Genomic DNA, 241,397 nt, shown 5'->3' with positions numbered 1-241,397 from the left:
AAAAATATTTTCAGTGCTACAAAGTACATGTTTAGTTTAAAAGGCACAAATACAAATGATAAAAGGATAGTTCACCCAGAAATGATCATTCTGCTATCATATGTTCATCCGTGTCCTTTAAAACTGGTTTGTAACACAAAAGAAGATATTATAAGAAATGTCTTGGTTGTTTTGTGTCCATACAATGGAGGTCAGGGCCACCGTTCTTCAAAAAATCTTGTTTTTTTGTTCTGCAGAAAAAAGATGTCACTTTGGTGTGTAAATGAGGAATGATCTTTCATGAAATATCCTTTTAATAAAAGTTAAGAGATATTTGGGGAGTATAACACTAATAGCATTATTGATTCTAATAGGACTAATAGATTCCTAGCAGAAAGTGTATAAATCATCTGTGCCGTTTCATTTCATAACTTGCACATCTAAGAATGTCAATGTACCAGGCATTATCAAAGCATTACATTGTGATTTAGAGTAAGGTGTAAATATTGCACGTGTACTGTTTAAGGTCCTCTTGTGAATGAAGCAATATGATTGAAGTTCTGACATTCCACGGGATTACATGACATGTCAGACTGTGCTTCAGAGAATCTGATGGAGATTAAACTAATTTGTTATATGCTTTTCCTCTATAGCACGCCAATGAATGCAAATAGCGGGGTCTGTTCTTTTTCAGGTCATAAATGTAAGTGAATTACTTTGCGCCTGGAGTCTTCGCTCTTCATCTCAGACTGCACACACTCGCAGGCAGTAATTAACTACTGTTTTTACTGGCGTCACTCTTGTTTTTGCTCATTATTCCCCCGAGAACATCCAATACATAATATCCTGTTTGTGCCTAAAATTTGCTGTCTTTCATAAAAATAGTCTGTTGTCATGACGACCCGTGTTAACAGAACTGAAACCTCTCCTTTGCACGGTTGTTTACAGAGCAAAAAAACTTTGTGTACATATTGAGAAAAGTGTTTGTAAATGACCGTAAGTATGTTAGTGAAATCTCTGCATATAATTGCATATCAAGATTCGTTGCGAAAAGCTGCGGAAATACAGATTTCCATAGTGCTCTGTTGCATTTATGGAAACAGTTGCATAAACACTTTCGCTATTGACAAAAAATGACAATATTATTTACAGGAGGAAATAGAAGTTCAAGCGACATTATGCTTTGAACTATTTTAATAATTCTCTCCAATGTAAGTTTTATGAAGCTGTTTTTGTGAAATTTGTAGATTCAGTTTTTATGAACATGTCCCATATTCCGAATAAATGTTGTTGTAAATTCCTTGTTGTACAGTGTTTAACGCTACGTTTTGGTCAACCTGATACGACGACTGCACCACGGTACCGCCAAGGGACCCGCATCTCACGGCCAAAAAACGTTTATTTCACTTAGTGGTATCAGGTCCAGCTGGCTTCACAATAGACCCTGACTCACCCCTCATACATTGAGATTCAGTTTCCTTTCCCAGCTCAAGTCTCTCGCGCTACTGTCAATCACAGCCTTTATTGGTGGAAGCAGACCTGACACCCCGGACCTCATGTGAAACCATGGCCGACAGGAGGCAATAAGCCGGAGAATAGCAGCCATCTCAAAGTAGTCCTCCATTTAGCAAGTGCTTTTTTTTGCTCTCTTTGCTCCAATCCTGCATTAAAGATAGAGAAGAGAAATCAATAGAGGTTCACAGCATTAGATAAAAGTCGCGGGCTTGAGGAGCAGCCGCGTTAGATGTGGTAAATTAAACCAATCAGAAATTTCCAGAGGCCCTCGGCACATAGAACAGTGCTATCTCACATCTGTCCATCTCCCTGCCCCGTCTCTGCTTTGTTTGTTCTTCGTGTAGTTTGGTCGTGACACTTCATTTGTTGATCTATCTGTGATGATGTGCTTTATACTCAGAGTCAAACCCTCTTCATCATGTTTAGAGTAGGGAAAGATGTTTTTTAGCTGTGGGATATGTTCTTGGTTAAAAGCTACATTTGGGCTAAAAGAAACAAAGAAATTCCACGGACCATGAAAAGATTCTAAACATCATTTTGTTTTGATGGAAAGAAAATGATAAATCTTAACAAACATTGACCTTGACAGAACTCTTTTTTTCCTTTTGGTACAATACAACCCATGCTCGAATTGAAACCGTGTTTTGCTACGAGATATAGTTTTTCTCATGTGTTTTTAAACTGACTGGAATACGTTGAAGATGAAAAGCGGTCTCATTTGTTCGGTTTAGAGATCAATTTAGGTTAATTTCAAATCTGGTTTGTGTTCTGCGACTTAATTTTGCAAGTTTGTTACTCAAAATTTGTGGGAACGAAAGCAGATGAAGAAAGTGAAGAAAGCAGCGTGGTAGGTAAAACAAAACACAATTACCAACCAAACAGGGATTCCCTGTAGGAACAGACACTTGGTGTTAGAGTTTCATATATGCGGAATTTTAAATATTTTATCCTTTAAGGCTTTTGTCTTCATCTGATCATTTTGTTTTATTTTGAAAAGCCTGCTTCTAATCCCACATGGAATGGATAACAGAAAAGCTGGGATAACGGATGCTGTTTTAAAGAGTTCCCTTGGGGCTGGATTTTGACAATTCCCACCACTTTGTAATTTTATTGATAATGAAGAGGATGGGACTTTTGATTTTTGCCAGAAAAGCTAGTTAAGGACAATCAATAGTACATCATTGGGAGAGTTTTGTGATAAAAGCCCTTGGTTACCCTGGCAATCCATCACTTGGCCATACAGATAGGTCAAACGAAATTATATTGCGCTTATCTCTCTACACCAGAAGAGTAACAGAGACGCGGATCAATAGGCTTATATATTGTTCTACTTGTGTTGTAATGGAAATGATGTATCGCTGATTTAGAGCCTTTGGGATGCTATACACTCGCGATAAATGTCTGATCATATGAGAACAGTTCAATATTACGACAGACGCTTCAGTTTCGAGGCACAAATTAAATTGCATTTAATCAGAGAGTTATGTAAAGTTACGCAAAAAGTAAACAGAAAGGACAGCAGGTTGCTGTGGGGTTTGTGTTTCTGTGTATCCTAGTGGTCGCCTTATGCAATAAGCTTTGACACATCAGCCCTCCTGCAAGTCTCCAGGATTTCAGCCGCTTTTACGCTTCTGTTTGCAGCCAAATTTCAGCGGACATCCTGGGTCTCTAAAGTATGTCCTCCTTAGAAAGCACTCGCATAAAATGCGCTTTTGGTAGTCTTGGATTGGTTGAGTATGGAGGATGCGCCCTCGCCGAGCGTGCGCGCGGAGTGAACCGACCGACCCAGAGCGGAACCGGTGTGTCGTCAACTACTCACAAATGAATAAAAAGCTGCTGAACACGAATCGTTTTTATAAAAAGTCGATATGTCTCCTTGTTAGAGCAAACTTTGCAAGCATTGACAAAAAATGTAAAAAGCCTCATGTGAAGGAGGACTGTTGATCTTTTTGAATGCCATTTGTTAAGGAATAAAGTGTGCTGAACGAGAACGCCGTGTTTCCATATAGGATACGTTGCTCAAACTACGGGCGGACTTTACGCTGTAGACGCACTTGTTTGGGTCCAGTTTGTGGTTCTGCTGGACGTGAACAGAGAGCAAAAGGGAAAAAACTGAGGAAGTGAAACGGGCTAATTACTCAGTCCATCCCTCATTTCCATATCCAGAGAGAGTGTCTACTGGCGCCCGGCCAATCCCTCATGCCGCGCAACGTAATACATGACCCTCTATCATTATAACGCCGACATGCGCAATCTGCACAACGGTAACAACATCTAATATCTCTTATTCAGTGACCCCGGGACTGCACGGGACTGCCTGCCTGCCTGCGTCCGATGCGTCTGCAGATCGGAGCGCCGACGCGAGCGCAGAAACATGTCCCGAAGAAAGCAATCGAAACCCCAGCATCTCAGATCGGACGAAGAGGGAGCATCGACGGAAAAAGGTCCGGATAACGGTATGCCTATTGCCAATTTCATCATTTATGCGTGTTTGGATGCAAGTTTCTTTTGTCGGAATACAGCACCGCTTTATTGCTCATCTTGAGCTTCGCTGAAGCCACACTACGAGATGCATGACATATTTAGGTTAGTTTTAACGGAGAGAGTACTTTTTGAGGACAAATTGTTTAAAAGAAGTTGATTTAGAGAGCATATGTCGCGGTGAGTTGAATTCGCATGCAGGCGAGAGGGAACTACGGGCAAAGTTGGAAGTTTTATGAAACATTTCGATTAGAAAATACACGGTGTATTTTGTAAATCAAGTGAGTGAAGTAAGGTCATGCTTTTAGTAAAAAGAAATATAAAAGATGCGCCTTTGGAAAGTTAGAAAGTGTTTATTACGTGGCATACGTCCATTAAGTGCCATTCGACAAAAAACTACGAATACTTCATCGAGCACTTTCTAGTATTTTAGTATTTTCGAGCTATTAAATAAAAATGTATGGTAAATGTACTTGAAACTGTTGTACATTTATGAACACCAGCCCGCGTTTAAGTTGCTTAATATAGGCACCCTATAAATACAGGCCTTACATTTATTAATTAATTTTGTAATTTATGAAGAAAATGTAGGCTATTTCATTTTTTAACATTATATTTTAAAACAATTTAGACTTTAGGTTTTGAGGTATCATTAATTATTAATGGTTATAATCAGAAACTGTCGACTAGAATTATAGAGTCAGGGTATCTGAAACACGACCTCTGATTTGGCTTGTGTACCGAAATAAACTTTAATGATCTATGCAAATCTTTCCAAAAGTGTCTTAAACAAAACCTTCGATATTCGTCTGTTTGCGTCAGAATCACTTCTTTTCTTATGGTAATTCGGTTACTTACGTGGCCACATGAAAAATCCTCACACTTGGTTTGCCTTAAACTTGTAGCTTCATTTAAATCGTGTTAAAGTATGTTTAATGCAAGACAAAGATCGACCTAAGAGAATTCAGAGTTTTGGTCTGAGACGAAAGGCGTTTATTGTCCTTTAGATCGGTTTTAATCAGACGAATCCATTGTTAGCAGGCCTGAGCTGTGAAAAGTGCAATTTAAACAGTCGACTGAAAACGTAAAACAACTTTGTGGAGCAATAAGAAATAAAATAAATAATGAAATTTTTAGTTATTAAAACTGACATTTAGTATTTTTAGAATCAGTTGACAGAATGAGGGATATTTATTTTGAAGTATTTGGAATTTCCAAAAATGTATATTCCCAAAATTAGTATAAAAGTGCAGAAATTCAAACATAAACTCAGGATATGAATTTGTTTTTAATTATTGTAAACTGTACTGTATACATACATTGAGGTAACACCATTTGCAAATGGTAAGCACATACACTGTTTTCTGTTAGTTATAATTAGATTATTGTCATATTTATATCCATTAAAAACCCAAAAATAATTCACACTTGATTGATATGAGCTGACAAATTTGTATTTGATAAAATTTTTCCTCATATGCAAGGTACTTATTTCAAAAACCTAGCTGATGTTTCATTCGCATTTTGTCGAAGTCAACACAATCATTCAGACTTTTGTATTTGCCCTTGTAGTTCGCCTTAAATGCCATTCATCAGGCATCTACATTAACGATTGTTCTAGAAAATAAAACATTTTCTTTTTCTTTATGGCGTACAAAACTTATTTACAGACATTGTCTGTCTTGTGTCGAAATTATCCAGCTAGTAGTCTAAATCCTCAAAGCTAACAAAACCAAGGTTACCAGCTGAGCACCCCAGGAATCTCCCAAGTTTTTCATTCTAGCTGGCTCTTGCAGCAGGGCCCCACAGTTTGTCTTTTTTCTGATTTAAGAATTTGACATATTTATCTCATGATCAAAGTTTTGTCTCTCTTTTTGTCCATTCGTAATGATCCCCTTTAGCATTTTTTTTCTGCGAATCCAGTTGGACTATTGAATGAACTCTGTTTTTCATGTTGATGAGTCCAAGACTCGTTTGAACATTTTAAATTGATTTCTTACACAGGCTTTAAAATAATTGGTCCATCTCACTTGATCACTTTCAGTAAGGTCTTACCTTTCCACTTTAGAGTTATTTCAGACCACCCACATTGTTACAGGAATAAGACAAGCAAATGACCCAAACTGTAACTACTCTTAACGGAGCCTTACAAACATTAAGAAGCATAACGCTTTACCATCATTTGAGATATATTTAAAATGTGTCCTTTTTCTTTACCCATCTCTCTTTCTTAGTGTCCCTCTTGTCTAATGTTTTTACACTAGTTATGCACAGCTGCATGGGGGCGAGAAAGTAAATCAAGAAACAACCAATCCACCATTGCGTCGTATACAATTATTAAAAACAAAAATAAAATTACAATAAAAAGCCACAAGAAAACGATTATTCTACAATAAAAAGCAATAAGAAAATAAGTCAAAAAGGAGCAAAAATACTTTAACACATTGTTTAGCTTTACTGATAATAGAAAACCTGGTTTGTGATATAACTTTATAAATTAACAGCGTTTATTTCTGTGTTTAAATTATTTATGAGTATATTTTTCTTTGGAATTTTCTGGCAAATAGATAGATTGCGCAAACCTCTTTCTTCAATTGTTCATTAGTGAGTCAGAAAGCCAACAACCTGTAGAGGTTTTTAAGACTCAATTGAACTCGATGTTATCATGGTGTATGTTTGGCTGTACAAAGCTAAGTATCAGAATGAAAATCTTTAAATTATTATAATGTATCAAATATTTTAACTTCTATGATCTTGCATTGTAATTTCTAATGCTTATATAAATTTCTAAAGTTCTTGTATAATATTTATTTTTCACACAATAATATTGCTACACAGTATTTTAAAAAAATACTGTGTATTTTTTTTAATATGAGTGAAATGAATGGTTTGCAGTTATGTTTTCATTTTAAAGACTGAAAAGGTTTAGTCAAGGTTTTAAATGCTTTTTCCAGAATTTTAAGTTGCCTGTTTCACTCAGCAACAATGTCAAGTGGAGAAGAATTAGTTCTTCAGGAAATAGGAGTGTTTGATGGCAATGGAGAGTTCAGATTAGTCAATCAAAGGCTCAATTTGCCCTCAACTGACAGTGCAGCTGTGAATTGTATAAAAACATTGGAAATCAATATCCCCTATAGAATTTCATTAAGTTTCCGTATATTCAATAGATAGGTCGCATAATTTGATGGATCGTGTAAAGAAAATTATCATCTGAGTCTTTGGAGCATGAGCACAAAGAGGCAGGCTTTCAGTAATTGGTAAAGTAGTACGATTGATTTAGTTTATCTATATTGTTCACTCCTCCGAGAATAGCTGTGAAAAATCTATCATCTCTGGAATTTCTATTCACACGTTTTTCTCTCTGTCTTTATCTCTAGCACTTTTCTTGATGGGAGGCGATGAGGAGGACAGCAGCACTGAAAGCCACAGCGGGAGCGAGGAGACGCACGTGTGCGAGAAGTGCTGCGCTGAATTCTTCAAGTGGTCTGACATGCAGGAGCACCAGCAGAAGTGCACAGAGGACCCTCCCGTGCTGATAGTAAAAGAGAACGAAGAAAAGCTGCTGTCCCGAGGATCGCCCACAGAGTCCTTCTTAAGCACTTACAGTGACTCAGCTGAAATGGAGACCAGCGAGCACAACTATGATTTGGCTGAGAAAGTCGACGAGAGCTTGCCTGAGGAAAACCAAGTCATTGATGTGGATGAAGACATGGATATAAGCATGGCCGGGCATGAATCATCAAACCTTAGCCCTCTAACACTTGACAATGAAAACAACACCTCTTTGCCTGGACCTTCTATGACCAACCACTATGACTTGCCTAGCACTAACGTGACGCTGGAGATTCTTCATAGCACCAGAGTGGCTGTTGCACAGTTTTCCCAGAGCATTCACTGCACGGGACCCGCGGGCAAGCTGAACTCGACTGCCATACCCATGATTCTGGAGCAGTTGATAGCTCTTCAGCAACAGCAGTTTCAGCAATTACAGCTCATCGAGCAGATCCGCAGTCAGGTCGCTGTAATGAATAGGCATCCTACGCAAGCCGCACTTAATCCTGCCTCGAAAAGCCTGCCCTCTGACTCTAACACTTACAATTTCCAGGGCATTGCTCCGCCCCCTGTACTTCCGTTATCTGGGGTCATGCCCTCTACAGTGAACGGGCAGGCCTCGGTATCCCAGGCTTCTATGCTCGGAAGGCCAGCGTTACTCTCCTCCCAACCGATCAGTGGACAGGCCAACACTAGAGCAATGGACAGTGCTTCCTTACCAAGTTCAAGCCCTCATCTCTTCAGCTACACCGGGTCTTCCCCACTCTTGCCGACCTGTAGTGGATCAATCTCTAATGTTAGTAACACACAGTCCATAAGCACTTCCAACCCACTATCAGCTTGCCATAGTAGCCTCCTTAGCCCTTCGGCCAACCTACCGTTACTACCTCAAAGCCCTCCAAATGGAGTCATCTTTCCCAATCCACTGGCGAGCATAGCAGCCACCGCCAGTGCTTTAGACCCACTCGCTGCAATGATGAAGCGCAAGGGCAAACTACCGGGGGTATCCATTTTTGACAGCAAGCCCACTTCAGAAGACCCGTTCTTTAAGCACAAGTGCAGGTTCTGCGCCAAGGTGTTCGGCAGCGATAGCGCGCTGCAGATCCACCTGCGCTCACACACGGGTGAAAGGCCCTTCAAATGCAACATTTGTGGCAATCGTTTCTCCACAAAGGGAAACCTCAAAGTCCACTTCCAAAGGCACAAGGAGAAATACCCTCTCGTTCAGATGAATCCGTATCCAGTCCCTGAATATCTGGACAACATCCCTACCAGTTCTGGAATACCTTATGGAATGTCTTTTCCTCCAGAAAAAGCAGGACCTACTTGGTTAGACAGCAAACCTGTTCTTCCAACAGTGCCGTCAGCAGTAGGTCTGCAGTTACCACCTACGGTACCGATTATTGAAAGCTTAAGTGATTCCTTTACAAGTACGCCCTCTGAGAGATCTCCACACAGGCCCTCGCCAGCCAGAGGTGAACTGGCACCTTCGTCGCCCAATCCCACCGGGACCGAGACGGATATGTCCACCACGACATCGTCTCCCAAGTCCAACAGAGAAGGAGAGATCACGCAGACCACAGAGGAGGTGCACTTGCCACCAAATAATAATATGACTAGGAACGGTAACAACCTCAGCTCTTCAAACCACAGCCTGCTTCCACAGTCCATGCTAACAGCAACACCTGTTAAGAGCAATGCCCCCGAGTCCACTGATGTTCCTTCAGCAGTTAATAAATCCTCATCTCCCCCACTAATCTCAGATCAGTTTAAAGCCAAATTCCCATTCGGCGTTCTCCAAGACTCTATGCAAACATCTGAGACATCAAAGCTGCAGCAGCTTGTGGAAAACATTGACAAGAAGATGACGGAGCCCAATCAGTGTGTGATCTGCCATCGCGTGCTAAGCTGTCAGAGCGCACTGAAGATGCACTACCGCATTCATACAGGTGAGAGGCCATTTAAATGTAAAGTTTGTGGCCGTGCTTTTACCACAAAGGGTAACTTGAAGACTCACTTTGGCGTGCACCGCACAAAGCCACCCCTTCGGATTCAGCACTCCTGCCCGATCTGTCAGAAAAAGTTCACTAATGCTGTCGTGTTGCAGCAGCACATTCGTATGCACATGGGCGGCCAGATTCCAAACACTCCGCTTACAGAAACCGTCTATGAGAAAGAGACCGATATGGAGAGCTTTGACAGCATGAGTACTTATGATGATGACTGCCTCGATGATATTTCATTTGAGGATGAAGGCGATGTTGTAAACAATGAAAATACTCTGAGCTCTTTTTCAGAAAGCCCACCACCCATCTCATCGCTCCCAACCTTTGTACCAGATGCTAAAAAAGCAGAGGGTGACTCATCTATCAGTCTCAGCCAATCGAATGGGAAAAAGACAGTCAGGTGTGGACCTATGGATAACAATCATCATATTCTTGGCTGTACCAGCACTGGCGAGATGGAGAACCACAACATGGCGACTAGTTTAATGCCACAGTTAAGTTCTGTTCACATTCCACCCTATCCCACGAACAGTCAACCCGAGGGCGCACATGAGCACTCCACCTCTCTGAACCTCTCCACGAAAATTCCAGAGGGAAGTGCTAGAGTAAAATCTGAAACGTTGGATTGTCCCGCAACAAATTTAGTAAATGGGATGAGTCTTAATCAAACAGGTATCCAGTCCATTAATTCTACAGTCAAGAAAGAAAATCCTTTCAACGTGCAAAGTTTCAGTAAGGAACTCGGTAAGAAAAACTGCTATACGATACCAGTAAACCAACCACAAGTCTGTAATTGTAAATACTTAACATATTGAATTATGGTATTTCCTAATGTGATATATCCGTTCTGTTTAGTGATTTTTATATCATTATAAAAAAGCTGCTTTATCGTTTTTATTCTCAGAAAATCTTCAAAGGACCACCGAACAGGGTACTAAAAATGCTCTAGTTAAAATGGAGATGTCTTTCTGCAGTAAGCCGTACATGCTAAAAGAGGGGCCTTTTCCTGCATTTAGCCTTCCGTCTCCCACCGCTCACTCTGAGGTGATGATATCAGGCGTCACCTCGCTTACTGGACCACCCCCTCCTCGACGGACCCCTAAGCAACACAACTGCAGCGCATGTGGGAAAAACTTCTCCTCTGCCAGCGCCTTGCAGATCCACGAGCGGACACACACAGGCGAGAAACCCTTCGGCTGCTCTGTCTGCGGTCGAGCCTTCACTACAAAGGGTAATCTGAAGGTATGTGATCATTACCGACACCAGGGATGAAATGAACGGCTTTAATAAATTAAATTAGGTGTAGTTCTTTATTTAAAATTAATATATGTTCAGGTGAATTAAAATGGTATAAAATAATTTATTGTTTTTTTATGTAATTTATTTTAAAAAATCATGAAGAATTTACAAATGCACATGGATGGTCTTCAAAACATCGGTCAATTTTCTTTACTGTATGTTTATAATACAAAATCACAAGACTCAGTAATGAAACCAACTAATTTGTAAAAATGTTTCTCTGTTTATATACAGGTGCACATGGGCACACACATGTGGAATAACACCCCTGCCCGTAGAGGTAGACGTTTGTCTGTGGAAAACCCAATCGCCCTTCTGGGAAGTGATGCCCTGAAATTCAGTGAAGCATTTCAAAAGGATTTAGCGGCTAGGGCCATGAACGTGGACCAAAACTTCTGGAGCCGATATGCAGCAGCTATATCTAATGGCTTAGCAATGAGGAACAATGAAATATCCGTCATTCAGAATGGAGGAGTTCCTCAGCTTCCTGCCATTAACGTAGCCACGGATAAAGCTAGTACTGGAAACAGCCCACCAATCACAGCTCTTGAAAAAACAGGCATAGAAAGGGGAATTGGACAACACTTTTCCATGATGATCAATGACAAAAAAGACATTGGAAACAATTAAAAGTTAAGGTGACATTATTTCTCCTTACTTTAAGGTTGATATTAAAGGTGTCTTGATTTTTTTAAATAATGTCTTTAGAAAATGCTTTATTTGTGTGGAAAAATACTCAGTTTATCTTATCTTGTAGTGGCACTTGGTTTTTATTTCTCTGTTTGAACAAAGGTCACGGTTAGTTTTACAATTATGCTCACTGACTGAAACCTTACACTTGATTCAAGGGCATTTTGTTGGGATAAACGTTTTTTATGTTGTAAATATGTATTTTATGTTCTAGTCCTTCGATTTTGCTGGTAAATATCGTTCCATTTATGGGAAAGGGAACATGTTTGCGTATATTAAAGGAAATTTAGATTTCCACACTGTGGTCTTAATATTGCTACAGTTATAATTGTGGAACTAATCCCCAGAAAGAAAAAAGAGACATTGCCGTGTCTTTGAAAAGAGATGTTTTATTCTTTGACATCCCACTGCTTTGCTGCTATGCATTGGATGCAACCCATTACTTTGTTTTGTAAATTAAGAACACCACTATGAAAGCTAGTTTCATTTTAGCTACAATCAACAATTATGTGTTCCGTCTTAAAATGTTATTATATTAATAATGCAGATTATGTGTTGTATGTTTTATTTCCTGCTTTGTTTACCTTTACATGCAAACCTAATTAGTGGGCCAAACTCTGAAGTATGTCTCAATAAAGATCTCACATTAAAAACGCTTTTGAACTTCAGTTGAATAGTTATTTTTGAAAGCCCTTGTAATGCGGGACAATTCTGTTTCTCAATTTAGATTTTTCTAAGTGTGTTTTACAAAAAAATAACTGTTTCCAGAAACATTATGGGACAAAGGAAAGAAAAAAGTTCAAAGGACTTTAATGGTAGCTTATGTCTTATACTGGGAGTGTCATGTTGTAGATCTGTCATGTAACAGGTCATTTTAGTGTGTTTTCTTTTGTAGTGCTTTTTTGTTTATAAAATATATTGTTTAGATATCAGTTAGTGTTGGGAAAAAACAGAAAAAAATCAAAGGAGCAGTTTTTCATAAGATGGGTAAGGATGAAAAAGGAATGGGGTGTTTGATGTGTCTTCTGCATGAATAGGAGACACTATTTTTTTATTCAGATACATTATAAGAGGATTTAAAATGTACTCCAAATTTCTCTTTCTGTCTGCACATCAGTATTTTTACATGGAGCAACTGAGGTGGGCTCTCAAACATATACTGACTGAACTGGATTTATTTCTAAGATGCAATATTGCCACCTCCCTCAATAAAGAAATCTCAGACTAAAAATGTTGTTTGTATTAATTAATTATGAGTATATGTAGAAAGTGATTCTCTCTCTCTCTCTCTCTCTCTCTCTCTCTCTCTCTCTCTCTCTCTCTCTCTCTCTCTCTCTCTCTCTCTCTCTCTCTCTCTCTCTCTCTCTCTCTCTCCCTCCCTCCCTCCCTCTCTCCCTCCCCTCCCTCCCTCTCTCTCTCTCTCTCTCTCTCTCTCTCTCTCTCTCTCTCTCTCTCTCTCTCTCTCACTCTCTCTCTCTCTCTCTCTCTGTGTGTTTATGTCCCTTATAAATATTGCGTTCATATAGTAAATATTATGTTCAGATAGTAAATATTATGTTCATATAGTAAATATTATGTTCATATAGGAAAAATTACCATATTTTTTGTTTCATTTATTTACATAGTTTCTAAAGTTTGTATGTTTGTCATATTATAGTGAGACAATGGAATTTCAAAAATAATAATTTGTAGTCAAACAAACAAACAAAAACTATGGTTATTATAATTAAACCATTGTTAATGTACATATGTCTTACTTTTTTGTGTCTGAGTGTGTGTTTGTGTAACGTGACCTTGATTCAAACTGTGTTTTTATTATATAACAAGTAACAATTGTTGTAATTAAAAGTTAAAACTTGTTCCTCTAAAATAACAATGGCATGACCCAATAACAATAACTCCTCAAGTATAGCCTATCAATGAAATGAAGTGTTTAGATATTTAAATGAGGGAAGTGACGACATCCCCTACGTTGTCGTCTCAAAGATGGCGAGCAGCATACCTCTGAATCCCGTACGGAAGAACTCGAGAAAACCAGCGTATTATAATGCTGGCAGACCTGCCAGGTGCGTAAACGGTTGGATATAGATTCTAAAAGCCGCTTCATAACACAAGGCTCTCGTGTGAGTTGCTTTCATCATGTATACTGGGATAGTAGCTTTGTTTACGTCGCTGTTCCGGGGTTGAGTGCTAACAGGCTAGCCGCAGTGTACATTTAGCAGCGCGAGCTGTCAGTGTCAAATTACAGCTGATCGTGACTGTGATGGGACACGAGAGGATACAAGAGTCCTCTGGCCACGTGGGTTGTCAATATAACGTCAAATATTTATGTGCGATTTTGGTTCTGTGCCATGAGTTAAGTCTTCATTCATAGAACAGAACATAATGTCCCTGTTTTAAACCTGTTTTCACATACGTCTGTGTAACATCTTGTCTTAGATATAGAATATCTCGTTCATTATATAATTATGTAAAACAAAAACGTCCTATGCAAAAAAAAATAGAAACAGAATCACGTCTTATCTGTTTAGTATCCATGGTGATTTAAAACCTATTAAGAAAGTGTTAGATGTTTACTTGTGACTTAATATTAGATGCGTTTGTAACATGGCCCCATCTCCTTAACTATCCTTGAGCATAGTCTTAAACATATCCATTATATGTCATGCGGTTTGCTGATACCCAGTGCTTTCATTATCTCTGAAAACTGTTTTTCCCACGGTTTACGCGAGGCAAAGACGCCAAAGATATTCATTTAGACCCTAGATGTCCATCTGGTTTTCCTGAAGCGCATAAACAGCCTAACAGCAGACAGGATCTGTATTTATGGCATCCAGCTGTTTGTCAGATACTGACGTTCTAAGGACCACTTGTGGTATTGCTTCTTGAGAATATGGATCTAAACCAAAGTGATTGCTTAATTTGATTTCATTGTTTGGGGTAATGCTATTGCACATGATCACTTTGTGAATCATTTCGTGTTTTATTGAGGAGGAAAGAGAAAAGCAGAAGAGCTGACCGCGGTTAGGATGGATTAATTGGACCACCAGCTATGCTTGGCTCATACTTTGCTTATACTGTTGTCCTTCTTGATTTATATGGGTGGTTAAGCAGATTTGATGGTCATCTGATTTCTTTTATCATACAATTGAATAGTGGAAGGCCCATGGGCTACTAATGTCTTCCACCGTCCTCGCCGCACTGTATTGTTTATGATTACAAGAATCCCCAAACAAATTTGTGTCATTTTCCTTTCGCTTTAGGATTTTTATTTAGCCGCTATTAAAACGGATTGCTATGAACATCAAAGGCTAAAATCCACATAGACACATGTCAGAGTGATGTGTTTTTGTTGACATACCTCAATAATAAATTGCCTGTTGTGGCAGGAACCGATTACCCTTTGTAGAGCTAATATTTGTCATTTCCCTTTTGTTGTAAATCTCTTATAAGAGTCAATCTCACGAAACCTGTCCAGGACATGCTTGATTGATATTTCATTCCAGATTCAAAAGAATGGAGGGATATTTGACCCAAAAATAAAACTTCTGTCATCGTTTACTAAGTCTCTTGTCATCTCAAACCACACAATAGAAGTCATTGTGTACCACCGTTGTTAAAAAAACGTACATTTTTGGGTGAACTGTCCCTTTAAGAGATTTATGTCCGCATTTGCTTGATCCTTTTATCCAAAGCATCATACTCTGTTTACAGTCAAGGTATACATTGTGTGCTTGTTACAATTGGGACACTTTAGTTTACCGCACCATGTAGGCGTACGGCATGTTGAAGCAGCGTAAACTATGATTCACACTCCCTGATCTCTTTCATCTATTTTTATATCAGTCTCTGAAGCACTACAGTTTGTAGGTTTTTACTGTTCACAGTTGTTTCTGTATCTGGGTTCCATAACAATTTTCCCGACAAGACATCACTATTTCATAAGGCCTGTTCAGTCGGCATTGTCTGGATCTGGTATGTGTTTTTATCATTCTTTCATTGTTTAACTGGAAAAGGCTGTCTGTGCTTGCAGCGGTCACCAAGGCCTAATTGCAAGAATTAAATCTATCCACGGAGAGCTTGAGAGAGAAAGGAGAGCGTGCAGGTTTTGACGCTGAGGCTGAAGTGGAGATGGTGCAGAAACGGCTTGGCTTTTGTTTGTGTGGAAGCTGATATCCTCGTGGGACATTGGCTGTTTCAGAGTGTCACAATAGCGTTCTGCCGCTCTGGATTTGAGATGTGTGAGACTTGTGAGAGAAGATCAGTTCCTAAACTTAGGTGTATTTTGTTCGGTTTCATTCATGTTGGTGATCTTAAAGCTGTCCTTACTTTGTGTTATAAAAATGAAAATACGTTTTTGGGTAAGGAACATGGACAAGGTTCCTGTTGATTTTATTTGTGGCCTGCGTAAATATAAAAAAAAGATTCTGTTGCACTTGTTGTTTCGCAGGCTATTTGGCTTTTTATTCATTCAAATATTATTATAAAGTGCTACATTTGGTGTTTGTAAAATAATTTTTGCAGAATATCATGATGCTGAGCATGCTTTTAACTTGCAGTCCTGTCTTCTTATAACACTTCAGGTATGAGATTGAAGACGAATCCTCGAACCTTGATGAGATGCCCTTGATGATGTCAGAGGAAGCTTTTGAAAACGATGAAAGTGACTATCAGACGCTGCCCAGAGCCAGAGTCAGTCAGAGACGGAGAGGATTGGCTTGGTTCCTCTGTGGTGGATGGAAGGTCCTTTGCAGCAGGTAACATCCCACATAAGAACTAAGGGCAAAGATCTTTAAAAAAATGACAAATTATAAATTATTTATTCACCTTCAGGTCATTCCAAACCTGTTAGTTGTACCACAAAATTGGTTACATAGTTGACAGTCAAAACAGATATAGTATAGCAGAATAGAAAGATAAAGAGATGTTGAGCTAAGAAAATCCAGACATTTCCACTTTGAAAATGTTGTCCTTAACTTTTGTTAATAAAATGTGACCGCTATCGTGCAGCTTATAGTGTGTGTTTGTAGCGCTTGTGCCAGGTTGGCGCGGCTCCTTTTGAACGCACTGGTAACTGTGCATGAAATGCACACACAAGCGCAGGTTGTGCTTTTGGATTGAGGTGCTCTCCTCGCATCATCAGTCAGAAGGTCAAACGTTCTGACGGAAAATGTGCTTATGCAGCCAACGACATCACAGCTCAATGTCTATTTTGGGTCGTCATTCAAAGACTAACACAATGCCTTTTGTCACGTCAATGACACATGACACAAGTGCGATGAAAAGAGATATTAGCTATATTATGAAAGTGTCCGCTTGACTCTTCAACTTGTGCTGGTTTATCAGCGGCGCATCTCAATTGTAAGCTGGGTATTGATTTTTTTTTTCTCCTAATGAACAAATGGGATTTCGCACAGCTGACCAGTTTGATGCTTTCCAGTAATTTTCTGTGTGCTTAGGCGGAGGATTATGAAATGAACAAATAATTCAAGCAGAATAACTCTGCTTATTCAAACGGCCCTATTATTTGCACTACGTTCATTTGAGCAAATAATCTCTCTTATGAATCAGAGCGCTGGCACTTACAGACAAGAGGCCAACGCAAATATTTTTATATTTTGTTCAAAGTTTATGTAATTTAGTTCAACGCCAACCAAACCAATCGGCATGACTGTGTACACTGAGCAGAGCACAAGCGCCGCACCTGCGTGGCATCACGCCGTTCTGCAGGGAACCGCTAGAATATAAAATGAATATGAAGGTCAACAGAGTGTTTGGCGCTGTCTCTGACCTTCACAGCGAATCAGGTTTGATTTTAATAGGGAGGGGTTTATTTGGCAGGGGTGGTTACAGGGGACATCATCTACAGGTTTGTTGTTCATTTTAGATATGGCTCGCATGGAATCTGAGCATGCAGAATTCTATTGCTTATTCCGCCTTTGTTATTTCATTATCCCATTTTGGAAGAGCAATACTACTTTTGTACTTTTATAGTTACTTAAAACTTACTGCAATTTTGAACTTCCGCCATCTCTGTTTAAAACAAAATAATCGCAGGTTTCTTTATGTAGGTGAAAATTATGACAAACTGGCATTGTCCGCAAAATCTGATCCGACAGCTCAAATTCTAAATAATTATAAAGTGAAAATGGTTTACGTTTACTTAAGGTATGAAGACAGTTTTTACTTTCTTATTCAAAGGATTTCAGCTTTGATTCCTTGTTTATTGGTGTGCACAAAATAACAGTACACTTGTAGGTATACAAAATTTGGAGTACAGTTGGTTGCAAACAAAAATTTTTATTGACTTGATTAGTTTTTTCCAGGTTTAAATCCACACCAATGCTTGCCTATACAGTGCAAACAATGTGAAACAAATTGCACAGTCGGAATTTAGTCACATAATGCCACCAGACCATGTAAACGCATTTCCGTTACTTTCACATTGTTAAAGAAGGAAGCAATGTTACAGAGAAGATTTCTCTTGAGCAACGTAGGGTTAAGTGGCTTGCTTGCTGAAGGGCACAATACTGATAGCTATTAGTAAAAATCGTTCCTTGTGGGTTTCAAACCTGCAACCATTTGGTTATTAGCCTAGAATGTTAACCACCAGGCTTAGACCACCCCAAACTCATCCGTGCATTCTGTACTTTCGCGGGGGTTTCGTAAAACACCTTCTCTCTCCTTTTATTGTGTTCCGTTGTACTTTTATTTCTTAGTGGAAGTGCTTTGTTCAGTCTGCCCAAAGTTCTAGGGAAACTAGGATGGCCTCTCTGTACCGTCACTTGCATTCATGTTGCCTCGACGCCTGCGGAGAAACCCTAAAAGGCCTAGCGTTCGTCTTTTAAATGATGAATAAGAAGATAATTATAAAATAACCAGTTTTCAAAATTAGTAAAAGCTCCAAATTAGGAGCAATGATCAGCCGTATTTGTTAAGTGCTTGGCCAGGGTTATGTTAATTAAAGCCATTACCGGAGTCCAGGCCTAAACTGCGCCTGTAGTGCTGCGTCCTCCTTTCTTGTGAATCTGTCTAATCACTGGATGATCTCTTTCCTCCCGTGCTCTCTGTCACGCAGCTGTTGCGAATGTCTGGTTCACACATGTCGCAGGAAGAAGGAGCTAAAGGCTCGGACAGTCTGGCTTGGACATCCCGAGAAATGTGAAGAAAAGTACCCCAAAAATGCCATCAAGAACCAGAAATACAACATCGTCACTTTTGTGCCAGGGGTAAGGCCATTTTAAAAACTCTGTTGCATGTTGTTTTGTTTTTAGCATGTTTTGATATTACTATTATATTTATTTTGTTGTTGTTTTAGCTGCATTTTATTTATGTTATTTATATCATATAGATTTAAATTTAATGCTAGACATCTGCTTTCTATTAAAAGTGTAGAAAAGCCGTTTTGATGTCGATTTTCCATCGCGGTTTGTGCCTGCGTTTATCTCTCGCCGGGCTTTTTAAAGTGAAATCTCTACCCTGAGTGCTCGCAGCAGATTTGCTCGGTAATCAGGTTAATGTGTAACTAGCTGTGAAGTAACAGCAATCTAACGTATCTTTTTCCACTGAGTGTGTAAGCGATCTACTGTATTATGACTGCTGGCAATGTCTTATTCAGAGGAACGCGCCTTGTGAATGTGCACTTGGCAAAGTATTTGCAGCTTGTACGATGAATTATGTATAAACCAATCAGGTGCACTACTGTGTTTGCATGCCACATGTATCAGCAGACTGTGATAAAACAGATATAGAAGCTTTTCTTATCGTTTTAAAAACACCACCTCCAAAACCACGTTTTTGAATCATGTGAAGCATTCATCAGATGTTACATCAGAGTCTCCTTGAGAGAATATTCATTTCAGTGCTTGTTTCTTTTAGGTTCTCTACCAGCAATTTAAGTTCTTCCTCAACCTGTATTTTCTGGTGGTGGCTTGTTCTCAGTTTGTCCCATCGTTGAAAATCGGATATTTGTATACCTACTGGGCCCCGCTGGTAAGTATAGCTAACCGGGTGAAGTTAGTCATTCAAACCGCAGCATACAGTGGCCCCAAAAAGTATTTGGACACACCATACTTAACAAATTGTCAAACCAAATACCATTTATTTTAATGATAGTACAAATGCACTTCGTAAGCAAAACATTTCCCCAAAGTTTATGTTGCAAATCATAATAAGCAGTTGAGATACACTTTCTGGTTGTCAAACTTAGTGGAACATGTTCATAGTTGATGTGATGGATACGTCTCTGCTAGGACACCTTGGTAAACGTACATCCTCTAAAAAAATTATCTAAAGTCATTGCACATATGGATGTGAATGTTGTCTCTCTGAAAAATTTAACTGGTGTTTTGTTATCGATTCAGTAAAATTCATCCAAATACTGTTCGGGACAACTGCATGTAAACCTTGTTTTCAGCGCTTTGAGTTTTTCATTCATACGTTACTTTGGTTGTTTCTTTTGTTGTTGTTGATCAGGCTTTTGTGTTGTCCGTCACCATGGTGAGAGAAGCAGTTGACGAAGTTCGGCGATGCAGGAGAGATAAAGAGATGAACTCGCAGCTGTACAGTAAACTTACAATGAGAGGTGACCACAGTGATGACAGGAGCTCTGATACCAGACACAAGTTTAGCTGGACGTGTTTATTACAATCTAGGTTTTGTTTAAAAATTACAGGTTTGATAAAGTTGGTCGAGTGAGCGGTGTGTGTTGTGTGCATAGTTGTTGTCTAGACTACTTATAAGAACATAAAAAGATACAATTGTTTTTGTATTATTTTTGGTCCTAGTTTTTGTATTTGTGTTATTTCAAAGTTTGTTATTTGTTCTAAAATGTGGAAAATGGTAATAATAAACAATGAGCACATTAGATGTGTCCAAACATAGGACTGGTAGTGTAAATGTTGTGTCATATGGCCATACTACTGTATGATAGGATTCCTGTAGGGCTCTATTCCACCTTTGGAGTTCATGAGAAAGATGTAATGTTAAAAATAAATGATATTGTGTTTTTCGAGCAGCCTCGGTTATTTTAGTTTCAAACAGTTAGTGTCTTTTTATGCGGTTGCTCAAGCGTAGATCTGTGCAGCACGAACAGTTTTTCCCACGTGACAACACAATAGTCCTTTAAATTAAGGTTTCTTGTAAAATTATACATTTATCAATGTAAAGGTATTATAAAACGTCTGCATCTAAGATCTCAATCATTGACCAGACACATTTTTTAATTGAAATTATTTGTCCATCTGCTTTTCAGGGAAGGTTCAAGTCAAGAGCTCAGACATACAGGTCGGAGATTTAATCATTGTTGAAAAGGTTTGTTGTGTCTTTTTTAATCTCTCCCCCTCCTTTGTTGTTGAAGGTATCAGCATAAACGTGCTGCTATGTGATCCGTCGCATGAAATCCTGTCATTCTTTCAGTGGGACATTGTGTCTGTCTCTCTATCGCTGTCTGTGGTTCACTTTAATTGCTTGCTAGGGAAACGACCTTGTTCAATTATTCAACAGAACGCGAAAATAGGACTATTGTTACAGTGCAGAGTCACTAACATCATATATACCATATATTGTTGCAAGTTCAGCATAGCTAATTTATTAATATCTCAAAAGCTTATGAGCAGTAGTTTCATGGGGAAAAGACATCGGCTCTGTACTTAAACTCAGTGAGGTGCGGCGCTGTTTAGGTTCCTTGTAGACGCAAGGTAACATTTTCACCGAAATTAAACCTCAGTGAAGTGATTTTAAAAGAAAGCAATTCTGATTTAACGGCCAGGTTAAGAAATGGTGTACCCCACTAAGATTCTCCAAACAGTTATTGTCAAATGCAGAGGGAAAACTTTTATGAAACTAAAGCAGCCCTTTTTCATTAAAAATTAAAAGAGAAATCACTCCTCAAGCTGTCTTATGGCATTAAAGATGAAAAAGAGCGCTGCGATGATTCTTTTTAAATGGTTTCTAGGGAAAAGAGAACAGCATACGGGTTTAGGCCAAAATGAGAGGTACATTTTTTTTATTCTACGCTGCCCTGTTAACAAATTGTGCTCCTAACAAAATACACAACAAAACTAACCATTTATCAGAATTTCATTTGAAAGCATAATTCAATAGTCTAAAGGTACATAGGAAATGTTGTTGTTTCAATAAATTTGCAATCCACGTTAACCTGTTTTGAACCCATTGGATCTGATGGCTGATCTTGCTACTGGGTTTTAAAACATGGTTAGTTTTTCTTACTTTGAATGGCGTGGACATCGTATGTTAACCGCCGTCTAATGATTTGTGTTATAGAATCAGAGAATTCCTGCTGATATGATTTTCCTGAGAACTTCTGAGAAGACCGGTGAGTTTCAGCTCTTGCTTTTAGACCCCTTGATCATTTCTGCTGAATGTCATGTTATTTCAGTGTTCTACAACAACTGGCGGCTCTGGGAAGCCCAAAGAACACATTCTATATTCACATTCATTTTAAAATAGCTATTCATATAACAATAAATATTTCATATGTATAATCATTCCTCGAAAAATGTATTTACTACATCTCACTCTGTGCCTTTTTCTACATGAACTTGCAAATAAAGTTATTTTTGTAGATTTTGTGCGGTGAAGAAAAGAACAGAAGATTATAATTATTAAAAAACCCAGGCAAAATGATATTTTCAACAAAAATCTAAGCGAAAAAATTTGCTTTTATTTATTAAAAAGTTCCCAAAGTTTCCTTCAAAACTATAATTAGTTAATATATAATAATTAATTACTATAATTATTTTTCTTATTAAAATAATAACACCTTAATTCTTTAGATTTTAGATCAATATGATTTTTTTAAATCAGTTTTTTAAATGTTTTGTGAAACACACACATACAATATATACTTCTTAAACACTGTGACCTTTCTGTCCACTGTCTGCTGTTATATCAGTCTTGCTTCAGATCAATATGAACACTATGTTGATCATTCTGAGTTCTTTAATGCAAGGGGCCAATGCTTTGACCCACCAGAGACGTTATCGTTGTTTAAATAAAGAGTAAAATCAATTACATCAGCACATCACTAGATATTGAGTCTGGTCATATGTGATGAAAAATAACTAGACATTTATTCTGATTTATATCAATTCTGTAATATGCTTTGCTTCCAGGGTCATGTTTTATTAGAACAGATCAGCTGGATGGAGAGACGGACTGGAAACTGAGAATCACTGTTCCTTGCACTCAGAGACTTTCTGCTTTAGGGGTAAGAACACAAATGCTTACACATTTTTTGCAGGTATTCATACTAACTTTGTTCTCTGAAAAGGTTGGATTTTTAATGTTATCAAAAAAACGTGTCCGCGCATCACATACAATTTTGTTCTAAAGATGTTATTTTGATTTAAAATCCCGAGGGTCTTGTTTCTCACTTGCCATGAACAGCCATTTAACCAATCCTATAAAATGTTCTCGCTCAAAATAATAAATGATATATGTCATATAACAAAGGGATCATCAAGGAAGCATGATTTGAACTGTCAAAGACATTGACAGCATCCCAAATCAAATTTCAGCTGCTCGTGTTCTCAGATGAGGCGGTAACTTTACCCCGGCAGGCAGTGAGTGATGTGTCCACATTCAGACTCTCTCAGGATGATGGTAGCGAGGCTCATGTTTGATATCACTGTGTATCTGATTTACTGGCCGGAGGGTTTGTTTCACAAGGGCCTGTAATTTTACCCCGAGAGACAACTGGAATCCGCCGAACGGCCTGTCTCCCAGTGGCATAGGCGTGGAGATGACACTCACCCAAGCGCGGGTTCACGTTTGTATTTGTCTTTCCGAAACCACTTAATGTGATCACAGAATTAAAATTTCAGCGAGTCGTCGAATGATCGCCATAGTAAAGCAGCGGGCGGATCGGGTACCCGGTGGGCTTGACTGTCAGATGGTAAAACATGCCTGTTTTTCATACACCCGGACACGTCATCAAATGCAAAAGTCATTATAATTTGTAAGCAGCCTGTCAAAGTTTTGTTTCGTTTTAATTACTTTTGTTTTGTCTGCAATATCTGTTCTGTTTGAAATGCAGCCTTGTGGCAGGATGTCAGAAGGGGCTTATTTTCATGAGAATCTGTGATTGTTAGTCAGTTTGAGTCCTGCCATAATACTTGCACGAACAAGAGGTTGGGTTTGGGTCCGGCCCAGAACTTTGTTCGCCTGACATTTCTGTTGTTGATTTAATGTTGACCTTTTCATTTGTTATCTGCAGGATCTCTTTTCCATCAGCGCTTACGTTTATGCCCAGAAGCCCCAACTGGACATTCACAGTTTTGAAGGAAACTTCACAAGGGTAAGAGAAACTGCCGTTAATGAAAGTATTTTTACGAGGCTTCTTTTAGCGTGTGACGTGACGTCACAACCTCAATTTATACCCGCTGTTAGATTTTTGTAGAGGTATTTAATGTTGTGCCGTTGCCCAGCGAACGAAACCTAACCTTTTTTTTTATTGCACATTAAAATAACATGGATTCTCAAAGTATGTCCGTTCACATGACTATGAGTCGAAGTGTCTCTGGAATGCAAAACCGGCCGCATTCCTTACAACGGCGATGACATCACGGGTAGTTAGGCTCACCCTCGCCCCATTGGCTGGACGGAGTTCCTTATTAACAGCAGATTAGCGCGGTACCGGGGAAAGTGAGAGGGAGAAAAGGAAAAAAGAGACCCCCCACATGAAGCCTGCCTTTGTTTGAAGTCTTTGCTCTTGGCCACACAGCACGCAGGGGCAGAAGATCACTTCCTGTGCTGAGTCACCCTCCTGAGCCCGCTTTCACAGATCTGCAGCTACAGCGACTCGCTTCCACATGCCGTTTCCCACAGTCCTTTACTGTCGCACCTCACTGCCACACAAGCTTTTTTTACAGCATCTCCGATGGAGCACCTGTTCAACATTATTATGTCATCTCTTCAGTTTGACATAGAGATTGTTTCATTCTCTTCTGTGATTTGATCAGATTATTTGGAATTGATTGAAACGATCAAAGCTTAAGTGTCCTACAAACAAGTCTCTAGCAGAACATCTGTTTATTAGTAAATGATGGAGAAAGCCCCTGTACGGGTCATTTATTTATAAATCAAATCCAGATGATAAGTGTAACAGAAGCAATGTGATTTCTACTCTTATGTATGGTGGAATCGATGGCATGACCTATTAACCTTTATATCTTCTGTCGTCTTTGGGAACCAATTTATCATGAGAAGCTATATTTTACCACTGCTCTTTGGGACGTCCTTATTTGGAAAAACAAACCAAAAATGTATCTAAAGTTTTTTATTCTAAAAAATGTTTTTTTGCCATAGAATACAGTGTAGAGAGACAGGAAATGATGCGACGAAAGAGGGGGATACAGGAGCCAGTAAAGGACCAAATACCTGAATTCAAACTGTCCACTGGACCACCGGCACCGACAAAATGCTAAATCTTTTATCTGAGTCTCTAGCATTTATAATTCAAAAGAGTGGAAGTTTATGCTGAGTTCTCTTTTATTCATAATAATATTTATAAGCGTGTTTGTTTGTATGCACATGCATGAGGAAGAAAGCCTCTTTGTAGATGCAGATTAAGACTGTGATGTGCTGATTCCATTAACTTAAATTGAATGCATGATGCAGACCAAACTTTCTCAGTCTTGGATTTATGTTTCCTTTTGCATAACACGTTGGAAGACGCATTTTGAATGATGCATTTTCATCTTGGCTTTATTAACCATTTCCAGCTATAAAATGTATATTTATAAACCAACTTGCAAAAATGTTAAACTCAATTGTCATAAATGTTCATCCTTTTCTTTAACCACCACTTCTTTCTTGACTAAATTAAGCCTGCTTATTACTGATCAAAGGTTGTTTTTGATAGAGTCACTCTTTAAATTTGAGATAATAACGGTTGGCATTGCCACATCTGCCGGCCAGATAGGGACAAATGACAAGAGCAAGTGGGCTGTACTGAATGCCTATGTCTCTTCAGCCGCGATGTGTGTGGCCCTCTTTCTCAGTGTATATTATGCCCAACCGACAGCAGATAATAGATATCTTATTCTCTCATCTGCAACATGTTATGCTGTAAAAGACATTTAGAGATTTCATTTCTGCACTTCTCCCTGATTTATGAAATTCTGCTCAACGCAGAGCGTGCAAGCTTTTATTATGATGTTCAGCAAGCCGCTTGTTTCGTAAACAGGGCAAATCAAGTCAAACCGATTTCGCTGTTCCGTCTAAATGGACTGTGTCACTTAACCGGGCATTAGTGTAATTCAATCTTTCGGCTAATTCCCTACTTACCGTTTGTTGTGATGAAAGTTCATCGATTCATTTATTTGTGCTGGGGCTTTTGTCATTTTTATTGACCCGGTTTTTAAAGGCCATAATTGATAACCGCATTTTCCTGCGCTAGATAACCGTGCAGTCAAAACAGATTAAGATGTATAAAACATGTCCCGCTTGCTGATTCACACTTTTTTCTTTTCCCAGGAGGACTGCGATCCTCCCATCCACGAGAGCTTGAGCATCGAGAACACTCTGTGGGCCAGCACCGTGGTGGCATCCGGTGAGCATTTCTTCCACAACATTTTTGCCTCTCCTGAATGTATACTAGAAATGAAAGATCAAGGTCTGAAATATTCATCGCAGGTCAAATATCTTTCGAGTTTATTGTGTTGCCGAAGAGTGTGCCGTTGATAGCGGGGCGTTCTGCCAGCATCACTCAAGACCCCCTTCGCGCTCCCATTTGTTTGTCACTTGAGCCCGCCAGACTCATCTTTTACTATTCAAACAATCTCACAAGCAGAGAAATATGAGGAGCCGTTAATGGGAAGCCAAAGTGTCTGGCTTTTTGCAGTCCCGTCCCTGCGGTGTCGATGAAAGTTTTCCCCAAAGAACAGGTCCGAGATCAGTTTTGCTGCTACGCTTACAGCGACATCTCCTAGGGGTTTGTTGTTTAAAACCTGACCCCGATCCAACAATAATAGCAGGTCCTTTTCTTCAAGCTGCGCGCGTTTGTGCCAGCGATCGGCCCTTCATTGATCTGTGGTTTCCCCGTCTCGGTTCTCCAGGGGTTTTTAAGGCTTCTTCTCATTGCTTGACTCGTTGTGACCTTCAGCAGAAGAAAGTCCTTCTTCATCTCCCCGCAAAACCCAGTCTAGTGACGTCATCCCGTCCAGACAGAGCAGACCCAACACTAAACACCGTGGGGCGGTAACAGATATTCCCAGTAGTCCAAGCCCATAAAATACCCCCCTGAGAGCAGCCTGGGTTTCGTTCTTTTTTAGACACAAAAGAATGTGTCAACTTTAAAGAAATTGAAAATGATTTAAGCTTTGTGATTTCAGTTGTGTTTTTCCAAAGTTGAACTTTAGACCCTGGAGCTTTCTCATTTGGCCGTGCGTCCACACACTCCATCAGTAATTAGTTTACTTTAACCCATCAGCCCATTACCAAAGCAACACCATTGATCTGACTATAATAGGCCTCATTGTAACGGTTTATTTCTGTGTGTGCTGCATATTGAATCATTTGTCTCAGTCTGTACTGCATCCGTTAACTGCAAAACACACTTTTTGAGCTAATTGTTCATTAGAGCAGTCAGACACACACGGCCTGTTTGTTTGTTATTCATCCCATTTTATTCTTTACTTCAGGTACTGTCATAGGTGTAGTGATATACACCGGAAAAGAGACCAGAAGTGTGCTTAATACTTCGCAGTCTAAAAACAAGGTGGGTACTTTTCCTCCCTAAGGAAAAATAAAATATTTGGGTAAATTATGAGGGTAAATCTAACAAAGCCAAGAAATGTCTTCCATATTTAAGAATGTTAATAATTTAATAAATATTTCATAAATGGAACATAAACATTTAGGACCATTCAAGTATTACATTTTTTAAATATACTTATTTCTATTACTGTTATATACTTGGGCTTGAAATCAGTCCTATTATTGGGATATATATTTTTTCTTTTTTATAGTAACAGTGTAATATAATATTTAGCATTGAAATGAACATACATTTATATATAAATGCTATTTATAAACAATTACAACATTTTTCCTTATTTAAGGGTAACTAGAATTTATAAAGAAACAAATTTGGGTAAAAAATTGCTATAAAATAATTCAAAATGTTTATGGTGCAAAATTTATTAATCACCCTTATACGCAAAATAGGATATTTTTAGAAGTGTCAATTGAGGCCAAAGGTGTTTGGTTGTCAGCTTTTTTTTTTATCTTAAATTCTTTGAATTTTCCCTTATTATTTATTTCTCTTTCATTTAAAGTTGAATGTAACCTGGACATTTTCCTGACAGTTTTTGTGAGATTCACCCATGATCAGTGGCAAAATGTGACATTTGTGTTGTCAATATACTTAGAATTTTGCCCAGGGGGTGTTTTTAACCTTTCAATAAAGACTTTAGGAGTACAGAATAAAAACTGTGAGCCGTTGAGGTGGTTTTCAATTCTGATTGTAGTGACGAAGTTAGACCTGTCGATGTGAAAGGTCAACCCCAGAGAGATTAATCTAGTGGGAAATTAACCAAGCAAGCACTTATGTGACATTTGTGGCAGAGCTTTAATCCTACAGAATTCCCTTTAATGATTACATACAGTGGATGTCGATGCTGTAAAAGTAAACAAAAACGCCAAATCCCATTACACTCATTACCCCTCCTCTAGCTGACCCCGCTGTCTTTGAGATCTTTCTTTTTATAGCTTGCCCTGTTTTGAGAATTGTAGTATGTTTATGTCCTAATTGTGTATTAAGTGTTTGTTCATCTTTTTCCTTTAACACTAGAATTTAATATGCATCATTTCCTTTAGAAACTGGTGAGCATCTATGTTTCTGGTGTCACGCTATGCTATCATAATAGATTTACCTGCGAGCTGTGACGTTGAAGACTCACTTGTATGAGATTTGATTGTTCTTGCACGGCCTTGAATGTTTTTCGCCTTATTATTCATTAGTAAAAAATGTATATATTGCTAAACCGATTATTGGAACAGTATTCATCATTTTAAGTCATCTGCAAAGAATGTCTGTTCTAACGAATATTTTAGCTCCCCCTAGTGTCAGAATAACTAATAAATAATATGTGCATCATTTTTGTTCATTTTTAGTCAAAACATCATCAAATAAATAATATCAGTTTCGAATAGAAAAAAAAACCTATCGGTAGAACGCTGTGATGGGTTTCAGACCCTGTCATGGATGCGTGATATCAGCGGTGCTCATAGATCCACCACGTGTGAGAGTGGAATTCAATATCTCAAGGAGATGATGTCAGAGGTGCCAATACGGAGAACGAGATGGGGCGGGAAAGTCAATACGACTCGGCGAAAGTCACAGAGAACGTTTTCGCCTCTTATAATCTGTTGTGACATTCCGTGCACGAAGCTCTGAGCTCTCACTAGAAGCTGCTGACAGCACATGAGCTATCACTTTACAACGTGTGCCTGCGTGTGTCTGTCATTGCAGTAATATGGAGCGATCTTTGCTTCTGCGCGTACGGAGTGTGTGGGCCGGTCTCTTACGTGAACACTTACTCTGAGAAGAAAATCTTGTTGTTGCTTCCGATTATCTTAAAATCGTATTTTCTTTTACTTATTATATTTTGCTACTTTGCTTAAACGTTGAGAATCAGGTAAAACAAAACCTTATTAATGCACGTCAAGACCTTCGTGAGACTCATCTGAGGTCTTGCGAGTTCCATTTAGCCGTATTGCATATCCAGTTTCTAGAGCAGCGGTATAATGCCATATTGTTGTAACAGCCTCAGTATACTTGATGGATTTCAACCAATGAATATTCATTATGCAGGCACAAAGTCGTCATCAAATTTCACACACAAAACATACAGGCAGGTTGAATCATTCCTTTCACTTTAAACGAGGCCCGGATGAATAGAGTAAAATATGCGCTCTCGATTCATTGATAGCATCTTCAGCTTGAGGTAATTGAGTCGCCTTTTCCTCTCGGCTCGAATGAATAACGACTTCACCCGATCCCCGGCCAGCTTTGCAAAATTTAGCCTCCGCATTGTTTTGCCCCCATAAAGGGGGATTCCTCCCTTTCAGCTGCTCTGTCTTAATTTTTCTTCATTTTAATCCTTCCATTCCCTCCTTTTTCCTCACTAGCTGAAGCATGAAGTTCAGAGTGGGGCAGCAGGCCATCGGTGGGGTTTAAAACTTCAGCTGATAAATCAGACAGCAGATTTTCCCTTCCAGTGTCTCCTAGTGTCTCCCAGTTTGCACAGGGACGGGGGGGCTGGTGGGCAGTGGGGGATTAATTTTCCTCCAAATTTTTTTCGTCTTTTCTGTTCAATTTGTCCCCCTCCTCCCGCGTCCCTTTCACGCAGATTCTTCTTGTCGGGGGACGGTGTTATGTGTTGCTGTTTTTATTAGCGCGCTGCCGAGATGAAAGGCCTCAGTGTTTTCGCGCGGGCCGCGCCGTCGGCCCTCGCCAGAGGGAAACAAGACAAACTTCTTTTTCGACATCATTTTCCCACATATTCCATTGGCTGAGGGACATACTTGAGAGAAATCTCGAGATCTTTTGTCAGGGGCCCGTTTTCTATGAAGAGGCGTTCTGCTTTTATTTTTCCGGTTTTGCCTCCTGTGCTTTTCAGGGTGAGACGACAACAGCAGTGGGTTTCTTGGTTAAATGCCTCTCATGTCTTTTCTCGTCCATATACATTATTAGCATGAGAAAAGCCTGCGGTCTGGATCAGGCATGAGAGGGCGGGGGGCATTGATCTATGCTGGCTCATGGGCAGGTTGTTTTATTTTTCATAACATTTCACATGAGAAGAACCCTCAGCTTGAGACTCTTGTACTCAGAGGGGAAATCGCATGCCGTGGTTGAGTTTTACCCAATGAATCATTAAATTATTTAAAAGTATCAAAAATGCCAAACGCCCCCTAAAAACACAGTTTGTATGGAAATAATATTCTATACATATAAAAAAAGTTCGAGTATATTTATTAGACAAAGTAGTAAAATACATTTATTTGTTAAGGATAACCACAAAAAAGTTAAATAAACTTATTTCCATTTTGGTCCTTCATGACATAATCCTGGAGTATGTTTTGCATGCATTTTGTTTATTATTACACATAAATATTTACATTTTCACGACCTACATTGAGTGTAAAGCATCAAATGAAAATCAATCCAGAATTGGAAGAAGTGTCAAAATATCTCAGAAGTCTCTATTCATTAGATTCTTCACTCATACGTTGGTTTATTTCTTTTTCTCTCTCCTCTCTGAAGGTGGGGCTGCTGGACCTGGAGTTAAACCGCCTGACGAAAGCTCTGTTCCTTGCTCAGGTGGTTCTGTCTGTTGTTATGATCGCCCTGCAGGGATTTCTAGGTCCTTGGTTTCGTAACCTCTTCCGTTTCGTGGTTCTGTTCTCGTACATCATCCCCATCAGGTGAATTTTCTCCATTGACGTGTGGATCATTGTAAAATAAAATGTTGATTTTGATTCATCAGAGCTTATATTAACTTGATCAAAACATTTTGTTTTATGTGTGTGTAGTCTGAGAGTAAATCTGGACATGGGGAAGTCAGCATATGGATGGATGATAATGAAGGATGAGAATATTCCTGGTACTGTGGTCCGAACAAGCACCATACCAGAGGAGCTTGGACGAGTGGTATACCTTCTCACAGACAAAACAGGTTCTTTTTTAGATGTCACATGACCAAGTGTTGTATTATTGAGGCCAAATCACAGCCATAACACATGAAGTATTTTTTATTGTGGTACAAAACTCAATGTGATATCAAAACGGCTAAGCTTCCTAGTTTAGTTCTGGTTATATATCAGCACTCTTTGAATGCCGTTTGTCCAATCAAATTTAACTCTTATACTCAATTAAAAGGTTAATGAAAAGCGCTTGAATTTTTTATAAAGTAATTTATTAAATTATATCTTATTATATTTAGCATTTTATTTTTATCAAAAAAAAGTCCCAGTGAAATAAAAAATAACTATTCTTCATGAAATATTGCGCCGTTTATTGTAAATAGTTAATCAATGGGGCTCATTCTCTTTTTAAAAATCGCGTGCCCTCGTAATCTTTAGTTAAAATTTGAAGAAGCACTTCCGTCCTGTATTGACTATCCATCCTATCCATATGACCTATGCTAGACTGCTTGAGTTGAGCATCCGTTAGCTCCTCCCCTTCAACTGTCAGACTGCTGCCAGTTCCATTTCAAAATGCAACGGCTGTTTTATACATCCAATCAAATCGCAGCGAAAGATGTAAACCACGCCAACTATTTTTCTCCTTCAAAATCTCAGAAAAAAAATCACTCGGAAACACGTCAAAATAAAGTAGTAAAAACGATCATAAGTTCCATTTCACAGGGACTTTAGGACCCCCAGAGTACCACAAATATGTCCAGAAATATTAATAAAAATAATTGTTTACCCTAAAATAGAAGTTGTGCGGAACACAAGAGATGTGAGAAAGTTGTTTTGTGTCCATACTATGGAAATCATGGTGTCCAATATTGTTGGCTTACCAGCATTCTTTCACATATATCTTCGTTTGTGTTCTGCAGAAGAAAGGTTTGAAATGACATGAGGCTAAATAAATGAGCCATCCTTATAAATATTTATAATATTAACAGATATAAAGGCTTTCATTTCAGTGTGACTCTTTTCTCTAGGCACTCTAACGCAGAATGAAATGATCTTCAAACGCCTCCATCTCGGTACTGTCTCGTACGGAATGGACACCATGGATGAAATCCAGAGTCACATCATACAGTCCTATGCTCAGGTTTGTTTGACATCTGTCTCTTTACACATTACACTTTCATTATCCTTATCTCGAATGTAAAGGCCGTTCCTCTCCCAAACCTTTCTCTGTGTGGTCTGTATTCAGTCACTCTGTACAATTCTGTAAAATGGATGGCATATGTACGTTCTCTAGGAAAACCAATTATATAGCCACAGTAGCAATTGATTTTGATGCTTCATGGTCCTTCATTAGAGAGTGATGGGCAGGTTTGAAATGTACCCGTGATATGAGCGATCATAGCCTCATAATCTCCCCCCGCAGGACGTGTCCAACAAGATGTGTGAAATCGAGTTTGACAGGAATCAATAAACATAATGTAATTTACAGCTTAACATGCTTTCATGTGCGCCAGGCGGTTATAGCTCCGATTCTCTCTGGAGGATTATGCGTATGAAAACGTTGGTATTAAAAACAGCTGTTGGTTCATAGTGGTGAAACCTTGTAGTTGCATGCAATCCAGGGTGTATCGTGCTAGGACATTTAAGTAAGTTAAACTTTTTTAGTAAGTTAGTCTTTATTTATCTGTGTTTGACTGGAGGCTGTCTGCAGGCATCTTCCTGTCAGCGGAGCTCTGAGCAACCTCTGCCAAACACACACACACAAATTCACGGCACCTCTTACTGTATAAAAAATGTATAAATATCAAAAAGTGGGATTGAGACACCATAGTGTATCAGGCACTGCTAGAATGTTTTTGTTCCAGTGTGTCCTGGCTGAGACCTCGCAGGACAACAGCTGGATGGTTGAAGTGAATATCTGCCTACACTTTTTGACCCCGTTCCTCTTTTACTACACACTTTGTCACTAGGTTCTGACATAATTTGGCTTATTTATGAATGTGTTTTCTAAATTTTTTTAATGTAGTGGGGGAAAAGACGGCTCGTTGGAAAGTGTTTGTTTATTATTGGTGACTTAAAGGGATAGTTTAGATACTTTCATTCATTCGCCTTCATGTCATTTCATGTCTTTCTTATGCAGAACAGAAAAGAAGATATTTTGAAGAACAGTGGTAGCCAAACAAAATTGGCCCCCATTGACTTCCATTGCAAGGACACAAACCCACAGAGACATTTCTCAAAATATATTTTTTGGCGTTCAACAGAGGTTAGAAAGTCATACAGGTTTTGAGGGTAAATAAATGATTTTATTTTTAGCTGAACCGTCCCTTTAGCTGAACCATACACTTGGTATGTGCTTTCTATGACACATCTAAACTTTGAAGTGCACGCTCTCCCATTTGAGAAGCTCAATGAATATTACAATTAAAATATTGACCAACACTTTTGCGTCATGTGGCGTCTCTTCAGGTGAGCACGACACAATCCAACAGCAGTAGCGAGAGCTCCACACCCTCCCGTAAGCCTCAGCCACCTGCGCCGAAGGTCCGGAAGAGCGTGAGCAGTCGGACCAACGAAGCAGTGAAAGCCATTGCTCTCTGCCACAACGTCACGCCGGTGTACGAGTCCCGTGCTAACGGTGCCGGCTCTGAGCCAGAGAGCACCGAGGCCGACCAGGACTTCAGCGACGACAACCGAACTTATCAAGCCTCTAGTCCTGATGAGGTAAGAGATGTCCTAAATTTAGTCATTGCACCTTGTCAAATTCAATACATTTTTCTATTAATTAATAGGAAATTATAATTAAGGGAGTGAAAAGGGACTTTTGGCACAGTTGTGGAAACGAACCTGCGTGTCCCAAATGAGCACCATGACTCAACCTTTGAGGAGCACATGTGCTAACCACTGCAACCCGTGGTTCGGCATAATCTTTTGTATTTAGTAACCTCTCTTTACCTCTATATCATTGAATTTGACAATTTTCTGCAATTTTCTGCCTGAGCGATTCAGTAAAAGCAGGACGGCCTTTTATTTATTTTTTTATTTAGAAATCTGATTGCATTGACACTATCCTCCTCATTCCTCTAAAGGTGTAATCCTATATATCGCTGCTTTAGTATTTATGACTCCCCCACTTTAGCCTTGAATTTACTGCCTTATTGGATGGTAATATAGACTCTGTGTTAGTAGAGAAATCTGAGAGGGCTCAATAAATATCAGAGGCAGAGGGTGCAGGGGTAGGTCACACATCAGGAAGGACTCGGTCATCATTTGTGTTGAGAGATCGTAGATATTTATAGATCCGTTGTAGAGAAACAATATTTTGAATGAGTTGTTGGTAAGGAAAGCGCTAAATAAATACCAGAAGCGGCATTGAGAGTGAACGTATGTCACGTTGGCAGCAGTGGTCTTCCGATAGATGGAAGGATATCTTATCGTATACCTTATCAGAGGACCAAAAAGTTGTTTCGGGCTTGACATATTAAATACTTCACCCAAAAATGATTGATTTTCAGATATTTCCGTTTATGATGCTTTTTGTCAGGTTAGAGCTTGACCGCACAGGGGGACCAATTGACTTTTTTATGTAGGGTTCCCATAATATCACATTTTCAGTTCACAGTTATTGTGGGGAAAATGATTTATAATGGTGATATAATAATATATAATAAAAGACTTAAAATCATTTGGAAACATCATTATTTGATTCTGGATTATTTACAGTATTCTCACTGTAGTATTAATGGAATATCAGTAATCATGGTTATTACTATTACGACTACACGGTATATTGTGACACCCCTACTCCCATGGTATAAAAATGTATCTCTGTCATCCTCAGCAACTACAGATTGTCATGAGAATTAATGATCATTTTTGTGTGAATCACTTCATGTGGATATTTCTGTACAGTCTTTCCTGTTCGGTCACCGTATAATACGATTGCATAACTAATTCAGCCTAATCGTTTTTCAAGCATGAATTGTTTCCAAGAAAACGTGTTGCTCATTAAATAAATTCCGAATGTCCAGGTATTATTTTTCTTTAGAGCCTTCTGTAAACGTAGATATCTTTTGAGAGTGATAAAAGAAAAACGAAATCTGTCCATCTCCCTCTTTAGTGGAATTGCCTGTCCTCTCTTCTCCCTTGATGTGTCTACTTATTTATTTTCTTTAATGCCCTGGTCTTATCTCTCCAACGTCTTCACTCTGGGATTGATCAATATTTAATTTTCTCAGAGAGACTAGCGGTTAACACAAGTCCTTCTCCGCGTGTCACTCTCATCAAGGGCTGTGTCGGTGTCTCATCCTTGCAGCCTTTTCTCCCGTTAAAATGACGGACGCACATCACCGATGTCCCGAAGCGAGCCGAGTTCAAAGATGAAATAACCCCTTGCCTTTCTGCACACTCGCTTTAACTCATTTGTGACCTTTGACCCCACAGTGTCAAGGGTCAGGGGTTTATCATGACCTTTAATGATCGGATAGGCTTGTGAGCAAGAGTGTTTTTCATGTCCGATAATGAAGTTTTACTTATGCAGGTTAATAGAAGTTCACTGATGGTTTTATTAGTGGTTTTGGGTTATTCAGATGAGATGACAGAAGAACCAAAGGTCAATTCTCTCCGATCGCTAAGGAAAATATGGTGTTGACCTTTAACCTCTAGTCCATTAAACTCAAGTTCCCTCTGAAGAGACGGGTAACTCGTACAACAGAGTTATGACATGTTTTGTTTTTTAAGAGCGGTTTCATTTTCTTTATTTGCTTTTTTGAATTTGTAATGTGTTTAAAAAATGTGCATTTTTACATTTTAAACTTTAATGGATAAAGTGGTCACTACTGCTCCCGGCATTCCAAAATAATGCTGCCCTGTCAAATAAAACCATCATCACTGTGCCTTCTTTATGACGTTGTATCATATTTCCTGTCACATCTGGTCTCTTTATTAAATAACAGCCATGTCTTCATGCGGTTGCAGGTCAAACGGCGTGGTTGCGATCCTCTTTGCCTCTTGGTTTATGACTATAGCTTTTCTTTCTGTACTATTGAAATGATTGATGAAGTATATTAAATGCTCTCCTCACTATCGTAAAACCCTGTCCGCCTCCTAAAGGCATTTCCCCACTACCTGAGACACTTGGGTATGTGTATGTCTTGTGTGTTCTCTCAAGGGCATCAATTAGCCCTGTCAGGTTGACAAAAGAAGAAGCAAATTAGTCACATCAGCATGGAAATGTCATAGATATAAGCGGTGTGTGTGTAAGAGAGAAAGCAGACTACAAGGAAAATTAAAGACATAATTTGCAGGGAAGGTTACAATCTCGTCTTGAGATAAACAATGTGTACAGTCCACAAATTATATTATTACCGTAACCGTTTGAGGCAATGATTAAAGTGTACAATGAAAGTTAATTGAATTGGTTATTTCCCTCTTGACTTATTAAATATGATAGCGTGCACTTGAGATTGGGGCCGCTGTTAGAATTCACAGGGCCCGGGACCAAATTAGGGCTGTTCAATGATTAATCACGATAGTTTGTGTTTACATAATAATATTTGTGTGTGCACTGTGCATATTCATTTATATTTATAAACATTCATATAAATGTATGCATTTATTTATATTTAACAATAATTGAAATTATATATACGTATATATTCAAATAAATCTTAATATATACATGTATGTGTTTATAAATACAAAATTAATATGCACAGGACACAGACATATATTATGTAAACACTAACTTTTATTCTGGATGCGATTAATCGTTTTGACAGCCCTACAATATTTATTTATAATTCAAATTATATATAAACATTTATTGATTTTTATATTAAAATGTTTTTTTAGATATACACGTGTATGTGTTTAGAAATGCAAAGGTAATATGCACATATGCACAGTGCACAACTCCTTGTACTCCTCCTGTAAATGACTAAAAAAAGAAAAAAATGATATCTACTTATTATTATTTTATCTAAATGATCTAGCAAAAACAATAAATAAGTTTAAAGTCAACAAGAAACTGCATAAGCATGATTCTTCAAGAAAAAAAATTGTCCCTCACAAGTATAGTCAATCCTCTACACATATACTATATTTCTGCCATGTGTTGTGTAGGTGGCCCTCGTGCGTTGGACAGAAAGTGTTGGCTTGACTCTAGTGAACAGAGACCTGACATCCCTCCAGCTGAAGACGCCAGCTGGACACATCCTGACGTACTACATCCTCCAGATCTTTCCCTTTACCTCTGAGAGCAAGCGCATGGGTATCATTGTCAGGGTACTTCTCAAAACTACACTTCTCTTTTGAAACACAGACATTTTGCATCACACAGTTTTGGATGAATTGTAATTCTTTTTTTAACCTTTTCAATTTTGGCCGAGTTATATTTTTGGTGCACTCAGCTTGGTGCAGTGCATTCTGGGATGGCTAACTGGTTTTTATAGCAGAGATGACCTCTTTTTGGTAGTTGCTACTTACTGCTTCAGTGCTTAGAATATAATATTTGTGTTTTTGTCTAAGCCGTTGTATTCTTTAGGACTACTTTTGTTTGTTTCTGTGAGGTTTTCATTGTTTGTTTGTTACATTACATGAAATGCATATGAGTATTTGTGGCAGAGCTTTGATCGTGTGTTTGTGTGTTAGCTTGTGCATTAGTGCAAATCATCTCTGTTTGGCTCCTTTTGTGCTGATACCGTGTGGGATCAATGGTTTTGTGCTCCTCTATTGGACACGCTAATATTTCAGATGCTGTTTTGGACGTGTTTTTAAAGCTTTCTCTCATTGATTGCTTTTCAGGATGAGGCGACCGGTGACATCACGTTTTACATGAAAGGGGCAGATGTTGCCATGGCGAGCATTGTACAGTACAATGATTGGTTGGAGGAGGAGGTAAGAATGCATAGATTATTGTTGATGGAAAATTGTCATGGGCCTGTTTGTGTGGGCTGGTGAGCTCGTGAATAGCCTAATTTTCTGTTGCTTTGACCCTTTCTGTTTTGTATTTCTTGTTTGTTTTGTTTTACATTGTTTCTGTATGCAGTTCATTTTTCTGTATGCAGATCCTTTTTTGCATTTTGGAGTGTTTTGGCAACGTTTACGCTGTCCAGTTTGCATACACACTGCATAGGCTAATGTTACGTCGTCAAAAAATGCCACATTGGCCATTCGCCACAAAGTAATAAGATGAACTTGTGTATGTGGGTTATTCACAAATAAGTATCTAGCGGATGCTTATATCTATCATATCATTTATTCTTTTATCTATCAAATCTTTAGTTGTAAGTTGCTTTGAATAAAAGCGTCTGCTGAATTAATAAATGTACAAGAGTTAAAAATCAGGTGTCATGATATAGCGCTAACTATAACAAACAGGTCTTCCTGTTCTGATTTCAGCCGTCCTAACCAGTCTGATCAAGGACAGAGCGCACGGCTCATCATCACACATGCATTTCTCACTTTGATGATTATAATTGTATTGGCAATATGCAGTCAATGAAGGGCGGAGATGAGGTTTATTAATTAATGAATGACCCAAATAAAGGCATATGACTGGGAGCAGAATCATGTCATAATCCTCATCGGCCTATTCGTGATGTTGCTATGGGGACAGGTCAATAAGTAATCACAGCATCAGTTTTGCCTGTTAGATATTCATATAAAAAATAAACCTCTGTCCCACATCGTTTTACAGCGTGCATAAAGATCCCACAGGCGATTGTGTATTGTTCACAATTGATCCTTTCTCTTGTCTGTGTGTATGTATGTGTCTGCATGGGCGTTTCATAATTTGTCCAGCAGTGTTTTGATGTTTCACTCGGAACATAATCTTGTTAAAATCATTGTTGACATCTCTGTTTCCATGCTTTCTGTATACTAATTAAGATCTTTATTTAATATACAACCACGCATTGTAATATGTATTGTATTGTGTTGTTTAGTGTGGGAACATGGCCAGAGAAGGCCTGCGGACGCTGGTGGTGTCCAAGAAATCCCTGACTGAAGAGCAGTACCAAGACTTTGAGGTATATGAATACTGTACAAGCTTTGTCTGAATTGAGTAGGTGTAGTAAATAATTGGCATATATATTTACATCCAGACGGTCAAAGGTTCATCGCGATGTGATTTTTACATTAAATGTCTCTTGTATCAGTATTTATTCCCTGGAAATCTAATTCATCCCCGAATCAAACGTAATTGAGCTGAACTCATAGTTCTGATGTCAGACTGTTTATAAGAATTATAAAACTTTGGTATCTGGTTTGAGTCTAGTTTTTTTGTCTTGGTGTGATTTTATACTTGTTTGACATTTAAAAGTATAGTTAACCCAAAAAGGAAATTCTGTCATCATTTACTGGCTCTCAAATTGTTTCAACACTGTTTTAAATTCGGTGTTCTCTTGAACACAAAAGAGGATATTTGGATGACGGAATTTTAATGTTTTGGCGAACTGTTCCTTTAAATAGGTTTGAAATGTCATCTGCAACTTATTTGCTTTCTCTCTCCGTGTTCAGAGTCGGTATAACCAGGCGAAACTGAGTATTCATGATCGCGCTCTGAAGGTGGCAGCAGTGTTGGAGAGTCTGGAGAGAGAGATGGAGCTTCTCTGTCTCACTGGGGTGGAGGATCAGCTTCAGGCTGATGTCAGGCCCACACTGGAGCTCCTCCGCAACGCTGGGATCAAGGTGCACCAACACAATTGCTTTCAGTTAAACACAATAAACCTGACGTTTAACAGGAATAGAATAGTTTTTCTCAGGTTTTTTATATTCTGTCTCATCTGACCTGAACTTTGACCCTTGGGTACTTTATTTCAGATTTGGATGTTAACAGGAGACAAACTTGAAACTGCTACATGTATCGCCAAAAGCTCCCATTTAGTGTCCAGAAGTCAAGATATCCACGTCTTTAGACCGGTAAGCTCCAAATGGCTCCTGATCTGGATTTAAAGTGAACTCCATTACGTGTGAACACTCAACAGGAAGTCTCTTGTGTCCATTTTTCTAGGTGTCCAATCGTGGTGAGGCTCATCTAGAGCTGAATGCCTTTAGAAGGAAACACGACTGTGCCCTGGTCATTTCCGGAGACTCTCTGGAGGTAAAACAAAATCCCTATTATGTTCAGGTTGGTTTTTCTCACACTGAGTCTTTCTGTTTGTGTGGCTCATCAGGTGTGTCTACGATACTATGAGCACGAGTTTGTGGAGTTGGCATGTCAGTGTCCCGCCGTGGTTTGCTGTCGCTGCTCTCCCACGCAGAAAGCTCAGATTGTTCGATTGCTACAACAACACACGGCCAACAGAACATGTGCCATAGGTAAGCTCTTTTCTTCTGTCCTTGTCACTCCTTTCCTTCCTTCTTTTCACATCTCCTGTCATCAAGTAAGCATCATACCGTGAACTTTTGCTGCTATGGAGGTCAGCGTACGGTTGGGATAGGGTCAAGGTTAAGAACTAGAATGTACCTACAGATGCAGGTAGTCGTAACACGGGTAACTACTTGTATGTACTCATTGAATCAAACGCTTTCATTTCTTTTGTAAGTGGATAGTAGATAAAGACACCTTATCAAACCCGCGTCCCATGATTCTTTGAGAGCGGTAAAGATGACTGGTTTCACAGTGTCTTCTCATGTTTTCATCCTAGCATCTTTCTTATCTCTTTGCTCAGGTGATGGAGGAAATGATGTCAGCATGATCCAGGCAGCAGACTGTGGTATCGGCATTGAAGGGAAGGTAAGGTGTTTGTCATTAGCATAGATTTCATGGTCCTATCTTTTTTCTTGTCCCTTAAACATCAGTTAGAATAAATGCGGGACGAAATGGCCTTCACAAGAACTGCGAGTTTTTTTATAAGGCCTTGAATGTTTTCCCACTGAAAATCAAGTCTAACAGACCTTAACTTGTGTTCCAGGAGGGAAAACAGGCGTCGCTGGCTGCAGATTTCTCCATAACCCAGTTCAAGCACATCGGCCGGTTGCTGATGGTACATGGCCGCAACAGCTACAAACGCTCGGCGGCTCTCGGCCAGTTCGTCATGCACCGGGGCATGATTATCTCCACCATGCAGGTAACTCGCAAATGCGAATACTCACACACACACACATTCAGAGCCCCGTTCATTCACAGCCCCATGAGATCTCTGATGTGACCAGAATCATTACAGCAGATTGCTTTGCTCTCAGAAATAAGAGCAGCACTTGTATCTGCTATGTGGGCTCTTGATTTGAAGTGATGGCGTCTTGATTCGAATGTCTCTCGTCCCAGGCTGTGTTCTCATCCATCTTCTACTTTGCATCCGTTCCTCTGTATCAAGGTTTCCTCATGGTTGGGTATGTAGAGTCCAGTGCTGCTTGTGTTTGTATAGATAAAGCTATTCGAGCTCTGTATTTGATTGACAGATCTGTAGGAGGTCCTTTATCGATACTTTTTCTATACCTGATGCTTGTTTCTAGTTATGCCACCATCTACACCATGTTCCCTGTCTTTTCTCTGGTGTTGGACCAGGATGTCAAACCTGAGATGGCTCTGCTCTATCCTGAGCTCTATAAAGACCTCACCAAGGTAACAACATACACAACCTTTTAGCGGCTATGATAATCAAAACTAACTCCCAACTAACAACCTATTAGTAGAGGAATGAGATCTTAGAGCACGAGTCTGTGTTTGCTGCATGACTGTGATTTTCACTTTGGTTTTCCCTCCACTAGGGCCGCTCCCTGTCCTTTAAGACCTTCCTGCTTTGGGTTTTGATAAGTGTATATCAAGGTAAATGGATGAACGGTGTCTTGAGTTTTGGTTTGGTCCTAAACAATCAGTCACCAATAAACCTTTATTTGTTTTATGGCATGTTGTGTGTACTGTGTTCAGAATGCAGTTCTATCTGTATATTTGACTCATGAACTCCGTGAGCCATTGAGAGTGTCACAGTGCATACGTGTGAATATGTACCGTTAATGTAACTGTAAATTTGTAAATGGAAAAAATAGTTTCTTTGCGTATTAATTGATAATAATTTGATAAATTCCAAAAAATTAAATAACAAAATCTAAGTAACACACTTCATTTATAGTAAATGTATGAAAATATGTTATAATGATTTCTAATGTAAAATATAATTCCTATTTTGTATCCCTTTTTATTTATTTTAAAGAGTAAAACTAATATAATACCATTTGAAAACCAACATTCTTTTGTTATCATTTCGTGAAGACAAATGGAGTGTATTTTATAAATATTACTGAAATGTAAATGTGAAAATGAACTTTGAACTCCAAAGTAACTTCTCCCACAATTTTAAAGGAGTTTTTTCGTCATGAATGTGTTTTTCGGACCGTCGCAGCTCTCACGCAAACGCGCCGGGCTTATCCGCACTGTAAATGGATCTGAGCGGCGAGCGAGAGAGAGAGATCAGTGTCCCCGTCTGACAGCTCGTGCTTTTTAATTAAACCTTAATACAGAGAGTCGAGAACAACAGGGAAATATGAGCAAAGATTTCATTTAGTCCAGTGACTAACCTCGAGGAATGCTTGCAGTATGAAGAGAGGCAATTATGTGATCAGTTAGAGGCCATTAGGCTGGATCGCGCCGGCGTTATGATTAAAATGAAAGCAGAGACCGTTACAGTAGGCTGAGGAGCCGAGCGAGCGTGGAGCGTTGCGAGCAGGGGTCAGGATTCGACGCACTCATGCGTGAATCTGGATCAGACCGTAAGGGTTAAAAAAAGGGAAGGAAACTTGTTGAAAGCTTTCTTATTGTAAATAGACAAGAAACTTCATTTGCTAAAGCAACACTTCTATCATGACTACAGTATTATTTGTTCGTTCTTTCCTTAGTTGTTCTCTTTAATGTGATTTTACTGCATTTTGTTTATATGCTCAGAATAATAAAAACAACACTACAGCCAGATTTACCTCATTGCGTCACTTCCTTTGTTTGGCCACCAGGAGGCATCCTGATGTACGGTGCCCTGGTGTTGTTCGATCAGGAGTTTGTGCATGTGGTGGCGATCTCCTTCACTGCTCTCATCCTCACCGAGCTGCTCATGGTGGCGCTCACGGTTCGCACCTGGCACTGGCTCATGGTGGTGGCTGAACTCTTCAGTCTCGCCTGCTACCTCGCCTCCCTCGCCTTCCTCAATGAATACTTTGGTAAGCAGAAAGAGTGTATGTTATCTATCTATCTGAATTTTTGATTTGTTTGCTGAATAATAAAGTTAAAGAAAGGTCACGTATATTTTTATTTACCTAATTTAAAATCCTTGGTTCCAGCTAAAAGGAATAGTTCACCTTCAAAATGAAAATTCTGTCATCATTAACTCACCCTGTTGTCATTGTAAACCTGTTTGATTTTTTACTTCTGCAAAACGCAAAAGAAGATATTCAGAAGAGTGTTGGTGACCAAAAACCGTTGGTCCTTATTGGCTTCTATTGTTTGAACACAAAACCAATGCAAGTAAATTGGGACCAGCTGTTTTGTGTTAACAACATTTTTCAAAAACATCTTCTTTTGTTTTCTGCAAAATTAAGAAACTGACAGATTTTGTATTAAACATTTTTTTGTCAAAGTATCGTGAACTTGAATATGGATAGACAGTTATGAAAAAAAGGATAATTTTTTCATTATATACTCACCCTTATGTCATTCTCAAGCATCTATGAATTACTTTCTTCTGCAGAACGCAAAAGTTTATATTTATAACCAAACAACACAGGCCTCTATTGACTTCCATTTGAATGGTAACAAAACCACTGTGACATTTCTCAAAATATATTTTTTGTGTCCCACTGTACAGAGTCAAACATATTTTGAATAACATGAGGGTAAATAAATAATGACCATCACTTTAATCTTTTACCTCTTTCTCACCATCTCGGTTTGTAACAGAACTGCAGATTCCTTGCTATAAAGTGAAAATGTCGTGATAATGCACTCATGTCGGTGTGTTTAATTATTCTGTCGAAAACAATTTGAGGCTTTTGAGGAAAGGTTTCCAGTAGGGATGCACCGGTGAATCGGCCACCGATATGAATCTGCCAATATTGGATTAATTTAACACCATGGTTTATTAATTCAATGTTCAGTCAAAGATGAGTTTATGTTGTTTATAAAATAAATATTGGATAGCAAAAATCACCTTTGAAGATTGTCATGTTGACTTATTGTTGTTTATCTTAAATTGTGCCTTAAAATCTTAAATGGGTCCAATTTAATGTTCAGTCAAATTCATTTAATGCAGAAAAGACTAGTGACCGGTATCGGAATATGACTATAGTTGTTTGATAAAATCAGTATCGTATCAGCCGAAAAAATCCTATCAGTGCATCCCTAGTGTGCGGGGTTCTTATCCATATAATGCACTTAAACGGGAGGCTGTTGGTTAAGGTCCCAATTTCAGTTTCATCACAGCTTCAAAACGCTCTACATGACACCAGCTGAAGAATGTGTTGTTTCGGCTCGTTTTTGACAGAAGAAATAAACACGCGGACAGTTTGTATGACATGTGGGTGAGTGAATTATCATGACATTTTAATTTTATAGTGAACTGCTCCTTTAAAATCGCAGGTTACTCAACCTTTTTTGTTTTAAAAACAGACAAAAATCAGTTAAGCACGATAGATTTAATCACAAAGGCGATAATCTATTGACATTTATTTATATAATCTCCTGTTTTGCTTTTTGGACAGTTTTCCCTTAGCTGTGATCATACAGAAGAATGTCAAATAAATGCGAATATACTTCATAACAGATGACATGTAACCTCTGGTTTTAATGTTCTACCCAAACACTCATCACTACAGCCTTGTGCGGTGTAACCTCAACTTTAAAGCTCTTTGTTCTGTCTTCTTTCTCCACCTGTTTTGTGACTGTGCCTCAGGCATAGGTCGTGTGACCTTAGGAGCTTTCCTGGGTAGGTTTGTCTTCTTCCTGTGTTCCCTTTGTCATCTCACCGGTTATCATTTCCTGTTTTCACACATGAGTCTGTTCTCCTCCCTTGGGCTTTACTCTCATAGCCCCTGGATGAGACCGAGCCCGTTTGAATGTGCCATGACCCTGCGATCGCTCATGAAACGTTCCATCAGTGCAGTGCATCCACTTCATCCACAACCTGACGATCCTCAAAAATCACAACCTGACATCTTTTCTTGATTGTTTTCGTCTTATCTCCAGATCTTTCGTTCATCACGACGCGGGTGTTCTTGTGGAAGGTGTGCGTCATCACGCTGGTCAGCTGTCTGCCTCTCTACATCATCAAATATCTGAAGCGGAAGTTCTCGCCTCCCAGTTACTCCAAACTCTCCTCTTAAACTTTCCAGTATTCACACGACGCCAAAAAGGCATTCGATCGCATTTGCTTATGAATCCTAATTTCATGACGTAATGTGATGTATATATGTAAGACTACAATCTATATTTCTGTACAAAGATGGTGCAGTGGGGGACAGTTTAGAGGAAGTTGGTGGGTAGTATTAAGCACTTGAAAAGCACAAAAGAAGACCCAAGATGAAAGAGAAAACAACCAGATGGTTGTTGTGGGGACACACTGGAATGACTGGCTTATTGTGAATAATTCACACAGAATTGAAAATTGTCACATTCATAATTTTCACTTTGTGGTGAACTATCCCTTTAGATGAAGGCTAGAAAATATATTTATGGATTTTAATGTTTTATGAACAAGATCAAGTGACGTTTGATCTTGTGGCTAGTGTAGTTGTGTATGTTCGCACCCATTAGCACATTCTTGGTTATTTTGTATGAAAGAGATGGGGGTTTTGCTATATAAATAGCCATGTTGTGATTGGAGGGCACATGTTGCGTACTGAAGTTGAGTTTGGACAGCACTGCAGATCTTTGTGTAACTGTAACAACACAGTATTTGTTCTGGGAACAATTGACTCTTAGCTTTGACCTAAATGTATTACCATGACATTTGACTTGTCAAATCTGCAACAATTTGATACAGTGAGTTATTTAATGATTAATGATGATTCATGTTTTAAGTGCTAAATTAAATGATGCGTGATATTTTTATGATTGTTTCATCGGTTACGTTGTAACTCTGCGTTAGACTGTTGCATATTCATGCACGACAGTGAATCCGCGCATGAATGTAGTATTTTCTGTGGATTGCTGTTATATATTATTGACTTTTATAAGATCGCAAGAAGTGTTTGTTAAATACATAAAAATGTACAAAGCTGCTTATGCTGCAATATATGGATGTATGGCATTCATTTGGCAGTTTTGTCATAGACGATTCAAGAAGACATTCAATTATATAGACAATGACAACAATCAAAAATGATTTTGGCGGTTATTACTAACGTACAGACAAAACTGCACTGCACTATTTCCCCCAGTAACTGTAATGACGCCTGAAGCTGGGTTTATAATGTACAAGATCATTTGCCTTACCTTTATAAAGCAGTCAGCTGGTATCAGGAATGAGTTTTATCATTCACATGTTTTCTATACTGTGTTGTTGTGTGTGCTTACAATACTGAATGAGACAGTGCAGGCACATACATAGGTCACACATGTTGTTATTTTCTTTCAACTTATAATTGTGGATTTTTTTCAGTTGTACTGTACTCCGAAGAATGGCCAACTACATTTTCCTTGTACTGTATATAAAACCTTAAATTAACCCTGTGAGAGTAACAACAATAGCCTATTTATTTTTGTTTAGTTATTAATTGTGCACTCTTTTTCTACTATAATATTACTATATGTGATCTTTTGATAGTATTGTTACTGCGGCTGTCTACTGCTTATACTCTAAATGTTATCTGCATTACAGTTTCAGCAGTATCATTTTAATAATCTTAATGTTTAATTAAAAAGCAATATATTTCCAGGTCTAAATATTTTTGTTTTACAGGCATAATGTGTGCAGAATCCTATATGACAATTTTTTGGGAATATGGTCAAATTGTTGTCTATAAAAAATGCTGTGTTTAATACTGTGAGAGATTTAATACAGAGAGATTTTGCCTTGTCCCACCAAAATGTTTGGCATCTGTTCAATTGGTATTCAGTTTACTGTAGTAACCAGTATTTTTAGTCATTTATTTTATTCCTAACAATTTAATATTTAGCTACTACACATTTGATTATGTACCTTCAGCTTTGTTACTCATTGCGACATTTAATGTTTAAGGTTATTAAACATGATTTAATAATAAATAGGAAAATAAAACATGATGCCTATTATTTAGCTTGACGTTCTTAAATAATGACCGTCATCCTCTTATAAAAATGATGCTAGCAACTATGAGACTACTAGACATTGAAGGGCACACCTCGTGATGAGCAGTGTCATGTTAGCATTGCTTAAGACCACTAGAGGGCGGTATTTACAAAGTATTTCCCATTCTTCAAACCAACACTCTGGGCAAACTGTAGCCACATCTAAAACTATGGTTGCTTATCAAAAGCAAGCTTTCAGATTCTTATGGTTTGAAAAAAAACTGAGTAATGTGAGATCTTGTGGTTTTATTGTTCCAGTTGAAATTGTATGCTGCTTAAACTCTGTATTTTTATTTGCTTTGCTTTAGTTTTTGCTCTATGCTTGTTCCCTCTCAGCATACTGTAAGTATATGATAACATTAATCATTTGCACTAATGCCCTCGTAAATGCATTTTGGAAAAACTGCATCAACATTTATTGAAAAACTTTTATGAAATGATATTGACGTTCACAAGGGCATATAGTAATACATTTTACCCATAGATGTACGCCAAGTTAAAGTTTAAGGCACACTTAACAATTGAACAATTTAGCTAAACTAAAATCTTATAATTGTATATAATATAAATAGATAAATTGCACGAGGGAGATGTAGAGCTGTACATTAAATGGGGGCTATTCTGCAGAAGCTAAAATATAAGAACATATGAATGAACTAACAATCGTCGGATTCGATCCTTTTGTGATTGCATGATTCATTCATTTCATAGAAAACATTACTCTTTATTTTACAATGTAGAAAAATAATAAATTAGAATTGTGGTGGTGTGTCCAAAGTTTGGGCTGGTGATGTACTGAAAACATCACCCTTAAAAAAAACATTTGCAGTGATTTGTTATCGAACCCCACCCCCCCTTCTCCACCCGTCCTCACCCACACATGCTGACCAGATCAGGAAATGTGTGTTTTACAGAGACCCTGTGCTTGATGTGATGGTCCACTGGCCCGGCGTGCCAGGAAGTGTCTTTTATCTCATCTCATTTTCTCTCTGCCTCCCTTCCCCTTCTTTCACATTTTCTCTCTATCGCTCCATCTACCTTTGTACGTCAACAAATGCTCCCTGGCCTTATAAACAGATAAAAGCACAATCCTGCATTGTCAGCAATTGCTTAAAATGACTGTAATGTTCTGCACGTGCCCTATAGGGCCCTCTGCCCTTTGATGTGTTTGTGCGCCGGATATGTCGCAGAGATTGTAGGGCAGTCCTGTTTTTTTATCGGCCACATGTTGTGCACAACACGCGTCATACTGTTTTGCTACTGTCTCAAGTGTATCTGTTTTTCCAAAGCATTGTGTTTCCTGATGGACACAGATCGGGATACGCCCTTAGCTAAGCACTTTCTTACTTTACATCAAAAATGTTCAGCTGTCCACTTCAGAAGTTTTTTATAGTCCTGTATGTCCTAAAAAAAGCATATAAGAATACTTTAGTTTGTATTAGATCATCATTATATTAAATGTGACCAGACTTTGAAAACCAGGCTAAAGTTTTGATCATCGAATGAGAACAAAATGAGCATCAAAGTTTGATTTCATTTCACTGTGATTTTATTCTTTGACATGGCCTTACTCAGTCAATATATAGAGATATCATGGTTGTATTTTCACAGAATCTGGTTACATTATATAGTATGATGTTATGTAGAAAACATTAAATCACAAAAAAATCTTTAGCTGTGTTTTCCGCAGACTTGAGTCACAAACTTTTAAATAATCACTTCAATTCAATCTCACAGCTGTACAAGCAAAATATATATATATATATACAAGTCCTATAAACTTGGAAAAACTGTAATAATGTAGGCACTAATTATATTAAGGGGGTATTTACAGGTACATTTATTTACCACCTTTATTGTCTATATGCATATCAATGTTTTTATTTTATTTAGTAAGTTGTAGGAGTGTCAAAATATATTAACAATAATTTTGAAATTAATAAAAATTTGTGTTAAAACTACTCAAATTATAACATTGTAAAAAAGTCCAGTCTGGTTGATGCTTTTAGATTGGTAATCCGTCACCTGTTTTGCATTAGTGTAAGAACCACAATGGTTACAGACTCTTTTCTACCCCCCTGCACTTGAATATAAAGTGTGATCCAATGGTCGACAACAGAAAAAAAAACTAAATAATCAACAAAAGATGACTGATAGCATTATATCATTTTTTTATCAAATAATTTATAATACCATAAATGATTTTGTTCATGTTCATTGTACTGAAAATCTGATATGGTGACAACTATAGTACATTTAAGTAACAATTTACTGTAAATGTTACACAAAACATTAAACACCAGAGAAACAATACAAATGTTTTTCCAAAAGTTCTTTGTTAATAATTTTTGCTCAATTTCAAGTCAAGTCATATCAGACTACTCCAGGATAATTCATTTTCATGGACATTGCATGCTCAGTAATGCTGTTAAAAATCGATTAACAGTTGCTCAACTCGCTGTGTTGTGGATTTGTTAGTCACTGTTGTGTCTGGGCCCTGCAGTGGAGCTCTGAGCGGAGGGTCTGTGTTTGCTCACTCAGCCTGTGGGAGCCCATGAAATCCCTCCCCGCTGGAACCCGTCCACGGTTGCTGGGCAACCGCCTTACACAACAGGAAACAGACTTGGGGATTCCGTCACTGCGCCGAGTCAAAGAGAGCATTCAGTGGAGACAGGAAGCCCCAAGGTACGGCAGGGGGCAGGTCTATAACCAAGGCCATCGTCGTGTAAACACCCCCCCAAATTGCTTTTGTTGCTTCTACTTTAAGCTTTTTTATGTTCATCGGTTTTCTTTTAAATGTGGTCTGGATTTTATGACCTGGAGTCATCAGGCACATCGTAAAATAGCTAAAATAACATATTTGATTACAATCCCATTGTGTGTGAAAAAGTAAAAACAGTCTTTCCCGTTCTACATTATCTTTATACTCTGTGTAGCTTTTAACCTGCCTGGCATGGTCAGATCACAGCATGATGCTCATTTTGCTTGCTTCTGAAGTCTTATGAAACTCACCGTTTGTATCCAAACCCTAAAATCGAACCTGTTTTATATATCAAGGGAGAAAGTACTAACTGGAAACTTGAGGTCTTTTGCAGAAGACCACCAGCATCTGCGTCATTCCCGGTATACTCACCCACAAACCTACTAGCCAGACGGAGCAGTCACTTGTAAGAAGAGGTGAGTGGACCTGTGACATCAGTGACTCCCCCTCTGTGGTCCAATCACGGCACAGATAGAGGAAGAGTCGGTGCAGATGATGGGTCAATGTGGTTTTGGTTTATTTTAGCCATTTTTAAACGCTGACACATCATTAGTGATGCTCATGCATGTTATGATTCATGCCATTGTTATTAGTGTACATGCTTTTTTTAAATCGTCTCCGAGACAGACATTCAACATCTGTGCCATTACTTACGCACACGTTTCTCAAGTTACATAGTGCCAAGTCTTCGCTGGATGCAGTATGCCATGCTTTCATATACTGTATCTATCATTGCGTCATAACTTATCGCTGCTCATGTATCCTGTTTGGAAATCTAATTTGTCATTTGTTTTTTCCTTACAGTATAAGCATCATTCGTTTGACATAACTGTATCAAATCCATGATGTCACTTTAACACTTTCTACTATCACTTTCTTATGACTTTCTATTTTTATCATTAATGATTATAGCTATCATCTCAAATCATAAGTGGATCACACTGGAACCGCGCGGCATTGCAGACACCTGCCACTACTGGATATGACAGCCGATGACTTTAGAAATAATTTCTCAGAATGCTGTAGCGTGAGCAAATCAGGTGACCTTAAATTGACAAAATGTACCAATCAAGCATGGATTGCTTTAAATACCCTCTAAGCACTTGTATGGTAGTTAATCATACATCTAACTGTAGTCATGTAGCAGAACGCCTTGTGGGATGATGAAATTCACCAGCTTTTGGCATGTAACCCAAAATGCAAACTGGTAGCAAACAACATTTCCGGAACCGTCCGGTCGGCACTTAAAAACTCCTGCCCTAGCAACGGGCAGGCAGAGTGGAAAAACCACAGGCCAACTGACGTACGACTAGGTGCATGTCAATCAGCACAGTTAGCTCTATTTATTACCTTCAGGCTGGAAGCTGTGTTTACAGCTTTTGCGCATAGCCGGGGAGGACACGGTGGCCCGCCCAACAGCTCCCACCCCAGCCCCCTAGAGCCCACTTAGGGCCCCCAACCACAGGGTGAGAGCTTTCCATGAGGTCAAACAAATACATTTGACCCATAGTACAACAGGACAGAGCGGATAGTAAGACTAAAGGCACAATTACCATGTTCCCATGATGAAAGAAACGGCTTGTGTTTCACAAGTGCACTCATTCCTGATGAAATTATGGATCATCCTGAGTATGCGGGTGGAAGGTTGTTTTGCTCCCTTTTGTTATTTGATGAGATAAATTCTTAGTGGGGCAAACTTCAAAACATGCTCGAGTCATTAGAGAGGCTGCACAACTATAGAATAAAACATTTACGTGCATAATGAGAGAAGTGACTACACGTAAGAAGTTATAATTTATAAAATGCAATTGTCTTGTATTACTTTTTAACATCATTCGGCCGGCAAGGATGAACATTTACGAAAGCTTTATTTTTAGCTTTGTATACTGTGCTAGGCTTTAATGGACTAGTTTTGATGCACTTATGTATTTTGTTGCCTATGTTGTTATAATTGCTTCCAATGTTTCCTCATCTGTAAGTCGCTTTGGAAAAAAAGCGTCTGCTAAATGACTAAATGAAATAGATTTGATGGTATGTGTCTTCATCATTTTCATTGAAAATGTACAGTATGACAGCTGAATTTGCATGTTGGCCTTATAACGTAATTTATATTGCCTTTAGCACAGCCTTCATGTCCAAAAGCTTGTATTCCCTTGTTACCCAGTCAGGTGTTTCTTTTCCCGGTGGCTGTGATTTATGCGTAAAGTTACTTTCGCAAGAAAATGACGAGAAACAACGATGAATGCGGTGCTCGTAACAGTAAGTTTGCTCATTCTTGCTCCGAATTGCTTTTTCACCAATGCACTTGTTTGCCAACATTTCTTGGCTTTAAAAGTCCCCGCTAATAACGACTACGGCGAATCGCGCCCTTCTGGAAATCTGTCAAAAGCGAAATCAGCCGGCCGAGCTGCCAACAACGGCTTGTGATTTTCAGATCCCGTTGCGATGCTCTAAATAAAACGACTCCAACCGGTTGTCTGTTTATTCAGTCCGTATCAGTTGCTACGCGATGAGAGACACGTCGCAGAGGCGCCATTCGCGTCCATTAACGAGACAATGCAAACGGACACGACAGCCGCTTCTTTAATCGGTTTGAGTTCCCGCTACTTCCTGCGCGCGCGCATGCGCAGACGCCGGATCTTTCGCCCTTCGGTTTCAGCTGCTCCACATCTGGAAATGTTGAGAGGAGAGAATCCCTCTCCTCCGCGGCTGAGCTGGAGACGTGGTGCCTGCGTCACTCCACGGAGGGCGGGACTTCACGGAGGTGTTTCCCGGCTTTATATAGACACAGATAGACCTTTCCATCGCAAAGCAGTGCGTCACCAGAACCCCTGGAAACTAACATGCAACTCCAGATCAAAAATATAACGAGTTAGAGAAATTGTATTTATATATTGATAATCTTCTTTTTTGCGTTGTTATTGCACGCGCCTTACGCGCACCGTTATAACCACTCGCGATTTGAAATTATCTGTATAGGGTCTGGAATGCACGTTTGTTGCGGTTGAAGTAAACGCATTTCTATCAAAGTCGACTTTATATTGGGAACTAAACCGTTAATCGGACACAGTCGCGCGATTAGAGAAAGTGCGTTGAACTTGGTGGCAGAGTTCACCCGACGCTCCGACAGCATGAAGTCCGCAGATGAAGGTAACGCATTCTCTACGTTTTTTCTGTACGGGAAATCACTGCATGTGCTCTGTCGTCACTGTTGATATTGTCCTTTTCCATTAATGTATGCATTTATTTGCTTGCGATTTTACCTGTCGTCACGATAAACGAGAATAAATGACACGCGATCGCACCCACCATAGTAACCTACAAAAATAGCTGCGATTGATTTATGTTAAAAGCGAACCCTTTTGAACCCCACTAACTGAATTGTGGTTATTCAGTACTTTTGATTTAAAATAAAATAAGCATTCATAAAGAGACTTCTGAAAGTGTTGGTGGGCGTGACGAAGCCGCAGGGAGGCGGTTCGATCGTATTTAGCACCATGTTAAGTATTTCACAAGAAAACTTGTCAGAGTTCATAGCTTTTAATGAGAACCTAAAAATAAATTGGACTAATAGTTCTTAAGACTACAGTTTTGGTAATCAGTAGACCTTTTTTAAAACGTTATTTATTCTTGTTGGTATACCAGACTCGCATTCCTTATTAAAACTTACCACAATAATAGTTTAATGGTTAGGCTACTACGCTTTTGCTGTAGGCTAATAAAACCACAATCTTTCATAAGGATTGTGGTTTGCTTAGAAAAAAAATCTGATATGCCATCATTAGCTATCTTCAAAAGCGATGCATATTTAGTACGGTAACAAATAAAGGATGCAGCATGCGGTCCGTGCTGTCACGGTTTCAAGTATGCTATGGGCGTGGCCTCACAGGAGCGACTCCGCCCATTTTAATCATCTTCTGAAATAGAGCGAAATCGTTACAGATTTTTACTGCAGTCGGAGCCAGTGGCAATTTTGAGTCAGTTTGGACTAACTTACATTACATATATATTCCAGCAGGTTCGACTGGCTGTCTTCAGTGACTCACTCAACTTCCAATGTCTGCCCATCACTTCAAGTTCTCATTAAAATAATGCATCTCTCAATATTGGAATTCTGTTACAAATAAAGTATGGCTTGACGGCATAGTTCACATGCAGACAAAACTCGAATAGACGACTGCGTATAAGATGACGTACGAATACGGCTTCCAAAATGATATAAAAGTTTATGGATAAGCTACAAGTGCTCTTAAAATCTTCAAGTGGCAGTGATTCAACCCCTTCTATCCAGGAGGCTATAATTATTATCTTTTAATATTTTCTTTCTCTTCTTCTTCTTCTTCTTTTTTATTGGGGAGTGGTAGACAAGACATTTTGTGTTAGTCTCTTTGTGTGTCATAAAGCATCGCACTGTACTCTTATGTTAACATATGCATTGCATACAAGAAAATGTTTGCCCTTGTGTTTAGATGAAGATTGCTTGTGTGTATTGCTTTTCCGTCTGGTTTTGTCGTCAGTAAGATATTTTTAACGCTTTGTTATTTTTGGCCTGGTATTTGTGTATCACTCACCTTGCTTCCTCTGCAGAGGTTGTGGCTTTTAGCCGCTAACGTTCTTAACTCACAGTTATTACTTTGTTAGATGAATGTCTTTTTCTACATCCCCCAATTTAAATGGCACTTTATAAATGTAATTATTTATTAGACATGTATATTTGTAATAGCAGCAGTCTTAGCAATCCTCACAAAGTCATTCTAAACCCTCTGTCCCATTCCACCTTACAGATGCTTACAGTTACGGCCAAAACACCAGCATCTCCCTGTCTCAGAGCAACCCGTGCCCAACCTCCCAGTACTACAATCTCCAAACAAGCTCTTCCATGTCAATATCCATCAGTCAGCCATCGTCTTTTTCCCCCCATGAGGACCTAAGCACAGTGGGCTACTTCCAAACATCCGGGCCTCGGTCTAACGGAGCACCTACGCTGGAGAGTCCTCGCATTGAGATCACAGCCTATGGGCAGTTCCCAGAGGACGAAGTGGAGGAGAACAGCATCCCTGTTACCAAGCGAGTCAATTCCATTGTGACATTAACATTGCCCTGCGTCGATGGTTATCGTGACCCCAGTTGCCTCAGCCCAGCAAGCAGCATATCCTCCCGTAGCTGCCACTCGGATGCATCGTCGTACGAGTCAGGGTTCTCATACAACTACGACAACTCACCGCAAAACTCCCCATGGCAGAGTCCCTGCGTCTCCCCTAAAGGTTCGTTGCAGTCTTGCACCCTAAGTGCTTCTCCAAGACATTCTCCGTCTGGTTCTCCACGCACCAGTATCACTGACGATAGTTGGATGGGCCCTCGAGGATCGCGATCAAATTCCCCTTGTGGTGGTAAAAGGAAGTACAGCTTTAACGGCGGTCAATCGCACAAGTACCATCCGTACTCACCAAACCAATCACCAGGGCTATCCCCACAAACTTCTCCCCGTCTTAGCGTGACAGAGGACACCTGGCTCCCCAACACCAATCAATACACCAACTCCGCTATAGTGGCTGCCATTAACGCCCTCACCACCGATGGATTAACAGATCTTGGGGAAGGGATCCCTTTGAAGGCCCGGAAGACCAGTCTGGAGCATAACGCCTCAATGAACCTGAAAGTGGAACCAGGTGGGGAGGAGACAGGATCTCTGGAGCTTTGCCAGGACGACTTCTCCTTAGCACGTCTGCCCTTCAAAAAAGAAACCTATTGTAGTGGCTTCTTGGACGTTCCCCAACACCCATATTGGTCCAAGCCAAAGCCATACATGAGGTATGTGTTTGAGCTGTAAAAGAAAGTTTATGTTAAAATGTTATTTATATTATTAATTAAAATGAGTGTTGCTGTCATTTCTTCTTTTTTCCCACTAACCAAAGTTTATTTTTCTCGCCTTTTTCCTGAAGTCCATCTTTACCTGCTCTCGACTGGCAGTTGCCTTCTAGTTCAGGACCCTACAGTCTACAGATTGAAGTTCAACCCAAATCTCATCATCGTGCTCACTATGAGACTGAGGGCAGCAGAGGGGCTGTGAAAGCACTAGCAGGGGGACATCCAGTGGTCCAGGTATATATTCATAATCTCTAACAGATGAAAGGGTTTCTTAACGTGAAAGAAAACAATTGTAACACAGCTAGTGTGTTATACTTTAAAGAGAAACTTGAGAGGTGTTTACATCAAGTTGCTCTTTAAAGGTCCAATGTGTTATTTTTTGGCGGATCTATTGACAAAAATGCAAAATAAAATATAAATAACTATGTCTTCAGAGGTGTATAAAGTTCTTACATGTTTTTCAAGACTTATTTTTATTATCTTAGAATTAGCTATTTCTATCTACATACGCCGAATGGTTCCCTTGCATGAAATTCACCATGTTGTTTCTACAGTATCCCTTAATGGACAAACTGCTCTACTCCACATCCCACAATGTCATCTTCCTGTCTTTTCTCTCTGTAATTGTTTTTATTTTCATAACTGACTGTTGGTCAAAGGAAACTTCCTTATATTGGTTTTCTCACTAGTCATGATGAAAGACCGTCCTTCTTGTTGGTTCCGACACGTGCAAACTTGGGAACATGAGCGAACAACTTCTGATATTTTACAAGGCCGCAGTGTCTTAATGTCAGGCCGTTACAGTCAGCAGACACGGGTGACTCACACACCAAATTTGCTTTTGGAGAATCATGGCTATCCGCTGCAGTTGCAAATCGTCTTTAATGGCTTGAGGAGTTCCCAAATGTTGTATCTGAAAAAGTCTGTGGTTGGATGTGACTGTTGGGTTTTTCGAACCACATACTCTGAAGGCTCTTTTATAAAACTTGCTGTAGAAGTCTCAAAACATTAAAGGATTGGTTCACCCAAAAATGAAAACAGAAAGATAATTTAATAAATATCTATTTTGCACAGTGGTACTATATTATCACTTAATATCACCAAGACAGGCGACTTTTTTTGGTAAATAAAGATTCAAGATTTTATTTACGTTTCCATTTCTGGGTGAAATGATAATCTACAGTCAGAGTTTTATAAAGATATTTTAAATAAGCGTTTCCCAGTCCTTCCCAAAGGACATTTTTGATATCTCCCCCCTCTGGCACACCCATCTTAGGTCTTAATATACAGTACTCTACCAACAACTTGATGTGTTAAATCAGGTGTATAAGATTAGAAAGTCATCCACATTGTGCACTGTTTAGGGTCTTTCAGGAACCAGTGTTCTAGTCAGCCAGTGAGCTCAGCATCGTGGTGTCTGGGTACTTTAATTCAACCTAATGAGGTGCTAATGATTCTGAACACGTGGCTCTTCGCGTATTCCGTCTGAGAAAACAAGAACCTCTTACCCTCTTTTTTTCAAATTCATTGCAGTTTCCGGCCTAGCGCACAGACCGTCTTTTGTTTAGCGAAAGGTCTTGGTGCTGGGCTGACATCATGTGCAACAGCATCGTGTGGAGGCGTCCAATCTCTGCCGTGCACATTTCTGGCAGGCCAGTTTAGAGGGGAGTGTTCGAATGCAGATTGTCCCATCCTGTAAAACATCAGATTAGAGATTGTAAACATCTTTTTAGTACTAAAGATTCTTGTGGGGAGATCTTCACTGAGTTAGTTTGAGTTTCTATAGCTTTGACTTACATATAGTCTAAAGTCTTTCAGGCCCACATCTCCCTCTCTGTTACTTCACTTGGGTTTGGTGGTTTCTGGTGGTCAGGATTTTTGTACCGAGACTGCTGGAGCCCCATCTCTCTTTTCCCTCCAAGCCCCCTCCCCACTCTGGTGGTTTCTGTCATTTTTTGTATCCTGGATGCAGTTTGACCACATACGCCATCGGACCGCCGGCATCCGTGAGTGCGTAGCCTCTGAAGTAAGCCTGCTGCACCACAGCTATGCCCTTCCACGTCTGCGTTTAAGTCTCTCGGGAAGTAAACTGCTCAGAACAGCTCTGTCAACAAAAGTAACTGGAAGAAGTGACGAAATCCCTAAATATAGGTTGGATTATGCTTCCACATTTGCAGCATTCAGGGTAGTTTCTCTCATTGGCCATCTGCGAGGATATTTCTATTTCATTCAGCACTTGTAGTTGAAATTTTCATTGAGGCATTTTTGTGACCCAACACAATTCGAAGAACAGATCGTCTTGCTCAATATCACAAGACTTTTCCAGTAAGAATTTGCTCACCGTATCTGGCCTCCTTCAGAGACGTCCGTGTAAATAGTCTACTCTGGGTTTTTTTTCTCGGCTTGTTCCCATCATCTACCACAGATGTGCCACGGAGGTTGAGGGCTTGAGTGGGTGAGAAGTGACCGGCAGAACTCAGAGGTGCAGACGTACGGCTCTAAACTCTGTGCCATGGGCGGAAAGAGTCTTGGCATTCCTCTAGTGGGTGATAATGTAATGAAGAGGGGGAGGTCGTGCGGACCGCTCAGTGCTGCTCTGTGCTCTTTGGCCTGTGCACTCCCTACTGCCTGAATAAACACAAATGCCAGGCTCAAACGTATCCACTTGAATAAATATACAGGCTTGTCCAACCCTTTCACCACAGATGTTGACCACCCTCCTTGAGGATATCTATGCATTTGTGTTTAAAGAGATAGTTCGCCCAAAAACGAAAATTTGTTTTGTGTCCATACAATTCAAGGGTCACAAAAGCCAAGGGAACCCAAATTCTTTGGTCACCAACATTCTTCAAAATATCTTTTGACATGTGCATGAGTAAATAATAAAAAGTTTTCAATTTTGGGCGAACTATCCAAAAAGATACATAAAAGTAATCTTGCTGTTGCTTGGTTTAGCATTGCATTAGCAGGACAAAGGTTGTGGGTTCGAATGCCAGCTGTTTACCTTGAATGTATTGAAAGTGGATGAAACGCCTGAATGCAAACATAAACAACTCTTTCGCCTGTGAATTCCTCCTTCTGTCTAAATGAGCAAATATGTCTTTCAGCTTCACGGCTGCATGGAGAGTGAGCCTTTGACCCTGCAGCTGTTTATCGGGACAGCAGATGACCGTCTTCTGCGACCTCACGCCTTCTACCAGGTTCACCGAATAACCGGAAAGACTGTGTCCACCCCGAGCCATGAGGTCATGCAGTCCAACACCAAAGTTCTGGAGATTCCTCTGCTCCCAGAGAGCAACATGAGGGCCATGTGAGTATTCTCTATGCATCTAAAAAGCAGAGGTACGTGATAGTTTACACCACCGGTGTTCTTCCCGTGGTGAAAGCAATTGCTATGTAGAAGTCCTGCCGCACCAGGTTTCCCTCATATGAGCTCCAAGGCTCGTGTTACAGGAGGCCCCTGGTCGCGTGGAGCCCGTAATGGGACGCTGGGGTCTGTTCTGTGAGCCAGGCAGTAGTGGTCTTACCAGCTCAGCATTTTCTTCACCGCTCTGTAATGGATGTAACATTTTACTTAAGAAAAAAACAAACCCCTGTGGATCCCGTTTCTGAGGAACATTTCCACTTTGTCACATTTCTATAGCGCAGCCAGAAAATGGTCGAGCTCCTGTGTCAGTACGGCAGGGGCAATTTGTTGTTCAGTATTTTATTTCACTTTCTTTGATATAGATTTTTGCCCGTATAAAGTTTTGTTTGAACTGCCAGTCCTGGAAATGGGAAGCAGGCTGCTTTACTCGCCGGCTGCCTAGTTTCACAAATTATAAAGGGAGTAGATTATAAAAGTCGTGATGAAATATAACCAAAACAACGTCAGTTCAGAAAACCGTGTATCAGGTGGCTCTTTTCGCAAACACTTAGAACACGATGTGCTCTGCCTCACCACATATACGACATGTGGGAATGTTAATATGTGATATTCCAGGACATGTGCTGGGTTGGCAGGTAATTCGTAATCGTAATTATTTTTCCAGTTTTTTAGACTTCCTGTTTTTGCCAGAGTAAAGCTTTAAGGTTCATTTGGCTCAGATGGATTATACGCAGATAATAAAGGGTATGCCCTTAAATGCCTCTTCAGTGAGGTGCAAAACTTTGACAAGTTTTAAATATGTAAATATGTCAGCTTTTTGGAAAATTAAGTCAACTAATTATGGATTTACTTTGCCAATTCAGAACTATAAATTGGAAGGGTAAGAAAGGGCATGTTTTTATGTGGGATAGAATTAGAGTCCAAGTTAGGAAGAAACTAATAAAAAAGTCAGGCAATATATTAAACTTGTACTCTGTTCGAAGATAGCGTTTATTATCGTAACAGCCGTCCAACAATATTAACCAAATCTTTGTACCTCTGAGACGATTTGTTGAGTCTGTTCCTCAAACGTTTAACTTCATTCTTTACCACAGAATCGACTGCGCTGGAATTCTCAAGCTGCGAAACTCAGACATCGAACTCCGGAAGGGAGAGACGGACATCGGACGGAAGAACACGCGTGTGAGGATGGTTTTCCGTGTTCATATCAACCAACCCAACGGCAGGACTGTGTCCTTACAGGTGGCATCCAACCCCATCGAGTGCTGTGAGTTCAAGCTTGTAGTCTGACCATGCGATCTCAGAGCAAACAATTTTTATTCTTGACAGTGGTCCCAGATTGTCCTGATGGGTTGAATCAGTGTTTCTGCTCATATAAATGAATTGTTTGGCTTCAGTAATTGCTGTGGTGAATCAAAGACTATGATGTAATAAGAAATATGACTAGAAAGAAAGTAATAAAATGCGTGTGATTTTTGGCTTATAGCCATTTAAAAGCCAAACACATTGGAGGAATGTGAAGCATATATCCAGAGGCCTCTGCATGAGATGTCGTCTCTGCATGATTTAGAGAGAAAAACTAGAATAGTTTAGTGTAATTGATGTTTAATGTTCAGGTAATTTTGCCAGAAAAGGCATATCCAGTTTATTATTTAAAATTGTTATTTACACAGAAAGGTCTAAAAGGCTGAGAAATGCTTTGAATAATTGCAGATTTTTGAAGGTGAAAGGTGTAATTCGAATATGTTTGGTAAATACTTATTTTGCTCAAATATTTTTGTTATTTTCTTTAAACACAAAAGCCTAAATACTGCTTCATTTGATTTCCCAAATTTGACAGGTTATGCACATTTTGCTCACTCTCTCTTTCTCCTGCAGCCCAGCGCTCTGCACAGGAGCTGCCCCTCGTGGATAAACAGAGCATGGAAAGCTGTGGTGCCTCAGGAGGGGAACAGATGCTTTTCAGCGGACACAACTTCCAGCCCGACTCCAAGGTGGTGTTTGTGGAGAGAGCACAAGGTAAAAGACTCGCTTGGAGTTGTGTGTGTTTGAATGAGCAGCAGAGATTGTTTTGAAATTGCACTCTTTTGGGAGTTTTCGGAAGTTAAAGCTATGGGACAAAGGCTGAATCTTAGATGCTAGATGCTACAATACATACTTTCATGTATTAAAGAGATTGTTGACCTAGTTCTGTCATCTTTCATTCTCATGTCATTTAAAACCTGTATATATGATATTTTGAGAAGTCTTAAAGGTTTTGTGTTCATGCAATGGAAGTCAATGGGGACCCGTGTTGTTCGGTTAACAACGATCTTCAAAATATCATCTTTTGATTTTTGCAGAAGAAAGCATGTCATGTCGCTTGGAATGACATGGGGATGAATGGTGAAGGAATTTTCAGTTTTGGGTGAATTATTCCCTTTCACTAAGCTTGTACTTCATTATTGGTTCATAATATTAGAATAGGACATCACCCATCACAAAACCGGTTTCTCTTGCATACTGCAAGGGATTGTAGGCAGTTATGTGCTGGCTATTTTGGTAATTGTGCTTTTTATATACTGCAATCTTCTATCCTTGTATTCTTTTCTAGCGTACTGTATAGTGGGGATAGTATATAAACTAGTAAAGAGGCAAAGACTGTGCAGCTGCATTTAAATGTGCAATGAATAATGTCACCACACCATATTGCAAAAATATTGATTGTTTCCTAAATGTCTTTCATTTGTCTATATTGTAGCATCAGCCTGCTTAGACTATTATTAAAATCTAGTTTTGGTGCTATTAGTTGTGCAGAAATTATACATTTGGCCTTTATAGGTGTATAATATGTGACCCTGTCTGTGAAAACCAGGCCAAAGTCTCCATTTACTTAATACTCAATATTCTTAATGTCACCGTTTTTACAGACTTGGTCAAATTGTTTTGTATTTTAACAGCACCACATTATTCTAAAATGGTTCAAGTTGTCTGTGCATATTAATATAAGACATTTTTTTGTACCTTCTAAAACACTTCAACTTTGACATTTTCTTCCAAAGAATTTCAACCACCTATCCATTTCTTTTCCAGTTTCTAACATGGACCGCAGTAGCATGTCAAACTCACAATGATCACATGTGGGTCAGTGTTTAGACATAAGAGCATGTACAGTTTATAGTGAAAGGCCCATAGAAAGTGCATAGGATACATTTATATGACTATAAAAAAAGTTCTACTTTGTCGTGAAGTCACATTGCAGTCTTGAGCAATATGAATATATGCCCAGTTTCTTCTCCAAAACCAACCGACCACTCCATCCGTCCCTCCTCCTTCCCCTCTCTTCCGTCAAAATATCACTCCTTATGCCAGAGTGCCACATGTGGAGCACATTAATGCGCTGTATTTTTAACCCAACAGATTTACATTTCCAGAACTTTCCATTGCCTGTGCTGCCCAGGAATGGAGCCCAAATAGAGAACGTGCAGTCTGGGCTGTCCCTCGTGTCTGGGCGTTTGTTTTGATTTTTTTGTCTGTCTTTATTCAGGTTTTTCTACCTCTTTTCCATACGGAAAATAGAAGCAGTAGCTCTCTGCTGTTGATACCCAAGATTTACAAACTTCATTTGAAAAAAAGTCATTTCCTTGATGAGTTTGTAAAAAAGAAAAGAAAAAAGACAAGGCCAAGGCTGAATGGTGTAAACACGCTTGATGTTTGGCAGCCTGTGATAGAAAGCCAGAGGAAGTGGGTTTATTGTTGTATCTGTGAGGAAAGATGTATGGACATACAGGGACGATGTTCATACAGACAAATAGTTAAATAAAATCACCCTAAATTACTTTGGATATAAGCGTCAGCTAAATGTGAAAAATAATTTAATTAACTTTTATGTCTCCTTTAAAAAAGTCCAGGCTTTGTATTTACATACAGTATAGTGTGTAGCAGAATGACGCTACAGTTATTGGACGTTTCACTTTTTGTAAGTGAAAGCATCACCAACATGTGGTCAGACATTTTTGGGTGTTTGCACATACATGTTTGTGTGTATTTGTGTTTTTGATAGATAAAGAGGGCATGTGTGGGCTTGCCGACTCAAGGGTGTGTGCTCTTGTTTTTGAGAAGGGTTTCCCCATGTCTGGCATCCGTTGTGGATTCTTGGGCACTCCTCACATGGAAACACCCCTGAGCCAGCCCACCATTGGCTTTCTCTCTCTCCATCTCACTTTCTCGCTGTCCACTTTGCTAAAGACGAATGTTTTCCACTATCATTTTTTATGAGCTCAGTCACATGCCGTTGCCTTATTGCCTTATAACTTATTCCTCTATATTTGCATTTAACATCATCTATAAAACATTGGCCTTTTCAAAATTGGAAACCTTTCTAATTTCTAGTCTTTTTTCAGCAAGGCAAAGATGCAAGTCTCTATTTGGATTGTGATGTCTTCACATCCTCGTCTAAGTTATGCATATAAAGTTCATATTAATTTGATCTGAATCCTGATTTCTATTGACAAGGCGTTGTAAACAGGAGTTGAAATGTTCAAGTGCCATGTAGCCGATCTCTGAGGGTTAAAGCTCAGCGGGAAGGCTTGTTTTTGTTATGAGTAAAGTGGGGGCTCCCACAACGTGACTCACACACAGGGAATCCCTCTCTCGTTTTCTCTCCGTGTGTCTTTCTGTCCATTGTTTCCTCCAAGCTGCAACGTGACTTCATGCTCTCTTTTCCCATCTGTAGCTGGAGCGTGTCTTGAATGGAAAAATCATAAAAAGAATCTAATTTGCAAGAGAAGTTCAAAAAGAGGTTTGGGGAAAAAACTTTTAAAACTGACCAGAGAGAAGCTGAAGGTTTGAATAGAATAGACATTTAAAACTCATCAGGATGAAGCAGAATAGAATAGAATAGAATAGAATAGAATAGAATAGAATAGAATAGAATAGAATAGAATAGAATAGAATAGAATAGAAATTCTTTCATTATTTATTCACCCTCATGTTGTTCCAAACCTGTATTTGACTCTTCTGTGAAACATAAAAAAAAATATTTTGATATAAATGTTTTGTGTTTTGTGCTCATATAATGGTAGTCAATGGGGTCCAGTGTTGTTTGGTTGTCTACATTCTTCAAAATATCGTCTTTTGTGTTCTACAGCAAAAAGAAAGTAATACAGGTTTGAAATGACATGGGGGTGAGAAAATGTGTTCATTTTTGGGCTCACTTAAGTGCATCTAAGATAAGGTTGCATTACAGTTCCAGTTGTAAGTTCAAACCAGACAAGGACTAAATGTCATATTTTGGTACAATGAGCAAAGCATTTTTTGTTTCATTTCTGTGCCAAAGAGAAAGACAAAAATAATGACAGTTGGAACACTGTTGCACATTCAAACTTAAAAATAAAGGTAAAATAAATGGAAGAACCTTTTTTGTAATGGTTCCATAAAGAACCTTCAACATCTAAAGAACCTTTCTGTTTCATAAAACGTTCTTTATGGTAAAAAAGGGTCTTCAGATAATAAAAGGTAAGAAAGAGATGGTTCTTTAAAGAACCCTTGACTGAATGAAAGCGTCATTGAAACAGTGGTCACATTGGTCTGAAGCTTAAGCTATTAGAAACAGAACACTCAAACAAACAAAACAATGCTTTAAAAGTGCCACAGTATTAACACAAAATGCTGCAATCTCTGCATATTAAGCTTAGATCTGAGAAAGTATTATTATTGTCTATTTAATTTTTTTGGACTTTGCATCTTTACATGGATAGGACAGTGGAGAGTGAGACAGGAAATTATGGGATGAGAGAGAGGGAAACAGGAGCCGGGAAAGGACCACGATTCAAACTCAGGTCTACCAAAGTGCTGCTGCACAACATGTCGACACACAGTCCCCTGGACCACTGGCGCCGACATGAGATATTATTTTAACGTTGAAAAATGTACACACTTCGCTCTGTATAAACATGTCTGCTGAAATGATCAGGGAACCTTCCTTAGTCATCTGTGAATAATGTGTGTGTTACTGAGTTGTAAGTTCAAGCCTCAATCTTTTAGACATCACACATAATCAGATATTGGCGGTCATGCGGCCCACGCTGATGACTAAAGATAAGGCATCTCTCATTTTCTTCCCCTGTAGACGTGGAAGGAGAGATTGCTTAACTCTCAGCTTCTTTAAGTTGGCATCCTCAGCTGACTATCAAGTTGATATTTTTGGACGGCTTGCGGTGCGAGTGGCGGAGTAACGTGTTGATTTTGTATGCAAATTCGTAACAACAGATCATAATGATGTTTTCATTCCCTTTATTTTACTTTGGCCCGACCTGTGATCTATGATGATTGCTTTTAAAATCTCACATTTTTCCTTTGACTGGAAAAGCCTGCGGGTGTGTTTAGGCCCAGATGTGTTACAGTTAATATGTATGCGTGGTGGTGTGTTACGGAACAGTGGGGATTCCTAACAGAAGGGAAAAAAACAGCGAATGAAAAAGAAAGACAGACACAAAGAAACTCCCTTATGAGACTGAAACGTTTTTACATCTGGACCCACTGGACTCTAATGCCTGCTCAGCTGCGAAACCGGTTAAAGTTATTTTTCCCCTCTTTCTGCATTCATTGGTGTGTGTGCGTGCACATACGATAATGTCGTCAGAGACAGCGCTGTGCTGAGACCTGGGACATCTTATCCTTGCAGATTAGATTAGTTATCCAGGTACTGTACAGACATGTATGTATGTGTATGAATGAGTCAGTCGTCATTAGAGCTGTTAGGTACAGATCCGTCTGCAGTCAGAGGTGGTTCCAGACTCTGCAGGTGAATATTGGACTTGACTTCATAAAACCTTTCTGAACTGAAGTCTAGCACTTAATCGGACAGTGAACTGCCAGATGGCTACATCCTTCCCATGCTCCAGCCTCAGATTTACCTTAAATTAGCTCATACATTTGAATTATATTACATTGTTGGATTGTTTTGTTGTTAAAGTTCGAGCAGGTAATGGTGGTTAAGCAGTGAATTTGTACTGTAAAACTATCTGCAAAACTGTAATGAAGATTGTTTAGATGTTACAAGTTGGTATATTTTAACATTGATATGATATTATTTATTTACAGTAATTATATTATTAAAGGTTTTGTCATATTCAATCTGCTTTAAAGGCCTCAAACTGCTCTTCTTGTAGCTCCTCAAATGTTTGGACTGATGTCAGGTGACATTTGCTGGTGTTCTTCTGAATGGATTTTATAATATTTCTAGAATGTTCTGATCGGTGGCTAGGGTGTTTTTCCCATTTACTGGGTAGAAACAATATATATTTCACCCTGGTGAAAAACAAAATAGAACCCTGCCCAAATCACCATCAAAATGTTATGGTTTAATGGATATAATGGGAATTGTATTGGATTTAATGGAACCTATAATGGTGTCTACTGGTATGTGATGGAATTGTATTAGTGAGTTGTTATCTGGCATATTAATCCTATAGGAATAATGCCCAAAACATTCTACACATTTTTTTGTAATGAATATAATGACTAATGGTTTCTGTAATGGTTTCTACTGGGTTTCTTTTGTTCTAGTGGGTTTTTCAGCCTAGATAAAAAGAGCCCATGATATGCCTTGTGATATATTTTGGTGTCTTCAGGGTATACAATTACATTTAGGCATTTGGCAGACGCTTTTATCCAAAGCAACTTACATTGCATTATCCTATACATTTTACATACTGTAGGTATCTGCAATTCCCTCGGATCGAACCCACAACCTTGCGTTGTTACCGCAATGCTATTACCAATGAGCTACAGGAAAGCTATACATTTTATCAGTTGACAAATACACGGTAAATGTGTCCTATGGTGTGCCAGCAACAATTTAGAAAAAATAACAATGAAGATAAATCTGTCTTGTAAAACAATATATTAACAGTTTGTTTTAGTCACTTGTTAACTACCCATGTGCATTCCCTGTGTATCAAACCCATTGACTTCACACTGCTATTGCAATGCTCCACCAGTTTAGCCACAGGAACATCTATATTTGATATTGTAGCCCCCAGATATAGTCCCACATTCAATATTTTGTTTTGTTTTTTGCACATTTTTTAATCTGATTGCTTATAAAAGTATTAGCACACCTCTCCTCAACAAGCCATTTGAAGTAGCATTTGTGGTCAAAATGCAATGCTTAGTGTTAGCGGTTCGTTCTTTAAGTGCTTAGCAAGCCCCGCTAATAAGTTTGAAAGTTGTTTCTATGAGTCTTCGCTGAGATGAGCTTGTTCGAAGGTGCTTCGTGAATGAAAGTCTCACGTGGGAGTCCTTCTTTCACACTTCAGAACAATAACCTCCGTGTGAAGGAGCCTTGAGGTTTGGCTCTTCCTCAGCCCTCGGCAGCAATGGCGCACTCTCACAAACAAACCAATCACAACCACAAGCCTCAGGGAATTCCTGTATTGTCTGCTCATTAAGAAGCAACAACACAAAAAAATGTATTAGACATTTATAAACACACCATCCATAACAATGGCCTGGCACGGTTCGGCTCCTTTTATTGTTTTGCATTTGAACGCAATGAAAATGGATATTTTTGAGCACAGCAGTGTTTTAACGTGGCATAAAGAGGAGCAGTGCTCCTCGCATAAAGACTCCACAGCTGCTGTTCATTAGCACGTTCTGGAAAACTGGCTCGCTTGAGCATCTGCAATTAGGGTCATCCCAGCCTCGCTCTCGTGCCATGCGCCGATCCCTTTCGCCCGGAGGGGGGGGGGGTTTGGCGGGCGGTTGGTGGGTTGGTGTGTTTGCTCTTCGCTGCAGCTTAGGGAAGACAAGGGAGTCTATTCAGAACGTCGAGAAGAGCAGGTCTGCATTGCCGCATCTGTGGGTGTTTACAGTACAACAGTCTGAGGGAGGCTTTGGGCGCACACTGCCACCCAGCTCCCTGCCTGCTTCCCTAACCGCCTGGGGTACCAAGCTTTCTTTCTCTGCGGGCCACCCTAATCAACAACACAACAGGCCTTTTCATTCTGAGCTATGGTGGTGGTGGGGAGGGGGGGTTTGGCAAGTCTGAACTGATCTAGGAACGGTCCTTCACTTTTGAGTTGAGGAGATAGAGTTGTAATCTTTGGCTGTGGCAGGGTAAGATCTGAGAAACAAGACATTGTTATTAGTGGTTCTTGCTAAGCATCGCTATATCAGTTGCTCATGCTTTGGGTTAGAGATTTGGAAAAAACATTAACTCGTAAGGATTAAATTTATACACATCTCTCATCGTTTGTGGTATGAAATCATTCTAGCTTTCTGGAAGATGTGCTATCGGTTTTCTAAGTGATTAGACTTTCACTATTTGCTTGGCAGAGGGTAAAATAGTAGAACAACACATTAACGTATGATGTATCCAAGAAGTCAAAGCCATGTTTATAGTAGTAACCATAATATCAAACCGGTAAGAAAAGTAAGCACATTTCTTATAGTAAAAGTTTAGTAACCTTTGTTTTTTGGTGGATTGTTACAATTTGTATTACCAAAGTTTTACTACAAAATTACACATCTAAACTATGGTTACTGTAGTCAGACAATGTTCGTGGTTACTATGGTTTTGCTACAGAAATCATGGTTAAGTGTATCCAACCATGGTTAAAGGGAGATCCTGTCATCACTCTTGTCATTTCTATTTTACTTTCTTTCGCAGAACACAAAAGAAGATATTACAAAGAATGTTGGAAACCAAACAACGGCGGTACCAATTCAATTCTATTGTACTGACACAACAGCAATGCAAGTCAATATCTTCCATTGTGTTTTACAGAAGGAAGAAAGTCTGACAGGTTTGGATGAATAAAATTGCCATTTTGGGGTGAACTTTATCTAGAGATTTATAGTAAGAGATTTAGGCGTGACTAGGCCAGTAAGCAACTACCCAGAACACTTTTGCAACTGCATAGTAAAACCTTGGCAACCATTCACTCGCCCTTGCATCATGACGACAGGTTTTGTATTACCACTTGTGTTTTAATCAAAGAGGGTTAATGGATTTAGGATGTTTGAAATATGTCATACTGACCCTTTCATCTCAAGTAAAATATCTCTGGATTTATGCTGGTAAGGGACCCGTTTACCTCTCTCCGAGTGACGTGACATGCTCAATGATTGAGTCTTAGGTAAGTGGATTTTTTGAGCACCTTATAATGATGTTGCACGAGTACATGCCGTGCTCATCAATTCTCCAGCGCAGTCAGACCGGGCAGGTATTCCACTCATATGGCTCTGATGGAGCGGAGATGAGGGCTTGCTGACCACAGACTCCTGTGCTAGCACTTAAGGACGTCCCGCTGGAGGTACGGCTCCAAGAAAGGTTTCACCTCTGCAGTTCCAGAGACGAGAGAGAGCTCAAAATAAGGAGCGGTCAGGGGGGGAGTGAGTGACTGGGCTGGAATGTGAAAAATAGATCGATAGTGTTCATTTACAGAAGAACTGGGGTTGAGAGTATAGGGCTGAGCAGGGATATTCAATATGTCTCGATATGTATATAATTGCTCTGAAATGGCTCATAAGGATTAGTTTTCTCAGTCAGAGTAACGAAAATACAGTCAAAATTTAATTTGAAATAATCAAGGTGTGTTTTCCACGATGTTTTTTCACAAAATTAACGCGCGTAGAATTTCAATCATTTTCATTTAGATGAACAAATGTAACAATACACAATAAGTAAAGTAAATATTTAGTTTCACGGATGATTTGCAGATCCTACTTCCCCATTTTTGATACTGCAGTTTAGACCACAGATGCTGTACATTTGTCTATGTTTTTAAACATGAGCAAACATTTTGTTTACCCTGGTATTACCCTTACGAAATCAAGCATAGATTAACATACACTGTCAAAAAAAAGTACAAAACTGTATCTTTTTCCTTACTGGGTTGGTTCCATACATAAAATGTTGTACCTTTTTGTCTACACAAAAATAAAGGACCTAGGGTACATTAAATGTTAAGGAAACATTTCTGTATACCTGTACAAGGAACCAAAAGGAACCTTTAAAGTAATAGTTGGCCTAAATCAATGGGTGACAGTCAATGAGTACCATCCTTGTTCGGTCACCGACATTCTTTGAAATATCTTCTGTTTGTTCTGCAGAAGAAAGTCATACAGGTTTGAAATGACAAGAGGGTGAGTAACTGATGACAGAATTTTCATTTTTGGGTGAACTATCACTTTAAGGGTGCCAGCCTGAAGACGGAAAAGGGTACACTTTGTACTTCTTTGACGGTGTAGGCCTACCATACTTTTTTTGCGTTTATTTGTAGTAAAATCATAACCATAAATGAACCATTGACTCACTTTAGTAACCATTGTAATCCAAATGGCAAACCCCACAAAAAATAGATATTATAATATATAAAAACATGGTTAATCTTCACGATTTGCCTTAGTTGAAAGTTAACGTGTATAATAAGTTAATAACAGTAGTCTGACGTTGTTCAACCTTCCTGGCACTGCTCCAGGAGAAAAAGAGAGAATCAAAAGAGAGAGAGAGAGAGAGGTAGAGAGAGGAGGTTCCCTCTAGCATTGCATTACCCTCCAGCTGTAATGACAGACCATTTCACCATATCACAGACCGCAGCTCAGCTAGCCAGGGATGTCCTCACTGTCTGCCCATGAAACTAGAGTCCACTGTCTAACCTTTCTGTTAAAATGCAATCAAAATAGTCTCAACATTCCATCTTTAACATTTGAATAATATGTCTGAAAGTTTGAAAAGCTCTAATGGAAAATGATCCCAGATGCCAAATTCACTTTCATAATCGTGCGTTACTTGCAGTATTGTTAGCAAGCCTGTAAAACTAAAGAAACGATAACTTATCTATTCGCCGTACGTGTCGATTAGCATTTTGACAACTTGACGAGCCATTCGTCTGGAAATATGACGTGTAATGTGTCTGACTTGAAACTCGGGACCTCACATAAATATCTCGCTGAGGTGAGAACGATACATTTGATCTTTCTCTGTGGTATAAATAATAAAGCACTCAATGTCCAGGAATATAAAGGGAGTCTAGTCTTGAGGGTCCACTGGAGCATATTTGTCATAGAAAATGATCATGGAAAACCAATAGAGTGTTTTTTCCACCGCATTCTGTTTAAACCCCGGAGCATCATCGATGTGAAATGTATGCTGGTAGCAATATGCAACTATGTGAAAATATTACAGCAGACAAGCCAATGGAAAGTTTCAAAAGATGCGTTATCTGTTGTATCAAATTTTGTAAATACTTTTGTTTTCTTTTTTAAATCTTGCTTAAATACAATAATGCATTATGATTTCATGTGTGCGTCTGTGGTTTACCCAAACGGGTCGCTGCTGTGACCAAACTGCTGTGGCTTTCTCCTGTTTTTACGGGCTAACTAAAAACGTCTTTTCAGTGATGTCTTGACTAAAAATAGCAAACGAGATCTTAATGCGTCTTTTGTTCCCAAACGTTTGTGTGGGAAAGCCTGTTTGCTTCGAACGCTGGAGGCAGAAAATAGTTAAATAAAACTTTTAACAACGAGCAGAAAAGAAGCCATATATTGGAGGCCGAGAGAAAGGACAGATCGCGGTCTGTTAGCGCCGTGCGCTCTTTAGCCAAACAGCCGCTGCTCATTATCTGAAGCAGAGTTTACCGCTGCTTTTATTGGACCCTTCAGACACTATTTGTCATGAGTTGCGAGATTCCACAAGGGGCTGATGTAAGCGACTAGTCCCCCATAGCAAAAGCACGTCACGCACACACACGCACGCTTCTTGGCTCTGGTAAGATCATTAGGATTGCATCAGCCCCCCATCTGCCCAAGCGGGTCAGAGGCAGACAGGACATGATGTAATCCAAGGCCTGGCTGCAGTTAGCGATAGCTCGCTTAAGACTTTTGGGATTTGTGCGTCTTTGTTGTACAGAAGATTGTCTAGGCTGATATGCAATGTAAATTCAACAGTATTTCTGTTGTAAAACCTGATTTGTTCATTTAACAACTAATTCAGCGTCATTCATATTTTGTTCTGTTGTGTTGGTCTGTGTGTTGGTTTGTTGACCCTTATTTAGAGTAATGCAACAATATTTTAACTTGCTATTTTGGATTTGTGCGAATTGTGTGCCACTTTACAATAAAAAGATTTATTGATACATTTATTTCTTAATACCTCTTAATATAATTTACTCATGTCATTCCAAACCTGTATTTTTAAGAAAATGTTTTTTGGAGACATAGGTCATACATTGACTTGCAATGGACACATCAATACTGATATTTCTCGTTCCACAGAGACTTATGTAGGTTTTGAATCACATGAGGGTGAATTATAATGAAAGAAATAATAATTTGGAGGGAAATTTGCCTTTAATACAAAGGCTTTCATTATCCAATACTATTTAGCACAACTTTATTTTTAGTTTAATATTTAATTCACTATATAACTCAATCTATGGCGTAATTTCTCAGATGTGCGTGGTGTAATAATGTTATCTTTTTCTCCCTGCAGATGGCCATCACATATGGGAAATGGAAGCCAAAGTGAACAGAGAGTCCTCCAAATCTGTAAGTCTTTTTAATTTTACCATTTTATACACTTATATGAAGACATCAACACTAAAAGATAAAATCCTGATGGAAAACAAATTTAAGAATATATTGTAATTATATCCAATTTGTGAATAAAAGAAGGTTAAATATTTAAATAGATGTTTGCTGTGTTGAAAGCTGGCTGTTGTTTTTGTCTCTAAAGCGGATATAATGTACATTTGGCATCCTATTCTCTGCCCTCTGGGGAACACACACACTTACACTGGCATACGCAAACCTGTTCCTTGTTTTCTCCATGGAAGAATCTTTCTATGAGAGCTCAGGGACCACAGTTTAGACTCTGGGATTAGACAATGTTTGTGTGCAAAACACTGCACCTGCTCCCTGTACTACACCACACACACACACACAGAAACAAATGCACACTTGTTAGGTACATCAGGTCTGTCCATAGACTTCAGCGTTTTAAAAGTGTCTAACGTCAATAAAGTTTTCTGGAATGTGATAAGACATTTTATTCAAGGACTCAATGGAAATCACTTGCAATTTACTCAGTTTTCAAAGCTGCCTTGCTTTGTAAATGTATTGTGTGAATGTTTCATTGAATCCCTGCAGAATGTGGGCTCTGTTTTCAAAAAACGACCCATTCCATTTTATAAGCTTCTGTCTAAGCTCATATGGTCATGATAAAATGAAGAGAGCTCAATGGCTGTCATATATTTTCATAGGACGCATGAATGTTTGTTTCTTCCCCGCATGAGCCAAACGCTCTCTGAAAGCAACTCTTTGTCTGGTGTCTCCTGGTTCATAACTTTTTTGGAGCCTCCACGCCTGGTTTCAATGCTCAGGGAGTTGAATGGGGACCATCTGTTTGAATGGAGTATTAATGTGTTAGACTATTTTTTTTACAAGGGCGCCTTTGATTTCTGCCCCTCCCGGCTCTGCTGTGTGTGTAAATGTATATTTATTTAATGCGAACCATTTTCTCACACATTCAGAACCACATGGCTCTCGGTTTGGTGAGTTGGCTTGTAAGGCAAAGCCCTTTTAGAAGCTTTGGGAGGAATTTCTGGGTCTTTATGCTCGCAAATTAGCATTAAAGCTTTAAATTAAACCAGAAAATAAAGCCTAAATTAGAGTTTAAAGGCATTCAATGGGTTAAAATGCATTGTGATCATTAAAAGTAAAGCGTGCAATTTTTGCACCACTAGTTCCACCAAATGACATTGCATTATAAGGAATTATTAACTATATATTTCTTTAGTTAAAGACTGATTTGTTGTGCATTATTAATATTCGCATTATTACGGAATATTTAACTTGCATTCTACTCAGCATTTGGCCAAGGGTTGCGAGCACAGCTACGAATCGGTCTAATGGCTGAAATTCGTTGAAACACGTTGCGCTCCATCTGGCTTTGCTCTTCGGCTAAGGCGATGTGCTAATATAAATAGTCGGGGAGCTCACCTGCACGTGGCTTTAAAACCTACAAGAAGACTGATGACTTCCTCTCTGGCTACTGTACAGCACCTCCATCAATCTCGTCTCAGCCACACAAGGTTCATCTCAGGGTGGAAAAAAAGAGAGACATTGGGGCAGTAGACCCCCAGCACTTCGTGCATACTGTACTCGTAATCACAGACGGTTCGGTGGTCAAAAGTTCACTGGTGTGTGGAGACGGCAAGGGTAGAAGTGTAGGGAAATAAACTGTCTGGATGAAGTCCCCGGACGCTTTCTCATTCAGGGTGAGAAGCATAAAAATAACAGCGTCTGTTGCGTGCAGTTTGGTCTGTCTGAACCTCATCTGCCCCGAGCTCGCGAAGCCACAATGATTGGACGCTCGTGCAGCTGTTGGACATCGTGCATGGTGTGAAGTGGAATAACTCAGACAGTGCAGTCAAGGTTTCTGGCGCTTAGTAAGGTGTTTATTTTCTTAAACAACATCTGGTTTAACTACCAAAGTCATTAAGAGTAAAATGTGTCCTTTGAAATGTGTGTTTTATGTTAAATAAAAAGAATGCTATATCTTATCCTAGCTGAATGAATGAATGAGGCATTTATATAGCGCTTTATTGTGTATTGCTGTTCACCCAAAGCACTTTACAATCATATGAGGGGGGTCTCTCCCCAACCAGTGTGCAGCATCCACTTGGATGATGCGACGGCAGCCACAGTACAACGGCGCCAGTGCGCTCACCACACACCAGCTATAGATGGAGAAGAGAGAGATATGGAGCCAATCCAGAGGGTGGGGAGCTGAAGGATAGTTCTGTCATCAGTTACTCACCATCTTGTCATTTCTTCTGCAGAACACAAAAGAAGTGATCTGAAGAAGGTTGATAACCAAACATTGTTTTGTGTCCGTACAATAGAAGTGAATGGGTACCACAATGGTTGGATTACCAACATTCTTAATAGAAGTATCTTCTTTTGTGTTCTGCAGAAGAAAGAAAGTCATACAGGTGTGAAATGACAAGAGGGTGGGTAAAAGATGTCGGAATTTCCATTTTGGGGTGAACTACCTCTAGTGGAGAGGCTAAGTGATATAATCGTTCAGTTTATGATACAAGCGTGAAAATTGGCATGAGCAGTCTCCATGGGTCACTTGACTCTGTAGTATGCAGTGACAGATATAAGTAAACTATGTGTAAGATACTTTTCCTAAAAAGTGTGTTTGAAAATGGTCATTGGTGCAGAAATAATACTTGAATGCAGAATAGCTCAGTTTAGACAGTCAGGAGTTAATATCAGTCTTTAATCTCAATTGGGATTTTGTTTTGATTTTTTCAGGTGTCTTTGCTTGTGGAAATTCCACCATACCGCAACCAAAGAATATCCAGCCCAGTTCAAGTGAATTTCTATGTGTGCAATGGCAAACGAAAGAGGAGCCAGTACCAGCGCTTCACATACCTGCCTGCGAACGGTAATATATCGCCTCTTTCCCCTTTCATTTACCAAGTTCCACTTTCCAGTCTGCAACCGAATGAATTCTCAAAAAAGTCAGAAAGTCTTTTTATAGCAGCAGGAATTGTGGGAAGGTTTGTTTTCGTTGTTAAAAGCATTTCCATAAAACTTGTTCTTTTCCATACCTGCTTCGGGAGCAGTGGAAGGGCAGTGACAGGGTGGGGTCCAGTATGTGAATGCTATTATTCAAATCCAGACTGGTTGCCAGGTGAAATGTAAAAAAATACTTGACATGAAAAGTCCAAACCACTGCTAATTCCCTGAGGCCCGGCGTGCGTAACCAGTGGGTGGTTCAAAGGCTTGACTCAGACCCGTCTTGTCCCAGCCCTGTCTCCTGAAGTGTGGGCACTCACACTGCACTACTGTCTTTTTTTAGATGGGGTCCTGTGAAGATTAGCACAGGTTTTGGGCCTTCCTCTTATGATGTGGCTCAGGACAAAATATCTAGATCAATACTATCTATATAATCTATAGTATTGTATATAGGAGGTCTGAGCAATTCCAGCTTTATTGGCAATAGTTCAGAGTGTAGGCATTGCAGATTGTTAAATATTCTTCTTTCTGATGGCCAAGATGATGGCTTGCTTGGTGACCTGGTTCCTTTCAAGTAACTTAGACCTTCTTCCCAAGACTGCATTTCATTTCAGATTAACAGAATGACAAATGAGTCCCTCCGTCTGATGACTCTATAATGAGTATTAAAGGTTCAATGAGGTGTCAAAAATCTACAACATCTGATATTCTTTGAGGTTATGCACGAGGCCCAGTGATCGACATCTCCGTCTGTATGGCACTGCACTTTGTCATGTGCTGGAAGCCTCATTTCCCCCTGCCGGGCCTAAAATAGACGTCTAGTCCCTATTTTAAATCCTGCGGTCTGACCGACTGGCCCAAATAGGTTCCCTTTTTCATTGTATTGTTGACAGAGTTCAAAATAAAACTTCTTCAGTGCTTCTGTGGAGGCATGTTTGCATGAGCGATGTCTCAATGCAGAGGAAAAATAAACTGTTACAGAATGACAGACTGTTGAGAAGCATAGCCAGAAGTTAAAAGGTGAAAAACACAACAATGTGAGAATGAAGAGTTTGTCAACAGCAGATGAATTCTACACGGTAGCTTAACATCTGTTAGCCAGAATCAAGACTCAACAATGAGGATTTTTTTCTGCTGCCCAGTCAGGCCAGATGTTCGTATTTATACTTGTCTTGCCAATATTTGACTGGCAAAATGTGTAAAAAGATTTATTACATAGATTCTTCCTTTTTTTAAAGCAGTTTATTCTAAATGTTTATCTATTTATGTTTTTAATTGTCAGTAGTTGGGAATTTGTAATGTACATGACAGCTATACATTCATAATCCTAATTCTGCACAATTTGTTTTTAATTTTCAAACATTGCCTCTAAAGTTATTATTTAAATCAAATCTGTCTGTTCGCCAGCTACAGATGACATTACTTTATTGTCAATATTTGCAGTTAGTTTAAAGGAGTCATGTCACTTGGTTTTGTTTTTGTCAGACACATAAAGAAGTCGATATTGTTGATGTTCTAGAATTGATGTGCACTGTGTTTAATGTGTACAGGGTCCAAAATGAACTCTTTGCCATGCCTTCCAGCAGTGGGTGATGTGACAAATGGTCATTTTAAAGGTTACTAGTCAAGACAGATATATTTTTCTTTATTTTGATTTGTATTGTGCCTGTCATTTACATTAGCAGGTATTTGATTATAATTCTTTCAATTCAACCTTAACCATGTATTATGTTGCATTTCTTAAAGGGAACGTTCACCCCAAAAATATAAATTGCTTTGTTTGGTTGGTTGAACACAAAGTTATTTGGATGAATGGTAGCAACTGAGATTTCTGGGGCACCATTGATTCCCAACGCAGATACAATTGTTCTATTTTTTTTGTTCTGTTGAACACAAAAGAAAAGAATTTGAGAAAAAAGAAAGAATTTAGAAAAGCAAACATTTCTCGGGCACTTTTGACTAATGGTAGTCAATGGTGTCCCAGAAAGTTGCTAACATTCTTATAAATATCTTTCTCTGTGTTCAACAGAACATGTAATTTTATTCAAGTTTGGAACAACTTAAGGTTGAGCAATTCGTGACAGAATTTTCATTTGTGTGTGAACTATCCCTTTAAAGTTACCGTCCAACTGACAAGTTACTCCCATTTACTTTAACCTCATTTCAATTGTTACTCGCATTTGACCTTTGGCAAGTGTTCATTTTGGACCTGATTGTGTATGTTAAACAATTACCTTCATCACTGTAAGTTTGAACTCCGTGCACCCAGTTTGTAAGATATGCCGATCTGTTTCTATTCAGCCAGTCTCAGTCCGATTCTTATCCCAGATGCAATTTGGCTCTTTTAAACCGGAGATCTCATCTTAAACGACACACTGAGTATTCTACTGAGAGAAAAATCCAGATTGTTTCTTGACGGGGCTTTTTTCGAAACTGTGGATATGAGGCTACTGTAGCAGTAAAATATTTCATAATGCACGCTTATATGGTATTAGTACTGGGGGCAGATCCAAAAATAATAAGGTTTTTATTTTTGCAAGCAGCTGGAAGGCTCTTACGGCGATGATTCATCCCTTTTTTTCCTCTTTCTTTAAATATTTTCGGTTGGGCGGGCGCGCGTAGTCTGAGACACATAGACTCATTGATGAGAATGTTTGTTTCGCTGTGGGTATCCTAGCCACAAACCCACTCACTCGTGCTAGCTCGCAAAGTCACATGAAGGCAGAACGTGTGTTTATACAGTCTTCCCTTTTCCCCCTCTTACTCGTTTTATTTCTCTTTACCCCATATATGCGTCTCTCATACGCACTCCTTTCTCTTTCACCTTTGTAGTTCCAACCATAAAAACAGAGCCGCACGACGACTACGACCTCCCCCAGGTATGTACGCCGCTGCATCCCGCTGGGTTGGCTTTGCATCCAAAGCCCTACTACAGCCCTCCATCGTTGACTCCCATGATGCCCTCAGAATTGCGGCCCTGTGTCACAAGCACATTCGGAAGCAGCCCTCAAAGACTGGTGACAAAACCCACCTCCCTCTCCTGTTCGTCCTCCCCAAGCACCAGCCCCAAACTACAGGATCTCTCTCCACCTCACCTTTCCACTAAGTGCCTACCTGCAGGATCCAACCTAGGGCCTCAGTCACCAACAATCCCACACGTATCCGCCATTCAGCCAACACCCGGACACTACCCACAGCCCATCCTTTACCCCACGGGAAGCGCAGCGTCCTCTCCGGGGTCCCATCCTTCCACTCCGAACTCAGCTCCAGATCTCCCCTTCACTCCCAACCACAGTTTGACCCAATCACAAGCCACAAGCGATGGCTCAGCCCTTGCGGCTCCGATAACCAAAGGACCGGTGCGGGGTGGATCGTCCCCCCTCCTGCAGGAAGAGGGAGAAACCCCCACCATGCTGGCTGTCAACATCAAGCAGGAACCGCAGGAACTGGATCAGATGTACCTCGATGATGGTAAGTGACAGCGCAATATTCCAGCCCAATTTTGTGACCATGTGCATCGTAGTCGGGTGATGTAATGCCCAACAGATGTTTCTAATTGCTCTATGTTTTTGCTGGAGTGCTCCCTCACAAAATTAAGACTTAAGATATAGCGCGGACGCCACTGCTACAGCAGACCCGATGTTTAAAATATTGAGAAAGAGAGTTAAATTAAGTGGAAAGTTAATGAATGACTTCATTAGTCTCCCTCCTCAACTTTAGCGTTAAATTTTAAGCATCTGTGGAAGGAAGGTTCAGCAGATAGAGGAACTTTAATATCGTATCTGTCTATTAAATAACAAGCGCTGATAGATAATGGTTCTCAGCGTATTAGCAGGAATGGTAGTGGTAATGAAAACAGCTACTTGGATCTGCTGAAATATCGTGTTGTACTTCATGCCTGGCAGGAGATCACCTTTTAGCACTGTCGCTTAGATTGTAATATGACGATTCACAAATGGTCTGGATATGTGTAGCTTTTCAACACGGTAGACCTATTGACAGACCTACAGTGTTTCTTCAGTTTGGGCCTTGAAAGATTTACTGCCTTCAAAGTGACTTTTGAATAATTAAACTCCATGCAGACTAGTTTTATGAAGTAAATAGTCCACATTCGCTTATTCTGTATATGATCATCATAGACTTCTAAGATCCAACCTTAGACTGTTTGGATTATGGATTCCAGGCGCCATAGTGGTTTTCTTTATGTTCCAGAACAGGCTTACGTCGTCTTAACTTCGAGAGCAGTTGATATATAGTCCATACTGCCCAAACTGAGCGGAAACGCGGTTAAGTTCTAATGCACTCTAATGCACCGAGTGAGCAGAATTTTTTATGGCTCGGCTTGTCCAAATTATTACCTGTCATTTCTCCCCTGGCAAAATCTAACACGTTTTATCCAGCGCTAATGTGGCTCCCCATGTCATTAGAAGTTTAGGTTTCATAGCCCTAATGGAGTCTTTTAGGTGTGGCGTATCACGAGCATGTACACTCGATAATTCGATTTCACACAGAGGCACTTGTGTACAGAAAACCTTGTAGGGTTTCATGCATCGTCCATCATCTAGTACTGAGGTTTTTAATCAGCCTTTAGTGCTTTTAGAAATCATTAAAGATGATAATAAATTCGCCGGATTTGAATAAGCTGTCGGCTTGAATCAAGGTCTAAAAGTTCTTTGAGTGACCGCTTAGCCTTTAACTTCATTTGCCTCTCACTGTTTCCTCTGATAGGGTCTTTTTCTTGTTTTCTTTCGGTCCTGCGAGGAGGGGTTACAAACCCTTTTACTCATGGAAACTCTTACAAAAGCTGGCCGCGAGCCTGGCTCCTGGCCTTCACCAGCCGTAAGCTTTGAGTGGCCTCACTGCAATAAAGAACACTGACTTGGCCGCTGCAGACACGAGCCTGTGGCTTGATCTCTGCCAGAATCCAACTCAGCCGAGCCAAAGCAGTAGATCCTGCCGTAAAGGAGGGGGGTCACTGTGGGAACTGTTCCACAGCACGTGACCTGAGAGCTGGGTTCCCCGTAAGAAACCACAACAAACTATCCAGTTAGCCTGAGGGGCTGTTAGGAAGTGTATGCTGGAGCTATTCAGAGCCTCTGGGAAGGCTGGGAGGATTTGTATGTACAGTTATTGCAAGATGGTGACTTTCATGACATTTATGACCGTACATGCTTCCATTTAGTTATGTAAACTGTTTAAGAAATATATATATATATATAATCTTAATTGGTGCTTACGGAAAAGTTTGTGTAGATAATTCTGAGCTATTATTTCAAGTGGGTGATTAACAGCATCATGACTCGCTGACTATAATAATGAAAACCAAGAACATCTTGTGGTTTGTTTCTTAGTCAGGCAAACATGTTTTTTGGGGAAGATGTACCCTTGTGAGTCAATTGTGGTGCTGGTCATTGTGGAGATGAAAAATCCCAGTGTGAATGTGATTCTGACCCGAGGTCTGTTTTTCTTGTCTTCTGTTGATTAGAACAAGTAGGACTTTGGGGAGTTTTGCCACTTGTGGGCCCTTAATGAGCATAACAGTGCTGGTGGGATAATTGTTTGTAAGTTCCTTGTTCCCCCATTGTGTCTTGAAGGTATAGAGAGCGAGCTGTGTCTCCCGCCTCTATCACTCGACTCCAGCTGTCGCTTATCCCGCTCCAACAGGAAGCAGGTTCTTGGGTTACCTCACATCCACATATTCACTTCCCAGTCACAACAGCCAGATACAAGACCTTTATATCAGAGTTATATCTTAGAGGGGCAGTTGTCAAAGTAAAAACGCACAAAGAAAACATGGTTTCAAGCTGGTAGCAGGTCATTAGTTTATCTGAGCTGGTCATTGGCTGGTCAGGTCAGGTCGATCGGCTGTTATTAATTAGACAAGCAGGTAGTTTTTGCTGGTCTGAGATGGTCTTCCCCAGGCTTGTACTCACTAGGTAACCTGTGGTTCCAATATGGACATTTTTAGTTAATTCAAACAAGTTGTTGCTCGTTAGGTTTGTACATATTTTTTCATGGGTTGAAGGAACCCAGCATTTTTGGATTGTATTATAATATTGAGACACAATTAATATTAAGACCCACCAACACCTTTTTAGGAAATATGAAGAAAATATGAGTAAAAAGTTTTAATAATAGTTTTTATTTTATTTCTTTTTATTTTATTTATTAAATATAAGCATTAAATATAGTTTTGTTTTCCGTTTTATTGTAAATTTTTTATTAATACTAGTGCTAAATTAAATGTAGTCTTGTAGTTACAATTTTTGCGTTTTTGTTATGTTCTTTTGCTGTTTTAAAATTTAATTATTGCATTTTTTATATTCAGTTTATATTTATTTTATTTTATTCATAAGTTATGTAAGTTATCAAAATAATTAACATGGCTAGACATTAATTGGACTAAATGGTTTTTGTGTCATTCACTGCCACAGCCAAGTGACTGCGCAACCCACAGTAAACCTCTACCAGATACCATCCTCCAAAACACAATTATTAAAATGCATTATTTAATGAACAAATATTAAGCCTTTTTTAACTCAGTCCTAGAGGGGTACAGGAAAATTGATCAGAGTCATAGTAAACTTTATTTTGGCAAATCGCTTCCATAGTAACACAAGGATACCCGCGGCGGATATGCAGTGGTCAACAGATATAATCAGGAAGTACAGTATTGTGGACATTTTATTTAAAAGTCCGGATCGAGGACTGAAACGGAACATGGATGCCGGATGGCATGATTCACAGTTTCTTCCTGAGATCAGGGCTGATCTGAATTGTTTCTGTTTGAATAGTGTTGATTTAAAAGCTAATACGTTTTTAATGTGTTGTTGAACCAAACGTTGCGTCCCATGCTCATAGATTTCTTTTTCCATGCAGGCTAATAAAAACGTAGCTGACTAACTCGTTTCATGATCACACTATAAATTAACTTCATGCATCATCTGCATCAACTCTGAATCATTTCTCACGTGCTGCAGTATCTCTCGAGCCACGTTAAGCTTATCGGGGTATGAAAAGTTATGAAGATTTGCACTCAGCTATTGGGCGCTGTTTGCCAACTCAAACATCACCAAAAGCTGAAGTCAAATAACACTTGTGAGTTTGGTATGGTGTCTGTTCAACTGGCTTCTCGTATTAGTCTGGATCCAGTCAGTTATCACCTGCTGGAGTTCTTTCATTAGACTCCTCATATGAAATGTGGCAGCAAATTGAGATGTATCCTATGGCAACAGCCAACAGTTTTCTTTTTAAGTCTACTGTGTACAAAAGCGGTCGCCAGTCCAAAGCATCGCAGTCAGCGCGTGATTCATCAGCTGCTATCCTTAGCCAAAACCCCAAACCAAAATTGTTGACCAACAGAGACTTAAAAACAATCAAAGTTTCCTAGGTCTTTTCAAAATGTTAACGTATGTGTCAACACCTACCGAGACTTGAGTCTTTATTTACTCTCAGAACAAGATGAAACCCTTTCAAATGTAAGCTTGTCATCTTGGCTCAAAATGACAGTATGCCTAGAAGTCACTCCCGCTCAACATAAATATCTTGATTGCTTTGGATATTTCATCTTTTACTTTGTACTTCTCTCTGCGGTATCTTCTTAAAGAAACAGTCCAACCCAAATTATTCTCTCTTAAAGGAAAACTTGTCCAAAATGTTGCGCTACAGTTCACACAAGTATTATAATTCCTTAAAGAAACAAAAATTATTCTCACTTAAAGGAACAGTTCGCTCAAAAATATTGCTCTCTTGAAGGTTACCCCAAAATGAAAACTGACATAAAGCTAAAATCCAAATAGCTAGACTTTGATTTGAAAAAGAGTGTGTTATACAAGCAAAAGAACTGCACCTGGCCCGATAACCTGACAATTTTCAGATAAAGTCAGAATTGAGTTTAGCCGATCACTATACTGGGAACTTATGGACATTTTCCACTATGAAGCATCTACCCTTCATCCCATATAGTAGTTCTTAGAATCGAAAAGATCCTTTCGCTAACCTCTGCTCGCCATAAATTATGTAAATAAAATTTTATTGCACCGAGTCAGTCATGCAGGTATTTCTTCCCAAACTCCTTTGTTTTGACAGTTGGGAACCTAGTGATTCAAGAGACCTGAATTTTAATGTCCAAACTCCCATGGCAGTTGTCATTGCTCGCCAGATTTTTTTTTCACCAGAAGACATATTGGCGTAATTTACTCCCAACTGTCAAGGGTCTTAATTGTTTCAGTATGTACTGGTGCTTGTGTGGCACGCTCGTGTGCGATTCTCATCCCATAATTCAAGCATCTCGTTGATTCATTTCCTGTTCACATATTAGTGCTATTCAATCAGAAAGCTGCTGGCAGTGCATATCATATGGGCTGATGCCCAAAAGAATATGAAGAATATGCCTTAATCTTAAATATCAGTGATTCTGTTTCTGGGATGTTATTGTGAAAACTCAAAAATGGAATGAATTTAATTGAAAAAGAAACAATTAAATAAACTAAATGGATTATGTTAGATTTTAAACATTATGCTCACTTTACCTGCAAGCTTGTTTGTCTGCAGGTGGATTTCTGATCTAGTTATGGCCAAAAGAAATGTATTCAGTCTCAAACATTTATCTTTGTGATCAATTTGATTTGTGAAATTGTGAAGAATTATGTTCCATTAGCTCCATAAGCTTATTCAATCTAAATGTTAAAAAGTAAACAACAGCTTTTTAAATTGAAGGATATCAGAACTCTTTTGTGAAATGTAAGTGCAGCTGTTTTGACTGTGCTCCTGTTTGCTTAGTCAAGTTATTAATGGCGGAGATTTCTGAAGCGTAGTTCTTTTATTTTTGGGAAAGCGATCCTATGTCAGTTTGAAGACAATTACAGAGACCATGGTCAAGGAGAAACCAGGAGCCTGGGAAGAGACGATGTCAGTCCAGGGTCAGGTAGGGTGGGTCCACCGCACCTCATGAGAAGATGAAAGACAGACTCGGCTTCATTGTTTAGAGGGAACGTCTGCATTCTGGGCCGCTCTTAGTCCCTTAGGCAAATTTGCAGTGAGAGCATGAAGGCCATGGTTCATTTGAAGGAAATTCCTCAGCAGGCTTCCTGGTCTTGGCCGGGAGCAACACTTCGGAGAGGAAATCCACTGCCTTTAGCTAACATGTGTATTCTCAATTTCTCTTTCCCCTTTCTCTTTTCCTTACCTTCATATTGTTGGGACTTTAAGGGGACAGTTCACCCACAAATACAAATTGAAGGGAAATTACAACCAGTCAACCCCAACTGAGCAAGCAACTTATTTGTACACTTCACAAGGGCACTCCCAAAACTCTATTGTGACATCACAACAGATCACGCTTCATACTCTTCAAGTGTATGATATTAGTAAAATCTGTATAAGTGGGCTATAAGTCAAATTATAGGGAAAGGAAAAACAATTGTATAGTGTAACTCATCCTAGGATGGTGGATATGAGGCACAGTTGTGGAGAGTAATTTGGGTGAAGAGTAAGAAATTAGATGTTGGCTACTGGAAAAGAAGCTGAACTATTTCTATAAAGCAATAGTTCACCCAAAAATGAGACATTCTTTCTTCATTTATTCAAACCTATGTGGGTTTCTTTCTTCCGCAGAACACAAAAGAAGATTATTTGAAGAAACAACAACAGGTACCCATTTACTTGCATTGGTTTTTTTGTCTATACAATAGAAGTAAATGGGTACCGACATTGTTAGATTACCAATATTCTTCAAAATATCTTCTTTTGTGTTCTGCAGAAGAAAGAAAGTCATACAGGTTTGAAATGACAAGAAGGTGAGTAAACAATGACAGATTTTTAAAGCTTATAATTTTCAGGTTTGTGAGTGTTTTATCATTAGTATAAACAATGAAGTGGCAACATGCTGAACATGTATTGACGGTCACTACATATACATATTGCCATGTGTTTTGCAGTCACGGTAAAACGGTTCAAACGTTTAGAAGCTTTCAGAAAAGTCATCAGAAGATTTAAATCTTTGCTTTGAGGATGGGGTTCCTCACTGCAAATGAGAAAAACACACACAGCTTGTTTAATACTTATCAAATCCTTCCTGCAGATTCTTACGTCCACGCTAAAGAATTCGAGGGCCAGCTAAAGCGGTCTGCTTCGATCGTAAAGGAAGAAGAATGTGCTGTTTTGATACCGATAGAGCAGCTGTCTGATACCGCTGTCTATCTACGGCCCTCAGACGTTTAAGAGCCTTTAGCGTCAATGAAAACGTGAAAATAAATTGTTTCTCTCTGAAAAATCAAACCTGAGTGTTATTTAATAACTGGTTCGACAACCAAGACGTTTGTGAAATGATAATGCGACTTCTGTTGGTCATACAACGCTCTCCATGGGCCGCTAGTAAGATAATACTCCCGGCACTAATATGCTAGAATGCTAACTCTAAGAGGCAGCTTCATCCGGTTTCCCTCCGATATCACGCAGCAAGTGAGTGCCCTGTTTGTCTAAAGTGAAGCAATGCTCAATCGCTTCCCATGCCAAAGCCAAAGAACACAGCTGACAGAAAGAGTCAGTGTCCGGGTGTGTGGGAAAAGAGAATAACAGATAGAAGGCAGGAAGATTGCAGACTGGGTCCTCCGTAGAAGGGCGTGAGATCATCTAAGCTTTCTTTCTCTCAATCCTGACACAATAAGGCAACAAGTGATTAAAAGTATCTCTTTCAATGAGTGTTTGTCCTGACCGGTTGTCGTTCAATTCAAATATATGATTTCTGTCCTTCTGAAACCTTGTATTTCCATATTAGTCCCCCTTTATGTTTGTACTGGATTTTGCAAATATCCAACCAAGTAATTGTACTAAAAAGTGGTTATCAACTTTAACAACATAGTTTTTTAAATCATTTAAAAAGTACAGTAGATTTTCCCATTTCGTAAAAAACAGCAAATTTGGACATCCATTGTTTCGGAAAGACGGCAACGATATTGTGCATCTTGTTTATTTAGCAAAGATGAATAAAGATCCTGTTGAAAAGCATTTCGAAGATGTATCTGTGATGTGTGCTATCAAGGCATTACATATTTCAAAACTTTCTTTTGAAAAAAACTTTTTATCTTTTGGTAACTTTTTTAACTTTTTAATTTTATGGTAGCTATATAGGTTTGGTTCAAGTCTTAAAGTAACATGATTTCCTCTTGTTTTTCACAGTTAATGAAATCATCAGGAACGATCTCTCCAGCATCTCGGTGCACAGCCACGCGTAGCAGCGATCACAGATTCATACATACTGAAGGACATCTTACAGAAGGATCACCAAAGGCCTGACTTTAAAAACCACCAATTCACGAACAAACCTTTTGTTCTCGAAGATTCACTTAATGTGTGGCCATCAGAACTGACTAAACTCAACTTGCTCTATTTCTACGTGGGACTTAAAGCACAAAAAAGTGCACTTCGTTACAAAACGTATCAGCGCATCCTGCCAAGACAGAGCGTCTGCTCTCATGGACCAAATCCTTTCCCTTTTTTCTCCTATATACTCTCTTGTACTTGTGTAGCTTTTAAATTATTACCGTAAGTGCAGTTTGACCGCCTTCTCTGTCATGTATATTTCTGAAAAGAAGATTTGCGTCCATTCAAGGCAAACTTGAGTACAGCCACAAATCAGTAACTTTGCAGGCCAAAACCAGACATCCAGTTGACACGTGCTCGGTTCTAAATTATAACCTAAGCCTTTTTGTTTGGATGCGTGTGTGTGTGAATGCAGGTGCACGCTCTCTTTTGTTTATATGTTTTTGTTATATTTCATCATTCAATGGCACAATTCATTGTTCCTCGTGAAGAAGAAACTATTAACAACGGATTGCCTTTGTGGGAAAATTTGTAAAAATATATTTTTGAAGCCCAAGAGGCCTTATCGACTCGCCTTAACCTTATGCCAGATTGTAGTTTTGTTCTTGATTCGACAGCAGATGTCTGTGTCCACTCATGTCTGAAAAGCCATTCCAATGTTTATAGCTTTTTTACTATCAGGTATGATTACATGTTAACTGGAATTTGTATGAATAGAATAGACTAGAATAGAATTTATTTATTTGGAGTGAGCTGGAATTCATCAAACGCAAGCCATAAGGGACGTATAGCAAATCTATTCCCTCGTCTGTCACATTTCAGTGGTAGTTACCCCAGAAGGACTGGGCTGGCATTGTCAACCATTCAATATTATTCTAGCAAGACAAGATTTTATTCAGATTAGGCTCCGCTCTGTTGAACTGCCTTTGAACAACTAAATATACATTTCACTATAACTGCCTCTTTGACCTGATGGTTTACTGCACTGTGCCTTAAAGTGTTTTATTAAGCAGGAATACTTTTGTATGTATTTTTTGTCCTCTCTAATTATAAATGTAATGCATGTTTCTCAGCATATAATGAGATTTTGGACAGGAGTTTAATTCCTGTACAATGTATCCTTCGTCTGTAGAGCGTTAGGCAATATATGCACTTTAATTTGTATTTTTCTTTAATAGGGTCTCGAAAATACCACATTGTTTTCTTTTGTTGTTGTTGATGTTGTTGCTTTTTGACAATCAGACCTAATTCATGAAGAGGATATATTCTTCCAGAGGGTCTCAACAATCAAATTGATGATAGCTTTTCTTTCACATATGTGTATTCGATTTACCAATGCTAGTCACAATTTTACAGAGCATTTTCATTTCAGTACCAAATATGCACAATAAATTCATGCTTTGTTGGCTCTTTTAGGGGTGTGGACTGTGGAGTATAAAAATATGCATACAAAAGTTGACGGTTGACAAACAAAACTATGACAGTTCCCTTAAGGTTACAGTAGTATGACTAGTTAAGCATACGTAATAATTTATATCAAGGAGAAATAGCCATTGATTTATTAGACAGGTCTTTTGTCCAAGCTGTTAAAAAAATCAGAAATTCTGACTTAATGTTCAGTCTCACAGACACAGTTACAGCTTTATCTCTCAGACACAACGGCTCATTAAAAACACGGCGCTATTGTCTGAAAAGGAGCTGTGAAATATGCAGAAGATTTCTTCCCCGGAGAGCTTAACATCCAGAGTAGTAACTAATGGATCAAAGTAGAAGCAGCTGTTCAGTCCAGGCTTCGAGCCAAGCTCACTGTGACACCTGCCAGGCGGACAGGAATATTTTCCATGAGTTTGAATCCCGAGTCACACTGCCATGTTCACAACGCACAGTCAGGGTGGGGTGGATCATCAAAGCCAGGGCCCAGAAATAGCCACTCTATTAGTAGGCTGCCTGGGTGAGGATTGTTTGAGGGCCAAGAAGATGAGACCTTTGGTAACTGTCGTTCTATAGCCATCCTCTCTTCTTAAGTTTATCACTGTGTCAAGGAAACCGTGCTGTCGAGTGAAGAACCAGGCGCCAGTAAATCGCAGCAAAGTCTTAAAAATCACAGATGTTAGACTTACATCCTATTATGTATAAATTCATACAGTGGATTGCAATAACAGCTTGCTGGATCAATGCAAGATGGTAGTGGTTATGCACAGACTGTTTTCATCAGTCCAGTTTATTAAAAAAATCAACGAGCGGACGTTTAAAATGATCTATTCTCTTTTCATGTTTTAACCCTATGAAATAAAAATATTCAATCTATGAAAATGTTCAATCTTATCCGTAGTTGTACTTCGTTGTTTTCCTTAAATAATAAACTTGGCATACAAAAGTATGCACATCTACATCTAACAAAATATGTAGTGCAGATCATTAGCAACACGAGAACGTCCCCTAGTGGTCATTTGATGATTCTGCAATATGGCACTTGAAGTTGTACTCACAAACCTATATATAAAAATAATTCTGCTTGCCAAAAAATGCAAATATATAGAATATAAATAAATATAGAAAATGAAGCAAAAAAATGCACACCATACAGGCATATGCAGATTATGAGATGTGGATTTCACACTGTTAATATACCCAGATCGAGAACCGCTGAAAGGCCTTTCGTTATCTCCGAACGATAACAATACAATTATATTCTATAGTATTTCTAATAATCTAGTAGACTACGACATTTAATTATATATAGAATTATTAGGCCAACACTACGACATTTTGACCAGTCTGCAAATATTGTGACAATTATTTGTTTCCTCATTACTGTGCCTTTATGTTTCTGTCACGTGACTGTGTTAAGCGTCTGTTAATTACGAATCTCTCTGTGCTTTACCTCGAAACGTGATTCAACGTTGAAATTCCATCTGGGTTATAGTGCTCTGCCTTAGATACTGTTTGTTTTCTTTTGTAAATAATGTGTAAAAAAAGAGTTTTCTATCCATGTTTTGCATTGATTATTTTACTCATCATATAGCCACTTTCTTAAATGTCACTGTATCTGGACAGCACAGTCTTGCGTGATGACGTCATTCCCGCGCAGGCGTTATTAACATGCAAATGAGTCTAATAAATCATTTCAGACAGATGCTGGTTGTGCTGCTTCTACTTACAGGACCAGAGTTGATTTTCCGTCAAGTTTTATTCAAGGTAGTGTTGCTGAATGAATGTATGGATTTCTTTGTTAGGCCAAGTGTTAGTGGATAGTAGAATTCACATCTTCTTGTGAACTTAATGGACCGATATGTTTGAGCTTATACGGCTACCTACTACACAAATAATTGCACAAACCAACTTTAGATTCAATATTTTATTGGTTTAATGTGAAGCATTTTATTAGAAATAACGTTTGACCGAGCGTTCCTCAGAATCGATGTAGACCACTGGATGGCGCGATTGACCAATCTCAGATTCTCGTAATCAGCTAAAAAAGAAGTCTGCCTCTACGAATGAAAATAACTCTTCTGAATATTGTATAATTCCCCACAACTAAGAGTCTGCTGAAAAAAAGTGAGTTAAAAATTACGTCTTTATCTGATAAAAATGTAATAAATTTTAGGCTAATGGATAATATTAGAGTTAGCATTTTCCCAAGACTCTTATTTCATAAACACTGTTTGTTACATGGGTCTCCTGAAGTGAATAAGTCATATACATTGACTAAAGGGAATATAGTTACTGCCCCCAGCATTGAGCCCATCTGAACTACCGCTCCGCACCACACAAGAGCACCGTGACCTTCATCGCGCAGAATGACTGCAATAATCACCTTTACAAATGAAAGAATGAAAATGAAAAAGAACCATCCCAACACCTGTAAAACACACAAACACACATATGTTTTAAAGATAAGATCAAACAAAACTAGGGCCTACTTTAAAAGTAAATGCTCACCATAAACACAGCTCCCGAGGTCTCATTAACTAGAAGAGGGCATGGACTCAACACAGCCATACCCATAATGTAAACTCCAATAAGAGACCCAGCTGAAGTGAGAAGACCCAGCAACACTAAAGACCTGTTGTGAGGCAATGAGATGCTTAATGTCAGTGTGTATAGCCAAAGTTTGGCTCAAAACATATTTTGTAATAGCATATCTCTGTTTTGAAAGGGACATTGACATGTTATTTAATAAATTAAAATGTATTTACTGTAGGATTCAGTACTGATTTAGTCTCAGTAAAGCTCACCTTCGAAGATAAAACATGGTGATGAAGCAGGCCACGGGATTGGCAACATTCGCCATAGTGGCAGACCAGTGATAAGCCTGGTTTCCGTAGGGTAGACATGAGTATGATTGAACCGATGGCAAAAGAGTATTTGTCAGAGCGTTCACCCAGGCCAGGATAACGTAGATGTACACCACCTGTAACCAGCTGTACTTCCCTGTCCCAAAACTGCTCTTGGGCTTGTCATGACCCCTATGAAGACCAATCATCGGTTTCTGTTCAGTTCTTTTGTTTTTCAATTGGGATATGGAGTCTACAGCATTGTTGTGTTTAGCGTCATGCTCTTGAAGCGCGGCTGGATGGTTGTTTAAAAGTACAAAAGATACCAAACAAACCACCATCATGGCTGTCAGGAAGAAAAAATAGGCTTCAACTGAAAAGTTGGCAGGCTTGTACTGAGGCACAAGGTTGTCAACATCATCAGATGCATTTAGATGCTGAAGCAGTGTTTCATTGGATCCGAGGATCTGAGATGCATTGACGCAATCCATGACGCCAACACCCTGCACCATCGCAACTAGAGCTGGCACAAGACCGCTCAGACCTTCTCCTATATAATACGTGGTCAGATATTTTGTCTTGAGCTGCATCATGAAGGGAAGGAAAGTCACAGATGAAGTGCAGTCCACGATGGAGATGAAGAAGGTAAGAAGCAAGAGGGGAACACTACGATCCACACCTTGCACTTCGACCCTCTCGCTCCAGAAGAACGCCAGTAAGAAGCTGGCCAGAATACCGAAACTTACAATGAAATAGATAACTGCTGTTTCTTTAAGAGTTCCTGGACGAAACCGATGCATCAACGTCACAAATAGAGGGCCGATGTTGGCCATTTGGACGATAACAGAGAGGTAGGATGGAAGATACCAGCCCTCAGGGGTGTGTGAAACGATTAGCGGAATCTCCACCCAAAGCCCACAGATGGTGACCCAGGATCCCATGCCAAACAGGCAGGCCAAAACATGAGTGAGGACGGTCATGGTTGGGGTGATTTAGATATTCCTTTGGAGATCAGAAGCTAGAAGTACAAAGAACAAGTACAAGAGAAATACAGTTAGTCAAGAAAAATCTGTTATTAAAGGAGTAGTTCGCCTTCAAAATGAAAATTCTGTCATTATTTTCTCACCCTCTCGTCATTTCAAACCTGTATGACTTTCTTACTTCCGATGAACACAAAAGAAGATATTTTGAAGAATATTGGTAACAGAACAGCATAGCCCACTTTCACTTCTATTGTAACCTATGCAAGTGAATGGGGGCTGTGCTGTGTTAACAGCATTCTTCAAATTAATCTAACCCCGGTTCATAAGGATAAGTTTATAAAAAAGGTATTTATAATTTCAGCCGTTGGGTACAAATTCGCAGGTCATGTTACTTAATTCGACTTAAACTCATGTAAAGATACATACATAAAGGATCCTGCAGTTTTATGTTTCAAACAGAGATGGCACTGTTTAGGCGTTAATCACTTTAAAACATTAAAGGGATACTTTAATAAAATTCTGTCATCATTTACTCACCAGAGTTGTTCCAAATCTGTATACATTTCTTTGTGAACAAATTGAAAGATATTTGGAAGAACCCATTGACTCCCATAGTAGAAAAATAAAATGGTAGTTAAAAGTGCCCCAGAACAGTTTGCTCTCCTACATCCTGATATGGAGGGTGAGCGAGATCTGTTTGATTATAAGCATTCTTACAAATATCTTTCTCTGTAATTTATGTCAGAATGTTCCTTTTTGGGCAAAATATCCTTTTAAGTCAGTTCTTATATTCTGGTGGCTTTTAAAATGTTAGTCAATTCTTAGTATAATGTTGTAAAGGCATCTTATGTAAGACTTAAGAGTTTTTGCCTAATAACAAGAAATGTTATCTCGGGGCAATCTGTTCAAGTTATTCAATAACATCTGCATTGTCTAACTATACTTTGATACTGTGCCAATGGTAAGAACAAAGTCAGGAAGGAGCATATTTCCTGCAGGCATATCAAAATGCAATTGGATACACAAACAAAGTCACTATACAAAGGTGCAGTTAGTTGTACATACTTTTAACACAGAGAGCTTTGCTATAAGCTATATTTAGCAGTGCTATAACAGAAGTGAATACAGCATTTGGTCCATGAATTATATGGAGCCCCCTTTGCTAAATTTTGTACTTATTTTTTATTCACTCAAACACTATGCAACATTGGATAAATGCAATCAGTTCCTATTGTTTTATCAGAAATAAATAGATAAACAGATACATAAATAAACAGGTACATAAATATATTAACAAAAAAGATATATATAGTATTAAACCAAAAAGGTACTTACATGCTTGGAGATCGTATGAGATTGACTGTCATATACTCCCATAGAAGGAATGTGTTTTATATCACCCTGCATGGGTTAATGGGTGTGCTTGACCAACCAAGACCACCTACTGTACCTGTTGATGTTTTATAGAAGAAAAAAGAAATCCACTTCCCATCATTTTTATGTTTCTATCACAAGATATTGTTGTAGAAATTTGAGCACCCCAATGTCAATTATTATAGAAATTTGCAGGAATCTTAACAATACTTGAAAAACTGTTTACAAAACTTGATATATTCCTATGCACAATTTTAAGAGCCCCTTACTGGATGTGACATATTTGCCCTTATACAACAGCACGAGTGCGCAATGTTTTCTGACTCAAGTTGAGACAGAAAATGTAAAAAATTTGCAAACTTTCAAGTTTAACATTAACATTTGGCTGTTTTTGTGCATAGCAAACAAGTTTCAGCTGCAGTAAAACATTAACAGTTAACAACGTGAGGTAAACAATGTTGGAAACAAGTGCTGTTGATCGATAAAGAGCTAGTGTAGTTTTATAACCTTCAGTCTGTTGTTTTCTTTTACTAATAGTTTTGATTCAATTGTTTTAGTGTCGTCATCACCATGATGATCTATTGCAATGAATAATTGTTAATTACCCAATTGCATTTAAGTACATAGAAAAGAAGCATAAAAGAGATGAAACAGTTCTCGACATGTTTATTTGCTTACAATGCTATCATTCTAACAACGGCCTATGAACAATTAACTTTATGATCCCATACATTTAAGCCATATAATGACCTGGAATAAAAATCCTTCACATTTAGGAGAGCAAGTATCCAGAGATTATTACTGCACAATATCCAATATATATATGACACATTGTGTCCAATACATTATTGTATTAAATGAGGCAGAAAAGGCATTAGAGCTACAGTAGTGTAAGTTTAAGTCTAAACTCAATTTAAGTCTATTCTGATTTTACTATTTGTGCCAAGAATACTTAGTTATAATTGTCAAACATTTCCCCTATTTCAAAAGTATTACTTCAAAGAAATTAGTCACAAGAAGTGCAAGTCCATCAGGATTTGAGTCAAAATACTGGCCTCACATCTAAATAAAAGTTAAAGTCCACATGGCAGCACCACAGACAGTAGATATGACATATTATACATATTTCTGATAGTACATTTAAGTTCACCCAAGAATTCTGTCATCATTTACTCACCCTCAAGTTGTTACAAACCTGTATAATTTATATGTTCTGCTGAACGCAAAGAAAGATATTTGGAAGAATGTTAGCAATTGTCACTGACTACCATAGTAGAAATCAATTTTTTTGTTCTGCTAAACACTTTTTATATTTTGAAGACTTTAGGAAAGCAAACGGTTCTGTGGCACCTTTGACTATCATTTCAATTTTTCCTACTATGTTAGTCAAAGATGCTCCAGAACTGAAAAAAACTGCAAAAATTCTTCCAAATATCAATCTTTCAGCAGAACAATGAAATTCATACAGGTTTGGCACAACTTGAGGGCGAGTAAATGATGACAGAATTTTCAGATGAATTATCAGTTTAAATAAATGTGCTTGTGATTATCGCAATGAGGATCAATGCAAACTTACCTGACTTGCAATAAATTAGACAATAACATTGATTGTCTGAACTGTGTTGGAAAAGAGAAATACTGTGTATAATATTACACATCGATGTTAAACAATTCAGGGGCATAATCATTGGCATTCAGAATAGCGAACTATTCCTTTAACTAAACAACAACAGGTTGTCACGAGTTGTAAATGTCCTGTGCAGGCATTTTGATTTTGCATTATAAAGGCATAGGGTGAATGGATGCAGGCTTTAACATTAAAGACATTTATTTGTGCAGTCCTGCGCTTGTTTGAAAACTTGATATATGCTGACAAGAGGGAACATCGTAAGCGCTCCGATAAGAGAACCAGCCTGAATGAAGACTCCACACCAGAGCAATGCTGCGTGTCCTGCTTCATGTAAAAGAGACCCGACTACCACCTTCAGATAGGAGAACAGGCCAGTGAAGATGATCCAGGAGATGATCTGACAGGCAGACAGGTAAAGGAAGAAAGTAACCAAGCTGGTTTGTGTTCAGATAGTGTGTTTTTACGTGTGGTAAATAATCAAGGGTTAAAAAATAGCAATGTCAATTTAAAAGTTGCATTAAAGGTGATACAAATGATTAGATTTTGAAGAATGATGACAAGTATCTCGTATCTCTTTATCAGATCTTATGAGAAAATGTATTTTAAAAATCTAAATAAGATACACACCACCAGAGCGATTCCATACTGACTTCCTAAAAGTGGTGGGCAAGGACTGAGTGCTGCCAGGGCCATGAGATAGGCGGCGCAAACTACGGCTCCTAGTGACATCACACCAAGACCAACGTTGGACCTGAAATAACACCACTTAAATTACTTCAGTTCTACAAAGTACACATAGTTGACCAAACTTGCATTGCACAATACATTTTCAGGGGGAAAAACGGACTTTCACTGCTCTAATCTGTGATATATTTTACAGTCGTTTTGTTATAGCATTGCAATCGCAAATAAAGAGAAATATTACAACTTACCTAAGCAAGACAAACATGGCCACAAAGCACGCCACAGGGTTTGCGATGTTGCCTAAGACGACAGAGAGGTGAAAGGTCATGGTGCCATAAGGCAAACAAGAAAAACTCTGCACGGATGGCAGCACGCCATTGGTAAGTGCGTTGGAGATTCCCAGCAGCAGGAGAAGATAGACATTCTGTGACGTCCAGAAGGACACAGCAGGAATCTGTTTTTCAACTTCCACCTGTTCTTCTGTGACTGGTGTACCTCCGTTTTGTAACGGGTGTGTCTCTTCTTCTTCCGCTTTACCCGTTTCCAGCTCTCTGTTATGATTTTCCCCTGTTTCAGCCTGAGTAACCACTCGGTATGTCAGAGCTAGGAAAGACAGGGCAGAAACAGCCAGCATCACAGTCAGAAACCAGAAGTAGTTTTGGACAGGGAAGTTCTCCTTGAGATATACAGGTTCTGTGCCGTTGGGCTTCTCGACACATTCTAGTTTCCCTATGCCTTGCCCCAAAGCAACCACACAGGGAAAGAGTGCACTTAGACCCTGGCCAACGAAAAACGTCCGGATGTATTGAGGGGGGTAACGGTACATGAATGGTAGGAAGGTCACGTTGGACGTGCAGCAGACAAATGACAGTACGAACGTAAGCAGCAGGAATGGGACAGATCTTGGCTCTCCTGCAACCGTGGCCACATGGGACCAGAAGATAGCAAGAAACACAGATGCAATCACGGCCAGTACTTGTATGGCGTGGATGACCACGCGTTCATTCAGCCGTCCTGGGGCGAAGTGGTGTGTTAAAGTGACAGCCACCGGGCCCAGATTTCCAAAGGCAATCAGGACTGAAAGATACGCTGGCAGGTTCCACCCTACGAAGAAAGGACACATCCTTCGTTGTCAATTCAATAGATTTGGCGCTTTATACTAAAGTGACTTGCAGCATATCACATTCAGCTGAGGCATATTTACATTCATCGCAATTTTACTATGATAATGGTATTAAAGTTTTTTATTTATTTTATTTTAAAACATTGTTTACCTTCAGGTAGAACACCAACAACAATTGGCAGCTCAACCCATAATGAGTTCACTGAGATCCATGAACCCAATCCAAACAAAGCCACCAGAATGTGTGTAACAATGGCATGATCCAACCATCCCGCTGCCATTGATTATTTATGTCTGGAAAAGGGGAGAAACCAGTCAAGTTATTTTTACTATACAGAATGGCACCAAAATTTAATGATAAAACAGATTAAAAGTATTCAATTTATGGTAGTTAAACTGATAGTTATGTGGTTAACTAGTTAATATACGACTTTAAACCTTTTATTTAAATATTTTACTTTGGTAAATAGTGACTGACTTTACACCCACTACAATTCACACAGACATCTGTTTAAGCGGAGAGTTTTTCAGACATTGTGCTGCTTTATTAAACACAAACTAATAATTTGAGTAGAAAACAAATGAAGCTGAAGATACTTAACCCTTTGGTGATGAATTTTTCTCAAGCATAACCGTGTCATTTGCTATGGATTGACTAATAAAGACCATATAACAATGTATTCAAAATTAAGCTAATCAAGATGTAATGTAAAATAGTCAGGACAAGTAGGTTTAGAAGAAAAACATCTTTATTGTTGCAAATGTTCAACAAAACTTTTTTACAAACATATCGAAAGAAATGTAAGAAACAACTTTATTGATGCGTCATAGAACACAAAACATCTTAAACCTAAAAAAGTATTATATGCAAGAAGAACGATTTCAACAAGACAATCAAGGCCATTCAAAGTTCTCATGGAAATCGTCTTTTTAGGTTTTGTATCTATACACTTGCTAAACAGTGACCCAGTGAGGGTCTGTAGATAGTGTTGGACTCAGGGTATCATTAGTCGCTATGCCTGATCCTCTGCTTGTACCAAATTCAGTTTGTTGTAACTGAAACTTTCTCATTTGGCAAGACATCCTTCAATGAAGAAATCATTTCTGTTAGCGAGAAACTAAAGTGATTCAGTTTTTTGTCTCTAGAACCCATGATGCACTTCTGGTAGTTCAGCTCACAGCGGAAGGCCTCACATTTCTCTCTCTGGCTTGCACCTTCTAGCTTTGTGAGCAATCGTTCAACATCTTGCTGGCTTTTACACGGACCGCCATTTTTGGAAACGGCTTTAATAATAATTTTCTTATAAACGTGATCTTGAGCTTTTTGCTTTAGTCTGTTCACCTTCATTTTTCTGACGTCACAGAGATTTGTCCCTTTAAAGACCCGGGGGCGTTTAAATGTTTGACGCTGTTGTTTTTGGATGGGTTTAGCAGGAGATAATGTGACCACGGGTGATGTAGATTCATCCATTGTCTTTTGGGGAGCAGGTTCTCTTTCAGGCTCTTGGGAAACGCCCCTCTCTGCCTGACCAAGAGTTTTATCTGGTCTGTTCTTCTCATATGGATATGCGTGACCAAATGGGTACTCTCCCATCAACTGTGAAAATGTGCAGTTTGACATCTGCACATTTATTTCTGTAGGCAGCTCTTTGCAGTACTCTCCTCCGGGAAGGAAATCTTTGAGATTTTCCTCCATTACGGCAGCTAGCGCTTTCATCATCTTCTGTAAACAAGCTCTCACAAGAGTGCCATACTGGTTCTCTGCATTGACACGACAGTATTTGAACACTCCCTTGAAATTGCTCTCTTGCACTGGAAGCTGTAAGAATACATTCAACAACGCTTCTGGCTGCATAAGGGGGCTCGTATCTTTCGACCATTCCAAGAGTTTATCGTACAGGCAATAAATGTACCTACTGAAAAGATAATATTCTCCATCACTCTTCAGCAGCTGCCACAAGGGACCCAAAACTTTAAGGTAGACAATGGCAACCACACAGACCAGCGCTTGCATATTTTCATCACTTGCATCCGCAGTGACGCTCTCCAACAGGATATTTGCGTCGTCGTTTAGATCCTGCAAATCAGATGCAAACAATGCAACATCTTCGTAATGGTGAACAAGTCCAGCTGCTGCTTCAAAGTAGTTAATGATGCGATTGGAATGATTGATAGGCAATCTAGAGCAGTTATCTCTCTCTGCGCAAAAAGCAAGCCAGTGTCTTCGGTAGTTAGGTTTGATCTCCTCTCTTGGACACAAAATTTCAGAAGCCATGCGAATGTAGCGGGTCACAGTACTCTCGTCAAAGTTGAGGAAGCTCCGAAATTTGGGGTGCTTGTCGCGACCAAGTTTCTCTCCCATGGTGTTCACTATATCTTTTTCGAATGACATCATTTGCTGCTCAATTATATCAATAACTTCTGAAAGGAATTGACTGATGTAATGGAGGAATTTTAAAGGTGGCACTAACAGAGAGGTGCCACCCTCTGTTGAGACACAAGCCAATACTTTGTCATTTAAGAATCTCAAGTTGGCATTTTCTTTCAGCATTGCAGAGAAGTGGTTTTTAAGCAGATCCATAGAAACCACTTTGGCTACTTCATTCTTACCTCCATACATTTCTGCTAGCTTTTGCAAAGAGAGCACAGAGATATCGAGAAGAGTTACACAGTCACCCGTGTCGGTTTTTTGGTCTTCCATATCATCTAAATGTGTTGCATAGTTTGTCTTGGATCCCCATTCCCCGTTTTCACCATTCACAGGCTCTGTTTGGTCGTGTTCATCTGTGTGTGAAATATCAACAGGCTCATCTTCCTCCTTGATCTCAGACTTATTCATTGTAGTTCGCCGTTTTTTCCTCAGATGTGCCTTTACCATTGCTATACTCCTGTATTCAGTCTCATCACTGTCAACTTCAAGATCGAATGGACTCTGAAGGAATTTGTCCAAACACCCACGACTCCTCTTTCGGCTACTCTGATTGTTGCGGTACTGCATCCTTAAATTCCTCAGACTTGCACGCAGAGGCCTGTAGGCGTTTCGTATCTTGCCATCTCTACAGAATAAGGGCTCAAAGTTACAGATCCAGGGCACCAGGACAGTTGGCTCTAATTTCTCTCGTGCAATAAAGTTAGTCAATTCCAGAACAAGGCCATTTGTGAGACCGGTTAATTTAGCACGATCTGAAAAGTCGGACATTTCAAGTAGATCTCTTCTTCCGATTCCGATACTATCACACAGAGGTCCGACGAATTCAAAGTTAACATCTGACTCAAGAAAGTTTTCCCTGGCATCTCCGGATAAGCTCAGTGCTGTTGTGGTGTTTCTCACAATCAATCCATGGAAGTCTGCAGACTGATATTGGGGAATTATCTTTTGGAGCCACTGTATTAAATTAACCCATGAAATGTCATGTTCCTCCCTCAGCAGCCCAACTTGAACCAATATGCGGTTATGACAAGGCTTTTCTTCTAGATTTAACACATCTCCATTTTGGGCACCAAGGAAGTCGTCAGCAAGTTTGGAGTAAAAGTCACCTTCTGCAAAACATGAAATAACATGATTGTATATACTGCCTACATGCAATAAATGTACATACACTTATACAGCGATAAAAGACATAAAACTGCAAAAAGCTGCAACAGAAACCATACACTTTGCATTTGTTTGTTTTGACTTGAATGCATAAGTTATAACAAAAAAACAAAGTACTTACTGAGTTCAGCAGCAATGGATTTAGCGCTCGCACAAGAAGAACCAAAGTCAAGCAGGTCATCCATAGTTGCACACCAAAGTGGTCTGGCTTGTATTTATTAAACCATCTGGTGGAGCATGCTTCCAAATAAAGGCCAAATAAATGTTTTAGTGATAACAGCCAGAGCATGGTAGTCCACAGTTTCTTAACCATGCAACAAAGACAATGGTTATTTTTAACAGGTGTAAGTCACACTATATTTTCCCTATTGCTATTACATGGTAGTGTTATTTTTGTGACAGCTCACTATCCATTTACAACAACAAATGATTTCTTCAAATTTTGATTATGCATGCATAGATTTATCATTTGCTGTAAATGGGTAGTTGACGAATACATTGTGGTGGTATTCTGGCTAATAGTGTAACTGTTTAATAATTACTATATTTATATTACTTTGAAATAATAAAGGGAACGCAGACCTTTTTTCAAGGCTTATGAAAAACACTTGTTGATGAGGGTTAACATTAAAGGAAGTGTAAAGAATATCTGGGACAGACAGTAAAAATATTAGGCAAAAGGTCAGCTGCACCCAGACCCTAGCCTAAATCTAGGTCACGTGTTTGTTGACTGGTTGGTTCAGTGATGTATTTGTTCTCCTTGTGTACCCCTTGAAAATTAAATTAACGCCCACGTGAGCACGCGGATCCTTATTGTTATAGACTTATACAGTTTGTCTATCAGTTGACCTGATGTCTCTGTCTGGTACATTTTGTTATCTGTTTGAACTCAAGGCTAGGAGCTAGCGTTTATTGCTGCACGTGCACCGTGGCTGATTCCCCCCAGGGCGGGGAATGCGAGTTTTTCCGACAACATCGTTGAGCAAATAAATAAGAAAAACTTGTGTTGCTTGCTCTCTTGCATTCCTGAAGGACTAGCAAATACATTTACCGCAGAGTATTGGTAATGTTGATACATCCTGAAGTGTTTCATGATGTACTCACCGGTATATTTCGCTGCAACGGTATTCCTTGCTTTTTATGGGATACGAGTCTTGTGCCGTTTTTATTTCTCTTTCGACCCTTTGCAGTGTGTAGACTAGAACAAATCTGGAATTCCGAGTCGGCGATCACCAAGGATGTTTGAACACTCGGAGGAGCATTCGCTCGACTAGCGTCGTGTTCTGTCACGTGTTGCTCAGTGGACTCTCTGATTGGATACATTCATTGCTTGCATAAAAGCTTCTTTTTTTTATGCATATTTTTCAGTGTTTTTGGGATCGTTTGTATTGACTTATTAAAATGTTTATTATTAAGCTGATTAAACACAACATGAGACATATTTTATTTCAATTTAAATATGACATTACGAAAATTTGTTTCAAATACACATCTTCATTACATTTATTTGAAAAGATACGCAACCACTATTTAAACGTGTTCTGTAAACAAACGAACTGACATTTAACCAAACATATAATAAGATTAATTGCATAATATTGTACATCTAAAACGCACAATGAGGTCAAGCGCGAGAGCGGATATGACGACAAACGGATATGACGACAGCAACATGGCAGGCGAATAACAACAAAGAAGCAAAGCAATGGGTCATTGGTTCTTTTTTAAATCGGTGCTGTAAAAAGCTTAATTATTTTCCTGCTTTTATTTTGAATATTTTGCGGTCCAACGTTACTGCTATTTGTATGAGCTATGCGTTCAATTAAGGACGAGCGACGTTATTTTTGTCAAACGTGTCATTCATTCCCTGTCTCAGTTTAAAGTTTCCTTCAAGGTGTTTTTTTGTACCTAGTAGTACCTTAAATAAAAAATAAGGCACCAGTCGTCGAGCAATTTTTATGAGGCATGGAGAGCACACACACGGAGGTATCCAGCTCAGGAACAGAGCAGCGGTCAGTCCAGGCTTCTGTTGCAGAAGTGTCATCCTCTCAAGAGCAGGATTCTCCGTCCAGAAGAAATGAAACATCCAGGACAAAACATGTGCCAGCTAAAGGAAAAGGACTAAAAAGAAAAGCAGATTCCGTTAGAAATGAGAAGAGCAAGAAGAAAAAGAGGAGAAATAGCCAACGAACGATAAGACCAAATTATACTGTCCAGGAGGGAGAGGACATGCTTTTGATTATATCAAATATAAGTAGCGGCGACAGCATATGGAAACCAAAGCGTAAAGGATGTAAGAAGAAGAAGGTAAAGACAAAGGGCAAGAATAAAACCTCCACACTTAAAAAGAAAAGAACACCTGCCAAAGTCACAGAGGAATCAGTTGATAAAAGCAGCGATTTGGACAGTGTGCACGCGGATGGTTTTGACCGATGGGGTCAGAGTTTACCAATAGAGATACTGGTGAAAATCTTCCAGTTTGCGGTTTTTCGGGATGGTGCTGTACCTTTTCTATGCAGGTGAGACCTATATGCTGTTATTTTCCTTCTTTTTTTAATAATACTTAACATTTAGTTGTGTACATGACATGAGGTAACAAACTATAGTCAGAATTTGGTGATCTTAATCGTTTTTGGCAAACAGCCCTCTTTTTAATAATGTAACATTCAATGAGTAACATTAAAGACTATTTGGGGTGGTTGGTGAGGGTGTGTGCCGTCTAGGCTGATCACACATGCCTGCTTCATTTCCTCACTCTCAAATTGTTACAAATCTGTTCATCTATTTGTTCTGAAGATATTTGGAAGAATGCTTCCAACCAAGCAGTTCTTGGCCACCGTTGACTATGATAGTAGGAAAATAGCTTATGTTGAACAACATGAAGATATAAACAGTTCTGGGGCACTTTTAACTACCATTGTAATTTGTCCTACTATAGTAGTCAATGTTACTGTTTGGCTACAGGCATTCTTCCAAATGCTTTTCTCTGTGTTCATCAGAAAATATAAATGTATACAGATTTGGAACAATTCAAGAGTGAGTAAATGATGACAGTATTTTTTTGGGTAAACCGTCCCTTTAATATGACAAAGGTATAAATTACAACAATCTAGATTTGTTAAAGGTTTGTAATTTATGCTAATTATAACAGTAAGAAGTAGTGTTTCCAGTAATACACAAAAAAATAGTAAATGGTTACCATTGCTGTTTGAGTTTATGTTCAGAAACCACATATTAACTATGATCTCACCACAATAAACATGATATTTGACAATAGTAGACTATGGTATTTCAAATGGCGAACAATCTGCCAAAAACTACAGTTACTACACCTTTACTGTAAACGCATGTTCAATTTCCTATTGAAATTGGAAAATATAGTAAATAACACTAACATCGTCACAATTCTGTAAAAGCAATGTATTCAATCTTAATCCTAAATACTACTAAAATGTTTTTGTTTACATAGTCTTGACAAATGTAATGAACATCTATTTAATTATGTTGGTTTGTTTGCTTGTATTTGTTTGCACTCTTTAAAGGGTTGGTAGAGTTTGTCGTCTATGGAATGCGGCTGCATCCTCTCCTGTCCTGTGGCGCAGTGTGTCACTTGGCTACTGCTGGATTGAACCCAGTAAGAGTCAGTTACCTGGGACAGAACAGAGGATTAGGAAAACTTTAGACTGGCTAGCACAAAACAGGTCAGTGGTTGAACCACACAGAGTTTATTGAAGTGTTTTGATATGTTTCATTTCATCAACTGGAGCAAATTCGGTTTTTATTCATGTGAGATTATTCAGAGCAAACAAATGTTAATGTAAATGAGTTGAGTCCTGCATTTTTTGTCTCCATATACTACAGATTCTCTCAGATGAGGGATTTCTCACTTTTCCACTGGAAAAAACATGTTGATTATGTCATTGAGGTAACCAAACATTTGCTAGAGAATAAGTATTTACGATTATATCATGTTCTCTCAGACATTTTTTATACAAGCAACGTAAAGTGAAAGTAAATGCTGTTTTTATGTTTTGCTTGGCACCATAAATTCATGCAGACATGCCTCATGTGATAAACCTTGTTTCTCGATATATTCAGGGTATGTGTTCTGTTTTTCTAGCTAGTTTCACAATGCTCCCCCAATCTTCATTCTGTCAAGCTTTCCTATTGCAACGGATTGACAGAAAAAGCCTTCCAGAGTCTTGGTGCTTGCTGTCCATCATTAGAGACTTTAAATGTTCAACACTCAGAGGTTTGTTCAATTCTTATATTGTTTACTAAGATTGCATCTATTTATTACACTGACATATAACAGGATACCCATATTACCATCTTTTTTCCTTTATATAAAGTTCCATGTTGATGGTCTGGTGTCTTTCCTTGAGACCTTTGGAAAGCACATCAAGAGTATTTACTTCACACACAGCTCCAGGAGTGACAGGCTTCTCAGCATTTTGTCGGTATGCTACTACAAATGTTTGTACAGCGATCAGGACTCTTGATGACATATCAGCGTCTCTTTGTGTTTCTGATGTGTGAAATGTCTTTTAATTTAAAGAAAGGTTGCTGCCCTGAGCTCCAATTGCTGGAGATTAACACCAAATTAGATGGAGGATACTGCCAGCTTCCCATCTGCATTCAGGCTTTGCAGATTGGATGCCCCAAACTTCAGGTATGGATCTGAGTTTTAGTGCATGAATTCTCATTGCCTCTTGCAAAAATGCTGATGGATCTGCATCATCTACATTTAACTTCTTCATGCATTTGCACATTTAGACTTTAAGGTTGATGAATGTCACTCCAGTTCCTAAAATGATCCGCAACACACCCAGTTCAACGTCCGGTTTTCCGCTGTTGGAGGAGCTTTGCATTGCCACTTCCTCTCACTCCTTCATGTCTGACAGTGACCTTAGCAATGTGCTCCATAGCTCCCCCATTCTGCGAGTGCTGGACCTGCGTGGCGCCTCCCGCATAACAGCCTCTGGCTTGTATGCTCTGCCTTGTGAAAGTAAGATTTTTAATTAAAAAATATATATATTAATGTGCCTCAATGCAGTGAAAGTATAACAGTTTATTTTACTCTTTAGAAATACTATACTCTTTTTGCTCAAAGTCTAAATGTTTGAACTTGTCTGAACATACTTTTGGGAACTTTTGAATATACCAATCAGTTTTTGGGCAGAAATAATATTATGTTTTCCACTTCACTTACCCTGCTCATATAGAACTGGAGTGTTTATATTGGGGACTGTACTTCAATACCAATACCATGGTGGCATCCAAAAAGGGCATACACATGCTTGCTCAGAAATGGAGTAACACCCTAAGGGAGCTTGATTTGGCCAATCAGCCATTCTCAGAGGAAGACCTGGAGATCACCATGGGACACCTTGCACATGGTGCTGGAGTCGATTCTTTTAATTCTCTGAATCTCAGCGCAACTAAAATCACTTCATCTGCCCTCAGGTAGGCCTAAAAGTCTGTTTTAATTTTGGCATGTATTGATATAATAAAGAGTGTAAAGTGTGATTGTCGTTCACAGGTTACTGATAGGCCAAACACCAGCTCTGAAGTACTTGAATCTGTCCTCGTGCCGGTATCTGCCCAGAGGACTCAAACGTATATATCATGGTCAAGAAGACATTCAACTACTTCTAGACAAATTAAGATGAACATGTATTTGTTGGAGAAACTCCGATGTATGTGTTGAAGAAACTGATATTTTATACAGTTGTTTTCATAAATCTTTGTCTTCTCTTAATAAATTTGTAAACTGTTTTTTTTCATGTTCATCTGCTTACATGTAAACAACTCACATTAAATAAAACACAATCTTTACAAAGGTAAACTGATGTCAAAATGGTTTATTGCAGCCTTATTTTACAACAGATAAAATGCTACATTTAACAAACCATTACAGTGCTAGGTAAAGGTATAGAAACTAATGGTAGAAATGTAAAAGCAGGCAGAAGTTTTATTCTAGTTACCCAAAAAATGTATTAGAACATAAAAAAAATCTATATACAGCATGATATAGTTCTTAAAACAAGGTATATAACCCAATGTACTGAATTAATCTGGCTTGTTGAATCTAATCATAAATCTACTTTTTTAAAGCAAGGAGACAAAGACCAGTGTTTTGGTCTTTAATGCACCGCTCAATGAGCTGCAAGTATGTGAGGTTTTCTTGTGTGTTGGGATCAAAGAAGCCCTTGGTGTCATCATCTGCATCAGAAAGGATCTTGTTCATCTCCTCATCAAAGTATCCTCTTTGGTACGCCACCTCTACAGGAACCCGATGGCTTTGCACAGGATCAATGATGCCTCCAGTAGCGATCTGAGCTTCTAGAAGACGAATGCCATGGTCCTTGACGATGAGATCTTTTTTCAAGGCTTGGAACAATGAGATTATTTTCCCATCATTTGGGTCTGTGTAACCAGTGACTGCCCGCTCTGCAGAGAGCAGTTTACTTTTCATTTCAGACCCAACTAAATGTTCGGCTACCGCCTGCTCTACTGACAATTTCTTGTTTCTCACTGGGTCGATCATGAAGCCAGTGGCGGCCTGAGCCTCAAGCAAAACCAGAGATGTTCCAGGAGTCAGAAGCCCTTTATTTTTGGCCTCCGAGATGCTCATGGTTTGTTTGGTAGATTGGACAAATACACCAGCAATGCTGTTTGTTCCCTGCAGGTATTTTCGCACAGACTCCATTTCACTCACATGATCAACTGTGATTTGTCCAGATGTCAACTCTTCATATATTTTCTTAGTAATGATTTGGGAACTAAGCATCTCATCAGCACTCACATCCTTTCTGATACCTTGGAAGTTGGTATTTTTGCTTGTCTCAGTTTTTGTGGTGGTGGTGGTAATGGTCGTGGTGCTTGTTTCAGTTTTTTGCGATATCAGTGTCAGAACAATTTCCAAGAATTGTTCAATAGATATTGTGCCTGATTTGTACTGCTGAACCAGATCTCTTCTCTTTTCCTCAGAAATGTAGCTGGAGTAGAGCAGATCCCAGAGGGAAACCAGCTCCCCTTTGAATTTACCTCCCGCTTTATTTGTGGTTGTAGACTTGAGGATTTGCTTTGTATATTCATCTATGAAGAAATAGTACTCGCCTTTTTTCACAATGATGAGGAGGCTCAAGCCGGTGTTTGGGTCTTTAATACACCGCTCTATGAGCTGCAAGTATGTGAGGTTTTCTTGCGTGTTGGGATCAAAGAAGCCCTTGGTGTCATCATCTGGATCAGAAAGGATCTTGTTCATCTCCTCATCAAAGTATCCTCTTTGGTACGCCACCTCCACAGGAACCCGATGGCTTTGCACAGGATCAATGATGCCTCCAGTAGCGATCTGAGCTTCTAGAAGACGAATGCCATGGTCCTTGACGATGAGATCTTTTTTCAAGGCTTGGAACAATGAGATTATTTTCCCATCATTTGGGTCTGTGTAACCAGTGACTGCCCGCTCTGCAGAGAGCAGTTTACTTTTCATTTCAGACCCAACTAAACGTTCAGCTACCGCCTGCTCTACTGACAGTTTCTTGTTTCTCACTGGGTCGATCATGAAGCCAGTGGCGGCCTGAGCCTCAAGCAAAACCAGAGATGTTCCAGGAGTCAGAAGCCCTTTATTTTTGGCCTCCGAGATGCTCATGGTTTGTTTGGTAGATTGGACAAATACACCAGCAATGCTGTTTGTTCCCTGCAGGTATTTTCGCACAGACTCCATTTCACTCACATGATCAACTGTGATTTGTCCAGATGTCAACTCTTCATATATTTTCTTAGTAATGATTTGGGAACTAAGCATCTCATCAGCACTCACATCCTTTCTGATACCTTGGAAGTTGGTATTTTGGCTTGTCTCAGTTTTTGTGGTGGTGGTGGTAATGGTCGTGGTGCTTGTTTCTGTTTTTTGCGATATCAGTGTCAGAACAATTTCCAAGAATTGTTCTATAGATATTGTGCCTGATTTGTACTGCTGAACCAGATCTCTTCTCTTTTCCTCAGAAATGTAGCTTGAGTAGAGCAGATCCCAGAGGGAAACCAGCTCCCCTTTAAATTTACCTCCCGCTTTATTTGTGGTTGTAGACTTGAGGATTTGCTTTGTATATTCATCTATGAAGAAATAGTACTCGCCTTTTTTCACAATGATGAGGAGGCTCAAGCCGGTGTTTGGGTCTTTAATACACCGCTCTATGAGCTGCAAGTATGTGAGGTTTTCTTGCGTGTTGGGATCAAAGAAGCCCTTGGTGTCATCATCTGAATCAGAAAGGATCTTGTTCATCTCCTCATCAAAGTATCCTCTTTGGTACGCCACCTCCACAGGAACCCGATGGCTTTGCACAGGATCAATGATGCCTCCAGTAGCGATCTGAGCTTCTAGAAGACGAATGCCATGGTCCTTGACGATGAGATCTTTTTTCAAGGCTTGGAACAATGAGATTATTTTCCCATCATTTGGGTCTGTGTAACCAGTGACTGCCCGCTCTGCAGAAAGCAGTTTACTTTTCATTTCAGACCCAACTAAACGTTCAGCTACCGCCTGCTCTACTGACAGTTTCTTGTTTCTCACTGGGTCGATCATGAAGCCAGTGGCGGCCTGAGCCTCAAGCAAAACCAGAGATGTTCCAGGAGTCAGAAGCCCTTTATTTTTGGCCTCCGAGATGCTCATGGTTTGTTTGGTAGATTGGACAAATACACCAGCAATGCTGTTTGTTCCCTGCAGGTATTTTCGCACAGACTCCATTTCACTCACATGATCAACTGTGATTTGTCCAGATGTCAACTCTTCATATATTTTCTTAGTAATGATTTGGGAACTAAGCATCTCATCAGCACTCACATCCTTTCTGATACCTTGGAAGTTGGTATTTTGGCTTGTCTCAGTTTTTGTGGTGGTGGTGGTAATGGTCGTGGTGCTTGTTTCAGTTTTTTGCGATATCAGTGTCAGAACAATTTCCAAGAATTGTTCAATAGATATTGTGCCTGATTTGTACTGCTGAACCAGATCTCTTCTCTTTTCCTCAGAAATGTAGCTGGAGTAGAGCAGATCCCAGAGGGAAACCAGCTCCCCTTTGAATTTACCTCCCGCTTTATTTGTGGTTGTAGACTTGAGGATTTGCTTTGTATATTCATCTATGAAGAAATAGTACTCGCCTTTTTTCACAATGATGAGGAGGCTCAAGCCGGTGCTTGGGTCTTTAATACACCGCTCTATGAGCTGCAAGTATGTGAGGTTTTCTTGCGTGTTGGGATCAAAGAAGCCCTTGGTGTCATCATCTGAATCAGAAAGGATCTTGTTCATCTCCTCATCAAAGTATCCTCTTTGGTACGCCACCTCTACAGGAACCCGATGGCTTTGCACAGGATCAATGATGCCTCCAGTAGCGATCTGAGCTTCTAGAAGACGAATGCCATGGTCCTTGACGATGAGATCTTTTTTCAAGGCTTGGAACAATGAGATTATTTTCCCATCATTTGGGTCTGTGTAACCAGTGACTGCCCGCTCTGCAGAGAGCAGTTTACTTTTCATTTCAGACCCAACTAAACGTTCAGCTACCGCCTGCTCTACTGACAGTTTCTTGTTTCTCACTGGGTCGATCATGAAGCCAGTGGCGGCCTGAGCCTCAAGCAAAACCAGAGATGTTCCAGGAGTCAGAAGCCCTTTATTTTTGGCCTCCGAGATGCTCATGGTTTGTTTGGTAGATTGGACAAATACACCAGCAATGCTGTTTGTTCCCTGCAGGTATTTTCGCACAGACTCCATTTCACTCACATGATCAACTGTGATTTGTCCAGATGTCAACTCTTCATATATTTTCTTAGTAATGATTTGGGAACTAAGCATCTCATCAGCACTCACATCCTTTCTGATACCTTGGAAGTTAGTATTTTGGCTTGTCTCAGTTTTTGTGGTGGTGGTGGTAATGGTCTTGGTGCTTGTTTCTGTTTTTTGCGATATCAGTGTCAGAACAATTTCCAAGAATTGTTCTATAGATATTGTGCCTGATTTGTACTGCTGAACCAGATCTCTTCTCTTTTCCTCAGAAATGTAGCTGGAGTAGAGCAGATCCCAGAGGGAAACCAGCTCCCCTTTGAATTTACCTCCCGCTTTATTTGTGGTTGTAGACTTGAGGATTTGCTTTGTATATTCATCTATGAAGAAATAGTACTCGCCTTTTTTCACAATGATGAGGAGGCTCAAGCCGGTGTTTGGGTCTTTAATACACCGCTCTATGAGCTGCAAGTATGTGAGGTTTTCTTGCGTGTTGGGATCAAAGAAGCCCTTGGTGTCATCATCTGGATCAGAAAGGATCTTGTTCATCTCCTCATCAAAGTATCCTCTTTGGTACGCCACCTCCACAGGAACCCGATGGCTTTGTACAGGATCAATGATGCCTCCAGTAGCGATCTGAGCTTCTAGAAGACGAATGCCATGGTCCTTGACGATGAGATCTTTTTTCAAGGCTTGGAACAATGAGATTATTTTCCCATCATTTGGGTCTGTGTAACCAGTGACTGCCCGCTCTGCAGAGAGCAGTTTACTTTTCATTTCAGACCCAACTAAACGTTCAGCTACCGCCTGCTCTACTGACAGTTTTTTGTTTCTCACTGGGTCGATCATGAAGCCAGTGGCGGCCTGAGCCTCAAGCAAAACCAGAGATGTTCCAGGAGTCAGAAGCCCTTTATTTTTGGCCTCCGAGATGCTCATGGTTTGTTTGGTAGATTGGACAAATACACCAGCAATGCTGTTTGTTCCCTGCAGGTATTTTCGCACAGACTCCATTTCACTCACATGATCAACTGTGATTTGTCCAGATGTCAACTCTTCATATATTTTCTTAGTAATGATTTGGGAACTAAGCATCTCATCAGCACTCACATCCTTTCTGATACCTTGGAAGTTGGTATTTTGGCTTGTCTCAGTTTTTGTGGTGGTGGTGGTAATGGTCTTGGTGCTTGTTTCTGTTTCTGTTTTTTGCGATATCAGTGTCAGAACAATTTCCAAGAATTGTTCTATAGATATTGTGCCTGATTTGTACTGCTGAACCAGATCTCTTCTCTTTTCCTCAGAAATGTAGCTTGAGTAGAGCAGATCCCAGAGGGAAACCAGCTCCCCTTTGAATTTACCTCCCGCTTTATTTGTGGTTGTAGACTTGAGGATTTGCTTTGTATATTCATCTATGAAGAAATAGTACTCGCCTTTTTTCACAATGATGAGGAGGCTCAAGCCGGTGTTTGGGTCTTTAATACACCGCTCTATGAGCTGCAAGTATGTGAGGTTTTCTTGCGTGTTGGGATCAAAGAAGCCCTTGGTGTCATCATCTGAATCAGAAAGGATCTTGTTCATCTCCTCATCAAAGTATCCTCTTTGGTACGCCACCTCCACAGGAACCCGATGGCTTTGTACAGGATCAATGATGCCTCCAGTAGCGATCTGAGCTTCTAGAAGACGAATGCCATGGTCCTTGACGATGAGATCTTTTTTCAAGGCTTGGAACAATGAGATTATTTTCCCATCATTTGGGTCTGTGTAACCAGTGACTGCCCGCTCTGCAGAGAGCAGTTTACTTTTCATTTCAGACCCAACTAAACGTTCAGCTACCGCCTGCTCTACTGACAGTTTCTTGTTTCTCACTGGGTCGATCATGAAGCCAGTGGCGGCCTGAGCCTCAAGCAAAACCAGAGATGTTCCAGGAGTCAGAAGCCCTTTATTTTTGGCCTCCGAGATGCTCATGGTTTGTTTGGTAGATTGGACAAATACACCAGCAATGCTGTTTGTTCCCTGCAGGTATTTTCGCACAGACTCCATTTCACTCACATGATCAACTGTGATTTGTCCAGATGTCAACTCTTCATATATTTTCTTAGTAATGATTTGGGAACTAAGCATCTCATCAGCACTCACATCCTTTCTGATACCTTGGAAGTTGGTATTTTGGCTTGTCTCAGTTTTTGTGGTGGTGGTGGTAATGGTCTTGGTGCTTGTTTCTGTTTCTGTTTTTTGCGATATCAGTGTCAGAACAATTTCCAAGAATTGTTCTATAGATATTGTGCCTGATTTGTACTGCTGAACCAGATCTCTTCTCTTTTCCTCAGAAATGTAGCTTGAGTAGAGCAGATCCCAGAGGGAAACCAGCTCCCCTTTGAATTTACCTCCCGCTTTATTTGTGGTTGTAGACTTGAGGATTTGCTTTGTATATTCATCTATGAAGAAATAGTACTCGCCTTTTTTCACAATGATGAGGAGGCTCAAGCCGGTGTTTGGGTCTTTAATACACCGCTCTATGAGCTGCAAGTATGTGAGGTTTTCTTGCGTGTTGGGATCAAAGAAGCCCTTGGTGTCATCATCTGAATCAGAAAGGATCTTGTTCATCTCCTCATCAAAGTATCCTCTTTGGTACGCCACCTCCACAGGAACCCGATGGCTTTGCACAGGATCAATGATGCCTCCAGTAGCGATCTGAGCTTCTAGAAGACGAATGCCATGGTCCTTGACGATGAGATCTTTTTTCAAGGCTTGGAACAATGAGATTATTTTCCCATCATTTGGGTCTGTGTAACCAGTGACTGCCCGCTCTGCAGAAAGCAGTTTACTTTTCATTTCAGACCCAACTAAACGTTCAGCTACCGCCTGCTCTACTGACAGTTTCTTGTTTCTCACTGGGTCGATCATGAAGCCAGTGGCGGCCTGAGCCTCAAGCAAAACCAGAGATGTTCCAGGAGTCAGAAGCCCTTTATTTTTGGCCTCCGAGATGCTCATGGTTTGTTTGGTAGATTGGACAAATACACCAGCAATGCTGTTTGTTCCCTGCAGGTATTTTCGCACAGACTCCATTTCACTCACATGATCAACTGTGATTTGTCCAGATGTCAACTCTTCATATATTTTCTTAGTAATGATTTGGGAACTAAGCATCTCATCAGCACTCACATCCTTTCTGATACCTTGGAAGTTGGTATTTTGGCTTGTCTCAGTTTTTGTGGTGGTGGTGGTAATGGTCGTGGTGCTTGTTTCAGTTTTTTGCGATATCAGTGTCAGAACAATTTCCAAGAATTGTTCAATAGATATTGTGCCTGATTTGTACTGCTGAACCAGATCTCTTCTCTTTTCCTCAGAAATGTAGCTGGAGTAGAGCAGATCCCAGAGGGAAACCAGCTCCCCTTTGAATTTACCTCCCGCTTTATTTGTGGTTGTAGACTTGAGGATTTGCTTTGTATATTCATCTATGAAGAAATAGTACTCGCCTTTTTTCACAATGATGAGGAGGCTCAAGCCGGTGCTTGGGTCTTTAATACACCGCTCTATGAGCTGCAAGTATGTGAGGTTTTCTTGCGTGTTGGGATCAAAGAAGCCCTTGGTGTCATCATCTGAATCAGAAAGGATCTTGTTCATCTCCTCATCAAAGTATCCTCTTTGGTACGCCACCTCTACAGGAACCCGATGGCTTTGCACAGGATCAATGATGCCTCCAGTAGCGATCTGAGCTTCTAGAAGACGAATGCCATGGTCCTTGACGATGAGATCTTTTTTCAAGGCTTGGAACAATGAGATTATTTTCCCATCATTTGGGTCTGTGTAACCAGTGACTGCCCGCTCTGCAGAGAGCAGTTTACTTTTCATTTCAGACCCAACTAAACGTTCAGCTACCGCCTGCTCTACTGACAGTTTCTTGTTTCTCACTGGGTCGATCATGAAGCCAGTGGCGGCCTGAGCCTCAAGCAAAACCAGAGATGTTCCAGGAGTCAGAAGCCCTTTATTTTTGGCCTCCGAGATGCTCATGGTTTGTTTGGTAGATTGGACAAATACACCAGCAATGCTGTTTGTTCCCTGCAGGTATTTTCGCACAGACTCCATTTCACTCACATGATCAACTGTGATTTGTCCAGATGTCAACTCTTCATATATTTTCTTAGTAATGATTTGGGAACTAAGCATCTCATCAGCACTCACATCCTTTCTGATACCTTGGAAGTTGGTATTTTGGCTTGTCTCAGTTTTTGTGGTGGTGGTGGTAATGGTCTTGGTGCTTGTTTCTGTTTTTTGCGATATCAGTGTCAGAACAATTTCCAAGAATTGTTCTATAGATATTGTGCCTGATTTGTACTGCTGAACCAGATCTCTTCTCTTTTCCTCAGAAATGTAGCTGGAGTAGAGCAGATCCCAGAGGGAAACCAGCTCCCCTTTGAATTTACCTCCCGCTTTATTTGTGGTTGTAGACTTGAGGATTTGCTTTGTATATTCATCTATGAAGAAATAGTACTCGCCTTTTTTCACAATGATGAGGAGGCTCAAGCCGGTGTTTGGGTCTTTAATACACCGCTCTATGAGCTGCAAGTATGTGAGGTTTTCTTGCGTGTTGGGATCAAAGAAGCCCTTGGTGTCATCATCTGAATCAGAAAGGATCTTGTTCATCTCCTCATCAAAGTATCCTCTTTGGTACGCCACCTCCACAGGAACCCGATGGCTTTGCACAGGATCAATGATGCCTCCAGTAGCGATCTGAGCTTCTAGAAGACGAATGCCATGGTCCTTGACGATGAGATCTTTTTTCAAGGCTTGGAACAATGAGATTATTTTCCCATCATTTGGGTCTGTGTAACCAGTGACTGCCCGCTCTGCAGAGAGCAGTTTACTTTTCATTTCAGACCCAACTAAACGTTCAGCTACCGCCTGCTCTACTGACAGTTTCTTGTTTCTCACTGGGTCGATCATGAAGCCAGTGGCGGCCTGAGCCTCAAGCAAAACCAGAGATGTTCCAGGAGTCAGAAGCCCTTTATTTTTGGCCTCCGAGATGCTCATGGTTTGTTTGGTAGATTGGACAAATACACCAGCAATGCTGTTTGTTCCCTGCAGGTATTTTCGCACAGACTCCATTTCACTCACATGATCAACTGTGATTTGTCCAGATGTCAACTCTTCATATATTTTCTTAGTAATGATTTGGGAACTAAGCATCTCATCAGCACTCACATCCTTTCTGATACCTTGGAAATTGGTATTTTGGCTTGTCTCAGTTTTTGTGGTGGTGGTAGTAATGGTCGTGGTGCTTGTTTCTGTTTTTTGCGATATTAGTGTCAGAACAATTTCCAAGAATTGTTCAATAGATATTGTGCCTGATTTGTACTGCTGAACCAGATCTCTTCTCTTTTCCTCAGAAATGTAGCTGGAGTAGAGCAGATCCCAGAGGGAAACCAGCTCCCCTTTGAATTTACCTCCCGCTTTATTTGTGGTTGTAGACTTGAGGATTTGCTTTGTGTATTCATCTATGAAGAAATAGTACTCGCCTTTTTTCACAATGATGAGGAGGCTCAAGCCGGTGCTTGGGTCTTTAATACACCGCTCTATGAGCTGCAAGTATGTGAGGTTTTCTTGCGTGTTGGGATCAAAGAAGCCCTTGGTGTCATCATCTGGATCAGAAAGGATCTTGTTCATCTCCTCATCAAAGTATCCTCTTTGGTACGCCACCTCCACAGGAACCCGATGGCTTTGCACAGGATCAATGATGCCTCCAGTAGCGATCTGAGCTTCTAGAAGACGAATGCCATGGTCCTTGACGATGAGATCTTTTTTCAAGGCTTGGAACAATGAGATTATTTTCCCATCATTTGGGTCTGTGTAACCAGTGACTGCCCGCTCTGCAGAGAGCAGTTTACTTTTCATTTCAGACCCAACTAAACGTTCAGCTACCGCCTGCTCTACTGACAGTTTCTTGTTTCTCACTGGGTCGATCATGAAGCCAGTGGCGGCCTGAGCCTCAAGCAAAACCAGAGATGTTCCAGGAGTCAGAAGCCCTTTATTTTTGGCATCCGAGATGCTCATGGTTTGTTTGGTAGATTGGACAAATACACCAGCAATGCTGTTTGTTCCCTGCAGGTATTTTCGCACAGACTCCATTTCACTCACATGATCAACTGTGATTTGTCCAGATGTCAACTCTTCATATATTTTCTTAGTAATGATTTGGGAACTAAGCATCTCATCAGCACTCACATCCTTTCTGATACCTTGGAAGTTGGTATTTTGGCTTGTCTCAGTTTTTGTGGTGGTGGTAGTAATGGTCGTGGTGCTTGTTTCTGTTTTTTGCGATATCAGTGTCAGAACAATTTCCAAGAATTGTTCAATAGATATTGTGCCTGATTTGTACTGCTGAACCAGATCTCTTCTCTTTTCCTCAGAAATGTAGCTGGAGTAGAGCAGATCCCAGAGGGAAACCAGCTCCCCTTTGAATTTACCTCCCGCTTTATTTGTGGTTGTAGACTTGAGGATTTGCTTTGTATATTCATCTATGAAGAAATAGTACTCGCCTTTTTTCACAATGATGAGGAGGCTCAAGCCGGTGTTTGGGTCTTTAATACACCGCTCTATGAGCTGCAAGTATGTGAGGTTTTCTTGCGTGTTGGGATCAAAGAAGCCCTTGGTGTCATCATCTGAATCAGAAAGGATCTTGTTCATCTCCTCATCAAAGTATCCTCTTTGGTACGCCACCTCTACAGGAACCCGATGGCTTTGCACAGGATCAATGATGCCTCCAGTAGCGATCTGAGCTTCTAGAAGACGAATGCCATGGTCCTTGACGATGAGATCTTTTTTCAAGGCTTGGAACAATGAGATTATTTTCCCATCATTTGGGTCTGTGTAGCCAGTGACTGCCCGCTCTGCAGAGAGCAGTTTACTTTTCATTTCAGACCCAACTAAACGTTCAGCTACCGCCTGCTCTACTGACAGTTTCTTGTTTCTCACTGGGTCGATCATGAAGCCAGTGGCGGCCTGAGCCTCAAGCAAAACCAGAGATGTTCCAGGAGTCAGAAGCCCTTTATTTTTGGCCTCCGAGATGCTCATGGTTTGTTTGGTAGATTGGACAAATACACCAGCAATGCTGTTTGTTCCCTGCAGGTATTTTCGCACAGACTCCATTTCACTCACATGATCAACTGTGATTTGTCCAGATGTCAACTCTTCATATATTTTCTTAGTAATGATTTGGGAACTAAGCATCTCATCAGCACTCACATCCTTTCTGATACCTTGGAAGTTGGTATTTTGGCTTGTCTCAGTTTTTGTGGTGGTGGTGGTAATGGTCTTGGTGCTTGTTTCTGTTTTTTGCGATATCACTGTCAGAACAATTTCCAAGAATTGTTCTATAGATATTGTGCCTGATTTGTACTGCTGAACCAGATCTCTTCTCTTTTCCTCAGAAATGTAGCTGGAGTAGAGCAGATCCCAGAGGGAAACCAGCTCCCCTTTGAATTTACCTCCCGCTTTATTTGTGGTTGTAGACTTGAGGATTTGCTTTGTATATTCATCTATGAAGAAATAGTACTCGCCTTTTTTCACAATGATGAGGAGGCTCAAGCCGGTGTTTGGGTCTTTAATACACCGCTCTATGAGCTGCAAGTATGTGAGGTTTTCTTGCGTGTTGGGATCAAAGAAGCCCTTGGTGTCATCATCTGAATCAGAAAGGATCTTGTTCATCTCCTCATCAAAGTATCCTCTTTGGTACGCCACCTCCACAGGAACCCGATGGCTTTGCACAGGATCAATGATGCCTCCAGTAGCGATCTGAGCTTCTAGAAGACGAATGCCATGGTCCTTGACGATGAGATCTTTTTTCAAGGCTTGGAACAATGAGATTATTTTCCCATCATTTGGGTCTGTGTAACCAGTGACTGCCCGCTCTGCAGAGAGCAGTTTACTTTTCATGTCAGACCCAACTAAACGTTCAGCTACCGCCTGCTCTACTGACAGTTTCTTGTTTCTCACTGGGTCGATCATGAAGCCAGTGGCGGCCTGAGCCTCAAGCAAAACCAGAGATGTTCCAGGAGTCAGAAGCCCTTTATTTTTGGCCTCCGAGATGCTCATGGTTTGTTTGGTAGATTGGACAAATACACCAGCAATGCTGTTTGTTCCCTGCAGGTATTTTCGCACAGACTCCATTTCACTCACATGATCAACTGTGATTTGTCCAGATGTCAACTCTTCATATATTTTCTTAGTAATGATTTGGGAACTAAGCATCTCATCAGCACTCACATCCTTTCTGATACCTTGGAAATTGGTATTTTGGCTTGTCTCAGTTTTTGTGGTGGTGGTAGTAATGGTCGTGGTGCTTGTTTCTGTTTTTTGCGATATTAGTGTCAGAACAATTTCCAAGAATTGTTCAATAGATATTGTGCCTGATTTGTACTGCTGAACCAGATCTCTTCTCTTTTCCTCAGAAATGTAGCTGGAGTAGAGCAGATCCCAGAGGGAAACCAGCTCCCCTTTGAATTTACCTCCCGCTTTATTTGTGGTTGTAGACTTGAGGATTTGCTTTGTGTATTCATCTATGAAGAAATAGTACTCGCCTTTTTTCACAATGATGAGGAGGCTCAAGCCGGTGCTTGGGTCTTTAATACACCGCTCTATGAGCTGCAAGTATGTGTGGTTTTCTTGCGTGTTGGGATCAAAGAAGCCCTTGGTGTCATCATCTGGATCAGAAAGGATCTTGTTCATCTCCTCATCAAAGTATCCTCTTTGGTACGCCACTTCCACAGGAACCCGATGGCTTTGCACAGGATCAATGATGCCTCCAGTAGCGATCTGAGCTTCTAGAAGACGAATGCCATGGTCCTTGACGATGAGATCTTTTTTCAAGGCTTGGAACAATGAGATTATTTTCCCATCATTTGGGTCTGTGTAACCAGTGACTGCCCGCTCTGCAGAGAGCAGTTTACTTTTCATTTCAGACCCAACTAAACGTTCAGCTACCGCCTGCTCTACTGACAGTTTCTTGTTTCTCACTGGGTCGATCATGAAGCCAGTGGCGGCCTGAGCCTCAAGCAAAACCAGAGATGTTCCAGGAGTCAGAAGCCCTTTATTTTTGGCATCCGAGATGCTCATGGTTTGTTTGGTAGATTGGACAAATACACCAGCAATGCTGTTTGTTCCCTGCAGGTATTTTCGCACAGACTCCATTTCACTCACATGATCAACTGTGATTTGTCCAGATGTCAACTCTTCATATATTTTCTTAGTAATGATTTGGGAACTAAGCATCTCATCAGCACTCACATCCTTTCTGATACCTTGGAAGTTGGTATTTTGGCTTGTCTCAGTTTTTGTGGTGGTGGTAGTAATGGTCGTGGTGCTTGTTTCTGTTTTTTGCGATATCAGTGTCAGAACAATTTCCAAGAATTGTTCAATAGATATTGTGCCTGATTTGTACTGCTGAACCAGATCTCTTCTCTTTTCCTCAGAAATGTAGCTGGAGTAGAGCAGATCCCAGAGGGAAACCAGCTCCCCTTTGAATTTACCTCCCGCTTTATTTGTGGTTGTAGACTTGAGGATTTGCTTTGTATATTCATCTATGAAGAAATAGTACTCGCCTTTTTTCACAATGATGAGGAGGCTCAAGCCGGTGTTTGGGTCTTTAATACACCGCTCTATGAGCTGCAAGTATGTGAGGTTTTCTTGCGTGTTGGGATCAAAGAAGCCCTTGGTGTCATCATCTGAATCAGAAAGGATCTTGTTCATCTCCTCATCAAAGTATCCTCTTTGGTACGCCACCTCTACAGGAACCCGATGGCTTTGCACAGGATCAATGATGCCTCCAGTAGCGATCTGAGCTTCTAGAAGACGAATGCCATGGTCCTTGACGATGAGATCTTTTTTCAAGGCTTGGAACAATGAGATTATTTTCCCATCATTTGGGTCTGTGTAGCCAGTGACTGCCCGCTCTGCAGAGAGCAGTTTACTTTTCATTTCAGACCCAACTAAACGTTCAGCTACCGCCTGCTCTACTGACAGTTTCTTGTTTCTCACTGGGTCGATCATGAAGCCAGTGGCGGCCTGAGCCTCAAGCAAAACCAGAGATGTTCCAGGAGTCAGAAGCCCTTTATTTTTGGCCTCCGAGATGCTCATGGTTTGTTTGGTAGATTGGACAAATACACCAGCAATGCTGTTTGTTCCCTGCAGGTATTTTCGCACAGACTCCATTTCACTCACATGATCAACTGTGATTTGTCCAGATGTCAACTCTTCATATATTTTCTTAGTAATGATTTGGGAACTAAGCATCTCATCAGCACTCACATCCTTTCTGATACCTTGGAAGTTGGTATTTTGGCTTGTCTCAGTTTTTGTGGTGGTGGTGGTAATGGTCTTGGTGCTTGTTTCTGTTTTTTGCGATATCACTGTCAGAACAATTTCCAAGAATTGTTCTATAGATATTGTGCCTGATTTGTACTGCTGAACCAGATCTCTTCTCTTTTCCTCAGAAATGTAGCTGGAGTAGAGCAGATCCCAGAGGGAAACCAGCTCCCCTTTGAATTTACCTCCCGCTTTATTTGTGGTTGTAGACTTGAGGATTTGCTTTGTATATTCATCTATGAAGAAATAGTACTCGCCTTTTTTCACAATGATGAGGAGGCTCAAGCCGGTGTTTGGGTCTTTAATACACCGCTCTATGAGCTGCAAGTATGTGAGGTTTTCTTGCGTGTTGGGATCAAAGAAGCCCTTGGTGTCATCATCTGAATCAGAAAGGATCTTGTTCATCTCCTCATCAAAGTATCCTCTTTGGTACGCCACCTCCACAGGAACCCGATGGCTTTGCACAGGATCAATGATGCCTCCAGTAGCGATCTGAGCTTCTAGAAGACGAATGCCATGGTCCTTGACGATGAGATCTTTTTTCAAGGCTTGGAACAATGAGATTATTTTCCCATCATTTGGGTCTGTGTAACCAGTGACTGCCCGCTCTGCAGAGAGCAGTTTACTTTTCATTTCAGACCCAACTAAACGTTCAGCTACCGCCTGCTCTACTGACAGTTTCTTGTTTCTCACTGGGTCGATCATGAAGCCAGTGGCGGCCTGAGCCTCAAGCAAAACCAGAGATGTTCCAGGAGTCAGAAGCCCTTTATTTTTGGCCTCCGAGATGCTCATGGTTTGTTTGGTAGATTGGACAAATACACCAGCAATGCTGTTTGTTCCCTGCAGGTATTTTCGCACAGACTCCATTTCACTCACATGATCAACTGTGATTTGTCCAGATGTCAACTCTTCATATATTTTCTTAGTAATGATTTGGGAACTAAGCATCTCATCAGCACTCACATCCTTTCTGATACCTTGGAAGTTGGTATTTTGGCTTGTCTCAGTTTTTGTGGTGGTGGTGGTAATGGTCTTGGTGCTTGTTTCTGTTTTTTGCGATATCACTGTCAGAACAATTTCCAAGAATTGTTCTATAGATATTGTGCCTGATTTGTACTGCTGAACCAGATCTCTTCTCTTTTCCTCAGAAATGTAGCTGGAGTAGAGCAGATCCCAGAGGGAAACCAGCTCCCCTTTGAATTTACCTCCCGCTTTATTTGTGGTTGTAGACTTGAGGATTTGCTTTGTATATTCATCTATGAAGAAATAGTACTCGCCTTTTTTCACAATGATGAGGAGGCTCAAGCCGGTGTTTGGGTCTTTAATACACCGCTCTATGAGCTGCAAGTATGTGAGGTTTTCTTGCGTGTTGGGATCAAAGAAGCCCTTGGTGTCATCATCTGAATCAGAAAGGATCTTGTTCATCTCCTCATCAAAGTATCCTCTTTGGTACGCCACCTCCACAGGAACCCGATGGCTTTGCACAGGATCAATGATGCCTCCAGTAGCGATCTGAGCTTCTAGAAGACGAATGCCATGGTCCTTGACGATGAGATCTTTTTTCAAGGCTTGGAACAATGAGATTATTTTCCCATCATTTGGGTCTGTGTAACCAGTGACTGCCCGCTCTGCAGAGAGCAGTTTACTTTTCATTTCAGACCCAACTAAACGTTCAGCTACCGCCTGCTCTACTGACAGTTTCTTGTTTCTCACTGGGTCGATCATGAAGCCAGTGGCGGCCTGAGCCTCAAGCAAAACCAGAGATGTTCCAGGAGTCAGAAGCCCTTTATTTTTGGCCTCCGAGATGCTCATGGTTTGTTTGGTAGATTGGACAAATACACCAGCAATGCTGTTTGTTCCCTGCAGGTATTTTCGCACAGACTCCATTTCACTCACATGATCAACTGTGATTTGTCCAGATGTCAACTCTTCATATATTTTCTTAGTAATGATTTGGGAACTAAGCATCTCATCAGCACTCACATCCTTTCTGATACCTTGGAAGTTGGTATTTTGGCTTGTCTCAGTTTTTGTGGTGGTGGTGGTAATGGTCGTGGTGCTTGTTTCTGTTTTTTGCGATATCAGTGTCAGAACAATTTCCAAGAATTGTTCAATAGATATTGTGCCTGATTTGTACTGCTGAACCAGATCTCTTCTCTTTTCCTCAGAAATGTAGCTGGAATAGAGCACATCCCAGAGGGAAACCAGCTCCCCTTTGAATTTACCTCCCGCTTTATTTGTGGTTGTAGACTTGAGGATTTGCTTTGTATATTCATCTATGAAGAAATAGTACTCGCCTTTTTTCACAATGATGAGGAGGCTCAAGCCGGTGTTTGGGTCTTTAATACACCGCTCTATGAGCTGCAAGTATGTGAGGTTTTCTTCCGTGTTGGGATCAAAGAAGCCCTTGGTGTCATCATCTGGATCAGAAAGGATCTTGTTCATCTCCTCATCAAAGTATCCTCTTTGGTACGCCACCTCCACAGGAACCCGATGGCTTTGCACAGGATCAATGATGCCTCCAGTAGCGATCTGAGCTTCTAGAAGACGAATGCCATGGTCCTTGACGATGAGATCTTTTTTCAAGGCTTGGAACAATGAGATTATTTTCCCATCATTTGGGTCTGTGTAGCCAGTGACTGCCCGCTCTGCAGAGAGCAGTTTACTTTTCATTTCAGACCCAACTAAACGTTCAGCTACCGCCTGCTCTACTGACAGTTTCTTGTTTCTCACTGGGTCGATCATGAAGCCAGTGGCGGCCTGAGCCTCAAGCAAAACCAGAGATGTTCCAGGAGTCAGAAGCCCTTTATTTTTGGCCTCCGAGATGCTCATGGTTTGTTTGGTAGATTGGACAAATACACCAGCAATGCTGTTTGTTCCCTGCAGGTATTTTCGCACAGACTCCATTTCACTCACATGATCAACTGTGATTTGTCCAGATGTCAACTCTTCATATATTTTCTTAGTAATGATTTGGGAACTAAGCATCTCATCAGCACTCACATCCTTTCTGATACCTTGGAAGTTGGTATTTTGGCTTGTCTCAGTTTTTGTGGTGGTGGTAGTAATGGTCGTGGTGCTTGTTTCTGTTTTTTGCGATATCAGTGTCAGAACAATTTCCAAGAATTGTTCAATAGATATTGTGCCTGATTTGTACTGCTGAACCAGATCTCTTCTCTTTTCCTCAGAAATGTAGCTGGAGTAGAGCAGATCCCAGAGGGAAACCAGCTCCCCTTTGAATTTACCTCCCGCTTTATTTGTGGTTGTAGACTTGAGGATTTGCTTTGTATATTCATCTATGAAGAAATAGTACTCGCCTTTTTTCACAATGATGAGGAGGCTCAAGCCGGTGTTTGGGTCTTTAATACACCGCTCTATGAGCTGCAAGTATGTGAGGTTTTCTTGCGTGTTGGGATCAAAGAAGCCCTTGGTGTCATCATCTGGATCAGAAAGGATCTTATTCATCTCCTCATCAAAGTATCCTCTTTGGTACGCCACCTCCACAGGAACCCGATGGCTTTGCACAGGATCGATGATGCCTCCAGTAGCGATCTGAGCTTCTAGAAGACGAATGCCATGGTCCTTGACGATGAGATCTTTTTTCAAGGCTTGAAACAACGAGATTAATTTCCCATCATTGGGGTCTGTGTAACCAGTGACTGCCCGCTCTGCAGAGAGCAGTTTACTTCTCCATTCCATCCCAACTATCCCTTCAGCCACCGCCTGCTCTACTGACAGTTTCTTGTTTCTCACTGGGTCGATCATGAAGCCAGTGGCGGCCTGAGCCTCAAGCAAAACCAGAGAAGTTCCAGGAGTCAGAAGTCCCCTATTTTTGGCCTCATTGATGCTCAAAGTCTCTTTGGTAGATTGGACAAATACACCAGCAATGGAGTTTGTTGCTCCGAGGAATTTTTGAATCGATTCCATTTTATCAACGTCTTCATCATCTACTTCATCATTGACAAGCTTGCTAAATATTTCTTTTGAGATGATTTTTGATACGTACAGTTCACTTGCTGATACTTGTCTTCTTAAACCTTTAAATGAATGTTTTTTTGTAGTTGCTTCAATTAACAGTTCTGTGATCATTTCTGTTATCTCCTCTATTGTCAGTTTTTTTTGTTTGTATTGGTCAAGTAACTCTTTCCTTTTCCCTGCAGATATGTACTCTGAGTGTAGCACATCCCATAGTGAAACACGTTTGCCTTCAAACTTCCCGGCATTGATGATCACAGATTTCTCCTTGAGGACATACACTATTTGTTCATCATTGTCGGTTAAGCTTTCAACACCTTTTTCAGTTAAAGGGAGCAGTAACAGGCCTGTTGAATCCTTTACACATTTCTTGATGAGGTCATTGAATGTCAGAGGTTCTTTTGTGTTTGGGTCTGAAAATTCTTTGTCATAACCATTTGGATTTTCCAGAAGCTCTTTGGTTTTAGAATCCAAGAACCCCTGCAGTATTGCCTTCTTAATAGGCATGCGGTAGCTTCCAACTGGATCAATTATCCCCCCTGTGGCAAGCTGTGCATCTAACAGATTGAGTCCATGGTTTTGAGGGATGAGACCTTTTTTCATAGCTTCAAATAAGCATATTTGCTCATCTGTGTACGGGTCTGTGAATCCAGTGACTGCACGTTCAGCCAAGAGTAAGTGCTCTAACAGTTCTGGTCCAATAGTTTGAACTTTGGCAGCCTTCAGAACTGTGTGATATTCCTTTCTGACTGGGTCAATAACATATCCAGTTGCTGCCTGAGCCTCGAGCATCATAAGTGCTACATCCGAGCTGAGTAAGCCTTCATTTTTTGCCTCATATATACTTAGGACTTTTCCTGATGGGTGAAGCTTTACTCCAGCAATACTTTCAGTGCCTTTCAAATACCGTTTTACAGATTCAAGTTTAACCACATCTTCTAGTTTTGCCTTTCCATCTTGCAGATCCATAAAAGTATTGGTTTCAATTATTCCAGAATCATGTAGCTGTTGTGCAGAAACAGGTTTTCTTATGCCCATTGTTGTTTGAGTTGCTACTTTTTGTTCCAGTGTATTGATAGTTTTTGTAACCATTGTGATAACATCATTGATACTTGTCTTGCCCAAACGGTATTGTTCAAGGCACTGTTGCCTCTGTTCATCAGTAAAGTATGCAGAGTGAATGACCTCCCAAAGAGATTGTGATTTTCCAGAGAAACGACCAACAGTAATCACAACTTTATTTTTCACAAAGTGTTCCTTAATATCCTCATTTGAGAGAATGGGTTGTGTTTTTTCTTGTGTTTTCCATTTTTCTGCAAGTGGAAGAAGGTAAAGGCCAGTATCAGAATCCTTGATGCATCGTGTCATCATCTCCATGTAGGTCAGGTTTTCTTTTGTAGTTGGATCGAAAAATCCTTTGATGTCATCAGTTGGATCAGCAAGAATCTGGTTAAGTTCAGCATCACAGTAACCCTTCTTAAAAGCAATTTCAAGAGGCAAATGTAAACATGTTATGGGATCTATGATGCCACCTGTCGCAATCTGGGCTTCCAGCAGATTTATGCCATGTTGTTTTAAAATGAGATCTTTCTTAATGGCTTCAAAAAGGGATATTTTCTTGCCAGTGTATGGGTCTTTGTAACCAGTCACAGCTTTCTCAGCAGACTTCAATTTTTCATAAAACTCTGGAGGAATGACTTTCTGCTTCAAGGCCTCTTCAGTTGTGAGTTTCTTGTTCTGTATCGGATCAATAATAAACCCAGTGGAGGCCTGTGCTTCAAGAAGACACAAGGCAGTTCCATTTGTAAGGAGTCCCTGTTTTTGAGCTTGATAGATGGTCATTTTCTGGTTGGACGTTTGAACTATTACACCTGCTACACTGCTTGTTCCACTGAGGAAATGCTTCACTGTGGTTCTCTCAATAAGATCTTTGATTGTTAACCTTCCCTCAAGCACATCTTCGTAGGTTTTCTCATCTATAATTCCCAAATTCAGCAGCTCCAAAATTGAGACTTTTCCCCTGAGACCATCCACCTGGAGATCAACATTTCTTTGTACTTCCTTGCTCTCAATGATATTGACGAGTACTCTAATAATTTCTTCAATTGTTATTGTTTTTGACTTGTATCGTTTGAACAGCTCTTGCCTTTTCTCCTCAAATAAATATTCAGAGTTAATGAGATCCCAAAGTGTCACATTTTTGTTGCTGAATCTGCCATATCTCACAGTGATGTAAATGGTTTGGAATGTCTCTTTGGTGCTGTCCTCTATCTTGATTCTCATATCTTTTTTCTTGATTGGCAAAAGGCAAAACCCTGTGCTTCGGTCAGTGACACATCTGGATATTAACTGCATATAAGTAAGATTTTCATGAGTGTTTGGGTCAAAGAATCCTTTTGTGTCATCAGTTGGATCACTGAGGATCTGATTCATTTCTTTATCAAAGTATCCCCGCTTGTAAGCAATGTGAACTGGAATGCGATGGCTGTTTATGGGATCGATAATACCACCTGTTGCGATCTGGGCCTCTAGCAGGCGTATGCCATGATCTTTCAAAATTAAATCTTTCTGCATTGCCTGGAATAGTGAGATTTTTTGGCCAGTATAAGCATCAAGGTAACCTGTCACTGCCTTCTCTGCTGAGCAGAGTTTTGCATGTAGATCTGCCCCTACTACACGTGCCTTTACAGCTTCACTTACTGAGAACTTACGGTTAGCAATTGGATCAATGATGAATCCTGTTGCTGCTTGGGCTTCCAGAAGAATAAGTGAAGTTCCCGGTCTCAGAATTCCTTTTTGTTTGGCTTGGTAAATTGACATTATTTGGGAGTCTGGAAGCAGCACACCAGCGATACTTTGTTTACCTTGTAGGTATGTTTGAATGGCTTCATTCTCTGTTACTTCTTTTACAGTCATTTTTCCTTTTTTAAGATCTTCAAGGTCATTCTTAGTGATGATGTCCGCCTCGAAAAGCTGATTTGCGCTTACTTTTTCTCTTATGCCTTCAAAAACCATGTTGGCCTGTCTCACTGAAAGTTCAATCATCTCCAGGACTTTGATGATTATTACCTCAATTGTGAATTTTCTGTTTCTGTATTGCTGGATGACATCTTGCCTTTGCTCTTCAGTAAAGTATTCAGACATAAGTAACTCCCAGAGTGAAACAGTCATTCCCATGTACTTGCCACATGTCACTTTTACCATCAGACCCTTAAAGATTTTTTTGATGTCATAGCCAATGAATGTGTGAGTAAGACTGCCCGACTTATCCTCAATGGGCAGCAATGGAAGTCCTGTAAATGAGTCAATGACACAGCGATCCAACAGTTGCACATATGTAAGCTTTTCCTTTGTGTTTGGGTCGAAGAATCCTTTAGTGTCATCTCCAGAATCCTCAAGTATGGTGTTCATATCCTCATTGAATAAACCCCGCTTGTAAGCTACATCCACTGGAACTCTGTGGCTGTTTATAGGATCAATAATTCCACCAGTTGCAATCTGTGCCTCAAGCAAACAGATCCCGTGCTCCTTCACGATCAGTTCTTTATTTATTGCTTGAAAAAGGGAAATAGTTTCACCAGTGTATGGATCCTTGTAACCAGTGACTGCACGTTCTGCTGCAAGCAATTTTGCATGGTACTCTGGTCCTACAAGTTTTTGTTTAATAGCATCATCAACGCTCAACTTCTTGTTTTCTACTGGATCGATCATGTATCCGGTTGCAGCTTGTGCTTCCAGCAGGATCAGTGCAGAGCCAGGCATGATTATTCCTTGTTGCATTGCCTGATATATACTAATTTTCTTATTACAGGAGAGCACAGCTACTCCCCCAATGGTCCCTTTACCTTCTAGATATTCTTTCACTGTCTCCATTAACATCACATCCTGGGTGGACTTTTTGCCCCTTTGCAGATCCTCATACGTCTGTTGGTCAATTACTTTTGATGACAGGAGCTCGTTGGAGGTTACGCCTCTGCGAAGGCCTTTGAAGGTGATGTAGATTGGGAACAGTACTAAGCCTGTATCTGGGGCTATGGTGCATTTCTTTATCAGTAATGGATAGGTGAGGTTTTCCTGGGAGTGTGGGTCATAGAAAACTTTTAGAGCATCTGTTTGGTCTTTGAATAGATCTTTTTCATAGTGACCTCTCTCATACGCTTGATCTTCTGTTAAATAGCATTTTTCAATAGGGTCATAGACTCCTTTGGCAGAGATCTGTGCTTGTAATAATCTAATGCCATATTCTTTTGGGATCACGTCCTTCTGCATGGCTTGAAATAGTGAGATTGGTTGGTTGGTGTAAGGATCTGCAAAGCCCTCGATGGCCTTCTCTGCAAACAGAAGCTTCTCTTTTATTTCCTGTCCTACAATCCCTTCCTTGACTGCTTTGTCGACAGAAAGCTTCCCGTTATTTATGGGATCGATGATTCCTCCAGTTGCAGCTTGAGCTTCTAACAGTGCCAAACATGTTCCTTGTTTCAGCAAGCACATCTTGTAGGCTTGGTAAATTGTAATGGTTTCATTTGATCGTTCAAGGAACACCCCAGCAACTATCCCCCGCAAGTTACTGCTTTCTTGCGCCGGCATTTTTGTGAATTTCCTGGCACCTGTGAATATCAAGAAAATGTTAATTGATTAGGCAGTGAATACTGGTCTGAATTGTTTCTTAAATTGTCTTTTGTTACTGTAGAAACACAGTAAAAACCGCAAGGCATTGACACATTTAGTGCCCTATTAACATCTGGGATTATCTGACAATGAAAACTTTCAAAAAGGCACACTTAACCTATTCTATTCCCTGTGCAGACCAGAAAATGCCTTAAGCATTACATCATGTAGAAAACCCTGATGCACGGATCTTGTAAACAGGGCAAAACTGGAAATACAGGATTTTGCTGTTATTCTTAAGAACGTTATCTACTGTAAGTCTGAATAAGGAGTAAGTGACCCATGTGAAGACTTCCACTCCTCAGTTGCACAAACAGGTAAAAGGTGAAAGTATGAAATGTGCATTAAAACAAACTAGTATTAATAATATAATATGCTTGTTAATATATTATATTTGGTTACTGTGAGACATGTTGGGAAGTGGTAGTGTGGGAGAGTGATCATGATGAGAGGGAAATTCAAAATATTTATTCTTAGTTATTTTCTTGGTTGTTTATAGAAAGTATTTTTTAGTAACATTATTCCTTTCACACAATTAATTTGAATTCAGTTTGGCTCGTCTCTACACGTGTGTAAATACCATTGTCTTGGTGGGGTAGGAGGGGTTTTATTAGTGGTCCTAAATACAGTTTTGAAGAAGGGAAAAAGATAGTTTGTTAAACTTTTTATGGGGTCAAAATGGTAAATTACATAAAACATTTTTCTGAAATTGTATGTTTGGGAGCCGTTTTTTGTAAAATATTTGAAATGTTGGTTTTAAATATTTAAGATATTCTTTCTCTCCCTCTCTCTTCATCCCGCTCCCCCATTCTTTTGGCAAAGAGCCAAATGTGCTATTACACAACCGAAAGTAAGTTGCTGGTTTGTGCTGTACATCTGTTGCATTTAACAGCAGGAATACTATTGAATCACTTATACATAACCGCATTAAAGCTGCACTTTTCAACTTCATCAGACATTAAATCAGATAAACATTGTACATCACATTTCAGTACTTTTAGTAAATATCTATTTCAACTTTAATAGTTCTATATGCAAAAATTTTGTGTAAATTGTGCAATTAACATCATCCAATTTTGGGATAAAATGTGAGCTAAACATAAAACTGGGTTAAGACACAAATTGCTTCCTTTATTACTATTTTTGTTTGTTAAGACATTTTTTATAGGCGTTTGTGCAAATATGCCTGCCTTATCTTCATGTTGCAAGCAGGATCTTAAAAGCGCTTTCACAAAGGCCAGGCTTCCTCTCCAAAAAATTTTAAATTCCATGGACACAGCATGTGTTAGGCATAAGGAGTAAGGTAACATTAAAACTTGACCACATACATTTTATGAATCGGCCACTTTTTGTATGTCCTAGCAAACTTTGCAAAACATCTCATTAATGTTATGCTTCATTTACATGTTGTAAATACAATGCAGGTTATCCTTAGGGATAGTTCAGCCCAAAATGAAAATTCTGTCATCATTTAGTCACCCTCAGATTGTTCCAAACATGTATACATTTCTATGTTCTGCCAAACACAAAGGAAAATATTGGATGAATGTCAGTAACCGAACAAATATCATCCCCTATTGACTTCCATAGTATTTATTTTCCCTACTATGGCAGTAAATGGAGATGAGATCTGTTCGGTTACCGACATTTTTCAAAACATATTCCTTTGCGTTCAGTAGAACAAATACATTTATACAGGTCTGAAACAATCTAAGGGTGACTACTGTAAATGATGACAGAATATTCATTTTCGGGTGAACTAACCCTTTAATGCTATAACTGTACGTTGTTTTCACTTAAAACATTTCAAAATAATACCCCATTTTTGTCAGTACAATGTATTTAACCCTTATAATGCTACTAGCACCTTCACAATTTACAGTATCTGTATTATTGCTTTGCTGTAAGTGAAGTAAATGTTTAACCAGTCATAAAAAGAGTACATACTCAGTAGAATCATCACTGTTCACAAGGCGTCCATCAGCAAATATTTACACTTTCTTACAAAGAGGAGGACTCATTTTCATAGAGCTTCTTACTTATTAGAGGTGTGTCTCAACCAGTAAACATATGTTTAACGTAATGGCACATACACGTCCTTATACAAACAAAATATTTAAAATGACAATCTTTAGCTTGATATTCACTTCTTACCTCTTTATGGTGGTTTTACAGAGATTTCTGTCGGAATTAAACTGCTTTTCCTTTTGACTGAGCCTTAGGGTAAACCAAGCAAACCACAGACACTCAGTGAAAATCTGTGCGGGAATGCTTCCCTGTCTCTGTTTAATATACTGATAGGTCTGGTCAAACCCCACCCCAAGGAACACTCCCCTCTTTCTCCGGAGATCAAACTAATCTCCTGCAGCCGAAGGAAGGAATGTTATGCTCCTTATTGTCTTCCAACCGAAGCTGTCATGAACACTCAACTTGTAATGTTTAACACTATAAAAAGACAAGTCAGCAAAAGCCTTGAGTTTTGTGTTTGTGCATAACTTTCCTGGGGCAATACAGTAGTCATATGCTTCCGTGTTTTCTCAATAGCTGGCTGACATTTCAGAATGTGGTTGAGCAATCCAGTTCTAAAGAAAAATCTGTTCTTATAAAACTTTTTATCACGCTTTTCACGTGTATTTGTTTATTGCACAGATTCAGTTAACAATTTAAGCAGTGCATTGGAGTCTTATCTGCTTGATTCAACTTAGATTAAAGGAAATCTGTCCTGACCTGTACTGGGTTTTGGGTTAAAATACCACTCAGAGCAGTGAAACTGGACATCTAGCTTTTTTGTTAAAATTACATTTGAGCTGCGATTCAATTCTGCTTTTATTCCTGTAAGCTATAGGGGTACATCAACAGTCTTAGCATTTGGCAAGGCAGTTTTAAATCATGCAATGCCGTCTGATTTTGTATTTATCTGTATTTCATTGTCTGATTTTATAGTGATTCGTTGTTGTTCAGGAAGTATTTTTTTTCCTATGATGCAGAAATTAAATTAAATCTAAATATCTCAATGTTTATTTAAGTTGTTCATAGCATTTTACACTGTTGACAAGAAGATTGTTTTTTGCTCTTGTATTTCACACAGTTTTAAGTCGTTCTGAGATTTGTTTAATATTGGCCTCTATATTGTGCCCTTCATAAAGCAAGACATTTGCATATTTACTGCAAATTTACAGAATCTTGAGTTATTTTAACCCATCTTTAGTTTAAATGGATTTATTGTGTTTTTTTTTACCAATGGTTTGTTCAAATATAGACATTTTCTGGGTTCATTTAAACCAGTTCTTGAGATTGTATATTTCACCGAAACTGTGTTAAAACAACCCAACATTTTTACCAAGATTGGGAAATGCTACAGCTTTCACATGACCAGTCAAGCAAATCCCTTCTTTGGAACAAATGCCCTCATCACCATCTTTCATCACTCTCTCGTTGAAATTCCTCTGTATTTCTCCAGTGTTTCAATGCCACACCTTTGTGAGATAACCGATTTGCTGGCTCACCCAGACACTCCTACAAAAAGAAGTGTCTTCAAACTATGCAAGGCTGCATTGTATTACACGCAGTGTTTTATCACGCTATATTTTGATTATCTGTCCATCAATGAAGGAGCTTTTCGTAACAGACACTATAATGAGAGTGAGATCCTGCTTTACCTGCTCCTCAGTTTTTGGGTAAACAGATCATACGAAGCAACGAGTCCCTTGTTTAATCATCAGTCCTTAGCGTGTGTGTTTTTACTTTCACATAATTTTATGTATTCATGATTTAATCTTGAGAATCAATATTGTAATATGGGCAAATGCTAAATATTTGATCATAACATTTTGACAAAAATGTCACCTTATAATTCCAGGGTGACGAAATGGTGTCTATATAATGGAAGTCAGTGGGGGCAAATGTTGTTTGGTTCTTCAACTCTTTAGGTAAGTGTCATACCGTTGTGTTCCAAATAATAGCACTGTGTTTAAACAAAAGTGAGTAAAGCTCAAAATCCTTATAATAACTTTTATTTCATATATTTTCTTTACAAAGTCAAACATTTACTGTATAAAATGAAAAATGCTTGAAGATATAGCATTGTTGTTAATCACTGAACTAATACGTTGTATACGAGCTATAGCACATATTAGTTCTTTAAGACAATTTAGTTTATTGTTTATACAACATACAGAATGAGCAAAAGACTGATCAATATATTTTTTAGAGTGTTGGTTGATGACACCAGATAGTAATGATGCTTCACTTCTGATGAATAATGTAATTCTAATAATCTAATTTCTGCACATATCTGGGGAACATGAGGCACTTTACTTAAGTATACTACATTATACACTTAACTAATCCACACCCTGAAGTACTATCAAAACCTTTTCAACCATCTTGACTCCAACATTCTTTTAGTTTTTATGTCACAAACAGGATCCCGTAAATGTATAATTATACCTGCCCGAGCAAACTCAGCCCTGGTTTTAATCATCAGCTGTTACATGTTCAAACAGCCCAATAATTTATGACTGCACGAGTCTTGTCACCTTTCCAGTCTTGCGATATGTAAGATACTACACTTCATTCTGATAAGCATCTGGGGAACAGATGAAGCATGTAAGGTTGGCCTAAAGGAACAAGGTGTGTCAGTTTACATGAGAATCCCTTTCGACCAAAAATGGGGGTATGGGTCTTGAGTCAATGGCAGAGGTGAGGGCAGGAACAATCTCTCTCATACATACAGCTATGCAACGTCTTCTCATTCTGTCTGTTGTGGGGTCCGCCTATAAAAACATCTCGGTTCTGAAAAAAGGGATTTAATACGCACATTAGAAAAAGCAAGGTAAAAATGCTGCACATTACCCATGCATCCATCACAAAAGATGAATGACCACACTGAAGCGTATACAAGCGTATGCAAAGATTTGAAACCTCTTACTGTCACTCCTTTAATCAATCATGAAACAGTGTCACAGAAACTTTCCTAAACAAAACTGCTCCTGTTAAAATAACTAATAACTATCATCCCATCCCATTTAGACAACAAAGCAGTATTAAAGCATTTAAATATACACCTCAATAGATTTCACGCGTGAACTTTTACAATGTCTCAAACTAAGATGATTCATCTGGGCTTGCAATCTCTGTTTAATAGTTCATCTTTTTATTTAAATCAGACTTGTTTTTCCCTTTTAGAAGTCTTTGTTATGCATCACATTTTCTGTTCATTGTTCGTACTCCATCCCTTGCAAAGTGGCCAGTAGTCTGACACCCATATATCCTGAATAACAGGAAGCCAGAGAGGGAAAGGGTGAGAGAGGGAAACAATATGAATGTATGATGTGGGATCACTTCACATTTCAAATGAATACTTTAAAGGAATAATTAATAATACATCTAGTCAGTGGCTTACAGTGTGTGGCCTATAAGTGAAGGTTCCTATCAAATGTAAAATCTAATATTTGTTGCAGAAAATTGCAGGATGTTTGTGTTCATTTTCTGGAATGAACAGTTCTTTAGTATTTGTCATTGATCCTTTATCTTTAGAAGGCAGTCTTACTAGCTACTGTGGAAAAACAAATCATAATATCTTGCCACACCTTCATTCTATTTGAAATCACAAATTTATATCAAGGTAAATACTGTGTGTAAATCATTAAAATATCTAAATGGATCTAACGAATTTACACAAACATACTTCAGGCTGTATAAATTAACGCACAGAAAGTTCAAAAGAAAAAAAGCCATAAATGCATTTTCAAATACAGGTTATACATTTACAAATCTAAGTAAATTAATTTAATTAAATCATTAAAGAATCCAATTTCCTTCAACGTTAACACAGAATGGAGCGCTTTCCTGTTCTAGCATTAGGCAGTGTTTCCACTTTTCATTGTTCGGAAGCTTTCAGCTGAGATATTTTGGTTTTGTGTTGGGTAGTCATGCAGCATCACTTTCAAGGATCTGCAGTTTCAGATACTTTGTCAGATTCAGTTGGGATAAGAAACAGGATAAGTTAGCGTTGGGTGTGCCAACAGTTGCTAATTGCTTGCCAGTCTTTTTGAGTGTAAATGAGTAATGATGGTTCCCAGGGAGGGACAAAATCGGCCCGGGGGCCAATTACCTCAGAGGGCTCCTCAACAATGTTTCTATTCTTTCTCTTAGCTGTGCATTCACAGTTATAGAAAGTGAAAGTTAAGATGATAATAAATATTAAAACCTTCCTTGCTCTACATCAAATGCCTGCCGTATAATCTGTACATGGTTTCAAGAAGTCTACTGTTATCTACACAGCAAAAAATCAAAATTAAGGCGTATGAAACAGACATCTTTAGTTAACTGTCAAATATACACAAATTGAATCAATCACATAAATAAATAAAAATTCTTACCGTAAAATGCACCTTTGACACATGTCTATAAACATCAAATCATCAATCAAAAGATTCAGAAAATGTTATTTAATGTGCTGTTATTTAATTAAGTTAATTTTTACATAAAAAATAAGTGAAAGTAGCATAAAAACTTATCTTGCAATGATTGTTGATCATATAATTTTTTACAAAGTATCCACAGAGGCCTAGTTGGAACCCATATATTAAATATCGATAAACCTTTGTTTTAATTGTTGTTGGGTTCTCTGTACCAAACAGGATGGTCAACCTTAAAGCCCATGGCCCCCTCGGGCTCATGGTAGTCAAGAGCCCCTGGGCACTCACCCCATTGGTCCGGTCACAATGCCATCCCCGATGGTTCCCATGTCCATATTTTAACATTTGCGTTTCGGGGAAGAAGTAGCATGCTTTCCCCGAAAGTCTGTTTTTTGTATTAATGACTTGTGAAGTGACTGAAGTACACACCTTTTTTTGTTTGTTTTGATTCTTGGTTATGTGCAAGTTATTTTGTTTCTCTAAAGTAAAGAAAATTGCATTTGTCTGTTACACTCTCAAACATGTCTTAAGTGCTGCTGCCACATTTACACAACCCAGCCAGTCTAAACCCCGTCACATAGAACAAACCCTCTTTTTGAACCGAGTATCCTGAGGATTCCATTCTTTGTTGTATATTTTTAACATCAGCACTTTCACCGACTTGTGAAGTGATTATAGTACACACCTAGTGTTGTAATCATACCATCATATTTTGATAAGGGTAAAAATGGTTTGTTTAGAAATAAGAGTATGCAAGGCCTTCAGTGACCCTGCCACATTTACACAACCCACTCAGTATAAACCTGTCAGAAAACCTCAGTCTCACCCTGCGGCAAATGCTTTCATGGGGTTTTCGCTCAAAGTTCATATAAATGATTGGTACTAATTTGAATCCCAGTTGAACAGAGGATGGATATAAGACCGTATTCATATACATGCTGTTTTAATGCTTTGATTTTAACATAACATTTACAAACTTATAAATAGAGTATAGGATGTGAAAAAAATAAGGAATAAACAAACAGGTAAACTGGCATAATACAGCAGATAATTAGTTTATTTACATGACATATACCATTTCATGTCATCAATACCATAATCAGATCATGCATTTCAAACATTTCAAAGATCCTAATGTCTTCCTAAATGTAATCTTGATACAATCTCAAAAGGCTTACTTTAAAAAATAATCGCCAAAATCCTTTTAATCATGTCATTAAAACATTGAAAGCAACATATATAGGAAATCCGAATTATAAGGTGATGATGTAGTGATCAAAATGTTCAAGGAAAGTTAGCATTTTGGATTAGGGAGACTGTAGCAGATTCTTCATTTGCTTTTTGCGCCATTCAAAAATTAGGTTCGACAAATATGTGATTATTTGTTGAACAACGGACCATGTTCTATACATTCGGTTCATTTTATAATGTTCAATACATTATTAAAACATTACTCAAGTTACTGTTCTTAACAGCTGCTGATTTACAGAGTTCCTCGTGAGAATAAAGCAATCCAAGTTTCTAATATTACACTGAAACACTTCAAAGTTAGCGTTAAAATGGTCAAATGATGATGAATATTAGTTTACCAGTCTGACCTAAACGTCTACACGCCATAAGCATGTTGTCTATTTATATCAAACAAGCAATTCAAAAGCAAAGCTGGAAATGGAGCATAAATAAAGGTAGTAGAACATGTATGTTGGTTGTGAGATCACAATGATTGTGAATCTTCTCATTGGAGCAAATACATTCCATTTAACTACACCGTCGAACTAAGTGGCAGTGAAAGATAACAGGTGACTTATAATCATAATAATGAGTATAAGAACATGAATGTTGAATTTAGATTATTTAAAGACGAGCTAGTCTGCATATACAAAGTTTCAAAGCTGTTTTTTCCTTTGACTTCTGAAAAATAAAATCAACCAAAATGTCATAGTATGACTGAATAAAATAACACGAATCCAATATCATTAATTTATTTAGACTTTTATCTTGTCAAAGTGGTCTTCTGACACAGAACCCTCTCAAAAGTATTTTAAGGCTTTTTCATTACTAAACAGTGCATAAGCTTTTCTGAAATAATGATTGGTCATGACGTTTAATATTATTTAAATCATCACAATACCAGTGAAGAGAGTGGTTTCCAAATAATCTGACAAAACATATTTACTGTCATAGCACTTTTATGTTAATATGAACATTAAAATCCTACATAATTACATTCTGTGTAGTAGAATCTGCCAAATACAAGTATTGACACTAGGCTTAAATCATTAAGCCTAATGGGGGGCACATTAACTAAAAAAGAAACCCAATGTAGACCCATTTAAATGAAATTGAATGTTACTCTGCATATTTACAGTAAATGTGTGTCATATCCTGCAATGATCTTCAGTTTGTAACATGTCCAGAGGAATCGGTGAATCTAGTAAGACTGCATAGTTCCGAGCTAATCATTTTCCAGTTCTAAATAATAAAAGATTATTAATTTCTTATTAGCCACAGGTGTGGCAGAGTCGCCAAGATATGTATTGTTTTGTTTATCGGCATTGTCTCATGGCAATATTGAGTGTCTAAATGGACGTAATTCCGCTCTGCAGACAGTCAATATCCTCTAATTTCACCATGCTGGCTTGTAGTGTTAACATGTTAAACGTTAAAATAAAGATGTACAGATGAGGATCTTTGGACAAACATAGACAAAAATATAAGAACTAACTTTTACATCTCATTTGATTTATCCTCTTCATGATGTCATTACATTTTTTGCAATATTACTAGTTTATGAAAAAACTAGATACAAATAAAAAAAGAAAAGTTATAAGTATTTAACACTGCTAATAATTGAATGGAAATGTAAAAAATATTTTTTTCAGCCATGAATGCTTTGCAGAACAAACTGTATATGATATATGATGTATAGTCTCATATCGTCATGTCAACAAGAAATAAGAGGAAAAAAAACATGAAAGAAACATTAAACTAAATATATTTATAAATGTAACACAATACCAAAGCCAGTTTCATGTAGTAATATTATAACCATCAGTGAAAAGCCCATTAGCAAATTCATGCAGAGCAGGATAAATGTCATTTTTGTACATAAATTAAGCAACTAAAGAGCACTGGGTTTGTGATAATGTTAATATTTTCTTTTCCTCATAGCAACAGTTCCTGCCTGATGCCAAAGCTGCAAGGGCCTGCTTTAGCTCATCCATCTGAAGTCCACCATGCGACCCTGAATCATACCGGCGGCCATAGCTAGTGGGGCTGTAGGTTGAAGGAAAACTCATGGAGAAACCTGAGCCTGTAGCATCGAAACTTCCTCTTCTAGAGCCTGATCTGGAACCAGTTCTGGATCCAGATCTAGAGCCTGAGGTCGATCCCGAGCCACTGACACTGTACGGGCTGTAAAGACCTTTGCTTGACTGAGAGGAAGCCTCTAGCAAACGCAGACCGGTTCCTTCTTCTATCATGCTTCTGTCCATGGCATCCTTGTAGGAGATCTTGAGTTTTGTTTTCGGGCAGGTGAGGTATTTGGAATATGCGCTGACGTCTCTCAGTTTCTGTGCAGTGCGTGCATCTAGGTTGCCCTTCCTTACAGCTTCATCCAGTGCTACTCTTCCTGTAACATCTGGTTCGATTAATCCACCTGTCAGGTACTGGACTTCAAGGAACCGCTGGCCAGCTTCATAGTAGAGCCAACCCTTCTTTAAGGCTTGAGCGGCTGACATTTTGGTTTTGGTTCTTGGATCTTCAAATCCCTGAAAAGCTTTCTGAGCCAGATTGATACGATCAACCATTATCTTATCCACCAGCCCTTTGGTCATTGCATCAGCAACAGCTAATTTTTCTCCTGTGACTGGATCTATAATTCCTCCCGTACACGCTTGTGCTTCTAACAGTCTTTGACCAGTGATGTTGTCAACAAGATTCCTATGCATAGCCTCTGTGACTGACACTTTTTCCAAAGTATCTGTATCTAGAATTCCAGCCACAGGTCCGGTTTCCTCTGTTGGATCGTTCCAGGTTGTTGCTGGCGCCTTTATGGAGGGAACTGGGCTCATGGTATAAGAAGAGCTGGATCCAAAGGAAGACGAACGTGATCTGAAGCCGCTCATATTGCCAGAGAGCATGTCTGCAAATTCAGTGATGGAAAGATTACCAGCACGGTACTGGTCCAGAGAAGACTGGTCAATGAGGCCTTTGGAGATTGCATCATCAATGTCATACTGCCGCCCCGACCTTCTGTCAGTAATCATTGACTTAACAACACCATCGGAAGATGAGGTAGTTATTTCCTCCCATTCGCATTCTTGCTCCGCAAGCTCCATGTAAGTTTGATGGTCAATGAGACCTTTGCGGTATGCTTCGTACACAGTCATCTCTTTTCCAGATTCAGGATCGACAATAACAACTCTTCGTTTGCGCACTGAGGACTTGGAGGAGGTCTTTCTTTCACGTTTCTTCTCTTTCAGAAGTAAAAGGGAAAGTCCAGTTTCAGTGTCTGTTATGCACCTCTCCATCAGCTGAAGGTAGGTTAGATTCTCCTCTGTGTTTGGATCGAAGAACCCTTTAGTGTCATCAGAGGGATCAGTGAGAATTTGATTCATCTCCTCATCGAACAGACCACGCTTGTAAGCCACTTCAACAGGCAGCCGATGGCTCTCTTCTGGATCAATAATGCCACCTGTGGCTATCTGAGCTTCGAGCAGACGTACACCGTGGTCTTTCAGAATGAGACCTTTTTTCATAGCTTGGAAGAGGGAGATCACTTTGCCAGAGTATGGATCTTTGTAGCCGGTCACAGCTCGCTCAGCAGAGAGAAGCTTGTCTTTAAATTCTGGTCCAACAACTCCTGTTTTCACTGCTTCTTGGACATTCATCTTCAGATTTTTGATTGGATCGATCACATACCCAGTAGACGCTTGAGCCTCCAGGAGCTCAAAGGCGGTTCCTGGTCTGATCATGTTCTTTTTCATGGCTTGGTAGACTGACAGGCGGTCTTTAGTGGCTTCTACATACACGCCTGCAATGGAGCTGAGACCTTCAAGATATTTCTTTAGATCTTTACTGAGGTCCTCCACAGAAATGGTCCCCTCCATCAATGCTGTGTACGTCTTCTGATCAATAATTTGAGAGCGCAACAGCTCATCCGGGGTAATCTGCTTTCTAAGTCCCTTAAACAAAAGACTTTTGTCAGCCAGAGACAACAATCGCAATCCGCTGTCTTTGTCAACTTTGCATCTTTTGAGAAGTAGTGCATAAGAGAGCTTTTCCTCTGTGGTTGGATCTGTAAAATATTTCACATCTCCATTTGGATCGGATAGTCTCTCACTGGTTTCTTTGTTAATGTATCCACGCTGCATGGCGATATCAGTTGGAAGGCGGAAATAGTACTCAGGATCCATAAGGCCACCCGTTGCCTCCTGGGCTTCCAACAGCTTTAAAGCATGATCCTCAGGAACAAGGTCTTTTTTCATGGCTTGGAATAGAGAAATCACTTTACCAGTGTATGGATCTTTGTAACCTGTGACAGCTCTTTCGGCTGACAGGAGTTTATCATGGATCTCTGGGCCAACAACACCCTTCCGAACAGCCTCGTCAACTGTCAACAACTCATCCTTCACAGGGTCATTGATAAATCCTGTTGCTACTTGCGCCTCTAACAGATCAATAGCAACGTCAGGTTTAATGAGACCCCTCTTCATGGCTTGGTAGATGCTCACCTTAGCATAATTATCGGCGAGCACACCAGCGATACTGCCCGTTCCAAAGAGGAGCTTCCTGACAGATGGCATCTCCATGACCTCCCTGATGGTTTTCTTGCCTTGTTTGAGCAGGTTGTAAGTTTCAAGGTCTATAATCCGAGCTCTGTAGAGTTCCTCGATTGTAACCCGGCGTCTGATGACATCACATGACATGCTTTGCTCAGTCTTGATGATTTGTCTTTGCTCAATGATTTCAATTATTATGATGACCATTCTTTCTTTTGTAATTTTTCCTGAGCGGTACTGTTCCAGCAGCCTTAGCTTTTCATCATCTGGCAGCAAGTCTGACTTCATGACCTCCCATAATGTCACTTCTTTGCCTGCAAAACTTTCATGTGATATATCTACTTGAGTGTTGGCCAAGTCTGTTTCTGCTTGTTCCTCTGTGAAAACATAAGATTTCTCAGCTTGCTTTGGAGCTTCTGCTTTAGAAAGCGGTATCAGGCATATTCCAGAATCTGGATCAGTTATGCATCTCTCTTTAAGTTGTTTATATGTGACACTCTCATCTTTGTTGGGATCTGTGAAACCTTTAATGTCATCTGAGGGGTCTTTGAAAGATTTAGCCAACTGCTTGCTGAAGTAGCCACGCTGAATAGCTATATCACTTGGAAGGCGATGGTTATTTACTGGATCAATTATTCCTCCCGTGGCCTCCTGGGCCTCTAGAAGAGGTATGGCATGGTCTCGCAGAACAAGTTGTTTCTGCATGGCTTGGAGGAGGGAAATCTTATTGCCAGTGTATGGGTCTTTATAACCAGTAACAGCTTTCTCTGCTGACAGCAGTTTCTCATGTAGTTCTGGACCAACAATGCCAGCCTTTACAGCATCAACAACTGTAAATCTCTCATTTCTGATGGGATCAATTATATAGCCAGTAGCTGCTTGGGCCTCCAACAAGGCCAGACCTGTGTCTGGTGTCAGTAGTTTCTGCTTCATTGCTTGGTAAATGCTGAGTTTTTCTTTCGTCTTTTGCAAAAACACCCCAGTAATGCAATCAGATCCTTGCAAGTAATGTTTGACAGAGTCAATTTGACCGACCTCTGCAGGCTTCTTTTTGCCTTGTTGGAGCTTATCATATGTATCTTTGTCTATGATTTTAGATTCAAACAAGGAACTGGCTGTTACGGGTCCTCTGAGACCCTCAAAGCTGTCTTCTTGTTTCTTTTCTTTTTCATCAACCGTGGTGACTATTATTGTGATGAGTTGTTCAATGGTGACTTTTCCAGATCTATACTGTTGAATGAAATAAATCCTTTGCTCTTCTGTTAAATACTCAGAGTTGATAATTTCCCAAATGGTGACCTTTCTTCCCTTAAAAAGTCCACTTTGTATATCTACTGTTGCATGGCTCAAAGCGTCTTTAAATTGTGCATCAGAAAGGGGCTCAATTTCTTTTAACTTGATTGCTTTTTCTGAGAGTGGAAGCAGTGGCAGACCAGTCTGTTTATCTGTGATGCATCTTTTAAGCAATTCAGCATAAGTGGTGTTTTCTTGTGTGTTGGGGTCAACAAATACCCTACTGGAGTCGGATGGGCTACTTAAAGTTTTATTCATCTCCTCATTTAGGTAACCACGTTTACATGCAATATCTTGTGTGAGGCGGTAACTTTTCTCTGGGTCAATAACTCCTCCTGTCGCAAGTTGAGCTTCTAAGAGTCGGATTCCTTGGTCTCTCTTGATGAGATCTTTTTGCATCGCTTCAAAGAGGGATACAGTTTTTCCAGTATATGGATCTTTGAAGCCACAAACTGCTCTTTCTGCGGACAGCAGTTTCTCATGAAGTTCTGGGCCAACGATACCACTTTTGACAGCTTCATCAACAGTGAGCTTTTGGTTCTTCCCTGGGTCAATGATGAAGCCAGTTCCAGCTTGAGCTTCCAAAAGGTCAATTGCAGGCTTTGTTCCAAGGATGTCCTTCTTCATGGCTTCATAAATGGACATTTTTTCTTTACTCGACTCAACAAGCACTCCAGCAATACTGTGTGTGCCTTCTAGGGCTTTCTTGACAGGTTCAAGCTCAGACACTTCTTTAATAGTAGCTTTACCATTGTGTAATTTGTTGAATAAATCTTTATTAATAACCTTTGCTTCCAAAAGCTCTGTCGCAGGTACAGATGATCTCAAACCGACAAAGGCAGGTTCCTTCTTGTTCTCCTTGTCCTCGACAACAGTTATAACAATCCTGATAATTTTTTCAACTGTAATTTTGCCTGTCTTGTATTGACGGATGAGATCCTTTCTTTGATCCTCAGTGAAGTATTCCGAATTGATGACTTCCCAGATGGTGACGGTCTTTCCTTTAAATCTTCCAAATAGAATCGATATGCTCGATCTACTAAATACATCTTTAGTTTCTTCATCTGTGTAAGTTCTTTCAATCTGCCCAGCTTTCTCTGTGACAGGTAGTAATGGAATGCCCGTGTCAGGATCTGGTTTGCATTTCTCTAGTAACTCAGAATAAGTGAGGCTGTCTTGAGTGTTGGGGTCTATAAATGTTTTCTTGTCAGCAGGAGGACTGGACAGAATTTTGCTTTGATCTTCATCCAACTGTCCTTGTGCGCATGCCGTTTGGACCGACACGCGGTGGCTATTGACTGGATCAATTATTCCGCCAGTTGCATATTGAGAATCAAGAAGTTTTCTGGCCTGGTCCTCTGCGATCAAGCCCTTTTTCATAGCTTCAAACAGTGAAATTGTATTTCCAGTGAAGGGATCTTTGAATCCTGTGGCAGCCCTTTCAGCAGTTAACAATTTAGTGTGTAACTCGGGTCCTATCAAAGAATCTTTCACAGCTTCATTGACAGACAGTCTTCTGTTCTTGATGGGGTCAATGATGTAGCCAGATGCAGCCTGAGCTTCGAGGAGCATCATAGCTGTGCTTGGTGCAATCTTGTTCTCTTTCAGAGCCTGATAGATGCTCATTTTCTGGTTGGGTTCAACTATTACACCACCTATGGAATCTTTACCTTTTAGGCACATCTTGACTTTGTCATTCTTGGAAAGATCTTGCACTGTGGTTTTGCCTTTCTTAAGCTTGTCCAGTTCTTTTTTGCTGAGAACGCCAATGTTGTAAAGTCGGCTCGCTGGCACCTTCTCTCTGATGCCGTCAAATGACAGGGGTTCATCTTTTTTCACACCATCCAATTCTGTAGAGCCATTGAAGACCTTCTTTGTTGTTCCTACCATGGTCATTTGAACTAACTCATCTTCAGGGACATCCTCAGTTTGAATTTCCATTTCCTTTGTGTGAGATGGCCTCTGTGAATTCTGAAGCTGTTTGAGCTTTTCCTTTAAGTTCTTGTTTTCCTCAGCCAGAAGTTTGTCTTGTTCAATTCTCTTCTTTTCTAGCTCTTGCATCTCATTTTGCTTGTTGAACATCTCGTCCTCAGCCTCCTTCTGCTTTTTGAGAGCAGCATCCATGGCAGACTGGAGTTTCCCCTTTTCCTCCTCCATCTGTTTTTTCTGACGTTCCTGTTCTTCTTTAAGAGCCTGAGCCTTCTTCACTTCATCTTCGAATTGCTTTTCCAGCTTCTTTTTCTCTGCTTCAATGGCCTTTTCCTTTTTCAGCAATGTTTCCTTTTCTGCAATGAAAGTTTTCTGGAGGATAGTCTTTTCCTGCTGTAACTGTTCTTGTTGCACATTGGCCATCTGTGAATAAAAGCCATAAAACAATAATTAATGAACAGAGACTAATTATGAATGTACAACATTAATAGCTGTTACAGAATTGTATACAATTCAGAAGAGATCTTATGAACGCTAAGGGGTTATATGAAATTGAACAGAATTACATTATAGTGTCCATGTTTTATTAAAATGAATAGAAGCATATTACAATATTGTTTGAATATGCAACATCATTGTGTTTTGCCATTGTTGATGTGTTGAGAAACAACCGTATTTGAAACTGAATTGTAGCATGGACACTGCAATATAAAAGTCGTCCAGAACATCTTTGTTCATTTAAGTTGCAGAATTTGTTATTACTTTGTCTTTTATTACACAATTTACACAAACAAAGATGTTCAGTATGTATAAAAACTGTTAATTGTTAATTTAGGGATTTAAAGGTAAACTATAAAAGCTAGACCACAATACCACATGTAACACAATACCTCTTTTGACTGTTTTTGTAAGTCAGCTGCCTCTTTTTTCAATTTTTCCTTTTCTTTCTCAAGCTCTGCGATCGCTTTATGCAGATCTTCAGCCTCTTTTGTGCTTTGCAACCTCTGCACTTCCAGTTTTTCAACAACAACGTGTGAAGTCTGTTTTTCTGTCTCTATCAGACGGGCTTTGATGTCATCGGCTTGTTTCTTGAATTTTTTGGATTCCTCTTCAGCTTTGGACTGAGCATCACTCAGCTGCGTCACCCTGATCTTTAGTTTCTCAGCCTCAGCGGTTATTTCCAATTGTCGTTTGCGTTCAGCTTCTAAGGATTTCTGGAAACCTTCAGTCTCTTGTTCCAGACGCTGCTGCATCTCCTTTTTGGCCTCCAATAGCTTTTGAGCTTCGACCTGAGCTTGATCTTTCTGCTTTTGGAGCTTCTTGGCTTCAGCCTTTAGTTTCGTTGCCTCCTGAACGGCCTGCTTTTTCTCCTCAAGCATCTTATCAGCCAGTTCTCTTTGTTTGGCAAGATCCGTCTCTGCAATTTGTCGCAATCTCGCAGCTTCTTGAGCCTCAACGCTGAGTTGTGCTGCCTCATCAGCCAACTTTTTCATGTTCTCAGCTTCCTCTTCAAGAAGTTTCTTAGTGTTGTCTTTATCTTTCTTCATAAGCTCTTGGTTCTCCTTTTCAATTTTAAGTTTCAGTTTTAATAACTCCTCCATCTGGATCTTGACTTTAGAGAGCTCATCCTCCACTTGACCTTTTTGCTTCACAGCATCACTGACCTCTTGCTTGAGTCGCTTTAGTTCATCGTCAAGGATAGATTTTTGTTTGTCCGTCTCATCCAGTTGCAATTTAACTTTTGATAACTCGTCTTCAACCTGAGACTTCTGCTTCAAGGTCTTTTCTGCAAGCTTTTTGTACTTGGCCATCTCAGCATCCGCTTCTTGCTTTTGTTTTAAAGCAGCAGCCTCTGCCTCAGCTCGCCTGGAAGCTTCATTTTCGGCTTCTTTTCTCAGTTTTTCAGCATCTTCCTGGGCTTTGGCCTGTTTGGCAGCTTCAGCCTCAGCAGCCTGCTTTTGACGCTCGGCCTCTTCTGCTTTCTTCTGTAACTGTACAGCCTCTTTCTCAGCCTTTGCTTTAGCCTTTTCAGCATCTTGTGCTTGTTTCTTTGCGTTATCGAACTCTTCCTTAAGTTTATCCTGCGCCATACTATCTTTATTTTGTTGGAGCAGAACAACTTGGGATTTCTGCTCAGCAGCAGCACATTTCTGTGCGGCCTCCTTGACTAAAAGAATCTGCTTCTTGGCCTCCTCCTCTGCACTCTCTTGCTGCTTTTTGGCCTCGTCTGCTTTCTTTATAAGACGTTCGACTTCCTCCTGAGCGGCTTTGTGCTGTCTTGCCGCCTCTTCTTCAGCAGCTTGGATTTTCTTCACCTTTTTCTCAGCTGCTTTTCGCTTCTTCTCTTCTTCCAAAGCGAGCTTTCTGAATTTCTCCGCCTCTTCCTCTGCCTTTGCTTTGCTCTTTTGAGTCTCGTCGGCCACGCGCTTCAGTTTGTTAAGCTCAAGTTCAAGATCCTGTTTACCAGTTGAAGACTTCTCAAAATTGAGTTTCAGAATGTGGATCTCCTCCTCCACTATTTTCCTCTGCTTCAGTGTTTCTTCTACAATTTTCTTCTGCCTTTCCAGTTCTGTGTCTGAAGACTTCTTTAACTGATCAATTTTTTCTTCGATGGCTTGCTTGTGCTGAGATGCTTGATCTTCAAGGGCTTTCCTCTGGTATGCCTCTTCTTCAGCTTTTCTTTTTAAACGGTCATTTTCAGCTTCCTTCTCTTTCAAAGCGATCTCGGCTTCGGCTTTCAAACGGGTTGCTTCGTTGATAGCTGCTAATTTTTCTTTCAGTATCTTCTCAGCCTCTGTTCTTTGTCGAGCCGCTTCTTCCTCTGCCAGCTGTCTCTGTTTTTTTGCCTCTTCTGCAACAGACCTCAGCTTGGTTGCCTCCTCAGCAAGTTCCCTCATCTTTGCCGCCTCAGATTCAAGTAGTTGTTTGCTCTTTTCAGTGTTTGACATTGATTCCTTCTCAGTCTTAGATTTCATCTGTAGAAGAATCTCCATCTCCTTCCTTACTTTGACCAGCTCCTCTTCCAGCTCCTTCTTCCGTTTAACAGCAGCACTGACTTCATTTTTAAGACGCTGGAGCTCTTCATCCAAGACTGATCTCTGTTGTTCAGCGTGCTCAAAATCTGCTCTTAACCGAATGAGTTCATGCTCTGCCACAAGCTTCTGCTGAGCTGTTTCTTCAGCCTTCTTCCTTTGGTTCTCGAGTTCCTTCTCTGCGGTCTCTTTCTGTTTGAGTGCAGCCCCCTCAGCTTTTCCCCTTTTCTTTGCCTCCCGCTTGGCTTCCTCTTTCTGCTTTTCCGCCTCTTCTTGAGCTGCACTTTTCTTGTTGGCCTCTTCTTCAGCCTGGAGACGAAGACGAAGAGCTTCATTAGCTTTCTGTCTCCATGTTTCTAGTTCCTTCTCGGCCTGCTCCCTTGCTTTATCCGCTTCGGCTTGCTGCTTCTTCAGATGTTCGGCCTCCTCCTGAAGCTGGACGACCATCACATGCTCATTTTTGAGCGACTCTTCCAATTTAGCTGTCAATGACAACTGTTTACTCTCAAGCTGGGTGGCTGCAGTCTTCTTGGCCACCTCTTTTACCACTTGAATCTGCCTTTGCTTTTCCAGCTCCGCTTGCTTCATGTGTCTCTCGGCTTCTTCTGCTTGGAGCTTGAACTTCTCCAGATCCTCAAGGGCTTTCTTTTTCTCATTGGCTGCCTCCTTCTCGGCCGCCGATTTCAGTTTGAGCTCCTCTTCCGCCGTGCGTTTCTTTTGAGTCTCTTCAGCAACTTGCTTCCGAAGCTTATCTGCCTCTTCCTGAGCCACCTTTAGAAGTTTGTCAGCTTCATCTGCTTTGTTTCTAAGCTGCTGAAGCTCAGTTTCAGAAATAGATTTTTGTTTCGTGGTCGTCTCCAGCTGAATTCGTATTATACGGAGTTCTTCTTCGATTCTGGTACGGCTTATCAGAGCTTCCTCAACCTGTTCCGACTTGGACTTGATTTCTTGGTCTGAAAGGCTTTTAAGCTCCAGAAGCTCTCGCTGGATATTGTGCTTCTGTTTCTCAGCATCGACAGCCACATCCTGACGTTTGTTGACTTCGTCTTTCATCTTCAGCTTTAGCTCGCTGGCCTCTTGTTCTGCTTTGGCAATAGCCTTTGCGTGAGATTCAGCTAACTGTTTTTGCTTTTCTAGCTCGGCCTGCATCTCGGCCAGTTTTTTCCCCTCTTCCTCCTTAAGCTTTTCAGCAGCTTTCTGTATTAGTGGAAGTAAATAGTAAGGGAAATAGAGATGTTAAGCATTTTAGGAGTTAGATTTTATATCTGTAGTAAATTACAGATACATACATGTGTAAGTACATATAAATGTAAGTAAATGAATAAAGTAACAGGGAGTTAATTATGCTACAGTAACTAGTCAAATATCTACAAAATATTTATGACGGACAATCTAAAATCATAATGTATGGTACACAAAATGAGACACAATCACAAAAACAACACTATAGCTGCAGTTATAAAATGGCATCATGCTATTGTTGTGTTATCATTAGCTATGACTTGGGAATTCAATCTAATTCATATTTAAAACCTAAACCCTGTCATTCTGAAAAATAAAGAGTTTGATCTAATAAAGAAAATAAATGTAGTTAATTTCATATACACGGCGTGCAGACAATGTTGTCAAATGGGCCAAACTGCCTAATTTTTTTTTTCAAAATGTTTTATCATTGTGGCGGGTCAGTGAAAAAAAGCATTAGCGTGGATTACAGCAAGGTTAAGGCACTTTATACAACAAACATTTATGTATGTTTGAAGAAATATCATGACTACAAAGTGCACAGATTATTGATGCAGAAAAGAACGAATGATTGAAATAAAGAAAATGAGATAATGGCAGGCCAGAAACATGTGCAAAAATAAATAAAAATTTATATTTATTAATGCTATGATGTTTAAAGATTCCTGTAGAAATCTTATAGTAAACATGTACTGTATGCACAGAGTATTCTTTTGCATTTAAATATGTCGCTTAATGTTGGCAAAAAAACATATTAATGTCAGGTCTGAAAAGGGACTGAAAGATGATGATCGTGCATTTTTGTGGACGATTTACCTCTTTAGCGCCCAAACATGACAAACATTCATCATGATAAAGCACTGGGCAAGCGGTTTAGAGAGGCAAACAGAAAATAAAGGTTAGAAAAGAAAAAGCAGAACCAAACTGTGCAGACAACCATTACAGAAAAAGGAGTGGAAGTCAGGCTGAAGCATAACAGAGTAAAATCAACAACCAGAGCCAAAAAACAAGTGATGGGAAAGAATTCTGCTATCTGTTTACAGGAGCAACAGTCAGTAAACACCGTTTGTTATGTAATAGTACATGAACTATTACACAGTGCACATGAACAAACTTTATATTCAAGATGAGAATAATGTTTGCTTCAGACCGAAGGGTTTCTAAGCTTATTAGAAGCTCGCTAAAGTATAATTAAACCTCACCTACATTTAGTCCTAAACATTCAGTATAATGAGAGACATACGCTGTGACAGAAATGTGATGAACTGCACTGTAAGCGTTAGCATCACTGCACACCTAAAGTAGCTGATCTTATTCTGTAGTATTTTGGATTTACGTAACTACACAATTCAATTTTCTTGTTACTAATTTGATGCTGTTTAAGCCTTTAAAGGGCTCACAGGGAATTCCTGACTAACATTTTAATAGTAAATCTGAGAACGACCCTGCCAAGACTTGAAACTTATTCAGTTGTAACTGTGTCTCATATGGTTTGCACAGTAAAATATTTCATATGTCCATACATAAAGCTAGTTAGTGAATTAAAGTTAGTACTAAATTACTTACTAGGAGATTTCAGGTCTTGACACTTACCTCTTCATCCTCTAGGCGTCGCTGTGTCTCTATGATGAATTTAATGTACTGGCTTGACAGAGTCAGCAGCTCACTGTATCGTGTTCTCAAAGTCACGTACTGAAAGACAGGTCAACATTTTTCATTGTAAAAACAAGGTAAAGAAATGTACAAAAATGTGTCTAATACCCCAATTTATAAAGATGTAAAAGATATCACCCCAAAATGAAAATTCTCTCAGCCCAGATATTTTACATTTGACTTCCTTTCCTCAGTTAAACACATTGTTATACTGTACAAAAAGCTCACAAATGACTTAAGTGGGTTTATTAAATGTCCTCTTAAAGGAGAGCACTTTGACGCATGCCTATTAGGTTTGTGCTCCGAAGATGCCGAAGTTCTCTAAACATGTTTAACCTCTTGCGGGTGATTAAAAAAAAATCACACAAAGTTAAGCAAAACGATACATTTGTAAAAGTAAAGAATTCATATTTGGAGCTTTTTTGCTGAAAAAAATATATATTATTGGTTCTTTCATCTTGCATATGCATGTTTATATCATAAGACACATAAGAACAAAGAGACAATGCTACACACCCCTATATCCACCATATCATTAAATAATCTAAAATATTAATAATTGTTCTTAACAAACCTTTTGTTTTACCGTTCTGAAATAATTTTTTTAGCAAAAGAACAATTGGTGGATGAGGTACCTCTTGAATGATGTCATCAGATGAGGACTCCATTTTGGGTTTCTTCATAGGAGAAGCTATGGGGTCCGCAAGAGCTTTATATGTCACCAGTTGAAGCTCATAATCCTGGATGAGAAAATTCAGTCACATGATATTCAAAAATCACTTGGATTTCTGTGCAAAATTTCAACATTCATTTCAACATTCATACACACCTTAACAGCATCAATGTAGGCTTTGGCATGTTTATGACACTCATCCACCTTGTCCTGTTTTTTCACAATCTCCTCAAGCAGTTTCTGCACAGTACGAATTAGTTTAAAGTGATATAGGGAACACTGCTAAGTAAAGCGAAGACTCATTTTTTAGGGTTGCCACTGTAACGAAAATTAAATATCACACAATTACCTTCTCCTGTGTCAGCTGCTCTCGTAGGTCTTTGCTGTCACCGACGGGCACAGCGTGCAGCTTGTCCTGCCTCTGCTTGGCATCGGCTATCCAGCGAATGAGCCAATCGTAGCTCTGCCTATAAGCCTGCATCTGCTTCCTCAAAAGATCCAGCTCTCGCAGTCTCAGCTCCATCTGAGCAAACACGGCCTGCCAGCGGTCCCTCAGGTTACCCACCAGCTGCCTGTAGTGCTCCAGCTCCACATCACGCTCACTGTGAAGCTGAGACATCTGGTTATTCACCACGGTAGCCCTCTGAAGCTCTTCTTCCAGGCGGTCAAATGTGCCTTGCTTGCCCTCGGCTTCAGCGCGCAGTTTCTGGGGTGGAGAAACGTGTTAGATGTGTGTGAGGTCATGCATGCTTTGTGCTCTTGTAACTGCAAACAATGTTTTAAGACGGGCACCTGAAGCTGCGATTGATCAGCCTCAACCTCCTTTTCATCAACAGAAACTTTGTGTACATCTCTCAGTTGATTCTCATACTTGTTAAGAACCTCCTCAGCTCCTTGTTTGCTGCGGATTACCATGTCTATTGTCTTCAACCTGCACAGACAAAAAATAAATAGGTTTGGCATCATTTTATATGGACAGAAAATTCTTTCCAGTTTTAATTGATTTCAAAAAACACGTTTTAAATATATATTCTAATACGACACGGGCACTGACTTGTCTAAGTACACAGATGAAAGGCTGTAGACGTGGTCCATCTTTTTCTGAGTGATGTCAATCTCTGAGCGCAGAACAGGAGCGGAACTGGACTGCTGAGATGTTGCCAGCACCTCTTCACTTTTCTCCACCATCTTGCCCAGGTCTTTCTTTAGACCTTCCAACTCCGCCTGCACTTTCTTTAGGACAGAGAGACAAAAAAACACGTTTAATAAGCTAGGTTTGTAAAGACTTGTTTTACATAAAAATGTGTGAGGTGACTGAGGTAGAGCTTAAGTCTTAATAGTTATAATATAGCAGATTTTTTGCATCAAAGTAGTCATAGCCAAAAAAGGTAATAAGCATTTACCACAGTACATTATAGATTTTAATATATATTACTCAAATTTGTAGAATTAATGTTTTTTTGAATATTGAAATCATTAATTTTACTGACACAATGTTTTATTATTTTGCACAAATAAATACTGGAGATTGGCTTGCTAAGCATCCATTTCAATCTTGTTCTTGGCCTAACTATATTAAAGATATCAATGTAATACAGGTATTTTCACAAACCGTTTACATTAACATCACAATATTTACAGTACGTACAGTAGAATGCATTTATGTAAAAACTAAAATGACTTCAGCTAGTTTGCCATGTACAACAGAGTACAATAAGCCGTTTGTCCACACCTTCTGCTCTGTGGTCCTCTGTGCACAAGCTTTGAGGGGTTCCTTGTCCGCCAGTTGTCTGAGTCGGCTGACCGTTCGGGTCTCGCACCCCTCCAGTCTCAGCCTCAGGTCTTTTATCTGGGTAATGTAACTCTTGCACACCGACTCATCCTGTTCACCTGTTAAAACCAAGCATAGAAGACAGATGACCCTTGTCCACCTAAACACATATGGCACCACTATATGAAATAGCAACACAGTTTTGACGCATTTTGAAAAGCAATAATGCTTTACAAAATTCTATTTATTTACACACACTTATGTGAGTGAACCGCATTCGAAACCGTGGACAGGAAAAGCAGGCGACAGTGATGAGGCAGTTTCATGCATGCTGTCTTTTACTGTGATGAAAAAAATATTTTATACAAATTTTAAACAAATTAAACACGTATAAAATGGACAGTATCAGCAAACGCTGTTATATTGACAACACAGCAGAGTCAACACTGATCTGAGCACAATGCACATGCACTGTAAGTCATTCGCAGTCGGTTAATCTGCAAATTCACACTGTTATGTTTACCCGTAGCTTTGTCTTTTGGGCTCAGGACACGTTCTGAAAAATATGTCTTAATGTCATAATGGGAACTGTGGATGGAAAGCCTGGTGCTATCATAAAAACAAATGCGCAGCAGAAATGTAAATAAAAAGATTAAACATTTTGTATGATGTATAAGCCGTTTAAGCCATAAAGTCTATGTCTTTTCTCAAGAATGTGTAAAATGTTGCACAGTGCAACAGGGGTGTGTTCAAGGGACCATGTTGGCTTTGTGTGCAGATTTGTTTAGGTGATCCGACACACGGGTGCTTTGCTGAAAAGTAAAAGTGATGACAGATTTCTACGCATCTTAATAAACAATCTGCCCTGACACCCACCTTGCTCAACAGACCGCAGCAGCTTATCATAGTGTTGAGTTGCTTTGCCGTAACTGTTCTCGGCCTGCAGGCGGTCATCGGCGCCGAAGATTTGAGAATCCTGACTGTCACGCATGAAGGCTTGATAGTGCTGCTCCAAGTTCTTGAGAGACAGACGATATTCCTCGACTCTCAAAGTCTTAAACTGCACAGAAATAAGAAAATATGTATATTCCTTTAGTACATACAACACTCAAACAGTACATCGATCCTATTGTGAAATTCGTGAAGGTGTGGAATTGCATTTAACATGGCTGGTAACCAAAAGATTTTAAGTGGTTTGTGAAACTATATATGATAAAAAACAGCTCAGCAGTGTGTGCTTTGTAATGAATAATAAAACAAAATGAATTGTTAAATTGTTCTTCTAAACATCTTGAAAGTATCTTAATACCAAATATGAGGTGTGTGCAAGTTACCATGATAAAATTCCAGGAGTTGATAAGCTGGATATCTCTCATGAGGTACTGCCAAGACAGCAGACTCTTCATATCCACATGGAGCTTCTGCCACAGGACCATTAACCTCTGCTGACTCGCATCCAAACTGAAGTTCAAAACCAAAATGAAGGTAAAACAGCAGAACAAAGAGATCAAACAGATTGGGTTATATTGCAACATCTTTCCACATCAACCTTGCCAAACTGCCCTCCAGATCTCATAAACAGAGATAAAAGGAGTATGTGGAATTTGATTGTACTGCCAATAAAAAGAATGCAGGCTAAACAAGGCCATCACTGAACGCTCTTATCTAGATTCACCTCGAGCTCAAGTCGACGGCCTCTTTGTTGGTGGGAGGGATTATGAAGCAGATGGACGGTACTGTGGCTTCGTTTCCACTGGAGTTCCGCACGTTCCATTTGTACGGCTGCGAGTTGTTTGTCAGGAAACATTCGTCTGCTTTGTGCACTGTGATCTAGGATGAAGAATGATAATTATGAAAATCTAAAGATGTCAAACAAAACTATACTTATATTATCGTTTTTCAGGCAAATAAGAACATGGTCAATTTATTTTATTACCCAGGTGCAAGAGCAAACACATGACAGAACGTCTCTATTTTACCTCCATTTGTTTGAAGTCACAGACAGCCTGAATGGGTAATTTGCCCTTGACGGGGTGAGCAGTGTTTCTCGGTTTCAGCTGGATAATGGTCTTGGCTCTCCGGTTGAGACCCTCCAGGTGAGTCTTGAACTCATTGAGCTGATCTTTCTCCTCCTGAAAACCAGACGGGGAACAGACATGACCTTTGCTCCAAAGCTGTGTATTGAAATGCATTCTGTGATGATCAATGAAAATTCTTCTCGGTACCCACCATTGCATCCTGAAGCAAATCCTCCAGGCGTGTGACTGTGATTGAACGGTCACACACATATTTCTTCTTCATCATGTCCTCCATCTTCTTCATCCGTTCCTGGGCATCTTTAACATCCGAGAAGAACTGTAGATTTGGAGGAGATGTTAAAAGAAGGTACATAAGGTTTTGAATAACAAACTCAACATGTTTACTGGTTTTGATAGATGTACCTGGAAGTAAGCTGTGTTTTCTTTAAGATGAATCTCGGTACAGCAGCACAGCTGAAGAATCCAGCTCCATTGAGTCTGAAGAGCTGCAGTAAAAGCCTGAAGAAAAACGGTTTACAAACAGCCATGAATAATCGATATAAAACATCATATCATACAGACACTACTGAAACGTATATCATTTATAATATTTTATTCATTTACAACAACTTAAATTATGGTAAAAATTAGAGATATGAATGAATATTATATAAATGATTATATACAAATATTACTTCAATAGTCTTTCTGGCAGGATGCCCCTCTTTCAGAAGTTTGTCTCCCGTCATCTGGACGCTGTTGACCCTCTTTTCTCTCTGTTCAAGATCTCGCATTAAACCCTAAAGCACAGCATGGGATCATGAACATTAAACACTGAACCCGAAGCGAAGAGATTTCACGATCACGCCATCTAGTGGCAGCAGCATCAAGGTTTCTTACAGACATGATCGACACTGCAGCGCCATCAGATTTTAAAAACTTTTTTCTACATTGCAAACTTAGTTTGCTAAGTATACTATTAACTACAGGTAGAAATCAGAAGTGCATACTGAATAATTGTCCTTCTTGGTGGTCATGTTGGAGTTTCGGTCGCTCCAGTCGTAGTTCACTTCCTCCTCCTCTTTTTCGTTCAGCCACATCAGTTCTTTGGTTGCGGCCACAACAAAAGCGTGCAGCTGATCCAGACTGCGCAGACGAGCCTTGGAGGAGTTCTGAAAAAAATCATTACAAAATATTTATTCAAACAGGCTTTGTATGCTTTGGAAAAAAGTGACGTATAAGGGAAATTAGGGACAGTATGAAGTACTGAGTAAATTAGTAAATGATGACAGAATATTCCTTTTTGGATGAACTATCCCTTTAAACCTGCTTAATTAAATGCAAAGTAAATGTGTGAGTCAAGAACGTACCAGCAGCTTTCCGTACTGAAGGTCCAGTTTGCCCAAACATTCTCGATAGGCTGGTTTACTGACTGGAGTCAACTGATTCTGAGAAAACAGAAAATTGTGTTTTGTTCAAATGTCCAAGACATGTATTCACTGACACAGAAAGCAACTTTAACTTGAAAGGTATCAGAAAGGTAACATTACATTTAGTAAGACCAACATCAAAACCTCGACTCGCATTATAAGTTGATTTAAAGGAAAAAAAACATTTATCAAGACCTATTGCACTGTCACCTACCTCATCAGCCCGTGCACGGTCGATTTTGTATTTAAACTCTTCTATTGACTGATGGAGACCGCGATGGCTGCCAAGATGAGACTCCACAGAGGGAAGATCTTCGCCCCATTCTGCCCCATCAATGCGTCTCTGGTTCTCCTCCACCCAGGCAAGAAGGTCCTGAATATACTTGATGGTGACTTCATCTAGCTCGGGTCTTACGCGTTGAGGAGACTGCTGCAACGTTTGGACGTGTGAGATCTGCGTCACGGGCACTTGGGTCATGGGCACCTGTGATACCGTCACACCTGACTTCAGACGCAGATTATACTCGCTGCGCAGGTTCACCAGACGCTCATGGAGGCGGTAAACCCTGAAACATGAAACAGAGGAGAGCATTAAGTTACTATTCTACATGTGGCCAAATGTGTCTTGTGCTTGAATAATACATATATAATAATAATACATATATGCACACAATCATTTTCTCAAAAAGATAACCCTAACTCATGATCTTTTCCTTAACATCTAACTAGTTCGGGCTCAGAACAAATTTACAGTACAAATATTGTATTGACCTTCTATACATCTGTTCTGCCTGTAGATGGCGCCCGTCTTTAAGCAATTGCACATCATTAAAGAGGTATCGGATCATGTTTTCAGCCTTGTTCAGATCCGCCTCGATCTCAGAGGCGTGCTGGATGGGTTTTCCTGCGGCCAGAAGACGTACATCCTGCAAAGTGAAGAACAATACAAGTTATTCTATGCATGTCTTGTATGACAAGTTTCTATAATCCAAAGTGTATGTTTCTCACCGTCTGTAACAGTGTTTCCACCTGGTTGAGCTGTTCCTCACACACACCCGACTCCATCTGCACCTTACTGACTATTCTCTGCAAACGTTCCAGCCTGAAAACATAACACACAACCATTGCACATGTCAGAATAGATTCAATCATAATCGGCTAAAACACAAAAGAGCTTTTTTTTGTTGATGCACCAACTCACACCCTCGTCTGACGGAGCAGGTACTTCAATCCATGGCTGTCATTGAGAAAAGCCATGACTAATAATTCCAGTAATTCTCAAACCAAGTCCAGAAAGTTTTTTTGGAGAGAGACGCTCTGAATTTGATGTTTATAGTTGAGCGGCTGTAAACGAAGCACTGACTCTGGGCAGCAGACAGTCTTATGACAAAACTTTCTAAAAGTGACGCCTTGTTTGCTCTTGCTTTGAGTCTAATAGCAAATCCATGACGTGAAACATTTTCCAAAACAAATCCATTATCTTTTATATGAATGTATGAAAAAGACATATACAGCATGTAACGTTTATATATCAAATAAATGAAATATAACACCGATTGAGTCAGTGAAAGACTATCATTGTTCAATATAGTCTATTTGCATTGTATAATTTATTCTCTAAATTAAAACTGCATGAAATTCAAATCCGATATGAATGAACAAGGGGTATTAGAGAAGATCGTAATACATTTTAATGAAATTATATGGCAACCTATTAGAAATTACACTCTTGAACTATAAGAATTTGAAAGAAAGCACCATCATACCGTTCAAACTCAGATCGCAGAAGTTTCTCTCGTTCCAGAATGGCCACGTGCAGACGACCCCACTCTTTCTCCACATCAATGGGGTGGTAACCGGGGGGAACCTTTATCTGACCCATCTGCACAGGACCCTGGTGCCAAACAAACCCATGTACAAACAAATCAAATCCTAGTAAAGCATGTTAAGGAAACTCTGAATGTCATGTAAAACCCATATTGTATTAAAATTTCATTACCGCTCAAGTGAATTGAATTTACCTCCAAGGACTTGTAAATAAGCTTGGTGCGATTTTTGTCGGTCTCCTTTGCAGGCAACTCAGTCTCCTTGAATTTCAGAAACTGACGCCAAAGAACCTACAGGGAGAAAATAAGCTAAATGGCTATTTCATAATGAATGGGTATGGTTAATTTGATATCATTTTGTTTACTTTTTGCAGGATAATAGTGCGCATTATGTACACAATATTTAAATAAATTAAGTTCAAGTTTTTTATTATGCCAACATATGCTCCTTGGAAGAGATAGTTCACCTTCAAAATGAAAATTCTGTCATTTTTACATGCCCTTTGTCATTTCAAACATCTATGACTTTTTTTCTGCAGAAAGCAGAAGATATTTTTTTAATTCGTAACACAAAACCGGTCGTCCCTATTGACATTGAAATTGGTTATGTGTCCAAAAAATAGAAGTCAATTGGGACCAACGGCTTTTGGTTACCAACATTTTTCAGAATATTCTATTTTGTGTTTTGCGAAAGAAAGAAAATCACAGTTTTAACATAACAACAGGGTGACTAAATAATAAAAGAATTGGTGAACTAATTCTTTAAAGCTTATAAAAACTTTTAATAAGAACTTTATATTTTGGTAGCAAACGTGCATAACAATGGTTATGGATAGTTATGGGAGACTGTAAAACTAACCTCAATCTCTTCGTAGCTGGTTGGGAATTTTCGCTCCTCAAACACGATGATGTGATGTCTGATCCACTGGAGTAACATGGTCACCAGCTCGTAATATTCCTGCCAGCGCAACTCTAACTCCTATACCCATCACACAGATGATATTGATGATTTCACATATTCTGAACTACTATTGCAGCATCCATATTAAGATCATATAATGTTAAAATATAATGTATTATATATGCAGACTTATAAGTGTTTCTATACGTGTTCTCACATTGGCCTGGATTCCATCATGAACATCAGGAACTCTGGGCATAACATCATACACAGAGGAGACATACGTGATGATGGACTTCTCATCTGGGTGTGGCACGTCCACATCTGCAGGAGCAACCATCAGAATGTACGTTGGATGCAATACATAAACTTTAAATACATTCAGCAGGAATAGACATATGATAAACAGGCTACGATTCTGGAAGGGAATAAAAGAAAATGTTGTGAAGGATCTTCTTCCTTTACCTTCAGGATCCAGCAAGCGAGTGACGCCCATGTCTCTTTCTGCTATGCTGAAGGCCTGCTCCAGATTCTCCAGGTTGGTCTGTCTGTACACCTTATTCATGTCGATCATATTTGGCCTAACATTAAAAACAAGAAGAAACTAGTTATGCAAAGACCATATTATTGTTTCAGTGCCAGAAATAAACTACAGTACAGGTTGTAAGTGACAAGGACGTCATTAAAATAACATATACGGTATAGTGTGCATGTATAAAATTAATAAAAAAATGACTTCACTTTGTACTTCACAGTGAATTACTTTTTACATGTCGAATGAATGCTTGCTATATTGTAACACAGATCCTATTGACAGGCGACTACTGTTGATTTATTACAGTTTAAACATTGTACTTAACAGTATTTAAAGAAACCTTTTCCACCAAAATGAAAAGCCACACTTTTAAACATCTGATTTGAACACATAGCTGACATGCATGCTTGCACATTACGGCTCGTATAATTTACTGCACATTGCTTTGCCAAACCTGGAGGCTATGCAAACCAGGTGATGTGCCAGAGCATGGGCAAGTGAAGACACGGTGGATTTCTCTTCAAAGAGTAAAATACTAAATTCTTATGTGAATTAATTCTCAACACCCAAAAAGGCAAGACAACAACAAAAAACAATTAGGAAAATACTACATGCACACTCAGAAAACCCTCTTTCAAGTAATACACAGTGGTGCATACTCGGTAAAGCAGATATAGAATATAGACGGAGAGATGCCAACATCTTGTGACAACTGCAACAATCCAATAATATAAAAACCAAAGCAGATTTGTTCTGCCATAACAGAAGAACCAAAATGCAGCGAGAATTCCTACGGTTGAATGACTCTCTGGGTGAGCAGGTAGCACGGCTGACCCCAGGGAACCTCAGTCTCCGAGACGAATACTTTTCTGTAAGAAAACCCGTCTTTACTTAGAGAGGTGAGCCTTTGTTCCATGCCATGCTCGAGATCTTCACTCTGGGATCCTCTGCTTGAGCATGCTCCAGGACTGATGGATTCCTGGCCTGAATCAAAGGAGACCTCTGACGGCACATCTTCACACAGCATGACCACCCGGTCCTCCATATCGCTGATGGATCCATGGCTGGAAAGACTGCTACGACTCTTTCTGAAGCTGAACTTCTTCTTCTTCTTTAGACTAAACATCTCGCGGTTTTGCAAGTTTGATTTCCCGTTTAGTTGAAGGTGGATATTTTTCAATACAGCTTTCCAGATCATTCACTTCTGGTCTTCAGAGAAAAACACCCTCCATCTTCTTATCAAGGGCTGAAAGTAACTCCCCTGCACTCCACAGCATATCAATGTACTGATTAATCGGTAGAAATGTGGAAGAGAGAAGCAAAGGCGGAGTGCTCCGCATTTGCACAAAAAGTATTTGGTGCCTGTGAGAGTCAGGTACACCTGAGTTATCCAGCTAGACACAGAGATAAAAGCACGCCCTCTGGTTATCCTTTCAAAACTGAACCTGCTACGCCCACATTTCGGGATTCCTGTTACCAATTTTTTTCAGAAGTGGGAATTTGAGAGTCCTTGAACTTAATCCTGAGAAATCCCACATGAATTGAAGTAAATGACAGTGTAATCGAGCTCCCATACAAAGACTGCATGACTGAGATTTTGTTTCTTTTGTTGTCCACTTGTTTGATGGCAAAGTATGCAAATGTGAAGGTGTTAACGGGTCAGTTACGGCATGATGGGTCTTGTTTCTGGTCTAATACTTATTGCTTAGTAAAAACCAGAAGTTGGTGATTGATTTATAGACCCAACAAGGACCGATGGGGTCTGTGATTGACAACTCAGAAATGAAAACAGGTTTGGACAAGAACTCATAAATAAACTTGTCTGCTGAAACATTCGTGCCACGTATTTCTCATTCCTCAGGTGCTGCTTTCAATAAGACAATCTTTAAGCTGACAAACACTTTTTCATCTACGTTTGGGAGTTTTTTTTCACACTAAAATCAGCATGTCCCAAATGGGCAACTGCAAAGCCGTGGCTCCAATAACATGAATTGTACCTGTGTTTATGGATGATGGCATTGAAGAGTCTGCCATCTCTCCAGCTGGTGGTGAAGTTATCACAGCGGAGGCCTTGGTAACCCTCCACCATGCGTTGAGACCACAACAACAGCTTCTCCTTGGCAGTCATATCGTCAGACTGACCGCTGACCTGGACATCAGAGATCTGGAGGAGTCAAGAAAGACAGTGAATTAGAGAACTAAACATGACAAAAATGTACTATATACTGCATAGTAACCATAGTTTAACTATGCTTATAGTGACAAGAATAACTAATGTAATGATTATAGGAGTCCTGGAGAACATAGATCCAGTCACTTTGCATAAAAGCATCTGCCAAATAAACGCAAACATAAGAAAAAGCGTACAAAAATGTCCTTATAAGGTTTGAAACGTCCAAAAAGGAAACCATCTTCACCTTTCTGAGAATGTGACATGACATTTCATAATTTAGGCGGGACAAAAAAAGTCTACCTAAAATACCCTCTATGTTGCTTAGATACGAGGGCCAAACATTGTGGTTAGCACTGATCATAAGATTACAATAAAAGACTTGTTAAAGTTTTAGTCTGCTGTTTTGCATGCGTATGTTCTCCTGGTGACTCATCGGCGAGAGTTCCCTTTGGGTAGTAACCACCCAACGGCTAAAATCAGGTTTCCGCCTATTACAAAACCTTTTATTAATATTCAGACAATATAGATAACATACAGTAGTTGTGTAGTAAAAAAAGCGTCTTATTTTACAAGGTTAAAAAAAAATTACAAGTTTGCAAATATATTTAAGGTTGCACATATTCTACTAATAAAAGTCCAATAGCCTGCAGTATCCTGCTATTTTAGCTGAGCTTCACTGAAATCACCAGTTCTAAATAATTAAGTCTGTAATGCCCGTTTTCAGCACATTAACACAACCAAAAAGCGTGACTGGTCTCATGAGTCACCCCAGCATCATGCCAGTGTAGCCACTTCCTCTTCCTCGGAGGAAGATGTGAGTCACCAACTGAAATGCACATGGTGCCAACCGAATTGAGGCTATTTCAGTTTTTGAAAAAAAAAACACGTTGGCATGAAAAACGAGGAACACCAGCCTCACCATACTGAGACCACAATTCCTTTGTACCTCTGCACTAGCAAGTTCTTGTTGATTCTCTTCATTGCTTTGTTTAACATTCTTTCTGTGAATGTGAATCAAATTCATGCATAATTTAACCCAAGGGCCAGGCGTAAAAAACAATGAACACTTCACAGCTATGCGGGTGTTTTGTGGGTGGCCTGATCCACCCCTTGAGGTTTGAAATTAATGTTTTTGTACAAACTGTAATCCTTGCAAAAGTGGTTTTGTATGTGGTAAATAAATGAAAATGGATCTCCTTTATCAGTGATGCCAGATGATGCATTAAACCCGGCCACGAGTCTGAACAAACACCTGTGTTGTAAAAGCAATACCAGTACACAACGTAGAAACAAAAAAAGGATATGAAAATCTCTGCACGTGAAGCAAAACCAATGCGAGCGTGTAAAGAGCAAATAGAAGAACAAACCTGGAAGTGAAGAATGATGGTCCATATCAGCCCGAGGGTAAGTTTAGGATTTCCATCTGCAATATCGTCGTTTCTGATGTTCACCAGTTTCACCTGCAATGCAATGAGGTTTGAATCTTTTAAGGAAATGCCACTTTTATAGGCCAAAGACTACTTGATAGCCAGCAGGGTGGAATAAGGACCCCCCTGCTATATAACAAAATAAGTTTGGCGGCTCGGTCTACTGTACCTGTCTGTGTTTGAGGAAATCCAGCGCGATCTGTACATTCTGTAGTTTGTGAAAGCGCATGCGGCCCTTCTCTCTGGGCTGGAAATAAAGGGAAAAGATCATCACAAGGATAAGTTATCAAAGAATAAAATGCAACACTTTGGGAATGATGATTTTCTTTGTGCTAAATTCATTTTTTGTGCTAAATGTTTTCTTTGTTACATCTTGCACATACTGTATAGATGTTTAAACGGATGGTCACCCAAGAATAAAAATGTTATCATCATTTATTAACCCTTATATTGTTCAAAACCTGTATATGATCCGTGGAACACAAAAGAGTTTTTTGAGAAATGTCTCTGTGCTTTTGTGTCCATACAATGGAAGTCAATGGGGGCCACTGATGTTACCAAAATTCTTCATCGTATCTTCTTTTGTATTCTGCAGAACAAAATGGATGAGTAACTAAAGAAATTATTTTTTAGGTGAACTATCCCTTTAATAAAAGAAACACAATACCTGATATATAGCTACTGTACACTACGTTGTAATTTATTAGCATTATATTGGAAAATAACCTTTGTTTTCATTATACTAAATGCCAAGGACCAGACTTATTATCCAGCTTCTAATCTTATCTTCTACATAGACGCCAACTGGACCATAATGTGGACAAAATGCACCAGCATACAATAAGAACATGCAATGACATCTGTCAATCAGTCATCAAAACATTTAGCCAATAAAAACCTAAAGCTGTCCTGATCCAGGATCTTATTGGCTTGCAGTGCATGATGTCACTTGGGTTTTCAATGTAGATGATACAAAGATCCCATGTTTGCAAACATGAAAAAATGCGCAACACAAACAAATGGGAAAAACTAAACTACAGTACATACAGTACAATTCTTAAACACATTCCAAACACCTTTTTACCTATGCAGACAAGTACCTAGAAATATTTATCGTATTATTTCTCATATGTACTTAATCTCGAACAATGGGGGTGGATGGGTGGGGGATTTCAGCACTGTCCACAAGCAACATGACAAAGGAAGTGACATCATGCACGACACAGGTCCCCTGGCATTGACACATGCCGCAACCCCCCGCCCTAGGCGGCGAGCCGAACGTTTTCAGACCCAACTCACCAACCGCGAGTTCCTGACACTGTCGCGCTCCCTCGGCTACCACAGCAAGAGCATCGCAAGAGAGGAGGCAAAGGCAAAGGGGTCAAGGTCAGGGCAGAGGTGAGCAAACAGGAAGTTGAAAAAGGAATGGTCAAGGGGGATCAAACCGGTGCAGAGTTGAAACTGAGGCAGAAAATGTGAGATTGTTAATGTGTTAAAAGAGTGAGACGCAATGCAAAACAGACACAATCACAGTAGAAATGCTCATCGGGATGGGGGGATGTGACGGGACATTCGGAATCCTACAGGTAGACCTCTGTATGTGTGGTTTGCTCCACTGCTCATACAGACCTCAATGACACGCTGCAAAAAATCACTTTCTTAATCTTGTTTTCCAAAAGAAATCAAGGGTTGTGCAATGATTAATCACGATTCATCGAATCCAGAATAAAAATGTGTGTTTACATAATATATCTTTTTACTGTGCATATTAGTTTTGTATTCATATACATACACATACAAAAATATTAATTTAGGAAGTATTTAGATTTATATATCATTTAAATGTTTCTTAAATATGTATTTTGTTTTATAAAAACAAAATAAATATGCAGAGTAGACATATTATGAAAAAACAAACTTTTATTCTGGATGCGATTAATCGTTGCACAACCCGTTTTTTAATTCGTATTATTTATTTATAGTCTTGTTTTTGTCCGTATTTGTTAGCTTCGAGGCCATCTAGTGCACTCCTAAACATGAACAAAATTCACTTTTAGCAAAAATTATATATTGTTTAATCCAGTAACAAAAATTAATATAATTTGATATTAAAATAAATATATTTATGACTGACACTGACCAATTCTTTTTTTTAAATACACACACACACATATATGCTTTTTTAAAAATACATTTTAAGATTTTTTTTTAAACAAGACGAAAACACAAATTGAGACAATGATATTTTGCAGTGCATGAGTCAACATAACCATTGCATGCAAATCTACGTAACACAAATTCAGAGGTATTTACACGTCACTACAAAATCCAAATATCCAATCAGATGCAGATTAAAATGGTCAGTTTAACGCACAAAACTATACGATATATAAAGCAAGAAGACACAGGAAGAGGAGGGACTTATGTTAAGAAAGCAGATCCAGGAGGAGAACGATTTAGCCTTGCAAAAGCAGAATATAAGACTGGTGTTGGGAGGGTGTGGTACTAGGTTTTGAACGGGTTTGTGGATGGAAATTCTGGCCCAGATCTCTCTGGAGACTCTTACCAGTGTCTCTCCAGACAACACTTCCAGCAGGGAGATGAGGCTGTGTCCATCTCTGAGATCTTCGTATAGGTCGGTGATGTGTCGCTGGGCCTGATGAAGAAATGAGAATACGATTATTATGAATGATAAATATAAACAAAAAGAAGTTAATGATGAGAGAAACGTTTGTTGATGAGAAAACGTGTGTGGGTGAACTATCCCTATAAGATGTTTCAATTCTCTGTGGGCAAAGGTCATCTGGAGAGACCTTTCTCACAGAAAAATATTCTTACTGAGGGCTTTTTACAAATGACTCATTAAACGATGTATACAAAAATAGCTGATGCGTTTACGTAAAGTTTGCTGGAAGTGGATGATGTTTCTAAATGTATTTCACATTCAAAAAAGCTAATATATCTGCAGCGAAACTGCTGAAACAGGGAACACACAGTGAGCATTAAAAGAAAAAAAGAAAGGGAAGCGGGATAAGGTGTTGCACCTCATGCGTGGAAGGCAGGTGAGGGACGTGTTGGCTCTTATGTAAGCAAACTGGGTGCTTGTGAAACCCATGCAGGTAATAATAGAAATCACTCTGCAAAGGTGGGATCACAGACACCACCTACCTCTGCCTTCCAGTGCTGACAGGGAAGAATGAAGAAAAGGATGAGACATGGAGGAGTAAAAAGAGAAGTGACAGATGAGAAATACAATGACAACTGTATGACAGAAAAGACAAGACACAGACAGAAAGGTTTTTTTTGTGGTGTGAATGTGTGATTACTGTATGTATACAGGTTTATTTTGTTGAACAAATTAATCTTTTTATAGAAAAGACTAAAAAGCTTATTTTCTGTTTATCAATTCTGTTTATGTATCCTACATTGAAAAAAATCTTAATCTACCAGCCACAAGTTTTTTTCTTTGTAAATACATATAATCAAATGTGACGGGGCACAGCGCCCATGTGGCATACCTTCCATATTCCATAAACTGTCTTTTGGTTGTAATTCATAGTAACACAAGCCAGCACGAAGTCTGAAATAGCAATAAACCATCACCAACACATCAAGAAACCACCATTAGGCATCTTGTTTCAAACTCTCTGGGCTTCAATTTAGTGGAGAGACAGAAAACGCTGGTGGCGTCCAGGTTTCCATCCCAAACCACTGCATCCAGATGAGAGGGATTTCCTTACAACAGACTAACAATTCACAGTAGTCTTTTGAAGAACCCAACAAGTCGGTGACTATTTAAAAACTAACATACATTGCTATAAATAATATATGATTCATATATATATTTATATACAGCTATGAATCTTGAAAAGGCAAGCCCTTTCTTAGGTATGCAAGTACAGTCTTTATTTTGTTGCTCTGTAATATCGGCATACCACACTTGTTTTTCACATCCATTGTTTCTTTCCTATCTTTATAGATCTAAATATATTTTCGTATCTTAATATATTTTATAATTTTGTAGATATTGGAAGTTGGCAGAGCTGCTTATGGAAGCAATGCAGTCCTGCAGGCGCCTGTAGGGCAGACGGGAAATACAAGCGGTACCAAGAAAACGATCCGTTTCTTCAGGAGATATAAAATGAGACCAGATGTTGATGACTCATGCTCAGACACACACTCATAAATAAACAAACAGCATCTTTCAGTAGTGCAGTGACCTGGGTGTGTATGGGATGATTATTCAACCATCATGATCTGGACTGCAGTAGCGATTACACACATTTGCCATATGTTTCTACATAAAGGTCACACAATAAATGGAAACTTGACAAGGCTGAGCATCTCAAAGAACTAACGTACAGTCTTCCGTCCACTTTGTCTCTTGCCGTCTCTTTTAACACACTTGTATCACTTCCACACGTTTCATGCACCGAACAAGAGTATTTGGGGTTTAATGACAGACAAATGACAAAGTTCTGTGTCGTTTTAACACTCACTAAGAGTTTCCAGTCAAGCACCTGTCATTACTGTTGTTTGAAGTTTAAGCACCAATCATCTTAACAAAATGCCCTTGAGGTATTTGCCTCAGTTCAGTGTTACATGGTCATTATATGAAAATGAACTATTATTTTAGTTTTATGAGTTGTATGTGTTCGTTATAGACAAACTGTGACTAGCACAGACCATGTTCAAGCATAAGGGTGTCCATCAGTGCACGTGGCACCAGGACACCCTAGGCCGCAGGTCGATGATCGACTTTGTGGTCGTTTCATCTGACCTGCGACCATATGTTTTGGACACTCGGGTTAAGAGAGGGGCGGAGCTGTCAACTGATCACCACCTGGTGGTGAGTTGGATCCGATGGCAGGAGAGGAAGCTGGACAGACTCGGCAGACCCAAACGTACCGTAAGGGTCTGCTGGGAACGCCTTGCCGAGTCTCCTGTCAGAGAGATCTTTAACTCCCACCTCCGGCAGAGCTTCAACCAGATCCCGAGGGAGGCTGGAGACATTGAGTCCGAGTGGACCATGTTCTCCGCCTCCATTGTCGAAGCGGCCACTCGGAGCTGTGGCCGTAAGGTCTCCGGTGCCTGTCGAGGCGGGAATCCCCGAACCCGGTGGTGGACACCGGAAGTAAGGGAAACCGTCAAGCTGAAGAAGGAGTCTTATCGGGCCTGGTTGGCTTGTGGGACTCCTGAGGCAGCTGACAGGTACCGGCAGGCCAAGCGGACTGCTGCCCGGGTGGTTGTGGAGGCAAAAACTCGGGCCTGGGAGGAGTTTGGTGAGGCCATGGAGAAGGACTATCGACTGGCCTCGAAGAGATTCTGGCAAACCGTCCGGCGCCTCAGGAGAGGGAAACAGTGCCCTACCAACGCTGTTTACAGTGGAGGTGGGAGGCTGTTGACCTCAACTGGGGATGTCGTCGGTCGGTGGAAGGAGTACTTCGAGGATCTCCTCAATCCCACCGTCACGTCCTCCATTGAGGAAGCAGAGGCTGAGGGCTCAGAGGTGGACTCGTCCATCACCCAAGCCGAAGTCACTGAGGTAGTCAAGAAACTCCTCAGTGGCAGGGCACCGGGGGTGGATGAGATTCGCCCTGAGTACCTCAAGTCTCTGGATGTTGTGGGGCTGTCTTGGCTGACACGCCTCTGCAGCATCGCGTGGCGGTCGGGGACAGTGCCTCTGGGATGGCAGACCGGGGTGGTGGTCCCTCTTTTTAAGAAGGGGGACCGGAGGGTGTGTTCCAACTACAGGGGGATCACACTTCTCAGCCTTCCCGGGAAAGTCTATGCCAGGGTACTGGAGAGGAGAATACGGCCGATAGTAGAACCTCGGATTCAGGAGGAACAGTGTGGTTTTCGTCCAGGCCGTGGAACGCTGGACCAGCTCTACACCCTCTACAGGGTGCTGGAGGGTGCATGGGAGTTTGCTCAACCAATCCACATGTGTTTTGTGGATTTGGAGAAAGCATTCGACTGTGTCCCTCGCGGCATCCTGTGGAGGGTGCTTCGGGAGTATGGGGTCTGTGGTCCTTTGCTAAGGGCTGTCAGGTCCCTGTACGACCGAAGCAGGAGCTTGGTTCGCATTGCCGGCAGTAAGTCGGACCTGTTCCCAGTGCATGTCGGACTCCGGCAGGGCTGCCCTTTGTCACCGGTTCTGTTCGTAATTTTTATGGACAGAATTTCTAGGCGCAGCCAAGGGCCGGAGGGTGTCAGGTTTGGGGACCACACGATCTCGTCTCTGCTATTTGCGGATGATGTCGTCGTGTTGGCCCCTTCAAACCAGGACCTTCAGCATGCACTGGGACGGTTTACAGCAGAGTGTGAAGCGGCTGGAATGAAAATCAGTACCTCCAAATCCGAGGCCATGGTCCTCAGTCGGAAAAGGGTGGCTTGCCCACTTCAGGTTGGTGGAGAGTTCCTTCCTCAAGTGGAGGAGTTTAAGTATCTCGGGGTCTTGTTCACGAGTGAGGGGAGGAGGGAACGGGAGATTGACAGACGGATCGGTGCAGCTTCTGCAGTAATGCGGTCGATGTACCGGTCCGTCGTGGTGAAGAAAGAGCTGAGCCGCAAGGCGAAGCTCTCAATTTACCGGTCAATCTACGTTCCTACTCTCACCTATGGTCATGAGCTTTGGGTCATGACCGAAAGGACAAGATCCCGGATACAGGCGGCTGAAATGAGCTTCCTCCGCAGGGTGGCTGGGCGATCCCTTAGAGATAGGGTGAGAAGCTCGGTCACCCGCGAGGAGCTCGGAGTAGAGCCGCTGCTCCTCCACATCGAGAGGGGTCAGCTGAGGTGGCTTGGGCATCTGTTACGGATGCCTACTGGACGCCTTCCTCGGAAGGTGTTCCGGGCCCGTCCGACCGGGAGGAGACCCCGGGGAAGACCTAGGACACGCTGGTGGGACTATGTCTCCCGGCTGGCCTGGGAACGCCTCGGTGTCCCCCCGGAAGAGCTGGAGGAAGTGTCTAGGGTGAGGGATGTCTGGGCATCTCTGCTTAGACTGCTGCCCCCGCGACCCGGTCCCGGATAAGCGGAAGAAAATGGATGGATGGATGGATGGAGTTGTATGTGTACACATGTATTAAAAAGGCAATTGTTAAATGTTGTGTCAAGCTAAATGTACATGCATATGCACATGGTGACCGATAATGCATTAGTGCTTTGAATTGATCACAAGGTTTTCTGTCAGTGGGGTTGGTGTGTGATACCTTCATCAGATGCTTGTTCACCCATTTTGTGAAGGTCTTTTTCTGCACCCGATCCCGCTCATCTGCAAGACACAAAAATAACACCTCAGAAACGGTTCAATTCAAAGAAACATGGTGGAATTAAAACTGACTTTAGGAATGTAGGCAAACAGTTCCTTTCCTTTAGGCAATAGAGATCCAAGTAGTACCTTTTGTGGTTCCACATTGAAAGGATTTTAGAGAAGCAAAGGCTTTTCAATATAAGACTCATTTTCATATCTGTTTTGTTTCCTTTTGTGTTTTGAGTTTTAGATTCTAGTTTATATTATTTGTAAATTATTGTTTCTGTGTGTAATTTTAATGGGACATTTTTTCTGTATTGAAATAAGCTTTATATTATTATTATATTATTAACTTACTCATTACAACAATTTAAGTCAAAAACATTGAAACACTAAACAATATCCTCAAAATAATGCACAGGATATGACATTTGGGTGAGCCTCCAATAGACCTGTATTTGTTTCATCTTGAATAACCATCATCAAGGTGATCACATCATCAGACAGACATTTACAGTATTTGCCAATTTGCTTTAGGCTTTCAAAATATCCCAGAAGCAATGGAATTTAACCTAGTAAATGTTTTGCAATGAACAGCTTGAATCAAATTAGTTTCACAATGATGTTGTGTGATATTTCGTGACAAATATACAGTAGGAGAGTTATTAAACTTTCAAGTAGCAACCATAGCACATCTCTGTCGTGGGATAAAACAATAAAGATATTACCGATAATAAGTAAACAATTTAAAAAATGAACACTTTTTATATCTTTTGTCAAAGGTTTGTGATAATGTAGGATGAACTATTAAGTAATGCAAACTAGCTGTGACAAAACAACCCTGTTGTTGTTCTGTTGCGAGGGCAACTATGCAGGTTGGCATCATTGTATCACTTCCTGTTTCTGCCACAAAACCAATTCCTGTCAAAGCTCAACGTTGAGGCCTTTGTAAATAAATAATGAACTAGTTAACCAGTGATCTTATTCTACGGAAATCTGTTTACGCACCGATTGCTTAACTGAAAATGTGTTTGAATGCTTGTCATCAATTTGATAACATCAAGAATTCTCCAACAAGTTGAGACGGCAAGACAAAGTCTTGGGGCTGTTTGTACTCAAAGTCAGTAAACTGATCCGAGAACTGCTCATCGATAGGCATGTTTGGTTAACTGAAGGGTTGCCTGGGTCAAAGGCCCAGATCAGAAGGGCACTTAAAATTCCTGGTGGAAAAAATCAAAGCCATTGATCCAATCAGTTTACCGCTAGCATTGAAGTTAATGTTCCATTGCAAACAAACTAGGTGTTCAAGCTTTCACGCTCTGATGCACCAAAACACATGATCTGAAGAAAGAGTATGGTTAAGATGCATACCACAGCACAGCAACTCGGATGTCACTGTAAAAACTGAAAGCATAGTTTGAGGCAATGGATTTTTACTGTATGGAGTTAAACGTATGCAGTCCGCAAGCAATACTTAAGATGTCGATATAAATTATAGTTCAAAGTAAATCAGAAGTGACCTTTTTTCCAACAAGTCATGTGTGCACACAAGGACCACAACCCAGATTTGAGACCCGCCCTAAAATTGGCTCCTCCTTCTGAAGCCCCAAAACTAAGTTTTTAAATGCAACAGTTCCACTAGACATCAGATTTCTCTGTCATCATTGGTTCCGAGGATTACAAGGAATACAGTTTCATCTATGGAGAGGACCAACTCTCCATTGCTATTTAGCAGCGTTATTATTCTATGGTGAGGACCAATTTATGATGCCATATGATGAAAAACAATTGAGCAGGAATCTATGAAAATATTATGAATCACTATTTTGAATATTATGGAACTCCAATGAATCACTGCCCTGTTAAAAGATAAACTACAGCTTTCATGCAATAAAAGTTCAGAATAGCTACTAGCTAAGAAACACAGAAGTTCGGTTGTACCTTTTCTTTCATCCATGGCCCTGAGCATCCCCTGGTACTGATTCTCTTCTGTAAAGACCAGATCACTGCCCACACTGTCAGTGGAATAAGACCTGTATCCATGATACGCAGACATCCCTGCACTTCTAGTTTCAGAGCCCACTCTTACACTTTCTACAGAGCTGTTTAAGGCAGCACTCTTTCTTTTTGCCCGGTCTGCTGTGTGTGACCGTAAGAGAGATGATCCATGCAGTCGTGTGGGTGTGTCTCAAGCCTGCTCTCATTGCCCTCCCTCTCTCACTTTTCTTCCCCTCGCATTCTGTTCCTCTCTTCAACTCTTCCTTCTTTTTCCACACTTCTCGCTATACCTGTCTGAAGGCTATAAATTTGAAGGATGTGTTTCACACCCTGCTCCTTTTTTGGGAGGGGTCTCTCACATTTGAAAGTGCATAGAATGCATAAAGAACTTTTTTAAAGTGTTGCAAATCAACCATACAACAGCACTCATACCAAACACATCTTGCACTGCTTAGAACAAGCACAAAAAGCCACACATTTATTTCTTCAAAAGCATCTTTTGACTAACGGTTACCGCGGCTTTCATCTGCACATAGCAAAACCACAGTCACGTGCATCTGCCCACCAACTTTCGTCTGCCCTTAGAATTTCACAAACCAACACTCCGTCCTAATTTAACCTTAATCTACTGAATATTGTTAAGGAGAAACTAAATATGGCACTTATCTATAACATCAAAACCTATTTGATATATCTATGAGGGGCAGGATTTTGGACCAATTGGATTTCAATGTGGGCGGTGCCAAGTGCAAGTTGGTCAACTGTACAGGCTACAAATGTATCATAAGGGAAATGTAGCACTTGGAAAAAAGATGACACCGGTATTTCCATCTGTCTGGTGGGGGGATTCACCAACTGGGAAATCCCACACATAAGGGAAAATGTGACTAATTCCCGACATCACACAGAAGGCCCATTGAGTTCCTTCACGTCTTAAATAAAAGAGGCACATATTTTCAGCGTCTGGAGTCGCTGCTTTCGAGTTTTTGACTGATGCAGACACTTTAACCTGTTAAACAAAGACATTGTTTCATGCAGCCTGCAAAAGTCACCACAGACCGACAGAAATGAGCTGGAAAACAAGGCGACCTCTGTCTGCGATAAACGCTAATCCTCGAGGCAGCATCTGAAACGAGTGTTTGTGAATGCAAACAGATGCAAAGACCCTCTGTATCTATCTGGTGCCAAAAAACAAAACCTTGAACGAGCGTCGAGCGAAAATCTCTAATTAGTCTTTCTAATAAATGTGGACAAATGCAGGTGGCTACAGGAAGAAGTCCTATCCCTGAGTGCACAGGTGAATGGCACATTTTGTTTGGCTCTATCTTGGAGAGAATGGCAGGTCGATCACAGGTAAGGATGGAGGATTCTTTGCATTGCAGATTAGGGCTGTGGCCTGTTTGGGCTTGAGCTGAGAGACCTGTACCCACCTTTGACAGACGAAGGTCCGAGCAAATATCCATGTACATTCACAGCAAAACTAGCAATTTGTGAAGCACAACTGGTAATAAGGATGAAGCTGCAAATACAGACACACTGCAGCTGTAAATATTTTACAGTCAAGTAAAAGAATTTGACAGCAAGCTGTCAGGTAAATTCCACAGACCTTATGCAAGAAGACTATACACGAGGAAGATAGTAAAACAAGTACACACAGGAATTGATTACATATTCGTGTATACATGTTTAGCTTAGAAAAGAGGAGGGGGAAGGGTTTAATGTTTTTGCAAGTGGTGCCAGATACTGGAATTTGACTTCCTCTAGAAAGTCCTTAGGGCACATACAACAATGTTTTACAAAAGTAAATTAAGTTATTCCTCTCTATCCCAAGCAGTGCTGGAAGGGCATATTTGACATTTTAACCATATATGCATATTTATAGACGTTTTAGCGGCAACAACATAAACGAATGTTAAGTAGCGAATGTATGTAAACCCATATTAATATAAATTAAACTTAAAATACATTTTTATATCACAATCAAATGCAGCGTGCAAACATCGTGCATATTTCCGTATTACATTTATTTTTGTGTCTATTCAAATATGGAAATTCTTTACATTTTGAACGAGATCTCTGCCCCCATTCCCCATTTCCATCCCTGTTGGGTAAATCAAATTTTTCTCTTCACAGCAATTCCATTTTAAAAATGAATGTGATTTTTAAACAGATTACGTGTGTGCTGCACAACACTGCATAGAAAGATGTAGATTTGAGACATACAGTAGTTACTTAAAAGCTCTGAACATCTTAAAGGTCCTGTGTGTGTAATTGTAAGAGCATGCGGAAATGCGATATGACTGATGGGGGACACAGTATATTCTGGAGTTTTTTGCAGCTCCAAACTGTCAATCTTACATTCCAGGCCTACAAAATCCCATCATGAACCCTCAGGCACTAACTCGTCCCGTTCAGATTAATGGGACATTGTCACGACTCCCTGACTCGGTTGACCCAAAAATTTAAATTATATATTATGTTAACCTGTATGAACTTCTTGACTTTATACAATGAAAGTAGATGTTGACTGAGGCTGTCAGTCACTCACGTTTGGCCTGACACATTTTGTAGCCCACAGAGGAAAGAACGTCAAAGAGCAACATGACTGCGCGTATGATATATTATAGACTTTAATATTTGGGTGAACTGTCCCTTTAAGGCCCTGCAAACCAGATGGGCAGTAAAACTTTCAACCAACGACCCCTCCTCCAGCATTCAGACAGACTAGTAAGAACATGTGCTAGTAAAATCATAAACAAGGCTCAAACGACAGCAAAACAGAAGATGACCTTCTGTTTTCCACTTTCTCACGCAGACACACATGTAAAGGCACGCATTTATGATGCACAAACACGGAGTTTGGAAAGCATACCCAACTGTGTTTACGTGCTGTGTACATTTTTGCAATGATATTAAATAATGACCTTGTGACTACTCATTCCCAGATTACCATGCCAAATTATTATGTTTTACAAACTTTTAAGGGTAAGTAAAAAATAAAATGGAGATGTCTCCCCCTAGTGGACATTATTCCACTATGGAGTGATTCATTGCATGGGTAATAATTTAGACATAACTGTTATCAAAGCACACCGATGTTCTCAGCGTATGTCCAAACTCAGCCTATGGAAAAAGAAAGATGACTGGTTACTGGGGCAACAAAACCAAATATACAGAAGCTGTGAGTAAGGAACAGCCCGCAAGTATTTTTAGAGGCACTGTGGTTTTGGTCCAGCGTGCTTTTCCAAAAGGGGGAAATGCCAGGATGTGCTTTTTATGAGTTCACTTGTTTCTCTAACATTACACATATGTGTATAATTACTGGAGCGAGTTATATAACTAGATTTGTACATATTATACTGAATGTAACATTAAATAGTTCTTACAGCACATCTGGCTGAACCTAATAAAACTGATGGAGAGAAACAACATTCTGACCGTCTTCGCTACAGGCTAAATCACTGTTCAATCCAATATTATAACCTGCGGATGTTATAACATGTAAACTTCTCTCTCTCTCTCTGTGATAGTGCTTTATTACTAGGCTAGAAAGCACATGCATGAATCTATAACTATTACAAAGGTCCTGCAACATGACGGAATGGTTCATTATCATTCATTCACTATTTGAAATAATATTATATTGTTTTAAATTGCATAACACATTTTCTATGGACACACAGCATGTCAAAGAAAGAACTGCAGTCCTTGGATATGAAACGTCATGTCAACCACCCATAATGACATTTTGTGTACATAGTGACACAATGAGTAGGCCATTCCTGCCAACAAGCACAATGCCATCAAACATGTCGCATAAGTAACGTTATCCACAGCACTGGCATGACCACCACCCTATCCCTCTCCATTCGCCCCAAACACCCCCCTCCACGCGCGCTCCCGCGAACGCATACTCGGTTCTCACCCCCCTCGACTGAACTCCTCCTATTCGACTGTACCATTACAGTAAAAATCAACCCGCTCATCCAGCACATACCTGCGCAACACATGCGGCTGTATAAATGCGGTCCCACTTCGCCGCATCTCATTTCGTGGATGTAGTTCCCACGCCCGTAAATCACATCCAGACTGAATAAAGCGAGACACGGCGCGGCAGCCGCGGACGCGTCCCCCGCTCCGTCCATGGTCGAAATCAACGATTGCGCTCCCTTCTGCGGTTTAGTTCAGTTCCTCAAACTCTCTATCGTCCGCACGCGTATGGATTCATTTGTTTTGGGACTGCGCGACATTAGAGAGAATTAAGGGGCGTCTCAAAGGAAAGCAGTGAAAAGCTTTACCTCAATACTAGCCCAACCCATCGCGATTTGTTTGAAGCCGCTCTCCCTCTCACTGCTCGAGCTCCGGGACAATTTCAACTCCCGGACCGCCGCTGAAACGTGATGCCTTACGAAAAACGGGTCTGCTGTCGATTACGCTTTAATACGGGGTGTAGTGAAGCAACAGTGTCAATGTTTGCGCTTTATTTACAGTCGTTGCGCACCGCATTGTAAAAGGAGAGAAATAAACTATGTCTAGACGCGCACGTTAATGCGCAGACAATCAGACGTCGAATTATACTCAAACGAAATGCATTCTTTAACTATTTATACTTTTATAACTGAGCTTCAAAAAAGACGAGTCTTTTTCCTGAAGACAAAGCACGTGGTAGTGTGCGTACGTGTAGGCTGAAAGTTAACGTAATTGCTCAGCAACAGGTGCCATGTCATAAATCTACAGAAGAAACGTACAGATCTGTATCAGACAACATTTTAAAATCACAATAACGTCATAAGAAAACGAAGGTAAATGTGATTTTTGTGCAGTGTGAAAAATTGCATCACAGCCAGATGCACCGACACTTTCAATGTGACTTAGTTTGATTTTTTATATAGGCTACAGATCGGATCACTGATGTTTGTAGGCGACTCATGTTAAAAACTATTTGCAGAGCAGGTAACAATGTCTGAATGGCGACTCAAACAAAGGCACCTGGAAGGGGACCTGGAAATAAAGTTGCTTATAAAGTAGATACTACATGTAATACAAAACACACAAGTTGTGAGCATTACACATGCATGCTTACAACTTCACCCTCTGACAGCATTACACAATGCGCCGGCATTCTATCTCACTTCATAGATCTTTTATGACATTTCGTGTCTTTGGCACGCTCACCCAGACAAGGTATTAAGGCTCTTTTTACTGTAAAGCTGCTCTGAAAGCGTATTTATTGTTAACTGAACTTGACTCAACTTGACAAGGACGTGGCGCTGGAATGGTATGAAACTTTTATGAATACATATTTTCTTTTGAAGCGACAAACATTTCATGCTCAAGTTTTGAATTTCTAGAAATTATTTTAACTGGGAGCAAATTTTAGTTCTGTTGGGTAACAAAAGAGACTTTGCCGATCCAAAAAGCTTTCAAAATTCTGGGGTAAGGTCAGTTTAATGTGGCATCTGTGAGTCACTCGACATACGATTTTAATTTGAGGAATTTTTCTCAGTCTACGCAGTCAGGAAATCTGACTCACACAATATTCTGGTGTATGCCTGCATCTGGACCACAGGGTTTGAGTTGGAAAATCAGTGGTTCTGTGTATGAAACAAGCAAGCTGCACTTTTACAGCAGTAAAGTAAAACTGCTTCCAGCATATCTTTAGTTTTCTTTTCCATTCCAAAAACTAAATGAAAATGGTCAAAATATTTGGTCTTAAGTCTAGGAAGCTACATGGCAATTTGACTATAAACAAAACATGATGTTTATATGAAGAGGAGCTGTAATATTTGTGATGGAACTCTGATGATTTAAAAAAAATATCAAATTTACATCTATATCAAACTTATCTCTAATCACCAACCCTAAAAGTAATGTAAATATGAATTATAAATAAAAATAAATTATGTTTCATACAAAGTTTTATGTACAACCTAAACAAAAGGTTAAGCTACCATTAAAACATTATGCTGGAGATATATTTACTCAGTGATCATTTGAGCACACATGAAATGGTTGACATGCTTCAAAGCACCCGGAGTCGAGACCTCAGAGTGTTACTCGGCGTGTGTTTTGGTGGTATCCAGGAAACACACATCACTCATAGCGCTAGGTAAACCATCGTGGCTTCGTGTGCTCTGCAGAGGAAGAGTGTTCTTAATTTAAACTAGATATGGTGCATTCCCAACACAACACCCCTGTTCACCCACAAGGCTAGCTGACAACAAATGCAATCTTACGCAACTGCCCTTTGCTAGAGCCCGTGCCCTCCGAACGGTGCAAAATGAACGACCTTCGAGATCAAACAATCTCATTTCAACTGGCGTGCCACAGAGTCTCTTAAAACTGACACAACCTTTCGGGCATCAACTGCAAACGCTTGCGTAATCACCTGAATTTTGTTTTCGTAAAAACCCAAGCGGGTGCATACAAACTTAACGTTCGCATGAATATTTGAGGTGCATTTGACATTAAATAACTAATCAGACAACACAAGTAGAATTAATATGGAGAACTAACTATAACCGATATGCCCTACAGCTGATTGTGAATGCAAACAGCAAACTAGAGTTGCAGGCTTGGCTTATCGTAAATTATTCCACATGCAAAACTGGTCAAAGCTTCCCAGGTATCTCAAGAGCAACAAAACCTGTCCTCCAGCCTAACAGCCATCATTTACCAGTCAAACAAGCACTGAATACATACTTTCAGCATATATGTGCCCCGCCGAAACTCTGAAAGGTGGATTAACATTAGAGTAATAATGAAAATATGTTTCAAACTCTAAAAATGTGTTAGCCAGGTGTACTATTACTAGCATTAGTCCAGTTTTACCTGTTGCCCAGTTTTCTATCAGAGCTTAGAAATATTTCTAAACTGTTCAATTGTTCAACTTCCATGGCTGAAAAAAAACAGGAGTCAACCAATACATTAAAAACGAATAAAAGGGCAGTTCCCTCAAACAAAACGGACATCATTTAATAAAAAATTGTCGTTATAATGCAAATAAGATGGCACACAATTAAACAACAGCAACAAAACACCTGCTATGTAAAGCGAGGCTTCATGTATTATGTCGAGGACAGGCATTCAAAAAAGGAAAAAGATGTTTGTTTGAGGTGACAATAACCAAAGCCACACCTCTGGACCCTGGTCACCTTTCCACACCTTTGTATTTAAACTGACTCATAGATAGCCAAGGTCTGAAGGGTGTGGTCTTGCCTTCATACCAACAGAAAAATGTCGCCGCAGCCTTCACAGGTTGACAAGATGATAACATCTTTCTGACACGTATTATACCCGAGGCTAACTTTGTAGAACAACTGAAACCAGTTGGTTCCTCAGGACACAAAGAATAATAATTTTCATTCTCAACATTCCAGTCCTGAAGCTAGTTAGAATCTCAATTAAAGCTCTAGTGAGACATCACACAACTATACAAATGACTAAAGCATTTTACCAGATAAAACAAAAGAGAAAAAAACAAGTACTTCAGGTGCCACGGTTGCTCAAACAAAGAGAATGAATGAACAATTAACCACCGACAGCTGAACGCATCTGCACCAAACAGCGTCATCCTAGGACGTCCAGAACCTAAAGGGTTAACCACACAGTTTCAACACACCAGTAAAAAAAAGAGAGAGAGAGGTGGAGATGAAATCGAGGGTGTGCACATGTGTACAGTGAGAGCAAGAGCACGCCGGAGAAAGACTGTCCGATACCATCAGAAGGACACTAGCGCTACAACAATGTTTTCTAACTTGTATTTCTTTTTTTAATCTTACCTTCACTGACTTTCCTCTTTTTCTGCATCCATCTCCAAACAGCTATCAAGGTGACCACATGCCCCACAACCACCAGGGTCGGGAACACAGTTCCAGGAGGGTTTGCCGGCATCAGGATCGAGTTGGTCAGCGTGAGCTCCGCGCACCGGAGCAAAGCTTGAGGTGAAAGGTGAGGGAGCTAGAGAGGAGGGGGAGGGAGCTGGGGGGGTAGAGTGGGGTCGTCTCCGGGCTTTAAATGTACCCGTCAACCAAGTTTCTCCTAGCTGCGCGAGTTCTGTGCGAGAGAGCCGCCCCCCTCCTTGTCCTTTTTTATTTTTTCCTCTCTCTCTCTCGGTTCGTGACTCAGTGAGCTGGTAAAAGCCACCGAGCTTCCTCCACCTCCCGCCCTGCTTTCTAAACTACTCTCGGTTTAACCAATAGTTCTTTTTGTTTACGTCCTCCCTCTCAAGCACGCTCACTTTCTTCCTTTCTGTTTTATGATGCAGAAGAGACCATGTTTCTGCCGTTTTCCCTCTAGAATCCATTGCAGGAGAGTGTTTTTCTGTAGCGGACTGTAGCCGCTCTGGACTGTCTGGCTCAAGTTAATAATACATGAGTAAGGTTTGTTTGGGGAGTGTACACACACACACACACACACATACTCGCCCTCAGCGCTTGATAAGTGTCTGGATCTACCATAATATTACATAACTTCTTGTCCCAAGGTTTTTTAGTTTATGGTTTAAACATTTAGACTGACTATTTATTATGTAGTTTACTGGAATTGAATAAAGCTAATAGCAGTGTTTGGGTTTTTTCACAGCATTCTCATTTGTTATGTAACTGCAGTTTACTTTCAACAGATAATTCCTTCCATATGTTCTCAGATTCAACCGCATGCTGGAACTTTCCAAAAGCTCGACGGCCTTTGCATGGGCTCCCACTTTCACACAGCAGGAACAAGAAGACGGACGTGACAGCTGTTTTACACGTCCTGCCACAAAGAAAAGTCAACGCAACAGTTAATCCTCTCCTTTCACTTGAGGAGCATAAATTATATTTGGAAAGATTGTACACTGCTAACAATCCTGATAATGGTGAAACTGGAGGACAATCATGTGATTATCTTTTACTGGGTATTTCTGTCCTAAAAGTGCTGTGCAGAAGCTAATTTAATTTACGACGGAACGTAATGTTTGTTTCCAAACAAACAGCTCATGGCACACCCCAAAATCATATAAAAGCCAACATAAACACACGCCCACACCATACCACGCTACCCTATCCATAATCAAATAAAAGCAGATGCAAGACAATGGTTTAAAGGTACAACCAACATCTTTTATTCACCCTCGTGTCATTCCAAACATGTAGGATGTTCGTTTTATCACAAAAGATGATATTTTAAAGAATGAAAATCATTTCTGCTTTTGCTGCCTTGACTTCCATTGTCAATGGACAAAAAAACAGAGACATTTCTCAAAATATCTTATTTTGTGTCACATACATATTTTACACCACATGAGGGTGAATAAATGACACAATTAAAATTTTTTGGTGGAACTACATTCTTAATAATAAAGGTGCTTCATGATGTTATAGAAAAACCTTTTTTGGCAAATTGGTTCAATAAAGAACCTTTAACATCCCAAAAACCTTTCTGTTTCACAAAATGTTATTGTGGCGAAAACATTTTCTTCAGATTATAAAAAGGTAAGGAAGGTTTTTTTTAAAGAGCCTTCACTAAATGGCTCTTTCAGGAACCAAAATGGTTCTTCTCTTGCATCCCTGTGTAGAACCTATTAAGCACCTTTTTTAAGAGCGTATCCGTTTAAGAGCACTGATAAACACCTTTAAAATAATGTCAATGACAACCACAGTTCAATTTAGTCCCTACAGCAGTCCTGAACACACACACTGTCGGATCATGCCAGGCAAATGAAAGAAATCCAACACCACTTCAGCCATGTGACCCAGGGAGGGGTGGTGGCACAACAGTCATACACTGCCGAGCAAAGAAGCCACAAATAGACCAGGGGACATATTAAACGGGACTCATGCTTTGCATAGATGGGTCGACGGAAGAGTTTAAAAGTAGAAGAGAATCCTGAACGGGTATGTGGATATGCGCTTACCCTCTGACACTAACACGCACTGCTGGGGGTTGTAAAAACGTATAACGCACAACCTTCCAGAAATAAACGTAGAGGTTACTGGGAAGAAATGCGTGTCAGGTGACGGGACATCTTTTAGGTGGCTTGCAAAGAGTGATGCCTGAACCTGCCACACCCATGTGCTAGCTTGCCGGATCTATGCTGGTTTAAAGGGCTGATCTGGAAACTGAGGACTGAAAGAAACAAAATGGCGTCCTCTATCGGTCGCTCTGACCTCACTTCCTCCGAGTATGGTACGGATTCACCTGCCATCCATGTCTGTGGGAGGACATGGGCGACAGGTGACACAGAGAAGTTTACATGCAGGATTTATTATGTTCATTAAACAGTATATACTTGAAAAATCTGCAGCTAAAATAAATCACTATAAACAAAGCAAAAGCGTGTTAAAAATAGAAAACAGAACGGTCTTATATCAAACATGAAAGTCTTTCTCCATTTCCAGTACAGCCCTTTTAACAAGCTTTTTAATACAGCCCCAAACTATTTTTTTCCACCTACCGTAAATGTTGGATTGAGGAGGTTGTTTGCGACGACAACAACAGCAACACAGATCCATGGTGAACAAAATCTGCCTTTCTCAGGCAATACACTGACAGCAACTGCCAATGTAGAACATCTGACCTCAAGACATTGTATGCTGATTACATCCAGAGGGGCGTACAAAATTCAACCGCGTGAAAAAAAACGTGGAAGGAAATGGGGAGGGAGAACAAGAAAAAAACACTCTGGTTTTTATTCGTTCCGAATGTTTTCCGTTGTGAGAAAAACTGCGTCCCTGGAGTGATGGTGAACTTCATTACACTTAACTATATTACAATGAATTTATTACGTTTTTTAAGATACGGAAGGAGCACAAAACCTCCATCATAACAAAGATCTCATTGTGTAGAGCTGCTGAAGTCTTAAAGCAGTGGTCAGTCCCTAAAATAGCAAGAAACAGAAGTGAAAAGGACTTCAAGTACTGGGTTTGCACATCTGGACAGCCAGAAAGTTTCAGATCAAGTATGCTGAGGTTTCCGTGGCGTTCTTTTAGATTTGTAAGATTTAATCAGCTGATATAAAAATATATGTCTGATTTTGTGACAAATCAGACTATAATAAATCAAGTCACATGTGTTTAACTTAAAGGGTAAATAGTCATGATGTAAATGTAGTTCTAGATCAACACAAAAATTAAAATACTTGTTTTCAACTGTTATGTTTAATGGTGCCTACCTTGGCCCTGCTGAATCAAATCCTCCATAAAGCATCTACCATCATCAAAGTCCATGTCTTCTTTAAAGCAATTATTCTGATTCACCAAACTTTAACGTTTCCTTTAGACTGACTGGCCTGGCTTGGCTTTATTTTAATCTGCACGCTACACAGAAGATGGAAATACAGTTTTGGCAACATCTTACAGTGATCGTCAAGACTACAGGAGCGAGCACATTTTCGACCATTTAAAAAAAAGCAGAGAGGAAAAAATGAATGGATGCTAATTGGTCTCAGATCTACCGCTTCTGCTGTGTCATTTACCAGCCTGGGAACGGAATCTTTGGGAGCGGAGAATGAACGGTTTGTTAAAAATAGTCGGCTTTCACCACCCGTGACTGGCAAAGCACCTGGAAAAGGTTAGTCTCGTTTTGAAAACCAAAAGTTTGTGTAGATACATAACAACAGTAGGTGGCAGCATAGAGCCAAGCAGCTGTTCATGTGCAGTTAGATAGGGTACCAACTGCATCCTGCACTACGACCTATGACCTCCATGTATTAATCAAGCTGCCAAGACATTTAAGCCTTTATTATACTTTAAAAGAGTAGCACGAAAGCAAGATATAAAGTTAAAAAGCAATGAAAAGCATTCTTCAAGAACAGCACTGATAGACCACAGCAGAAAAATCGAACACACATTTATAAAAGAACAAAGCTTCCCAATATAGCTTCTGACCTTTTCCAGTGTAATATTCCAAAAATGCAGCATAATTCACAGGGGCAAACAGGGTGTGAGACTCTTGGTATTTACACCCTACATAACTATGTGCTTATAATTCTGTGTACGAATCATGAGAATGAGAGAATAAGTGAACAAGCCTGCAGAAGATGTTAAAGGGCACACAGGGAAACACACTATAACACACAGTGGTCTTTGCTGTTAAAAGCTCAGAGGATGGGGCTCTGGAAAACAAGACACCCAGCATCCTTCCTGCTGTGACACCATCACCTAAACCTACTGAACATCCTAATCATTCCAGAAAATAGGCTCCAAGTAGGTTTACCTTAGATATATTTGATCACTTGTAAGTTAGTGTTTTCAACATTAAAGTTTCTTTTTTAAAGTACATTATACATTATCTTTAATTAAAAAAATAAAAGGAATTTCAATTAAAATTTAGGATAGCCACCATCCCAAAACGTACCAAAACATTTGGGACACACCCTTTCCATAGTGCTTCATTATTGGAGTCTGTTTAGCCAACTGAACATAACATCTGTAACACCGTGTTTACACCGAACGTCGCACAACGCGACAAAAAACAATAGAACACATTAGAACCCATTATATTTAACATTATGTAATCCCTTGTGTCCCGCATAATAACGCCTTGTGAATAACACCAAGTGAAAGTTGTGCCATCATTTACTCACCCTCTTGTCATAATAAACCTGTATGACTTTTCTCTGAAGAACACAAAAGAAGCCCCCATTCCCTTGCGTTGGTTTTGTGTCCATACAGTGAATGGGGGCCAGTGCTGTTCGGTTACCAAATTTTCTTTTGTGTTCTGCGGGTCATGCAGGTTTGAAATGACAAGAGGAGTAAATGATGACAGAATTCTCATCACTTTAAGTTAGATTTGTAGTACTAGACAAACATAGTCTCGCCTTTAACCTCACTACCTCTTGACATTAAATACAGACACTATTATTTATGCAACAGGACCGTATATAAACATGAACAGGAGTTCAGTTTAAATATTGTGAAACTTCCTACAGGGTTTTTCCACAGTGGTGCCAGGACCAAACAATTATGTCCACTGGACGGTTTGATCAAACCCACGGGATCACAGTCTCATCGTCGATTATGAAAAAGACAAGAGGGGTTAGTGTGTACAGTCAAGCAAAGAGATGTCTAGGTGACATAACTAGACTAAAACTGTCTCTAGTTTACAATAGAAACTTGAAGTGTGTATACTAACCACATTAAATGACCTATATCAATGATATTGCACTACGATGCTTTGTTTCATCCATTTCAGAGGCGCCAAGTCATTTTCCAGAATGAAAAAATTATTTATGAGACAAATGGAAGCTCTACAACAATCAATCTCTTATCATATTACCTGAAGAAAAGAAGCTTATTATATTAACAGCTTAACACCAGTACTGATTTTCAGTATAATGCAGGGTTAAAAAAAGAAATCAACAAAACAAACCAAGATATTGAAATGTTTATTACAAATCCTTATTTTGAATTATTGAACTTAGTGAAAGATAAAGGATGCATGGAGACCCCCTTTCTCATTTCATTACCCTTTAGCAGTCGGTATGAAACTGTGCACACCATACACGCTGATGCCTGCCGATGGCAAATTCAGTTGTTGGTTTCTCTCTCTAAGGGCGAGACAGACAATCATGTCTATCTTTGTAGTGTCTAGCAATATACGGTATAGAAGTCCTGACTCCAAATGAGTGGAAAGAAAAATTGTTTGCAGATTGCACAGAAAAATACATGCAAGTCTTATACAAACAACGTCATGCCATAACTTTCATATATACAGTTTAAATCTGCACCTCAATGGAAGCAGAATATAGTATATCAGAAAATGACAAACATTGGATATGTTTAGAGAATAAGGAGAAAACACACACTGTTGAGAATGGCAGGATTTAAATCATTTATGAATCAATAAAATAATATGTATGATGGCATTAAATTCAAGAGAATTGAACAATCTGAAAGTTGTTTGGGACACATTGTTGGCTCAATCTGTATCGCATAAACCTTTATAGCTTTTTAATGGCTTTGGCATGAGCAACAAGCCTGGACGCTCCTTCAAGACAAAACAGACTATGGCTTGACTATTTTAACGCTCAGAGGGATATTTTGGGAATTCAGCAAAACGACTTGATTGAGACAAAAGAAAAAAGAGGTTGGTTCCAAAATTAGAAAACTACGTTTTTAAAATCTTTTTTAAAAATCATGTTTTTTATTATGCTACCATGTTTTATAGTGTTAGTTAGCTGTATTCTTTTTAATAATCTTAAATCAAACAAACCAACTGCACCTGGATGATTTTTGAAAGAAATAAAGGAAAACAGAGTTTTCTAATTTTGGAACCAAACTCTTCAAATGAATATAAATCGACTAAAAACAGTCAAAGTTCTTCTCAGATGCCAAGCAACAAGTAGTGCGCAGCCCATCTGTAAGTCATTGCCTGATGCTGAAACTGATTTATGGCGAACCTGGGTAAACAAAAGCCTTGTGTAGTCTGAACCCCCAAAGCCCAGGAGCTTAAATCACTCAACCAGATTCATCTCATCCATCCAAACCAGTAAAAAATGATTCAACGCAGACATTCACACAAATAAAAACCAAACGTCAATGCCAACGGTGACAAATACTACAATTTACCAACTTCAAAGCAAAGAGAAATTAAGTGAGCGAAATCACACTCGGACGACGTCTCCACCATGGAGATAATGTCAGATAGAGCAGAGCAGTTCATAAAGCAAACTGCATGAAAGGAGCTCATTCAAAGGCCTGGCAGATAAAGTGTTCCTAAAACTGCAGCTTTCCACCACGCTGGCTCTTCTCACGCATTCCTACACTTCGTTTATGGGGTGGAATTTATTGCACATGCTTGGTCTCCAAGCCGCTCAACACACCCCCCTGCACTTTGACATTATGGGCAGTTGGAAAGAACACATGTATTGTCTCTGTATCCCACACACCCAACATAAGCATGGTGTTATCAATGCAAAACGTTGCACGCATGAAATTTTCAAACTGTCTCTTTAAAATGGACAAATTTTAGGAGAAAATCATCACACAAGATGTGAAACATATTGAGTAGAGTGGAAAACAAACTGGGTTTAATAAATGTTTTGGGGTCTAACAGATGCTATCTATTTACTGCATCTTTCGCTCTCATGTAAGCAAAATCTGAAGAATTTCATAAATTGAAAGTATGCTACTTTATACACCCTACATCAATTATCCAATGATAATACATCAGAACTTGATATGTGACTGACACAACAGATAATTCAAGTCCTGGATGAAGATTAGTCAATACAGCCAGTGTAAAAATACACAATATAGTAAAAGCTATGACCAGATCACTAAACAGCAACCATAGTGGATTGTTATTATGTCAGACACTACATTAATGACTTCTAATGCATTTTCTTTCAATAGAGCATGGGTCACATATGAGTCACACCCCTTAACCATGACTATATTTATAATATATTACATCCATTTAAAATAGAGAAGATATGCAATATAGAATCTGTCACATATAAGCCACACCCCTTAACCATGACTTTATTTATAATGCATTACATTCATTTAAAATAGTGAAACATAACAGTCTGAACGGTTCAGCCACACGGCAAATCAGCAGCCCATTAGCTCAGAATTAGCCGAGGCGAGTGTTATACCAGTGATAGAAACATAAAAGTGTCCAAGGAGGGCCAGGAAGAGAGCCGTGGCAACAGGAGAGAATACAGGAAAGAACAATGGCCTCATGAGACGATGACACTTAATGGACATGATGCGAGTGAGTCAGCAGTCTATTGGGTGTGGTCAACAATGATCTAGTATTACCAAGGCAACCTGCAAAAGCAGACGGCGGTGTCCATACCAGTGGTCGAAGCTAAATGTGGCATGGCCATTAGAAACATTAGAACAAAAGTAGTCAAGAATACAAACATTGTTTAGCATTGATTAAGGAATGAGATTTATTCCTGGAAAAACACTTTTCTCTTACGCTTCGTGCATTTTCTAAATGTTTTTCTAAATAGAGAACAGAATAGAAAGCGCTGAATAAAACACGCTGGATTGAAATGATTCCATATGAGCCAGTATTCAGATGGCTTACTACAAAAGAAACGGTTTTCTAATAGCATTTTATGCATAAGTTAGAGATCTGATTCAGCACATAATGTTACTGTAACAATGGTGGGAAAACAGGAGGATCAAATTGTCCATTTTTAAACAAAAATAAATATATAATATAATATAAATTAATAAAGTAATTTTTAAATGAACTATGGCAATTTTTTTGAACTGCAGTTATTCAATTATATTACAATACTTCCAAAATGTACTTCCAGTAAATTATATTAAATGTATATTAATAAACAATTATATATGAATTGTATTAAATTATACCTACTACACAGATTCTTTGCAGAGGTCCGCCGTATGTTAAGTATGGGCCACGTAACATTTGTTTATGTTGTTGCTGCTGAAACCATCTGTATATGTCTGTATATATATATATATATATACAGTATATATGAAGTGTTTGGTCCCAAAAGAGATAACATGATTTTAGAAAAATGTTAAAAACAGAGATTTAATGTTATCATGTTTTTACTGTGTTTTATTGTGTTAGTTAGCTGTATTGTTGTTTGTTATCATGGCTTGAATAAAAACAAACCAACTGCAGTTTGATTTATGTTAATTAGAATGCACAATAATTGTAACAATAACAATACATTTATTAAAACTGATTCTGGAAACTAATTAATAATAAACATATTCATATTATATTAATACAACTTTACATTATATTATATAATATAAAATTGTTATCAATAACCAAAAACGGGGAAAACTAATTGTGAACTTCAAAGCCTCCTACAGCAGAAAATGGAGAGTAATTCAAATAGATGTAAACAATTCAATACTGTGTTCATTTTTGCTGCGGCTGTGAATAAAGACAGTTTTTATCAATAAAGAACCTAAAACTAGGAGTAAAAGTGCCACACCCAAATTGCAAATGGAAATAACCTTATTACATTAGCGCATTACACGTGCTGTGCTAGAGCCTTTAGATCTCTTCAGGAAAACTCAATAATACAGAGATGGCTTTGTAACAGGGCTCTCGAATCATTAATAAGGTATAAGCGATTTTGGTATGTGTATGTCACAGGATGTACATTTCTTACACCCTGCCACCAAAACCTCCTGGCACCAAAAAAAACCTAGCAGTTCACTACCAGATCTCTCATAGGCATGTAAAACCATGTGTCCAACGTGTTGTTCTGTCAAACAGAAATACAATGCAACTTGTAAATGCTAAAAATATAAGCATCTGTATTTTCCAAAAGGGTTAACGCTGAAGAGACCAAACCAATACAGTGTTGCAAATGAATATAAAGGGCACCACTGTAACAGTTAAAATTAAACGTTTTGGCTCTCATGGAATATCCTGAGTGAGTCAGATCCTGAACTGCACCAATGTGGCAAGATCCTCAGCCGCCCAGCCTCATGAGGATTTCTCTGAACTAATATGTTTTACCACACTACTGGACCTTCCAGACCGTACTTGGCACTGCCACATAGCCCTGAGCTTTGTAATTTAACTGCTTGAATGTCAGTTATATAATACAATGATGGCGGATTAAAAGCAAATGTCTAAGAGAGGGCCGACATTTCCAGACGCAGTGTGCAAAGTTAAAGACTGTGGAGGAGATGTTTATTTATGTTGAATTTTCTTGTTTTGAAAAGCAGATTTGAACATAAGCCTATTTTTGGACTACAGTGTTTGGTTGTTTTGCAAATGTGATTGTGGCTTTTAAGATGGAATGTGACTTAAGTACTTTTAGTTGGTAATAAATCTGCGTTGCAAATCATGACACTTAAAGTTGCTCTTTCACATCAGAGGAACAAACCCTAAAGCTGTTTGTTGTTTGATGTCTTGTGCATTGTTGACGTGGCTCATGAGCGGCATACCCTACCAGATGTTCATAATCCTCCCACACCCACAACCCGAAGATAAACAGCATTACTTACCTAAAAAAACAAGAGAAAGGAAAAACATTATCACCATTTATGGTTCACAAAAGAAAAGAGCCTAAATTCTCCCCACCCTTAAAATGTATCTTAGGTGTCAGCGTAAGTGCTGCTGACGCACAAACTGACGCCTGTTTTGATGGGAAAGTTTGTTAAAGACATCAGACAGGACCAATAAACTCGCTATTAAAAACAGGCAGGAACAGCCGAAACAAAAGAAAATAAACTTCAGGAAGTAGCAGGCACGGCATGAAAATTTCGCTCACAGAAGTTCACTTTACAACATTAACCCTCATTAGACACAGTTAACCCCCTACTGAGCAACGTTTGGCCCTTCTGGGGTAGTTTATGAGAGGAGATTCATAATATTACTTTTGTGACAGCACCACCTACTGGAAACTTTAGGTATAGAAACAGACACTGCGTTATCCTTTTATCAAGATTCTTCAGTGAGCATTACAATGTAATCATTATATTATATCTGATGTAGCTACAAGTTGCACATCGCTATGTTGCCTTCATTGAATTCTATCAAGCTGTCGTAGGACTACAGGGGCCGATCAGCTGAATCGGGATTTACAGCCATGTTAACACATCACTTCTAAGACTCTGTAAGATACAGATCTATCAGCAGGCTGCATCTCTAAACACTCATTTTCTTCAGTTCCTTCAATTCCTAAACTCATCATACTGCAATTTCAGATGACCAGAATGAGTAGACAAAGATCTGGATTATAAACAATGAATTAGGAATGAGTGCACAGCAGATAAATAACCGACTGACATCAGCTACTGATTCTAGGCTGGTTACACTTACTCATTAGGTCCTAAACATCAGATGTTTGACTTTTACAATGCCTGGAATGTGCTATGGGCAGGTCTGGGCCTTGGAAGTATAGAGAATATGAAACAATGGATTGGTTGACCTCTGATGAAAACATTTGATACCCACAGAACATGAAGTGTATACGTCAGCATGCACAAAAATCCGATATTTGGTATGTCTAAACAAGCAGATTAAACAACAGACTTGGACCAGAAATCACATGATCAAAAATCAGATCTTCCACAAGGAGTTTTATGGGATCAGGATCAATGGCATTTAGCCATTATTATAGTTTGTTATTCTTATTATAGTTTGTAATAACACGCAGCATTAAGTAAGTTTGATGCACAGATCTAAAATAAGAACTATTTTTATTTAATGCCAAAAGTTGGCTTGTAGCTATATATTATACACCTGTAAAATACATTTTCTTATTACATTTTAGCCCACAAAATTCCCGAATTCTCCTAGTCTGCTAGATCTGATCGACCTGGTGCAACCCTCATGCACAAACACACACAACATTCTAAAACTATTATCCTCACACACATGCCACTACAAAACACCCCTACTTTTACCAAATAAATAACAAAAGGAAGCACATCTGAATGGGAAGATTTACAGATCAACATAAACGATCAGTATATCTGTGCGGAAACATTTAGGACAAAAAAACTACAATAAACCCCGTCCGTGCATTCTTCCTCTAAAGACCCCTATATAAGAACACATAACTTACCATCCAAACCCTGAAGCACATCAATTTAACCTGTTAACTCTTTGTTAAAACCCCACAACACACCATTTGTGCTATGAGGTCCGTAAGATTCCTTCACCAGACAGACTGTCACTATGGTGCAGTAGAAAAAGAAAAGCGTTTAACAGACATAAAACTGTTTCGTGCAACAGAAGAGAATGTAGAAAACTCATTTGGAGGGGAACTGGTTCTGGATCTTGTGCCACGTTAGGCCTCTAGTGGTCTTGACCGAAATTTTTACAAAACTAGTTACTCATCTGGTCTTATCACAGATGATCAAACTATATTTAAGATCTCAGTTTGCCATTAACTCATATTATCTCATCATGCTATATGATGACTAAAATGCTCAGCAATAAATTACTAAATCAATAAATTACTTTAGCGTCATCTTTATGCATAAAACAGGTTAACATCAACTGTGCCCTGTGAATTCCTATGGGATATATACATGCAATTTTCCTCCAATTACTTTGGGATAAAAGTGTCTGCAAAATAAATAAATGTTAATGTGATTGGTAGATTATACATACTGTCTAATTGAATGTGACTGGCGGAAAGTGACCCTCCAGAGAAGTGGGTGTGTGCAGCAACCAAAGACTCTGTGAAGTGTCTGATGGGGTGAGAAGCTTTTGTCTGCTCTGACAGTTGGAAGACATTCACTGGCTCACAACGGTCGAGAGTTTTTAGATACTTCGCGTCTTTATTGAAACTTCCTCCAGCAACAGTCAGTGATTCATCAGAAGAGAAACAAATTACTCTGACTTGGACAGAAGAACCTCTTTTTAAAAAAGAAAAGAGGAACAAAAGAAGATTGTGATGGACACAGATCACTGGTCACTGTTTTTGCTAATTTAAAGTCATTTCTATGCCTCGAGGGTCACCAAAGAGGACTTCAATCTGACCAATGGCCGATGGAGGGAGTGTCAAAAAAATCATTTGGAAACCATTATTAGCAACTTAATTATATTGTGTTGTATTGTATTACATTAAAGTGGGTTATAATAGAATATAAAGGCATATTTTGATATGTTTTGGATGTACTATGAAAGAAAACTGCACAACTGCCCTTACAAAATGAATTTTGGTTTAGTAACCAACGGTTTATTAATTAAACATAAGGTGGAAAACTTCCTACTCAATGAAATACAAACTATATATTGACACTTACATTACAGGAATATTTAACTGATGTGATCGTGATATGATTTAAAAAACGCAATTCACAAATCTGAACATTGAAAATCCAGACATTTAAAGTAAACCACAGTAGATAAAACTATATTTAAGATCTCGGTTGGCCATTGAATTATGACTCAGCACATTTACATTGATTGGTTACAGAGCGGATACTGACTTTCAATAACCTGCACTTTTACTGAGCGTGCGACAAATGCTAATGCTTTGATTCCAACAAAATCCAGACACAAAAACAAACACAGAAAAATCTCATTCAGGCTTTAAAGCATTAATCCTCCGGCATTTACAGCCGGTCCACATTCATTCTCTGCTGGACAGATCCTTAAATATCTGCACTCAGCATTTTTTTCAGCCAGAGCCCAAACTATTGATGATGTGGGATTCTTCAACACACAGTTCTTGTCAAAATACAAATTCCACCCTTTTGCTAACCCGGATGGCTGAGAAAATCAATACGATTATTATTCATTATGACACGATAAATACCATTTCAATCTCATACATTTCAAATATTTACAAAGTAATGTGTACAGGGAGTATATGTATCTATATTTATGAATATGTCAACCTCTTCTCTGCAACTTCATTTATATTGAACGACAAACATCTAACATGCTAAACCGTCTGCCATGACGTCAAACTTCCTGATCCGCTTGCTGTCCCACATGTTGTGCACCAAAGATACAAAACAGAAACAGGGGGATCCCACGCCACCGCGCTGGCTATTACCGTGGTGATGCAGCAGTCAGCGCACCCACAATGCCGCATGCCTGACGCAGGATCCTACTGCTTCCTATCGCAGTAGAATGAAGCATGAAGCCTTGCAAACTGTGCGGCTGCAGCCAAGCTCAACACCGGCTCCCAAACACAGCTGGAGTTCAAGCATGAGAGCCCCCGCACAATAGAAGCGGCCCTACCCCTCATAAATAACACGGAGAAGTTAACACAGAAAAAACACAATGAGATCTAAAACTTTGCATAGGCATTTAGTCCCGTTAAACGCCTCGATACACGGTATGAAAGATTTTCATACCTTTGAGTGACGTGATTTCGTGTTGGATAGACCGGGCTGAATCCATGCTTCAGGCTTCTGTCACTCTATTTGTGAAGTGTGCACTGCGCAAGGTCAGTCCTCAGTAAGATTTCACCAGCCTCGCTGCAAGATCTTAGGATTTAGTGCTCTCTCTCTCTCCTCTAAGGTCTGCAATTCAGCCTGCTGACTGTGTGTTTCTGTTTTGATCCTCTCTCTCTCTCTCCCTCACTCACTCACTCACTCACTCACTCATTCCCACACACTTATACCCTGTTCACAGCGAAGTGATGTAGAAAGAAAACACTCCCTCGCGGCTTCCCAATTTCACCCTCTTTCCTCCACCTCATCCCATCCCCCCACGAGTCCAACGGACAGAGAGCCAATCCGAATGCTGGATGAGAATGAATCAAGATCCACTGATGGGACGTTTCAAGATGGGAGACAGACACTATTTTAACAACTATTTTAGGAAAGAAAAAAGGCAGAGGAAGTTACATGGACTGAAAGGAAGAGAAGGACAATGCACAATGCATAGAATGCACAAGGAAAGGAGCGAAAGGATGCAAGAAAGCAAAACAGAGAGATGTTGTACTCCATGCCCCGCTTTGCCGTTTCTTTCCCTGTAATTTATCTCACCACAGGATTTTATTTAGCTCAGAATAAATCCTTTCCATAAAAATGTATGACCTGTCTGCGTTTAGCTAGATGCGGGCAGCCGTTCTCATCTATGACTCATTCATTCGCCACAATTTCTTAGCTAATTTAATATCACAACCTAAACACGCCCATACAGTAGTTTTTGGGAGCCACAAGAAAAGCTTCAATTTATCACTTTATCTAGCCTACTGGTTTTCAAGCAATTTCGAGTTTCAAGTCAAACTCGAAAATGAAATGAATATACTTGATTAAATCATTCATTGATCACGGTGTCTATTACCATCTCTAGGACGTGTGAATGGCCAACCAAAGCTATTCAAATCTAAAGAACGAGAACTATTAAAGGTCCAACGTGTATTTTTTTGGAATATCTGCAATATAATATACAAAACTATTTCTTCAGATGTGTATAAAGACCTTACATATTGAAACGATATGAAAAAACTACTTAAAACACAACTCTTCGCTGAATACTTGACAGACAAATGAAGAAAATAAAAACGTACACTAACCCTCTTGTCTCAGCAGGTAGTCGTCTAGCTTTTGTTGAAACTAGTAACTTTGCATTAGCACCTATTGTACTATTGCTCTTTTCTGACGTATCGCTTATTGCTCTCCGAACTCTTTGTAAGTCTCTTTGGATAAAAGCGTCTGCTAAATGACTAAATGTAAACGTAAATTCACAACCTTACTGCTAAATGCCGCTAAATTTCATACAGGAGACCTTTAATGTATTAACTGAAATGATTGTTTCAGCAGATGTTCGCAAAATCTCTCAATTTCTTTTCATGTATTGATCCGTCACAGTGTGTTGTTACACTCAGTGCTGTATTCATGTCATGCTGTATCGATACATGAATAATTAAGATATCACTATTGTCCTGCAAGTCTGCAGTGACTCAGCAAAGGATTATTTTCCTGCAAATATTTCTGGTAACAACAATCTATTATAAACTCCTAAATGCAACGCTTACCACCTACGTACATGTAAACGATTTTGACAAACAAATCCATCATATAATAATACTTAGTCTATAATTAATAACACAGAAAATCCTTAATAAAATACAAACACAAACAAATCATTCATATAAATAATCTTTAGTCTACACTTAATAATAATATAGAAAATAGGCTTCTAGCCTACTTATAACATACTAACACACAACACAGCTGTGAGTCAACCAATTTGTTTCAATAAACATTTTACACACATTTACATGACTTCACATTTAGTTGAATCATGTGTCGTTTTAATATCTGATCTTGTTAATGGCTGCAGAAAACAGACCATCCTCTCCCCTATAACACACACAAACAGGGAAAAGCCCCGATCAGACGAGATGACACAGCGTTTTGAGAGCTGCCATGCTGGTCTACTGCTGGAGCTCCTCTCTCTCCAACACAACGTTACTCTCTCTCTTCCTTTTCAGGATACTCTAAGGCTGAACAAATAATGTGACAACACACAGCTAAACTGACACAAAGTAAAAACAATAACCATTATTTATAAGAATATAAAATGTCATGTATTCACCTTTCCACACCAATAGCTTTCTTCCATGAAATGCAAAGAAGATACAACTCCTTTCAGTGCAGGTTCATTTCTTGAATAGTAAACCCGTGTGGTCATATGGTCGTGTGATGATGAATTTCTGAATGACCCGTGTACTTCAAGTGTTTATAAGTGATCTGGATGGACTAGAGTGGGAAGGTAACTGTGAGTATGGCAGTGTATTGAACACTTCTTCCTAAGGACCTAAGTACTTGAATGTTAAATAGAGTCTTTTATAAACTATTAATGTATTTACGATATGTACAATGGTTTATTATTATAATGGCTTATTATTTCTTATAAGCCACTTAAAATCAGTTATGCCAGAAAATAAGAGTTTTAACTTAAGTCAATAGAGAGAGCCCAGGCTGAATCCATGCGTTTGATCTGCTCCAATAGTTTAATTCGATTGCAGAAACTGAAAGAATGTATATATTACTGTGTTGTTGGGAACGCGACCATTGCTTTGGTGAAACACTTTCAGTAGACTTAATTTCACCAGTCCAATCAATACTGAATTGCATCATTTGAATCATACTCAATGTATAATGTATAAATAGAATAATGGACAAAGTTCTGGCTACTTCAGACTGACTTTATATTTCATTTTGTTTTTAACAATTTCTACCATATCATAAATCATATCATATATAGCGTGTTTACATTTTTATGTAGATCACTTATCCTGTCTCCACCTTTAGACATCAGCCCACCTTGAATAGCATAGCGATGTAAAACAGCATTGTGGGGGACTGCTTGTAACCTTTCCATAGAAACATTTCAGACGGCGTGTTTAACACGGTACACTGGCCTCCCTCCTTCCCACATGAAGTGTGCAGTGTAAACATATTATACATTTGGTCAATATAAATAAGTGTTTCTTTTTAAAGTCTTTCAGTGCTTACACAAATTCTGTTGAAACAGAAATGTGTACTTAAACAAAACAAATAAAGGGGCTGGCTGACACCAAATGATAAGGGAAGTTCGAATTGAGACTTAAGGGAATGTATACCCAAAAACGAAAATTCTGTCTTTATTTCCCTCAAGTTGTTCTAAACCTGTATAAATTGCTTTGATCTGTTAAACACAGAGAAAGATGTTTGAAAAAATGGCAGCAACTTACATTTCTGGGGCATCATTGTCTACCATAGTAGGACTGGTCTGGTGGCGGTCTCTCATATTTTGAGGAATTTAGGAAAGCAAAAAGTTCTGGGTACCTTTGACTACCCTTTAAAGTTGTTCTACTATGGTAGTCAAAGATATCCCAGAAATGTCAGTTGCTGACATTATCCCAAATATCTTTGTTTATGTTCAAACAAACAAAGAAATGTATTATAGTTTGGAACAACTACAGGGTGAGTAATTCAAGGCCGAATTTTCATTTTTGGGTGAACTGTTCCTTTAATCTGAATCTATCCATCCATGCATGCACCCATTTTGACTACCATTGCAAAAACCAAAGTAAATCCCATGAAACACTCATGAAACACAGTGAATAGTTACGCAAAAAGAAAAAACAAAAGCATGCATGCCTGACCTCTTCTGACACTCAAAATCAATCTCGACACTGTTTAGTGAACAAAACCTTGGCCAGTCTGATAAGCAGCAAGCTGATTATTTGCTCAATGTCTCAGATGTTAATGCTTCTTTTCAATGAGATAGTATGTTAAACAGAAACTCTCAAGATGTTGACCCTGCAATAATGTTTTCAACTGTTTATGTCTGAAAAAGGATTTTCCGAGCTCATCGGGAAACATTTATTTCCCAATAAGCGATGGAGATATCAGTCAAGACGTAAATAAACACATAAGCCCAACATTCAATTAAACATCATTAGTCATCGTCGTCAAACGTTCATTAGTCAATTATTTGCTGACAGATGACAAGCACCAGCTCAGCACCTTCCAAGAATCCTGTCAACCCCCCGTTTAACCTTTCATGAAGCTCAAAGCAAAATTGAATCGAATTTGTGAGTGGACCAGATGTTGTGCAGACCCAACACTGCGAGTTCTTCTGTGATTGTGTGAATAATTCATGATTTTACTGTATGTCAGGTGATCCAAGAAATGTCAAAAGACCCTAAGGACAAAACACCAGTCTTTACGTTGTCATTCATGAAATATTTAGGCAAATTCTGTCAATTTCCCCACAAAAGCAGCACGGAAAATGCATGCTTGCGTGCAGCCTCAAGAAAAACCCTTGAACAAAAGCCCTTCACTTTACAACCTGCCAAAAGGCCGTATGAAAAAGTATTCGATCTGCAGAAACTTGATACAGCACTCCTGGCAACCTTGCCCTAAGTATCAAGGCTAAACCCGCTATACCACTTGCTCACACTTTGTACAATCCTGTAATCTCAGTAATGCGGTTTTTAGTCAAAGAGTCAGTAAATAGTGACTAAAATCACACTGGCATCCCCGCATACGTATTATTTTAGTCATCTTCCTGAGATTATCTGAGGAAAACAAACAGGAATCTGATTTACTATATTCTGCCAGTGACTAAACTGTGATTCGGTGAGTCAGTGTTTGCAGTGTCCAGTTTGTGGTTCAGGTTTATATGCGGCTCTAATGTTCACAGCTTTAGCAGATGGACAGTGAGTTTGTTGCATGCTTGGTATCCAGGTGACAGAAATTCCACACCAGCTGTGCAAATTTTTAACCCAGTCACATACAGATAATACATTCAGTCATTCTTTCCTAAGTGCGGGCAATCGATCGCTATCATTAATCATTAGTTAACGTGATCAAAAACTAAATGTTTCTTGCTCTGATGGGAAGAGCTTTGAAAAGAAAGCTGGTACTTTCGTTAAACAAACGTTACTTTCCGAAAGACACAGATTAGATTGCAGCACCGCCGTAAGCAGACATCAAGGAAACAATGAATATATTAACAAAAAAGTAACAGAAGTCAAAGTCCTGACACAGGCAGGAGTGGACAGAGGTTTTATAACCGTCTGTGTCATGTTGCACACACAGCCCATCAAATAAGATTTGAAAATCATTTCATCCACACCAGAATGTTTTTTTATTACACTGGATATTATTTAGAATTTCTTTAAATTGAGTAAGAAATTCCCAAAAGTCTAAGAAACTCAAATCATTGGATTATTTTCATTTATTTAACTGTATAAAAGTGAATGAATGGATTTCGATTAATTTGCAGTTAATTTGTTATGAGCCACTAAAACAAAACTGCAAGCGTGTTTGAGTATTCCATTTGAAAATCAATGATCTTTATGAAGAATACATAAAATAATTTATTGTGTTAATAAAAAACTATTTTGCGACGGTATTGTACAACAATATACCACACTGCAGCTTGTATCATTGTATTTCTCGATAGACTGTTTCATTAGACGTGCACGTTTTATTTAATTTATTGTATTATTAATTTATATTATTACTTTATTGAATACATTTTTTTATTAAATAAACGATTTGTTGAATGGTGTTTTATGTTAGTTTGATTACATGAATAATTCGTTGAATGGGTCCTGTAATTTTGTCGCATTTAAAGAGACCATATGGGACATTGACATTTAGCTGTTGATCTTGGTATCGCAGTCTAAAGTCAAAATATTGCAAAGGCAAGTTTAGCAAAGTAACGGTTCTTCTACGTTTCTTTAGCTTGTTCTTATGAATAATCTACAGGCACTCTATTATTTGTGAATGTGTACCGGACATTAAGGGCAGTCCACGAAAGCGTGCAGTAACATTTGTTTATGTTGTTACTTTGAAACCATCTATAACATAAACCTGATGAAAGGGGGGCTGGCAAGACTCACCTCCTATCCGTACGTGAGGACCCTCCACTTCCAAAAGGATCCATCATGGATCATGAAAAATGCCAAGAACCAAAGACTGTTTGAAAATACAACAGGAGCATTACAGTTTCATTTCTTTCAACGTCCTCTTGTCTATCCCACATGTAGTTCACATTATAGTGACTGTCGTTCAATGTCTTAAGTCCGTTACTGGTGTTCACATGTAAAGAAAACAGGAGTGAGCTTATTAAATGCATGGCAAATGTTTAAGGAAACATGATATGGTTGTCCCTGCAGATGTGTGGGAAATCCCAAAGGGGTAAAGTACAGCGCAGTAAGCCTCTCTGGTTACCTGTACTGCAATGTGTCGGCATCCGTGAAAAAGTGTAAAGCAGGAACACTGACAAACCACAACGTTTAACACAATTCAATCTCATTAACAAGGTCTTTTCACCCACACTAAAATGGCTTATTTAGCAGATGTGACAAATAACATCTGTAGGAGCATCAATATCCCAAGAACAAGCACATTTCACACTGCGTTAACATACCTATAGACCAATATAAAGATCTCATCATTCTTGGTTTTCAATTCTTCTCTTTGTACTAATATGTACTTTCAATTCCGTTGCTTAATAACTATAACTTCCCATAACTTAAAGTTTCCCTTCTACAGACATCCACGCTGGACGGCACACATTCAGGAAAACATCTTTAACCCACACCCTTCTTTTCATTTTCCACTGTCAGATGATGACTGGTCCAGTGCAGATAGCCAAAGCTTCACTATGGATCACATTTCAATGATGTGACTCAAAGCTCTGGTGCCAGGAGTAATATTATCGTTCACATTCAGATATAAAAATAAAAGATGTTTTACCGGAGAATGTTTAATGACATGAATTATCATCACATTGCAAAGGTAATCCCTTAAATGGCATTGGCTTTGGCACCATTAGCAACGTTCATTTGAGTCATGAGTGTTCTCACGGGGGTATTTATGGGTTGGGTGGGTGTGTCGCATGCACATTTAAAAACCATATGTGCTTTCCAACATAATTATTACACGGATAAACACCAAATGCTTGAAATACAACAGGTCAAATCTAAACTAGCATTATGAATAAATGAACGAAGAATCTACCCATGCAAACCTATGACTGTGTGTAGGTTTTCAAGATGTTCTTTAGATTGTCAGATCGCATTGCATAAATCTGATCCTGGGGGGGGAACTGAGTCAGAGTGTTATATAAGGTCAAGAAAGAGCAATTACTTTGCCTACTTGTCTGTTATTTTAGCTTATTTCTTAACCAGTGTATCAAATGTAATGAACTGGCTGCATGTTTTAGTAATGGCTTGTACGGCATTGGACAAGATGCACAGTAATTATTATTCATGTATGGGTGTGGCTACCCGTGGAAGGAGGAGTGAAACAGGACAGTTGTATGTGCAAGTGCTGTGAAGGATGAACTTGTCCAGCAAGTCAATGGATGAGTTTAATTCGGTCAGCAAGTCCATGGATGAGTTTAAATCGGTCAGCCAGTCCATGGATGAGTTTAAATCGGTCAGCCAGTCCATGGATGAGTTTAATTCATCCATGGGTTAAGTTAGTTTAAGGACACCACAAGGTATAAAAGACAGAGGAACTGACAGCCACCTCGGATACTGCAGACCATCAGTACTCCAACGCTAGAAGCCTAGCTAAAGATAAGAACTCCAGAATATGCATACACCTTTGTTTTGATTATATTTGTTGAATATTACTTGCCTTTGATTCCATTTCTTTTATAACAAAATACAATTAAAATATATTTCATTGATTACAAAAACTGCTAGGTCTTATTGAGTGTTTTTAGACTTTGAGCACAAACATGCCACTTTTGTGAACACAGCTTTTGTGTTCTTTAGGGTAAATTTAAGTGCCCACACGTGTGTCAAATGTGATGGGGTGTCTCCGTGGTAACATCAGGTAGATCACTTATTGGTCAAAGGTTAAATAATTTCATGTGAATGGATCCATGCCATCTCAAGATGTGCCTATCCCACAATAATTTAAACAGCACTTTCCAACTCTAAAAGGTTCCTCTCCCCAAAGGGTCACTCTGGGTCAACGTTAACTACAAGAAGTCAACTCACAGGATCTCAAGCTTGGTTTAGGTTAGAAGTCTTAAGTAAATACAGGCTTCCTTATCCAGTTACCATACGACTTCCCAATTGGGCAGCTGAGTAAGAAAGGGTCAAAGGTCAGCTTATAGTTTGGAGACAGATGTTGTGAAAATAAGGGTGTGGACAGGATGTGATGTCATACCAGTTTTAACTGATGTAAAGCCATGCCAACTATTTTTCGCATTTTACCCCTGAAATCCGGAAGTAAAAACGATCGTAAAATCCGGTTCACGTGGACTTTAAGATGTTAAAAACAGAACTGATACCAAAATATCCCCTGTGTCACATTTCAAACCATCACTGCTAAACTTGTTCCTCTGTTGGGGCGAACCAATTTAAACAATGCGCATGACCGTCAACGAAATCTGAAAGTCTGAATAAAATATTTATATATTTAATATATATATTATAATATAACAGCAGGTGTCTCATGAATGGAAGAACACCGAAATGGAAAGTTGGTCTGTCACAGTGGGTGACAGAACACCCGCACTGGAGCCAGAGGGAGAGATTTTGGAATGTTGCACCATGTGACCCATATCAATAGAGAAGACATAAGGCATTTCACACACCCAGATTCAGCATAGAGATGTGTGTAAACAACCTTGATATTATTAGATCCCGTATAACAAATCAAACTACTATAACGGTTCTGTTTTCTCAACTGGGATTCAAGCCACCTGACCTCATAGCATTCAATGGGTGTTTCTTCAACTATTACAGTATATTTATAGTGTCGATATTGAACTTAACTATAGTGTCACTCAACTGCGTTGAAAGATGTGGCCTCACAATCAACAATTTCAGCATAAATAAAGTCTCATTTATTATGACTTGTATTAAGTGTATTATGCCTATTATATGAATCCCTTGATGCGGACTCAGTATTGTTCAGACTCCTGCTGGTCGTCTGAGTCCAGTTATTCACCACAAAAATAAACTGGGGCAATATTTTTAGACCTCTCTTCAGGACTCAATACTGTAGACACGGGGGCCGAGATGGGCTCATGGGGGAGGATGATGACGTACTGAAGAACGTAAACAGACTGATGACTTAACACAAAGAAAATTGACTCAAACAGCATTTAATAGGATCACAGAACCTTCATCTCATACTGTTCACTATTACATAAACTTTATGGAGCTGAATGACTAGTAAATTCATACGCCATGGTATTTGTGATTATATCACCAGGGTACATATCCCAAAAAAGTAAGAGAACAGATCATTCCATTCTACGGATTCTAAAACAAGTTTATGCATTTTTTAAAGCTTCGTTTTTGTTATAAATCAGTTTGTTATTAGACATTCCCTTTTTTACAGCATCTTTTAAAATCTAAACGAAACGGACATGCCGGGATCTGGTTGAACAGAAACAGCTGTCAAACTATCTATGATGTTTCAAAATCGCGGAGCTACTATCGCCTAGTGCGGTTTGGTCTTGTGCAACCTGGCAGTCGCTCACAGCTGTGCCAATCAATATGAACCTACATATAACCCAATCATGAGCCACAGCCCCCTCTCTCCAGACTCAACCCATCGACAGACAGTCACACATATGGCTCATGCTCACACGGATAGTGAAGGAGATGATGTGGTGGAGCATCTGGTACCTTTATACTTCTCTCTGACGTTCTCGTAGGCTAACACAAAGTCCTGCTCGTCTGCATGAGCAGTCACGCTGGCGGGGTTGTACATGGCCATGGCCCTGGGCTGAGGTCAGGTCAATCTCTCTCCTGGTTCCTCTTCTTCTCTTCCGTTCCGACTTTCTTTAACTCCCACTCTTTGGACGAGCCTTTCTGGTGGCTGGAGCGTCAGAATAGACTGGTGTGTTTGTACAGTCTCACTTTCTACAGTCTATGTGTGTATGTGTGTGAATGAGTGTGTGAGTGAGTGTTCCCTTCCACAGTTCTGGCTCTGGTTCCAGACCACCAGTGCCACTCCCCTTCTCAGCTTGAGAAATACCAACACACACAGCACAGTCCCACCTCTTAAAGGCACACACAGGTTTACATGACATCTAAATGTGGACATGCTATTTACTTCTGAAGCTATTACAAATCACAACAAACTTACTTACTACAGACTTAACGCACAAGCTCACAGCCTACCTCTTATAGAAAACGTAGGCATTTTTCAGAATAAACATATTAAAGAAATATTGTCCTAGGACATAGTGTATTTGTCCCTGAACTTACAAGTATGCAACTGCATACACTATGATTTCTATAGACATAGTACCCTATGAAGCAGCCTAAGCATACAGATCATCAAGAATAGTATGCAGCATATGGAAGTATGCATGCTAATATTGGCTTTGACATGAGAGGGCTAAATCTGAATTGTTGATACACACACCACCCTTGCTTACATCCAAACACACCAGCAACACTGTGTGAACAAACAAACAAACACAAACAACGCCATCAATACCAGGAAAAAACATCGAAAGGAATTATCCTTATCTAAGAACAGTAATTTGATTAAGGAATTCCCAAATCCCAACTACTTTAAACATCACTAAATCTAAATTGTTACTATGTTCACAAAGTGTGACAGGTATTACCTACAAATAGAAGCAGTCAATAGCATTATGACCGGATCGGAAAAAGGCCTGGATATTTAATATGATGTTCTCTTTAATAAAGCATAAAAAAATTGTCTTTCTGTTTGAGCAGAGATAGTAAGAATAAAGGGGAGAGAGAGAGAGAGACAGAGAGAGAGGGAGAGAAGATTAGGAGGTGGAAGTATAAAGACATAAGTGTGAGTAGCAATTCTGTGTTCTGCCTCTCAGTGTTCCCTCTCATAAATGAGTCAAGCTGGCAGCAGCAACATTTGATGCCTTACAGCCATCTTAAAAACAACCCAAACCCCCAACCCAAGGGTCTCCAGGGGGCACCCCACCCGTTGCGATAAGAAATCCCCTAAACCAGATGTGCCCTTAGTTACGAGCATTCCCAACATAACCACAATATATCAACACGACATCTCTTTTTGGATAAAGCCTGTCAGATATTGATGTTTTAATGTCATTGAGAACCTTGTTCTAAATCTAATGCAAATATGTTAGCATCATGGGTCATAAAATCCTTTAATCGTGTCTGATTTATGCGGACAGAACGTCTTTCCTTAATGAAGAATGAAAAGGGGGCTAAGGAAACTGGTTTCACCTTGAAAATGCCAAAGATGAACAAACATGCATCTGTGCATATACAAAAAGGATTTAAATGCTTCCAAGACGTTGCAAAGTAATGCCGTGAAAAGTAAAATCAGATATATAAATACACAGGGACAGTAGGCAGTGGTGTGTCCTCTTGACACAAGCAAGACTGCCTGCCATAAAAGAAGTATGCGTTCAGTAACAGTAAGCGTCTGTTCAAGGTAAACATGCATTTATTCATTTAAACGACCGTCTAGAAGACATTAAAGACTATTTAAGACATCATCATCCAGCATAACCGTATACATGTATACATACTGATAAACACAATAATAAGATGCTTGCGGTTTGGTTATTTATTTTGTATAAGCGCACATGTGAATATGTGATAGATAAATCCATGTGTATGATAAATTCGAAATGATTTTGTTATATGCATGTTTGTATCGTTCCTGACAATCATTATTAAAATGTATGAAAATACACTAAATAGCGTCTATATGTTCTTTCTTCTTTTGGCATTTTTTATATATACATATATAAATGTATATTTTATCCAACAGCACCTTATATTTACTGAAGAACTGATTAGTGTGTCGGTGATTCAATTTTCATTTATTTATTTTTAATGCAGATAGCAGAAACATACATAAGAATACTGCTTGTGCGTGCAACCATTTTACATCATCGAAAAAAAACATCGAGGCCTCCTTAGGTTAAAATGAGTTTTACATTTAGTTTTTTTAAAGAAAATTGTTCTAACGACAAATGCCAGTAGTGTTAGGCTATAACATCGTATTAAGCCATACATCTCTCTATACACTGGGTTCCCTTTAAGAATTAGGCCTTTTGTCGATCACGTTAAATTCTTATAGCAACCGTTGTAAACTCAACAGCTCACTTCTTAGATCAGACAGCTTTTTTTCTTGTTTCCAGGTGGACCGTTAAAGAACGCGACACACACGTTTCCCAGAAATCCTGTGAAATTAAACCAATCAGATGACGACTTTGAGTGTGCAGAAGTGTGCATAAGCATAAGATGTGTTTTAACTATATCTAGATCTAAACTGCATGTCTCACAGACATTTCAGTTTGAACTAGTGACACCATGTGGTGTCACTGAGAACAATTTTCTACAAAATCTCTAAAATATTTAGCATTCAAACAAAAATGACAGACAGCAAATATCCAAAAGCCGCCATCAAAACACAACGTATTCTAAGATGCTAGATGTGTACCACAGCTGATCATAACAGTTAACAACAGCACAGTCACAGAGGGATTTTGTTATGCTTGCCTGACCATGAAGCTCATAAGAATCTCTCTCACCTTTCTCTGGTGTCTACACAAGTAAAATTCCAGAAATACTAGAGTTGAGCAGGGTTCACACTATAGCTGGAGGCTCTCACATGTCAAACCAGGGCCCCCCAAAACAAGATGGCAGGTAAGAAATCTTCCAATATTAAAGGGATACTTCACCCAAAAGTGATTTTGTCATCATTTACTGACCTTCAAGTTGTTCCAAATCTGTATAAATGTGTTTGTTCTGATGAAAACAGAGATAGATATTTGGAAGAATGGGTGTAAACCAAACAGATCACATTGACTCCCATAGTAGGAAAAATTACTATATAATAACAGAACAAAAAAAAAAACAAATTAGTTGCAAAGCCAATTTGTTTGGGCTTAACCCGTCAATTTACTGCCGCGGGATGGCAGCAAAGTGCAGATAAAAATGACCATAACATCCCGTCCTTATCCAGTTTATTGAGATTATTATTATTATTGATATTGATAATTAATGTTCCTGTAGCTCAACTAGTACACAAAGGCACTAGCATCACCAATATAACAAATTCAAGTCTCATAGGATGTTAATCCTGATAAACTGCGACCCAGATAAAACGAAATCTCCTCTAGACATCTATGACCTTCTTATTTCCATTGTCCTCCACTCACCCAGATATTTAAAGTACATACTAATACTAATTTGAGTTGAACATACTACTATTCATCTTTTTGCTTGGGACAGAATCACCTTCTAATTTGCAAGATAGAGACCAGAAGAAACTATTGCAGATGACAACAGCACTGCAGTCCTCCGACCACACCCTTGTGTAATAGTAAGCACGTGTGTGTAAGTGTATGCTTTGTCTGTTATGCATTCAAACACAAAATTACTGCTGAGTCAAATCTATGCAGCATGCAGGTACAATACTACAATGCTTTGAAATGCTTTTTAAATACCATAAATGTTATACTTATTCTGGATTAACTGTATTTACAGGTTTTATATACAAGTAGTCCCACTACAACGTAACCATTGAATCGTGTTTTCTTTACACTTTGGAGTCAACAGTCCAGTCAATAATCTCACGAAGATGTTTGCATTATCTCTCTCTGTTCCAGTTTACTTGCACAGTAGCACAAAGCTACTTTAAGCAAACAAGACAACAGAAGCAAGTCCGCTTCAAAAGGAACTAAGATGCCACATCAAACATACACCTGCCAGACAAGTATTTCTTCACCTGCACTCATTCTGCACAGTGCTTGTTATTCTTCCTCTAAACCACAGAGAATAAAGTATGCATCATTCATTTGAAAGTGTTAATAAATCAAATGTAACAAACATTATGTGCAGAAGATCTATATAAGACAATTTACTTTATGCTGCTTCTAAGCAGGAACAGATCATGGTTTTATGAGGGCATGGCTCTATATATAAATATTATTTTAATATTTTAAAGATGTGATTATTACGGTTATACTTAATTATTTAAATACTAAAGTATGATCTTTGCCTTACTTAAAAAAATATGTCTCTATAGTGTACACCGAATAGCTTGTGCTGTATTTGCAAAGAGGCTCGGGACCCTCAGGGGACCACTGTATGCATGCTGATGTTTAGCTTTCATTGGAGGTCCCTGGTCATATGATCTGAGGCTTCAATCTAAGCACCTAGGAACTGACCAAACTCCAGGCCTCCTCATTAGATTTTAATCCATTTTTATGAATAAGAACATAAAACATTTGTTTTGTGAACATTTTGCTCTCTCATACCTGCAATACGGAGGACTGCTCTCTCCGCAGCGTCCAGGACGTCTCCAGATGCAGATTTGGAGCGTTTGACGCGTTGGTGTTTGGGAAGGTTCCATGGTAAGGTGTCTCCAGGAGAATGTGAGGAAGTCAGGTAACTTGCGCTCTCCTCCGATGCAGACCGCTCCAGTATCCTTTGACGACCCCCTGACATGACCTGCAGTGGAAACAGGATGCGTTTAAGAGATAATATGAGATTGAGGCTTCCAGAGTTTCGAAGAACAGCACCGACCTACATCTGCTGACTGTTTAAGTTAACTATCAGACCATACTTTCTCTTAGTAGCATGTTATTTTTACCAGTCAATTAATTTTACATATATTATACTAATGCTAATGCTTTGCTAATATTAATCTTGTGCAAAATGTTCAAAACTATTGTGTATTTTCTAGGGATGCACCGATATTACAAATGATAATCGATTATTCAACAACATTGGAAGCCGATAACCGATATATTGGCCGATATACAGTATCTGAATAAACAACCATTTTCTGAGACTGATATTTGTTTTTGTCCCCTGAAAATCATGTACCAAATAGTTAAAGATTCTTCAACTTTTAAACTTTTCTGGTAGAATGTTTATTTAATAAAGAAATTATAGATGTTCTTCCAGAGCAACACAGAAAGGTGTTCTCAATGACCACAAGTCTAACAGGTCTCAAGACAGACAGCAGTCGGATTCAAACACCATGGTTTTGATCCTATAATTTGCACATGCATACATATTTACATACTGTTATTAGCAAAACACTGTTGATGTTGTAAGTGAATGATCACGACAGAAAGACAGTAGGCCTATTGTACTGGATTTTAACTGTGAGCAGTGTGCGGCTGAAGTGGTTCAACCAGAGGAAATGATTCATAATTTATCGGTTATAATATATCTGCCTAAATTGTATTATATATTATGATGCCAATACGGCCGATAATTTCTCGTGTATCCCTATATTTTCAGTGTCCTATGTCTCTGCGAAGCTCCTTTACAAGAGTACAAAGCTTTGAAAACGGCTACAGAAATACATTACAAAAATAGATGGCAGCCATGTAAAATAAAAATGAAAAACACAATAATATTAAACTATAAAATGAAACAATAAAAACTGTGTCAATGATATTTACAAAGAATATACCAATATATTTTAATGAGATTAAAATGAGATTTATAACACAATTCGATTGATATACACCTGGAGCAGAAAACGTGAAATGTATCACTGAAGTGAACTCATCGATCGATTACTGACAAAGTACCTAAACACGACTGTGTTTCAGCGGCTTCAAAGCAAGAAAATAAACATCGAGGTTATAAATAAATACGAAAAACACGTTACTAACTACTTGCAGGGACTGCAGATGGAAGCTGGTCGGGCTTGTTGGTAAATCTGGTGCAAAGCATCTTTTCTCTTTCGAGACTATTGTGTGTGTATCATAGGGACCATACACAGTATATGGTCCCTAATCAAACTAAATGCAGTAATAAAGGGCAGGGCGGTGATTCAGTGAGATTACAAAATCGGATGGTGCACCTTCTGTGAACGTAATGACGGAAAACCAAGACAAGCGATTAAAATCACCTGACGGACAGAAGCGCACCGGCCAATGTTTATCTCTCGGCTCGCTGCCGCATCTCTTACATGATCGTGCGCGCGGAAATATGCTCGTCATCATTACTCAGCGGAATCAACGATGCGGCAAACTCACAGCATCCTTTAAACGACCGCTTCGCATCATTACTGCTATTCGTTCACGTCGAGCAAAGCAACGAGTCTATGCACACCCTATTCAAGCCGTTATCCCATCAGCGAAAGTTAAATCCCCGCTGGTCAGGTACTTACTGTACGAGATCGTCCCGCCTGGACTGAAAGGTGACTAAAATACTCCAAAATCTGGACAACTGTCATCTGCGAGTGAACTTACCGGGGAGAAAAGCTGTCGCCGATGCGCTCGCTATGAATAACAACAGATATTACCGCTGGATACGGTGTGATGCGCTTGTCGTGGTGATGACGGTGCAGAAAGCAGAGGATGGAGATTATCACTGGAGGAGAGGAGAAAGGTGATCTGGTGTAGTGTTACGCGGAGTTAAACTCGTAGGTTCAGTTCCACACAACAGTGGAATGTGACTGGGTGTTTTACACAATGCAAGGATAGATTTGATCTATGTGGGGAGAGTTATTGCCTTCCCAGTGAACAAATGCCCCTCTGTTGAACAAACTGTGCAGTTGTGATCTGAAGGTCCACAACAGTGTGATTTAAACCCACGAGCGACCCTTCGTCCTGAAACATGCACGCTTACACTGGTGTTGGTATAGTGATTTGATTGAGTTTGGAGAAGCGTGGGGCTGTAACTAACAGATGTTTTGATCCTAAGTTGGATTTTTCATCATTCTGACAGTGCTGGGTCTCGGAGAGCCAGGTTTGGAAAAGCCTTCCGCATAACGTTCACTAACACAAATGTGCAAACAGAACGCTGATATACAAAATGATATCTAGCATACAAACTGGCGGCATTGGCAATTTTTCATGTCTCCTTCATTGGCTGGTCGTTGCGGTCTTTGAGAATATATCGTCTTGGAGTCTCCTTTAAATCTACTTGTTGGTTTATGCCACACGACATCATCATGTCTTTTACATCACATTTGATATGCGTCAGCAGTATTAAAGCAGGCATTACATTTAATTAAAGTTGACTTCACATTTCCTCGACCAAACCTGGTTAACAGGTCTTGGACTTGAAAACATCTCACGTAACAGACGTTTCTGACAATTGATACCACTCAATGGCTTTTTAAAGATAAAGGAATAGTTGTTGCCATTGGCATGGGCCGGTTGCCATTTAACTACAGTGCCAGCTTCAGCCTTTTGTGCACAATGCCCACTAAATTAACCCTCTGGTGCACTTTATTACGGGTGCAATAATATATATTAGAGTTAAAGGCTGTTAGGTGGACTTGTACAATGCACATTAATACTGATTCATGTGGCAGATACGTATATGTAAAGCACTGACCACTATTATTACTTCATATTTCATGAGAAAAGAAACAGGCACTAGACTATACTGTACATTCACACTTTATCCAAAGATAAATGCTGTCAAAATCATGTTATTAAGAAATTGTGAAAGGAATTTTCGTATTGGCTGTTGCAGACAATGACCTCACCTGCCCAGGAGATTCTTTAGTCACGGTGCCCGGTGCAATTGTGACTTTCAGGTGGCGTTTATTCCTCTTCCTCACTGTGGAGGACCGTTCTTCTTTTCCCTCTTCCGTTTTCTCATCCTTCCTTTCCTCTGTCTTTCTTTCCTCTTCCTCTGTCTTTTTCCCCTGTTTTTCCTTCTTCCTCTGTTTCTCTTGAGTCAAAGGGGTCGCCAGTTTGATCACACCAACAATCCCTTCATTCAGCAGAGCAGCGGAGATGCTCTTATCCTTCTGCTTCTTCTTCCGCTGGAAAAGCAGGGAAATCAGCTTATTCATTTGGACACGGTTATAAATCCAACAAAAGAAAATCAACTTTTTAAATGGATGCAGGTAAAAGCAGCTTTAGGTGGATCCAAATGATCGTGTAAGACAGTGCTGAATAGGCCATCTATTCGGTCTATTCTGTTATTTTTGCTGCCCACTGCCAAGTTCACACAAAGACATCCTTTTTAGACAATTTGCAACTTTGATCGAAGCTGTCAGGTACACAAAAGAGGCCATTTCGATCAGTCAACTAAGTTTTTACACAGAAAGCAGACACAAGAACATCACTATAAATCAAACTATAAACATCATGACTTTGAAAAACGTCAGCATTAGACACATCCATGAAAATAGCATTGCAACTTTAAAGTAGAAGCCTAAAGTCTAACTTTTCCTCGCAAAAAAATCATCTTAATATTGATGTTATTAAGGAACTATCACAAGCATATTTATTGTGACCATCTGGTCAAATTTAGCAAACAAATGTAATTCACAAAAGTTATCTGGCATTTCTCTCAGGCTGTGAGCTAATGCAACTGGATCTGTTTTTCTCACCGTCCACATGGAGGACAGGAGGGGACACAGACTTTTATTGTCTCATAACAGTGAATAGAGACTTAATCTATCCATTCATGCAGAAAGTGCTATCACAGGCCATCACTGTCCTGTAGTCTATCAAACACAAGCCAATTCACCCTCAGTCTTAAATAATCTTTGGTTCATAAAGCATTGTAATGCACTTTTAAATTGTAAAATCACAATAGATTAAGAGATATGCCTATACATAGCCGCAGCTGTTTCATTTATATTAAAGGAGCATTGTGGATATTTTAGCAGCATCTAGTGGTGAGGTTGTGAATTGCAAACAATGGCTCACTCCACCCCATCACCCCACCCCACCCTTCGAAGCCCTACAGCGGCTCTCACAGGATAAACATGTAGTCGCCTCTTTGCCGAGCAGTTTATCCATTTAAGGCCACTGTTGAAACAACATGCCGAATTCCAAGAAAGGGGACCCGGGTTTGTATAAAGAAATAGCTCATTCTTAGGTAATAAAAATATAACGCTTCATTATGTTAGGTCTTCATAAACCTCTAAAGACATAGTTATGTATATTATATTGCATTTCTGTTAATAGATCCTGGAAAAAATTGGACCTTTAAGTCACTACAAAGAAAGCACATTGCTTTGTATAAAAATGGTCTTTAAATTGACGTCGCTTAACAACACTGGCCTCTACAGGCAGCTGGGATAAAAGCACAATGTCTATGTTTGGAATATGTTAAAAGTACCCTTTGTGCCATGTTTACTGTGAGGTTGGGTCTCTTACCTGGTGTTTTGTCTTGGAGTTCTTCTCTACTACTGAAATAGAAACAGAAGATTAAACTAAGACCATGTGAACATATCAGTGGCATGCACTTTTAAGATCCGACATTGACATACTTTAAGGTTAGTAGTGTATTTGGTCTGGACGCAAATCTACAGTATGTCATTTTTTGGTGAAGTATCCCTTTAAAAACTTAATGAAGACTGTAAAGTTGCTAAAGCCTCTATAATTACAGAACCGACAACAAGTGAGAACCTGCTTTGAACCATCACCTCTCACCTCTGAAAGAAAGAGTTCAATTACGAAGACACTTTTCTCGTTCAAGCTACATGTGGGATCCTGAATGTCCTGTCTGAATGACATTTGTGAGAACTAAACAAAATACATTTTCTTTTATTCGCAGACCTCAAGTTGTCTCTTTTTTCCGTAAGAGGAACTTTGCAAGTGTGTTTTTAAAGCAATTAAGATCTCGGTTTGCAATGGCCTTCTGCCATTGCCCAACATCCCCTGGAACATTTAATTTCGGGATAGGGTTAGTCAAATAGTAAACAGTGAATTGTGGATTCAAAACGCCCCTTCAGGTGACGACACATCAGAGAGACTCTACCACTTTTCCATCTTATTTAAACACACAGCAGCCACTCATGGAAACTTTGCATCCTGGAAACCAGCACGACATCCAATGAAAAGAACGGACAAAAATATTTCCACTTCAATATACATCTCCTTTACAGCTTCCTGAAATGGTTATTTCTGATACTACTGATCTAAAATCAGCTTGACCATTCGCATCCAATCCATTCAAACCACACTCCAACCAGAACTGACTCCAGGTCAGTTCCTTAAGAATAAAAGCCTCCGTTACCTGAAATATATCTCTCCAGAGGGGAGGTGGAGCTTTGGCTTCCCCAGCAGCAGAAGAACAAGCCCCAGACCAGGACAGTGGCCAACACCAGCACGATCACCCAGAGGAGCCGGGCCAGGGCTGGGGACGCCAGGGCCCAGTCTTGCAACACATCCATACTCATCCACTTTTCTTTCTAACTTTGTCTACTCTTTCTTCCCCTCGAGCTCCTGTGAGTGGTTGAGAGTTGCAGATGGGCAGCAGCTGTGCAAGGCCACAGCCCACGTCAGCTCTGGAGGAGTGCGTACGTGTGAGCGTGTGTTTCCTTCACCGAGTCGAGCAGTGAGGAGGAAAGCACGACTGTGCCTGGAATATCCAACAGCCACTCCCAGGGCAAAAGATCTCACAGAGACACACACCCTCGCAGTTTACTCGTGCTCTGAGACCTGCTGGTAAATGGTAGGTTGGAACAGAGAAATGCACCCGGGGCGGTTTAAAGCCAGCCTCCGCTGCTACAACATATTTGACTGTCTTAGGTGTGTTTGTGTGTATGTAAGCAAACATTGTAGAGATTCTTATGCAAATAGTATAAATATATAAGTGGTGCCAAAAGGGATATGGACTAACAAGTAATACACATGACTGTCTTTGCATTACATAGAAATATTATAAATACATTTTTAGTATAATAATATTTTTCATAGTAATTTAATAAAACAAGCTTGTAAGGTTTTAACAAACGTACCTAAATGGTACAATGCTCAAAGAAATTTAGCATCTGAAAACCTTGCATAATTTGTCAATAGTGTTATGATAAATTATACCCAGTGGTGATTTAGTTTAATATTTTGTACACAATGAAATGACATCATTATTTGACGCCACAAGTTTTAAGCCACTGCATTTAAAAAAAAACTGTTTAATACACACTGTGGTACAAACCCCGAACAGAATCTTTTTTGTCATGTGGGTCTTAAGTTTGAATATAACCAAAGGAAAAACTTTACATGAGTTTCAGAGGAAGTTGGTTATTCATGAGTCACAAAATAAATATTCTTTCCATCTTAGCTTGCTTCCTTGACGACAGAATGTTGTGGCCAAAATTACCTGGTACCCAAAGTCAAATGCAGCTGCCCAACATTCCAAAGTTTCAGATTCAGCTTGTAAACACATTGCAAAGTCAAGCAGACTTTACAGAGAAGATGCCCAGCTTCAATGAGCTGTTTATGGCTGCCAGACACATTAGAAAAGTGAGTCACTGGTGCCACCTAGTGGAAAACACATCAACCAAGACACTGCTAGTGTGTGTTGTTGTTCAAAGACATCTTGGGAAAGAGTAAGGTCAGACTTACAACGAGGGTTGAATGATAAGTAATACTGAACATAAGCATTCAAAATAATATTGTTTGTTTGTGTTCAAACACATTTTTAGTTCATAATTAATTTGTTTTTTTATTTTACATTATTGACCCACTACATTTAATAGTGAAAATATAGTTAAATATTGTACGGTACAGTCAGAGGGGCATTTTACATGTTTAGGGCATACATAAGATGTGTTTAAAAGATACTAAAATGCTTTGGAACATGCTTATATTCAACTCTGCCACAGATTAGTTTGAGACTATAATTGGGGTTTAAAATTGAGTAAAAACGTACATTCCCTTTACGTTGCGGGTTGAAGTGACGCAGTCAGGCGAAAGTAAAAAAGGAGCCTCACTTATGGTAAAGACAAATATGGGCGATAGTCTGAAAAAACAAAAACATTTCCATACTCAAATTCTTTTTTCATACTAATCCAGACCTGGCAATTACGCAAATCAAGGTCCATACTTTTCTATAATTGTCAGAAATTACATAGGAACCCTAGTCATTCCTACATATCTAAGCAAGTTTATTTGACTTGAAAGATGGCAAAAATACAACAATTAACAATAAAACAGATGTTAGTTTTGAATATTATTTATATAGAATGCCATCTTACAACAGGACTACCTTTTATAAACTGTCTAAATAGGCATTGAATGGTTTTCATAAAGTATTGCAGACATTGAATGGTTTTCATAAAGTATTGCAGACAGAAGTCAGGTAGAAACCGGTTTGGAATAAAATATTTACAGCAATAACACGCTTTACTTTAAACACCTTAAAATTCAATCCAAAACAGGTTAAGATTATGAAAGCATCTAATAGCATCTAGAGCATGGTGCTCACAATGCCAAGGTTATGCATTCATTCTGAAGGTATACACATCTTAATAAAATCAAAGTCGCTTTTAGTGAAAGCATCAGTCAAATGCTTGTGAACTCAGAAACACACTGTGTGTTTATTTTGGTGTTTGAGAACACAAAATATTTTTGAGTTGACATAGAATTGGAATATTCTCTTCATTTTTAGGTCTTTCAGTCATAAAGAACACAGAAAATGTTCTGTCAGAATGTAACATCCCAGAACTCCACAGCCCTCATCACACTGTGGAAATTTCGGCAACAGTCTTTTGTTTTTTAAATGATCCTATATAAAACAAACCTAGGTAAAAGTTAGATAAATACTAAGTTGTGGTTGATGAACATTACGCTTGATCCACTGTTTTGATTTTGGTTGCTGCTCTAATAAAAGCCAGAGTCTTGAGCCGCCCAGTTTGGTGTCTAGAAAAGAAAAAAGGGAAGATTACGGATAAATGCTGAAACTTCCCGTTTACATAAAAATAATCAAAGTATACAGCGCAAGCTGTCTCCAAAAGACACATAATGGGAACTTTTATAACTAAATTATTCAAGGATGTTGCAGTCAGGCCTCCAAGATATATTTGGGAAATTCTAGGTCAGCTAATGTTGAGTTTAGGGGCTAACAAACAAACCCAAAGTTTCCCAACAAGCTCATTCTATGATGGTTACGGTTCTTGGATGCCTGGCTAAGTCTTACTTATTTCCCATATCGAATGAAAGTACCTCATTTCGGCTGCTGTGGCTTATTTTCTTCTCAATGTTCATTGCAAGCATCTGACTACGGAAGGACAGGCTCTTGGTCTTCTCAATCACCTGCTGATATGGCGACACAGCATTGTTGCCCATCACCACATGGCCCTGTGTAAAAAAAAAGATTTCTGTCAATAGATCATCTAAAAAATTACACATTTGACCTACAACATCATTTTGAACAAGTTTTTAGTCTCCAATTGTAAAACCGTTACACATATGGAAAACCTACTGTCCTACAAGGATGAATTATTTAGAATTGATCGCAGCAATAAAGAGTTGTGAAATCTAAGGTGGTTTTGCAAATTCAGTATGGTAAAGAATTCTTCTGTCTGACAGTGTCTAAAAGATGAGTTTTTGTTACAGACATTGGGCTACTGAAGGGGTCTAGCGTATCTCAAACTAACGGCTTTATGTTTGGACGTGTGTTCAGCACCCCAGAGCTCTCTCACCAGTTTAGAGTCGATTTTGGCATCCAGTCTGGCATTGCGGATCAGGTTGACGATCCATCTCTCAGCCTCCTCGGGAGACATATTCAGCTTATCCGCCAACATGCTGCCCGGCGATAGGAAACAGTGCATAAGACAAGAGAGCAAGAATGAGATAGACACTACAAGATTGTTTACAGTCAACAATAAGCTATAGCTCATCTTCAAACAAGAACTCAACGAGTCAAAGTAAATATCAATCGGAGTGGTAAACGCCATGACAGGAAATAATCCGTGTGTAGAATCTTAACAGATTCCATGCATTAGCATTTCCAAGTGTGAAATACGCCAAGCAGAAGCAATCCTGGCACGATCGACAAAACACCCTTCAAAGAAACTGTTAATACATCATAATAACAACGGCCGTTTGAGTGTAAACAGGGATGTTGTTCTTTTATACGCATCCATCTCTCTATACATCAAACCCTCTCTTCTAAAGTCCCTCTCTGTTGTGTCGACTTTATTTACAGTAAGAGGATTAAAGAACGCTGGTCTATCAGGATTCCTCCGGGGTTACCTGATGCAGATGCACTGATGGATCCGACAGAACGTCTCGAATATGAACAGACGGGCGTTTTCGATGAAATCCTCCAAGCAGGCTACAAGAAAGAAGTCGTTCACCAGCACCTTCAAAACAAACAAATCCATTCAGATTATTGACAAATTCTAAAACTGCGTCAGTTGTTATCGCAGAAATAAGCCCCGACAGTGTGATCAGGACCCGACGCAGAAGGTCTTTCATGACACTGAATGGGCTTACTTCAGTTTTAAGGTATAGCGACGTTCAGATGTCATGAACAGGCAATTTGGTTGAATCATTTGTTAATATAATGTCATATGTTATTGAAATATATATTTATATCAGAACCATGCATTCCAACAAGCCGTGTAATAAGGAACGGTATATCACAAAAACCATTATAACATGACGTCAAATGAATGTGTGTCAACACATTTTTATCTACGTTCTTTTTCTAACCCATACAGGAGGTTCAATCAAATCTTAAATGTTGTAAATTCAATATCAACTTATTTATCAATGTTACTGAATATAGTTTTGATATATTGTCCGTTATTTATAGAGGTGAAACCATACATAACTTACAACAGTGGAGTAAAACAAGAATAAACATATACATCGTATCTCTATATATATTCTTTTGAGATGCAGATGATATGTCTGTATTTATGTAGCACTGTGGTCCTGTGAGGCACGATATTTCTTTCCCCTGGATGTCCCCACATTTATCACAATACTTTGTTAAACAAATCTCATGTTATATTTTGGACGACTTTCAATGACTTTGTCAGTTCTTTAACAAAATAATAATGTTCAAGGTTTGATTAAACCTTCTGCAAACGCACAAAAACTGAATAAATCTGTCACTGAAAAATAAAACTATATGTAACGGAATTAAAATACAATATAAGAAATTGTGAAAGCTAAACCATAAGAGAGAACTTTCTAAAGTTGTAAAAGCTAAAATTGACAAACATTAAAGAAACAGTTAACACAAAAAGGAAAATTCTGTCATGAATTAGGCAACTTACTCTAGTTGTTCCAAACATTATTATTATTTAAACAAGACATTTAGACTTATGAATGACAAGGGTAGTCAAAAAGGCCCCAGAACTGTTTGCTGTCCTACATTCTTTGTTCAACAGAACAAAAAAATATAGTAAAATTACGAGTTTTCTACTATAAGTAATAATAAGTAAAACATATCTTTACGTTAGCTATAGATACCTTGCTATATTGTTACACCCATAGTAATTGAAATTTATCATCAAATTTTATTTCACAAAAATAATCTCATTACTATCGTATCGTGAACTAAGTATGTCTCGAAATTGGATGTTAAACTCCTGCTACAATAGGAAACCTCATCAAATAAAAAAATTCTCATTCATCATAAGCCTGTTCTTGTGCACAGAACCCCAATTATCAACCTAATACTACTAATAAACAGTTCGTAGTATTTCTTTAGTATTTGTTCTGTCATAAACTAAAACTGGTGATAAAGCAAAAGGAGATCATTTTTTTCACAGGTCTACATTGAAAACGCTCCCTCTGGCCCAACTAGGTCATGTCTAAGAGGAGATGAAGTCAAGTTCACTGCTGTGGGTCTAAAAACTGACAGCAAGAACACTTTGAAAAGCCCACTGGGTAAAAGCAGTAAATTACAGTAGACAGGGATTTGCAGAGGATGAATGGACCTGTGGCTCCCAGCAAAGGATGAAAGAGACTCTGAATGCACGTCTCAAACTAATACAGCGTTTCAAACACAGGGAAGCAGTCGATTGTGGGAATTACGGGGATGACAGCCCTGGCGGGTGTATTTTGCTCGCGTACACGCAGCGGGTGGTGACCTTACCGACTCGCATTCTCTCAGCTTCTTCTGAGCGCTGTCGAAATCAAAGTTAACATAGAGGCACTCCACAAACTCCGTGATGGGATCCTTGTACGTGTACGACTCCTGTTGAGAGAGCGAAAAAGCAGAGCGGAACGTTAATCTGGGTGTAAGCCAACGTAGCACGCAGTACTATCCTCCAGACTGACATCTAGGTTAAAAGTAGAAGTGCTGTTAATTCACAAAATGCTTGTGCATGTGAAAAGTATGACAGACATTACATGCAGTGCTTGGTCTTCGAGCTGGAAACCTCAAAGGAGAATCTCGGAGCTCATTCATGCGAAACATAAAGAAGCAAAGCTTCAAAACAGACAGATATTAAACTCTCAGTTCAGATGTGCCTTTCAAAAAAACAGAGCCATTTAAAACGTATAAACGTGCATGCAAACCAGGCATCTCTGTCGTGCTGTCGAGTACCTGTTGGATGACCTTAACAAGGTCTTTGAGGACCTGCCGTCGTTTCCTCACGTCTTTGTTGGTAATGACGGCTGTGGTTAGGTAGCGTAGAATGTGTGGGCACATGGTCTGAATTGCGTTCAGGTACCTAAAAAATTGACAAGACTCATCAGTACCAGGGGTGTAACGATACTTCTTAGTATGATTTTTCTTGATGCAAAAATGTTACGATGTGTATCGTAGAGAGATGGGGATATTTCACGAAATTATGTTCTTTTCATTAAGTTCGTTGAGCGGTAAAGACACTACCTACTCCGCGCCAACGCATCACGTGTGCTCATCTCACATATGCGGTAGAGAGAAGTCTCTGGGAGAAGGGGAAGCACAAGACATATAATCTGTGTCTCCACGTGGTTTACATAGAGTCTTGTTTTCCTTCACAATCGCCTTGAAATACACAGCAAACTTGAAGCGTGCCTGCTGGCGAGTCACCCCGAAACTCATTACAAAGGCAAGCGGAAACGTTTTTATAAGCCAATGTTAATTTATAAGCGAACACGAGCTGCTGCATAAAGGGAAATGCAACAAAGTAAGCCAAAAGAAACCAGCGCTGTCCTGAGCCTTACTGTACATAAAAATTTAATAACATGCTAAATATTGAACAAAGCATGTTGTTTGCATGATTGAACAAATGTAATGCAGTTTATTTAATATTTTTTGAAAGAGATTTCCCATTCATTACCGTGAAGACGGTGCAGGTCTTTTCTTCAAAGGGACAATAATATTTGAGCTCTGTAAGCGTTAAATGTTAAAATTCTTTAAGTTGTATGTGCAAGTTACGGTTTCATTTTTTTTCTTCAAAATATTGTGATGTGTATCACATTGTGAACCCAGCATGGAGATATGTCCAGAATCATCAGCTGAGAGTATCTTTACACCCCCAATAGTAAAAAGGTAAAAACCTTAGTTTTCTTCATTTGCACATTTAAACATTGCAAACACCTGAAAGGGAACTTTTCAACCAAGTTTCCTCATACCTATCCCAGAACAAATCTACTGGATGACAAGCAGTCTGGCTTCAAAACTAACCACTCCACTGAGACTGCACTGCTATCGGTCACAGAAGCACTGCGGCTAGCCAAGGCGGAATCCAAATCCTCGGTCCTGATTCTGCTAAACCTATCTGCAGCGTTTGACACGATCAAATAAACAGATACTGCTAACAACCCGGTCATCCTTAGGAATCTCAGGCTCCCCTCTCCGCTGTTTCCAATCCTACCTCTCCAGCAGATCATTCAAGGTGTCATGGAGGGGCTCGCTGTCCACTGCTCACCATCTGGATCTGCGCTGGCATACTTTCACACCCTACTACACTCCTACAGCCCATCAAGAACCCTGCGTTCAGCAAACGAGCGGTGCCTTGTAATGCCTTCTCATAAGGGCACTAAATCCCTTTCCCGCTCCTTCTCCTTCACAACTCCTTCCTGGTGGTATTTATTTTTCCTGGGCAGTCTATGGTGCTACTTGATGGCTTTGGATACATGAGTTACAGACCACCCTTGATCTCCAGTGTATCATTTGTCACTTTTATTTGGATCAAAACCAATATGCTACTTCATACCATGGGTTGTTTAAATACTGGATTCTGAGTGGCTGGAGGTGTGCATTAAAACCTGTGGAAACCCGTTTACATTCTAAATTAACTGACGAACATAACTGTCATTTTCACTGGTTTGATCTAAAGCTACACTGTAAACATCAATAACAGCTTTAATTTGGCAAACAACCACGGTGTAAGCGGTATAATCCACAGCTAGCCGTGTATTAAAGGATTTTAATGCACTTCTCTTGGCCTCCACGTCATGCTTTAAAACTATAACGCACGGCTAGCTGTGGATTATCCCTTTCTTACGGGATGATTGGTTAACAGTGAGCCTCCTTAACTACCTACTTTAGTAATTGTTGCAAACATAAATATGCATGTACATCATATTACATCCAATTAGAGCGGCTGCTTAGTTTAAACTAGGGATGCTCCGATCCGATATTCGTATCGGGTATCGGCGTCGATACGAAATAAAATTCTAGATCGGGTATCGGTGCAATTTGTCACCGATACCCGATCTGACATAAAATTTGTGCTAGACGATGTAAAAGTTCATGGAGACACCGGCGCTTAAACTCTCTCGTGGGCGGCTGTGCATTGCGCAACGTGTGACATCATACGCTAGCAACGTGTGACATCATACGCTAGCAACGTGTGACATCATACGCTAGCAACGTGCGACATCATACGCTAGCAACGTGCTCTGTACGTAGTGCACGTGAACAAGTGAACATATAGCAGCGAACAGCATGAAGCGAGCCAAAATATCTGTCATTTGGAGTTATTTTACAACAGCTACGCCAATAAGTTCCACCGCTTTCATTGTTATGGATGGGCAACCGCTGTCCGTCATTGCGAATAATGGCTTCAGACTCCTTATAAACCACCTGGAGCCGCAGTACGACACGCCGAAGCGTAAATATTTAACTGATATTTATCTCTACCTTGAACTGTACCGAAAAGTCTGCAAACACATATCCGAAAAAATTAAAGATGTCAATGCGGTGAGTTTTACAACAGATATCTGGAGCTGCGACGTGTCCCCCGTGTCGCTTTTAAGTTTAACCGCACACTGGTTAGATGAGAATTTTGTGCCACAAAATGCCACGTTAAATGCAACAAACATGTGCAGTTTTACTAAGCTAGGGAAGCTAGTGTTTTATTCATCTGTTTCTGTGTTGGATGTTAAATTTTATTTTCACTAAACTTTGGTTTAGTTAAGTGGACTTTGCTTTAGTGACTAAAGCATTAAAAAGATCTGATTCCTGTTATTTTGAATATCTAAAGCAGTAAAGCTATTATTTTTTGCTCAATTTCAGCTGCTTTATTGCGAATTGATTTTTAAATTATTTTTGCACTTTCTTAAAAATTATTAAGAGATTTTGTTTCCATTTATTTATACCCGTTTATCAAGCTAGTGAAGCTGTTGTTATATTCAGCTGCTTAATTTGCACTTTAATTTTGAATGTCTTTTGTCCAAAGATAGTGAACACTTTTGTTTCATTTTTCATTTGTTTTGCACCTGGGCTGGTTTAATAAACTATTTACTAAATTTGTGAATCATTAGTTTGTTATTTTGTTTTACGGGGTCAGGAAATTTATGTTAAGTCGATCCTGATGTCTTGCACAGCAATGCACATTTATTGTTTATTAAGTAATTGTGCACTTTAATTTTTTTACCTTAGTATCGGATCGGTACTCGGTATCGGCCAATACTGAATCTCAGGTATCGGAATCGGAAGCAAAAAAGGTGGATCGGAGCATCCCTAGTTTAAACAGAGTTATATTGTTACAAATTTAAATAGATCAATCCCAGGTCAATATGACCATGTCCAAACAGAATGCTAAGCAGAGGGTATTTTATGAGGTTTTACTCACTGGGGTTGATACAGGAAGAGCTCGATGATGTTGTCTCTGCCTTTGGGATGGTTAAAGAAGACAAACAGAGACCAGTGAATGAGCCACGTCCTTTGTTGCAGAGCCTGAAGAGGTGAACTGACCGACTAAAAGATAAAATCTTTGTTTTATTATTAAAAAGTCAAGGGTTGAATGCATGCAGTTTCACTTATCTTATATTAGTGCCGTGCAAAACAATGGAACCAATAACTCTGGGTACATCTATTTTTAACCACCCTGCAAATCCAAATGCTAAGTGTCTACTACACAAGGCTGATGCAATGTAAATATCATCCTGATCAGTTCTCTTTGCTTAGTTGTTCTAATGCCTGATGCCTGCACAATAGGACTGTTATTTCCGAGCTCAAATGATCATGGGTAATAAAGTAAATTAACCAATGGGCAGGATATTGGATTTCTGCAGCTGATAAAATACAGCCGCAAAGCTTAAATCATACAGGGGAGATTAAAGGGTGTCGGAGAGACTCACGTTGTTGTCGATGGTCTCTCGTAAACGGGTCAGGTCCTCCATGGCTGCCTCCCAGTTTTGCATGAGGATCTCAGACGCCAGTTTCCCCCAGAGAGAGCTTAAAGCGTTCCTGTCTGTGGAGGGAACCTGGGACATGACAACAACCAATCAAATGTCTTTACTGCAGCAGGGGACACATTAAGATTTTTTTATATCTTGGGTACCGTGCAAGTTTAATTTGCATGCAACACTCTGACATGACATGATTAATGACAATTACTTTACGAGTCTACAAGCAACAGACTAAAAGATGGGTTTTTTAGATCGGGTGGTGTGTTTCGGTGATAATTCTTTACCACTGCCACTCACCTTCAAAATAAGTAATTTTGAAACATAGTTTATTTATATTGCACAATATTTTCATGTCAATGTTTGCTTTTGGTAGAAGACTGTTTTGACTGTAACTGGTTAATTACTTAAAACAAAAGCACCCAGTGGTGTCTCACAGTAGTGCTGGGCAGAATACCTGTTCATACCGAATACCGGTGTGTATTTTTGTTATTATATAAAATTTGTATATACCGTTTTACCAGTGTATGTAGCTTAAACAATATGCGGAAAGCGACGCAGCGCTGTTTCAGCAGGGTCCCATTTCACTGTTGTTCTATGACCAGCCATTCAAACAGAATGCGTCTTTCTATGTCGCTGCACAACTATATCAACTGCAATTTGTCTATACAACATGCGCTAAACGGACTCGTTTGGATGTTCGCATGCGTCTCATGCATGAGCGGTAATGTTACATATTCTGTTCATGTCGCAACGGGAGCGTGCATCGCACGGCTGAACAGCAGATTACTGTAACACATGTGTAGCAATTGCAAGTTCGCATAACATTATATAAAACTCACAAGCAAACATCTTTAAAAACTGATCGTGTTCCCCTCATACCTGCTTACAAGATGTGGTTCTAGTTTAACTTGTTTCTCTGCATGCTATGATGAGGATTGACAGTGTGATGCGATTGATTTCCTCTCACATATTTAATTTAAGCATTTGTTTTATGATTTAAAATATGAAGCCATTGTGACTATGTAAACACAGCAGACATCACATGCTTCATCATGAGTGCAACCTCTTTCTAAACAGCATCATTTTGTGGGTCTTGCTAACCTATAGAACACTAGTGTGGCATTTTTCTACGATATTCACTCACCATATGACAGTATAAAAGGGCATTTTAAGTCAATCAACTGCTTTATTTCCTCTCTCAATCGGTATTAAATGTGTTAAAAACAAACGTCATGTACCGGAAACCGGTATAAAGCTGGAAAATACCATTATATAAATGTATGGTCATACCGGCCAGCACTATCGCACAGGTCAAATTAATTGGTTTCTGCTGTTCAGTCTTCTTTTTCCTCCCACAACACCACCACAGGCAGTAATTACGGACTGCGTTTCACACTTCACAAACCACAACCACCAAAACATGCTATATAACAGACTAGGAGTGTCACATATATGTACAACAACACTTACTAGTACACGGAAGAAGTAAAGATATTCTGCAGCACCCGAGTAGTTTCCACACTCGTACTGGAATTTGGCGTAGCGGTATAGTGTATCCAAATATTCCTGACGAAACTGAGTGGTCAAAATAAAGAGTTCTTGTAAATATATGGTCAAATTAAATCAGATAATAACAATATTGACAAATCTGTATGCATTTAATAAGGGAAGACATGCTTAAAGTGGGGTTATAGCATTCAAGTACTTACACTGTGTTTTTCTGCTAAATACTCAAACAGCATCCTCCCATCCCTTACAGAAAAAGCCAATATTACACACAGATAAGATTTTTAAAAACTACACACATAAAGGTGTTTTAATATCAAATAAACATATATATATATATATATATATATATATATATATTCACAGCAGACCTGGTGGACTGCATCTGTCTCTGAGTCTCTGGATCTTCAAACATCTTCACGATGGGTTCAGTCTCAGATTGGAGCTGCTTCAGCTGGGCCACTACTGTCGTTCTTTTATCCCTTAGGGCTACAAAGAGAGAGATTACTACATGTGATACGTACTAAATAATAAGACACTTTTATTTCAATTTTGCATTATCTGCAGAATTGAAGAAGGGATTTGATACTAGTAATATAGTGTACAGAGGTAAGGGTACTTAACCAAACATGCATGTAAAAATAAATAAAACTCCTACTGATGATAGAACCTTCACCAGACCTGGAAAAACTTACAATGTGGAATGTCTTTATCAGAATAGAGGTTCTTGTATACATCCATGGCAAAGTCAACCATGTTTGTCTCGCTGAGAAGATCCAGCTTCCCTTGAAGAAGTTCTTTATCATTGTAGATCTGTGAAGACAACAATAAATATCAAATTAAACAGGGGTGTATGAGGATTTTCCAATACAAAGGATAAAGGCAACACATACATCAAAGCTGTTTTGCAGAGGACAATCATTGTTCATTTAAAAAGGATGTGAAGAATGAGTGCTGAAACCATTAAGAGCCATTCAAAAAGCCGACGATAAACTGTGGTAGTTCGATATATACCATGGTACTTATCAATTATTATATGCACTGGAAATATCCTTTCAAAATAACTATTGTAGTTATTTACCGCAGTATGTTCTGTAAGTGTACAAATAGAGATACAGAGTTACGGGGGGAAATGCTTACAATATGAATGACACTGCAGTAAATGAGCTAATGCAATCAAATCAAAAATAAACAAACCAAATAAAGTGTCTAATTCAATCACGATTACAAATGTTGTTTCAGATTAAATTCAAGAAAACCAAATCCTTTATGCAGATCAGCTGTCTGCTAAAATACACGTGGCGTTGACCATTTAGCGACCACTAATATGTAAAACACCACAAGAAAACAAAGTATTCGTTACATATTTGACAACAGTATCGTACCTCTTTGACCGATAGAAATTCCAGCAGCGGAAAGACTAAATGCCGGTCTAAAAAATGCGCGATCTTGGTGGTCAGATCGTAGTCCGCCATTTTGGAAACGAAGAGCGCTTTTGAAAAACTTTATTGACCCATCGAGAAAGACAATAGTGACGCGCCTTCGGCCGAGCGGTCTGTTTAAAGTTGGCTATTGTGGCGTCCAATAAGTTTACTGAATAATGATTATAAAACATTTGCCCTGATATTCGCTAAAAGACTTAAAGCTGTATTAGATTCAATTATTGATGAAACACAATCTGGCTTCATGAGGAATAGGCATATCACAAACAACAAAAGATTAGTTTTAGATATTTTGGATTATCCTGAATTTAATAAAGATAATGGGTTCATTCTTTTTCTTGATTTCTGTAAGGCTTTTGACTCCGTAGAACATCAATTTATTTTTGAGTCAATTAGAAAATTTGGTTTTGGCAATTTCTTCACTAACGCAATTAAAACCCTTTATAAGAACAACAACAGTTCAATTATATTGTTGGGTGGCACTTCTAGTAGGTTTCATTTGTCTAGAGGAATTAGGCAGGGTTGCCCGGTCTCTCCTTATTTCTTTCTGATAATAAGTCAACTCCTTGCTAATCATATTAAAGCCAGTTTGATTAAAGGTATGACTATTATTGATAGAGAACTTGTTATAACACAATAAGCAGATGACACCACCCTTTTTCTCCAAAACGATAACCAAACCCATTGCAATTCAAATAATAGAAGCGTTCTCTAAAGCATATGGTGTTTATCTGAATGTAAAGAAATGTGAACTCATGGGCGGTCAAAGAATGTTCAGTGGCATCTTATTGCAACATTCCAGTAAAAACAGAAGTCAAATACCTAGGAATTACAATAAATAAGAATCAAAAGACTAGAAGTTCATTAAACTTTAATCCTGTTATCCAAAAAACTCAAAGGACGTTTAATCAATGGCTAAGAGACTGTCATTAAGAGGGAGAGTTCTGATCTCCCAAGCAGAAGGCATATCCCGGTTAATTTATACAGCTATGGCTCTTCAGGTTGATGATAAAATATCGAAGGAGATATTAAATATTAACAAAATACCTGTAAAACTTTCTGCATTTCATCGTCAAGCTTTTCTAGCTTGGAGTTTAATTTACAAACACAACTTTTCACCACACAAATACTTTATCTGGAATAATAAGGACATTCTTTTCAAACAAAAAACTATTTTCTTTGAAAATTGGTTTAGAAATAATATTGTTTTGGTAGACCAACTTTTTAATTCAGATGGCCTTCTTTTTACTTATAAGGAATTATTGTCCAAATATAATATTACTATACCACCAAGGGAATTTGCAACTGTTTTTGGAGCAATTTCTTCTAAAATATGCATGTTATTTAAACAACAAAAAAGATTAGATTATCAGCAACTTCCACCCCTCTCACCAAATCAGTCCCTTGTAGGTAAAATATGTTTCTCCAGTCATTATAATTAAAACAGGTCAATAAGAGGCCTTTTTCAGAAAGATATTGTTTCAAGACCAAATGTTATTGCTTACTGGAGTCAGTTTGTGAGTGATGTTGACTGGAATAAAGTCTGGCTTCTACCCAATCGCTATCTCTTAACAAACAAGGTTAAAGAAGTATCTTTTAAACTTCTTCACAGAATATACCCTACTAAACACTATTTAACCAAATTTAAAAAGGATATTGATGAAAGTTGTAGTTTTTGCAAAAAGAAGCCAGAAACAGCTGTTCATTTATTTTGGCACTGCCCTTATGTAATCTTTTTTTTTGGCAAATGTACTTTGTTTCAATGTTGGAAATGTTGATGAAAATTTTACATTACTGTGGAAAATTGTTCTACTAGGTATTGTAAACTCAAAAGATAAACAACCCCGCACTTATTTTTATTTTTATTTTTTATTTTAATGGCTAAATTCCACATTCATAAATGCAAATTTTCCGGGAAAAAGCCGTGTTTTGTTGCATTTGAAAATGAAGTGAAGCTTTATATTGAGACGATATTGCCCTCGAAAAAACAAAAAGCTATTAAAATTCTGCAAGCATGTAGACTCTTTAAAGTATTCCTATAATACTGACTGTACCTCCCCCTAGCTTTTGAAATGTACTGTATTTCTATTGTCTGTTTTGATACTTTCTTCAATAAAAAAACACTTGAATTAAAAAAAAATAATAATAAAAAAAGTTGGCTATTGCTAACTCCCTCTCCTGCTTTTTTAGTTTTAGTTTAGTTTTATTATTTTTCTTTATTTTTTTGTCTTGTCTTGTCTGTTACGAGCCACGGTAATGTTTTAGTTTCTCTCTTTTCATTAATCTAAGTGTTTCTTTATGTTAAGTTTCTGTTCTAACATTGTTTTGTTATAACAAAATGGTCAATAAAGCATTGATTACAAATATTTTAGAATTTACAAATATAATAAAATATTTATGAATATATTCTAGTGTCAAATTATCAAATGTATTATCTAATTGTGCATTATTTTTCTAAATAAATTGTTACAATATGACCCTATTGTAGACTTTATACATATAATGTATATAAAATAGCCTATTTATATGACACTGCATGATGGGGACATTAAATGTGCAGTAGAGATAAATAACTAATGTGGGCTTGGAGCAGAAACTATAGTTTCCATGGTAATGTTGCTTAAGGGTAGGTCATATAATTCCTTTATGTAGGCTAAGAGGATAGGCTACCTTATTTAATAAACAATAAGAAAACGGATCAAATGAGTTTCTTTCTCAAATATGAACATTCACTTAATTGCTCAATTTTCCATGATCCTCCCTCACTTAAATACCACATCCTCATTTCGTTTGATGTTTTTATCTAGCCTTAAATTGAAATTTCCAAGCAGCTTTACAAAGCGACTTAAGCGACATCAAACCTGTAAAACTATAAAAATGAAGATACGATTAGAACATATAAATTGCAGATTAATATATGCTTTCTTCTAAAAATATAGATTTTTAATGGATCCAATTCCGGCAGTATCCAACTGAGATAAGTCTGTATTAGTCAACACAATGAATATTGCAGTCCAGACTGTCAAGCAGGGATAGAAAATTATTTCAGTACTTTATAGTGTGTAGGCAATATAGATCTGATTCATGTGATAAGGGTCATGGGTTGAGCTATTTATTTATTTATTAAGTTCACATTCAATTGATTTTATAAAGGATATAAAGCATCTGACTCTAAAATGTTAGTTACGATTTCTGAAATCATGAAGAAATATGGATTTCTTCTTGGAAAGGATGAATGATGGTGGACTGGACACTGAAATCAAGGTAAAGAACACAAAAAAAGATCTCCATGGTTACTAATGGTAACTCATAATAACTAAATTATTCAAAAAGTGTGACATTATGTGTGATATTATCCATAGCCTTGATATAAGCGAAACAGAGTCGTGTCTTATCATCACGCAGCATGAAAAGCACGAGGGGGTGTGTAATTCAGCACTTGCAATTATATGCCTATAAAGGCTCATTTAGCAGAGAGAGAAAGAAAGAGAGAGAGAGAGAGAGAGAGAGAGAGAGAGAAGCAGATGATCTGCATTACAAAAGAGGTTGGGTTTAACAAACCTGTAACTGATCCAAACCAGATCAGTCTGAGTGCTGTTCTACATCATTAATCACGCTTCTGTTTCAACTCCACTGTGGGTATTTCACCGCTTGTGATTTGTACAATATCTCCACTCTTTCCCTAACACTTTCGACTTTGCCTCATAAAAGCACAAGTTTGACAGATGGCTTCATTTATTCTGGATTGCTTCCGGACCAGGTTGAAGATGCTCCATGGTAACGGTGGGGGTGCTGCTTTCCTGGGGGGTGTGGGGATAAGACTTTGTCCTTTCCATGCGAACGTGCCTGTTATTGATGGTATCGCTGACAGATCATCCTTGATGGACAAATAAACAATCCATCCGTGATTTTGGTTGCTATAGTGAGTCCTGGGGGGAAAGGGGGTTCGTATGGCATGCTTGCAGATTGGAAAATCCTTTTGACTCATGAAGCAAAACAGAACAGATACGTGGTTCTCAAAACAGCTGACTCTGTGGTATTGCAGCCTTTCATCTGAATAAAGGGACACTGTCTGACACTTTCTACTGAGCATGTTGCCATGAAAGCTCATTTTATGCATCAATGGAATCAGTTTGATCTGGCTCAGGTTTACTGTAGATAAAAAAACAGAAGCTGTCTAACTAAAATGTTTAGCAACTGGTTGCATCTAAAATTTGAGTGTCTGTATTAATGCATATTGGAAATATGCTTTAATGTTCCTGAATCAAACCCATTTACTTTATATTGCATTCACCAGTAAGGAGTGGATCTGCACTGTAAACGTTTTTACTGTATAAGTTATGCAGTTAGTTGCCAGTAACTTACTGTAGATTTATACTTATCTTTATTATAGGCAACAGTTTGTTTAAAGATAAATCAATATTAAACATTAACAAGTCTTTATCTTTACAGGAAATTAACTGCCTCATGCAAAGCATTCTGGGAACCAAAATTTGAAAAGAAAACAGAAAAAGGTTTTGCTGTGTTGGGAAATCATGTGAAATGTGTTAGACCAGAGGAAAATGTTATTTGATGGCCTCTTCGTTCTTGTTTCATTTAAGTATCGTCTCAGTCTCAGAGATCTAGAATTTGTTAGCAGAAATGAAAAGAGAATCAAATAATACATTTGTAAAATACAGTACAATTATGAATCTGTAAAATGATTGTATAGATAAAATAATCTGGATTTGGGTATATTTGCTGACAAACGACCTTTATTTATTAAAACAGCGCCCACAATGTCTGAGTTCAAAAGTCTTTTAAAAACCTGTTTTCTTGTGCGTTTCATGTCTTGTGAAGGTATAACTTTCATTTCTGTTAAACGGACATAGGAAATTTTGTACAGCACTTTGGTCAACCAAGGTTGTTTTAAATGTGCTTTATTATTCTAATAAACTTGATAAATGACTGAGATTATACTGAAATCTTCAATATCTTTGACATCTGATTAACCAATTCTAGTTTGATCTTGTTGATATTTTTCAGAAACTACAATGCAGATTTTTAAAATACATTTCTAGTCTTTTTCTCACAGGAAAATATCTGAGACTTATCTGAGGAATATCTGAGACATAAGCAAAAGTTTCCACTTGTTCTCCATTGGTTCTCATTGATGTCTAGGAGAAGTGTGACCCAGTCTGTGAAATCCAGGCTTTAAGTCTCAAAATCAAATTCTGAGATAACCTAAATTTCTATTATTAATTTCACTATAATTTCAATCTTTGACATGTCATTACTCAGTCAGTATTATATCAAGATTATATTTTTCACAGAATGTTTTTTTACACGATGTACAGTTTGTCCATTCAAAAAAACTGCGTTAGCTGGGTTTTTTACAGAGAACACAGATGATAAACATTTCTATGCTTAACACATTCAGTACCAAAGTGCTTTGAGCACTTAAGTCCCTAAATCAATACACAATGGAAACTTCTCATCTTCTTGCCGTAAGCCGTATTGACAAAGCCTTAAAGAAACCTACCATAATAGCAGCATAAATCAACGGAAAGGTAAGTAAAGCTTTGCCACAGTGAGATAAATCTCACTGCTTTTAAATTATGCATCTTCAGAATTATGGGGCGTTACGAAGTTCCTCATTTCGATGTAAAAGTCCACACACCCACTCAGCATTAAAAACTCTCTGCGTGAGATGAGTCAGCGTTTATCATTCTGCTCATAAAAGGGAAGGATTTGCACCTGACGGTTCACCTGCCCTGCTCATGAAAACATGAAAGACACCCCGACATCACCGTCTCCAAAAGTGTGTGGCATCCATCACTGTCGGGAGCACATATGCACATTAATGAGATCTTGGAAGCAATTCCCTTTTTCATACTAACTCTGGTAAACTGTAAAAGCGGGTTCGAGAAAAACAATGTTCATGGTGTTTTGTTATGGGTGGTAAGTACAACAACAACAACAACAACAACAACAGTTTTCAGAGCTTGATTTCATTAAAGCTTAAAATGTGAAAAACAAATGCATGCAGACTATCGAGTTCACAATTGATGTGTTGAACGCATTTGAACCTCAGCAGTGTTCTTTCCCTAGCAACAAGGGAAACTTGGTTTCTATGGATATGTGCCCTTAGCAGGACAAAAGAGAGAGAAAGGGACAGTGCTGTGTGGGCGACGAAAACACGATCCCAGCTGGCTCTCATTAACTCACCAACCAATCAGTGCAGATCTATACATACAGAGCAATGACAGCAGAGAAGGTCATGAACAAGGTGAAGCATTCCCTGGCAAGAGAAAATATATAAAATATATAAAAAGGTTTAACAATACTTGCTCTGAGATACTTTTTGAGAGATTTTTTGGCACAGCGAAAAGTAAAAGGTTTCGCCTTTTGTGTTGTTGATGTTCATTGTAAGGCACAATTCTTTTGTTTAACCATCAGCTACATCCCCCCCCGCCCCCGTATCTTCTTTGTCTTAACTGACATGTGAAAGGTGCCACGGCTCTCTCGGGGCTCATTACCTGAAGAAATGATTGTGAAAAGATGGCTGCTCAAGAGGGTTCTCAGCACCCCTTACATCTACAGGTATTAAAATAGAATTGGCAAGTCAAAGCTTAAAAGCCTTTTTTTACACAGCATTGGTAACTAAAATACATTTGACTTCGCCCTGTGCAAAACCCTAGCAACAACCTAGAAACCATACAGTCGTTTACCAGAAATGTGAAAAAAAACTAATAAAACATTGGCCAACATATTATTTGAAAACTAGATGAAAATCACAAACTTTGCTCCAGCCATAATCTTGAGGCAGTACTGAATTTTACTGAAAACAAATAAAAACTAAACTACAACTGAAATAAAAACTTTATTTTAATATAATATAGCATAATAATACATAAACAAATGAAAAAATAACAAAGTGACAAGATCACATAAAAAAAGTTCTGTCAGTGCCAGAAATAAACAGTAAAATAACATATTTTTCCCTGTACAAGTACATATTTTCCCTGTTACAGTTTTGACCATATTTAAAAAATTAATTAAAAATTTAATTATATTTTGGCATTAACAGAAAATGTCCCATAAAATAAAGAACAATGTGCTGGTAATTTTCTGCCAGCAACACCTTAGCAACCACAAAGCAATGCCCTGGCAACCAACCACGACATCCAAGTTTTATCTGAGAGAATTCTGTGGTGCCACACATTTTCTTCAGATGTAAAAATGAAGCTTTCCTGATTTTGCCAAGTGTTCTTGGGTCAGCATATTTGGTGATCCCTGGACAGCTTTTCAATCAACCAATAAGATTTGAGGGATGAGTTTACAGTTCATGTGTAGTTCAAGCATATAACCAGGGATAAGTGCACACACCCTTTTTTTGTCATTTTCCTATCCATTTCCATCTGATTTTAGGGCTAAGATCTTTAGAGCTAAATGTTGTTACAGGGTCAAAAAGTGTTGCCCGAAGAACATCTCTCACTTGGAAAAACAAAGTTTCAAGAAAATTAGCTTGCAACTTGCAGATTAAGAAATACAGATTCATGAGGTTCACATGAGAAACTGCACAGCTTCCCTAATAAATTCACATGCGGCAGCTACATTATTATGGATTTTTCCTCGACTGTCCGTTTTCTTGTGACAGCTGTTGACTTCACGCTTTGATCTCTGCAACACACAATGGGCTTCTTGTATCAAAGAGATACCGGATATTTTGCTTCATGGCCATTCCTTGCTTGACCTTTTGTATAGAGTTAATTTTTTTGGACTGTTGCTACGCAACAAAATCTAGGTAACAAGAATCATCTTGTTGAGCAGGCCGTTAGACAGAGTGTATGGTGAGGTACGTCCGACTGACTTCCCTTCTGAATAAATACAACAGAAAAAGGAGGAATGAGGTGGCCGAGAGCTCGCTGCATGACATCACTGAAAACTTTATCTCTGTTTACTACTTTGTCTAAAGAACAGAGAGAGAGATGACATCGTAGTATGTACTGCGACAGAAGCACTTTATGTTGCACATTTATCTCCACAGGATGAGCATGTCGTTCTCCCTTGAGATGATGATCACGCCCACTCTCTGACCCTCGCTGACCTCTTAATCAATTTAGCCCCATTTCCTGATGCTGTTGGCCCTAAGGGATCAAACTAATATACTGAGTGCTGGAGAGAGAGATAGTGAGAGAGAGAGAGAGAGAGAAATCCTTTGAAATTTCTTTCTTTTTGTGAAATAGATGGCATATGTGACTATTAAAGTTATTTCAGTTGTTGACATTTATTAATTGCTATCTGCACTGGTGTGTGCAACCTCCAAAAATATAAGAGAATATTCCTCAGCCACTTCCACTCCCTCCCCCACCGTCTTTCCCCATCACAGGCATAATTACACATTTTACAACACGCCTACCATACTGAACCATTAAGCTTTATTAGAACCTTGGGTGATGTAACCTGCAGCTTTAAAAGCTGAATTTTCCATAAGCATTTACTGAAACGTCAAAAGAAACCAGTCAGGAATTGTTCTCATGTAAACAGACACACAGGGACGGATTAACACTCATGTCGGTGCTGTCGCACGGAATGGGAACGAGAAGGAATGCTGGTGTCAGGAGTCTTTGGTGTATTGGAGAGAGCAGGATAATCTGATCCGGCCCTCGGTAAGCGTTTCTCACATGGAGGCTGACGTGAAACGCACTTCTCAGCAGAAGCACCAAATGAGACTATTGCTTGTTCAAAGCTTCATGAGAACAAATTGTTTACTGTGACCTCCAAAGGGACTGAAGGAAAAAATCACAATCTCTCTAATATCTCATTAGTTTTTTTAGAATAAAAAAGACAGAAAAGTCTGTAAAATAAAGGAAAATGTACATGGGGTGAATGATTAAAGATTTAGGGGTGAACTTTAATTCTAAACGTATCCTACGTTACTAGACCAAACTTAACTGATTTACATGGTGGCTAATTATTATCTTTTTTGAGAAAGATTTGCATTTAAAAAAAATTGTACCTTTTTCTGCAGTCTGCAAAGTGGAATGTAGCTCTATTGGGTCATTACATGTTATGATGTGTATAGCTCTAATGAGGTTATTTGCTATTGGGAAGGAGAAACAGAGTAATCATTTCCCATGAGACTCCTTTCGTACACAGCGTGTTGATAAGAAGTGGAGAAACAAAGAGGGGTAGAAAGAAAGAGAGAGAGAGAGAGAGAGAGAGAGAGAGAGAGAGAGAGAGAGAGAGAGAGAGAGAGAGAACAGACATCTGTTCACACATTTCCTGTGTCCCAAGTGATTTACAAACACAGATATTCTCTAACTAAGCTTACAAAAATTAACTGAGACCTCCCTGATGTGCATGCGCTATTTACGTGTGTAGTTTTTATGTACATGTGAATGCAATAGTATGTTCAGCTGGCCTAAATCTCGGCCCCTCCTAATGGAAAACAAGCATTCATACTTAAGTGATTTGCTCAACTGTTACAGACGTAAACTGCCAAAAAACTGTTTTTACTTTCCCAATGTGACAAATGACAAATGTTCCCTTGGCAAGTTAGAAGCATGGTCCCATGATGATAATGACTGCTGAATAAAGCAAAACTTACACCCAAAGAAAATGATCACACCAATAAAGAGACTTACACAACTGCTCTTGAAAAGCATGCTGTATATTTACAATAACATATGCTTCACATTTACACAAGCACATTATTCAAATCAGAATAACTCAACCTCCATGTTTCTTGTCCTTTTACTTTTTCCTACACTTAACATTTAGTTTTCTGCCAAAGAAATGCAAAGTGTGGCTGTTGTTTAGTGTGCGACTTCTACCTGATCAGCCCCATCTAAATGACTTTCCAAAATATGACCCAAAAAATAAATAAATGTTATATTTATGTACTTTTTGTAGTCGACCTGTTTATCTGTAACCTGACCTAATAAAACATTTATACAGTATAACACAATGTTTATGTTCAATATGAATCAATTTATATATGTTTTCAAAAGCTTTTTTCAACTCAAGACGAAGGAGCACCGGTCGGACTTCCTCCGGCTCTAAAATTCATCGAACCATACAGTCTGGCTTGATGCTTGGAGAATGCAAAAGCTTGCCTTCTGATCATCTCGCCTTTATACATGGAAATCATAAGCAAGGTCGACAGTACCACGCCTCCGAGCGTGAGGAGGCACAGCCCCGCGATCACACACCTATCCAGGTGGGCACCCACTCGGGCGTTCTCTCTCTCCAACCGTTCCATCTCCCGGGCTGACACGCTGTCGGGGTTCACTTTGACATCACGCGGGACAGTGTAAGAGATGACAACCAAGGAGATTCCAGTGACCAAAAAGGTAACAGCACCTATAAATCCATAATCCACAGACTTTTCTGATGAATCCACCATGAAATCGTCAACGGACAAGAGGGAACATTCTGGGGCGCCGTCTTGGGGATCTCTGGGTGAACTCCAACAGTCATAGTTGGTTTCCTCCACTACCAATTTGTCATCTTGTTCGGTGTGGTCAGTCACACCGGGAAAAACTGTTTCGTATTCCGTGTCGTAACATATATGAACTTCTTCATCTAATCCCCATTCATTGAGTTTGTCAAGTCGTCCGATAGGCAGAGTCGCTGTCCATGGTTCTGAAAGCCCATTGGCTTCATTAACATTCTCCTCCACATACGCCTGGCAGCACTCGTCATTGGAAAGAGACCTTTCATCCGTGCACACTAAGTGATGACTTTGCTGCTGTTTTATGGACCGTTCGAGGTCCCTGTGATCAGACTGTACACCGCCTTGACCACAGAAGAGGACTTTAAGATTGGCCATTTGAACCCTTTTATTTCATCATTCGTCTTATAGCGTGACCCTGCAGCGTAAAGAACAACTACTAAAAAAGGCTATACAATAAAATGCACAATAACATTGATCAGCTTTATTTAATCAAACGGACGATAAAAAAACTAAGTGGAGCATTATGGAGTGAACATTTGCATATTAACATTAAGTAAACAGAAGGAAAACTGCAATGTTGCACTATGTTCATCAATCATTTTCACGAATTAAAACAGAAAATAATAAATGTTACGTTATTTAACAATACTTTTAATGTTTCGTTTTGGAGTCCTAGTAAATACGCGTATACGCAACAGCAACTGGACACAAACGCAAAGCTGCTTACTTGCATTCTCTACAAAGTAATTTTTTTTGCTTTTATTGCGTTTCAATCGTTTATAAATGTAATCTCAAACAGAAACTGAAGCATCACCTACCTGCTCAAAGCAGCGTCTGGAAGGCATTCCCGCGGTTTCGATCCGGTAATTAAAGGAGAGGCTCGTCCTGTTCCACCCCCGCGCAGAGCGCAGCGCTCCGGTCTCCTCCAGGCGCCGTGCGCCTCTCAGTCAAGCGACACTGCATGGAGATGGGAGGAGAGAGAGAGATAGAGAGAAGGTTTCACTGGTGTCAGTGGAGAAACGGATTCTGATCAAACACTTTTATGCTCTCCTTCTCGTGCGACGCGCATGACGCGCTAGTGTTCAGATCGCACCTAAACGAATCCTGAACAGACATCATTAAATTCATGTTTGAAGATACATGTTAGGAATCAAGTCATAACCTATTAAATATACAGAACTATAAACGATTACAAAACGATTTACGCAATTGTTACCCAAAAAAAGTGTATTTATTTCCTTAAAATAGCTTTTGGTGTAATGTGCATAGGAACCAATACAACACCATTAAATCCTACAGGAAAGGCCCAAAACACACAACATAAAGACATTTTGATGGGTGCTCTGATTTGTCATGAAACCAAGAATCTGTCTTGTATTTACAGCAGGGTTATGACTTTCTTATTGAAGTAAGGGATTTTGTTAAACGGTTTTTGTTAAACTGCACCTGACCTCACATGCATCATTGCACTCATGGTCGACTGGCATGATTCCAGTCAGTGTTGCCTATAGTTGGCCATATGTTATGATTAAAGTACATCTGACTGATTTTCTTCCCTCATTGCCCAAACTCAGCACATACACGACAGAATTAAACAAGACTGGTGACATCAGCTGGTAAAAAAACATGCTAGACGTTGCTACGCTCCAGAGGGGGAAATATTACTCGAGCATAAACTGTAAAATTAGCTTTTTTTGAGAATCTGCCCCCGTTCAAATCTTGAATTCTCTTTTTGTCTCTCTGCCATAAGCTTCACATTGCATCAAGCTGAAGGCAAGCATGCATAAACCAAGATTGACAGCCACTCTAAAAAATCAAACTCTGCACATCTCATCACGTAATGTTTCACAGACCGGCTAAGATAATAAACAAAGAATCATAAACCAGCGGGTGAACAAACAAGGAAACACTACACACAGTGTAGATGACACCGATTTTAAAAAACATCCCGCTGATTTGCCACCTGTTCAGAATAAAACAATGAAACGTGACATTGTCTTTCAGAATTTGATGTATGAAACATTATATCATGACAGTTTTTAACATGCAAAAACCAGACAAAGAATCCCATATCTAAGAGCTATTTAATTTCAATCCTATCCCGTTTAGCCTAAACGTAAGCTAATGTAAGATTTAGACGTGACACGTTTTCTGTGTTATGCGTTTTGTTTATGTGCTGGTGTCTTATGTGGCATTTCTGCTGATGGATCTTTTCTCTAATAGGAACAGAGCTAAGAATAGCTGTGGAGAAGAGAAGCCAGCAAACACAGGGAAGGTTAGACTGGGACATCTGAGACTCCTGCCGAACACCGTTTTGTGCTGAATACAAAACATGAAAGTGACCTTTGGCCATTGCAAAAGACATATTTTAAACATATTAAAATAATGAAGAAACAGTTTGTGTGTGAATTCACAAACTTAAAATGTCTGGTTTGTTTTTTGTACTTAAGGAGGTCTGTGTCATTTGAAAACAGCAACAAGGTGTAACAAATAGCAAGTGAAATGATCAACCAAGGAGATGATATTACAAATATATTTTACACAAAAATACAAATTCTGTCATCACCTGTATATGACTCTCTCTTGAAAACAAAACAAGGCATTTTGAGAAATGTGTCAGTAGTTTTGTGTCCAAATAATAGAAGTCAATGGGGTCCTAAATTGTTTGGTTACCAACATTCTTCAAAATATCTTCTTTTGTATTTTGGAATGAGAGTGAGTACATGATTCAAGTATTTTCATTTTTGGGTGAACTTTCCCTTTAAGCAGAAGTAAATCATCCTGACATCACAAGGTAATGTGTATAT

At 39.3% G+C, this 241,397-nt stretch overlaps 9 protein-coding genes and 1 long non-coding RNA gene across 16 annotated transcripts; 5 read left to right on the top strand and 5 right to left on the bottom strand.

The window, feature by feature from the left end:
* Positions 1–3,728: 3,728 nt before the first annotated feature.
* sall3b (spalt-like transcription factor 3b) lies at positions 3,729–12,748 on the top strand. The gene is made up of 4 exons (XM_079485526.1): positions 3,729–3,950; positions 7,353–10,277; positions 10,438–10,775; positions 11,067–12,748. The coding sequence occupies exons 1-4, from the start codon at positions 3,869–3,871 to the stop codon at positions 11,460–11,462; spliced, it is 3,741 nt and encodes a 1,246-aa protein (XP_079341652.1). The 5' UTR covers positions 3,729–3,868; the 3' UTR covers positions 11,463–12,748.
* A 742-nt stretch (positions 12,749–13,490) lies between these two features.
* On the top strand, positions 13,491–47,204 carry atp9b (ATPase phospholipid transporting 9B). 2 transcript variants are annotated; one of them, XM_079484215.1, is made up of 29 exons: positions 13,491–13,588; positions 16,106–16,279; positions 18,601–18,751; positions 19,401–19,514; positions 19,998–20,106; positions 20,776–20,834; positions 21,807–21,858; positions 22,658–22,752; positions 23,761–23,841; positions 26,022–26,097; positions 27,188–27,264; positions 30,814–30,974; positions 31,083–31,225; positions 32,222–32,334; positions 33,663–33,917; positions 37,317–37,478; positions 37,998–38,090; positions 39,140–39,223; positions 39,714–39,884; positions 40,017–40,115; positions 40,207–40,296; positions 40,370–40,514; positions 40,868–40,932; positions 41,111–41,266; positions 41,464–41,528; positions 41,652–41,760; positions 41,907–41,964; positions 43,143–43,346; positions 45,367–47,204. In XM_079484215.1, exons 1-29 carry the CDS (start codon positions 13,509–13,511, stop codon positions 45,501–45,503), a joined length of 3,378 nt encoding a protein of 1,125 aa, XP_079340341.1. In that variant the 5' UTR covers positions 13,491–13,508; the 3' UTR covers positions 45,504–47,204. The 2 variants fall into 2 exon arrangements, with proteins under 2 accessions (XP_079340341.1, XP_079340340.1); XM_079484214.1 differs by having other exon boundaries at positions 13,500–13,588; positions 41,464–41,760.
* Positions 47,205–52,990: 5,786 nt separating this feature from the next.
* On the top strand, positions 52,991–88,695 carry nfatc1 (nuclear factor of activated T cells 1). Of its 2 annotated transcripts, XM_079484932.1 has the most exons (10): positions 52,993–53,359; positions 54,994–56,020; positions 56,152–56,311; positions 59,185–59,387; positions 60,539–60,711; positions 61,323–61,463; positions 72,922–72,977; positions 75,753–75,885; positions 78,792–79,430; positions 87,138–88,695. In XM_079484932.1, the coding sequence occupies exons 1-10, from the start codon at positions 53,341–53,343 to the stop codon at positions 87,191–87,193; spliced, it is 2,607 nt and encodes an 868-aa protein (XP_079341058.1). In that variant the 5' UTR covers positions 52,993–53,340; the 3' UTR covers positions 87,194–88,695. The 2 variants fall into 2 exon arrangements, with proteins under 2 accessions (XP_079341059.1, XP_079341058.1); XM_079484933.1 differs by lacking the exon at positions 78,792–79,430 and having other exon boundaries at positions 52,991–53,359.
* A 1,932-nt stretch (positions 88,696–90,627) lies between these two features.
* Positions 90,628–94,224, bottom strand: slc52a3-2a (solute carrier family 52 member 3-2a). The gene is made up of 4 exons (XM_079484289.1): positions 93,877–94,224; positions 91,520–92,576; positions 91,224–91,347; positions 90,628–91,143 (listed from the first exon to the last, which is right to left on the bottom strand). Exons 2-4 carry the CDS (start codon positions 92,536–92,538, stop codon positions 90,934–90,936), a joined length of 1,353 nt encoding a protein of 450 aa, XP_079340415.1. The 5' UTR covers positions 92,539–92,576; positions 93,877–94,224; the 3' UTR covers positions 90,628–90,933.
* Positions 94,225–94,557: 333 nt separating this feature from the next.
* On the bottom strand, positions 94,558–102,272 carry slc52a2 (solute carrier family 52 member 2). 2 transcript variants are annotated; one of them, XM_079485273.1, is made up of 5 exons: positions 102,052–102,272; positions 97,504–97,646; positions 96,478–97,333; positions 96,173–96,296; positions 94,558–95,942 (listed from the first exon to the last, which is right to left on the bottom strand). In XM_079485273.1, exons 2-5 carry the CDS (start codon positions 97,631–97,633, stop codon positions 95,733–95,735), a joined length of 1,320 nt encoding a protein of 439 aa, XP_079341399.1. In that variant the 5' UTR covers positions 97,634–97,646; positions 102,052–102,272; the 3' UTR covers positions 94,558–95,732. The 2 variants fall into 2 exon arrangements, with proteins under 2 accessions (XP_079341399.1, XP_079341398.1); XM_079485272.1 differs by lacking the exons at positions 94,558–95,942; positions 96,173–96,296; positions 96,478–97,333; positions 97,504–97,646 and adding exons at positions 98,081–100,892; positions 101,069–101,187 and having other exon boundaries at positions 102,052–102,258.
* Positions 102,273–102,567: 295 nt separating this feature from the next.
* On the top strand, positions 102,568–106,803 carry fbxl6 (F-box and leucine-rich repeat protein 6). 4 transcript variants are annotated; one of them, XM_079485391.1, is made up of 9 exons: positions 102,568–103,466; positions 104,490–104,648; positions 104,809–104,872; positions 105,068–105,199; positions 105,300–105,407; positions 105,506–105,619; positions 105,724–105,955; positions 106,173–106,413; positions 106,472–106,792. In XM_079485391.1, the coding sequence occupies exons 1-9, from the start codon at positions 102,913–102,915 to the stop codon at positions 106,617–106,619; spliced, it is 1,752 nt and encodes a 583-aa protein (XP_079341517.1). In that variant the 5' UTR covers positions 102,568–102,912; the 3' UTR covers positions 106,620–106,792. The 4 variants fall into 4 exon arrangements, with proteins under 4 accessions (XP_079341517.1, XP_079341518.1, XP_079341520.1 ...); XM_079485392.1 differs by having other exon boundaries at positions 102,574–103,466; positions 106,490–106,803; XM_079485394.1 differs by having other exon boundaries at positions 102,586–103,466; positions 105,107–105,199; positions 106,490–106,803.
* On the bottom strand, positions 106,791–215,229 carry eppk1 (epiplakin 1). Its single transcript, XM_079485054.1, has 37 exons — positions 214,907–215,229; positions 214,045–214,076; positions 212,415–212,696; positions 209,212–209,404; positions 171,050–171,111; positions 166,402–166,491; positions 164,005–164,082; positions 163,776–163,868; positions 162,233–162,399; positions 160,166–160,281; positions 159,918–160,024; positions 159,659–159,778; positions 158,995–159,090; positions 158,740–158,867; positions 157,982–158,075; positions 157,745–157,899; positions 157,188–157,539; positions 156,914–156,991; positions 156,554–156,715; positions 156,239–156,343; positions 155,967–156,062; positions 155,755–155,880; positions 155,505–155,657; positions 155,201–155,355; positions 154,860–154,986; positions 154,402–154,585; positions 153,487–153,644; positions 152,809–152,987; positions 152,547–152,685; positions 152,104–152,460; positions 151,911–151,994; positions 151,717–151,821; positions 151,022–151,120; positions 146,045–149,383; positions 139,272–145,577; positions 135,980–136,004; positions 106,791–129,666 (listed from the first exon to the last, which is right to left on the bottom strand). The coding sequence occupies exons 1-37, from the start codon at positions 215,067–215,069 to the stop codon at positions 107,051–107,053; spliced, it is 36,921 nt and encodes a 12,306-aa protein (XP_079341180.1). The 5' UTR covers positions 215,070–215,229; the 3' UTR covers positions 106,791–107,050.
* Positions 180,757–182,498, top strand: LOC306910668. The gene is made up of 3 exons (XR_013788186.1): positions 180,757–181,038; positions 181,355–181,464; positions 181,736–182,498. It is a non-coding gene; the product is annotated as an uncharacterized lncRNA (long non-coding RNA).
* Positions 215,230–216,764: 1,535 nt separating the features above from the next.
* On the bottom strand, positions 216,765–228,286 carry eif3eb (eukaryotic translation initiation factor 3, subunit E, b). Its single transcript, XM_079485644.1, has 13 exons — positions 228,093–228,286; positions 227,403–227,520; positions 227,079–227,196; positions 226,911–226,953; positions 226,672–226,776; positions 225,151–225,276; positions 224,643–224,767; positions 221,180–221,306; positions 220,727–220,828; positions 218,869–218,978; positions 218,316–218,418; positions 217,837–217,971; positions 216,765–217,533 (listed from the first exon to the last, which is right to left on the bottom strand). Exons 1-13 carry the CDS (start codon positions 228,180–228,182, stop codon positions 217,495–217,497), a joined length of 1,341 nt encoding a protein of 446 aa, XP_079341770.1. The 5' UTR covers positions 228,183–228,286; the 3' UTR covers positions 216,765–217,494.
* Positions 228,287–238,155: 9,869 nt separating this feature from the next.
* On the bottom strand, positions 238,156–238,965 carry LOC306910476 (transmembrane protein 74; the record flags this gene model as incomplete). Its single annotated transcript, XM_079485053.1, has 1 exon — positions 238,156–238,965. The coding sequence occupies one exon, from the start codon at positions 238,963–238,965 to the stop codon at positions 238,156–238,158; it is 810 nt and encodes a 269-aa protein (XP_079341179.1).
* Between the last annotated feature and the right edge of the window lie 2,432 nt (positions 238,966–241,397).

This window comes from Barbatula barbatula (assembly GCF_947034865.1).
Source record: "Barbatula barbatula genome assembly, chromosome: 21".
Taxonomy (NCBI): Eukaryota; Metazoa; Chordata; class Actinopteri; order Cypriniformes; family Nemacheilidae; genus Barbatula; species Barbatula barbatula.
This window is presented reverse-complemented; position numbering and strand designations above follow the sequence as displayed.

What these genes read in the sequence shown, in the direction of transcription:
- sall3b (XM_079485526.1), top strand. Translation starts at nt 3,869, where the DNA reads ATGTCCCGAAGAAAGCAATCGAAACCCCAGCATCTCAGATCGGACGAA. An exon ending in GGAAAAAGGTCCGGATAACG is followed by an intron (nt 3,951 to 7,352) that starts GTATGCCTATTG and finishes CTTTATCTCTAG; the next exon opens with CACTTTTCTTGATGGGAGGC. An exon ending in CTACAAAGGGTAATCTGAAG is followed by an intron (nt 10,776 to 11,066) that starts GTATGTGATCAT and finishes GTTTATATACAG; the next exon opens with GTGCACATGGGCACACACAT.
- atp9b (XM_079484214.1), top strand. Translation starts at nt 13,509, where the DNA reads ATGGCGAGCAGCATACCTCTGAATCCCGTACGGAAGAACTCGAGAAAA. An exon ending in GAGAACTTCTGAGAAGACCG is followed by an intron (nt 21,859 to 22,657) that starts GTGAGTTTCAGC and finishes CTTTGCTTCCAG; the next exon opens with GGTCATGTTTTATTAGAACA. An exon ending in TGATTATCTCCACCATGCAG is followed by an intron (nt 41,267 to 41,463) that starts GTAACTCGCAAA and finishes CTCTCGTCCCAG; the next exon opens with GCTGTGTTCTCATCCATCTT.
- nfatc1 (XM_079484932.1), top strand. An exon ending in AAGCCAAAGCCATACATGAG is followed by an intron (nt 56,021 to 56,151) that starts GTATGTGTTTGA and finishes TTTTTCCTGAAG; the next exon opens with TCCATCTTTACCTGCTCTCG. An exon ending in CACATACCTGCCTGCGAACG is followed by an intron (nt 75,886 to 78,791) that starts GTAATATATCGC and finishes TCACCTTTGTAG; the next exon opens with TTCCAACCATAAAAACAGAG.
- slc52a3-2a (XM_079484289.1), bottom strand. Translation starts at nt 92,538, where the DNA reads ATGACCGTCCTCACTCATGTTTTGGCCTGCCTGTTTGGCATGGGATCC. An exon ending in ACCATGTTTTATCTTCGAAG is followed by an intron (nt 91,348 to 91,519) that starts GTGAGCTTTACT and finishes GCCTCACAACAG; the next exon opens with GTCTTTAGTGTTGCTGGGTC. An exon ending in CCTCGGGAGCTGTGTTTATG is followed by an intron (nt 91,144 to 91,223) that starts GTGAGCATTTAC and finishes TGTGTTTTACAG; the next exon opens with GTGTTGGGATGGTTCTTTTT.
- slc52a2 (XM_079485272.1), bottom strand. Translation starts at nt 101,132, where the DNA reads ATGGATGACCTGCTTGACTTTGGTTCTTCTTGTGCGAGCGCTAAATCC. An exon ending in ATCCATTGCTGCTGAACTCA is followed by an intron (nt 100,893 to 101,068) that starts GTAAGTACTTTG and finishes CATGTTTTGCAG; the next exon opens with AAGGTGACTTTTACTCCAAA.
- fbxl6 (XM_079485391.1), top strand. Translation starts at nt 102,913, where the DNA reads ATGGAGAGCACACACACGGAGGTATCCAGCTCAGGAACAGAGCAGCGG. An exon ending in GCTGTACCTTTTCTATGCAG is followed by an intron (nt 103,467 to 104,489) that starts GTGAGACCTATA and finishes CACTCTTTAAAG; the next exon opens with GGTTGGTAGAGTTTGTCGTC. An exon ending in TAAATGTTCAACACTCAGAG is followed by an intron (nt 105,200 to 105,299) that starts GTTTGTTCAATT and finishes CTTTATATAAAG; the next exon opens with TTCCATGTTGATGGTCTGGT.
- eppk1 (XM_079485054.1), bottom strand. Translation starts at nt 215,069, where the DNA reads ATGAGTATGGATGTGTTGCAAGACTGGGCCCTGGCGTCCCCAGCCCTG. An exon ending in CCATCATTCTTCACTTCCAG is followed by an intron (nt 162,400 to 163,775) that starts GTTTGTTCTTCT and finishes TGACTCCTCCAG; the next exon opens with ATCTCTGATGTCCAGGTCAG. An exon ending in TCATCTGTGTACTTAGACAA is followed by an intron (nt 152,686 to 152,808) that starts GTCAGTGCCCGT and finishes TTGTCTGTGCAG; the next exon opens with GTTGAAGACAATAGACATGG.
- eif3eb (XM_079485644.1), bottom strand. Translation starts at nt 228,182, where the DNA reads ATGGCGGACTACGATCTGACCACCAAGATCGCGCATTTTTTAGACCGG. An exon ending in AGACAGATGCAGTCCACCAG is followed by an intron (nt 226,954 to 227,078) that starts GTCTGCTGTGAA and finishes TTTTTCTGTAAG; the next exon opens with GGATGGGAGGATGCTGTTTG. An exon ending in CCAAAATCGACTCTAAACTG is followed by an intron (nt 217,972 to 218,315) that starts GTGAGAGAGCTC and finishes TTTTTTACACAG; the next exon opens with GGCCATGTGGTGATGGGCAA.